This window comes from Cetorhinus maximus, chromosome 1, assembly GCF_964194155.1.
Source record: "Cetorhinus maximus chromosome 1, sCetMax3.hap1.1, whole genome shotgun sequence".
NCBI lineage: Eukaryota > Metazoa > Chordata > Chondrichthyes > Lamniformes > Cetorhinidae > Cetorhinus > Cetorhinus maximus.
This window is the reverse complement of record NC_135879.1, coordinates 180,193,651-180,482,008: the sequence shown is the minus strand read 5'-3', so window position 1 is coordinate 180,482,008 and position 288,358 is coordinate 180,193,651. Positions and strand designations below refer to the sequence as shown.

Genomic DNA, 288,358 nt, shown 5'->3' with positions numbered 1-288,358 from the left:
TTTCTCTCTACTTCACTCACTTTCTTACACTCATAATCCCAGACTCAGACACACATCTTAAAAAAGACAAAGCTTTTAAAATTTGACCTCTCATTTGTCTTATCTGAAGAAAAACTACCGAATAAAATGATTTAGAATAGTTCTCAATATCCCTGGTACAGATACATCCTACAAAAATTAACACGCGCAGACTCAGGCTGTATAATCCAAAGTCACAGGTGGAAAAAGTTATCCAACTTAAATCCCTGCATGGATAGTCTATATCCTCCAAATATAAACCTAAATTAAAACATTGAGAGTAAAAGATAATTGAGTGCATACAGTTGTTCTTGTTTGTAAGTATATAATTTTATGATTTTTCATTTTTTTAAACCTTTATATTGAACATTAGAAATTCCAGCAACTAAGGAGAAAATGGTGAATGAGCAAATTTGCAGAAACCTTGTAGCCAGATTGTGAAACCGCAAGATGATAAACACTAACCGTAAACTAGCAGCTATTGAGTATGACACAGTCATTGAGGCAATTGTGAGACCTTATTAATAATACTAATTGCAGTGCCATCTGCAAGAGTTACCAGTAATGGTTATATTGGATTAAATTTATTATGATAGATGAAAAGATAGATATATGCAATGTGGATTCCAGACTTTCATTGCATTATTTACTGATGCACATACAGAATGATAACCCTCCTCCTTTGAAGTTGTATGACTGTTGATTTATAAAAAAATCATTTGCAATAAATTCAATTTTTCTAATATGTTCTTTTACAGAATCGTACACTCAATGCATGGAAAGGTTGACAGTATATTTGCAACCTTCGCAGTGCAGAGTTAATTTCCTTTCAGTATTAAACCTAAGCACAAAATTGACAGTGGTGGTTATGGGTCTATACACATTATAACTCTGAATTGCCCACATTCAAATAACTTATAAATCGGTCGACAACCAACATATTGAAACTATAATTGAGAGCAAGCAGCCATTACCAAAATGCTATGTGCTGATTATTATAATGCTCCGTGTTCTCTGAAGTGATTTTATTTGGCTCTGAGAAATTCTATTGCACTATTATCTCTGTTGCATGCTTGAAAGAAAGTGAGATCATAATAAATTTTACAGATAGTCACTAAAAAGGCCAAGTTGCCGTTTGACTCACAAAGAAAGGCATTCTAGGAAAAGGCCAATCAAATTAAAGAATGGCGAGCTAAAAGGGAACATGAGAAGCATGAGGAGTAGGAAGAGGCCATTAAGCACAACAAAGCTGTCTTTTTCTGAAATAATTCCAGCTATCCATCATCTCGTTTTACTCTGCAACAACTTCTCACTTCAGAAACTTATTTTCAGTGAACGGTGTTATTCCTCATGTTGTGAACATTTCTGGGATGAATTTTCAAGGAAAATTTCCCACTTGTTCACTGTGATCCCAACATGAGAGCTGTGGAAATTCTGAAGCAACAGCTGAAAAGGCATTTTTACATTTTTTTTTTCCAGAATATCCCTGGCTTTTCTGCCTAAATACAGTGGCAGAACATGGAACCAATATGGAAATTCACCTCTGATTTTTTTTTTCCCAACCAATATGATCAGAAAGGTAAAAACTGGTCTAGAATATTTTTTGAGCCTAGATTCATTGCTACAAGAAGAGCATACACCTGAATCAAGAGGATCGAGGATCAATGGAGAAAGCTTCTTATGCCTCATCAGCATAGGGTCAGGGCTCCTTTCTCAATCACCTAGTAACTTAATGCTAGTTTTTGTTACATTCTTTTATTCAATGAAAATAACCAATCACACAACAAGAATTGGTAAAACAATAATGTGGGTTCTTTATTTGAAGATAAGACTATATTCAAATAATGTTAACCTGGAGGGTAAGTATGCATGTCTAACCATCTGCTGCTGTAGACTGAATACAAGTCATGGGACTAATACATCACATCCTGTCAAGGTGATCATGATTGACAGCAGTTTACGACACGTTCCCTTAAAGATACCTCATGTCATAACATCCCCCTTTTTTCTAAACTAGATGTTTACCCTTAGAGAACCAAATTATTTACATGACAGCAAAAAAAAAATAGTATATCTGAATATATCCTTATACAAAGAAAAAATTTACAAGTCTCTGAAACGTATCAGCGGTTTGCTTATCCATCCAGACTTAGTTGTGGTGACCTTTGCCGGAGGATGCTGTAGGTTTTCAGAATACTGGTTAGAGGTGCAGTTTTTGTATTATGTCTTAGACCATGTTCTTGTTGCATTAGGATGGCTGTGTGTCTCTGGTATTGGTACTGTTCTGATTTGGCATTTGTTTCATTGCACTGTCATGCCATTTGGTGTTTGTACTTGACACGATCTTGGTTCTGGGCATATGCTGATAAGTTCTGCTGGATTCCACGTGTCATCAGTTGGGTGTTGTACTCAAACTTTCTGTCTGATGTTCAGGTTGGGTAATTGGTTACCCGCATGCCAGTCTTGGGTGTCTTTTACCTTCCCCTGTTTTGTATGCACTTGTCTCCCAAATAGTAATTCCACGTTGGACAATGAAGCATGCACTTTCGGCATGGGTATTCATATTCCGTTCCTGTACATGTACCTGTTGGCTGATGAGTTAGGTGATCTTCTCCCAGTTTAAGCTTGGGGTTTCCAATGTCACTCGTTGTGGTCATTGTCTTGATGATGCCATGGATGGTGGGCAAGGACAGGCCCTTGCATGCCGGTAGGTCTGCAATCACTGGACTTGTGGTGCCCAGAATATAAAATACCTGGGGTGACCAGGGTGAGTTTTTGTAGCAGCACTTGAGTATAATGGATCCCAGGGTTGGAAACTCTGAGCCATTGTACACGGTGCTGATTGAATCACCACTTGCCACTTCTGTGGATACATACATTTCAATATGCAAAGTGGAAAGATGTTTGCACCTCTACCAGTATCCAGTTTTGCATATAGGTTATGCTGACGCTGCATATGTGGGCATGTAATCTCTATGGTGGAGAAGACTTCTGTTGGTACCACAGTGCCAATACATTCTTTGATGTTCACCGTGCTGAATATCGGGTCACGTTGTATGTCAATGGTCTGGTCATTCTCATCATCTGACCATGTAGCTTGGCTAGATATTTTGCAGATCTTGTCTTGATGCTGTTTGGTACGTGCCCTTGGCTGGTTAGAATGCTGTATCTGTGTGGCTTTTGGTTGTGGCTTCTCATGATGTCAAAACACTTGTTTTGGCTTTTGCTTTCTGCATTGGTGCTTCCAGTGTTCTCTGGCACCTTGCATACAGCTCTAAAAGTGGAGTAATTTAGAGGTGTATGAGACTGAACCACCCACATTGCTTACTAGGCTTGCCTGCATTGGCTAACATGCCAATAGTGGACATATTACATATAGCTTCTAGACTCTGTCTACCCACTGGTATTGCTTCATTCATGTGTCCACTTTGCAGCAGTGCTTCCATGCTGTGATGTTTGGTCCAAGGATCCTTTTTTGAAAGCTTCTATTGGGGTAGGTGTTATCACGAGCTTGATTATTCTGTCAGCTAGCACTGCTGCTGTGGAGTCGCAATCACACCCCTTGTCTCTGCAGGTTGGGAACGTCTGTAGAGTGTGTTAGTGTGTGAGTTGGATTAAAACCAGGTGGTCTTGAGGCTTTGATGTATAGAAAGTAGGTTTGAAATGGTAATTAGATAAACATAGGGAAATTTAGAAACATAGGGGTCAAGGGGGAAATTTGCATTTTTAAATAAAGCATTCAAAAGAATGGGTGAAATCTAGCTAGACGATGCCAAGCAATGTGCTTATTTTTTTCAGCTTGCTAATAAAATTGGTGGGATGAAAGGATGTTACTGTTAGAAGAGGTAAAGTTAAAAGCCTAGGTGATACAATGGAATTTACATTCAAAGAAAAAGATATGTATAAAGGAGAAAGGAGATGGTGTGTAATGTAGTGGCATATTAAGATGCAACAAGTGTGAGAAGCTTCAAGTTGCTGCCTGCAAGGACCCAGAGCTGGAAGAAACTTATGAATGTGACTGTCCAGGTTGTGCTTTGCCTAAATCTATAAGATTTACTGTTTCCTTAAGGGGGGTGTAACTGAGAGTCAAACTAATTAGGGGATTTTTGTAGTTATTATAGTAGTAATTTTGAGATATATGTAAGTGTTTACAATCTTTGTATTCCTGTTTTTAATAAATATTATTAATAATAAAATTAATAAATTTAGTTTTATAAAAAACCTTTTGAGACTCGTGGTCTTATTACTACTGAATTCAAAGCCTGCATCTCAAAACATACAAATTGCAAAAATGGGTTATGACAGTTGTTTCAAGTTTCCCTCTGGGATTTGAACAATTCAGCCTTTACCATCGGCTGTGTCATAATACTCAGTGTTGATCATATTTTATCTGGAATTTTAAGATGGCTGTCAGACAGACCTGACGTGTTCAGTCTGTGGAGACCTTTATTGCCTATAGTAATTTTAATGGTTTGTTTATCTGGTTCAGGAATATTGCCTTCCAATTTAGTGATGGAAATTTTGTGGCCATCTTCTAGATTTTTGTAAGATTACTAATGCTATCTGAATTGTTGAGAGCTGGTTTGACAGCTCTTCTGAACTTCATGTAACTCTGTGTTGCAGTACTTTTAGTGCTCACTACCTTAGCAGGTCATAGGTTACAACTTGGATGCAATGGTGGCGCTATTGAGCTCTTTGATTTTTCCTGGGGCAGAATTTTCCCATTGGCGTGCGGGGGCAGACCCCACACGTCCGCGCGTAAAATGACACGTGGTGATGTCGGGCGAGTGTCCCGACATCACCGCGTGCCATTGCTATATCTCGTTGGGCGGGCGCACAATGATATCCGCTGTGCGCCCGGCATTAATTAACGGGCCACTTAAGGCCCTTGACTCACCAATTGATGCCAATTTTTCGGCGCCCATGCAATCTTTGGGTCAGCACACGGGCACAACGAGCAGGCATTTGTATAAACCTCATCCACGGGCGGGATAAGAGGGCTCAGTGGGGTTGCGAGTGTGCTCTCTCAAATATTGATTTTTCAAAGTTATTGAAACTTGCCTTTGTGATCTGCAGTACTTCAAAACACATACCAGCTGCTTTGTCTGGACTCTTAACCTTCAGGTCAGTACTCTGCAGTGAGGAATCTTTTTTGGGCCTACAGGTTTCAGGAAGCCTTCCCTTAGCCTGGGAATGGAAGCTGAACTGTCCCCTGGAGGAGTGAGGGAGGGCTAGAAGGAGGAGGAGGCCAGGAGTGCATATGCCACTTCCAGGGGAGCCACCTTTGGGAGAACAGGTGCAGGCACAAGGGGCGCAGGGCCAAGAGGTGGACCAAGGCAGAAGGGGCCGCAGAAGATGCCACTATCCTGCTGCCAGGGTATACAGGCAGTGAAGCAGCTGCCTCAAAATGACTGAGGTGCAGTGCCAAGGGAGGCTCTGTCTCTCAAGGGAGAGAGTCAACTATATCTGTCAGATGATTGGGCCTGAGATCTCCCCTAACTGTGTGGGTGGATACCCCATGCCAGTAGCTCTAAAGGTCGCAGCTGCCCTCAACTTCGATGCCTCTGGTTCCTTCCAGGAGTCGGTGGGTGACCTCTGCAGTGTCTCCCAATCAGCTTTCCACACTTGTGTCAAGCAGGTCACAGTTGCTCTGTTTAGGCTTTGACCTTCGTCCACTTCCATTGGGACCCCATAAGCCAGACACAGTGAGCCAGAGGCTTTGCAGCGATTGCTGGCTTCCCCCGTGTCCAGGGTGCTATAGACTGCGCACATGTGGCCATCAAGGCACCAGCAGGTGAGCCCGGTGCCTTCGTCAACAGGAAGGGCTTCCACTCCATGAATGTGCAGATAGTGTGTGATCACAGGATGCTGATTCTGCAAGTCTGTGCAAGGTACCCAGGCAGCTCCCACGGCGCCTACATCCTCAGACACTCCCAGGTGCCAGGGCTCTTCAATGCTCCAGCCGGCTGGATGGATGGCTGCTGGGTGACAAGGGCTATCCCCTCAGAAGGTGGCGCATGACACCTCTCCGCTATCCAAGAACAGAAGCTGAGCAGCGGTACAATAGGAGCCACAACTCCACAAGGGCTGTGGTGGAGAGAACCATTGGTCTTCTCAAGATGCGTTTCCGATGCCGGACCACTCAGGGAGCGCACTCCAGTATCCTCCAGATCTTGTCTCGGTGATAGTGGTTGCATGCTGCGCTCTCCACAATCTTGCGCTGGAAAGGGGGGATGCAGTGGACGATGAAGTCGTCGACGCAGTGGCTATGGCTGCACACGATGAGTCCAGCAGTGAGTGCGAGGATGAGCACGCACAGGGAAATGCTAAGGGGGTAGACACTGACCCCCTCTGCAGGGAGGTAGGGACACCTGGGAGGCTTTAATCCAATGAACCTTCAGCTAGCACACCACAGATGGATCTCCAGGACAAGCCTGGGCTGTAGGCTCCATACTCAATACCTAAGTGCCAAATCTGCCAGGTTAGGAAGAGTAACTAAGGACCTTGTTAATAAAGCTGAATGTGCCACAAAGCACTCCTAACATTTTTGGGAACCGTACACATGCAGAAGAAAAGAGGCACCCTCAGCCATGGTCACATGTCTGAATTTAATATTCACAGGCAAAAAAACTTAATGAAACAAAAATGACAAGGATCTTTCAATACAAAGCAAATCATAAAGACCTCACCTTGGGCCAACACAAAAGCACCAGTGATAAACCCGTGATGTGCCTAAGGTGCCTTATTTTTACGTTTCCAGGTGCTATGTCTTGATGCTGCCCCCTCGCTGGGAGTGGCACCTGAGACAGCCTGCTGACTCTGCTGTCCTGTTGGCCTCGATGACCTTGGCGGTCATCCTCTGGCCCGTGGAGCCTGTGCCGGTTCTGCCTAGGAGGGAGCTGTCAGTTCCACAGCTGGCATCTCCCCAGTCGTCGCAACCTCACCGGATGCTATGGTCACTGGCAGAGGGGCGGAGGAGCTGCCACCCTCATCCGGAGCGCCCTGAGAGGAGCCCCAGAGACGACAGGCAGCTGCTGTGCCGACGTGAGGTCACTTCAGACCTCCCTGCTCACCATGGGTGGATGGGCACCGAGCTGAGAAACCTGGTGCCCAAACCATCTCCCACACTGGCACTGACCAGCTGAGGTCAATGCCGATGTGAGGGCTTGCTGGTCCAAGCGCATCCGCAGGAAGCCCTGATGGGTCTCCTGGGGGAGCCTCTCCATGAGACTTGCCACTCTCTCCAGGGAGGACGCATGGCGCTCGGACATGTGGCTCATTGCTTCGGCGATCGTCCGCGTAGACTCCTCCACCATGGAGACCAGGCCAATCACAGCCTCATGTATCTCCCCCAGAAGTTCCCGCACACCCGGCCGCATTTCCTGCACCTGCTGCGTCGCGGATGACTCCAGAGTCACATCATCAGGCATCAACTGAGCATGTGCCTGGTCCCCTGCAGTCTTCTGACTGCTGGCACCACAGGCACTCTGTCTCTGCCAGCTCCTCCAGCATCTGTGAAGTGCTCTCACTGCTGTGCCCTGGGAAACTAGCTAATGCCCGAGTTCCCACCGAGGTGCTAGTATCTGCGCCGGTGCTTGCTTGGCAGAGATGGTGTGATGCTGGTGAGACTTCAGGCCCCTCAGGTGTGAGAGGGGGCATCTGCTGCTCCTCCTCATGGCCCTGCTCCGATGATGAAGGAAGAACAAGGATATTGGATCAGCTAACGTGGAGACAATGACAAACTGCATCCCTGTCCCCGGATCATTATGCGCTCATCCTTCCATTAGCAATGGTCAAACCATGTTGCAAGATTAAATCAATTAACATTCAGCACTGCTATGGCTATTGGGAGAACAATGCTGACCTCACTGTTGGGCATACATACCTGGCAATGGCAGCCCAACCTTACCGACACCAGCGGACCTGCGTGCATGTGCGCCTCTCCAAATCCGGGGGCTCCTGCTCGAACCGGTTAAGAGTGGTGATCCGCACCTGTTTGCCACCAGTCCTCGCACGCTCTGCCGCATTATGAGCATGCTTCTCCTGAAAATGAGAGACGAGCAATGCAATTAGGGATGGGCAACAATTCAGGCCTTGCCAATGATGCCCATATCCCTGAGTAGGGGACAGAATGTGTGTGTTGGTTTCCTTTTGTCGTCCTGTCATGAAGAGATGTTAAATGTGTATAATGTTATTGGATATTATTTTTTAAAATAGAATTCTAGAGGGCATCTGTGTCTAGGTGTGCGTTTGCGTGTCTTAATTGGATTAAAGACAGCTAGTCTGGGTGCTTTGATTAATATAGTAGTTTTGAGATGTTAATTGGGTGAACAGTCAGGGAAAGTATTCATTTGCATTTGTTGAATAAACCATTCAAGACTGCGGGTAAAACCTTGCACCTAGCTAGAAGAAGCCAACCAATGTGTTTATTTTTTCAGCTTACTAATAAAATCGGTGCTATGAAAGGGGTTTTATTGTTAGAAGAGCTGAAGTTCAAAAGATGATACAATGGAAAATTTACATTCAAAGGGAAAGCTAGGCATATAAAGAGTGTCTGTGTGTCTGTGTAAAGGGAGAGGCATTGGAGACCTAACCAGCCTGTATGCCTCCAACCAACTTGCAAAGGAAGCTCTTGGCATTAATAAGTTCAAATGTGCTTTGCCTGGTGTCTGTTTAAAGTCTATGGGTTACTGTTGCCTTAGTGGAGATTTACCTGAGGGTGATTAATTTGGAGATTTGCTAAGAAATTATTATGGTAGTAATTTGTAGCCAAGTGTATGTGTTTAATTTTTTGCTAAATTAATAAATGTTTAATTTAGTTTTATATAAAAACCACGAAACTCGGTGGCCTTATTCCTACTGAATTCAAAGTCTGCATCTCAAAATTACAATAATGGATTATGACAGTTATTTCAAGTTTCCCTCCAGGATTTGAACTACCCTTTACCATCGGCTCATAATAATAATGTCATAATAATCCTCACTTTGAAGGAACTCAAGTCCTGTAAACCAATCACATGCAATTATTAAATGTTGTTGTCTGTGATAAATGCAGAATAGGAAACTAGGAAAAAGGCTGTGCAATCCCAAAGTATCCTCCACCTGTATGCAGCTCTTGTCCCTCAAGGTTCTAGCTCTTCCACCATCACCCCCCAAAAACTAGCTGGTTCCCCTATTGGCCATAGCTTCTAACTCTTACCTGGGCATGGGGAAGCTTGCAAAGGACACCCTGAGGTCTCAAATGACCCTGCTCCCTTAACTTGATAGTGACTTGATTTAGGAGTCTCAAATGATTCTCGGCCTGGGAGGACCTTTAAACTTTGGAGTTTCATCTTTTCTGCTTCTTTGTTACTGAGGTCTTCAGTTTTGCCAGTTCTGCCATCTAGAATCATGTCAGTGTCTGAAGGCAATGTTTTCAGAACCTTGATGCTTCAAAACATGTTCAGAAGGTCAAAGATTGGGCAGCCTTTCTCCTGGGCAGTCTCCAATTCTGCATGATCATGGACAACAGCATTTAGTAGTTCCATGCAATTAGCTTCCAGGATCTGCCATTGACTACACTGCTGAGATTCCTGATTTGCCATTATATTTACTATGGCATATTCAAATTACTTTAAAAAAACTTGGGAGAATTTTGCGATCAGGAAATCAGTGCACAAAATAGTGTAAGTTATTGTGCGCATTACCAATCACACCATCCCAGGAAATTCTACATTAGTGATTACACCAGCATTCTAATTGCTGCAGAGCAAGTAGGTACTTATAAAACCACACAACTCGTGGGAATAGTACCTGTAAGACTTATTGGGTTTAGCTAAGTAAATGCAGGTATCTACATCCACAAAGAAGTAGATTTTTGATTTTATTCAGCTCACATGACTTCAGCAGGCAATAGCCTCCTGAATACTAATTGTGATATCATTATCTGTATATTTGCTGTACACTTACTGCAAAGTGCCCTCCCTCTACTGACCCCACACTCATTTAAAAAGGGGAGAGGGTCAGGTGGAGCAAAAGGGAAAGGTCAGGGATAAATTAGAGGTGGGGGAGATTAAATTTCAAAAATGTCCTGGATCAAAAGGCAAAGAGAGTGGGAATGATAGCAGTAAGGAATAAAGCATTGGTTCAAAGTAGGTGTCAATAGCAGAATAAAGGTCAGTGCTGTCTGAACAACATTAAACCAGCCACACTTCTGGCTCTCTTCAGTTCCAAAGAAGAGTCATATTGGGCTCAAAATGTTAGCTCTATTGTCTTAGCACAGATGCTTAGACCTGCTGAGTTGATCTAGCATTGTTTTTATTTCAGATCTCTAGCATCTGTGGTATTTTGCATTTTTTTTATGCTACTATTTTTGTGATGTTGATTCAGGGATAAAATATTGGCCAGGACATTAAGGATGCCTCCCCCACTCTTCTTCAAAGTGATGCCATGTGATCTTTTATAATAAAAGCAGCTTTCTATTTTTAGTTCAAATTTCCACAATCCATAGTATTTTGCTTTTGCATCCATGTGATCTTTTACATTCACCTGAGGGGGCAAGCAGGGCCTCAGTTTAACATCTCTTTCAAGAGACACCACCACCAACAGTACAGCCTTGACATTTGTGCTCAGGTCCTGGTGTAGGACTTGAACCCTCTCTTTCTGACTCTGAAGTGAGGACTACCAACTGAGCCTTGGCTGACACACAGTGCAGCTAATTGCCATGGCGGCTGGTTTCATTAGCCAAGCTCAAAAGAATAGCCAGAATTCCATAAGAACCAACTACCCACCTCACTGTGAGCCTAAGACAGATCTTGCCTCCTTTAATGTAAGTCCTTGTGCCTTCCAGGAAAATTGGCATTAAAAATGGAGGATGCTCAAATTGACCTGCTACCTGCATATTGATTCAGTCCAAAAAAAGAGACATGCAGCCCATCTATTGGAGTGGTGTAGTCACTGTGCCACCCTCCCATCTCACCTTTGGCAAAAATCAGAAGACTTTTTAATTTATTCGTTCATGGGATGTTTTGTTGCTGACTAGATCAGCATTTATTGCCCGTCCCTAGTTGCGCTTGTGGTGGTGGTGAGTTGCCTTCTTGAACCGCTGCAGTCCATGTGGTGTAGGTACACCCACAGTGCTGTTAGGAACGGAGTTCCAGGATTTTGACCCAGAGACAGTGAACGAACAGAGATATATTTCCAAGTCAGAATGGTGAGTCACTTGGAGGGGAATTCCCAGTGGTGGTATTCCCATCTATCTGCTGCTCTTGTCCTTCTAGATGGTAGTGGTCATGAGTTTGGAAAGTGCTGTCTAAGGAGCCTTGGTGAATTCCTGCAGTGCATCTTGGTGATAGCACACACTGCTGATACTGTGCATCGGTGGTGGAGGGAGTCAATGTTTGTGGATATGGTGCCAATCAAGTGGGCTACTTTGTCCTGGACAGTGTCAGTCTTCATGTGTTGTGGGAGCGGCACTCATCCAGGCAAGTGGGGAGCATTCCATCACATTCCTGACTTGTGCCTTGTGGATAGTGGACAGGCTTTGGGGAGTCAGGTGGTGAGTTATTCATCACATGATTCCTAGCCTCTAACCTGCTTTTGTAGCCAGTGTTTATATGCTGCATTTGAACATGGGCTGCTTCAGTATCTGAGGAGTCACAAATGGTGCTGAATATTGTGCAGTCATGAGCGAACATCCCCACTTCTGATCTTATGATGGAAGGAAAGTGATTGAAGAAGCTGAAGGTGGTTGGGCTGAGGACACTACACTGAGGAACTCCTGCAGCAATGTCCTGGGACTGAGATAATTGGCCTCCAACAACCACAACCATCTTCCTTTGTTCAAAGTATGACTCCAACCAATGGAGAGTTTTCTCTGATCCACATTGACTTCAGTTTTGCTAGGGCTCCTTTATGCCACACTTGGTCAAATTCTGCCTTGATGTCAAGGGCAGTCAGTCTTGCCTCACCTCGAGAGTTCAGCTCCTTTGTCCATTTTTGGATCAAGGCTGTAATGATGTCAGGAGCTGAGTGGCCCTGGCAGAACCCAAACTGAGCGTCAGTAAGTGAGTTATTACTGAACTAGTGCTGCCTGATAGCACTGTTAACTTTGCTGATGATGGAGAATAGACTGATGGGGCGTTAATTCACCGAGTTGGATTTGTCCTGCTTTTTGTGTTTTGTGAAAAGGACTTACCTGAGCAGTTTCCCACATTGCTGGGTAGATGCCAGTGTTGTAACTACTAGAACTACTTGGTCCAGTGGATGACTAGTTCTAGTTTTGTGAACGGGAAATCATGTTTCGCCAATTTATTAGAGTTCTTTGAAGGGGTACATGTGCTGCGGATAAAGTGAAGCCTGTAGATGCACTGTACTATAGAAGGCATTTGATAAGGTGCTACATCAAAGGTTATTGCAGAAAATAAAAGCTTGGTGTAGGGGGTAACATATTAGCATGGATGGAAGATTGGCTGGCTAGCAGAAAACAGGGGGTATGCATAAACAGGTGTTTGCCTCATTGGCAGGGTGTGACGAGTGGAGTCCTGCAGGGGTCTGTGCTGGGGCCTCAACTTTTTACATTAATGATTTAGATGGGGTGAGTGAAGACATGGTAGCTAAATTTTAGACAACACTAAGATAGGTAGGAAAGCATGTTGTGAAGACATTAGGAGTTTGCAGACAAATATAGATAGGTTGAGTGAGTGGGCAAAAATCTTGCAGATGGAACATAATGTGGGAAAATGTGAAGTTTTTCACTTTGGCAGGAAGAATAAAAAAAGCAGAGCATTACTTAAATGGAGAATGACAGCAGAGTTTCAAGGTGAAGAAGAATTGAGGTGTTCTAGTGCATGAGTCACAAGAAGCTAGTATGTGGGTACAGCAAGTAATTAAGAAGGCTAATGGAATGCTATCCTTTTATTATGAGGGGAACTGAACATAAAAATAAGGATGCTATACTTCAGTTATACAGGGCATTGGTGAGACCACATCTCAAATACTGTGAAGTTTTGGTCTCCTTATTTAAGGAAGGGTGTAAATGCATTGGAGGTGGTTCAGACGAGGTTTACTAGATTGATACCTGGGATGAGTAAGTTGTCTGATGAGGATAGGTTGGACAGGCTGGGCATGTTTCCACTGGAGTTTAGAAGAATGAGGGGGTAACTCGATTGAAGTATATAAGATCCTGAATGGTCTTGACAAGTTGGACGTGAAAAGGATGTTTCCTCTTGTGGGCAAGTCCAGAACTATGGGGCACTGTTTTAAAATTATCTGACAGGGAAGAGGAGAAACCTTCTCTCAGAAGGTTGTGGGGCTTTGGAACTCTGCTCCAGGAGTTGGTGGAAGCATGGTCATTGAATATTTTTAAGGCAGAAGTAGATAGATTCTTGCTAGGCAAGGGAATCAAAAGTCAGTCATCGGGGGTAGATACGAATGTGGAACTCAAGACACAAACAGATCAGCCGCAATCTTATTGAATGGTGGAGCAGTACCAAGGGGCAAAATTGCCAACTTCTGCTGCTATTTCTTATATTTGTATGTAAGTCTTCAATAATATTGCCAGAATGTTGTCAGGGTTTTTGCAGTTTCTAATGCCTTCAGCCATTACTTAATATCAAGCATAGTGACTAAAATTGGCTGAAGACTGGCATCTGTGATGCTGAGGACCTCAGGAGGAGGCTGAGATGGATCATCCACTCGGTCCATCTGGACAAAGATCGTTGAAAATTTTAGAGGGCAGGAGGCAGGTTGGAGTGAGAGTCGGGATTCAGACTTTAAAAATTCTTACCTAAAACTGACCATTCTTGCAGGGTAAAATTCTACCCTAAATGTTGAAAAGGTGTAGTGCTGTCTTCCAGATCCAGGGAGCCTGGTTCCAATTGTGGAAGCATCTACAGAACCAATAAGATCAGCAAAGAAAGCCAACTCATGCCAAGAAAGCAGGTGAAGCATGTATACAATGTTTCCTTCCACTCACACCACGTTACAGTCCTTTAAATGTTTATTCTGCATCAGATACAAGTTGCAGCTGAGTGAAACTTAATACAACTAAGTCTTTTGAGAAATATGTTTTTTAGATTATGTATGTACAGATAATCACAGCCATAATATTGTATTAGGTAGTTGTTTTGGATATGATGCTTGCTATTACTTTCCAAAAAAAAAAGAGATTTTAAAATAGTGCCACAACTTGTGAAGGGGAATACCCTCTTGTGCACCATAATGCCACTACCTATCTTTCTTGGAGTAATCCATTTTAGCCTTCTATATGGAGAATGATGCAATCAGCGAAGGATCTTCCATTAGATTAACTCAAAGCTATATTATAAAAATATATGTGTTGTGCATAAAGCAGGCCTTAAGACCTATTTAAGTCAAGCAGTACTAACTCTAAGGAAGGTTCTACACCTAAACATTACTAACTTAATTGTTAAATGATAACATCCCAATGTTGATGTCTGAGTTGGGCTGTTCTTCTGTTAGCTTTGCAAATTGAAATTTTGCTGGCTGCTTCATCATTGAGATATATTGAATGCCATAAAATTGCTGTTTTTGCCTGGTAAATATGAACAAAAAACTTACCACAGAAAGTTAAGCATTGTCATTGAATTTTTCAACTGTGTTGCAGTTTCATATAAAACCAATGAAATTTATAGCACAAAACAAATCCATGTAGCCCACTGTATCAGTTCTTTTGTTCAAGCAATCCAAAATTAATCCCATTGCCACACTTTCACAATACACCTTCTCTGCTTCAACTATTTATCTAATTTTTCCATAAAAAATTTGAGGTCTTTGCCTCAACCACTTCCTGTAGAAAAGCATTCCATACTTCCGTACTCTGACAGAAGCTTCTAACATTTCTACATACTTCCTCAGGGATCATTTTAAATTGATGGCATCCTCATTACTGACTTCCCAACCAGAAGAAATATTCTTTCCCTTTTCACCCAACTAAAACCCTTCAGAATTTCAAAAGCTTTGATGAGATCTCTTTTTGGCTGCAAGAGGGAATATCATCTCCATATCAACCCTGTCAATACCCCTCAAGATCTTATATGTTTCAATCAACTCTTACTCTTCTAAACTCCAGCAGATACATGCTGTGAGTTTTTATTTTTTGCAATCACCTTTGATATGGCACCTTATCAAATGCCTTCTGGAAATCTAAGTATAGTACATCCACCAGTTCCACTTTATCCACAGCACATGTTGCTTCTTCAAAGAACTCCAGTAAATTGATTAAACATGATTTCCCTTTCACAAAGCCTGATTATCCTGAATTTTTCCAAGTGCCTTGCTATAACATCTTTAATAATAGTTTCTAGCATTTTTCCTATGACCGGTGTTAAGCTAACTGATCTGCAGTTTCCTGCTTTCTGTCTCCCTTCCTTTTCGAAGATTGCACTATTTTCCAATCTTCCTCAAATCTAGGGAATTTTGGAAAAATAAAACCAACACATCAATTATCTGACTAGGCATTTCTTTTAAGGCCTAAAATAAAGTCTATCAGGACCCTGGGACTTGTCAGCCCCCAGCTCCAACTATTTTCTCTGTACCATTTCCCTGGTGATTATAATCCACCCCCACCGAGTTCCTCCCTCCCTTCCATTTTCTGATTTACAGCTATTTCTGGGATGTTACTTATATACTCTATAGTGAAGACCGATGCAAAATATCAGTTCAATTCATTTGCCATCTCCTTATTTTCTATTATTAATTCCCCAGTCTCATTTTCTATATGACAAACACCCACATTGTTAACTCTTTAAGTACCCATAGAAACTCTTGATATCTGTCTTTGTATTTCTAGTAAGCTTTCTCTTGTACTTTTAATTTTTCCTTCCTTATCAATATTTGGTCATTGTTTGCTGTTTTTTATGTTCTGTCCAATCTTCTGACCTGCCACCCATCCTTGTGCAATTATATGCTTTTTCTTTAAGTTTGATTCTATCTTTAATTTTTTTGTTAACCAAAGATGGTGGATCCTTCCCTTGGAATTTCTCATTGGAAAGTATCTATTCTTTGTATTCTGAAATATCCCCTTAAATGCCTACCATTGCATATCTATTGACCGAACCCTTAACCTAATTTCCCAGTTCACTTTAGCTAGCTATGCTTTCATGCCCACATAATTGCCCTTGTAAATTTAATATACTAGTTTTAGGCCCAGTCTTGTCTCCCTCAAACTGAATGTACAATTCAATCATATTATGATTGCTGCTACCTAGGGGTGCCTTCACTGTGAGGTCATTAATTAATCCCATTACACAATACCAAGTTTAGTATAGCTTGCTCTCTGGTTGGCATCAGAATGTGCTGTTCTAAGAAACTATTCCAAAAACATTTTAGGAATTCCTCAACTAGGCCATCTTTTCCCATCAGATTTTCCCAGTCTATATGCAAATTAAAATCCCCCACGATTATCACCGTGCCTTTCTGACAAGCTCCCATTATTTCTTCCTTTACAGTCTGTCCTACTGTATGGTTACAGTTAGGGGGCCTATACACCACTCCCACAAGTGATTTCTTGCTTTTGTCATTTCTCATCTTTACTCAAACCATTTCTATATCCTGGTTTCCTGAACTTAGGTCATCCCTCTCTAAAGCCTTAATACCATCAATAATTAACAAAGCCGCCCTTTCATCTTTTACAAGCTTTCTGTCCTTCCTAAATGTCACATAACCTTCAATATTCAGGTCCCAATCTGTGACATCCTGTAGCCATGTCCCTGTAATGCCTATCAGATCATACTTATTTTTATTTGTGCTATCAGTTCATCTGTTTTGTTTCAAGTGCTAGGTGCATTCAGATAAAGCCTTTAGTTTTATCCTTTTATTATTTCTGTAGCCTCTAGCCTAATCTGTTGATTTACTCATAGAATTGTACTCTGTCCCTTCCTGCCACAGTCTGTTTATCATTTCCCACATTAATACCTTTCTCTCCTCCTTCATTTACCACATCTTTACAAATTTGATCCCTTGTCCCCCAGGATTTAGTTTATAAACCTCTCTACTTCCCTAGTTATGTGGCTCGCTAGAACACTGGTCCCAGCACAGTTGAGCTGTAAACTGTCCCAACAATACAGCCCTCACTTTCCCGAGTAGTGGTGCCAGTGCCTCACAAACCAGAACCCACTTCTCCCACACCAGCCTGAGCCATGTATTCATCTCTCTAACTTCATGTAACCTATGCCAATTTGCACATGGCTCAGGTAATATTCCAGAGATTACTATCTTTGAGGTTTTGCTTTTTACTTTAGTGCCTAGCCTCTCACTCTCTAGCCAGATCCTCTTTTCTAGTTCTACGTATGTTGTTGGTACTTACATGGGCCACTACAACGGGATCCTCCCCCTCCCACTGCAAGTTCCTCTCCAGCCCTGAGCAGATGTCCTGAGCCCTGGCGACAGGCAGGCGGCATAGCCGTGTGGACTCTCGCTCTTTGCTGTCGCGAACAGTATCAGTCCCCCTCACTACATTGTCCCCTACTACTACATTTCTTTTTGCTGCCCCCACTTGAATGGCTTCCTGTGCCAAGCTCCATTTGCACACCCCACTGCAGCCCCCATTCTTATGCAAACAAGCTGAGAGCACCCCAAACCTATTGGACAATTGCAAAGGCTGAGGCTCCAGCACTCCTGCCTTATGGGTCCCCTTACCTTCCTCACAGTCAGACTCCCCTGTCCCTGACCACTGGCCAAATTAGAAGACCCTATCCTAAGTGGTGTGACTGCCTCCTGGTACAAAGCATCCAATCAACTTTCCCCCTCCCTGATGCATCAGTGTCTGCAGCTCAGCCTCCAGCTCAATAACTCTGAGCCGAAGCTCCTCGAGTCACAAACGCTTACTGCAGACACACTTGCCCTGGAACACACTAGCATCCAGAAGGACTCACATGCTGCAGCCTTGACACATCACCTATCCTGCCATCCTTATGGTGTTTTAATTAATCACTTAATTATATTATTCAATAATTTATTTTCCTTTTTTACATATTTCATTAACTCTACCACCAGTTCATATACTATTTTAAACCATAGGACTGGAATAGGCCTTAACCACTTACCAGATACTCACCAAACAGCTAGTTCATTTCTCTGTAGTAGAGTGAGAACCAATTCCTACAGGGTGAAAAAGGTAGAAAAAAGGAAAAGGAACACCTCTACCCACTCCAGACTTTAAACTCCCAGATATGCACTCGATTTCAAAGCTACACTCATCTGCCTTACCTGCACTAAAGAAACCTGTATTTATAGGAAACTGAACTGGCGATAAAGAAATCAGATTCAACCAGTTAGCTAATTAACTATTCAGCTCTCAGAAGAGTGTGTTTACCCTGCCTATGGCTCCTTCCGTGCCCGGTGGGCACTGCGGGGACTGGGGTGGTTTGTTGACCCCTTTAATCACATTTTGATTTAATGTTTGTAAGGTTCCTTTAAAGTTTTTCCTTGATTTTCCAGCTGACCTGACTTAGGGGCTGTGCTTGATTTCTCCCTTGTTATTGTTAATTTAGTTAATTGTTTTAACTCTAAAAGAAGCTGCCTATGGCTGGGGGGAAAAAAAAACTTAGTCTACTTACACAGTACTTTCCAGTTACTGCTAATTACAGACTAGATTAGATTTTTCAAGAACAAGATTAACAATTTAAACTCCCCCACTCACCAAACTCCCTGGTATGCAGTCTGTTCCAAAGCTGCACTCATCTGCCTTACCTGCAGTAAAGAACCCTGTATTTATAGTAAACTGAACTGGAGATTGAGAAACTAGGGGGAGAATCGTGGGTGGGCGTGGAGCCGATCTGCAATTAAGGCCCACCCAGTGTGAATTGCAGCTCCCAAGAACAGCGGGAGGGAGTGGGAGGGCGCGGAAGGGAGCGGGAGGGCGCGGGAGGGAGCGGGAGGGAGCGGGAGGGAGCGGGAGGGGGCGGGAGGGGGCGAGAGGGGCCGGGAGGGCGCGGAAGGGAGTGGGAGGGGGCAGGACTCCAATGACCACCAGGTCCAATGGCAACTCAGCAAACTGTTTAAAAACTGCGCAGGCAGCCTTCCAAAGGCTGGCAATGATGGCGTATAGTAAGGTTCCCGAGAGCGCTCTCAGAGGGCAGACCAGGCAGGAGGGCAGGTTGGCAGGGCACTGTGCCCCTCGATTCTCAGATAAGTGCCTTGCTGCCCTCCTCGAGGAGGTGGCAGCATAGCGTGAAATCCTCGTGCCGAAGGACGGGAGGAGGACGCCCCCCCCACATGACGAAACGTGCCTGGGAGGAGGTGGCAAAAAGGGTCAGCACACATGATATGGTGTGATGCACCTGGGTTCAGTGCCGCACGCGCTTCAAAGGCCTCTTGCAATCGGGAAGGGTGAGTACCGTGTAGGCATGGGTCACTTAACACAGCAGTTAGGCTGGCCCCCCCTGCACCAACCCCCCTCCCCCAACTCTGAATGTAGTTACTGCATTGAATCATTCACAGCATGTGGCCTTCGCTGGGTGGGCCAGCATTTATTGCCCATGCCAAGTTGACAGCAAGGTGGCAGCATCTGGGCAAGGGGGGGTCAGCCCTGGCTGCTTGGAGTTAGTGTATGGTGGCTCCAGGGTCACGAATCACATGGGCTCTGCAATGTTTCACTCAGGTGGGGGTGGCAGGGCTGCAATGGCAATGCAGGTACCGGGTGGACTAATCAATGCTCCTCTGTCCTTTCAGGAGAAGACAGTCCACAATAATGCAGAGAGGCTGCGGACTGGCAGAGGGCAGGCACAGTTGCTGATTCTCACCAGATACAAACAGGAGGCTCTCGAGCTGGAGAGGTGCCATGCACCCAGGTCTACCGGAAGCAGTGAGGTTGGGGTGCCAGGGGGAGGTAAGAGAGCCGTGCATTGAGGTCACAATGTCTGTCATTGCAACCATTCCACTGTTGATTGTTTTTTGAATGCAGCCTCCAACATGGGGTTCCCATTGATTATGGAAGGAAGAGCACATCCTGATCCGGGTGCTAGGCATGCACATTAACAGTGTCACAACTTCAACTAATCAACTGTCCTTGTTCCTCTTTTCAGCCTCACTGAAGCACACCCGGACTCAGGAGGCAGAGGGCCAGCCATTGACACTTGACAGCCCTGAAGAGATACACGCACCAGCGTCACACCATCGCAGCCAGGCAGGCACCAGCACAGATACCAGCACCTCGGAGGGGATGAGATCGTTGGCTAGTGCCCCGGGGCACAGTGGTGTGGGTACTTCACACTCATTTGAGGTGCAGGTGGAGATGTCGGCAGTCGGAGGAACGCTGGGGACCAGGAACATGCTCAGTCGGTGGCTGATGATGTTCCTCTGGAGTCATCCCTGAGGCAGCAGATGCTGGAAGTCCAGCAGGGTGTGCGGGAGGATCTGGCAGAGATACATGAGGGAATGCGTGCCATGGTGTCTGTGATGGAGGAGTCCATGCGGAGCATCAGCAATGCATTGACCCTCATGGCTGAGCATAATGCATCCCTCTGGGGAGAGGCTCCTCCAGGAGAACAATCAGGGCTTCCTGGGGATGCGCTCGGACCTGCAAGCCCTCACAGCGGCATTGACCTCAGTGTCAGTGTCAGTGTGAGAGACGGATTGGGCACCCAGTATCCCAGCTAGTTGCCCGTCCATCAATGGTGAGCAGGAAGGTCCGAAGCACCCTAACGTTGTCGCACGATCTGCCTGTCATCTCTGCAGGAACCTCTCAGGGCGCTCCGGATGTGGGCAGCAGCTCCTCTACCCCTCTGCCAGTGACCGTAGCATCCGATGAGGCTGCGACAACTGGGGAGATGCCAGCCGAGCCACTGGCCGCTCCCTCCCAGGCAGGGCTATTACAGGCTCCCCGGGACAGAGGACACCCGCCAAGGTCATCAAGGCCAACAGGACAGCAGAGTCAGCAGGCTGTCTCCAATGCTGGTGCCAGCGAGGGGTCAGCACCCAGACGTAGCACCCGCAAACATAAGCATAAGGCACCTTCAGCACACCACAGGCTTCTCACTGGTGGTTTTCTGTTGCCCTGGTATTAGTTGATTATTAGTCGATGTGCAGCTCAACACCTGTGAATGAACTTTCTTTTCTGTTTTGTTTTATGAAAACATTAAATACTTTAGTCGTGAATGAGGCTCTGGGTGCTTCCTCACTTCTGCAGGTGGATGGGAACCCATGATGTTATGAGTGATTTGTTTGTTATTGAGCTTTATTGACAAGGGAAATAGTTATTGTTCCTAACCAGGCAGATGTCACTTTCAGATATTGAGCATGGAGCCTGCAGCCCTGGCATGTGTTTGAGGTCCATCTGTGTTGGCTAGCTGAAGGTTCATTGGGTCAAAGCCTCCTGGGTGTCCCTGCCTCCCTGGAGTATGCCCGGTTCAGCGTCTAGCCCCTCAGCGTTCCCCAGAGCATGCTCATCCTCGGACTCACTACCGGACTCATCGTGCGCAGCCAGAGCATCTGCATGTAAATCTTCTTCCTCCACTGTGTCCCCTCTTTCCAGCACCAGATTGTGGAGAGCGCAGCATGCAACCACTATCAGCGACACATGATCTGGGGGGTACTGGAGTGCGCCCCCTGAACGGTCCAGGCATCAAAAGCACATCTTGAGAAGACCGATGGTTCTCTCCACCACAGCCCTTGTGGAGAAATGGCTCCTATTGTACCGCTGCTCAGCATCTGTTCTTCAGTGGCGGTCATCATGAGCCACCTTTTGAGGGGATAGCCATTGTCACCCAGCAGCCATCCATCCAGCCGGGCTGGAGCACTGAAGAGCCTCGGCATCTGGGAGTGTCTGAGGATGTAGGCGTCATGGGAGCTGCCTGGGTACCTTGCACAGACTTGCAGGTTCTGCATTCTATGGTCAAACACTATCTGCACGTTCATGGAGTGGAAACCCTTCCTATTGATGAGGGCACCCAGCTCACCCACTGGTGCCTTGATGTCCACATGTGTGCAGTCGATTGCACCCTGGACGCGGGGGAAGCCAGCAATCGCTGCGAAGCCTCTGGCTCACTGTGTCTGACTGGCTTCGTCCCAGTGGTAGTGAATGAAAGTCAATGCACGCCTGAACAGAACATCTGTCACCTGCTTTACACAACTGTGGACAGCTGATTGGGAGACTTTGCAAAAATCACCCACCGACCCCTGGAAAGAGCCGGAGGCATAGAGGTTGAGGGCAGCCATGACCTTCAATGCCACTGGCATAGAGTGCCCACCCACACAGTAGAGCTGATCTCAGGCCCAGTCACCTGACAGATGGAGTTCACTGTCTCCCTTGAGAGACGGAGCCTCCTTCGGCACTGCACCTCAGACATATTAAGGTAACTGCTTCATCGCCTGTATACCCTGGCAGCAGGATAGTGGCTTCTTCTGCGGCCCCTTCCATCTTGCACTTCCTTTTGGCCCTGCACCCCTTGTGCCTGCGCCTCTCCTCCCAAAGGTGGCTCCCCTGGAGGCTTAATGTGCACTCGTGCCCTCCTCTCCCTTCTGGCCCTCTCTTCCTCCTCAGATGAAGTGCCTCCAGTGGAGAGCACAACCCCCATTCACAGGGTAAGGGAAGGCTGCCTGAAACCAGCAAGGCCCCAAGAATGATGTTTACCCCAAAGTCCTGACCTGAAGCTTGTTATTCCTGTTCAAAACAGCTCTGAAGAGATTTGAAATTCTCCTGTTCACACAAGCAAGTAAGTTTAAAAAGTTAATGTCTCACAAATACCACTCTCGAGCCCACTCACCCCTCTTACCCCACCCGTGGATGAGGCTTTTAAAATGTGGCCTGCCCGATGTGCCCATGCGATGCTCTGAAGGTCGCATGGGCTCTGAAAAATCTCAGTCTATTAATGCCCCAAGGGCCTTAAGTGGCCTGATAATTAATGGTGGGCACGCATCGGAGCTCATGACGCCCGACGTCACCACGCATCATTTTACGCATTGGTGTGTCGGGCCCAACCCGGCACATCAACGTCAAAATTCCGGCCTAAGCTCTCAGGAGTGATCGAATAATTGCAGAGACTGAAGGGTTTTGGCTGGGTTTCTTTAGGAGATGGTTGAAAATTGCAATTTTGAAGGAAATGGAGGGCGGTGCTGGATGAGAGAGACAGATTGATGATGATGGCAAACATATGAGTGAGAAAGTGATGTTGGGCTGTAACAGTGTAGTATGGGTGGAAATAAAGGTAATACATGATGGACACAATGCGATGGACGTTCCTCCATGATCCTGCCTAAGATCAGCAGAAGCAGAAGTTGTGTGTCCTAATGCACCTCCATGGTCCAATCTTACTTTTCTCCCTCCGCCTCCACTGACAACAGGGCTGATCACCCCTCATCTGTCTACCACAGGTAAGCGACAGGGAGCAGGGGCAAATTTCCCACTCATTTTCTCCAATTTACCCCTTTATCTTTCTGGGGCCATCCCAGTAAAAGGTGGGGTAAACATGGAATACCAATGATTAAGGGCCGGTAAGATAGAGTTCAGGAAAATCCAGGTTGGGGTGATGAAACTGCGGTGGGCCTTACACCAGATATTCCTCATTCTCTGCCACGACCCATTTCAGGTACAGTAGCATCATCAAGGAGAACCCAGCCATCGCTTTTACACTGAAATTTTCTTTTTAAACTTTAAAACCATATAAAGCACTACTTTATGCACAGTGGCCCAAATATCAATAATGGGGAGAATTTTCTCCCCGTCAGGCGAGCTGGGCGGGGGTGGGGGCGGGCGCGGGTAGGCGCGTAGCCGATTGCCGCCCGCGATTGGCTACTCGCCACCATTTTATGTGGGCGGGCCAATTAAGGCCCTCCCAGCATGACGTGCACCCGGAAGCGCTGAGCGCCCCCTGCACGGGTCGGGGGAGGAGGCTGAGTCGGGGCCTGTGCTCTGTCGCACATGCGCGCAAAAGAGCGCGGACATCTCCCTGAGGCACAGAGCTGCCTCAGGGAAATTAGTTTGATTATCAAAAATTTAAATTAAAAAGAAAAATTTTTTAAGACATGTCCCCTCATGTGACAGTGGCACACGAGCTGGGACATGTCAATGAACTTTAATAAAAAGCTTTATTCAATTTATAAACACTTTATGAAACCTCATCCCACCCGTGGAAGAGCCTGGGCTCTTCGCCTGCCTGCCAACCTTAAGGTTGGATGGGCAGGTCTAGTTAGTTTTTAAATGGCCTTTAAATTAAATTATTCTAGTGTGTTTTTAAATGGCCTTAACAGGCCTTTGACAGTTTGGCGGGTGCGCAGCCAACTGCGGTGCGTGCCGACCGATGAAAGTCGGAATGACGCACGGTCACGTCGGGACACACGCCCGATGTCACCGCACGTCATTCTACGTGTCGGCAAGCTGGGCCCGCCCCCGCACGCTGACCTGAAGATTCTGGCCAATGTTTCAATGATTCTGGAAAAGCCAACAGTAGTGAAAAGCTGTGTCACACCGCTAGTGTTGGTTAGTGGCAGAAAGGGTTAAGATATTGACTATGCTAAGTAATGCATTTGTCGCTTCATTGATCCATGTATACCACCCAACTGATAATCCAGAGGCCCAGATTAATGTTCAGGGGACATGGGTTCAAATTACATTATAGCAGCTGGTGGGGTTTAAATTCAGTCAATAAATCTAGAATATAAAGCTAGTTTTAGTAATGCTGACCATAACAACTATCATCGATTGTTGCAAAAACCCATCTGGTTACCAATGTTCTTTACGGAAGGAAATCTGTCATTCCTTACCTGGTCTAGCCCACATGTGGCTCCAGACCCACAGCAATGTGGTTGACTCTTAGCTGCCCTCTGAAATGACCTAGCAAGACACTCAGTTCAAAGGCAATTAGGGATGGCCAACAAATGCTGGCCTTTCCAGCGCACCCATATTCCATGAAAGAACAAAGAAAAAAAGATTTCTGGCAGTAACCAAATGGTATGGAAACCTGGCTGTTACAGATTCCCCGCTTCAAATTTGTGCTCTTCCCACGTCCCCCGGTGGAACATGTCATGCATTTTGGATAGGTAGAAAACATATTGACGATCTCAAAAAAAATTAGGCCTGAATTTTACATCCTGTGGGTGGGTGCACGCCTGACCTGCCCGGCCGCGGAATAGCGTGAAATGATGCCGGGCAAGCTCCCTGGGGTCATCACGCACTTGCGCGACATCTCAATTGGCAGGCGGGCGCGCGCAGCAGTCGGAAGCACGGTTGCCAACAATTAAGCGGGCAATTAAGCCCATTAAGGAGGCAATTGAAAGCGATATTTTGCGGCCTGTCCATTTTTTGTGGTTGGTGGATGGGCCAATTGGCCAGACAGCCTTTACATTTTTGCTCAAACCTCGATCCAAGGCGGGATGAAATCTCCGTGGGGAAGTAAAATAAAAATAGACATCTGGCGATTGTTTTTTTATGAGGTATGCTTTCAGGTGCTTGATTGTGCTGCGTGGACATATTTTGCAGCATTTCTCTTGTTTTGTTTATTCTGTGGAGGTCTGCAGATTCCTGAGGCAACTGTCTGCCTTCAGGGAGCTCACTGAGAGGGCTCACCAGCACCCGCAGTGACGTCGGTGCCCACCCTCTTCCCACTCCCACCAGCAGTGCTGAGCCTTTCTCAGGGCATGCTTCACGCTGGCTGGCTGCTAATTGGCCAGCCAGTGTGATATCGCGGTCGGGGGCCTATAGCGGTCAGGGGCACGTTTCCCACCGGCCAATCGCGCGTGCCTGAGCGGAAAATTCAGGCCCTATTTAAATTTGGCTTACGCTAAACAGCTCAAATATCTGCCTAAAAGGGATAACCTCGTGAAGGATAATATTTTAGCTGCACTTAAACTATGTTTGGTTATGGGAGCATTGTGGTTACAATACTGGGCTAACGACCCAGAGGTCGAGTCAAAATCCCACCACAGCCGGCTGTGAAACTGAATTCAATAAATCTGGCTTTTTTTGAGCTAACACCAGGGGAGCAGTTTTCACCTTTACCACCTAGGCAGTAATCTGGAAGAGTAGATTGATTAATAAAGTGCAGATTTGTTTGAAACCGTAGCTCTAACAAATCAATGGAATAAAAATTAGGTTGGTTCTACTAGGGGTGAGAAATCCACTTTGCCAGGTACCGGACCAGGTGGTAAAGCTGAAAATTTAACTGCAGGAGAAAATGATCGCAATAGCTGCTGGATCGCCATAAAAACCTGTTTCTGGTCTGGCCTATATGTGCCTGTAGTCATTATTTATGTGGTTAACTCATAATTATCCCTGAAGTAGCCTAGCAAACTACGAGGTTGTCAAGGCAACTAGAAACGGGCAATAAATGTAGGCTTATCGGCATTGTCAACATCCTGAGAACAAAATAATCTTACAAACTCTAAATAAGGCAGAATTTTACTTCAGCATTTAGCAGCTTAGTAATTAAACTGCAGCAGGTTATATATAACTGTGCCTTCAAGAAATAAGTATTTGAAAATATCTAAAAAAAATCAAGCCACTATAAATTAGTGATTAGTAAACAGCCAAGATCCATAAAACATGGTTCAACATGAATAATTAAAACATCTGTTACATTAGATACCAAAAGTTCAAATGTATAGTTACTCATTTATGTTTATCACCATAATTCAGCCTAAACACTGATTTATCACTTTTATTTTGTTGTCTCTGTACAGTATAATTCAAAATTACTACAAAATCTGTCTTAAATAAATCCTTTGAAAAAAATGTGTTTTTAGAACTCACTCATTCCATAAAGTTAAATTGGTTTTAACAGTGACATTGCATATGTGGTGATAAATTAAGAGCAGACTGTTCGCCTTGGGCAGAGAATTATCATGTGACAGCAATATTAAAACCAGTTTCTGGAGAATTCCTGTTTTCTGTCTGACATTTTCAACAAACATACATGTGTCATTCAAATATATGCTACTAATTTTCAGGCTTTCTGAAGTTGTCTGTGTAGGTTGAAATAATGGCTCAATGTAAAAGTAAAGGGATTTTGGCAACATATTTGCATGTTGATAAGAAAAATGGTTTTGGTTGTAGTGGCCCAACATGTAAGTCCAAAAGTCAGTATGAATTTTGGTGAGAATGTGATTGCAGATCAAAAACCAAAAACAATTTAGAAGAATTTTCTTCCAAAGATCTATTCCCTCATATTGCAAATTGTTCATCATTATTTTTTGATAACTCATACAATGCTACTCTATATTAATAATATTAGAAGTTCCATTTAATTCTGATATTTGCATAAATTCCCCATTAGCCACCAATTCTCCGCCAGTTCTGTAATTAGGAATAGTTTTGGCAGTAATAGTGTTATGTTACTCCATTCCCTAGCCATCAATTCCATCCTCATCCCTAGCATTCTGTCAGGCTGAAACAGACTGTTTGCAACCTTGGCATTCAATTTGAACCTAAGTTGAGCTTCTGAGTTCCATATCTGCTCGATCATAAAAACAGTCTCTTTCCAGTTCCATAATATTGCCTGTTGCCACCCCTGCCTCATCCCATCTGCTGCTGACATCTGTGTCTGTATTTGAGTTACCTTCAGTCTCAATTATTTCAATGTTCTCCTGCCAGAGTCCCATCTTTCACCTTCCACAAACTTGAGCTTATCTAGAATTCTGCTGCCTGCATCCTAATTTACACCAAATCCTATTTATCCATTATCTCTGTGCTCATTAACCTACGTTGGCTTGTGGTCCAGCAACACCTTAATTTTAAACTCACATCCTCATGTTAAAATCCATCCATGACCTTGCTCTTCTCTATCTCTGTAAGACCCTCCAGCCCTGAAACCCTTTGAGAGCTCCAAATTCCTCTAACTCTGAGCTCTTGTGCATCCCAATTGTTAGTGGCTCTGTCTTCAAAGATCTAGGCCTTAAACTCTGGAATTCCTTCCCCAAACCTCTATATTGCTATCTCCTCCTTTACAATGCTCCTTAAAAGCTTTTCCTTTGCTGAAGCTTTGGGTGACCTGTGCTAATATCTCCTTCTTTGGCCTGGTGACGCTTCTTGCCTGATCACTGTTCTGCGATGTGCCTAGGGACATTTTACTATGTTAAAGATGCTATAAAAATTTAAGTTGTTATTATCATCAAATGAAGTCAGAAATAACAACGTTTTGGAGTTGCCAAGTACAAAGATTAACAAAGTCTGGATTTGTTTGAAATAATAGTTTGGCCAGTATCACAAATGCATAAGAAATGTGTGGCTTTCACAAAATAGAAATTTTTTATTAGATATCATTAATTATTCAGAAAACCCAAGTCCATGCCATGTGACATATGGTCATTTTTCTGCACAACATTGTTATAAATTTCAGAGAGCACAAACTTCTACTTTCTTTTCTCTATCCCTTCAACGTCCCTGGTAGATGAAGGGTTAAAAATATTGGGTTTACGCAAATTAAGCAGCATAAAAATGACCTTTAACATTCACTGAATCAAACTGAGAAAAATACGACGGCAGCCTTTCAGTTGAAGTTGAACAGTAAAATTATGGCAGAAAATTTGTTGTATTTGTTTAACAGTATATGATTCAGCTTCAATATGAGCAGACAAAAGTCCCTGTTACCTTTTTGATGTATGTGGCTGTAAAATTGTGCCCACTCATTACAGACAATGTTTATAGTATAGGCATAACATTAAATTACAACCATAAGTTGGGGCCAAGAAATTGTACTAGACCATGTGTTTCTAATTAATACTTTTGAAGTACTGGAAATATTTATATGCTATGGGTTGACTGCATAGAATGATTAAGGTTGCTCTTGTTAAGAGTTTTACATTTATTGATGCTACAAATGAAGCCAGAGTGTGTTTGAAACAAAAAGGTTATTCTTTGTAAAGATTGGTCAATGTCCAAAAATGTCTTCGACTGTAATTTTGTTTATAGGAAATCCTGTATAATACTGTTTAGTGGTTCCATATGGAATTCTCCATGGATTTCTGGGTGGGTCCAAAGAAAGTACACTTACATTCCAAAGATTTGTAGTCATTCAAGATCAAATTCAGTGGGTTTTGGCGACAGTTTAAATACGCAGATGTTTTATACTCTCCCACTGTTTGGCCTCCAGCTGTGTGTCTGGCGAAAAGTCTTTGTAATAATTGGGAAGCCTATTAAATTCTTGAAACATGATATACTGTATTCTTATATTAAATTCCTATTAATGTGTCTATGAAAGAGTAGTTTTGCTGGCTTAAAGTTTTCAGTGTTTTATACATTTTGCATGGTAGTCCACTGTGATTTTTCTCACACTCTCGCTTATTTTCTTTCTAAATGACTTGGATTGTGGTCCATCCCAATTATCTGCATATTTAAGAGGAAAGAATGCATTTGATTTTATTTTCATATGATTGTTTATTATGGGAATGTGAAAGCATTAACTGAATGGCTATTTGTGAAAAGCTGTGGCATTCTCATATACATTAGCAGCTCAATATAAATATGATACAGAATGTGGAGGCAATGCATTTGCACTACCTGCCCAACCTGCAAAATGCAACATTTTAAAGGAAGCATGTGCCAAAATACCAAGCCACTATTGAGTAGTAGGACACTGATTTAGCAAAACAGTGGAACAATGGCAAGTTCATGACTTCAGTTATGAAATATAGAAAAAGTTACACAGCAGCAAGAAAGGATAATCAGCGATTAAGCTGATCTTCACTACTGTTAAACACTATTTTCGATGCAACACGTAACATTGCATTGGCAGTTTAGGACTATATGTTCTCAAACTACTCATGATGTGTCATGGCAGGGAATAAAGAAACAGACTGAAAATATCTTAGTACTTGGTATTTTATTGCTTGCCAAATTTCTAGACTAGTCCTATTACAATGTTAGAAATTCAACAGGAGAGTAACAATATAATTGTCTTAATTTGGGAACCTCTATATAATGGCTTAGAGGATAGCAATTAATGAATGATCTTGCTTCACATTGCTATGGTTATGAATTTGAGCACAGGATTCTCAACTCTATCATTCATTTGAGAGCTTTCAAATAAACTACAAAGTGACTCACAAGAGAACAGCTGCCAACCCCAGGAAGACATTGACACTGTCCATGTTGTTGACACTGGCTATAATGGTGGAATTTTACCAGCTCCCAGGTAGTGGGCTAGGAGGCAGGGGAGTGTGCTGGTAAAATGCCAAGGAGCCACGTTGGGATGGCTCCCTAATGCAGTCCCACTGCCAAGGATGTTTCCCAGCATGGAAACGGCATTGGTTCAGCTGCTTGCTGACCAGGCGGCCAATTTAGACAAAATAAAGGCCCAATTAAGGGCAATTTGCCTCTGCTGCCGGCATTATTCTGGTGTTGGAGCTGCCCCCACTCCCCAACAACCACCATGTGGGGAGAACATCAGCTGCAAGGAGCTCCAGTTTCCTGGGGAGTGTGTGACAGGGGGAGGTCATTAGGCTCCATGGACCAAGGAGAGGGCCACCAATGGCAAAAGCTGCTCTCATGGAATGCTTTCCCCTCCAATCACCAGGCAACCTGCCTGCTTGGCCCATAGCGATAAGAAAACAACTCTCTGCCACCCCTGGCAAAGCTGACCCAAAATGGAGATGCACTCGCATTTCCATTGCTGCCTTAGCAATGGCCACCTCCCTCAGTGGTGCTGCCTATGCTGCAGAGCTGCCAGCCTTCTGATGGGGGCTGCAGGATAGAAACCCGACCCACTTTCCTTAAACGCTGCCTCCCACAACTACCAGCTCTTGTTTGCCTCCTCCCGGCAATATCGCGAGGGGTGTCCCATCTCCTGCCTGAATGTTCAGGATTTTCCCACCTTTTTGGGAAGATCATGTCCAATGCCATAGGAAAATTCCAATCGATACAAAATGCCCTGTACATATTGAAAATTCTAGTCCTTTCTTCAGGGCTGTACCATTAAACTAACTGAGAGCTAAACATTAGGATCACAGCACTTTGTCCAACTAATTGTAACTGCCTGTAGGGAATGGACTTTACCACTTTAAGTCCAATGTATGAACTTTCAAAAAATATATCTACTTTCAATTCATTCAGACAATATTTCATAGAGTCATAGAGGTCCACAGTACAGAAAAAGGCCCTTCGGCCCATCGAGTCTGCACCGGTCAAACAAGTATCTAACTATTCTAACCCCATTTTCCAGCACTAGGCCAATAGCCTTGTATGCCATGGCATTGCAAGTGCACATCCAAATACTTCTTATATGTTATGAGGGTTTCTGCCTCTACCACCCTTTCAGGCAGTGAGTTCCAGATTCCCGTCACCCTCTTGGTGAAAAACTTCTTCCTCACATACCCTCTAAACCTTCTACCCCTTACCTTAAAATCTATGGCCCCTGGTTATTGATCCCTCCACCAAGGGGAAACGTTCCTTCCTGTCTACCCTATCTATGCCCCTCATCATTTTATACTCCTCAATCATGTCCCCCTCAATCGCTTCTGCTCCAGGGAAAATAACCCCAGTCTACCCAATCTCTCCTCATAACTAAAACTCTCCAGCCCTAGCAACATCCTGGTAAATCTCCTCTGCACTCTCTTTAATGCAATCACATCCTTCCTATAATGCTGATTCCGGAACTGCACGCAATACTCTAACTGTGGCCGAACCAGCGTTTTATACAGTTTCAGCATAACCTCCCTGTTCTTATATTCTATGCCTCGGATAATAAAGGCAAGTATCCCATACACCTTCTTAAACACCTTATCTACCTGTCCTACTATTTAAGGGACCGGTGGACATGCACATCAAGGTCCCTTGGATCCTTGGTACTTCCCAGGTTCCTACCATTCATCAAGTATTCTCATGCCTTGTTTGTCCTGCCCAAGCGCATCACCTCACACTTATCTGGATTAAATTCCATTTGCCACTGATCAGCCCATCTGACCAACCCGTCTATATTGTCCTATAATCTAAGGCTATCCTCCTCACTATTTACCACCCCACCAATTCCCGTGTCATCCGCGAACTTACTGATTAAACCACCTATATTCAAGCCTAAATCGTTTATATATACCACAAACAGCAAGGGACCCAACACCGATCCCTGTGGAACCCCACTGGACACAAGCATCCAGTCACAAAAACACCCCTCGACCATCACCCGCTCCTTCCTGCCACTCAGCCAATTCTGGATCCAATTTGCCAAATTGCCTTGGATCCCATGGGCTCTTACCTTCGTTATCAGTCTCCCATGCGGGACCATATCAAAAGCCTTGCTGAAGTCCAAGTAGACTACGTCAAATGCATTGCCCTCATCTACACACCTGGTCATCTCTTCGAAAAATTCAATCAAATTGGTCAGACATGACCTCCCCTTAACAAAAGCACGCTGACTGTCCTTGATTAATCCCTGCCTATCCAAGTGTAGATTAATTCTGTCCCCAGAATTGCTTCCAATAGTTTCCCCATCACTGAGGTTAGACTGACTGGCCTGTAGTATCCCTTCCTCCATTCTTGAATAACGGTGCCACATTGGCTATCCTCCAGTCCTCTGTCACCTCTCCTGTGGCCAGAGAGGTATTGAAAATTATTGCCAGCACTCCTGCTATCTCCTCCCTGGCCTCACTCAACAGCCTGGGATACAGTTTATCCGGGCCTGGAGATTAATCTACTTTTAAGCCTGCCAGACCACTTTGAACCTCCTCCCTTTCTATGCTAATTTATTTAATTATATCACAGTCCTTCTGCCTGATTTCCTTACCCATGTCGTCCCTCTCACTGTGAACACCAACACAAAGCATTCATTTGGAACCCTACCTACGTCTTCCGGCTCCACACACAAAATACCACAATGGTCCTTACGGGCCCTACTCTTTCCCTAGTTATCCTCTTACTCTTAATGTACTTGTAAAATAACTTTGGTGGATTTTCCTTTATTTTACCTGCCAATTCGCCCGGCATGGCATCACCTCGCCACTTCCTCAGACCGGGCGCCATATTTAAAGTCCAGCCATGCGCACACCTCTCAGTGCTTCCAGCCCACAATTGCTGCAAAAAAGACATGACCCTGACACGTCCCTTGAGTGCCTTTTGGACGCAGTGAGGATCGTCATGATGTTCTCCACCCCTGCTCTGGCCGCAGGATGGGCAGCAACCTCATTAATTCGGCTTGGGAGGCGGTGGCAGCCATGGTCAGTGCCAATGCCCAGTGAAACCAGTTTCACCCAGTGCCACTACAAGATGAATGGTCTCATCCATTCCGCCTAGGTGACTCACCCTTATCGCTCTCAACTCACACACTCACAAACTCGTCACACATCCACAGGGGTCTCACACCTCAAGAGACAACACCACTAACTCTCACACACACCTTCACATCTCCATCAGGCTCATATCCTCTCCATCTCGTGTCCTCATCCTATCCATGTCTCCGCTCACCACACGAACATTCTACGCATGTGTCCTGCTCACACTCTCTCCGTCTGTTTTTATGCAGAAGAGGCCTACTCATATCAGCAGGGAGAGTTCCCAGATCAGGGGTGGAATGGCCCACATTAGGTCCCTCACTCACTTTGAGGAGCGTGCCATCAAGTTGACTGGTGAGGACATGGACCATATCTGTGGTGGCATTGAGGTCACCGGCAAACATCCTCATGAGGATCCTGTACTCCATCATCTCTCTCTAAATGCAAATGTGAGTGCTCGATCTCTCGCGCTTTTGACTCTGCTGCCATGCACTAATTATCTCTACTTTGGTTCACAGGGAGCTCTACCAAGCAACCGACACCCTCAGACAGCCAGTCCCTCAGCTCCATCCAGGTCCTTGCCTCCAGCCAAGAGCTCGCCACTTCCATTGAAGAGCTGGAATTAAGCAGCCTGGAAGACCCATCACAGCGCTTACCCACACCCTGCACCAGCACAGAGACACACACCTCGGTGGGACCTAGATCTAGAGCAAGCTCAGGTTCACAATCTGGTGGTCACCACATGGGCACTTGTTCGCAGCAGGAGGAGGCAGGTTCGGCCAAGCTCCCCGGCACTTGGTGGACTGCTGGGGAAGAAGCACCTGTGAGGTCTGAGTCAGAGGACGAGCCTCTGGATTTAGCCTTCCAACTCATTGTGGAGAGCCAGCAGGAGGTGGGGGAACATCACGCAGAGCTGTTGGAAGCCCTCAGCAGAGTGGCATGCAATTCGGAGGAGTGCATCCACCTGCTCTCTGATGAAGTGGTGCCCACATGTGCAGAGGGCTCCATGGAGAGGATGGCGGACACCATGGAGACCCTGGTCCAGCAGAATGCGGAGATGCGTGCAGACCTGCACTCCATCATGGTAGCCATGGGTGAGTTCCTGCAGTGGCAACGTGAGAGGGAAACAGGCACCTCAACGTTCCTCCAGGTGCTCCTTCCCCTCAAGGAGTCAGGCCAGGGCCCCTGGGCACCCGAAGGGTGGAGGAGCAGCAGCTGCACACCCCCAGGTCATCCACTCAGGAATCTCAGAGACTATCCTCTCCCTCCGAGTCCCCGCTGCCCGTGAACCCCTCAACCTTGTCCTCTGTCACTGCAGAGGGAGTAGCTGGTCAACGAGTGATTCTGGAGAGAGAAGTGTATGTGTGTGTGTTTGTGGTAGGGCCTTTCGGAGCCTCGTGCAAGTACTCTCCCATGCACACTGATTGTTCACGTATCACACTCACCTCAATGTTCTGAGCATTTTGAATGCTGCCTGCTGGGGTTCGCTTTCAGTTGTCCATCTGAGCATCTCCACCCACCCAATGATCACACTCCCATGCAGCACCTGATCTCACCCACCACGACTGTCATTTCACTTTCGATTTGGACAGCATGGTCTGGATTCAGTTTTTCATGCACTCCCCTGTCTTTTCCCCTCCCCCAGTCACCCATGTCCTTTCATCCATCACAGTTGACCCCCCTCACATTGCCTTCCGCCTCCAGCCTGTGACCTAACAGCCACATCCCTTTTCCTTTGGGGGTATCCAGATGAATGTGCACGTTTCCTTCCTTCCCGAAAATCCCACCCCCATCCGCATTCACCTCCCCAGCCTCCTCCTTCCCATCTCCGGGGTCCAGTCTGCCTCTGAGTCCTCACCAACCACCCTTGCTGTCCCTTCTACCACTATCGGCGAACCCTCACCCTTCCCTCCACTTCCTCATCCTGCCCTCAGTCATTCTCACCATTCCCTCATATCACACCCATCCCCAGTTTGCTCCCCAAGAGGCAGTCATGGACCTATCAGACCCCTCCCATCATGTCTACCTGGACATACCCTCCTCGGGATCCCTTTCCCCTGGAACATCTTCTGGACCCATTCCCCCCCTGGAACCCCTTCCCCTCTCGGAACCACACTTCCACCCAGAGCCCGTTCTCCCGCTGGTACACCTTCCCCACCAGGAGCCCTAGCCCCCTTAGTCCTTCCACCCCCCCCATTCCGGACTCCCCCACCACCCCCCTACCCCGCTTAGTCCCTCCCCCTTCCTGACTCCCTCAGACATCTTTACTTCTTCTGCCACCCTTATTCCTTCCCCCCTCCTGACTCATTCCTCCAGCCTCACTTCTTCCTCCAGCTTTACTCCTTCCCCCACCCTCCTCTCTCCACACTCCTTCCACCCCCTGGACTCCCTCCCCTCTCCGCACTCCTTCGTCCCCCCGGACTCCCTCCCTTCTCTGCACTCCTTCCCCCTTCCGAACTGCTTCCCTTACACTTTCCATCCCCCATACACCTACCTCCCCAGTTGCCATCTTCTCCCCGTTACCCCCTCCCAATCTCACCCCCCAGTCTCACCCCGCTAACACCTTCAGTTCCCCGCTCCCAACCTCACCCCCCAGACATCTTCATTCTCCCCCTCCCAACCTCACACTGCCGACACCTTCATTCCCCCATCTCAACATCACTCCCTGACACCTCTTCCTCTGCCAGTTGATTCTAGACCTTCCACCCCCACCCCCTCAACCATCATCCATTTTGAGCATCAACAGTGACTTTCCAACTTCTGTGAGCTGCGTCGCAGCAGAGCCATGTCCATGAGAATCCACCCAGCATGCCATGGACGTTCCTCCAGGATCCCATTGCTGTTGGCCTCCAGCATCTTCTGCTCCATGGATGTCTGTGATGTGAGCAAGGCCCTGGCGGTAAGTCCCGACTTTTGCACATCACAGTTGTCAAGGCGTGTTCTGCCTCGGACTCCATCCCCTGTCTGCACTCCTTCCTCCCCCTGGTCTCCGTACCCTCTCCGCACTCCTTCCCCCTCCAAACTGCTTCCCTTACACCTTCCACCCCCCATACATCTACCTCCCCTGTTGCCATCTTCTCCCTGTTACCCCCTCCTCCCCCCATACTCCCCCTTCCCAGCCTCACCCTCCTGACACCTTCAGTCCCTCCTCTCAACCTAACCCCTCCAGGCACCTCCATTCCCCCCTCCCAACCTCACCCCTCCTTATAATGATATGCTGATTTATTACAATGGGGTTCTTGATGCCCAATGGCTTGGAATGCGGCCCGCCATCAGCAGGCAGAGCGAGCGATTGCATGTTGTGAACGATGTCATGAAATTGATTTTTGGCCTTCTCGTCATATTGTCCATTGACGCACTTAACACGCCTGACTCCAGCGCATGGAAAGTCCCGGCCAATATTAATGAAACACACCGTCTGTAAAAGTTATTTACAAAGTGTTGGCTTAATACTCAGAGATGTCACCATTTTGTTTTCTTGCTCTTGGGAATTGAAATACAAACATGTATAGTGTAAAGATGCACCTCTATTGAATGGATGCTATTTACTTGCTTATTCATTGATTCTTAAATAAACGTGCCTAACAGTTTTCAGCTAAAAGCATGGTACTCCATTCTCTTGTCAACAACTAGAGATGCTATGGAGGCATCAGTTCATTTCATTGGTTAAAAGCAGTTAACAGAAAGGTAGAGCTATTTGTTATCCTGGGCATATTACGAAAAGCTTACCTAGATATCCAGGCTGGTGAAGACACCGTTGAAAGATTTTGAAGTCTTGACCCATCTCTGCAAGCAATCTAAGATACAAGAGCCAAAAAGTTCAGAGCAAAAAAGGAAGGAAAGCCCAAAAATGTAATATAAAATATTACAAATTATTAAGTGGTATAAATAGGATAAACTGGAGTTATTACTACAATTAAGTGAAGAAAATAAGATCAAAGGATATCAGTTTAAATTAACATGTATTTATTTTGCATATTGGTTTCTCCCTAATTCCTAAAGCGCCTTACAGCCAATTGATTACTAATGGGGTGTAGTTGTTGTTATGTATGCAGCCAGTTTGTGTACAAGGAACAACAAACAGAAAATGAATGAAAGTCCAAATTTCACAGTCAGCAGAAAAGAAATGATGGTTACCTTTCAGTACACTGATAGCTGCTTTCAGTCTTTTGATTCAATGCACTACCTGTTAGAAGCTGGAGGGGACGAGTGGCTATGATGAAAAGGAAACTGCGCATGTGGGAGTGATGCTCTCTCTTTGTTGCGAGTGAAGGGTTCTCAAAATTCCCACATTTTTCACATCATCAACAAGGATATGACTTTTGGACTTTTATCTGAAACCAGACAACGAGAGGAGACAGAATACTCATTCTTCCCTTTAAAACAATCAACCCAGAGAAAGACTTCATCTTACACGAAACTAAAGCCCATCAAAATCTTGCATAAATAATCGTTACTAACTACTAAGGCAGGAAGACAACAATCAATGCAATTATGCGAACTCCACATATACAATGGCTTTCAGTTCAAGACTAGTTACGGGGGCAGAAAGACAATGATAAACATCATGCGAGCCCATTAAAAACAACAAGACATCAATCACCTGGGGAAGCCCACCAAAATCAAACAAAGAACTAACCTTGATTTGGATTGAGATAAGAAATTCGAAAAAAACAATATAGCTGGGCCAGCAGCTTTTGAAAGCGGGGACAGAGGAGGGTGAGCAGTTTTGCAGAGTTTAAACAGGGAGCTGAGCCAAGCGGAGGAAGGAGATCTGGAAGTTTGCAGGCCCGCAGGCAACATCACGGCGAGGAGCATGGGGTGACAGGCTCAACCGAAGACAACAAGGCCGCAACCACAGCCCTCCACGAAGATCGACCACCCACAACCGTGCCCTCCACCCAACTGAAGAACCTTCGCAGATTCCACATACCAGGACCATGTGGGGACGGCAGACCCCAGAGGACACAAAGAGCGTACCCCAAAACTGCAACCGGCTTACCTGACTGGATTTCGAACTGTCAAGGAACCCTGGTTGGTGAGCATGATCCCTGCCCTCTCCTAGTTCAATTTAGATAGGTTTTGGGTGTGGGACAAGGGTAAGGGGATTAGTAGTGTGATTTTCCCTTGTTATGCCGTGTGTTCCCCATTCTTAACTAAGTGTACTTTGTAGGTCTGTATAATCTCAGTGTAATCCTAATGTTATAAGTTCATTTGTGACTTCAATAAACCCAGTATTTTTTCTTGCACCAAAACCAGTTGTCTGCTGCACTTTGTCACAACCCCCGAATAAGTCCAAGGTCTAGAACCCAGGGAGTGGGAGCGATTCGAACCGTTCAGAAATCAGAGGTGAAGCTGACACACACCACCACACCCTACATGAGTAAGAACCTGGTCATCAGCTGTGAGGAGCTCTTGGTGTTGCTGTATGTGGCGCAAATCTGACCTGTTCCTCACTCCTGTGCCGTGACGATGACCTGAGCCAAATTCGTTTCATCTGGAGGTTGAAAATTGATCATGTTCTCAGGGACATGATGTACTAACCTCTAGATAAAGGGGGTGAAAGTGCTTGACGTCGCCGTCATCCTGATGGCCACCTTTATGTGTGGCTGCATCAAGCTGTGCATAGACCCTTGGTATGTAAACACCAAGTGTCAATAAGTGCTGAGGTCCTATCTGTCCCCGGTGTTGCAAAGGATGGGTCTGGCCACACTGCCGCAGAACACTCCAAGTAGTTGGACTGTGTCGTACCACCTGTCCCTCATGGAAAAATTTATGCAGAGAAATATCTTTGACCACAAGTCCATCAAGCATGGTTGTCCTAGAGGCCCTGTGGGAAAAGGAAATGGTTGGTCCTTTCGGATGATTCCCCGAGCAGACTGTCAAAGTCATTTGGCAGAATGCCTCATCACCAGAACTTTCCGACAAGCATCAAGACGTAGCTTGGCTGGTGGTGAGAAAGGCCCTCCCCGTCAGATCCTTCCTACATGCCAGGAGTCTCACCCCCTCTGCATGTTGCCCTCCAGGTGGCTGTGGTGGGGAAGAGACCGTTGTTCACCACCTTGCGGAATGGGCCTACGCAAAGAAGATCTGGAGAGAGATGCAGTGGTTTCTGTCGAGGTTCATCCCGAGCAGTGCTGTGACACAGGACTCTGTGCTCTACGGGCTGTTCCCAGGGACACGCACCGAGACAAACATCAACTACAGCTGGAAGATCATCAACTCGGTGAAAGACGCTCTTTGGTCCGCCCGAAATTTGTTGGTCTTCCAGGTCAAAGAGTTGTCCTCGACCGAGTGTTGCAGACTAACAGATTCCAAGGTCCAGGACTACGCGCTGAGGGATGCACTAAAGCTTGGGACAGCCGCCACAAAGATGCAATGGAGAAAGGTCGCGGCCCAAGACTTTTCAGCCAGAGTGCAACGAGGGGCTGGGAATTGGATCGACCCCTCAGGCTTTATGACTCACATTGAATGTATGCAGTGAATACTACACATATCACAATTGTATTGAAACACCTCACAGTGCAACACGATCTATGCAGATAACTTAAATACCATTGCACTGACCGACTGTCTGCAATGACCATGTTGAAATGTCTGTAAGGTTCATTGATTGTATTGAAGCACCTCATGATCTTTGTGGAAAAGTTGAATATGATTACACTTTTTGTGATGGCCATTTAGAAATGTTTTGTAATGCTCTTTCGGATATTTTATGAATAAAGTATATTTTTTCCAAAAAAATGTGCCCTCTACAGGGCATCTATGGTGACTTTGAGCAGGTCAAGAAGCTGTAAGGCTCTTCAATCAATCAGATTAAAGAACCTTCATTGAGCCACACAAGGTGGAATCTTGCTGCTTTAGTTTTCTTAAACTCATGCCAGGACCCTGATAGTTTCTGAAGCCTGTCCAGCTGTGTGATCTTCTCAGAGGTGGCAAATTAACAGGCTGTCTCTGGGAGCCCTAACCAATTCAGGATAGTGGATGGGCTATGAAGTCAGGAAGGCCAGTTGGAATGCCTGAGGCTGTGGCGGCCAGCAGCCCAACTGGAAGGGATGGGCGCTACCACAGTTGGAAGCAGACATCCTCAGGATCGAGACAGCCCTCTGAAGATTTCAGAAACCGGGATAAATAAGTGTATACAGTCGTTTGGTAGTACAGAACTTGAGAATTGCTGAAAAAGGAGACTTGCTATCTTGCACTCTTCAGGACACTTTGCAAGAATACCAATATAGGGGGAAGACAACAATTTAAACTGTATATGACGAGAGTGCTGATTGGTTGGTTACTAGAGGCGTTGCCATGGAGAATGCATCAGTGATGGTGACTGACAGGTAACTGCCAAGCATTGTTTGAAATTTAAACCAGGCAGCTTGGCCCTGATTAGTCAAGGCATTGCCCTGAGGAATGAGTCAGCGAATAGCTGTCACTTATTTTGTTTAGCTGAAACAGGCGCAATGTGTGTACATGTTCTTTCTGTCTGCAAAGAACAGGGCCCTGTGTATTAATATATGTGGCTTCCAGTACATGCAAATGTGTCACATTGCAAGCTCAACTGACAATCTTAAATTGGTTGGCAGCGTAATTCTTAACACATTGAGGATTATTTTGCAAATGTTGTCCAATCGCGGAATCACACCACTGTGTTTTGAGTTTTGCAAGCAAGGGCTGGTTGGGTATGGTCTGTAACTTGCCCATTGTGAACAGCAGCTGGGACATTCTGTTTGATGCAATCTGCCAGTCTTTGGGATGTATGGTCTACATCGCACTGGCACTGAAATTAACTTACCACATTACTCATTTGTGTGATAGGCAGAATCCTGTTAGTGGCAACACAAGTGGTATTCACCACTCGTATTTTTGCGAATTCTCCTGAAGAATGCAAGACTAAAAGCTTCGACATGCCTCTTTTTTTCAGCAAAAAGTAAGTGTGGTCCTAGCTGCCAGATCATCATTGTGGAGGGGGAGCTCCTCCATAGCATGTCCCATGGCCGCAGCTCTGGCCCTCTGGCATTCTCAGCTGTTATGGGATGGAATTCAAGGAGGCTGCACTAGCCTGCTGGCATATTGCTGAGAGGCCGTCTCCAGGCACCTGCTCAGATGTAGCCTCAGTGGGGGATCTGTCCGCTGCTGGTAAGGTCCTGGAAACATCACCCGTTTGCCCCTAAGTGTCTACTTTATTGCTGATAATTATCTACCTGCTGCTACCAGGCTGGTAAGATTCTGCCTGCAGGAACTACAAATCAGAAAGTATAAAATAAATCTATATCATGTACAGCAAGCAAAACGAAGATTGTGAAAGAAAGATAGAATTGGAGGAAGGAAAGGTAAAGAAAAAGGCAGAAAAGTAAAAAATAAAATTCTCCAATACTTTCTCATTAACTTTTGCGGCAGTGAGACTCCACATTGGTATAAGTAGATATTCATGTCCGGCGGGGCTGATAGGCAGTAATTACCATTCACCATGCCATTAAAATATTCACTTACTCCAGAACGTACCAGCCCTAACCCTTCTGAAGTGTTTTGTGGGTACCCTATAGGTAAAGTAACTTCACTCTGTTGGATGTATTTCAATGCCTGGTCTATCAGTGAGATACTGTTATAGCACAACCTATGGAGGAGCAGTGTAATTTGGACAGCAACTTCCAGGTTTCTGCCACTAACTGCTCATGTGCATACTCTGAAAGTTGTGCTCCAGAGCAATGGTGAACGCTGACAGCCTCATGGTCAAGCCCACAATGGACGAGGATCCTACACCCAATATGGTTGATGCGTAACTACCCTCTGAAGTGACCTAGCAAGCCAATATCAATTTCATAGTAATAAAAACATACCAAAGCCTGAAAACAGGATATGATGAAGGCAAACTCATCTCAGTCAACCCTCATTGTCTTCCTCATTTATATGGTTTCTTATTGGTACCTCTGTTGGCAGATATATGTGGAAGTATACATATGTCATAATCTATGGCTACATTATCTACCCCCGAGTCTGTTTTCAGGGTAAACTTGTAGAATGTAATACAATTTAGTTACGTCTCCCAAGCCTCTGCATGCAATGCTATTTGGGCAAAAGATTTGTGGTCTCAGACACAAATCTTTTGCTAAATAGATAGGTATGAAAATGCATGATCCCAACTCTAAAGGTGGAATCATCCCAGATTTGCACCAAGTGAGGTAGCAGGTAGGAAAAAGTATGTTTTACCCGCCGACAACCATGGCATCTTTTGACGCCGTATCATCACATTACTGGTGCGCCCCATCTCATTAATTATGCATTCATGGGGAATACACCGGCTCACTGATAGACGGGCTCGAATTTCCCCGCCAAGCTGTGGCCTCAGCACTTCCTCGCTCCAGGTGCCATATTTAAATCAGACCAGAGTGCATGCCTACTTCATGTCTTCAGACCAGGATTGCTCCAGGTGACAAATGGTCCTGAAAGAAAAGAAGACAGCAGCCCCCAAATTTAGTGATGCCTCACTGGGGTGCCTGTTGGACCCAGTGGAAGGCCACCACAATGTCCTCTACCATCTCTCTGGTTGCAGGAGGTCCACTAGAGTCTCCAATCTGGCCTGGGAGGCAGTGGCAGTGGTGGTCAGCATCACCGGAGCACAGGAGAGGTCAGCCATCCAGTGCAGGAAGGGGATGAATGCTCTCATCCATTCCGCCAGGGTAAGTCAACCACCTCATCTCAACTCTCACACTCACAAAGCCATCACACATCAACAGGGATCTCACATCTCAAGGAACAACACCACTAACTCTCACACACATTCTCACACTTCCATCAGAATCATATTCTTCGGAGCTTGCATCCTCATCCTGTCCATGGAGTGCCATATGTCCTGCTCACGTTCTCTCCACCTGTTTTCATACAGGGGAAACCTGCTCACAACAGCAGGGAGAGGTCCCAGACCAGGAGTGGAGAGGCCCACATTAGGCCCCTCACTTTGAGGAGTGTGTCATCATGCTGACATGCAGACTATGACTGCAGTGATGGTCAGGAGTCGATGAAGACCCACGTGAGATCCTGCACCACATCACCTCTCCCTCAATGCAAATGTGAGTGCTCTCTCTCCTGCTTTTGACTCTGCCATGCACTAATCATCTCTACTTTGATTCATAGGGAGGTCTGACAGCAACCAACACCCTCATCTAGCCAGTCCCTCAGCTCCATCCATGTCCTCGCCTCCAGTCAAGAGGACTCCTCCTCCATTGAAGAGCTGGAAATAAGCAGCCTGGAAGACCCATCACAGCACTTACCCATACCCTGCAGCAGCGCAGAGACACACACCTTGGTGGGACCTAGATCTAGAGCAGGCTCAGTTTCACAAACTGGTTGTCACTGCACGGACACGTGTCCACAGCAGAAGGAGGTAGGTGCACTCGGCAGACTGCTGGGGAGGGGGCATCTGTGAGGTCCAAGTCAGATGATGAGCCTCTGGATTTTGCCTTCCAACTCATGCTGCAGAATCAGCTGATGGCAGGGGAGCATCATGCAGAGCTGTTGGAAACTCTCAATAGAGTGGCACACGAGTCCGCTTGCTCTCTGATGAAATGGTGCCCACACGTGTGCATGAGGTCTCCATGAGAAAGATGGTAGATGATTTGGGCACACTGGTCCAGCAGAATGCGGAGATGTGCACAAACTCGCACTCCACCACAGTAACCATGGGTGAGTTCCTGCAGTGGCAACGCAGGAGGAGAACCAACCATCTCAAAGTCCCTCCAGGTGCTCCTTCTCCTCAAGCAGTCAGGCTGTGGCCCTTGGGCACCTGAAGGGAGGAGGAGCGGCAGCTGGACACCCATGGGCCATCCACTCAGGGATCTCAGAGGCTTTCATCTCCCTCCAAGTCCCCTTTGCCTCAACCTCATCCTCTGTCACCACAGAGGAAACAGCTGGCCCACAGGAGAACAACCAAAGCAAGCCAGGCTCTCCAGAGGACAAAGGCTGAAATCATTAGAAGCAACAGGGCCAACCAGTGCACAGGCTGTCTCCGCCTCTGTTGCGGATGTCAGGGCAGATCCTAGAAGTAATGGTTGTCCTAGAAAAGCTAAGAATTTCAGGATGTCCAGGTGAATGTGCATGTTTCCTACCTTCCTCAAAATCCCTCCCCCATTTGCACTGACCCCTCCGACCTCCTCCTTCCCACTCCCAGGGCCTGTGTCTGCCTCTGATGACCACCAACCACCCACCGTCTCTTCTACGATTACCATCGCACCGTCACCCTCCTACCCTTCTGGCCCACTCTGCCACCTCTCATACTCACCATTTCCTCCTACCATTCCCACCTCAGTTCGCTCCTCAGGAGGCAGTCATTGGCTGTACAGACCCCTACCTTGCATTCACCTAGATCTCCCCCCTCCCCTTACTCCATCCTCCACCCTTACTCCTTCCTCGCTCCGAAATCCTTCCTCTTCCCGGACACCTTCCTCACCCTGGACTCCTTACCCCCTCCGAACCCCTTCCCCCCACCGAACTCCTTCCCTTACACCTACCTCTCCAGTTGCCTTATTCTCCCCCGTTACACCCTCCTCCCCTGTACTCTCTCATACCCCTCCCAACCTCACCCCGTTGACACCTTCGATTTCCCCGCCAGCAACCTCACCTCCTCCCAACTCCATCGACCCCCCCATCCCAAAATCACCCCCGCCCACCCTGTCCCTAGTACACCTCCCTCTCCAAGTCAAACCTAGACTTTCTTCTTGTACCCACCCCCGCCTCCCCCAGCACACCTTCCTCTCCCACTCACAGCTCGAACTTCCTCTCCATGCCAATAACAACCCATGACCAAGACCGTGATGTTCCGAAGCAGACCCCAGACATCAACAGAGACCTCCCACCTTCCGTGAGCTGCTTCATGCTCAGAGCCACGCCCATGAGAGTCCACCCAGCATGCGATGCATGCATTCCTACAGGATCCGGTAGCTATAAAGCTGTACGGCTCCAGCATCTTCTGCTCCTTGGCTGTTTGCGATGTGAGTAAGGCCCTAACGGTAAGTCCCAACTCCTGCATGTCACACTTGTCTAGACGTGTTTTCCCGCTGGTGTAATGGTAAATCTGGTGTGGGGGGAACGATTCCAGTCAGGTTTTACTTTGCATCCCATTAGCGAGTTGCAAAGTGACTTCACGCCAGCCTCCAGCGGGATTTGCATTCCGCCATAGCGGACACCATCGGATAATCCCGCCGTGTTTTCACATTGGTGTGAAACCAATTCTTGGCCTCCTCTTAACATTGTCCCCCCCTGCCCACCATGACTCCCGATGCCAACAGGGCCAGAAATTCCGATCTAGAGCTAATGTTTCCGGTTCAATGTTGGAGTAGTTAGATTGTGCTATGGACAAAGATTGCTCCAAGACCATTCTGTGGGGCATCTATCGTCAGAGTAGTTTTCTCCCTAGGATCATAAAATTGCAATGTCAACGCTTCCAATAATGACAGTTTCAGTGCTTCGAAGAGGTAATCGTGGCCCTCGTGAAAGGTGCATTTTTTCTCAACAACTCCCTTAGTGATGACGATTTATGAGTGAATTTGGGAATGTATGGGGACAGGATCATCCTTATCTTGAGGAGTTGGCATGGCCTTCGTATCCTCTGTTTTACTTGGATCGGCACATATGCCAGCAAAGGAATAAATAGAACCAAACAAATTGATCTGCTGCCCATTGATGTCACATTTCAGGCTGGCAAACATCAATCCTACACTATGTGCCACTTACATCACTAAGTGCAGATTATGGTCATGTTCTTGCTTTTTTCTTCCCACGACAGCTACATCATCTGAGGTATGGATGTAGCCTGGTACAATGCATATGATGTGGCCTTTGAGACCTTGAAAGAGATCCTGGCTAACAGGTAGCCCGAAAGGCAATTGTTAAAAACAGTGTAGTCTGAATCAAGTACAAAATGTAGTTGGCTCTTGGGACTTCTCCATGCAATGTACTGACCTCTAACCATGTTTAGCATCAAGCTTCAAGAAGAATTTTGCACCTACAAATTTGGGATTTAACTCTTCTAATGTGGGTATTTTGTAAGGACAATATTTCAAAACTGCATTTAAATGTCATGGATTGGGCCATACTCTCAATGATCTGTCCTTCTTTATGACACGTGATTGAGCTGCACCAATCTGTGTGCTCTTGCACTCTTTTAATGATTCCATCTTTCTCCATTTTGCCTAGTTTATGCTTCAGTTTGTCTTGCATGTGGATGCTGCACTTATAATATAATCAAATGATGAACTTGCATTCTCCTGTAAGTGTAATGTTGCAGCTCCCTTCAAACTGCCAATTTTGTTCAATGAAAGATGATGTTATGACATAGCAGTTGGCAAAGGCTGAGTTATTTAAAATCCCAGAGGGAAATTTTAAACAACTGTAATAACCTATATTTTCAATTAGTATGTTTGACATGCAGCTCTGAATTCAAGAATAAAACCACCAGGCTGCAGGAGGGTTTTTTTTATAAATTAAACATTTATTAATTTAACAACAAATTTAAACGCATACACATGTCTACAAATTACTACCTTAATAACTTTTAAACAAATCCCCAAATTAATCACTCCCAAAATCTTCACCAAGGCAACAATAACCCATAGACTTAAACAGACACCATGCAAAGCACATTTTATCTTACGAATTCAAGGTGAGGTTCCTTTCTTTCACACCGTTGTAGGCTCATAGGTGGCTGAGATCTTCCAAACCTCTGACCCACACACAAAACTCTTTTCTGTATAAACCTAGCCTTCCCTTTGAATGCAAATTCTCATTGTATCATCAGGCCCTTTGAACTCGACCTCTTCTAACAATAAAACCCCTTTCATAGTACCAATTTTATGAGAAATATAAACATATTGCTTGGTGTCTCCTAGCTGGATGCAAGATTTCACCCCCAGTCTTTGAATGGTTTATTCAACAAAATGTAAATGTACCCTCTACCTTACTGTTTAACATCTCAAAACTACTATCACTAGCTGGCTTTAATCCAATTAAGACATGCACAGTCACACCCACAGACACAGACTCTACTACAAGTACAATTTAAAATAATTTCCAATAACATTATATACATTAATATCTTCATGACACCCCCCTCCCTATCAAAAAGTGAACCATCATAATTCTAAAAAACGGTTTGATTTTAATAACCTATCTCACACGATCTCCAATACTTGTTACACTATCAGATGCATGCACTAACATAGAAATACATTTTCACAAGTCCTTGGTATCAACAGAAATCACTCCTGTTCAGTGTTCAGGTTTCTTTTTTTTAAATGTCCAATTTTCCTTTCAGCTTCAAACACTTGATAACGCATCTGCAACAGATTTTCTCTACCCACAACATGTATAATCCATAAATTAAATGGTTGTAATAATAGACTCCACCTGAAAAGTCTTGCACTTTTGTCTCATAATTTGTCCAAAAACTTCAAAAGATGATGGCCTGTATAAACAATTGTTTCTGATGAATTGTTGGCAACATAAATTTCAAACTGCTGCAACACTAACACCAAACCCAAGGGCTCTTTTTTGATCGTTGAATATCTTTTCTGTTGTATATTCAGCTTCTGTGAAAAATACCCTATCAGTTTTTCAATTCCAGTGTCATCTTCTTGTAACAGTATGGCCCCAATGCCTATTTCGCTTGCATCAACGCCCAACTTGAATTGATTGGCATAATTGGGTACTGCCAAAACTGGTGTCGTAGTTAATACAGTTTTCAAGTTATCAAATGACTCCTGACATTCCAATGTCATTGAAACTTCTTGTTCTTTTTTAATAGTTCAGTCAATGGAGCAACCATGCTGCTAATTTGGTACAAATTTGAGTTAAAACCCACTTATGCCCAGAAATCTCAAAACTTCTCATTTTGTTGTAAGCACTGGGAAACCCACGATAGCCTTGACTTTTGAATCTCTCAGAGCCACCTTACCATGTCCGATGGTATGGTCTAGGTACGTAACTTGCGTTTTTACAAATTCACTTTTAGCCAAGTTCATCATCAAATTAGCTTCTTGTAATCAAGAAAATAATCCTCCCAGATGCTGTAAATGCTCCTCCCATGTAGGACTGAAAACTATTAGATCATCAATATAAACAGCACAATTGCTTAGACCTGCAATTAATTTGTCAGCCTTTGAAATGTTGCAGGTGCATTCTTCATATCAAACAGCATGTCTTTAAACTGATATAGTCCATTTGGAATTACAAAAGTGGATACGTCCTTTGCCCTTTCTGACAACAGTGCCTGCCAATGTCCTTTTGGCAAGTCAATCTTTGTGATAAATTTCGATTGTTCCACTTTCTCAATGCAATCTTCCAAATGTGGTATAGGATATAAATCTACTTTTCTCACCGCATTCACCTTTTGATAGTCCACACACAGTCTTTGTGTCCCATTCAGTTTCAGTACCAGTACAATAGACGAACTCCAGTTCCTGCAATTAGACTCAATGATATCATTTTGAAGCACAAAATCAATTTATTTTTGTACTTATGATAACTTTGCCAGATTTAATCTATAAGGATGTTGTCTTATTGAAAATGAAACCTGTACATAGACATCATGTATAGCTAAATGTGTCTTTCCCAATTTATTCCCACAAATAAGTTTGTGTGACTGCAACAGCTTTTCAAAATCACTTTGACACTTCCTTGGAAGGTAACTTAATATTTCATTTAAATTTTCAAGCCCCCCTCATTATCCAATTTGATTAGAGGAAAATCAATTTCAGAGTCCTGCACTTCTACCTCTTTCTCATCATCCACCATCACTAATACCTATTTTTGTTCCTCTTTCCTGTTGAGGTACTTTTTAAGCATATTTACATGACACACCCTCTGCTTCTTTCTTCAATCTGGAGTATTTATCAAATAATTTACTTCACTTAATTTCTTAATATAACACCCACTAAACCTTGCATTTAATGAATCACCTAGTACTGGTAACAAACCTAATACTTTCTCTCCAGAATCAAAACTGTGAGCTTTAGCTTTCTTATCTGCCTTCATTTTCATCACTTGCTATGATATCCTTAAATGTTCCCTAGCTGACACACATGTTCTGTTCAATCTTTCCCTGAAATTTGACACGTAATTCAAAAGAATAGTTTCTGAATTTTGACCCACCAACTTCTCATGAATTAATTTCAGTGGTCCCCTTACCTCATGACTATAAACTAGTTCACAAGGGATAAAACTAGTCGATGCATTAGGAGTGTCTCTAATAGCAGATATCAAAAATGGAATTCCTGTATCCCAACCCTGTGGATAATCCTGACAGCACACTCTCATCGTAGTTTTTAAAGTTTGATGCCATCTTTTCAAAGCTCCTTGTGATTCCAGATGATTAGCTCTTGACTTAAATTGTTTTATCCCCAAACTGTTCATTACTTCCTTACACAGCTGAGACATGAAATTTGACCCCTGATCTGATTGTATTTCTTTAGGTAAACCATATCTTGTAAAAAATTTAGTTAACTCCTCCACAATCTTCTTAGTGGTAATATTTCTTAAAGATATCACTGCAGGAAACCTGGGAGACACATCCATTATTGTCAGTAAGTACTGATTTCCACTTTTAGTCTTAGGGAGGGGTCCTACACAATCAATTATGACCCTAGTAAAAGGTTCTTTGAATGCTGGTATTGGGATTAAAAATGTTAGCTTAATGACTACTTATGGTTTCCCTGTTACTTGACATGTATGATAGGTTCTACAGAATCTGACTACATCCCTATGCAATCCTGGTCAAAAAAATACCTCTGGATCTTTTCCTGTGTTTTCCTAATCCCTAAATGTCCCCCCATTGGAATTTCATGAGCAATCCTCAGAATCACATTTCAATACCCTAATGGGTAACAATCTGATGCACCTCACCTCAGCTTTCATTTGCTGAGACATGATCCGGCCTCATTTTCTTATTTAGACATCTCCCTTAAGGTTCTTAGTGGCATTCTGGAATACATTTTGCTTCTGTTTCTGAATAAGATTTCTGATATAACTGCTTTAATTGCAAATCATTTTTCTGTAACTCTACTAACCTCCTTGAGTTAACACTTCAGCTGAATCGTCCTGTAATCTTTCCTCCTGAACAATGTTATCAAATACAGTGCCAGCTAATTGGATTTTGATACCTCCTTCTTGCCTCCCCTGCTTGTTTCAACCTGTGTGCCTGTGAACTCATTACCACACAATCTGGAACCAATCCAGGATGCCCCCTTTGTAACACCTCTGTTAATAGCACTTCTACAGGTTGTTAAACTACCATAGGCATCACCCACATTTGTGATCCAGCTATATCATTACCCAGAATAAATTGAACCCCTGCAATGGGCAATTTTCCACTACTCCAACAATAACTTCCCCTGTCCTCTATTTGCTCTTTAAATTTAACTTCCACAACAGGACAGATTTAGCATCTCCATGAACCCCACTTATTATCACCTGCTCCTGCAATACTCTCTCTGAACAGAAAATATCACTATCCTACAACATTAAAGATTGACTAACCCCTGTGGCTCTTAAAATGTTAACATATTTACCTACTCCACCCTGTACACATGGAAATACTTTCCTTTCACACACAAAGTCTTTAAACATTTCTGCAACCTGCTCCTCAGAATTCTCTTGGGTATATTGTGAACACATTCCCAGTTCTTTACCTATCACTGATTTTCCCTGTTTCACTTGTACCCAAACTATTGGTTTTTCCTTTGCCTGAACCTCAGAACCCACAGTACTTTTATTTCCAGAACTTTTCCGTACCCCAATAACTCCAATAGCTTTTCCCAGTAATTTCCAACACATTGACTATGTGTGCCCCACTTTATTACAATGAAATCACCTCAATTTTCAAATGGCACTCCTACCCTCAACACCTTCCTTTTTATTCTGAGAAAAAACTTCCTGGGAATTCTCAACCACTCCTTCTCTCCCCTGACTACCTACCTACCTTCCTTTCACCTCCTACTTTCTATCCTTTTCCAATTTGAAAGGGTGACGAGAAAAAGGTTTAGCTCTATGAACTAACTCATCAGTTATCTCTGCTGCTTGTCTTACAGTTTGAACCCTCTGCTCCTCCACATGAGCTCTAAAATGAAGGGATCGAGTCTTTAAATTCTTCCAAAAGTATTACTTCCCTAAGAGCTGCATATGTTGTCTCTATTTTTAACACCCGTATCCACCGGTCAAAATTACTTTGTTTCACTCTCTCAAACTCAATATAAGTTTGCCCAGGCTGTTTTCTCATATTCATAAATTTCTGCCTCTATGCTTCAGGATCCAACTCATTTGCACTCAAAATAGCCTTTTTCACCACATCATAATTCTCCGATACGTCTTCAGACAGCGAAGCATATACCTCAAGCGGTCTACCCGGCAACTATCATAATAATGTCCAGTACCCATGTGGTAATTTCATCTGTTTAGTTATCTTCTCGAATGAAATAAAGAATGCTTCAACATCTTTTTCCTCAAACTTTGGAAGAGCTTGTACAAATTTAAATATCTCCCCACTGGGTTTTAGGTTAAGTGTTTTTCCATCATCAGAACTCTCCTCAGAATCCAAGATCTATTTTTTAACTTACAGCCTTTTAAGCGGGTATTCTCTCTCTTTCTCTCTGTCTCTTCCCTGATTTACCTGTTCTAGTTTCCTTTCTGTCTCATGCCTTTCTGCTTGCTCCCTTTTAAATGTCATTTCTCTTTCCTTTGCTTCTAAATCAAGCTTTTTCATTTCCTTTGCTTGTTCAAATTCAAGCTTATTTATTTGTAACTGAAGTCTCACTGCCTCCAGCTGTGACTCACTAGTGTCAGGTGGCACTCCCAACTGTAAATGCTGTGCTACACTTTTAATTATATCTGATTTCCTAGCTCCCGCAGGTAACCCCAATTTTAACTTATCTGCCAACTCTGTTAACCTGGTTATTTTTGCAACCCAATCAATGTTATATCTCCTACACCCAGACGAGTCTTAGCAATTGCCAAAGCTATCCCGCAGCCTCACCACTTCTATAAAAACCTTAGCAACTCCTGAATTTAAAGTGCATCTCATACTCATAACCTTAAGATTCACCAATTCCAAATCAATGAAAGAATTACAAATATTATTCTGCCAAGAGCCTCTAATTGTTATGACACAGCAGTTGGTAAAGGCTGAGTTATTTAAAATCCCAGAGGGAAACTTTAAACAACTGTCATAACCTATATTTTCAATTGGTATGTTTGAGATGCAGCCCTGAATTCAGGAATAAAACCACCAGGCCTCGAGACATTTTTTTTATATATAAATTAGTTAAACATTTATTAATTTAACAACAAATTTAAAAATGTAAACATGTCTATGAATTACTACCATGATAATTTTTAAACAAATCCCCAAATTAATCACTCCCAAGATCTTCACCAAGCCATAACCCATAGACTTAAACAGACACCAGGCAAAGCACATTTTATCTTACAAATTCACATGTGGTTCCTTTGCACCATTGTAGACTTACAGGCAGCTTAGATCTCACATGCCTCTGACTTACACATACAAAACTCTTTTCTGTATATACCTAGCCTTCCCTTTGAATGCAAATTCTCATTGTATCACCAGGCCCTTTGAACTCCACTTCGTCTTACAATAAAACCCCTTTCATAGCACCAATATAAACATATTGCTTGGTGTCTCCTAGTGAGGTGCAAGATTTCACCCCCAGCCTTTGAATGGTCCATTCAACAAAATGCAAGTGTACCCTGTACCTTACTGTTTAACACCTTGAAGCTACTATACATCAAAGCACTCAGACTAGCTGGCTTTAATTCAATTAATCCAACTCACACCCACAGGCACAGACCCTACTACAAGTTCAATTTAAAATAATTTCCAATAACATTATACACATTAATAACTTCATGACAGGTGGTGAACTGAGGTGATAGGTATAGTTTCTGAGATTGATCTGCCTTGTGACCTCTGATTGATTCCATGGATTGTCATTAGTGTGAGGTCATGACATGCCGGTAGACCTGCAATCGCTGGGCATTTAGTTTCCACAATGTGGAACATCTATGACACCCAGGAGGATTGCTTGTGCTTGCACTCCTGGACTATGGATCTTGCACAGGAATTAGTGAACTGTTGTACGCTGAAATTTTCACAACAGTAGGTTTCGCCATGATCTTCCACATCTATGGATACATGTGTTTTAGAATTCGCAGAGGTAGTAATAGTTACCAACTCTCTTAGGGAAGATAATTTGAATCTTAGCAAATACTTTGGATGGTGTCATGATATCTATGTTTTCCACAAGATTGACGGTGTGAAACATGTGTTCACTGGTCTTAGTCTCATCGTGTACATCATCGTCATTTTCTGGTTTGTCAATCATCTCATGTATGTTTCTGATGGGATACCAGATAGTCATTCTTATTGCTTGAAGGTACCCATTGTGTACAGCCTGTTTGGATCAGTGCATGTCTCTTTGTAGATGCTCCAGTGCACTGCTACTAATGCCCCTTTCTGCCACATGCCTTCCAGGATGATGAAAAGCTGGGATTTCCCTGGTACATGCAGAAGGCCACACCTTCCACATGTCTTGCTAGGTTTGGGTGTTTTGGTAACTGTGTCAACAATTGGGGTTGTACTAAGTGCCTGTAAGCGTTGTCGACCTACAGGGTTGCACTTACCTCCATCCTTGAGTAGGCCTTCAATGCTACACATTTTTGGCTTGTGTAGCAGATCTTTCTGGAATGCTTGCATGGGAGTGGATGCGATCACCAACTCAACAATCCTTCCTGCTCATTCTGTGTTTCAAAAATTGCAGTACCTACTTTTCCTCTAGATCTGCTGACAAAGTGGTCTATGGATCCTGTAGTTGTTGTCAAAATGACATGAATTCTAATCAATGGATACAGAAGTTTAACCTGATTCTGAACCGGTCTTCCAATGTAGTCCACATCTTTTGGGGATCCTTTAGCTTTTCTTCTGTTAATCCTAAAGTGTTCAGCCTGTGTAGACCTTCATCCCAATTTCTAGGTGAATTTTTATGGCTTGCTTGTCTAGCCCAGAATAGCCTCAATCAAGAAACTATAGCTCTGTGCATTGTTTAAGCATTCAGAATTCAGATAGTAGGTCAGCTGCAGCCCAGTTCAAACTGGGGAACTTTGTGGACATTCTGACAATATCCCCTTGACCTTCCTTCTTCTGCAGTCCTAGGATGAGCGTTGCTGCAGCCGCTTTTGCGTGCTTTTCTGAAACTCCGCCCACGAAGATGAATTGTGGCGGCAACGCTCCACAGAGTAATAGCGTCTTTGCTTATTATTCAATTTATTGTTCAGCAACTCCCAAAGCCACCCAATATAATCACAACCTTCTCTGGCTCAACACTTATGACATTCTTTGTTTTTTTTTTGTTTGCCTTTCCCTTGCAGACTATTGATCCAGCCCACACCCTGATCACTTGCCTTTCCCAACTAAGCTGACCCGATGATGGTCCTCTCGATGCACTGTCCAACCCACAGAACTGACAAGCTATGCGTTGTAATCTCACCACGAGGGATGCATCTGCTTACCAGCCCTTTGCTTGAGCACTAGCTTGGCGCTGTGTCTCCAAAGCTTTTCTTTGCAGGCACCATGCTGCTTTCTCAACACTCTCTGATGCTGCAACTTCATTGCCGTCTGACCAAGACGTTAAGGGTCTTCTCATGCCATGCAGCATGATCTAAGGCTGTTCACCATATCATATATGTATTTAATCTCGCTGCCACCTGTCTGACTACTGCTGAACACCACGTCATGTTATTATAATGGTATAATACTTTAGACTGATTTACTGTACAAGATACAAGGTACCAATCATTCATAAGGGATTGGGGAAACACGTCATGCATAGGTATACGGCCTGAAGGCATCAGAGCTGTGTGTGTGTTTTCTTTTAATTCATGGGATGCGGGAGTCCCTGGCTAGGCCAGTATTTATTGCCGATCCCTAATTGCCCTTGTTCAGAGGACATTTTTAAGAGTTAACCACATTGCTGAGGGCCTGGGATCACTTGTAGGCCAGACCAGGTGAAGACAGCAGATTTCCTTCCCTAAAGGGCATTAGTGAATCAGATGGGTTTTTAAGACAATCAGCAATGGTTCGATGGTCACCATTTTAATTCCAGATTTTTAAAAATTGAATTAAAATTTCACCATCTGCTGTGGTGGGCTTCGAACCCAGGACCCCACAGCATTGCCCTGGGTCTCTGGAATACTAGTCCAGTGACTACCACTATGCCACTGCCTCCTTGTTATGTGTGTGTGTGTGTGTATTTGTGTGTGTGTGTTCTACTGAAAGCAAAAGTGAAACTAAGACTGAATCACATGACACATTTCCCTTTTAGAGATGTCATACTGATATCCCTTAAAGGCATATTACAACAACGAGCAGCAGGAACCTGGAACAAAGGCATGTGCAGCACCTACAGTGTTGTCCTCAGAGTTTCTGCAACTCTTCTGCCAAAGCTACAACGCACAAGAAACACCAAGGAAATTCACCTAAATTATGCACAAAAATAGGCAAAATCAGAATTACTGATCTTCACATAATTTTCTGATCCCTTTCATCTGTGTGCCCCCATTTGTAGGAAGCAATGCAACAACAATTTGCATTTATTTAGAACTTTTAACGTAATAAAACATTCTAAGGCATGTGAAAATCTGCCCCGATTTCATTTCTAACATAAACCTTGAATAGGTATATTACAACGTCGACAAGAAAGGATTTCTTTCACTACTCTTCTTGACCCATTTTAGAGTTGAACAAACACAAGTCATAGTAACAATGGAAAAGAAATCCACTGTCATCTCTGTTTAGCATTTTAATCAAAGTCTTTTCATTACCACATCTCTTTGGACAAAATAGACCCTTAAATGATTTATGTTGCTTCTCAAAGTTAGTTGCATATGATCCTCAGGCACTTGTTTCTAAATATTCTACAATTGCAATCTGAGATCAAATAAAGTCAAATGTAGGCAAAGTAGAGAATTCTGAAAATCGAGTACCAAAAGATTATTGGAGGTTTTCAGGTTTGTGAAGGTGAAGTGGGATAGATTGGCTTTCCTCCTTTCTCACTCCATGTTTTATTATTGCAGAGGTTTTGAATTTTAGAAGGTTGCTGTATTGCCAATTCAGTATGTACTTGACTGTGTGCAGTTTGTAAGCATTAAGCCAGGCAGGTATTCTTGAGTTAAACACATAAAGGGGTTTGTTTTATTGTATTAAAACCCACCCAGGTAGAAATATTAAAAAATGTTTAAAAAGTACCAATATGTCTTACTTCCCATAACTTACACAAACACACACTCAAACCCCAAACATGCAATAAAAATACAACTTTACAGAGTATCAGAAGTTAAACTTGATCAAGTTAAGTATCTGAAGGCGTTGTTTCTTCAGCTGAGTCCATAGGTTTAAAGCTGTGGCTGGCATGTCCCTTTCCTCCTGGAATCACTGTTGTAGAACTCCAGTGACCTTCAGTAGATAGTCTTAGTTTGCTGTAGGAACGTCGACACACTGTTAATTCAACAATACAGCGTTCAAAGCTTAGATGAAATATTGTAGAGAGAGAGAGGGCGGAAGACAGCCGCTCACTCCAACAGCTAGAGTATCTCTGCCAAATCCCAAATTCAAGCATCCACACAAAAGGTTGTATCACATGACCTCTCTCCATGCCAGTTGTGTATTATAAAAGGAAGTTGATCATGCCTGGCACAGCTCTCTTAGTCATTGTGATAGACGAGGTGATTATTTTTTAATGTTCCAGCGATTAACTCCTGAATGGTTCATTATTCCATTCGGATGAGATAGAAAAGGAGCTTTTCACACCTCCAGGGAAGACATTGCCTGATAGAGCCTCCATAGCCACTACGTCTCCATGAAATGCACTATGGCTACATGGATGCAAATTGGCAGCCATTTTAAGTCAGTGTTTTTCTGTCCCAATGAAATGTCCCTTTTAAAAGTTTAATATGTGAAACCAGCCGATGAGATATCAAATTAATTCCATATAGCACATCTTCGTGACAGCTCTAGACTGACAGAGCAGAAATAAAGTCACTTCATTTAAAAAAAGCCCTGTAATGAAATTCCTAGCTCTTCTTTTGAGGACTTCCTGAATCAAACCGATAACATTGCAATAAAAATCTTATAACAAAATCAGATAAAGTTGTTATTTTAATTAAGGCTCTTCCTACAGAAACTAATTTGCAAACAGATTAAACCCACTGCAATGTTAGGGAATTCTTCATCCATGATAAAAAGATGGGAGTGTTCTGAATCTTCCCTGCATGCCATATTAAACATATTAAATAATAGTATCAAAAGCAATGATAAAATTCTAACTAGTTTGCTATTTGGAACAATATTGTTCAACATTGTTTATAAAACAAAATTTTCACAACTTGAATATTAGTACCTCAGTCCACTAAATCATTAAGTTTGTAATGAACATAAATTAAGATAACCTATTCACTGTGTATTTGTAATTATTTGTAATTAGCCATAGTCCACAAAGGACCATAGGAATCTTTCACCATCATGGAGGCCTGCCTTCTCACCTTGATCCTGGATCAAGGTGAGAAGGCAGGCCTCCATTAAATACCACAGCCAGTCTGGGGATTGATCCCACGCTGTTGGTTATACTGCATCACACTCTAGAGGCGAAATTTTACGGCAACGGGATTTTACGTTCCCACCGAAGTCAATGAGGTTTAGAATGCCTCGCCACATTTTGCAGCCCCGTTCCCACTGAAACGGGGCCATAAAATTCTGCCCTAGCTATCTAGCCAAATAAGCTGCCTATAAGAAAATTAAACCTATGACAACATAATAAAACTCTCATACAGAAGCCTGTCACCGAAACTGCAAGTAAAAACTGCTCTCCATTGAGAAAAAGTTCATCCTTTAAGTGGCCATTAAGATGTGCAAACAAACAACTATGCATTATGAAACCACATCAAAGGCAGAGGATGTTTTAGCAGCCTTGTAAAACTGATGGTCATTCCTCTGAACAGCTGGGTCAACATAACTGAGTGCCCCAACAGTTTTTGGAACACTGCCAAGCATTCATAATGACCATAGATTTCAAATCATTATTGCACCTGCAAGAACCTGATTTTGAAAGAACAGATGCTGTCCTCTCCATTTCAAAACCTATTGCCTGTCAATCAGTGTAGGGAAGCAGATGCTTAAGGCTTATTTTTTACCTCTCAAAAGCAGGGTTTTTTTATTATTTCATGGGATGTGGATGTTAGAGGGAAGGCCAGCATTTGTTGCTTATCTCTAATTGTTCTTGAGAAGGTGGTGGTGAGCTGCTTTCTTGAACCGCTGTAGACAATCTGGTGCAAGTACACCCACAGTGTTGTTAAGAAGGGAGTTCCAGGATTTTGATCCAGCAACAGCGAAGGTACAGTGATATAGTTCCAAGTCAGAATGGCATGTGGCTTGGCAGGGAACATGAAGGTGGTGGTGTTCCTATGGACCTGCTGCCCTTGTCCTTTTGGAGAAAGATGTCATGGGTTTGGAAGGTGATGTCAAACGAGCCTTGGCAAATTGCTGCTGTGCATCTTGTAGCGGACACACACTGCTACCACTGTGCATCAGTGGTGGAGGGAGTGAATGTTTAAGGTAGTGGATGAGGTGCCAATCCAGCAGGCTTTTTTGTAGATGATGTTGAGCTTCTTGTGTGTTGTGGGAGCTGCACTCATTCAGGAAAGGGGAGAGTATTCATCACACTCCTGACTTGTGCCTTGTAGATGGTGGACAGGCTTTGGGGAGTCAAGTAGTGAATTACTCATTGCAAAGTTCCCAGCCTCTGACCTGCTCTTGTAGCCCCAATATTTACATAGGTGCTCCAGTCCACTTTCTGGTCAGTGGTAACCCCCAGGATGTTGATAGTGAAGATTCATAAGGACACAGACATTATCAAGGAGGATACTTTGAAAATCATTATTTGATCAGGCAGAGCCAACATGGGTTTGTGAAAGTAAAATCATGTTTAATTAATTTATTAGAACTTATTGAGGAAGTAACAAGCAAGGTGAATAAAGGGGAACCTGTAGATGTGGTGTGCTTGGATTTCCAGAAGGTATTTGATAAGGTGCCACATCAAAGTTTATCACACAGGATAAGATTACATGGTGTAGTGGGTAACATATTAGCATGGATAAAGAATTGGTTAGCTAACATGAAGCAGAGACTAGGGATAAATGGGTCTTTTTCAGATTGGCAAGATGTGATGAGTGGAGTGCCACAGGGCTCAGTGCTTAGGCCTCAACTATTTACAATCTATACCGATGATTTGGATGAAGGGTCTGAATGTATGGTTGCTAAATTTGCCAATGACATCAAGATGTATAGGAACGTAAGTTGTTAAAAGAAGGTAGAGAGTCTGCAAAAGGACGTAAGCAGGTTTTGTGAGTGGGCAAAAATTTGGCAGATGGAGTATAATTTGGGAAAATGTGAACTTGCCCACTTTGGCAGGAAGAATAGAAAAGCAGTTTGCTATTTAAGTGGAGAGAGATTGCAGAACTCATTGTGCAGAATTTTGCCCTTGGATGTCATGCGGGTCCCACCGGCTCGGCGGCAGGCGGACAGCCGACCCCCGCCACCGAAACGGGGCCCGCCGCCATTTTGGCCCGCTATACGCTTCCTGTATGTGTCGGGGAGGGAATCCCAAGCTGTCAAAGTGTGCTCTTTCGCACATGCGCGCGAAAGAGCGCACTGCTCCCTGAGACAAAGTCCTGCCTCAGGGAGATTACTGACAGTCCAAAAAACTTTAATAATAGAAAAATTTAAAAATTATTAACATGTCACCCTCATGTGACAATGTCACACGAGATGGGACATGTTATTCAATATCACATAAAATATACTAAAGTTTTTAAAAACAGACATGAAACCTCTTCCCGTCAGTGGATGAGGTTTCATGTATTATCAGAAGCCCGCCAGAACTCCTGACCTGCCCGCCAGCCTTAAGGTTGGACAGGCAGGGTCTTTACTTATCTTAATTATTCTGTCAATGGCCTTAATTGGCCATTGACAGGTCGGCAGGCGGACAGCTGATTTTGCTGCCCACCCGCCTTCCTAAAAATTTAAAGGGACTGGGATGACATCGGGGGTTCCTCCCGACATCATCCCGCGTCATTTTCCTGTCGGCGAGCGGGCCAACGGGAAAATTCAGGCCGTTGGTACAGAAGGATATGGGTGCCCTGGTACATGAATTACAAGAAGTCAGCATACAGTTCAGGACAATAAATGGAATGTTGGCTTTTATTGCAAAGGGAATGGGATATACAATTAGGCAAGTTTCACTGCGGCTTTACAGGTCATTGGTGAGACCACATCTGGAGTTTTGTGTACAGTTTTGGTCTTCTTATTTGAAAAAGGATATAATTGCATTAGAAGCAGTTCAGAGAGGCTCACTTGACTCAGTCCTGGGATGAGGGATTTATCTTTATGAAGAAAGGTTGAACAGTTTGGGCCTATACCCACTGGAGTTGAAAAAAATGAGAGGTGATCTTATTGAAACATTTAAGATCCTGAGGAGATTTGATAGGGTGGATAGGGGTAGGATGTTTCCACTTTTGGAGAAGACTAGAATCAGGGTACACAGTTTAAGAATAAGAGGTCCGTCAGTTAAGATGGAGATGGGGAGAATTTTTTTCTCTGAAAGGGTCATTAGTATGTAGAATTCTCTTCCCTGGAAAGCAGTGCAGGCTAGGTTATTGAATTTATTCAAGGCAGTTAGAAAGATTTTTGATAGGCAAGGGAGTCAAGGGATATGAGGGGCAGATGGCAAAGTGGAACTGAGACCACAACCATGATCTTATTGAATTGTGGAGCTGGTTTAAAGGGATGAATGGCCTATTCTTGCTCCTAAACCTTATGTCCCAATGTTCTGATGTACTGCTTCAGTATCTGAGGAGTTGCAAATGACACTGAACATTGTACAATCATCAGTGAACCTCCACACTTCTGACCTTATGATGAAGGGAAGGTCATTGTTGAGGCAGCTGAAGAGTACACATCAAGAGTATATATCAAGAAATAATCGGGGCTTGCAAGAAAGACACTGCATTAATCTTCACATCAATTGGACAAATCAAATTGGCAACAGTAACTTAGAGGATGCATTCATAGAATGTATTTGGGACAGCTACTTAGAATCAGCTACTTCTGGAACCTTTCAGGGAACAGGCTATTTTGGACCTGGTAATGTATAATGAGACAGGATTAATTAAGGATCTCATAGTAAAAATTCCTTTGGGCAAGAGTGATCATAGTATGATAGGATTTCCCATTCAGTTTGAAAGTGAGAAATGTGGGTCCATAACTAGTGCCTTCAACTTAAACAAAGGAAATTGCAAGGATTTGAAAGCAGAGATGGCTCAAGTGGGCTGGGTAAATAGATTAAAACGTAAGATGGTGGAGATGCAGTGGCAGACATTTAAGGGGATATTTCATAATTCTCAACAAAGATTTATTCCATTGATGAAGAAAGACTCTACCAGAAGGATGCAGCATCCATGGCTCACTAAGGAAGGAAGGAATTGAAAGAAAAGGCATGCAATGTTGCAACGATTAGTGGTAGGGCAGAAGATTGGAAAAATTTTAGAAACCAGCCAAGGATAACTAAAAAAAAAGCGAGAAATTGGAGCACAAGAGAAAACTAGCAAGAAATATAAAAACTGACAGTAAAAGCTTCTACAAGTATATGGAAAGGAAAAAAGTGAGCTTTTGTCCCTTAGAGGGTGAGACTGGAGAATTAATAATGGGAAAAAAGAAAATGGCAGCGGCTTTGAACAAGTATTTTGCGTCTGTCTTCTTTGTAGAAGACACAAAAATCATCCCAAGAGTAGTTGAAAATCAAGAGGCAAAAAGGAAGGAGGACCTTAGATCAATCACTATAATTAGGGGAAAACTAATGGAAATACTAATGAGACTTATGGCGGACAAGTCCCCTAAACCTGATGGCCTACATCCTAGGATCTTAAAAGAAGTGTCTGCAGAGATAATGGATGCATTGGCTATAATCTTCCAAAATTCCCTAGACTCTGGAAAGGTCCCAGTGGATTGAAAAACCGCCAATGTAACATTTCTGTTCAAGAAAGGACGGAGACAGGAATTAGGGACCTATAGGCCAGTTGGCCTAATGTCTGTCATTGGGCAAATGCTAAAATCCATTTTTAAATAGGTAGTAGCAGGACATTTAGAAAACTATAATACAATCAGGCAGAGTCAAGGGGTTTCGTGAAAGGGAAATTGTGTTTGACAAATTTATTAGAGTTCTTTGAGGATGGGACAAACAGGGAAACCAGTAGATGTAGTGTATTTGGAATTCCAAAAGGTATTCGCTATGGTACCACATAAAAGGTTACTACACAAGATAAGAACACATGGTGTAGGGGTGATATATTAGCATAGATAGAGGACTGACTAACTACTAGGAAACAGAGAGTCAGGAGTAATTGATCATTTTCAGGTCAGCAAACTGTAACTACTGGAGTGCCACAGAGATCAGTGCTGGAGCATCAACTATTCACAATCTATATTAATGAGTTGAATGAAGGGACCAACAGTATTGTAGCCAAATTTGCTAATGATATGAAAATAGGTAGGATAGCCAGTTGAGAGATAGATATAAAAAGTTAGTGGAGGGTTATAGATAGATGAAGAGAGTGGGCAAAAATTTGGCATATGGAGTATAACGGGGGTAAATGTCAGCATGTCCACTTTCACAGGAACAATAGAAAAGCAGAGTATTATTTAAATGGAGAGAGAATGCAGAATGTTGCACGACAAAGTGTCCCAGCCAGAAGACAGTAAGAAAAAATCTATATATATCTATGGCTGTCTGGCAACTTTATAAAATAATTTTTTTCCTGGTTTTCAAAATGGACAATTGCTGGGCTGATAAAAATGGCTGCAGCTGATCACATGCTGGTTTCTGGAAGATTCTAAGGTGTTCCAATGGACAAAGGTTACATCGCCATCCTGGAGTGTGATTTGCATTGTATAAGCATTCCAGCCAAGCCAACACAAAAGATTTGTAGATGATAGTTCTGCACCCACCATCTATGGACAAAGGTAGAGCTATTTGTGACTCCTAATCGCCAATGTTGTGCTAATGGCCCTACCATTACCTGTTCCAAAACACAATGGGTTTCAACCAGCACCTCGTTAGCTGAATAGCTCGACCAGAAACCACCTCGTCACATGACCAAGACATGAGCTGTTTCACTTCCTTTAATTATACAGCTCGTGAATTTTATCTTCAGTCCCTGTTTGACCTCAGAAGAGAAGCAGGGCTCCAAGCAAGCAACCTGCCTCTGTCTAACATTTTATTATCTAACAGGTAGCAGCAAAAAGAACTCTGCCCAGGTCAATACCTGGCCCTAATCTACACTGTGAACTGCTGGAACATTGAAACTTCTGTATTTGTGCCTTCAAGACTCATTCGTCTCTACGGGCCTTCTCCCAATGTGGAAGTCCTCGCTTCTGGAAAGATGGATCACCCTGCAACAGTTTCAGCCTGGAGTTTTGATTCTGGACTCTGGACTCATGTGAAATCTTAACTCTTATTTTTATCATGGTCTTGCTCTGTACCCCTTTCTTTTCTTTATCCCACTTTTATTGTATGAGTGCAAAAAGGGTGGACTTTGCAAAACCCCTTTCCTGTGTTTTATGTGTGTGTAAAATAAACCAATCCTCTTACTTTGCCCTATCTCGAGTTTGCTGTGGGGTTATTAATAGAGGATTGGATAACTCCAAAACTGAAGGGTTTGGGGAAAATACACCACCACTTATAAAGGGGGAAATCAGAAATCAAAAACACCTTTCTGTTTATGAACAGGTAGTGAGTGGAAAACATGCAAAGAGGCAGGATTAATTGATGGCCTCGTTATAAAGGTGCCCTTAGATAACAGTAATCATAATGTGATTAAATTTCGCATTCAGTTTGAGGGAGAGAGGAGTGGATCGAAGACTAGTGTTTTAAACTTAATTAATGGCAATTATGAGGGGATGAAGACAGCTGGCTAAAGTGAACTGGGAAATTACATTAAGGGATATGTCAGTAGAGATGCATTGGCAGACATTTAAGAAGATATTTCAAAATACTCAGAAAAGATACTTTCCAGTATGCACAATCCGTGTCTAACTGAGGAAGTTCAAGATAGTATAAAACTGAAAGAAAAAAAACATAATTCCACAAGGATGAGTGGCAGATCATAAGATTGGACAGAACTCAAGAAACAGCAAAAAATGAAAAAATTGATTAATAAGGAAGAGGAAATTACAGTATGAGAGGAAACTAGCTAGAAATATAAAAAAAGATAGTAAGGGCTTCTACAAGTATTTAAGGGAAACCGGCCAGGCCAGTTAATTGCGCAATTAATTGCCCAAGTAAGGTCCTCAATTAGCCTACTGACAGACAGGCCCAATGCCACACCTGTTGCTGGTAAAATTGCAATGGGAGCAAGGATGGGCAGGTAGTTGGCGGGCAGGTCGCCCACTGGATTTAACATGCCACCCTGCCCTCAAGCCTGCCAGCAAGGGAGGATTAAATCCAGCTCAATGTCTTCTCTATCTGTTGGCCCAAACCGATCAATGTGAATTAGGTTCCAGCAGTCTCAATACAGCTCCTCAGGAGCATGAGGCACCTCACAAATATCTCCCCAGTTTTGGATATTGTTGACAACATCACTCTGAGGGTTAGTGTGGAAAATGGACCAAATGCAATGCTGGCATGGTAGGGAAGGTTATCCTCAGATTAGCATTGACACTGGAACAGAGCTGGGATAGCTTCACAGAATCACAGAATCATACAGTGCAGAAGAGGCCCTTCGGCCCATCGAGTTTGCACCGACAGGTGAGAAATACCTGACCTACCTACCTAATCCCATTTACCAGCACTTGGCCCATAGCCTTGAATGTTATGATGTGCCAAGTGCTCATCCAGGTACTTTTTCAGGGTGGAACAGTCCCAAATTGGCACTAAGTGGGGTAGAGGGCAGGAAGAAAATCGCTTTACCCACCAGCTGCAAGGTGGATTTTCACAGTGCATCGTCTCACTTCCGCCTCATTAATTATGCAGCCACAGGAAACACACCGTCTCGCTGGCAGGCGGCCTCTTATTTGCCCACCACGCCATTACCTCACCGTTTCCTCACTCCGGGCACCATATTTAAACTGTAGCCACACGCACACTTCTCAATGCTTGCAGCCCAGGACTGCTCCAGTGAAGACATGGCCCCAAAACCCAAAAAGAGTCCAGCCCTGGGACGTCTTCTGGATGCCGTGGAGGCCCGCCGCGATGTCCTCTACTCCACGCTGGCTGCAGGAGGCCCATCAGGCTCACCAGACCAGGTTGGGAGGCGGTGGCAGAGGTGATCAGTGCCAATGCTGCACACAAAGATTTGGCCATCCAGTGCAGGAAGAGGATAAATAATCTCAGCTGTGCTGCCAGGGTAAGGCAACCATCTCATCACACTAAACTCACACACTCACAAGGCCATCACATATTCACTGGCATCTCACTCACTGCCAGCCCAAGGGACATCACCATTCATTCTCTCACACACGTCCTCAAATCTCAATCTGGTCTCATCTCCTCTGGAGTCTGCATCCTCAGCCATCACCATCTCGAGGCCACTTGCGCAAATCAACATATGCCCCCACACACACCATGGGATATCCCCCTTCCCCAGTACAGCCCAGTCCTGCAGCTGTTGAAAAGCCAACCCTGCTTAGGACTGGCCTGGTAGGTAGAGACCTGCCTCTGAGCCCCCCTAAATTGATGTGTCCCTGTGAAATCAGGTGCTGATGATCGCGAATGCTCCCCAAAGCAAGGTAGGAAAACAAACCTCGAAGGCCCAAGCAATGTGCAGCTCGCCAGGTGCACATTGCTTATGTACAGCACTGAAACACGTCGGCATGATTCCCGATGATCCAGCGTGGGGGAATGATTCTGGGAAGCAAGTCTTATAATGAGATGATAAAGTATTGAAATTAAGTTCCCGAAATGTGGTGGTGGGAAAAGCAGCCTGCCATTGACGGGTGGAGCAGACGATCGAAACTGGTTTCACAACCGCATGAAACTGACTTTTGGCCATCTCGCCATATTGTCCCCCGCCACCCACCATGACACCCGATGCCAATGGGACTGGAAAATTCCAGCCTTACCCTCAATTTAGGTGCTACCTGACCTGGGAGTGCTTGACACTGATTCTAATGCCTGAAATGGTAAGTATTCAATTCCCTTGTTGATAATCAAATTTGTTTAAAAAACGTTATTCATGAACTGAACCAAGAATAAACAATGGATATTTGCTTATTAACTCATATTGACTACACAGTGAACGTATTCAATGAGGTAAATGAATAATGCCTCACAATTTACATATCATAAACCAACATGCATACATTGGCCATTTCCATGAAAGGTCTGTCTGGTTCTTTTATTGTTGCTTGATAAAAAGCCGTTGGTATTGGCTACGCTTACAATTCGATTACCTCACTACATTTTATATTCCTTGTTGTGATCGCCTCCAGATTTAAATTTCCAAATACAAGCATTGCTTTTTGTTCAGACTCGAAAGATCAACATAGTCACTTCAAAATATCACTCATTACTTTCTTATTTTCTAACAGGTTTTGTGGGAAAGCTAAATTGCAACACTTGGGGGAGAATTTTCACATGGGCGTGTGGGGGCGGGCCCTGCACGCCGATGTGTAAAATCACGTGCAGTGACGTTGGCCGTGCTTCCCGAAGTCACCGCGCATCATTCAGATCTTTCATTCGGCGGGCGCATGCCGGAGGCGGCTGCACACCCACCAAACTGTCAAAGACCTATTAAGCCCATTAAAAAGCCAATTAAACTAATTATCAACGCTGTCCGTCCAACCTTAAGGTTGGCGGCAGGTGAAAAGCCCAAGCTTCAACTGTCAAGCCCACAGGTGGGATGAGGTTTCCTGAAAGCTTCATAAATCTATAAATGATTTATTCACATTTCATAAACATGCCCCAGCTCATGTGACACTGTCACATGAGGGGACACGTCTAAATAATTTTTACCTTTCTTTATTTAAATATTTCAATATGAACTTAATCTTCCTGAGGCAGCTCCGTGCCTCAGGGAGATTTCTGCCCTCTTTCGTGCGCATGTGCGAATGAGCACAGGCTCCGACTCTCCTTCTCCCCACCGCCCGCACAGGTAGCGCTGAACACTGCCGCCCGTGCATCACAGTGGGCGGGCCTTAATTGGCCCACCTACGTAAAATGTCAATCAGCTCCGCACCCGCCTGTGCCCATTCCCGACCGACCCGCCCAGCTAGGAGAAAATTCTCCCCTTTGTCTTTTTCTTCTCTTCAGTGTGCAACGTGGAGCTAACTTTGTAAAATACGTGGTACTGTGAAGTGATCGCAAAATTCTGCTATCATTTGCTTTAAAAGACATTGTATCACCAGGAACTTCTGGTTTGCATGCTCGTACTCACAGAACATAAAAAGAAACACTTGCTCACATTACAAATTCGCAGCACGCTGTAATTTCTTCCAATACTACTTTTTTGTAAGCATTTAGTCAATAGAAGCTTCAGTATGAAATCTGCACTGTTTAAATACTTAAAACAATGTTAGTTAAAATATCCCAGCAGCTACTTTGTCCTTTATATTGATATTTAATCTTTATATTGGGCATCATCGCTGTTGAGCAGAGACTCACAATTAAGCTAAACTTGGCAAAGGGTACTCCAGTCTCAAGGCCATAGAAACAGAGATGAAGATGGTTCTAATCTAAACCATATATTAATCCACTATGAGACTGATAGATGCCCGACACAGCATCTGCAAGGTCACGCTGTTTAACTGCTCAAAGTTATAGAGGAATAAGAAAACTTAACTCATTAATTACAAGGTCAGTTGATTGTATTATTTCATAGTATAACACAATGTGCTAGGAACGCCAGGGCAGTGGGTCTGCGTGATGATTACTAACAGGCTTTTATGGCATGAATGGAGACTTCAGGAAACCAAATAGTAGTGCCAAGGGATTCTATAATTTTCTTTTAATTTCTCAGATACTCTGGCCACATAATTGAGAGACAACCTAGTTTAAAATTATTTTGGGGGCCCTACTAAGCATCGGACACTGATTACACTGCAGATCGTAATGCCTCTTACATTGGGTGTAATTAGGGTACATTAGGGTGTACCAGACACTTGGGGTCTATTGCATGCTTTAGCCCCCGAGTCTGATCACACGGGAGCTGACACCCACTATCACATTGTCAGTTCCTAGGGGATTTCTACTGCATTAAATAATTATCTTTTGCCCAACTCTCTATCCTCCCTATTCAGACACAATATTTCTTTCAATGCTGACAACCACAGAACATTTTGAGTTTCGTCTTGAGCCTTGCTTACAAATGAAACAGTAGTAATAAATCATAGCATGGCTCTTTGTGTGTGTTTTGTCATGTTTCTTTAAGGGATAGAATAACTCAGTGTACCCTGTTCCCCAAAGAAAACCATTCTGAAGCAAAGCCTGTGTAACCTCTGGCCTGTGATTGCTTCCCAAATAAATACAGGATTATAGATAGTTGGAAGTGAGTTTTAAAGTTCCCATTCAATCAGGAGTTTGAATGTTATTATAAACTAGAAGAACGTAGTTTGAGCACTTCATGAATATCAGCTGAACTCCAAGATTAAATGATAGCTTTATTTACTAGGATCAATTTCATGACATGGTTTCGCATATTATTGTTGTCTTACCCACAACTTATGCTACCTTCATATATTTATTTTCCATCTAAAAATGTGCCTAATGTGTATTTTGTCCATCACATTACAAATCAGTGTCACACATGTATGTATGTAAATTTCTTACAGCTGATGAGCTTATTCGTAACATGGCAGCTGAAGAGGTGCAAAACGTATGATTCAAGTGAAAAGGAAATGGGCAGAGAGACTTCCAAGAATTAGATTGTGCACCTTTTTGACCTTCACCGTAACACTGTACATCCTAAACAGATGGACAGCAAAAATGAAAAGGTTGTCCAGCATTTTACGTTCTAACTTTTATTTCTAAGACCATTTGCATTTATTTATTTCCTGGCTATATTGGGTTAGGAAAAACATTTTCCAAGATCTTCCTGTACTATACCTAAGATCATTTATTAAACATTTTTGTGTGGGTGTTGAGACAACAGGAGCATTTGGCTGTGATGTCGGAGAGTTGATTAACCATCCAGTATGCATTATCAAAGTTCACAAATGAAGAAATGCAGTGGGTCTCACCTAGAAAAGCCAAGATCAATTTCCAGTTTCAAAAGATATTCATGATAGAAATGATACTAAGGGATTAGTTTGTTCGGTTTGACCAGTTCATCTAGGATGACAGGAGGAAGGAAAACAGACTCATGAGGGATTGTGTCCCACATCATGTGGAATGCATTTCCTCAACCATGAAGTGACATGGAAAGCAAAAGCATCTGTGGAGATCTCACCGAGGATAACAGATGTACAGAGAGATGATGCTTTTTTGACTCTGGGAATGCTCAGCAAAATTTAGGTCCATCTGTAAAACAAAAAATTCCATTAATTATTTCACACCAGAATTGTAGGTTTGGAATATCATTGAAAATTTGTGTTTCAATTAGAGAATTAATTAGTATCTGGAAATATTGTCATGATATAAATTAATCAAGCCTTGCTTAACATTAAGCCAGTGTCAATGGCCTAGATCTTCCAGTCAGCGACAATACCAGGTGCATTGCCGCCGTCCATGACGAATTTCCCGACTCGATGATACTGCCCATTTCTTCCGGGATCTTCCCCATCCCGGCTGACACAGAAATGGGCAGCGCAGCATCTCCCGTCTAATTCCAGCGAGCAGAGTTGGGGCAAGGGAGGGAACACACCCCCTCTTTACGGCAGTAGCTGCCATATTCTGGTAAGTATTTAAAGGTCCAGTCTGTTAATGTAATGGGTGAGTGGGTAGGTGAGCAAGGTCGGTGACGTGGGTAGGCGGGTGAGTGGCTATGTGGATGAATGGATAGCCAGGGTAGGGGGATGAGTTGGTAGGTGGCTGAGTTGTTAAGTGGGAGAGTGGGTAGGTGGGAGAGGTGCTTGAGTGCATAGGTGGGTGCGGTGGGTAGATGAGTGAGTGGATAGTTGGGTGAGTGGGTAAGTGGGTGAGGGGGTAGGTAAGTGAGTGGTAGGTGGGTGAGTGGGTAGGGGGGTGAGTGAGTGGGTAGGTGAGTGAGTGGGTAGGTGAGGGAGTGGGTAAGTGGCTGAGTGGGTATTCGGGTAGATGGGTGAGTGGGTAGGTAGGTGGATGAGTGAGTAAGTGAGTGAGTGAGTAATGGGTAGGTTGATGAGGCGGGTCAGTAGAGGTAGGTGAGTGGGTAGCCAGGTAGGTGGGTAGGTGGTATGCGGTGGGTAGTCGGATAGATGGTGAGTGGGTAGTCAGGCAGCTGGGTGAGTGAGTAGCCAGGTAGGTGGGTGAGTGAGTAGTCAGGTAGGTGGGTGAGTGTGTAGTTGGGTGAGTGGGCTGAGGTGGGTAGTTGGGTAGGTGAGTGTGTAGGTGGGTGAGTGGGGAATTGAGTGAGTGAGCATGTGGATTAGTTGATAACTAGGTGACTGGATAATTGGGTAGGTAGTTGAGTGGGTAGGTGAGTATGTGGGTAGTCAGGTAGATGGGCAAGTTGGTTTGGTGGGCAAAGAGTAGTCGGGTAGGTGGGTGAGCGAGCAGGTGGGTAGGTTGCTGAGGCGGATAGTCAGGTAGGTGGGTGAGTATGTAAATGGGTGAGGGGATAGTTGAGTGAATGTTTAGGTGAGTGAGGCGGGCAGGCGGGTGAATGAGTAGTTGGTTTAGGGGTGTACAGGTGGTCGGGGGATAGTCGTGTATTTGGGGTGTAGTCAGATCAGGTCAGGGGGCTAGTCGGGAGGTGGGGGGTAGTCAGGTGGCCTTGGGGGTAGTTGGGTCAGGTCGGGGGAGCTTGTTGTGTGGTCAGGGGGGCAGTCGGGCTGAGCCGGGTATAGGTCAGGGAGTAGGTAGGTGGCTGGGGTGCAGTGGTTATTGGTGGGTGTGGTCAGTTGTGAAGTTACCCAGCTGTTGGACCAGGTTCTAAACTGTTTAACATTTCCTGGGTAAGTGTCCAGGTAAGTCGTGCGTATCTAGCCCAAGTACTTGCCCTAAGCTCAGGATCTGGGACATCTTTGGAAGGTCCCAGGCAGCAGAGAACCAGCCTGTTGGAAGTTTAAGGTTTCCCGGGCAATTCTCTGTGCATCAGGACTTCCACAGGGTCCTGACATACACCTTCCATCATACACCCGGTCCCTGACAATCCAGAGACCGGAAGCTTTGGGCCATTTTCTCTTGACCTATTTTTTAATGACAGAGTAACTATGACTTTTTCCAAAGTCGGGCTTTCTGAAGTACAGATTGTGCTTCTGTTATGGAAGTTTAATGGAGCGATAGATCAAAACTCAGTGGTTCATGCCTTTCTTTGTTCTGTTATTGTCAGAAGTTACCAGTATTTTCTTGCAACACTGCCATCTTCTGGCCACTTTAAATAATTTCAAGGCAGTTACATGATTATCTCCACAGCACTTGTTGCTTGGCTGGGTGTACACAAAATTAGAAAAAAGTGCTGAGTAAAACCAATTTTGCTTAGCTAGCCAAGCAGGACAAAGTTTCACTTTTAAATCAACTCCCAGAGGGGTGATTCTCTTTTGTCAAGGTGTGTAATATTATAAATAAACTGAAGATTGTTTCCTTCAGTCACTATTTTCAACATCAACAACTTCATTTTGTTATGGTCTCAATAGGGGAACCATAAAACAAAATAACCAAATTTACCAAATGACCCCCAACTAGAGAAATTACCAACAAGATTTCACTTTTTGTACTGCCCACTTTAACATGAATCAGAACCAACAGAACCAACATGAAATTAGCAGTCAAATGACACTTCAAACAAAAAGGTAAATTACACTTTAAATAGTCAATACAACAAAGATCCATCTTACACAACCACAAGTGCACACATCACTTCTAGCAGACACATGGTATGATGTAGCTACACAGTTCCATAGGAAACATAAGTGTAATAAACTTGGTATACCAGACAGGTTTCTTACTTGAAACAGGTAATTTTATTTCCAGAGCTCTTGTAGAAGCTACATGCTTGAACCAGGTCCACGACTAGAAAGCTTCACCCCTAACATTATCCGCGCTTAGGGCTGATTCATCAGTATAATCACGTGACCCCTAAAAGCAATAGGAAAGATTTTACCCACAATCACTGCATTCCTCCCCTTTTTTTTTACATTCCTTATTTAGAATAAAGAATATTGTAATCCACAACATATACACAAATAGACATGCCATGCGATTATAGACTAAGTCTCTGAGGTGATTTTCTAATTCTGTTAGAGTGACGGAGCTCTATGACTTGAGATTCTCCCACTGGATCGAAATGATCAGGAACTGCAGCATCAGGGACATCTTTAGACAATGGAAGTTCAGAATTAGGTGATTCAACAGAGACATCAGGCATCCTGTTCTAGGTCAACCTGTCACCTCAGAGATCAAATGTTCAACATCAAATACAGGTGGAATAATTGGTTGTTGGTGTGTTTCCCTACTCCTTAGCAGATGCATGTGTTTTTGAACAATCCAGTCTTCCACTTCCACTTGGATTAACAAAGGTCCAATTTCAGAGACAATTATACCAGGAACCCAACTAGGACCATTTCCAAAATTTTGCACAAAAACTCTCTTCCACAGTAAATTTTTGAGCTTTGCTATGAATATCATGATTCATTTTCTGACTACTCTGGTTCTCCTCTACCTTCCCCTCTAAGTTTGGAAACACCAGACTTAACCTTGTACCACCAGTAATTCAGATGATGTTGAATCTGTAGTTGCCTGAAGAGTCATACGATAATTGAGAAGAAAACGCGAAATTTGAGTTTCTAACGTTCCTTCAGATAACTTCTTCATTCCTGATTTGACAGTTTGCACTGCTCTTTCTGCTAACCCATTTGATGAGGGATGATAATATGGTGCTGTTTTAATATGCTTAATCCCATGAATCTCTGGAATTCCACACTAGTGAAAGCAATACTGTTATCTGAAGCAATGACTTCTGGTAGGCCATGTGTACTAAAACATTGGCGCAGTTTTCAATAGTTGCACTTGATGTCGATGATATAACTTCGTAAACACCCATCCACTTAGAATGCGCATCAATGATCAATAAAAACATGGTACCTAAAAATGGACCAACCTAGTCTGTATGTAGTCTAACCCAGGGTCAACTAGGCCACTCCCATGGATGCAGTGGAGCTGAAATGGGCAACTTCTGTGTTGCTGACACTGGAGACAGTGCTTAGCCATTTTTTCTATATCACTGTCTATACCTGGCCACAAGGCATAGCTTCGCACAAACATCTTCATCTTCGAAATGCCTGGATACGCTCTGTGAAGCTCTGTCAAGAGTGGTTATCTTCCTTGTGAAAGGATGACGACCTTTGATCCCCACAACAAAATTCCATCATGACAACTTAACACAGTTTTACGGGCATGGAATGGTCTTATCTCTTCAGACACTGGTGTATTCGACCATCCTTGCAATACCTGGTCTCGGACTTTTGACAAAACTGGATCCTTGTTTGTCCAATTCCATATTTGCCTCGCACAGGCCAGTGAAGAGTTCAAGAAATTCAACACAAGTACTATTTCTTGTGGCACTGGAACATGTACATTGCTATCTGGTAATGGAAGACGGCTGAGTGCATCTGCATTTGCAATGTGCGCACCAGGACGGTGCATAAAGTTGTACTCATACGACGATAAAATCAAAGACCAATGTTGAATTCTGGCTGAGGCTATCGGCAGAATTGCCTTATCTTCACCAAATAAACCCATTAGTGGCTTATGATCGGACACTATAGTAAAATATCGAACATGCAGATATTGATTGAATTTCTTTACTCCAAATAATATGGATAAACCTTCCTTTTCAAGTCTCGGCTGCAGAGAGGGTTCTGGAGACCTAGCCTATTGGCCTTTCAAAACCATCTTCCATCCTGTGTGACAACACCGCTCCCACACTGTAAGGAGATGCATCACAGGTTAATATTAATTCTTTTGATGGGTCACAATGCACTAGTAGACATGATGAGTGTAATAGTTTCTTGACTTTTACGAGGGCTTCTTGTTGCACCTTCCATGACCATCAATGATTCTTTTTCAATAATATGCGTAAAGGGGCTAACACTGTTGACAAGTTTGGCAAGAAGCCACCGTAATAGTCTATCACACCCAAAAGCGATTTGAGTTCAGTGACACTGGTAGGAGAGGACACCTCCTTGATTGCCTTGACTTTCTCCTCTACAAGGAGAAAGGCGATGGGGAGGTGATGGTGTAGTGGTATTGCTGCTGGACTATTAATCCAGAGACCCAGGTAATGCTTTGGGAACCCAGGTTGGAATCCTGCCATGGCAGTTGGTAGAATTTGAATCAATAAAAATCTGGAATTAAAAGTCCAATGATGACCATAAATCCATCGTTGATTGTGGTAAAACCCCATCTGGTTCACTGATGTCCTTTAGGGAAGGAAATCTGTCATCTTTACCTGGTCTGTCCTACATGTGACTCCAATACATGTGACAGCAATGTGGTTGACTCTTAAAAGCCCTCTGAAATGGCCTAGCAAGACACTCAGTTGTAACAAACTGCTACAAATGCACAAAAAAGGAATGAAATCGGACGGACCACCTGGCATCGACCTAGGCACCGGAAACAACAATGGTCAATCGCAGCCCTGTTAACCCTGCAAAGTCCTCCTTACTACCATCTGGGGGCTAGTGCCAAAATTGAGGGAGCTGTCTCACACACTAGTCAAGCAACAGCCTGACATAGTCACCGTCACGGAATCATATCTGACAGATAATGTCCCAGACTCCACCATCACCATCCCTGGGTATGTCCTGTCCCACCTGCAGGACAGACCCAGCAGAGGTGGTGACACAGTGGTATACAGTCGGGAGGGAGTTGCCCTGGGAGTCCTCAACATCGACTCTGGACCCCATGAAGTCTCATGGCATCAAATCAAACATGGGCAAGGAAACCTTCTGCTGATTGCCGCGTACTGCCCTCCCTCAGCTGATGAATCAGTATTCCTCCATATCGAACACTGAGGGTAGCAAGGGCGCAGAATGTACTCTGGCTGGGGGACTTCAATGATCATCACCAGTGGCTCGGTAGCACCGCTACTGACCGAGCTGGCTGAGTCCTAAAGGACATAGCTGCTGGACTGGGTCTGTGGCAGGTGGTGAGGGAACCAACAAGAGGGAAAAACATTCTTGGCCTCATCCTCACTAACCTGCCTGCCACAGATGCATCTATCCATGACATTATCAGTAGGAGTGACCACCGCACAGTCATTGTGGAGACAAAGTCCCACTTTAACATTGAGGATACTCTCCATCGTGTTGTGTGGCACTACCATCGAACAGATCTAGCAACTCAAGACTGGGCATCCATGAGGCGCTGTGGGCCATCAGCAGCAGAATTGTACTCAAACACAATCTGTAACCTCATGGCCCGGCATATCCCCCACTCTACCAGTACCATCAAGCCAGGAGATAAACCCTGGTTCAATGAAGAGTGGAGGAGGGCATACCAGGAACAGCACCAGGCATACATAAAAATGAAGTGGCAACCTGGTAAAGCTATAACACAGGACTACTTGCATGCCAAACAGCGTAAACAGCAAGTGATAGACCCCTTCCATTACTTTACTGATGATCGAGAGTAGACTGATGGAGTGGTAATTGGCCAACGCATCTGCGGTAGGCAGGTTAGTGAGGATGAGTGTCTGTATGTTTTTCCCTGTTGTTGGTTTCCTCACCACCTGCCGCAGACCCAGTCTGGCAGCTATGTCATGGATCGAGAGTAGACTGATGGGGCGGTAATTGGCCAGGTTGGATTTGTCCTGCTTTTTGTGTAGAAGACATACCTGGGCAGTTTTCCACATAGCTGGGTAGATGCCAGTGTTGTAGCTGTAAACTAAGCAATCCCACAACCAACAGATCAGATCGAAGCTCTGCAGTCCTGTCACATCCATTTGTGAATAGTAGTGGATAATTAAACCACTCACTGGAGGAAGAGGCTCCACAAATATCCCTATCCTCAATGATGGAGGAGCCCAGCACAGCAGTGCAAAATATAAGGCTAAAGCATTCACAAAAATCTTCAGCTAGAAGTGTCGAGTGGATGATCCATTACGGCCTCCTCGGAGGTCCCCAGCATCACAGATGCCAGTCTTCAGCCAATTCAATCCAAGGAACGGCTGAAGGCACTGTATGCTGCAAAGGCTATGGGCCCTGACAATATTCCAGCAATTGTACTCAAGACTTGTGCTGCAGAACTTTCCACACCCCTAGCCAAGCTGTTCCAGTACAGCTACAACACTGGCATCTACCTGGCTATGTGAAAAATTGCCCAGGTATGTCCTGTACACAAAAAGCAGGACAAATCCAACCCGGCCAATTACCGCTCCATCAGTCTACTCTCCATCATCAGTAAAGTAATGGAAAGGGTCATCAACAGTGCTATCAAGCAGCACTTGCTTAGCAATAACCTGCTCACTGATGCCCAGTTTGGGTTCCGCCAGGGCCACTCAGCTCCTGACCTCATTACAGCCTTGGTTCAAACAGGGACAAAAGAGCTGAACTCCCGAGGTGAGTTAAGAGTGACTGCCCTTGACATCAAGGCAGCATTTGACAGAGTGTGGCATCAAGGAGCCCTAGCAAAACTGGAGTCAATGGGAATCAGGGGGAAAACTCTTCGCGGGTTGGAGTCATACCTAGCACAAAGAAAGATGGTTGTGGTTGTTGGAGGTCAATCATCTCAGTTCCAGGACATCACTGCAGAAGTTCCTCAGGGCAGTGTCCCGGGCCCAATCATCTTTAGCTGCTTCATCAATGGCCTTCCTTCCAGCATAAGATCAGAAATGGGGATGTTCGCTGATGATTGCACGATGTTCAGCACCATTCGCGACTCCTCAGATACTGAAGCAGTCCATGTCCAAATGCAGCAAGACCTGGACAATATCCAGGCTTGGGCTGGCAAGTGGCAAGTAACATTCACACCACACAAATGTCAGGCGACAGCCATCTCCAACAAGAGAGAATCCAACCATCGCCCCTTGATGTTCAATGGTATTACCATCACTGAATCCCCCACTATGAACATCCTGGGGGTTACCATTGACCAGAAACTGAACTGGAATAGCCATATAAATACTGTGGCTACAAGAGCAGGCCAGAGGATAGGAATCGTGCAACAAGTAACTCATCTCCTGACTTCCCAAAGCCTGTCCACCATCTACAAGGCACAAGTCAGGAATGTGATGGAATACTCCCCATTTGCCTAGATGAGTGCAGCTCCTACAACACTCAAGAAGCGGACAAAGCAGTCTGCTTGATTGGCATCACTATCACAAACATTCACTCCCTCCACCACCAACACATAGTAGCAGCAATGTGTATCATCTACAAGATGCACTGCAGGAATTCACCAAGACTCCTTAGGAAGCACCTTCCAAACCCACAACCACTGCCATCTAGAAGGACAAGGGCAGCAGATCTATGGGAACACCACCACCTGGAAGTTCCCCTCTAAGTCAGTCACTATCCTGACTTGGAAATATATTGCCATTCCTTCACTGTCGCTGGGTCAAAATCCTTGAACCTCCTTCCTAACAGCACTGTGGGTGTACCTACACCACATGGGCTGTAGCGGTTCAAGAAGGCAGCTCACCACCACCTTCTCAAGCGCAAGTAGGAATGGGCAATAAATGCTGGCCCAGCCAGCAAAGCCCACATCACGTGCATGAATAATTTTTTTAAAACTGGATGCAACCCCTGGGCATCCACTCCATGACCCAGATGACTTCAGTTGTTTGGAATGTACACTTCTCTTTCTTCAATTGTACACCAGCTTCCAAAAATCTTCTTAAAACCTCTTCCAGGTTGGCCAAATGTTTGGCTTCCATTGATCCTGTGATCAGGATGTCATCCAGCTACACTACTATTCGGAGAAGTCCTTGCAATAGGCTTTTCATAGTCCTTTGAAAGATTGCACAGGCAATGGTACACCAAAGGGTAGGTGTGTATATTGGTACAGGCCCCTGTGCATGTTGATTGTTACAAACCCTCTAGGCTGTCCAGCTGTAGCTGTTGGTGTGCAAGGCTCATGTCCAGTTTGGTGTAGGATTTTCCTCCAGCTAGCTTAGCGTACAGACCTTCAATCCTCGGGATAGGATATTGATCTAGTTTAGCAGCCTTGTTCACAGTTAATTTGTAGTCTCCGCAAATGTGAATAGTTTGATCTTTCACCACTGGGACTATTAGCACTGCTCATTCCAAAATTGGACAGGTTGGATGATGCCCAGCTTTTCTAACCAGCACAGTTCTGCATCCACATTCTCCTTTAGGGCATAAGGCACAGGTCTGGCCTTAAAGAACCAGGGTGTCGCCTGCGAATTCACATATTTTTGCTTGTAGGCCTTTTATCTTTCCCAACTCACCACGAGATACACTGTCAAACTTCCTTAACAGCTCAGGAATTTCACCTCTCCTCACTGGAAAGATTTCTGATCAGTTGAGCTCAATTTCTTTTGATCAATCACAGCCCACAAGACTAAGTCCTTCACCTCACCAAAAACAAAAACAGAATTACCTGGAAAAACTCAGCAAGTCTGGCAGCATCGGTGGAGAAGAGAAGAGTTGACGTTTCGAGTCCAATGACCCTTCAACAAAACTGAGTGTAGTTAGGAGAGGGGTGAAATATAAGCTGGTTTACGGTGGGGGGTTGGGGGGTGGGGAGAGAAGTTGAGGGTGGGGTGGTTGTAGGGACAAGCAAGCAGTGATAGGAGCAGAGAATCAAAGGATGTCACAGACAAAAGGATCAAAGAGGTGTTGAAGGTGGTGATATTATCTAAGAGAATGTGCTAATTAACAATGGATGGCAGGACACTCAAGGTACAGCTCTAGTGGGGGTGGGGTGGAAAGACTGACAAGGTATTAGTTGTAGATTTAAAAATAATGGAATTAAGTGGGACAAGAAAAATCTAGATAAATTATTGAAAAAAACAAAAGGGAGGGGGAAGAAACGGGGTGGGGATGGGGGGAGGGAGTTTAAGATCTAAAGTTGTTGAATTCAATATTCAGCCCGGAAGTGCCTAAGTCGGAAGATGAGGTGCTGTTCCTCCAGTTTGCGTTGGGCTTCACTGGAACAATGCAGCAAGCCAAGAACAGACATGTGGGCAAGAGAACAGGGTGGAGTGTTAAAATGGCGAGCGACAGGGAGGTTTAGGTCTTTCTTGCGGACAGACCGCAGGTGTTCTGCAAAGCGGTCGCCCAGTTTGCGTTTGGTCTCTCCAATGTAGAGGAGACCGCATTGAGAGCAACGAATGCAGTAGACTAAGTTAGGGGAAATGCAAGTGAAATGCTGCTTCACTTGAAAGGAGTGTTTGGGCCCTTGGACGGTGAGGAGAGAGGAAGTGAAGGGGCAGGTGTTTGACAAGGTGTTTACTAAAACCCGCTTTCACAGCCATATTTCCTTTCTCAGTGACTGTCTCCGTCTCCGACTCACCCCATGTGTATTTCAACTGAAATTCCATCCCTCTTGTTTCGAACCCACCCAGGATTACAGGTATCTCCGGGACATAAAACGTTTCTCGGACTGCTGTTCCCGTCGCATTCTGAGATCCACACTCAGTGCCATGCGCCGCCATATGAACACACTCGACCTCTCCCTCCAGCAGCACCGCGGCACCCTTTTTCAAAGCTGCGCGTGCCCCCAGTTTCATTTTATTCTTCGCCTCATCTGACGCCTCAACAAGAAACTTTTTCTCTTTCTCTCAAGTGCTAAGGAACGCAAGCTCCAACAACTCATCGACACCAACACCCATTTGGGACCCTCCACCCCTGCTTGTCCCTCCGTCCCCACCCCATCTTCCAATCCCAGGCCCAGTCGTGAATTCACTATACCCCCTGACCTTCCCCTCTCCGATGCTGAACGTTCAGTGCTCAGAAAAGGACTTAGTTTTATACCCTTACGCCCTCATCTCAATGAATTTCGGGCTCGGCACGACGCTGAACTCTCCTTCCGCCGTCTTCGTCTCCGTGCTCATTTCTTTGGGCAGGAGTCCTCTCCCCGTTCAACAGATCCTTTTACCCACCTCCAATATTCTCCCTCCACCTGGACCCCTCCCTCTGGTTTCTTACCTTCTCTTGATCTTTTCATTGAGAACTGTCGGCATGACATTAGCCGTCTCAATTTCTCTGCTCCTCTCACCCATTCTAATCTGTCTCTCTCTGAACTTACTGCACTCCGTTCTCTCAGGTCCAACCCCAACATTGTCATCAAACCCGCTGACAAGGGTGGTGCTGTTGTTGTCTGGCGCACTGACCTCTACCTCGCGGAGGCTGAGCGTCAACTCGCAGACACTTCCTCCTACCTCTCCCTGGACCATGACCCCACCACGGAACATCAAGCCATTGTTTCCAGGACTGTCACTGACCTCATCTCCTCTGGAGATCTTCCTCCCACAGCTTCCAACCTGATAGTCGCCCAACCTCGGACGGCCCGCTTCTACCTCCTACCCAAAATCCACAAACAGAACTGTCCTGGCAGACCGATCGTGTCAGCCTGTTCCTGCCCCACGGAACTCATTTTTCGTTATCTTGACTCCCTTCTCTCTCCCCTTGTCCAGTCCCTTCCCACCTACATCCGTGATTCCTCTGACACCTTACGTCACATCAACAATTTCCAGTTCCCTGGCCCCAACCGCTTCCTCTTCACCATGGATGTCCAATCCCTCTACACCTCCATCCCCCACCATGATAGTCTTAACTTCTTCCTTGAACAGAGGCCCGAACAATCCCCATCCACCACTACTCTCCTCCGTCTGGCTGAACTTGTTCTCACACTGAACAATTTCTCCTTTAACTCCTCTCACTTCCTCCAAATAAAAGGTGTGGCTATGGGTACCCGCATGGGCCCTAGCTATGCCTGCCTCTTTATGGGGTATGTGGAACATTCCTTGTTCCAGTCCTACTCCGGCCCCCTCCCACAACTCTTTCTCCGGTACATCGATGATTACTTCAGTGCTGCTTCATGCTCTCGTCTGGACCTGGAAAAATTTATTAATTTTGCTTCCAATCTCCACCCCTCCATCATTTTCACATGGTCCATCTCTGACACTTCTCTTCCCTTCCTTGACCTCTCTGTCTCAATTTCTGATGATAGACTGTCCACCAATATCCATTACAAGCCTACCGACTCCCACAGCTACCTCGACTACAGCTCCTCACACCCCGCTTCCTGTAAGGACTCCATCCCATTCTCTCAGTTCCTTCGCCTCCGTCGCATCTGTTCTGATGACGCTACCTTCAAAAACAGCTCCTCTGACATGTCCTCCTTCTTCTTTAACCGAGGTTTTCCACCCACGGTCGTTGACAGGGCCCTCAACCATGTCCGGCCCATCTCCCGCGCATCCGCCCTCACGCCTTCTCCTCCCTCCCAGAAACATGATAGGGTCCCCCTTGTCCTCACTTATCACCCCACCAGCCTCCGCATTCAAAGGATCATCCTCCGCCATTTCCGCCAACTCCAGCATGATACCACCACCAAACACATCTTCCCTTCACCCCCCTTGGCGGCATTCCGTAGGGATCGTTCCCTCCGGGACACCCTGGTCCACTCCTCCATCACCCCCTACTCCTCAACCCCCACCTATGGCACCTCCCCATGCCCACGCAGAAGATGCAACACCTGCCCCTTCACTTCCTCTCTCCTCACCGTCCAAGGACCCAAACACTCCTTTCAAGTGAAGCAGCATTTCACTTGCATTTCCCCTAACTTAGTCTACTGCATTCGTTGCTCCCAATGCCGTCTCCTCTACATTGGAGAGACCAAACGCAAACTGGGCGACCGCTTTGCAGAACACCTGCGGTCTGTCCGCAAGAAAGACCCAAACCTCCCTGTCGCTTGCCATTTTAACACTCCACCCTGTTCTCTTGCCCACATGTCTGTCCTTGGCTTGCTGCATTGTTCCAGTGAAGCCCAACGCAAACTGGAGGAACAGCACCTCATCTTCCGACTTAGGCACTTTACAGCCTTCCGGGCTGAATATTGAATTCAACAACTTTAGATCTTAAACTCCCTCCCCCCATCCCCACCCCGTTTCTTCCCCCTCCCTTTTGTTTTTTTCAATAATTTATCTAGATTTTTCTTGTCCCACCTATTTCCATTATTTTTAAATCTACAACTAATACCTTGTCAGTCTTTCCACCCCACCCCCACTAGAGCTGTACCTTGAGTGTCCTGCCATCCATTGTTAATTAGCACATTCTCTTAGATAATATCACCACCTTCAACACCTCTTTGATCCTTTTGTCTGTGACATCCTTTGATTCTCTGCTCCTATCACTGCTTGCTTGTCCCTACAACCACCCCACCCTCAACTTCTCTCCCCACCCCCCAACCCCCCACCGTAAACCAGCTTATATTTCACCCCTCTCCTAACTACACTCAGTTCTGTTGAAGGGTCATTGGACTCGAAACGTCAACTCTTCTCTTCTCCACCGATGCTGCCAGACTTGCTGAGTTTTTCCAGGTAATTCTGTTTCTGTTTTTGTTTTGGATTTCCAGCATCCGCAGTAGTTTTTTGCTTTTAAGTCCTTCACCTGTTACAATGCTCACTTGAAGCTGGGCTGTCTGTTACCTCTAGGACACAGGTACAGTGACGATGCCTTTTACCTGTATTGCCTCTCCAATATACATTTTCACCTGAGCCGTGGTTTGCTCCAGGTTTGATGGCTGGGTACCTTCACTTAGGTGTTTAAATGTGTGTTCTCCCACCACTGTGGTCAATGCTCCTATGTCCACCTCCATGACTAGAGGCTTCCCATTCACTTGAAGGGTGATGGTGATTGGTTCAAATTTTATTGCTTTGACATTGTATAGGGAATAGGTAACAGATTAATTTCTGAATCACTGGTGAGATGCTTCCAGTGTTCCTTTTCGTTTTTCGAGCAGTAATGTAGGATTGGAATCCCCCCCAGCTTGTAAATTTATCGAACATAATTTCAAAACCCACGGACATGTTTTTACCTCATGATTGGAACTAAAAATTACAAAAAAAGTTAAGCTGCAGTCAGCAATACAGGGCTGGGCAGCAAGGGGTTAATGTCTGAGTTAAATTATTATCTAAGAAGAGCAGATCTGAGTATCTGGGCTATAGTTGGAAGGAAGGTCAGGGCTGGTCACCTTGACTCAGGCCTACATTCAACAGCAGACAGACCAATCGTGTTGGGGATTGTAAGTTTCAGCCAAATCATAGTGATATTGGCCTAAGGATTTTGTAAAGACTTGGGGCGAAAACTTGGTTATTTTTGCCAGTACCTTGTAACTTGTTTTAGCCATATCTTGGTGATATTGGTTTGAGCGTTTTTTCTTAAGGTTTCAGGACAAGACATAGTGTTTTGCCTGTGTTTTTGTAAGTTTAAGCCCATGTCATGTGACTTCACGTTGCGGACTGGGAATGGGTTGTTTTCAATTTTGGGGTTGTGGGTGATTCAACAAAGCAATTGTGAATTATCAGAAGAAACATATCTCACCAGTCATTCTGTTCAAGCCATACATGCATGAATCTGGTGTCACAAACTTGAGTGTGGGGAGGGTCTCTGAGGGAAAAAGGGGAACTCCGATGGTAGAGACTGTTTCCTGCTTTGCGGCTGCCTCTCTGGTTCTTGCACCACGCCCAGCAGTAGTTTCTGGACCCAACTGCAGAACGGCGTCGTGTTGCACACTCTGCAAAGCCTGCGAGTGCCTCTCAGCACTCTCCATTGCTAGCATTATCTCTGTGGTACGCTTCTGATCAATATTAACTTCTGCAAGTAAATGGCGCTGAATGGCATTGTTGTGCACGCCGCAAACCAAACAATCCCACAACATGTCATTGCGTGTATCTCCAAAGTCGCAGTGCTCAGTCAACTGTTTCAACTTCGCAATATAAGTTGCAATTGACCCACCTGGGGCCCTTACTCTGAAGTTGAACATAAACTTCTGGATAATTACCAATGGCTTTGGCTGAAAATGTGTCTCCACAAGGTCTACCTACTCATTAAAAGATTTAGAATTGGGTGCCTTTGAGGCCGTCAGACTATGTATGAGACTAGATGTCTTGCTCCCATGGACACTTAAAAGAATTGCTTTCTGCTTCTCCACTGTTATTTCATTCGCCACAAAATAAAAATCTAGGCGCTCTATATCCTGGCTCTTGTCTTCCATGGGCAAGTCATAAGGGTCGATTCTGCTGAAGAGTGACATGACTGGTGAGTATAGTTTTCTTTCTTTCCTCAAGAATTGATGTACTCACATTTATGAGTCGAGGTGCAGCGTCGGAGCTATTTATCCTCGTAGCCAATTTAATAAACTTGATGTACCAGACAGGTTTCTTACTTGAAACAGATAACTTTATTTACAGAGCTACATGCTTGAAGCAGGTCCATGGCTGGAAAGCTCCGCCCTAAGATTACCCGTGCTTCGGGCTGATTCGTCAATATAATCACATGACCCCTAAAAGCAGTAGGAAAGGTTTTACCCACGATCACTACAATAAGAAACATAAGAAATAGCAACAGGAGTAGACGATTCGGCCCCTCAAACCTGCTCCACCATTCAATAAGATCACAGCAGATCTGTTTGTTTTTCAAATTCCACATTCCCATCTGCCCCCGATGTTGATTCCCTTGCCTAACAAGAATCTACCTCTGCCTTAAGAATACTCAATGACCCCCATCTCCACCCCCTTCTGAGGCAGATAGTTCGAAAGTCGCACAACCCTCTGAGAGAAAAAAATTCTCGTCATCTCTGTCCTAAAAGGGCAACTCCTAATTTTAAAACATTGCCCCCTAATTCTGGACTCACCCACAAGAGGAAACATCCTTTCCATGTCCACCTTGTCAAGACTGTTCAGGATCTTGTATACTTCAATAAAATCACCTCTCACTCTTCTAAACTCCACTGGAAACAAGCCACTCTGTCCAACCTTTCCTCATAAGACAATGCCTCATTCCAGGTATCAATCTAGTAAACCTCCCTTGAACCGCCTCCAACATATTCACATCCTTTCTTAAATAAGGAGGCCAAAACTGCACACAACATTCGAGGTGCAGTCTCACCAATGCCCTGTATAACTGAACCATAACATCCTTACTTTTATGTTCGATTCCTCTCATAACAAAGGATAACATTCCATTAGTCTTCTTGATTACTTGCTGTACCTGCATACTAACTTTTTGTGACTCATGTGCTAGAACACCTAGAACCCTCTGCACCTCAGAATTATGCAGCTGTTCCCCATTTAAGTAATAATCTGCTTTTTTATCCTTCTTGCCAAAGTGAATAACTTCACATATTCCCACATTAAGTTCCATTTGCCAGATCTTTGCCCAACTCACTCAACCTATCTATATCCATCTGCAACCTCCACAGTAATGCTGGTGGCTCCCTCCGAGTCCCCTTTGCCCGTGACCCCCTCAACCTCGTCCTCTGTCACCGCAGAGGGAGCAGCTGGCCCACAGAGGGACAGCCAAGCAAGGCAGGGCTCCCAAGGCAGCACATAGAAGAAGTGGTAGGCCTAGAAAAGTTACAAATTTCTGATCACAAGTGGTTTCTTGACTGAACACATTTTGTCACTTTCAAGTCTGAAAATACATTCACATTCACTGAGTAATGTGTAATGGCATCATTCAGCTTCATTTACAGGCCTCGTGAGTCCTCCCCTTGCATCCTACCCCCAAAGGCAGTTCACTGCAGACAGCCGGACTACAAGTGATTCTGGAGGGAGAAGTGTGTGTGTGGCAGGGCCTTTTGGAGCCTCGTGTGCAACCATTCTCCCACACACATGGATCCTTCCTCAATCACACTCATCTCAATGTCCCGAGCATTTTCAATGCTGCCTGCTGGGCTTCTCTTTCAGTTAACCATCTGGGCTGAGCTGCATCTCCACCCACCCACTGACCACACTCCCATGCAGCACCTGTTCCCGTTCAACACGAGGCTCTGCTCGCTTTCAATTTCAGAAGCATGGTTGTTGTGAGGTCTGTTTCCAGCTCCCCCATCCTTTCCCCTCTCCCAGTCACTCATGTCCTTTCCCCCAACACTGTTGAGTCCCCTGTGACATCACCTTCCACCCCCTCCCCCCACCCCCAACTGTCACTTACCAATCTGAGCCCTTTTCCTTCCAGGATGTCCAGGTGAATGCACAAATTCCCCATCTTCCTGAGAATCCCACCCCCATCCACATTGGCCTCCCCAACCTCCTCCTTTGCACCCCTAGGGTCCATGTCTGCCTGTGAGTGCCCACCAACCATCTTCGCTGTCCCTTCTACCAATACTGTCACACCCCACCCACCCACCCTACAGGCTCACACACTCACCATTCCGTCCTACTACATCCCCCCTCGGTTTGCTCCCTAAAAGGCAGTCATCGACTCCACAGGCACCTCCCTTGCACGTTTACTTAGACATTGCTACCCCCCTTACTTCCTCCTCCACCCTTATTCCCTCCTCCACCCTTACTCACCCCTCCACCCCGGACTCCTTCCTCAACCTGGACTCCTTCCCTCCTCCGATCTCCTTCCCTCACACTTTCCTCCCCCCTTACTCCTTCCTCCCCAGTTGCTGCTTTCTCCTCTGTTACACCCTCCTCCCCCATACTCCCACCACTTTCCCAACCTCATCCCCCCGACACCCTAATTCCCACCCTCAAAACCTCACCCACTCACCTGTACATCTTCCTCCCCCATTAAAACATAGACCTTCCTCTCCCACCACCTACTCCCCCCGCACCGGTACACCTTCCTTTCCCACTCACGGCTGAACGTCCCTCTCCCCCCACCCTCCTTGACAACAGCCCATGGCCAAGACCCTGATATCCCGAAGCAGATCCCAAACATCAACGGAGACTTTCCACCTGCCGTGAGCTGCTTCATGGCAGAGTCACATCCATGAGTATCCACCCAGCATGCAATACATGTGTTTCTCCAGGGTCCAGTAGCTGTCAGGCTCCAGCATCTTCTGCTCCTCGGTTGTCCGCGATTTGGGCAAGGCCCTAATGCTAATTCCCAATTTCTGCACGTCACAATTGTCGAGGCATGTTCTGGGCCGGCGTGTTTTCTCGCCAATATGGGGGGATGATTCTGGTGAGCAGAGTGCATATTCAATTGCAGATGTATTAAAATGACATTCCAGATGTGCGGCAGTGGGAAATGTGGCCCTCCATTGATGGGGGCAGATGATCGGAAACTGGTTTCACAATGGCATGAAACCGATTTTTGGCCTTTTGCCATACTGTCCTCTCATGCCCGCCATGGCGCCCGACACCAACGATACGGAAAATTCTGGCCTTGAAAAAAATTACAAATTTTTTCTGGCCCTATTCCCTTCCCAGCTTTGCTTTTTTATTTATGTGCCTATAAAACATTTTACCCCACCAGCCTCCGCATTCAAAGGATCATCCTCCGCCATTTCCGCCAAGTCCAGCATGATGCCACCATCAAACACATCTTCCCTTCACCACCCCCCCACCCCCCCGGCGGCATTCCGCAGGGATCGTTCCCTCCGGGACACCATGGTCCACTCCTCCATCACCCCCTACACCTCAACCCCCTCCCACGGCACCTTCCCATGCAACCGCAGAAGGTGCAACACCTGCCCCTTCACTTCCCCTCTCCTCACCATCCAAGGGCCCAAACACTCCTTTCAAGTGAAGCAGCATTTCACTTGCACTTCCCTCAATTTAGTCTACTGCATTCGTTGCTCCCAATGCAGTTTCCTCTACATTGGAGAGACCAAACGCAGACTGGGTGACCGCTTTGCGGAACACCTTCAGTCTGTCCGGAAGCATGATCCAGACCTCCCTGTCACTTGCCATTTCAACACTCCACCCTGCTCTCATGCCCACATGTCCGTCCTTGGCCTGCTGCATTGTTCCAGTGAAGCTCAACGCAAACTGGAGGAACAGCACCTCATCTTCCGACTAGGCACTTTACAGCCTTCCGGACTGAATACTGAGTTCAACAATTTTAGATCATGAACTCTCTCCTCCATCCCCACCCCCTTTCCGATCCCCCCTATATTTTTCCAATAATTTATATAGATTTTTCTTTTCCCACCTATTTCCATTATTTTTAAATGTATTTCCATCCATTGTTTTATCTCTACCTTTTAGCCTATTTCGATCCCTTCCCTTCACCCCACCCCACCCCCACTAGGGCTATCTGTACCTTGCTTGTCCTGCTTTCTACCCTTAATTAGCACATTCCTTAGATAATATCACCACCTTCAACACCTCTTTGTTCTTTTGTCTATGACATCTTTTGGCTATCTCCACCTATCACTGGCCCTCTTTCCAGCTCTACCTGTCCCACCCACCCACCCCCTCCCCCCCTCCCCCCCACCCCCCCACCCCCCTCTTAAGCCAGCTTATATTTCACCTCTTTTCTATTCTTACTTAGTTCTGTTGAAGAGTCATATGGACTCGAAACATTAACTGTGTTCCTCTCCACAGATGCTGCCAGACCTGCTGAGTTTTTCCAGGTATTTTTATTTTTGTTAAACATTTTACTACTTTGTTTTATGTTACTTGATAATTTTAGTTTCATTCTTCTTCTTTGCCTGCTAATTGTTTTTTTACTTGTCTTGTAATCTCTTTGTATTCTCCTTTGTCATAGGGTTTTCCCTATTGTCCATGTATTAAAGCAGGTCTCTTTCCTTGCCCTCATTTCTTTCCTTGTGTCTTTAGTTTTTATGCTGACTCATTGGTGTTCACCTTGTTCTTGTATTTTACCGGAATATATACTTCCTGGACTTTGTTGAACATTATTTTATAGAGTCATAGAGTCATAGAGGTCTACAGCACAGAAAAAGGCCCTTCGGCCCATCAAGTCTGCACCAGTCAAACATGTACCTAACTATTCTAATCCCATTTTCTAGCACTAGACCCATGGCCTAGTATGCCATAGCATTGCAAGTGCACATCCAAATACTTCTTAGATGTTATGAGGGTTTCTGCCTCTACCACCCTATCAGGCAGTGAGTTCCAGATTCCCATCACCCACTGGGTGAAAAAATTCTTCCTCTCATCCGCTCTAAACCTCCTGCCCCTTACCTTAAATCTATGCCCCCTGGTTATTGATCCCTCCACCAAGGGGAAAAGCTCCTTCATGTCTACCCTATTTAAGTTCATCATAATTTTATACACCTCAGTCATGTCCCCCCTCAATCTCCTCTGCTCCAAGGAAAATAACCCCAGTCTATCCAATCTCTCCTCATAACTAAAACTCTCCAGCCCAGGTAACATCCTGGTAAATTTCCTCTGCACTCTCCCTAGCGCAATCACATCCTTCCTATAATGTGGATTCCAGAACTGCACGCAATACTCTAGCTGTGGCCTAACCAGCGTTTTATACAGTTCCAGCATAACCTCTCTGCTCTTATATTCTATGTCTCAGCTAATAAAGGCAAGTATCTCATATGCCTTCTTAACCACCTTATCTACCTGTCCCGCTTTCTTAAGGGACCAGTGGACATGCACACCAAGGTTCCTCTGATCCTCGGTACTTCCCAGGGTCCTACCATTCACTGTGTATTCCCGTGCCTTGTTTGTCCTGCTCAAGTGCATCACCTCACACTCATTGGATTTTAAATGTTTCCAATGCTGCCCTACACCACTGTTTGCCAATATTGTTTTTCCTTTTTATTTTCCCATGTTCTATACTGAGCCTATAAACATCAACTTTTCTCTAATCTATTACCGTTTTGTTCATCATGATTGTGGTCTTCTCAATTATTATTTTAAACCATAATATATTATGTTCACTATTGCCTGGAAGTTCCCCTATTTTTACTTCTTTTATCTGACTCATTCATAATTACTAGATCCAGTAGCAAATCCTCCCTTGTTGGGCTTGTTATGTACTGAATTGGAAAGGAGTTTTGTACAAACTGTAGGAACTCTGCTCTATTGTTCCCCCTCCTATCTCTTCTGGCCGATTATATAAAGATAGTTGAAATCCCCCATAATTATTATTCTGCTTTTTACTCATTTCACTAATTTGTTTGTTTATTTTTTCCTCCACCTCAGTTCCACTATTAGGTGATCTTTGGACCAGCCCTATTAGTGTGGTGGATCCTTTATTATCTTTTATCACTGTTCACGTAGATTTCATTTCTGTCTTGCTGATAGCCACATCACGTTTTCTACTGCTGTTATGTTTCCCTTAGTAAGTACAGCTACTCCATCTCTTTTTTAACCTCTCTATCTTTACTAAATGCATTATACCCTGCAATATTTAATTCTAAGTGCTGATCTTTCTGTCTCCATGTCTCACCAATCTCCTAGATGAAGGCAAAATACTGTGGATGCTGGAAACAGTCATCGATGTACCGGAGAAAGAGTTGTGGGAGGGGGCCTGAGTAGGACTGGAACAAGGAATGTTCCACATCCCCCATAAAGAGACAGGCATAACTGGGGCCCATGTGGGTACCCATAGCCACACCTTTTATTTGGAGGAAGTAAGAGGAGTTTAAGGAGAAATTGTTCAGTGAGAAGACAAGCTCAGCCAGACGGAGGAGAGTGGTGGTGGATGGGGATTGTTCGGGCCTCTGTTCAAAGAAGAAGCAGAGAGCCATCAGAACATCCTGTTGGGGGATGGAGGTGTAAAGGGATTGGACGTTCATGGTGAAGAGGAGGCTGTTAGGGCCAGGGAATTGGAAATTGTTGATATGATGTAGGGCATCAGAGGAATTGCGGTTGTAGGTGGGAAGAGACTGGTCAAGGGGAAAGAGGATGGAGTCAAGATAGGAAGAAATGAATTCCATGGGGCAGGAACAGATCTGGTCTACTGGGACAGTCCTGTTTGTGGATTTTGGGGAGGAGGTATAAGTGGGCTGTCCGAGGTTGGGAGACTACGAGGTTGGAAACTGTGGAGGGAAGATCTCCAGAGGAGATGAGGTCAGTGACAGTCCTGGAAACAATGGCTTGATATTCGGTGATGGGGTCATGGTCCAGGGGGAGGTAGGAGGAAGTGTCTGCAAGTAGGCACTCAGCCTCTACGAGGTAGAGGTCAGTACGCCAGACAACAACAGCACCACCCTTGTCGGCATGTTTGATAACAAAGTCAGGGTTGAACCTGAGAGAACGGAGTGCGGCAAGTTCAGAAGGAGACAGGTTAGAGTGGGTGAGAGGAGCAGAGAAATTGAGACTGCCGAAGTCACGCCGACAGTTCTCAGTGAAAAGATCAAGAGCAGGTAAGAGGCCCGAGTGAGAGGTGAGGGCATAAGAGTATAAAACTGAGTCCTTTGCTGAGTACTGAACATTCAGCATCAGAGAGGGGAAGATCAGGGGGTATGGTGAATACATGGCAAGGCCTGGGATTAGAAGGCGGGATGGGTCAGAGGGACGGGAAGGGGTGGAGGGTCCTGGTTGGGTGTTGGTATCAATGAGTTGTTGGAGCTTCTCACCAATCCCTGTTGTTTTTGGTTCCCCATAATGTATTATTACTTCCTGTTTCCGTTTTATTATGGACATTGTCTGCATTGCTATACATGCAGTTTAACTCATTCTTATCAGCAATTCCTCTGACTTCCATTTTTTTTAAAAACATCTTTTTACACTCCTGTTCCACAATTCCATTTATACCCTGGCCACTCAGTTTTTTTTTTGTATGCTCTTCTTTCATGTTTCATTTATTTTTAGGCTGATTTAATCCCCTGTACATCCCTCCCCACCCCCACTCCCCCATTTTACAGGTTTACAACCTTTGCCACCTCCCTATTTAGCATTTCCATTGGGACACAATTTCCATTCCCTTGGTACAGCTCCTTAATTTTGCTCCTGATATTCCCTGATGTTTAGCTCCTGATATTGCCTCAGCAAGACCTCCTCCCTGTTCCTACATACATTGTTCCTTCCAACATAGCCCACTGTATGGTGGGGCCTGAGAGTCTCACTTAGGTTCGGAGCCATACCCTGGACATAACAGGAATGAGTGACTGTGACAAGTAATGTTTTAAAGCAACAATTTTTTTGAAAATTGAATAATGATAATAATAATATGGCAATTATAATTGAAAATATATTAATATATATAAGAAAAGAAAAATAGTTTTAAAAAGAAAGATAACTTTATTGTAAGGAGAAAGCACTTTATATATATCAGAAGAAAAGAAGAAAGACAGATTTTTCTAAAGCACAAAGAATAAATCCCAATTTGCTCTGTCCCACGACAGCTCCCCAAAATGGATAACCCTAAAATAGCCTGTTCCATGACAGCAGCCCATATTTGTACATACGTTGCCATCTCTTTGGTACATAAATTATCAAGTCACTGAGTAACCCATGGGTGGGCACTACAGTCAGTCCCTCTGTACCTGGCCCTTCCTCCCGTCTTCAGTGGTGACTACTCCACTACGGCTGCAGCGGCGAGTCCTTGAAGCAGCGTCCCTTTAAGTCAAATTTCTGGCTCTATTCCAGCCTTCCAAGTCTGGTACAGTCTTTTCCCAAAACAAGTCTCAGTGCTTATCAATTCTCCTCACAGGCACTGCAAGGCCATGCAGACTTCACAATATCAAGTTGTTTACATATCTTTCGATGGCGTCTTCCCATCTGTCATCCTTCAAGTGTGACGCCCATCAATCAAACCTCACCTTCTAATGACCATACTGGGTGACCAAGATAAGGTTACTCATCGCCTTGGCCTGTAGTCTAAGGGTCACTGAATGCAGTAAGAAAAAGGATAAACAAAAGACAACTTATTTTAGTATTCTAGCTTGAAAAATGGAAAACAGAAGTGTAGTCTAAATATCAGCTGTGCATGGCCAGAATGAATAAATAAAACAATGAAACAAAAAAACATTTTATTTTAATAAAAATAAAACAAGGTCTGGGGAAACAGGTCACTACTGATAATTGTTGATTAGTTAATCAAAGCACAATCATAGCTGGGTTAAGGTCAATGCCTGCCAAGTAAGATTTAATGCAAAAGGGCTTTAAATATTCACTCTCAGCTTAAAATCAAAAGCAAAGCAGAAATAAAATGCAAAAATACAAAATTGCGAAAATTAGCGGCTGCTGGCCTGCAGGCCTCAGACCACGACAACTGGCTCAAGGTATTTGAGCTGGAGTGTGAGTTCGAGACACTCTGAAACTGAAGGGAGAAGGAAGAATTTCTGGATAGTTTAATCCAAGAAAGTCACAACTCAGAGGAAAGAACAGGTTCAGAAAAAAGGAGGCTGCAACTATTAGTGAGCAGGATAGGAGGGACTTAGGAGAGGTTGACAAGGAGGGCCCTCAGATACTGTTCCTATCCAACAGGTACAACGTACTGGCTACCTGTGAGGACAAGGAGAAAAACTCCAGGAAGGACAGTCACAAATTATCAGGGTTTAGGAGGGTGTCTAAACTGGGGACGGGCAGAATAAAAATGTGGTAGTGATAGGGGAGTCTATAATTAGGGGGATAGATAGCATGCTATGCAGCCACTACCAAGGTTCCTTAGGACCTGTTGCCTACCAAGTGTCAGAGTAAGGGGTATCTCGTGATGGCTGGAGAGGAATGTGGAAGGGGAGAGGGATATGTCAGTTGTCATGATTCATTTACTGCAGGTGTAAGAAGCCAGAATAATCTTGCCGTTCACAAGCTCTCATTTACTGCAATGTCCCACATAGCCTGCTCCACCATTTCTAGTCCTATATATTCATTTGCTTAATGATAGCCTGAATAAATTAATTTTTTAATGATTATTTCTATATATATACATATATATATCTCTCAATATGTTATTTATTTGTGTTATTAATTTAATAAAGTAATTGATTCATTTCTCCAGCTCACAGTTTAATCAACTCAGAGACACAGACCAAAGCACTATAATTCTCACCTCAACCAACCACCTACATGCTATCCTGTGATGTCGCTCCTTGATTTTATTTTTTGTTCTCTCTCCACCGCCACTTTTATCCCCGCCTCTCACCTCTGGGCCCCCTCTCACCTCCGGTCCGCCTCTCACCTCTGGGCCCCCTCTCACCTCCGGTCTACCTCTCACCTCTGGGCCCCCTCTCACCTCCGGTCTACCTCTCACCTCTGGGCCCCCTCTCACCCCGGTCTGCCTCTCACCCTTTGTTCCACTCTCGCCCTTGGTCCTCCTCTCATCTCTGGCTTCTCTCACACCTCCTGTCCCTCTCTCATCTCTGGCTCCTCTCACACCTCCTGTCCCTCTCTCATCTCTGGCTCCTCTCACACCTCCTGTCCCTCTCTCATCTCTGGTTCCTCTCACACCCCCTGTCCCTCTCTCATCTCTGGTTCCGCCCTCGTTGCTGGTCTTGGGCCTCAGCATGCTGTTCCTTTTATCTCTGCGTCTCGCTACTGGTCCTACCCACACCGCTAAGTCAAAGGTTGAAATCCTAAGCTGCTGGTAAAGCTTGGATGGATCAGCTTTGGTGTCTACTTTTAGGGTCTAAAGCTCCAACTATAAGTAAAGCCTAGGGTGCATTCAATTTGAAATATATTTCAAATTTTTAAAATACCATACTTCTCCAGCATTTTATATTTAAAAACAGTCCTTATCACTGCCAACAGATTTAAACAGATTTCAAAGCAATGATCTTATTCAATCAAATTATATGAGTGCTCTACTCTGGATATGTTGAAAATACTTCACAAGAGTAATGATTAAGTAAATAAAATAATTTATCTGCAGCGAATTGCAAAATCAAACAAGTTGCTGCAGAATTAGCTTTATTACCTGAAATTTCTCAGTGGAATCTATATTCATTAACATTGTGAAATTATACTACATGTTCACAACCTGACCACAATCCCTACATTAACACAGGAATAATAGCTGATGGATTCTTCCATCGCCTCTATGGATGACTGTTTAGCAAGAGAGAAAAACAGTTTACAGTCTAGGTTGAGTTGTCTTATGTTTGATGTTAGGCCAAGTCTCAATTTGCACAACTGATTGTAAACACTGTATATGAAATCCATGCTGGAGTGATGGATGGAGGCATTGGCTTTGCGCTGTGCCTGCTTGTCCTGAAGGCACTTGGCTCTGTTCTCCTCAAATGTTGGAATTGCCTGATGACGGAGAATTCTCAATTTGGGTCTGTCCAAGGTAATTTTTTTCCCATGTATTGGGATCTAGCTTGCAAGCTCTGAGGTTGGCTTTCAGATTGTATTTATATCTAAGGTTGGGATGCCCTATGGTTCCCATACTCAGCTGGCTGTAAAATATTAGCTTTGCTAGATGGGAAATCCTCCACACAAACAACATGGCTGACCCAATGAAGCTGAGCTCTGATGAGCATGCTCTTGATGCCAGGTACACAGCACTTCGCAAGAACCTCAGGGCAGAACCATCCCAGATTTCCACTAAATGCGGTAGCGGGCAGGAGAAAGGGCATCTTACCCGCTGGCCGCAATGGTGGCTTTTCACGCCATATTGTCCTCTTCCCAGCATTCCCACCTCATTAATAATGTATTACCGGGAAACATGCTGGGCCACTGGCAGAGTGGCCACTGATTCGCCCGCCCCACCATCACCTCAGGCCTTCAGTAAACCGGGCGCCGTATTTAAAGGGCGCCCCTACACAGAGCGAGCACTCTTCCAGGGATAGGAAGCCACTGGAAACTGATGGCTGCCAACAGGAGGAAACATGCTGCCCCCAAATTTAGCAAAGCCTCTCTCAAGTGCCTACTGGGTACAGTGGAGGCCCACCGTGAAGTCTTTTACAATCACTCTGGGCGAAGACCAGCAAGCAATGTCACAAATCCAGCATTGAAGGTGGTGACAGTGGTGGTCAGTGCCAATGCCTGCAAAAGAGGACAACCATACAGTGCAGGAAGAGGATGAATGATCTCATCTGTTCCGTCAGGGTAAGTCACTCTTCTCATCACTCTCAACTCACACACCCACAAACACATTACACATCCACAGGGATCTCACACCTCAAGAGACAACACCACTCTCACACACACCCTCACATCTCCATCAGGATCATATCCTCTCAAGCTCGCGTCCTCATCCTGTCCATGGCTCCGCTCACCACACAAACATTCCGTGCAGTGCCATGTGTCCTGCTCACACTCTCTCCATCTGTTTTCAAGCAGGAGAAGCTGGCTCAGAACAGCAGGGATGGGACCCAAATCGGGAATGGAGTGGCCCACTTTAGTCTCCTCACATGCTTTGAGGAGTGTGCCATTGCACTGGCTGGTGAGAACATGGAACATGACTGTGGCGAGAGGGAGGTCGGGAGCAAACACCCACGTGAGGACCCTGCACCCCATCATCCCTCTCTCAACGCTAATGTGAGTGCTCCCTCTCCTGCTTTTGACTCTGGTGCCATGCGCTAATTATCTCTACTTTGGTTCACAGGGAGCTCTGCCAAGCAACCAACACCCTCAGCCAGCCAGTCCCTCAGCTCCATCCACGTCCTCAGCCCCAGCCAAGAGGACACCTCCTCCATTGAAGAGCTGGAAATAAGCAGCCTGGAAGATCCATCACAGTGCATACCCACACCCTTCACCAGCGCAGAGACACACACCTCGGTGGGATCCAGATCTAGAGCAGGCTCGGGTTCACAATCTGGCAGTCAGCACATGGACACTGCATGGACCGCAGGAGGCAGGTTCAGCAGAGCTGTTGGAAGCCCTCACCAGAGTGCGTCTGCCTGCTCTCTAATGAACTGGTGCCCGTATAGAGGTCTCCATGAGGAGGATGGCAGGCGCCAGAGAGACCTTGGTCTAGCAGAATGCGGAGAAGTGTGCAGACCTGCACTCCATTGCGTTAGCCATGGGTGAGTTCCTGCAATGGCAATGTGAGGGAAACAGGGCACCTCAAAGTCACTCCTTGTTTTCCTTCCCCTCAAGGAGTCAGGCCAGGGCCTCTGGGCACCCGAAGGGAGGAGGAGCGTCAGCTGGACACCCCTGAGTCATCCACTCAGGAATGTCAGAGGCTGTCCTCTCCATCCATGTCCCCTTTGCCTGTGACCCCCTCAACCTTGTCCTCTGTCACTGCAGAGAGAGCATCTGGCCCTCAGGAGGACAGCCAAAGCAAGCCCTCAAGGCCTCGGCCCCCCAGAAGACCCACGCCAAAGTCACCAGAGCCAACAGGGCTAACCATTGTACAGGCTGTCTCCACACCTGCTGTGGATGTCACAGCAGCACCTAGAAGAAGTGGTAGGCCTATAAAAGTTAAGAAATTCTGGTCGCAAGTGGTTGCACAGGTGAACACATTTTGTCACTTTAAAATCCAAAAATATATTCACTTTCACTGAATAATGTGTAATGGTGTCTTTCAGCTTCATTTATAGACTTCGCGAGTCCTCTCCCTGCGCTACCTCCCCCACCACCACTCCCCCCACCACCCCCCACCCCACCCTTCCCCAACGCAGCTGGACTACGAATGATTCTGGAGGGAGAAGCGTGTGTGTGGCAGGGCCTTTTGGAGACTCAGACCTTTCAGAGCCTCGTGCAAGCATTGTCCCACACACAATGAGCCTTCCTCCATCAAACTCATCTTAATGTCCTGAGCATTTCAAATGCTGCCTGCTGGGCCTCTCTTTCAGTTGTCTGCCTGAGCTGACCTGCATCTCCACCCACCCACTGATCGTACTCCTATGCAGCACCTGCGGCCGCCCAACATGAGGCTTCTCCCACTTTCGGATTCAAAAAATTGTTTCTTCTCAGCTCCCCCATCCTTTCCCCTCTCCCAGTCACCCATGTCCTTTCCCCCATCACTGTTGACCCACCTGGCATCACCATCCCCCTCCCCGCCATCACCTAGCAACCAGAATCCTTCTTTTTCTAGGTTGTCCAGATGAATGTGAATATTCCTTACCTTCCTGAGAATCCCAACCCCATCCACATTGACCTCTCTGACCTCCCCCTTCCCACCTCCAGGGTTCGTGAGTGCCTCTGAGTCCCCACCAGCCACCTTTGCCATCCCTTCTACCATTACAGATGCACCCTCACCCTCCCACCGTTCTGGCTCCCTCTGACCCCTCTCATACTCACCATTCCCTCCTATCACACCCACCCTCAGTTCGCTTCCCAGGAGACAGTCATTAAATCCACAGACCCCTCCCTTGCATGTTCACCTGGACATCCCCCCACACTTCACTCCCTCCCTCATCCTTACTCCTTCCTCTCTCCAGACTCCTTCCTCCCCCAGACTTCTTCCCCTCTCCGAACTCCTTTCTCCCCCACAAAGTCCTTCCCCCCACCGAGCTCCTTCGCCATTCCAAACTCCTTCCCTTACACCTTCCTCCACCTTTACACTTACCTCCCCAGTTGCCGCATTCTCCCCAGTTACATTGTCCTCCCCCAGTGTCCTCACCCCTACACCTCAGCGCCCCCCAACACTTTTGTCGCTCCCTTCAATCTCACCTCCCCACAACACCACCCCCCACCACTGGGTGCACCTTCTTCTCCTAATCAAACCTAGACTTTCCTCTCCCATCCCCACCCTCACCCCAGTACCCCTTCCTCTCCCGCTCACAGCTGGACCTTCCTCTCCACCTCCTCGATGATCAGCCGCACAAGGCCCTGATGCCCCAAAGAAGACCCCAGACATTAACGGAGACTTTCCACCTTCCATGAGCTGCTTTGCAGCACAGCTACCCAGCATGCAGTGCATATGTTCCTCCAGGGTCCAATAGCTGTCAGGCTCCAGCATCTTCTGCTCCTCGGATGTCCATGATGTGGGCAAGGCCCTTACGCTAAGTCCCAACTTCTGCATGCCACACTTGTCAAGACATGTTTTCCCACTGACATGAGTGGTAAATTAGACATAGGGGAATAATTCTGATGAGATGCAAATGCTTGAAATTAGGCCAACGTTGGATGGCGTGAAAGGCCATTGACGGGCGAAGCGGACGATCACAAACTTGTTTCACGATGCCATAAAACTGATTTTTGGCCTTCTTGCACGCCATGACACCTGACACCAATGGGGGTGGAAAATTCCAGCCTCAGTGTCGGTCTTTTCTTTCAAACATCAGATATCTTTCAAAACTTGGGTAATTTTAGTAATTGTAAGGTTTCATTAGTGATAGCATTAAGGTTTATCAATAAAACTTATTAGATTGGCTGGTGAGTATTTCCTGTTGATCTTAACTTCAATCACAATAAATAGAACATTTTTTGAAATGATCATAAGAACAGGCAATGCTAGAGACATCAATTAAAGTTTAATCAGTGAAATAATTAATTAATTAAACACTATAAACATGGCAGGGCGGATAATGTGTGGCGGCTGCAGAATGTGGGAGCTCATGGACACGTGTGATCTAAGGCAAACACATCTGCAGTAAGTGTCTGCAGCTGGAGGAACTTCAGCTCAGTGTCATTGAGCTGGAGGCTGAGTTGCAGACACTGCAACATATCAGGGAGGTGGAAAATTATCTGGATATTTTGTTCCAGGAGGAGGTCACACCACTTAAGATAGGGTCGTTTGGTTTGGTCCATGGTCATAGATAGGAGCATGTGACTGTGAATGAGGCAGGTATGGGGATCAAGAAGGTAGAAGTGGAGGGGCCTCAGCCCTTGCAAATGTCCATCATGTTCGATTGGATTAAAGCTAGCTGGTCTGGTTGTTTTGATGTATAGTAATTTTGAGATGTTAATTAGATAAACGTAAGGAGTAGAAGGTAAAGTGTAAATTTACATTCAAAGGGGAAGCTAGGTATAAACAGAAAGGAGTTTGTGTGTTTGAGTCAGAGGCATTTAAGATCTAACCAGCCTGTAAGCCTACAATTGTGTCTGCGAAGGGACCAAATTGAAATGGACCTCATTTTAAATTTGTAAGGTCAAATGTGCTTTGCCTGGTGTCTGTTTAAAGTCTATGGGTTAGTGTTGCCTTGGTGAAGGTTTACCTGGGAGTGATTAATTTGGGGATTTGTCTAAAAGTTTTTATGGTAATAATTTGTAGGCATGTGTATGTGTTTAATTTGTTGTTAAATTAATAAATATTCATTTAGTTTTATATAAAAACCCCTTGAGGCTCGGTGATTTTATTCCTGAATTCAGAGCTGCATCTCAAACATACCAATTGAAAATATAGGTTATGACAGTTGTTCAAGTTTCCCTCCGGTGTTTAAACAACTCAGCCTTTACCAACTGCTGTGTCATAGCAGCTCTTACAGACCCCAGTGAAGATTTACTACTGTCACAACACCAAGGTTTCTTGCTTGGGTTAGCTCAGTTTCAAAAGGTTTTCTTCAGGCAGACTTCTGACCATTCACTATATACTTTTCTTCAGCTGGTATCGCTCCCTGAGGAACCCAAAAACTGCAGTCTAAACTCACTATTGCTTCAATTTCAAACACATGAGTTGCCCAGCAGGCTTGCAGGATTTCTTATTAGAGAGATTAGACCTTCTGCCTGTACTCTCTGGTATACACACACTAACTGAGCATGCTTCTGTGTTTCCCTGTCTTTCTGATGTGTCTCTGGACCCTTATTGCTAGACAACAGCTCAGTTTTTCTCTATTTCAACTATTTCAACATTAAACTACTAACGCCTTGGTAACCTATCTCTCCACTTCAAGAGTCATAAAACCTCATTAAAAATGCATGTATACAAACAGGGCCCCAGACTTCCCAGCAACCAGCTCACAAGATCCTCTAAATGAAACTGAAACCTGGTTTCACCTTTCTTAACACAAAAAATACAAATATAAATTAAACTTAAAGCTGTATGCCATTACCAATATAGGTTTTAGTATAAATTAGAAGTACGTGCAACAAGGTGATGCAGTAATCATGGGGGATTTCAATCTACATTAGGACTCGGTAATCCACATTAGCATTAATGCTGTGGGGGATGAATTCCTGGAATGTATACAAGATGGTTTTCTAGAACAGTATGTTGAGGAACCAACTAGAGAGTGGGTTGTTTTAGGTTTGGTATTGTGCAATGAGAAAGAGCTAATTAATAATCTCGTAAAATAGCCTTTAGGGAAGAGAACCATAATATTTCAAATTAAGTTTGAAAGTGATGTAGTTTAATCTGAAACAAGGGTCTTAAATCTAAACAAAGGATTAAAATAAATTGAAGTAAAATAAAATTAATTAAAATAAACTCCCTTTTAATACGGACATGAGGAGAAATCTTTTCTCTCAGACGGTAGTTAGTATGTGGAATGTTCTCCCCTGCAAGCAGTGGAAGCTGGGTCACTGAATATATTCAAGGCAGAGCAGAGTTAGAGAGATTTTTGATAGACAAGGGATTCAAGGGCTATGGGGGTCAGAGAGGAAAATGGAGTTAACACCATAACCAGATCAGCCATGATCTTGCTGATTGGCAAAGCAGGCTCCAAGTGCCAAATGGCCTGCCTACTCCTGCTCCAAAGTTCTATGTTCCTATGAAATTGCGAAGGACAGGCATTTCAAGGATTAATACATAGTTTACAACTTATTTACATTCTTTTCAGGCACAAAAACCTGTGAGGAAAGATGATCCAACCATGCAGTTTTCTAATCAGATGATGTGCCAGTAGGCAGACAATTTGTCGGCCGTCTGTGGTAAAATTGTCAAGCCAGTGCCATTGCCAGCAAGTATGGGCTTGGGACCTGCTTTTCGACTTGACACTGGGATCCCAGAGGCTGAGGTAAAATTCAGCCCACAAAGTCAAAAATTTGCAAGAACTGCCAAATTCAGGCATTGCTAATAATGTGGAAGACTGCACCAAAATACAAGAGGGCATAAATAGGCTTGCAGATAAATGTTAAATAAAATTCAACATAGCAAAGCGTGAGGTGATTTAATTCAATAGCAAGAATAAGGGGTTCAACTATTTCTTGGAATGCATCAAACCAAATGAACAAGGGACTAATAGATCTGGGAATACTGATACATGGCTGAAAGTGGAAATGCATATAAAATTACAGTGAATTTACAGCACAGAAACAGACCATTTGGCACAATATGTCCATGCCAGTGTTTATTCTCTGCATGAGCATGGTGGCATAGTGGTAATGTCACTGGACTAGTGATCCAGAGACCCAGCCTAATGCTTTGGGGACATGGGTTGAAATCCCACCATGGCAGCTAGTGGAATTTGAATTCAGTTAATAAAAATCTGGAATATAAAGCTAGTCTCAGTAATGATGACCATGAAGCTGTCATCGATTGTCATAAAAACCCATTGGCCTACATGTGACTCCAGACCCACAGCAATGTGGTTGACTCTTAACTGCCCTCTGAAATGACTTAGCAAGGTCAGTTCAAGGACAATTAGGGAGGGGCAACAAATGCTGGCTGTGCCAGCGACACCTACATCCCAGAAAGAATAAAGAATAAAAGATCCTACTCCAACCCCTTTTCATTTAACTATTGCGGCATAGCTTCTATTCCTCTCTCCCTTGCGTGTTTATCTAGCTTCTCTGTAAATGTATCTGTGCTATTTGCCTCAATTGTTCCTTGTGGTGACAAGGTCCACATTGTAACCACTCTCTGAGTAAAAAGGTTCCCCCTGAATTCCCTATTGGATTTATTGGTGACCATCATATATTTATGATCTTTAGTTTTGATCTCTCCCCCAAGTGGAAATTTCTTCAACTTATGTCTACCCCATCAAACCCTTTCAAAATCTTAAAGACTTCTATCAGGCCATTCCTCGGCATCCTCTTTGCTAGATAAAAGAACGGCTTTTCTAACAGGCATAACCTCAGTTCTGATATCATTCTTGTAAATCATTTCTGCATCATCTCTAGTGCCTCCATATTATTTTTATAACATGGACACCAGAACTGTCCACATTATTCCAAATGTGGTCTAATCAATAATTCATACAAGTTTAATATATTGCCTTTGTTTTTCAATTCTATCCTTCAAAATTGAACCTCAGTGTTTGGTTTGTTTTTTTTAAATGGCCTTATTAACTTGTGTGACTATTTGTAGTGTTTTGTGTATTTGAGATCCCTTTACTCCTCTATCTCATTTGAACTCCTATTTTCCAAGGAGTAGCAGGTCTGCTTATTATTTGGCTTCCTTATTATTCCTACCAAAATGAACCACCTCACACTTAGTCATTCAGAAATCCATTTGTAAATGAAATGCCTAATCGCCAGGTTTAATAGGCTAGAATTTGCTGGAGCAGGGCATCTCAGCAAGGCATGCTCATATACTTGGAATTTTACCCACACCATTCTGCTAAAAAAATGTTTTGCCCTGTATGCTGCTGGAACTGCAAGTTGATAACAGTGTGGTGAGAGCAACAGAGTCCCTGGAACCATGGTGAAAGACAGGACCAACCATATACCTGCTTAACCAATGAGATTAAAGGACTGAGAAATAAAGAGGTAGGATGGAGAAGGAGGGTAAATTACAGTGGGCGAATTAAATACCAAATCAGGTGCAGAAAAAGGAATAGAGAAGCAAAGAAATAGTGGATTGGGAGAAAAAAAGAAACAGAAAGGAAAAATAGAAAAAAAATAAATAAAATGTAAAATTTCCAACCACAATCACAACCTGAAGAAATGTGTATGGAGACGGCAGGGGAATGTCACTAGGTGAAATGCTAATTTGGAGATCTGGTGCAGACTGATGGGCTGAATGGCCTCCTTCTTCACGGCCAAATTTCTGTGATTCTGTGATTCTGAGACTCCATAGCTTTATTTGTTCACTTTCTGGGCCAGAAAAGTAATTGCCAATCTCTAACAATGATCATGTTGTTAAAAGGATACTTACATTATTAATTTCACTCAGTAAATTGTAATGCACTGTGGATTGTGCTCCAAAGATTTAGATGTCCAAGAAATTTCATCACAGTCCTGCAATTGCTTCATGATGATATGACTGTAACAGTATTGATTAGAAGATTTGAAACAGACGCCTTCTAAATCCGGACTGGAGTTAAGCAAGGCTGTGTAATAACCTCCATATTATTTACAATCTATCTTACAGTGGCTATTCACCTCATCAAAGATCAATTAACATCTGATGTATTAAATACAGCCAGGATGGAAAACTTCTTAACTTGGCTGCTTCCATGCCAAAACTAAACTGACCACCAAAGATACACAGCAAGCAAATCCTGTACTCCAAATCCCATTCCCTCGTGGGCGTCCCAGCCCATTGCCCAAAGATATGCAGAGCGAGATTCAGCCTGTTCAGTCACAAAAAGACCCATGGCAGAAACCCATGCTCCTGAGTAGACGTCATCCTTGAATCAAGGGACAGCCAATGGTGACATTATTATTTAATAAATTTAACTTTGTATGGTAAGTTTAATGGTCATTAATGCAAAAGCAACAACCTCATGAAATGCATGGAAAGATCTTAATGACATGTCTTTTAGTGAAGCTACCAATGGAAAGGTCCAAATTGTGCCTATTGAATACCTCACTGTTTATTTTAAAAATCTTTGATAATTTATGTCTGTAGTCCTCTTTGCTTCTCTAATTTTTTTTATACTTTGTCGTCTTTTTGTATTCCCTTTTGGCATTCATTCCTTTGTTGCTTATGTATATAATGTATGCCTTTGTATTTTTGTTTTAATCTTGCCCTTATTTATTTATTCATGCATGGTATCTTATTATTGGCTATTTTGATCTTTTTTTCAGCAGAATATATTTCTCCTAGGCTCTACTCATCACTGTTTTAAATATTTCCCACTGTTGTTCTATTCGTTGTTTGTCAGAACAGTCGATATTTCTTTAGTTCCATTCTCATCACCTCAAAATCAGCTTTTTTTTTCAATTAACGCTTTGGTATTTGCCTTACTTACGTCATTCCCAACATTAATTTTAACAAGGAGGGGAGGAAGATAAAACAATCACGATCACTAGAGAAAAAGTACAAAGAAAACTAATGGGACCAAAGGCTCTTTGGACCTGATGTCCTGCATCCCTGGATCTTAAAGGAAGTGGCTGCAGAAGGATGCATTGGTTGTAATCTTCCAAAATTCCCTAAATTTTGGAAAGGTCCCAGTGGATTGGAAAACTGCAAATGTAATACCACCATTCAAGAAGGAGGGAGACAGAAAACATGAAACCATAGGCCAGTTAGCACAACATCTGCCTTTGGAAAAATGCTGGAGCCCATGGGCAGAACTTTTCGCTGAGTGGGCGGGCGCATGCCTGACCTGCTCGAGCGTAAAATGGCATGTGATGATGTCGGGCAAGCATCCCGATGTTAAGGCGATATTCAGAGGGCAATTATAACCATAAACAGCGCAATTGAATGAGATTTTTCATTGCCCGTCCAACATTACACTAGGCGGCCGGGCGAATCGGCCAGATGGCCTTTGCATTTTTCATGAAACCTCATCCACGGGCGGGATGAGGTTTCCGTAATAAATTAAAATTAAAATAAATTTCTGTGGACAGCACTTTCATTATCTACATTTTCAGGTGACTGATTATGAAACTTGGACACTTTTTTCTGGTTTCTGTGACCTATATTTTAGGTTGTTCAGGTCTTCAGCTCCCTGAGGCAGCTCTCTGCCTTCAGGAAGCTTTCTGTGAGTGCTCTCCTGTGCCCACACTGACTTCGGCGCTCACTCTCCTCCCACTTTCACCCAGGCAACACTGAGCATTTCAGTACACGCTCATGCTGGCTGGCCGTTAATGGCCAGCCAGCAAGAATTCATGGTCCGGGGAAGATCACGGTCAGCGGTCTGTACCCCGGCCGATGCCGGGCCCATCAATCGCACCCGACTGCAGAGCTAAAATCCTGCCCCTTTTTTTTATTCATTCATGGGATGTGGGCTTTGCTGGCTGGGCCAGCATTTATTGCCCATCCATAGTTGCCCTTGAGAAGGTGGTGGTCAGCTGCCTTTTTGAACCACTGCAGTCCATGTGGTGTAGGAAGGGAGTTCCAGGGTTTTGACCCAGCGACAGTGAATGAACTGCAATATTTCCAAGTCAGGATGGTGAGTGACTTGGAGGGGAACTTCCAGGTGGTGGTGTTCCCATCTATCTGCTGCTCTTGTCCTTCTAGATGGTAGTGGTCGTGGGTTTGGAAGGTACTGCCTAAGGAACCTTGGTGAATTTCTGCAGTGCATCTTGTAGATGGTACACACCGCTGCTACTGTGCATCAGTGGTGGAGGAAGTGAATGTTTGTGGATGTGGTGAAAATCAAGCGGGCTGCTTTGTCCTGGATGGTGTCCAGCTTCTTCAGTGTTGTGGGAGCTGGACTCATACAGGCAAGTGGAGAGTTTTCCATCACACTCCTGATTTGTGTCTTGTAGATAGTGGACAGCCTTTGCGGAGTCAGGAGGTGAGTTAATCATCGCACGATTCCTAACCTAGATGTTGATAGTGGGGGATTCAGTGATGGTAATGCCATTGAACATTGAGGATGTCGTATGGACATTTAGAAAATCATAATACAACAGGGCAATGTCAGTATGGCTTTGTGAAAGGGGAATCATGTTTGATAAATTTTATTCGACTTCTTTGAGGATGTAACAAGCAGGATAAAGAGGAACCAGTAGATGTAGCGTGCTTGGATTTTCAAAAGGCATTTGATAAAGAGCCACATAAAATGTTACTACACACGATAAGGGCTCATCGTGCTGCGGGTGATATATTAGCATGGAAAGAGGATTTACTAATGAGCAGGAAACAGAGGGCAGAATTTAATGAAGACTCTGGGGGTGGGATATGTGGCTGGCCAGCTGAGTTAATCAGGAGGAACCAAAATGTTGAAATCACGACAGCGGATTCAGATTGAAAAGTTAAGTCAGTGGCCTGGCAGTGGTTGGTCAGGCCTCACGCTGCCCAATGGCAGGTTCCTATTTGTACTACATTTGCATGCCATGAATACTCATTATCTTAAAACTTTTTGAAATTAAGTCCTGCCTTCAAGTTTAAGTCAGCAGCTGATGGAAACTTGCGGCACACGGTTCAAATTTGTTTAAAGGTGCCATGCACCAAATCAGGTTTGTGCAGTTGTGTCTCAACTGAATGGTTGTCTTTGTTGAACAGTGTGGCGCAAGGGAGCAGAGCAGGAGAATGGCAGCTTGAACGGTGTGTCGGGACCAGCAAGGGCAAGTCAGGGATGAGAGAGGTGTGGGGTGATGTTCAAGTGGGGGCATGGAACAGGGTTCCAGGAAAAGGCACAAGATGGGAGTTGGGCATGGAAGATTTTTTTAATTAATTTATGGGATGTGGGCGTAGCTGGCTAGGCCAGCATTTGTTGCCCATCCTTAATTGCCCTTGAGAAGGTGGTGGTGAGCTGCCTTCTTGAACCGTTGCTGTCCACGTGGTGTGGGTACGCCCACAGTGCTGTTAGGAAGGGAGTTCCAGGATTTTGACCAGTGACAGTGAAGGGTGTGAGCAGTGGGAAGGGCATCTTGGGTGTAGATAGGGGGAAGGGTCCAGCCTGCGTAGCTAAACAAAATGAGGGGATAAAAGGCAGGGTCAGGACTGTCCACATGTGTGTCCCGCGTGTAAAAGTCATGGTGCTTGTTGGCAGAGAGAACGTTCACAGTTACAGTAGTGAGTTTGATCCAGTTCGGGGGGGGTGCATATCTAGTCTGAGACAGGAATATGTAAAGATCTCATAGGGCAGGTCACGGAAACTCCAGCTTTGATGTGAGGAAGGTCTAGGAACAGAGGAGGAATCTCGACAGAGATGGGGGTAGGCTTAGAGGGGGAGAGATGGCATGATGACAGGGTCCAGGGTGATGGGGGAGGTGCAAGAGTTACAGAGGAAAGCTGCACTGTGATGTTGGGAGGATGAAGGATGATGTGGGGGGGCACGGGTTGCAAAGCAAGGATCACATGAAATCTATAGCTGGCCATTTTCAAAAATGTGCTTGTAGCTGCTAGAAGTGCAGATTCAAGTGGAGAAAAGGTCAGTGTAGGGCGGTTGGAGTTTTGGGTGTGGACAATAGGAGTAAAAAATCTAACAGCTCAGCAGCTGTATGGACAAAGCCCATGGACACACATGGTCTCATATCACTGTCCACTTTTTATTAAACAGTTCACTTGGTGGCATAGCTGTAGGTCTCATACACCCAAACTTCCTACAACCTCAGGAGCGGGAGGAGAAGTTGCAACAAAGGGGGGCTCTTGCCAGTCAACTACTGAGGTAGCAAGACCAGCAGCAGGCAGCACCAGAGAGGGTAGCTGGTCAGAAGGCAGCCATCCAGGGAAGGCATAGGAGAAGAAGGTCACTGGCGTGGCAATGCATCTTCAGGGCATAGACAAACTACCTTCACATGTCCAAGAGACGATGCCAGGGATGCCTGAGGATGGCCGGGAAAGTGGTCACCAAAATCTGCAGGATTCTGCAGCAAGACTCACAACCAGATGGATTTAGCGGGAACTCCATGCCAGTGGCCCTCAAAGTTACTGCGGTGCTGAACTTTTTCACCACCAGCTGTTTCTAGAGCTCCATGGGTGACATTTGGCATTTCACAGGCTGCCACACACAGGTACATAAAAGAGGTGACTAATGCCCTCTTCTGTCATGCCACTGAGTTCATCAGGTTTGCCACAGATGAGACATACAGAGAGCCAAGCCAATGGGCTTCACAGCCATCACTTGTTTCCCTAGAGTACAAGGGGCAATTGACTGCACTCACGTTGTCATTAGAGCTCCCTGGGCACAGCCAGCAGCACATGCGAACCATCAGGGATTCCACTCTCTAAACGTACAACTGGTTTGCGACCACAGGCAAAGAATCATGCAGGTCTGTGCTCTTTTCCCAAGTAGCTCTCATGACTCATGTATTTTGCAGAACTCACAGTTTCCTGCGCATTTCAAGGTCCCTGCCCAGATTGATGGTGGGATCATCCAATGGAAACCACCCCGCCATGCATTTTCATAAGAATTAGTTGGGTGCTGGCTCTTGACACTAAAGCAGATGTGGCGCCCATTTACAGTTCCACCATTGGGAACAGCGCACATCTATTAAATTCCACCCAAGGAGTTGGGATGAATGGGTTCATTCAGGTTAGCAAACTGTAACTGGTGGGGTGCTGTAGGGATCAGTGCTGGGGCCTCAACTATTTACAATCTATGTTCATCATTTGGATGATGAGACAGACTGTATTGTAGCCAAATTTGCTAGTACAAAGACAGGTAGGAAAGCAAGTTGTGAGGAGGATACAAAGAGTCTGGAAAGGGATATAGAAATGTTAAGTGAGTAGACCAAAAATTGGCAGATCAAGTATAATGTAGAAAAATGTGAGTTTGTCCACTTTGGCAGGAAGAATAGAAAAGCATAATATTATTTAAATGGAGGGGGATTGCAGAATGCTGCAGTACAGAAGGATCTGAGTGTCCTTGTACATGAATTACACAAAGTCAGCATGCAGGTAGAGCAAATAATTAGGAAGGCAAATGGAATGTTGGCCTTTATTGCAAGGGGATGGAATAAAAAGTAGGGAAGTGTTGCTAAAGCTGAAAGAGTGGTGAGATCACACTTGGAGGACTATGCACTGTTTAGATATCCTTCCTTCAGGAAGGATGTATTTGCATTGGATGCAGCTTAGACAAGGTTCAAGTAGACTGATTCTGGGATGAAGGGGCTGTCTTATGAGGAAAGGCTGAGCAGGTTGAGCCTATACTCATTGGAATTTAGAAGAATGAGAAGTGACCTTATTGGATGGAATTTTCCAGCCCGGTTAGTGTTGGATGTCATGGTGAGCGGAGGAGGACAATATACCGAGAAATCCAAAAATCAGTTTCACGCCATTGTGAAACCAGTTTGTGATCATCCGCTCCACCCGTCCATGGCGTTTCCCATCGTTGTATGTCAGGAGCCTAATTGCAATACTTTTAGCATCTCATTATAAGCACTGCTCACTGGAATCATCGCCCCCCCCCAGGCTGGATCAGCCACGCACGTCAGCATGATTGCACGCCAACGTGTTTCACAACTGGGGAGGTGGTGGTGTGGGGGTATTGTCACTTGACTAGTGATCCAGACACCCAGGGTAATGCTCTCGGGACCTAGGTTTGAATCCCGCCATGGCAGATGGTGGAATTTGAATCCAATAAAAGTCTGGAATTAAAAGTTTAATGATGACCAGGAAAGCATTGCTGATTGTTGTAAAAACCCATCTGGTTCACAAATGTCCCTTAGGGAAGGAAATCTGCCTTTATGTAATTCCAGATCCGCAGCAATGTGGTTGACTCTTAAACACCCTCTGAAATGGCCTAGCAAGCCACTCAGTTTCTCAAGGGCAATTAGGGATGGGCAATAAATGCTGGCCTAGCCAGTGGCACCCACGTCCTGTGAATGAATAAAAAAAACATAAGCAGCATGCACCTGGCGAGCTGCACTTTGCTTGGAACTTTGAGATTTGTTTGCCTGCCTTGCTTTGGGCAGCACTTGTAGTCATCAGTGCCAGGCTTCACAGACAGCACCACAACACTTTAGGGGGGCTCATGGTAATGTCTCTACCTACCAGACCTGCTGTAAGGTGGGGGTAGCTTTTCAATAGCTGCAGGGCTAGGGCTTGCTTGGGGAAGGGGGAGGTAGCCTCAGGCAAGGGAAGAGGCTGCAGGGTGGGGGCTGTACTTGGGAAGGGGGTATCCCAGTATGTGTAGGGACACATGTTGATTTGTGCAAGTGCCCTCAAGGTAGTGAGGGCTGAGGAGGCAGTCTCCAGAGGAGTTGAGGCCAGATGGGGATGTGAGGATGCATGTGAGAGAGTGAGTGATGATATCCCTTGAGCTGGCATTGAGTGAAATGACAGTGAACGTGTGATGGGCTTGTGAGGGTGTGAATTTAGAGTAATGAAACAGTTGCCTTACCCAGGCGAGATGGATGAGATCATTCATCCATTTTCTGCATTGGATGGCCGACCTCCTAATTGCAGCATTGGCACTGACCACTCCTGCCACCGCCTCCCAAGCCAGAGTAGGTAGACTTCCTGCGGCCAGAGCGGTGTTAGAGGACACCATGGTGGGCCTCCACGGTGTCCAGAAGGTGCCCCAGGGATCTGTCACTGAAATGGGGGCTGCACTCTTCTTGGCTTTTGGGACCGTGTCTTCACTGGAACAGATCAGGGCTGCAAGCATTGATAATGTGTATGTGGCTGAAGTTTAAATATGGCGAATCTGAGGCTTCCCGCCAGTGAGACGATGTGTTTCCTGTGTTGCATAATTAATGAGGTGAGAATGGGATGAAACAGCGCGAAAATCTGCTATTGCGGCCAACGGGTAAAACGTCCTTTTTCCCGCCCGCTACCGCACTTAGTGCAAACCTGGGATGATTCCGCCCATTGAAACATATAAGATTCTAATGGGGCTTGATAAGGTAGTTGCTGGCAGTATGTTTCCTCTCATGACAGGAATCTAGAACTAGGGGGCACAGTTTAAAAATATGGGGTGTCCCATTTAAGATGGAGATGAGAGGGAATTTCTTTTCTCAGAGGATCGTTCATCTTTGGAATTCTCTTCCACAGAGAGCAGTGGAGGCTGGACCATTGAATATATTCAAGGCTGAGTTAGACAGGTCTTTGTTTGACAGGGGAGTTAAGGGTTATGGGGAACAGGCAGGAAAGTGGAGTTAAGGCCACAATCTGTTCAGACATGATCTTATTGAATGGCAGAGCAGGCTCGGAGGGCTGAATGGCCTACTCCTGCTCTTCTTTCTTGTGATCTTATCATTTCTCTCAAAGGATTGTGAATCTTTTGAATTCTCTTTTGCAGGAAGTGTGGAGGCTGAATATATTCAAGGCTGAGATTCTTAAACTATAAGTGAATCAAGGGTTATAGGGTACAGGCAGGAAAATGGAGTTGAGGTCAAGATCAGATCAGCCATGATCTTACTGAATGGCAGAGCAGACTTGAGAGGCTGTATGGCCTACTCCTGCTCTTATTTTTTATGTTTCTTAAGATGGATATTTGCTAACTATTTTTTAGTTAGGTTACCGTGGTGGTCGCTGGAGCTGCAACTGGTGTTATTGTTATCCAGTCGCTATCTTCATTCAAAACAATCACAATTATGCAGTAATGAATCATAGAATGAAGCCATTCAACCCATCATGCCTGTCCTGGCTCTTTGAAAGAGACGTCCAATCAGTTCCACTCTCCTGCTCCTTTCTCATAGCCCTCCAAATTTTCCCTTTTGAAGTATACATCCAATTTCCTTTTTGAATTTCCTATTGAATCTGCTTGCAGCACCTACTTAGGCAGTGCATTCCAGATCATCTTGTGAAAAATATTCTCATGTGCCCTCTGGTTCTTTTCCCAATTATCTTAAATTTGTGTCCAAGGAGAACCATCCTAGTTCCTCTAGGCCCTCCACATAACTGAATTTCCTAATTCGTGGTGCCGTTCTAATAAATTTTATCTGCACTCTCTCCAAGGCCAGGACATCCTTCCTAAAGTGTGCTGCCCAGAATTGGACAATGTACTCTGATTGAGGCCTAACCATAGTCCATGTTGAAGAGTTCGACAGACTGGCACAGGTATGGTGAGTTTAGTGCCCTACTGCTGTAATATCTATGGTTCTTTAGTTTTTCCCAATGAGTCTCACTATCTCTATCGTGTGAGCTCTATCCTATAACCTCTTGGTATTGTATAGTTCCTGTTAGGCATCAAATCACCTAAAATCCTAAACATCTACCAATCTTCTCTCTAAACATGCGATCCGTTTTATCTCATGTTGTCAACAAAGGAAACACATTCTCTATGTGATAACTTATGACCAGCAATACAAAACTACATCAATAATGAATACCTGATTTCCATTATAACATTTAAGGAAAAGCCTAAGCAAATTTCTCCCTCCCCTTTGACTCAGAAATTTCTAAGGAAATATAAACCTTAACCAAATTGTAACTTTCTGCTTTTCAAAGGAATACAAACCTCCACAGGAACGAAAACACTCTTTGCAAACATAGTAAAAATAAAGAATTGAAGGTTATTAGGAAAGTTGAAGTCAATTATTCCGTAGCAAATTAACAACCACCTGCAGCAAAATTCATGAAAGAAGCAGAAGTCTGGCAGGGTATACAAACGTAGTTCTTGATGACTCCCTCATAGTCATAATTTTGATGTATGTGTGTCTTTTTACAAGTTCCTCCTCTTAATGGAATTCCATAAAATCAGTGAAATAAAAGCCAATTACTCCTGCACTAGTCTTATTCCACAGCTTTCAGAAACTTCAAAGGATAAAATAGGCAACAAAAAATGTGCTGTGGTCTGAGTTCAAATCACATGCCTACCAATGATATGTACTACCGTATTTGAATCAGTGTTTCTATTGTTTCTGTTATTTCAAGGTCTCAGTTTTGAATACTATCAAGTAATTTCATTTATTATCTAGGGTTGCCAGGGCACAAGGAAATGGTAGTATTACGGTAATGTTACTGGACAAGTAGCCCAGAGGCTTGGACTAATGCTCCAGGAATATGAATTCAAATTCCACCACAGCAGATGGGAGAATTTAAGATTAATCTGGAATAAAAAGTTTGTCTCAGTAATGTTCTCAGTAATGCTCAGAAGGCAGCCTTCTGTCTAGTAAGATGATGCTTTGTGCCATAGTGGGCAACTCCATGTTAAGCATTGCCTAGTGTGGCTCAGGAGCCCCACTCTGGCATGGCAGTCCCTGCCACTTTGCTGCAGAAGAAGACAGTGGGCTGGGAAAGTGCACTGGCCTCTGTTTTCTCTGGGGTCTCCTCTCAGCCAGCTGAGGTTTTCGTTTCTGCTCACATCCTCAAATGCCCTTCCAAACAGTCAGCTCCCAGAGGTCACAGCCATCTGCAACTGTCTCCCAGTTGTCAATGCCAATGTCAATGTCCGCCATCTAAATATTTCGCTTGCAGGTGTCATTGTAGTGGAAGTATGGATGCCTAGGAGGTTGTAGTGGCCAATTCGCCATACAGAAGGTCTTTGGGTATACAGCCATCATCCATCTGATGAACATGCCCAAGGCAGCACAGATATCGATGGCTTAGCAATCACAGTGTGCTGATGGAATTAGCATGCACCAGGACCTCTGAGTTGGTTACCTTGTCCCACCAAGGTATGCCGAGGATACATCTGAGACAGCGAAGATAAGGAGCCCCTTATCCCCACTCTCTGCCCCCTGCCAGACAGCCAATCTTCTATCCATGCTAGTACCTTCCCTCTAACACCATGGGCTCTTATCTTACTGAGCAGCCTCCTGTGCGGCACCTTGTCAAAGGCCTTCTGGAAATCCACGTAAATAGCATCCATTGGCTCTCCTTTGTCTAACCTACTCGTTACCTCCTCAAAGAATTCTAACAGATTTGTCAGGCATGACCTCCCCTTGATGAAACCATGCTGACTTTACCCGATTTTACCATGCACTTCTAAGTATTCTGAAATCTCATCCTTAATAATGGACTCTAAAATCTTACCAACGACCGAGGTCAGGCTAATCGGCCTGTAATTTCCCGTCTTTTGCCTCACTCCCTTCTTAAACAGGGGGGTTACATTAGCAATTTTCCAGTCCTCTGGGACGCTCCCTGACTCCAGTGATTCCTGAAAGATCACCACTAATGCCTCCACTATCTCTTCAGCTATCTCCTTCAGAACTCTGGGGTGTAATCCATCTGGTCCAGGTAATTTATCCACCTTCAGACCTTTCAGTTTTCCTAGCACCTTCTCCTTGGTAATGGCCACCATACTCACCTCTGCCCCCTGACTCTCTTGAACTTTGGGGATGTCACTCGTGTCTTCCACTGTGAAGACCGACGCAAAGTACCTATTCAGTTCCTCCACCATTTCTTTGTTCCCTACTACTACTCCTCCAGCGTCATTTTCCAGCGGCCCAATGTCCACTTTTGCCTCTCTCTTACCCTTTATATATCTAAAAAAAACTCTTGCAATCTTCTTTTATATTACTGGCTAGTTTATCCTCATATTTAATCTTCTCTCTCCTTATTTCTTTTTAAGTTGTCCTCTGTTGGTCTTTGTAGGCTTCCCAATTCACTGGTTTCCCACTGCTCTTCGCCGCATTGTATGCTTTCTCTTTAGCTTTTATGCTGTCCCTGACTTCCCTTGTCAGCCATGGTTGCCTCGTCCTCCCTTTAGCATGCTTCTTCTTCCTAGGGATGAATTTTTGCTGTGTCTCCCAAATTACTCCCAGAAACTCCTGCCATTGCTGTTCCACTGTCTTTCCTGCTAGGCTCATCTCCCAGTCAATTCTGGCCAGCTCCTCCCTCATGCCTCCGTAGTTGCCTTTATTCAACTGTAATACTGTTACATCTGATTCCAGCTTTTTCCTCTCAAATTGCAGGGTAAATTCTATCATATTATGGTCACTTCCTCCTAAGGTTTCCTTCACCTTAAGCTCCCTTATCAAATCTGCCTCATTACACATCACTAAATCTAGAATTGCCTGTTCAAGGCTTGGTAGACTCACAGTTTGGTGTTCTTAGTCAGGTTGCTGTTGGTCCATACTCTCTCACTCAGCTTGGACATAACAGCTGCAGCTCTTGCAATGTGTATGTTAATTTCAGCATTAAGTGACAGATTGCTGATGATTGTGGAGCCTAGACATGTGAAGGGGGGAGGTCATGTGGCACAGTGGTAGTGTCCTTAGTTCTGGGCCAGAGGCTCTGGGTTCAAGTCCCATTTTGTGACTTGATGGGCATGGAGAGTGTATTCATAATGTAGCCATCAGGTTGATTATCAGTCTGTAAATCCTTCCAATATACCTGATGGCATACGGTAGGAGTGAGAGAGTTTCTTGGTCAGCCATACTGCAGAAGGCAACTGCAAACCATTGCAGTACTTTGTCAAACATAATCATGGACCAATCCAATGGAAGTCCATGGTCACCAATGCCCTCTTAGCACATGGTACATGAAGGAGGAGGAGATATGTGAAGGTATCAACAACCTCCAGCATCACATTGTCAAGGTGATAGATGGCAATATGGCAACATCCTAAACCATTACCTTTGTCTTCCTGATGCTGATGGTCAAACCCAAAGTTCTTTACAGGCATGAGAGAGTCTTCCCAATTGCCACTGAAGGTGTTCTTCAGTATGGAATGCTAGTACAGTATCGTCAGCATAGAGCAACTCTCTGATGAGGACTTGGCGCACCTTTGTCTTGGGTCTCAGGGCTGAACAGTTTTCCATTAGTTCTAATATGTAAATAGACATGACCTGAAGGCATCTGACAACAGCAAAAAGAAAAACATATCAAAGAGCGTCGGTGCCAGAACACAGCACTGTTTGACCCCAATGTGGGTCTCAAATGGTTCTGATGGTGCCCATCACAGCTGACCTTACCCATCATGTTGTCATGGAAAGAAGAATTCACATTGAGAGGCCTCGGCAGGCAGCCAATTTTCTCTTGCAGTTTCAATAGACCTCCTCTTCTTACATGGTCAAATGCCTTAGTGAGAACGATGTAGGCAATATGTTGTCTATTGTGGTCTCCTTTCTTCATGACATTGCTCTTGCAGCTGCCAGACCAAGAAGATCATGTCAATTGAAGATCTTCCAGTTCTGAACCACATTGGGATTTGAGATAGATGCGTTCAGTAGAATCTTCAGTCTGACAAGGGCAACATGGGCAAACACTTTTCCCATAATGCTCAGCATGGCAATAGGAACATAGGAGCAGGAGTAGGCCATTCAGCTCCGCTATTCAATACAATCATGACTGATCATCCTCTTCAATGCCTTTTGCCCACACTATCCCCATATCTCTTTATGTCATTGGTATTTAGAAATCTGTCAATCTCTGCTTTAAACATACTCAATGACTGAACTTCCACGGCCCTCTGAGGTAGAGAATTCCAAAGGTTCGCAACACTTTGAGTAAAAAAAAATTCTCCTCACTTCGTTCCTAAGTGGCTTCCCCCTTATTTTGAAATCGTGTCACCTGGTTCTCAAGTCCCCAACCCAGGGGGCACCTACCCTGTCCATCCCTTTAAGCATTTTGTAGGTTTCAATGAGATCAGCTCTAATTCTTCAAGACTCTACAGAATACAGGCCCAGTTTCCCCAATATCTATTCATAGGAAAGTTCCACCATCCCGGGAACAAGTCTGGTGAACCTTCACTGCACTCCCTCTATGGCAATAACATCCTTCGTAAGGTAAAGAGACGAAAACTCAATAGTTGTTGCAATTACAGCGGTTGCCCTTGTTCTTATACGAGGTCACAACGTTTGCCTCACGAATATCCTGGGCCATGCCCCCTCCCTCCAGCAGCGAAGAGGAAAGTTCATGCAGATGCTGCAGGTGTGCTGGTTTCCTGTCCTTGATGAGTCAGGCAGTATGGCACTATCACCTGGAACTTTGCCCATGGCAAGCAAGTCAATAGCTTTGCTAAGCTCCTCCACTGTGACTTCGATATCCAGCTCGACCATAACAGGCAGGCTTTCCTATGGTGACTGTAACTTCCTCGGTAACAGTGTTCTCCCTAGAATACAACTCAAGATACTGTTCCACCCATCTCTCCAACTGTTTCTTGCAGTTGGTGGTGACCTCCCCTCCTTCTTTGTTTTCAATGGAGCTGCTTTCTTTGCTGATGAATCTGTTACATTTTTGATCCCTTCATACAGACCCCTAGCATTCATTGTGTTGAAGGACATCTGGATATCCTGGTAAAGTTGTAACCAGTAAGCATTGATGCACTGCCTTGCAGTCTGTTGGACTTTACTTGGAGCAGCTCTTAGACCATTCAGTTTTCTCACTCAGATCTCTCTTGTAATTAATGGCAGTGGACCACCTGCCTTCGATGACAGGTTCCATTACAGTGACATTAGATTCAAACCAGTAAGCATTTTTCCACTCTTGCTTCCCATAAGTTGAGAGTGTGGTATTACAGATGGAGTCTTGAAATATTTTGCTCCTGCACTCTATGCAGGAATGCTGGAGACTATCTGTTCAATCGAATTGAAGAGCCGTTGGTTTTTATCTGGGTAGACAGTAAGGCTGATGTTGATATGAGGATGGCATTTCTGCTTTGAATGTAAAAGCTTCAAGGTTTGCATCCTAACTCTGGCGCACACCAGGGAGTGATCTGTATCACAGTCAACACTGTGGTAGCTGCGTGTGTTGAGAATACTATTCAGAGAGTCACATCTGGTGTTGACCAGATCCAGCTGGATCCAATTCTCTGATCTTGGAGATCTCTAGGACACCTTGCGGCATGGTTCATTCTGAAAGATGTTAGTTATACAAAGCTTCTGGTAGCAGCAAAGCTCAAGTAGTTTCTGTCCATTATCATTTACCTTTCCAGGCCATGATGTCCGAGGCAGGATGGCCCACTTTTGCCTTGAAATTTCCCAGTAGGTAAAGATAATTCTGCTGATAGCAGTGTTAAACTCCTGGTCTTTTGCCTCCGGAGTGGAACGTAGCTTGGGGCATAGATATCCACGAGGTTAACTGGCCCTGCTTGAGTTGAGAGGTGGATGGAGAGAACACATTTTGAACCATTTGTGGGGGATTCTCTCATCGAGATTAGCAGGTTCCTTACAGCGAAGCCTACACCTTGCTCAGACGTTTACTCTGAAGATCTTCCCCTTCCAGATGAGCACGTGGGGCAGAATTTTCCGTGCCCATTAGCGCGGGCGTGCTTGGCGGCGTGAGCGAACAATATGGTAAGAGGGCCAGAAATTAGTTTCACAACGTGAAACAAGTTTGCAATCGTCCACTCAGCCCGTCGATGGCGGGCCGTGTTTCCCACCATCGAATTTTGAGAACCTCATTGTAATACATCTGCATATCATTAAAAGGGCAGCCTGCCAGAATCATCAACCTCCACTGGATCATCCGCCCACGTCAATGGGAAAACACACCTGCGCAAAACACGTTTTGACAAGTGTGACGTGCAGAAGTTGGGATATACCCATCAGGGCCTTGCTCACATCAAGGACATCCGAGGAGCAGAAGATGCTGGAGCCTGACAGCAATGGCACACTGGAGGAACGTCCATGGCATGCTGGGTGGATTCTCATGCACATGACTCTGCTGCGAAGCAGCTCACGGCAGTTCAAAAATCACCATTGAGGGTCTGCTCACAACGGTTGATGGTTGAGGGGGTGGAGAGGAATGTCCAGCTGCATTTGGGAGATGAAGATGTACTGGGGGATGAGAGAGGAAGATCTAGGATCATTTAGGAGAGGAAGAGGTATCAGGGGTTGGGGGGGGTGAGGTTGTGGGGGGAAAAATGATGTCTGGGGGAATGAGGTAGTGAAGGGGGCACGAAGGTGTTGGGAAGCTGAGGTTGGGAGTGGAGGAATGAAGGTGTCGGGGGGTGAGGTTGGGAGGGGAGAACAAAGGTGTCAGGGTGAGGTTGGGAGGGGGGAAACAAAGGTGTTGGGGGTGAGATTGGGTGGGGGGAACAAATATTTTGGGGGGGTGAGGTTGGGAATTGAGAACAAAGGTGTCGGCGGTGAGGTTGGGAGGGGGGGATCAAAGGTGTCAGGGGGATGAAGTTGAGACGGGGGAAGTCAAAGGTGTTGGAAGGGAGGTTGGGAGGGGATTGAGGGGAGGAGGACATAGTGCAGAGAGGGAAGGGAGTAAGAGTGGAGGGAGAAGTATGGGTGGAGAACGAAGTTGGGAAAAGGGAAGGAGTAAGCCTGGAAGAAGGAGTAAGGCTGGGGGAAGAAGTAGTGGTGTCTGAAGGAGTCAGAAAAGGGGAAGGAGTAAGGCTGGAGGAAGAAGTAAGGCTGGAGGAAAGAGTCAGGGGGAAGGACTAAAGGTGGCAGAAGAAGTAAGGGTGGCAGAAGGAGTCAAGAAGGGGGAAGGACTAAGCTAGGGCACAGTCTGAGGCGGGGGAGGAATACGGGGGGAATCTGGGGTGGGGGTAAAGGGTTCCAAGGGGAGAAAGGGTAACAAGGGGGGAAGGGTTCCAGAGGAGGGAAAGGGTTCATAGTGCGGGAAGTCCAGGCGAGCGTGCAAGGAAGGGCTCTGATGAGTCCATGACTGCCTCCTGGGGGGCAAACTGAGGGTGGGCATGGAACGAGGGAAGGTGAGAATGACCGAGGGCAAAGTGAGGCAGTAGGGTGGGAGGATGAGATTTTGATGGTAGCGGTAGAAGGGATGACGAGGGTGGTTGGTGGGGACTCAGAGGCAGACATGGACCCTGGTGGTGGGAAGGAGGAGGTCAGGGAGGTTAATATGGATGGGGGTGATATTTTCAGGAAGGAAGGGAACGTGCACGTTCACTTGGCATCCCCGAAGGAAAAGGGTTGTGGTTGGTAGGTCACGGGGGGAGGTGGAAGGTGATGCTGGAGGGGTCAAGTGTGATGAGGGAAAGGAAATGGGTAACTGGGGGAGGGGAAAGTACGGCACAGCGAATGCATAACTGAATCACCACCATGCTGTCTAAATCAAAAGTGAAACGAGAGTTGTGATGGACGAGATCAGGTGCTGCATGGGAGTGTGATCAGTGGGTGGGCGGAGATGCAAGTCAACTCAGATGGACAACTGAAAGCAAACCCCAGCAGGCAGCATTCAAAATGCTCAATACGCTGGGATGAGTGTGAACTGGGAAGGTTTCACATATGTGGGAGAGTTTTTGCACTAGGCTCCGAAAGGCCCTGCCACACACACACTTCTCCCTCCAGAATCACTCGTTGGCCAGCTGCTCCCACTGTGGTAACAGAGGATGAGGCTGAGGGTCTCATAGGCAAAGGGGATGTGAAGGGAAAGGACAGCCTCTGAGATTACTGAGTGGATGACCAAGGGGGCGTCCATTGGCCGGTCCTCCTCCCTTCAGGTGCCCGGGAGCCTCGGCCTGACTCCTGAAGTGGAAAGAGAACCTGGAGGGACATCGAGGTGCCCCATTTCCCTCTCACTTTGCCACTGCAGGAACTCACCCATGGCTCTTGCAGTGGAGTGCAAGTCTGCACACATTTCCATGTTCTGCTGGACCAGGGTCTCTATAGCATCTGCAATCCTCCCCATGGAGACCTCCATACATGCACATGTGGGCACCACTTCTTCAGAGAGCAGGTAGACGCACTCCTCCAACTCACGAGCCACTCTGTTGAGGGCTTCCAACAGCTCTGCATGATACTCCCATGTCCTCACCAGTCAGCGTGATGGCACACTTCTCAAAGTGAGTGAGGGGCTTAATGTGGGCCACTCCACCCCCCAGGGTCTGGGACCTCTCCCTGCTGATGTGAGCAGGCTTCTCCTGCATGAAAACAGATAGAGAGAATGTGAGCATGACACATGGCACTTCGTGGAATGTTTGTGTGGTGAGTGGATCCATGGGCAGAATGAGGACACGAGTTCCAGAGGATATAAGCTGTTGGAAATGTGAGGTAAGTGTGTGAGTGTTAGTGGTGTTGTCCTTTGAGGTGTGAGATCCCTGTGGAGTGTGATGGATTTGTGAGTGTGTGAGTTGAGAGTGATGAGGAGAGTGGCTTACCCTGGCAGAACGGATCCTGTAGCAGCACTGGGTGGCTGTCCTCTTTTGCAGGGCATTGGCACTGACCACCGCTGCCACCACCTTCCCTGCTGGATTGGGGATGCTGCTGCCCATCCGGCAGCCTGGGCAGGGGTAGAGGACATCACAGCGAGCCTCCACAGCATTGAAAAGGCACACAAGGGTTGCGTCACTAAATCAGGGAGCTGCATTCTTTTTGCCTTTAAGGGCCATCCTGTCTTCTGTGCAGCAGTTGTGGGCTGGAAGCACTGAGAGGTGTGCACACGGCTGCACTTTAAATGTGGCGCCAAGTGTGATGAAGCGGCAAGGTAATAGTGTGGCAGGCGAATGAGACCCCACCCACCATCAAAACAGCGTGTTTCCCGTGGGTGCATAACTAATGTGGCAGGCTTGGGACGACACTGCATGAGAAGCCACCATTGTGGCCGGTGGGTAAACGATGTTTTCCCCGCCCGTGACCGCACTTAGCGCAAATCTGGGACGATTCCACCTGTAATGTTTTTCTCCGGTGATCTTCTCTCAGCAAGCCTGGGCTCTTGTACAGAAGTTAATGATGAATATGAAACTACCAGATTGTCATAAAAAGCCATTTGGTTCATTTTTGTCCTTGAGTACAGGAAATCTGCCATCCTTATCTGATCTGGCCTACATTTATCTGGAAGATCTACATTTAAGGCAGAGATTAGGAGAGTTTTTTTCTCAGAGGGTTGTGAGTCTTCAGAACTCTCTTCCTCCAAAGGCGGTGGATGCAGAGTCTTTGAATGTTTTTAAGGCAGAGCTAGATAGATTCTTGATTAACAAGGGGGTGAAAGGTTATCGGGGGTAGGCAGGAATGTGGGTTGAGGTTACAATCAGATCAGTCATGATATTGAATGGCGGAGCAGGCTCGAGGGGCCAAGTGGCCTACTCCTGCTCCTAATTCGTATGCTCATATGTGTTCGGAGGCAAGGCGCAGTCCTCGTCAGGCAGTTGCCTGATATTCAGATGAAGGAAGAATAAAGAAGATGGGGGAAGACTGGGGAAGAGTTTCCTGACACTTCGGCTAGAGAGCAGAAGGCTGAACAGAGCTATTGATAAGAAGATCATATAACAGAACATTAAGGAAACAACTGGAAAGAATACGTGGGGTGAAACTGCACAATAATATGTAAATACATTCATATATTTGAATAAATTCCTCTGCCTTGTATTTTAATGAAGGCATTAATCGTTAAACCACTTAATGTTTTCAACAAAATATTGCACAGGGGAATTTCATAGAAATACATGTAAATGCATTCCAATGCCCTTAACACACAGCACAAATTCAGCCCACTGATTAAGAATGAAAAATAAATCATAGTATTAATGAAAATAACATAGAAAATAGAATTCTGGAGGGAAAGTTGATCCTATTAGCGAGTATAAAGGGATGCAATCAGTTACAACTGCATTGAGGACAAGCTTTGACAAATTTGGTGATTTCAGAACACACAGATGTCCTAAAGGGAAGAAATCAAAATAAAAAATATTAATTATGTCAAACTAATTTACAAAATAAAACACTGTATCAAACACACAAGCGAAGATAATTTGATAAGGTCTTCTTTAATAATGATCTGGAGTTTGGACATTTAGGGCTTAAATTTATTTTAGTTTGATGAAAATTTTTCTGGATGGTTTGATCCAACTGAATAGCTTGTCGGGCCATTTCAGAGGGAAGTTATGAGTCAGCCACATTACCAGGCAATGGCTATCTCCAACAAGACAGAATCTAAGCATCTTCCCTTGATATTCAATAGCAATACCATCGCTGAATACCTACCATCAACATCCTGGGGGTTCCATTGACCAGAAAATAATTGTACCAGCCATATAAATATTGTGACTACAAGAGCAGGTCAGAGACTGGGATTTCTGGGGCAAATAACATAACTCCTGACTCCCCAATGCTTATCCACCATTTACAATTCAGGAGTCTAATGGAATACTCTCCACTTGCCTGGATAAGTGCAGCTACAAAAACACTCAAGAAACTCGACACTATCCAAGACAAAGCAATCCGCTTGATCAGCACCCCCATTCACCACCTTAAACTTTAACTTCCTCCACCACTGGCCCACAGTGTCAGCAGCATGTCTTATCTACAATATGCACTGCAGCAACTCACTAAGAGTTGACAGGACCTTCCAAACCCGTGAACTCTACCAGCCAGAAGAACAAGGGTGGCAGAAGCATGGGAACACCATCACCTTCAAGTTTCCCTCCAAGTCACACACCATCCTGACTTGGAACTATATCGCCGTTCCTCCACTGTCACTGGGTCAAAATCCTGAAACTCCATTTCTAACAGCATCTTGTCTGTGTACCACATGGACCGCAGCACTTCAGAAAGGTGGCTCATCGCCATCTTCTTAATGACAACTAGAGATGGACAACAAATGCTGGACTTTGCAGTGATGCTCACATCCCAAGAATGAATTTTAAAAATTGTTTAGTTCTGTAAACAGCTTTCTTGCAACTTATTCTTACCAGTTGATTATAGTTCTGACAACTCAAGGGTGAGATGTGTAGTCATGTGCAAAACCATGCAGCAATCCTGTCATAAAGTGTTCTATCAAATGCACTGAAAACGTATTTATAATTCAAAGGTCATTTTCAAGTAGGAAAAAAATTGCGATGGGCATTTATTAAGATAACAGAACTAAAATAAGAGAAATCCTCAGAATGATTTCTGGCGCAAGAGAGAACAGCTGGTGAGCAAGAAGATAAAGGGATGGAGCGAATGGTGAATTGATCTCAGTTGGAGATGATCAGAGCTAAGTATTTATTTGTAAGGTGATGTTAACAGAATAGTAGATGTGAACAGATTACGGGATAAACAGAACAATATTATTTTTAACTTTGGAGAGTTCAAAGAAATGAATCTGATAGATTTAGTATTCAGGTTTGGATGTAGTGAGTGTGAGAGAAGGATAGTAAACTAGTTAAACAAAAATGAAGTGAAAAAAATGTTTTTAAAAACTTGAGAAAAATTACTAAACTGAGAACAACAGTAGAATCAGAACCATAGAATAGTTACAGCACTAAAGGAGACCATTCAGCCTGCCATGTCTGTGCCAGCTCACTGCAGGAGAAATTCACCTAGTGCCACTTCCCAATCTTTTCCCCATTGTCCTGCAAATCTTTCCCCTTCAGATAATGATGCAATTCTTTTTTGAAAGCAATGATTGAATCAGCCTGCAACACACTCTTAGGAGTGCATTACAGATCCTAACCTCATCCCCAGAATCATTCTTGTAAATCTTATCTGCAGCCTGCTCACACCCTCTTAACACTGCCTTCGCATCCTTCCTGAAGTGTGGTGAAATGAACTCGATGCAATGCTCCAGCTGAGGCCAAACCAGTGTGTTATACAAGTTTATCGTAACTTCCTTGATTTTAATCTGTGCCCCTATTAATAAAGCCCAGGGTTGTATTTGCTCTATTAACTGCTCTCTCAGCCTGCCCTGTAAGATGAGGTTGGAGAAAATAACAAATAATAAAAAATGGAAAACATAAAGAATTAAAGATGAAGGAGTCTATTCAGTTCATTTGCATCACTATGGCTGAAGGCTTTGAGCATATGAGCTCCTCCATTGAAAGAGTGGTCAACCTCATGAACAGCCATAAGCAGCACTCTGAGTGGATGCAGGAGCAGAGCACTGACATGCATAGAATACTTGCAATGCTATGTAGCATTGACTGATCAGAGGAGCCAATGGCACAAAGATGCCAGCTACATCTCTGCTGATGGACCCTTCATCGATCCAGAGCACCATCAAAGGCAGTCACCAATGTGGTGACTCAAGGGGCGTGATCACCATCATCATCATTATCGGCCTCTTTGGCGCCTCTGACTGAGGGATCATGTATCAGCATGGCCCTGTGATGGAGACTGCTCCTGCACTGACAGGGTGTAACAGCCTCTGGAGGTGCTCCCACTGGCACCTCCACAAAGAGCATGACCACTACAGGCATCCCCACCACAAACAGCTACACACTAGCAGACTGCCTCCACCTCATCCGAGGCCACAGGAGCACCATGCAGAAGTAGGCAAGAGTGGCAATCACCGCACCAGTCAGAACACTGGGTGGTTCACTGGGGCTTATTTCACTTGTGCACTTTGCAATTTATTATTAACACTGGTAACTGATCCTAGACATGTAAACTTCCAATCTTGAACCACATGATTGAAAAGGAGGGATGAGGTAGTGAAGGGAAGACATGGTCTTTGAACAGGGACACCAAGACCGCTGGGTGGACGTGCATCATGCCTTTGCAGTGAATCTATTCAAGGTTGTGTTCTCACAGGCAGATCAAAGTGAATGACATAGCATGCACTCCTGCTGGTTGAATAGCGCTCAAGTGAAATGTGCCAGAATCAGGTGTGCTCTGGCACTGATGCCATCTTGATGAGAGTCTTGACTCCTAAACTGTCCTCAGTCACCTCCCTACTCAGCATGGGCACCTCTCTGTTCTGCCTTTTCCTCCTCTTCATCTACCCTGATGAGCTGTGTCATTCCAAGGGCTCATTCTCTTCAAGGTCCATGCTCTCTAGAGGACCACATTATGGATAGCGGAGCATGCCACCACATTGTGCAAGAACCTTGCAGGAGTGTACTACAGTGCCATCGGACCAGTTCAGACACTGGAATCGCATCTTTAGAAACTCGATGGTTGCTCAATGGTGGTTCTTGTGAGCAGATGGCTTTGATTCTAGCACCTCTAAGCCTCTGTCTCACAATCACATAAAGGGCTGAGTAGCCATTGTCATGAAGATTTGACGTATGCATGTGTAATATTAATATTTAATTTCATTGACTGGTCAAATGTATATTTAAGTTCTTTAAGATGACTTCTTCAAAAAAAAGACACGGACTTAATATGGCTGCCACAGGTCACCTGATATCTCTGGTATTACAAGTTGGTCAGTTTCTGTAAGTTTTCAAGGTGGATTACAAATAGGATATGTCAAGACAAATGTCTGATGAAATTTCACACCTGCTGATGTCAAGAGTTACTTCAAAGATGAACTGGAACTTGTAACTGGCTCTCACCAATTTTCTATAAAGCTACCCTTCAGGCAGAGACAGGAAGTCTACCAGAACAATAGCTATATGTTGATATGTTCTTCTTAGCTCATCACATGGAAGAATGGTCTATTCAGAAGTGATGGCTGGGATATTAAAGAAATTAATCACCTAGGCCATATCACAATAGCAAAGGTCTGTCCAGGCATGAGCTAATCAATTACCTTCTGTGGAATGCCCAACACATTATGGGGAGAGAGACCATGTGACCACAATAACCATTTTGAAATGTCTTTTATTACAACACCCTAGTAGCTTTTAGACAGAATAGAAGAAGGAGTCTGCAAATGGAGCAAAGATACCATCTCTCTCTCTCCTCTGTTCTTAAGTTCAGAGCCCTCTCTTTGTTACATTGTGGAATCCATCATAAAGACAGAGAACTTCAATCGAAAGGAACCTCAGGTACAATAGCATCAACTCTTGGGAAAGATGGATTATGGTTTAAGAGACTGTCTCCAGAAATTGCAATTTACATCGGCCTCAACCCCACTGGAATTTCAAGCCCAGCGCCTCAGCTACAAATACCAGTGAAGCACTTATAAATAGTGAACTCTCTATATTTTTGCCTCATATCATTGAGTCTTAATTTGGCCAGAAGCTAATCTCCTACTAAAAAAATTGTAATTTTGCACGCTTGTGAGTGTATGTTTGTTACAAAGGTCGGGACATGTGTTTACTGTTTTAACATCTTTATTTCTTTACCTGGGTAGGTTTTAAGCTGAATAAAAAACTAACCCCTTTGTATTTAAACTCAAGAAAATCTGTTGGACTGAGTTCTTTGCAATCAGCATGTAAATAGTTAAGTACAGACACAAAATTAATACTTTCATCCTCATATATTACAAAACCCTGTTATGATCAATTGAGGCATGGGAAAGAAAGGTCCTCACTGGTCATAACACCATCTCTTCAAGTGATATGTCTTATCCCCTAGAATCCATCCACAAAGTTTGGGGTGGTGGCGTGAAGAGCTCTAGCACCCTGGGCTGTTGGGGCATGAAGGTATCATGGCAGCTGCAATGAGAGGGAGCACACACATTCATGAAACTATTGTTGTGGTCACATATCAGTTGAATTTTTAATGGGTGGAAACACTTCCTGTTGATGCATCTCACTGCCCACTCACTTGATGCCTTGATGGCCACATGGATGAAATCGATGATGCCCTGCATCTGCAGGAATCCCAGTGGTGGAGGCAAATCATGCTTCCTTCTGTGCATGCAAGGCCCCAATTTGTTTCAAATGGCATGTACTGTCCTGTTTTTGCAAAAAACATAGGGAAAAAGTAAGAAGCTATTATTAAAGACATTATAGCAGGGCACTTAGATAGCCACCCAGGTGGCTCCAGGGTTGTCCGGCCCATCCAAATTCCTTCTTCCAGTGACCTCAGCAGCTCTAGATCCACTGCCACACAGCAGGACCCCAAAAGCAGGCCAGGGCTCTCCAGGTCTCAACTCTCCAGAGGACGCCCACCAAGGTCATCACAGACAGAGTGTAGCAGTCAGCAGGCTGCCTCCACCTCTGCTGTGGGTGTCAGGACAGCATCAAGGCATAGTGGCAGGGTTAGGAAAGTTAAGAAGATGTAGTAGCTGCACAGCCTGGGTACGGGTGTTAATCATCTGTACATATTGTTCACTATTGTCAATAAACTCCCAAGAATGTCTCCCTGCCTATTGCTCCTTGTTCTGATAGGCAGTATTTGTGTCACTCAGATGTGAAAACTTTCTACACAAGATAAAGGCAGGCATCTCAGTCCAGGGTCCCTTCTTTGTGCTTTATGCAGCCTTCAGGCCAAAGTAATGGTCCGGCCTCACATTCCCTGGACACATCACTGATGCCTGCACCTCAATGGTGCTTGTCATTGCTGCCAGAATGTCATGGGCAGGTGTCACAGAGTTCCGTCATTCTCTCTGTGTGCTCTCAGCACCTTCACCTTTAAGGTGGGGCTGGCCCCCATCTCTTCAGCTTCTGTGACCAGTGATGCTGTTTTCCTGAAGGGGTCAGGTGCTGAAGACAGACAAAGCATCAGATGCTTTTAAAGTTTCATGGCTGCGTCTCTATGATATGACCTTGATCACAGAGCGCAAGCGAGCTGCCCTCGGCCAGGCAGGAGTCAGACATTCTCAGAGGCAATGTGAAGATTTATGGAGTCTTCTCACTGCATGTTGTCATCATCCTGCAATCAAATGACCATTAGGGCCTCCACTGTGTCTCCATGACAGGAGCATTATCACAGAGGGAATGTGCATTGCCATCAGCCAGACTGGAGTCAAACATTCACAGATGCAACGTGAGGGTCTATGGACTCTCCACACTGCATGTCATTATCATCCTAAACAAATCTAGCAGCAATGAGGGCCTCTCAAACACACCTGCCTCACCTGGCCAGTGCGAGGGCCTCATCCCCATCTTCATCGGCTTCAAGGACCTCCTTGTGCTTATCCCTGTCAGCGTTCTCCTCATTAGAGGAGGCCTCCAGCTCCTCCATCTCCACCTCAGCCAGCTCCTCTCCCCGTTGCAGCACCAGGTTATTAAGGGCACAGCAGATGACGAAGATGTGTGACACCTTCCGTGAACTATATTGCAGGGCTCCACCAGACCGGTCCAGGCACTGGAACCTCATTTTGGGCATCCCGATAGTTTGCTCCAGCAAGGTGCGAGTTGCAGCATGAGCCGTGTTGTACCTTCGCTCTGCTGCAGTCTGAGACTGCTGCATGGGTGTCATCAGCCACGTCCTCTGCAGGTAGCGCTTGCTTCCGGGGAGTCATCCCTACAGCTTCTGTGGACCCTGGAAGATGTCAGGAATCTGTGACTGACTGAGAATGTAGAAGTCATGCACACTCCCTGGAAACCATGGGGAGACTTGCAGGATGTGTTTGTGACGGTCGCACACTAGCTGCACATTCAGCGAATGGAATCCCTTACAGTTCGCATAGTTGACCGCGTATTGCGACGGAGATCTGAGCACCACGTCAGTGCAGTCAATGGCACCCTGCACCTGTGGGTAACCCAAGATCTGGGCAAGTCCAATTGCCCTTTCATCCTGGCTGTCCTGGTCCCAGGCGAAATGCACAAAGTTGTGTGCCTTCGCGAAGATGGCATCCATTACCTCATGGATGCATTTGTGGGTGGAGGCTTGTGATATCCCACAGAGGTCACCTGTGGAACCCTGAAAGGATCCACTGTCACTTTCATGGCCACTGGCAGTGGTGCCCTCCATGTCCCCATGGCACCATATTCTGCAGTAGCTGGCAGATGTGAGCAGCCAGTTCCCTAGCATGCACAGTATTCAGTGGCCCTGGTTCTCGGCCATCTGCAGGAATGAAAGGCAGCATCTATAGACCCTGCATCTAGCTAGGCGCCAACCAGCAAGGGCTCACTGTGGCTCTTCAGTGGTGTGTGCAGGAGCCCTAGTCGACCCTGCTTCCAAAGAGTTCTGCTCCTCCCTCTGCGCAGCCAGGCACCTCAGTCGCTCTTGTCTTTGCTCTCTGTTGGCCATGAGTAATATAGCTAAGTCACCAGGCTCCATGATCCTGATGTACTCCTCCTGCAGGATGAAAGAGAGTGATGCATGGGTTAGCATGAGTATACTAAGTTCTGCCGAAGGGCCATGAAGGCTCGAAACGTTAACTGATTTCTTCTCCGCCGATGCTGCCAGACCTGCTGAGTTTTTCCAGGTAATTCTGTTTTTGTTTTGGATTTCCAGCATCCGCGGTAGCTTTTAGCTTTTTGTTTTTACTAAGAACTTGTCTTGGTTAAGTCTGAAGGCCCCTTAATGCATCCCGGAGAGTGCTGGCCACCACTTGGATGGCCAAAGATTAGTGCGCTGCATGGCTGCCCAAAACCTCTGCCCCACTCCGCCTGACCGATTGGTGGCAGCATTGCCCATTGGAACAAGCATTCTCCTAAACTGCTCTGGAAGGTAGCACTGTTAGCTTGAACGATAGGGGAAACTGGTCCAAACCAGGATGATGACATTGCAAGGGGCTGTGAGTGCCTCCACCAGTGAATGTTCCATGGCCAGCTTTGGCAAGGAGATTGTACAATGTGCCCAGTTGTCCAACTGTTCTGCTGTCCACTAAAATGCAGTCTGTGCCTGAGGGGTGAAAAGCTCTGGAGCACTCGATGGCACTTTGATGCCTCTGCGTTGCTTGAATGGGCAGAGAAGCTAAAGGCCCGACTCCAATCATATCCAATGTAGCTGCGCCTGAACTGTCTCAGCTGCAGAGGAATAGTCACTTAAACAAGGTTTCTCTAATGCGTGGCAGTTTACCTCAACCACACTCCCCCCCTACCCCGCATGTGCTTGTGCACTACCTTCAACCGCAGGGAGCCCTTGCCTCCACCACCAGGTCGCTTCAACTGCAGGGCAGCCCTTGCCCCCTGACAAGTTGCCTGCCCCGACTTCAGGGCAGCCCTTGTTCCTTCCTCCCAAGTCGCCTCAGTGGCAGGGCAGCCCTTGCGCCCCCTCCCCCCACCCCCACAACATGTCTCAACCTCGAGGTCTAGCAGGCAAACCAGGCAAGTGCTCCATGATGTTCCTGTGCACTCACCTCCAAGTTCCCCTCAAAGTGCACTCCTTCTATATGCTGTTGTGAAACACTGACGTGGGTGGACAATCTAGCGGCGGGGGTCCGGGGGCGGGAGGTGGGGAGGTGGTGGGGGGGTTGCGTGGAAACAATTCCAGCAATCTAGGCTTATAATGATATGCAGATGTATTACAATGAGTTCCTGACATCTGTTGGCGGGAAACGCGGCCCGCATCGGCAGGCGGAGCGGACGATCGCAAACTGGTTGCACGATGTTGTGAAAACGATTTTTGGCCCTCTCGCCATATTGTCTGCTCACACCATGGGACACACCCGATGCCACAGCACGGACAATTCCGCCCCACGTCTGGAGTACGATGTGCAGTATTGGTCTCCTTTCTTAAAGAAGGGTGTAAATCCATTCAAAGCAGTTCAGATAAGATTTACTCGACTAATGCCTGGAAAAAGAGGGTTATTGTTATGTTCCTTCTGTTGGGTCGCTTTGTTCAGCGAACACGGTTGCACGCCTATCTACTGGTCAGTGAGTTGGTAAACAAGATACTGCAGGCGCAGAGACCAATGTAAGATGAGGCACATGCTGTTTATTTACACAAGTAACAGCACTAACACATATCTTCTCCAACCAGACTCTATTCTAAACTACTGATTAAATTGTAGCCCGCACTACACAGCAATTGGGTAAAAAAATTATGTGGTCAATCTGGTCACATTCTTTTAAAGGCGTATTGCACCTCAGATTACCACATCCCTCCTCCTTTACTTGAAAGTACAATTTACAATCTTTACAATATATCAACTATTTACATAAATAAACTATTTACAAATTCAGGCTCTCTGGAGGCTTCTTCAAATGTGTCGAATGTCGTAGTTCTATGACTTCAGATGGTTTATTTGAGGCCTTCCTCTCAGGTGTCATTTGTCCACTAGGCTCTCCAGTAGGAACCTGTAAGTTTGTTTCTTCAACTCTCTCAGCCTCAACGTATCCTAGAGGCACTCTCAAACCAAGTGGAGTTCCTTCCACATGTGGTGTTGACTCAAACGGGAATGCTTTCACCCTCTTTCGGGCCCAATCGCATGCATTCCTGCTGCCCCTCCCCTCCAAGTTCAACCATATGAAGGCCAATTGTCACGAAGGCTCTCAAAAATCAGGAAGTTGGGCAAGGCTAAATTCAACACAGTGTGATCAGCTTCCTGTTGTGTAAAAAAAAAAATTCAGGACCTTGTCAGCAATTCCACTTTTTCTTCCTACGTGTCTTCTTCTGATGGATTTTCTTCTTGGCAGCACTGACTTTAATCTCGGCCTTCTTTTCAACTTCCCTACTGGCCGAGCTCGGCTCAGGTATAAGCTCAACTTGAGTGAACTCAGCGGTCATGTTTTCCAGCATTTCCTCATCTGTCAGCTCCTTTTAAAACTCAGGGGTCTCTATTTTTAAAGCTTCTTGGCTTTCACATAGCTAATTCTTCAGCTCTTCCATTTCTTTTTTATATTTGTTATTCGCTTCCTGGAGAATTAAGCACTGTTGTGTTTTCTCAGCTAATTGATTCTTCATCTTGCCAGAGATATGCTGAATTCTTTCCGTTCTTCCTCATACTTTTTTAGTGGTACAAATTGGGATCTGAGGGAATCTTGCAATATGTGAAAGTCCTTCAGCAGTTTCTCTTTTTCTTTTGAAGGTTACTGACTTCAACTCGAACTTTGTCCTGAAGTATCACCTTTACAAGTTCCTTTTGTTGAGTCTTTACACACTCCTTTTTCCAAACAGCAACATTTCCTGATTCTGACTTAACCAGTTCCTTCCAAGGAGACTCGATCTTCTGCCTGCTATCACTATTAAGGGTAGATTAAAAGACTGATTTCCATACTGTACTGGAACCTTGCATATATCTCTTACTCGTCTGTCTTCACCAGTATATTTCTTTAATTTAGCATCTGAATTTCCAGATTTAATGAGTGGTTTCCTCCATTCAAATATTTGAACGTATGTTCCCCTATAACTGTTGCGGATGCACCTGTATCCACCTCCATTCAGATGGGTTTCCCGTTAACTTCTACTGTCACGTAGATTGGCTCTGTTTTACCCATTTTTAAGTTGTGTAGTGAGTAAATATCTGACTCTGTTTCTTCTGGTTCCTCTATTATGTGGATTTCATGATTTCTACCTTTCTGCTTAAGGTTTTGTCATAATCTGTCTTTACAACGCCGCATAATGTGCGCATTACAATGCCAGTAGAAACACTCGATTCTTTTAAATTGTCGTTCGTTTGCAGGCTGTCTGGTTCCATTTCTGCGATTATTATTGTAGGTTTCCTCTGTTAACCCATTGCTTTTTGCTGGTCTGTTAATGGTGGCTGTTTCCCCCCCCTGTCACGGAGCCCAGCGCTTCCACACCATTTCTAACCGGTGCCTCCCAACGCAAAGGACGGCGCATTTTGTGCTTCCTTGATTGCTTCTGAAACTCTGACTGCGCTCTCCATTGCAAGCGCCAACTCCAGTGTCTTGCTGAAGTCTAAATTCGTTTCTGACAACATCCTTTTTTACAACATCCGCTTCCTGTAAGGACTCCATCCCATTCTCTCAGTTCCTTCGCCTCCGTCGCATCTGTTCTGATGACGCTACCTTCAAAAACAGCTCCTCTGACATGTCCTCCTTCTTCCTTAACCGAGGTTTTCCACCCACGGTCGTTGACAGGGCCCTCAACCGTGTCCGGCCCATATCCCGCGCATCCTCCCTCACGCCTTCTCCTCCTTCCCAGAAACATGATAGGGTCCCCCTTGTCCTCACTTATCACCCCACCAGCCTCCGCATTCAAAGGATCATCCTCCGCCATTTCCGCCAACTCCAGCATGATGCCACCACCAAACACATCTTCCCTTCACCCCCCCTGACGGCATTCCGTAGGGATCGTTCCCTCCGGGACACCCTGGTCCACTCCTCCATCACCCCCTACTCCTCAACCCCCACCTATGGCACCTCCCCATGCCCACGCAGAAGATGCAACACCTGCCCCTTCACTTCCTCTCTCCTCACCGTCCAAGGGCCCAAACACTCCTTTCAAGTGAAGCAGCATTTCACTTGCATTTCCCCTAACTTAGTCTACTGCATTCGTTGCTCCCAATGCGGTCTCCTCTACATTGGAGAGACCAAACGCAAACTGGGCAACCGCTTTGCAGAACACCTGCGGTCTGTCCGCAAGAAAGACCCAAATCTCCCTGTCGCTTGCCATTTTAACACTCCACCCTGTTCTCTTGCCCACATGTCTGTCCTTGGCTTGCTGCATTGTTCCAATGAAGCCCAACGCAAACTGGAGGAACAGCACCTCATCTTCCGACTAGGCACTTTACAGCCTTCCGGGCTGAATATTGAATTCAACAACTTTAGATCTTAAACTCCCCCTCCCCCAATCCCCACCCCGTTTCTCCCCCCTCCCATTTTTTCAATAATTTATATAGATTCTTCTTTTCCCACCTATTTCCATTATTTTTAAATCTAAAACTAAAACTTTTTTAGTCTTTCCAGCCCACCCCCACTAGAGCTGTACCTTGAGTGTCCTGTCTTCCATTCTTAATTAGCACTTTTCTCAGACAATATCACCACCTTCAACACCTCTTTGATCCTTTTGTCTGTGACATCTTTTGATTATCTGCTCCTATCACTGCTTGCTTATCTCCACAATCACCACACCCTCAACTTCTCTCTCCCCCCCGCCCCCCCACCTTAGACCAGCTTATATTTCACTTTTCTCCTAACTATACTCAGTTCTGCCGAAGGGTCATGAAGACCCAAAATGTTAACTGATTTCTTCTCCACCGATGCTGCCAGACCTGCTGAATTTTTCCAGGTAATTCTGTTTTTGTTATCCTTTTTTAAACCTGCTCTCATGCCCACATGTCCGTCCTTGGCCTGCTACAACATTCTAATGAAGCTCAACACAAACTGGAGAAACAGCACCTCATCTTCTGATTAGGCACTTTACAGCCTTCCGGAATTAACATTGAGTTCAACAACTTCAGATCATGAATTCTCTCCTCTATCCTCACCCCTTTTTGATCCCCTTTTTCAAATATTTATTTTTTAATTTTTATATATTTTTCCCACTTATTTCTGTTATTATTTTTTAAATTTATTTTCATTCGTTGTTTTATCCCCGCCTTTTAGATTATTTCAATCTTTTCTCCCACATTGTCCCCTCCCCCTTCCCCACCCCCACTAGGGCCATCTGTCACTTGCTGATTCTGCTTTCTCCTCTTAATGTCACCACTAGCACCTCCTTTAGCCAGTATCACCACCATCAACATCCCTTCAACCTTTTGTTTATGACATCTTTTGCAATCTCTCCATCTCGAGTCATATGGACTCGAAATGTTAACTGTCTTTCTCTCCACAGATGCTGTCAGACCTGCTGAGTTTTTCTAGCAATTATTGTTTTTGTTTCAGATTTCCAGCATCTGCAATATTTTGTTTTTATCTTAGTGTTTAATTCGCTGCCACCTCTCTTCCAGGAATGCCTACCTTGAAGAAATACTGCTCTTTTCTCCGGCAGGACTTCCGCTTGTCTCCCTTGCCCTGTTCACCTTCACTGCTTTCCATTTCCCTCCTGGTGTTTGACAAGGTGTTTACTAAAGCTCGCTTTCACAGCCATATTTTCTTCCTCAATGACTGTCTCCATCTCCGACTTACCCCACGTGCATTCCAACTGAAGTTCCATCCCTCATGTTTCGAATCCACCCAGGATTATAGGTATCTCTGGGACATACAACACTCCTCAGACTGCTGTTCTCACTGCATTCTGAGATCCACACTCAGTGCCTTGCGCCGCCATATGAGCACACTCGACATCTCCCTCCAGCAGCACCGACTCACCCTATCTCAAAGCTGTCCTTGCCCCCAGTTTTATTTTATTCTTCGTCTCATCCGACGCCTTAACAAGAAACTTTGTCTCTTCCTTTCAGGTGCTAAGTTGCAAGCTGCAACAACTCATTGATACCAACACCCATCCAGGACCCTCCACCCCTTCCCGTCCCTCTGACCCCATCTCATCTTCTAATCCCAGCCCCAGCCGTGTATTCACCATACCCCCTGACCTTCCCCTCTCTGATGCTGAACGTTCAGTACTCAGCAAAGGAATCAGTTTCATACCCTTACGCCCTCATCTCAATGTATTCTAGGCTCAGCATGATGCTGAACTCTTCTTCCGCCACCTTCATCTCCGTGCTCACTTCTTTGGGCAGGAGTTCTCCCCCCGGTTCAGCAGAACCTTTCACCCACCACCAGTATTCTCCCTCCAACTGGACCCCTCCGTCTGGCCTCTTACCTGCCCTTGATCTTTCCATTGAGAACTGTCGGCATGACATCGGCCATCTCAATTTCTCTGCTCCTCTCACCCACTCTAACCTGTCTCCTTCAGAACTTGCCTCACTGAGTTCTTTCAGGTCCAACCCTGACTTTGTTATTAAACCTGCTGACAAGGGTGGTGCTGCTGTTGTCTGGCGTACTGACCTCTACCTCGCAGAGGCTGAGCGCCAACTAGCAGACACTTCCTCCTACCTCCCCCTGCACCATGACCCCACCACCGACCATCAAGCCATTGTTTCCAGGACTGTCACTGACCTCATCTCCTCTGGAGATCTTCCCTCCACAGCTTCCAACCTCAGAGTCTCCCAACCTCGGACAGCCCGCTTCTACCTCCTCCCCAAAATCCACAAACAGAACTGTCCCAGTTGACCGATCGTGTCAGCCTGTTCCTGCCCCACGGAACACACTTCTTCTGATCTTGACTCCGTTCTCTGTCCCCTTGTCCAGTCTCTTCCCACCTAAATCGGTGATTCCTCTGATACCCTATATCATATCAACAACTTCAAGTTCCCTGTCCCCAATCGCCTCCTCTTCACCATGGACGTCCAATCCCTCTACACCTCCATTCCCCACCAGGATGGTATGAGGGCCCTTAGCTTCTTCCTTGAACAGAGGCCCGAACAATCCCCATCCACCACCACTCTCCTCCGTCTGGCTGAGCTTGTCCTCTCACTGAACAATTTCTCCTTAAACTCGTCTCACTTCCTCCAAATAAAAGGTGTGGCTATGGGTACCCGCATGGGCCCCAGTTGTGCCTGTCTCTTTATGGGGGATGTGGAACATTCCTTGTTTCAGTCCTACACAGGCCCCCTCCCACAACTCTTTCTCCGGTACATCGATGATTGTTTCGGTGCTGCTTCATGCTCTCGTCTGGACCTGGAAAAATTTATTAATTTTGCTTCCAGTTTCCACCCCTCCATCACTTTAACATGGTCCATCTCTGATACTTCCCTTCCCTTCCTTGACTTCTCTGTCTCAATTTCTGGTGATAGACTTGTCCACCAATATTCATTACAAGCCCACCGACTACCACAGCTACCTCGACTACAACTCCTCACACCCTGCTTCCTGTAAGGACTCCATCCCATTCTCTCAGTTCCTTTGCCTCCGTCACATCTGTTTCGATGATGTCACTTTCCAAAACAGCGCTTCTGACATGTCTTCCTTCTTCCTTAACCAAGGTTTCCCACCCACAGTGGTTGACAGGGCCCTCAACCGTGTCCGACCCAGTTCCCATGCCTCTGCCCTCATACCTTCCTCTCCCCCCCAGAACCATGATAGGGTCCCCCTTGTCCTCACTTTTCACCCCACCAGCCTCCGCATTCAAAGGATCATCCTCCGTCATTTCTGCCAACTCCAGCATGATGCCACCAGCAAACACATCTTCCCTTCAACCCCCTGTCAGCATTCCGTAGGGACTGCTCCCTCCGGGACACCCTGGTCCACTCCTCCATCACCCACAACACCCCAAACCCCTCCCACGGCACCTTCCCATGCAATCGCATAAGGTGCAACACCTGCCCCTTTACTTCCCCCCTCCTCACTGTTCAAGGGCCCAAACACTTCTTTCAAGCGAAGCAGCACTTCACTTGCACTTCCTTCAATTTAGTCTACTGCATCCACTGCTCCCAATGTGGTCTCCTCTACATTGGAGATATCAAACGTAGACTGGGTGACCGCTTTGCGGAACACCTTCAGTCTGTCCGCAAGCATGACCCAGACCTTCCTGTCGCTTGCCATTTCAACACACAACCCTGTTTTCATGCCCACATGTCCGTCCTTGGCAAAAGGAGAAACAGTACCTCATCTTCTGATTAGGCACTTTACAGCCTTCCGGACTTAACATTGAGTTCAACAACTTCAGATCATGAACTCTCTCCTCCATCCTCAACCCTTTTTGATCCCCTTTAATCCCCACCTTTTAGCCTATTTCGATCGTTTCTCCCATACCGTTCCCTCCCCCTTCCCCACCCCCAATAGGGCCATCTGTCACTTGCTCATTCTGCTTTCTACTCTTAATGTCACCATTAGCACCTCCTGTAGCCAGTATCACCACCATCAACACCCCTTCGAACTTTTGTTTATGACATATTTTGCAATCTCTCCTTTGCCTCCACCTATCACTGGCCTTCTATTCAGCTTCACCTGTCCCACCCCCCCTCTTAAACAGTATTTTTTCACCACATTTTTACTTCTCTTTAGTTCTGAAGAAGAGTCATATGGACTCGAAACATTAACTCTGTCTTTCTCTCCACAGATGCTGTCAGACCTGCTGAGTTTTTCCAGCAATTTTTGTTTTTGTTTCAGATTTCCAGCATCTGCAGTATTTTGCTTTTAACCTTTTTTAAATGGCGTCTTCATCAATCCCACATATTTATCATCTCTTAACATGTCATTAATTAATGTCGCAACTCACAGTGCTCTGTCAGTTGTTTTAAGGCTGCTACATAGCAAGCGATTATCTCTCCAGGGGTGTGACACCTCAAATTAAATTTAAAACATTGCATTGTTAACAAGGGTTTTGGCTAAAAATGGCTTTTCACAAGATTTACTAACTCATCAAAGCTCTTGGAAACTGGGGCATTGGGTGCCATTAGACTACGAATTAGGCTGTGTGTTTTACTGCCACATGTTAATATGAGGATTGTTTGCCTCTTCTCCTCGCCCGATATGTCATTGGCCAAAAAGAAGAACGCGAGGCGTTCAATATAATGTGACCAGTCATCGGTGGTATGATCAAACAGTTCGATACGGCCAAACTATGACATACTGGAGGCAGATAACTCTGATGACTATGATGAAGGCTGTACTTACAATTGCCTTGAAAGGTGCAGCTGATTTACTTCGGTTGAATTTCCATGGCTTTCTTTGGTGTCGTTGACGGATCTGGTTTTGCCTTGTTGCCTCGTGTTCCTTCTGTCGGGTTGCTTTTCTCAGCGAACACAGTTGCACGCCTATCTACCAGTGAGTGAGTTGATGAACAAGACACTGCAGATGCAGAGACCAATGTAGGATAAAGCACATGCTGTTTATTAACATAAGTAACAGAGTGCTAACACAATGTGTGCTTCTCCAACCAGACCCTGTTCTACACTACTGATTAACATTGTAGACTGCGCTACACAGCAATTGGGTAATACAATCACGTGGTCAATCTGCTCACATTCTCTTAAAGGTGTATTGCACCTCAGATTGTCTTATGAGGAAAGGTTGGACAGGCTAGGCTTGTACCCGCTGGAGTTTAGAAGAGTAAGAGGTGGCTTGATTGATGCATATAAGATTCTGAGGGGTCTTGACAGGGTGCGTGTAGAAAAGATGTTTTCTCTTGTGGGAAAATCTAGACCTGGGGTCATTGTTTAAAACAGGCTTCTCCAACCTGCTCCATGTGGCCCCCAGAGCATTTGTTCAAAATGTATGTCAGACAGGTCAGTGACTTTGAAGATTTCTGCAGGGACTGCTCCTTCAATCTGTTTCGCCTCTGCATTTGCTGCTGATAGGCTCAATTTTGAACCTATCAGCAGCAAATATGGAAGAGAAACAGGCTGTGGCTGGAGGAACAACGAACACTGGCAACTCTGGAGCATGCAGGGCCGCCAGTCTCCATGCTTCCCCCACCCCCCACCCCTCCTGGCTTACAGTGCTTTGCCCAGCTCTGGGCCATCTTCCCCCAGCTCCAGATGCATTCCTCCAGTTCTCCCTGGCTCCTCCCACATTCCCCCAGCTCAACTGGCTCGCAGTGCTTCCCTCGGCAGGCACCCCTAAACCTCAGGGTTCACTCCAGGCCTCTCTTCTGCCCTCATCACACGTCCCCCACCCCACAGCCGATTTGGTGAGCGAGGGTAAGAAAATTAGTGTGAGGGTGGGTGAGTGAGGGTAAGTGAGTGAGGATGGGTGAGTGAGTGAGGCGGGTAGATGGGTGGATGAGTGAGGTGGATGAGTGGTTGGTGTGGACGGGTGGGTGGGTGTGTGTGTGAATGAGAGAGAGAGAGAGAGACTGTGTATGTCTGTATATGTGAGAGAGGGTGAGTGTGTGTGTGGATGTGTGAGAGAAGGTGTGTTTGTGTGTGTGAGAGAGAGGATGTGTGTGTGTGTGTGTGTGTGTGTGTGAGATAGAGAGAGAGAGAGAGGGTGTGTCTGTGTGAGAGAGGGAGAGATGGTGAGTGTGTGTGTGTGAGAGAGAGAGAGAGCGTGAGTGTATGTGCATGAGAGAGATTGTGTGTGTGTGAGAGGGAGAGAGAGAGGGTATGCGAGGGAGGGGAGTGTGTGTGTGTCTGGTTCAGTCCCAGTCTCAGGGTTCTCATTTGCTCTCACCCCCACACACCAACAGGTGCCCTCACTCACTCTCATAGGTGGTGAGGGTGAGTAAATGGGCACCTGAGACTGGAAGTGAATTGGACACACACTCTCACCCTTTCTAATCTAATGGTCATCTTATTTTTTAAAAAGGAGCAACAAATAATCAATTTATTGTTGCAATTTTTTTTTGCTCAGGAAGCTGTTTCTTTTCATACACCCGCTTTTTAAAAAAAAAAAATCATGTTTAATATTGTGCCAAGCCTTATCTTTGTGAAATGTGCTTATCAGAGTGTGAGAAAAGTTGAAATGTGGCTCCCCATGCGAAAAGATTGGACAAACCTAGTTTAAGAATAAGGGTTCACCCATTTAAGACAGAGATGAGGAGAATTTTTTTCTCTCAGGGGGCAGTGGAAGCAGAATCTTTGAATATTTTTAAGGCAGAGCTAGATAGGTCATTGATAAGCAAGGGGGTGAAAGGTTATTTGGGGTAGGTGGGAATGTGGAGTTGAGGTTACAGTCAGATCAGCCATGATCTTATTGAATGGCAGAGCAGGCTTGAGGGGCCAAGTGGCCTACTCCTGTTCTTAATTTGTATGTCTATATGTATCGTGACCTGCAACGTCCAATGTTGTGCTACCATTTGAGAGATGTCACCAAAGTCCACCGTTATCTTTGTAACAAGTCAGAGGACAAGAAATTCAAAGCCACAGTGACTTTGATGACTAATAGCAGGACATGACAAGCAGTGTTGCAAGATTTGAGGTCTTCCTCAACAAGGGCACAAATCTTAGTCACCATCTGTCCTGTAGCACTGATTCTCTGATACAGTACACTCAATGCTGAGGGTATAGTATCAATTGCCTTACTGCCCTTCAGTTCTCTTCTTTGCCCCCCTCATGCTAGGGCTCTGCATCTGCTCCTGAAGATGTTGCTCCCGTCATGACCACATAAAAGGCGTTTCCTCAAAGTTGTCTGTGGACAAAGAATTTTTGTGTATGTGCATGTAGCCCCCTTTTAAATTTGAGTGACTCAGTTGAAAATTAAGCAGCAGCAAAGCTTTTGTCTTAAAAAAAGATAAAGGTTTGCTTATTACAAGCCTGCTGTTGCAATTTACTTAAGTAAAAGTAATAAAGTATGAACAGAATATATATAAATATTAAATGCAGATAAGGATAAAAGATATATATAAATTCAGCTTAATCCTTTTAGGCCCGTCACTTGCAGTTGAAGTGTTGGTTATCTGGAGTGAAGGGTTGAAGTTGAAGAATTGTGTTCAGCAGCTGCAATGGCTTTTGTAGTCGATTGGTCAATATTTGTCGTTTCAGGTAGATTCAGCAGGTCAAGCAAGTTTTGGGAGAGAGAAAATGATTATAACACTTGAGGATTGCTTAGATTCTTTTCAGCAGAACAACAGTTGATTTCTGGATACCTTCCTCTTTGCTCTCCCTTGGCCAAGAACCCCCTCTGATGGTGTTTCTCAGAGTTCTTCCTGGGGGTTTTGCACAAAATAGCTTTTGTAGCCTGGCTTTATCACAACCAAAACAAAATTGCCGCTATGTTAATTCAAATGAATCATTGTTCCACCAGGTAATTATGTTGGGGACTTTGAAGACCCTTCCTGTCTCCTGTTTTCTCAGAAACTAATACACCTTTAGAAGATTCAGTGGACAGCCTTGGAGAAGTCTTGTATTTTAATGACCCTGTGATCATTTCAGGAGATAGCAGGTTCTGACAAGGTCTGAACAAACAGAAAGGTGCCAAGTTGTCTGTCTGTACTTCTATTTTTAAAACGGTTCTTAAACTCAATTTAAAGTTTTTAAAGCAAAGATGTACCTTTAAAACCATTGTCCTTAAAATCCATAATATTACAACTACACATTTATGACACTCCTCATTTCCACTGGACCCTATCTCCCGGTACCTCAAACCCATGCCCAGCTTTTGCCTTGCTTGTGATCAATTACACTCACAATTACTGTACCACCTTCTTAAAGCCCCACAATTCCTGGAAGATCATGACCTTCGCCAGTAGCCAACCATGCCCAATTATTTGTTCCACTAATTCTGCTCAGCCAATGGCACCTATGAGCTAATGGATGAGTGCCCCCCTCAACCCTGCACTCTGATGGGCCTCCTAATTGCATGGTGCAGCCATGATTGGCTCCCTGCAATGTTGTCACCTCTTTTCCCTTGGGCTATCCCTGATCCATCATGAAACCTGTGACGAGGTGTCAGCTGTGGCTCAGTTCATAGCACCCTCACCTTTGAATTAGAAGGTTGTGGGTTCATGTCCCACTCCCAGAAACCAAGAACTGTGAATGTACTCGAAAGAGTTACAATCTGTGACTGTTAAAAATAAATGAAACCTGTGACCCCCCCCCCAAAAAAAATTTCAAATTGACCCTTGATGAGTTGACAACAAGCTCATTAAAGAGCTCAACTGGTCAATAATCTGAATCAGGGAGAGTTACCAGGTCCCGTTTTCCACCCTCCTGAACAAACACACGGACTGTCAAAATGGTGACAGCAAACCAGTACAACAGCACTGATTTTTGTGACTGCCCACCTTCGTGCTTACCGCCATGGGGTAAAAATCCAGCCCTTTGCAGAATTTTCCTGCAAGTGATTTCAAGAAATGTAATTAGCAGGAGATATGGAAAACCAGCTCACCGTGATCCATTTGTAATTATGGCACTTTTACACTATTCAAGCAGCTATTAAGCTGCTTACACAGTAGTATTGACAAAGCATAGCTATCTAACTGTGCTCTGACGGAAATACACAAAATACAATGTTTACAAATAGAAGGATAAAATGCTCAGAATGTTCAATACACTGCCTGAGGCATTAAGGACCTCATGGATGGTGTCATGGTGTTGTGTATTCGAATTGAGGAATGAATGCATTTCCATGAGTGACAAATGACTCTTTTCTTTTCATATGTAGATGGATGACTTATATTTATCCTTTTTGATTGCCATTGCATTACCTCTGGCTGTGAAGATTAGAGCAGAATTTATTTTCATTAGAGACTTTTCTTTCCAGGCCTTTGCTGGTATTTCACGCATTACTAAGGTATGTTGCAGCCAATGTTAAAGTGAATTCACAGATTTGTACATTGACTTAAAAGTTAGTAGCAGCAGGTAGCCACTCAGCACTGGGTGTCTAAGTCAACTCTTGAATAGTAAATCGTCTGAATAGAAAAAAATTGTATGGCATACCCTGCATTTTCTCTCTTTTCTCTGTCTTCAAGATGGCTACTGCCAAAAGACACTTTGTGACACATTAGTGCAACTCATGAATATGACAAAAGATTGTGAGCAAGAGACATTTAAATGTTGTGAGAATATTGGGATTTAATGTGGGAGATTGTAGTTTAGCCATTTTAGTCAGCTCTCCCCTTAATTGTTCATTTATTTAGTACTTCAGTCATTGTGCACTTGTGTAGTATAGTTGTGTTTAACTCCTGAAAAATAAAAGTTTGCCAATTGTAATGTCCCTGCCAAAGTGCCAAAATAATTGAACACCAAACACTGAAATGCATAATTAATTTACCTTAACAAGACGATAACAGGGTAATTTGTCACTCACGAGAATTCATTCATTCCTTAGTGTGAATCCACATCTCCATGGCACCATCCATGACACCCTCCAGGCCTCTGGCAGTAAACTGAGCATTCTGTATCTTGCATTTTGTAAAGGCTTTATTTTTGTGCATTCCTACAACTCCACAGCTAGATAACTACACTTTATTTATACCAGTTAAACAGCTAGCTTTGTTAACTGCTTGAGAAGTATAAATGTGCCATAGAACCACAGAACCATAGAAAAGTTACAGCAGAGAAGGTGGTCATTTGGCCCATCTTGTCCATGCCAGCCCGAGGACACCCAGGTGCCCTTTCTAATCCTACCTTCCTGCACCCAGCTCATAGCCCTGCAGCTAACAGCATTTAAGGTGCAGATCCAGGTACTTTTTAAAAGAGTTTAGAGTTTCTGCCTCTACCACCAACTTGGGCAGCGAATTCCAGACACACACTGCCCTCTGCATAAAAAAAGTTCTTCCTCATGTCCCCCCTACACCTTCTGCCACTTATCTTGAATCTATGTCCCCTGGTTTTAGAAGTCTCCATCAAGGGAAACAATTTTATCCTGTCCACTCTATCTATTCCCCTTATAATTTTGTACACCTCAATCCAGTCACCTCTCAGCCTTCTTTGTTCTAAGGAAAATAACCCCAACCTATCCAAACTCTCCTCGTAGCTACATTGTTAAAAATGGATTATGATTAGTTGGTTTTCTGGAATACCTATGGATGGCAAAGGATCAACAAAGGGTTACTAAAAAAATAATAAAAAGAGCCAAGGTAAATTCTGAAAGAAAACTAGCACAAAATGTAAAAACTGACAGCAAAAGCTTCCACAAATATGTAAAAGGAAAGAGAGTAGCTAAAGAGAATGTTGGTCCCTTGGAGGACGAGACTGGGGAGTTAATAGTGGGGAACGCAGAAATGGCAGAGACGCTTAATCAATATTTTGTCTCAGTTTTCACAGTGGAGGACATTCGTACCACCCCAATAGTAACAGGTAGTGCAGAGGATATAGAGAAGGAGAAACTTAGAACAATCACCATCACTAGAGAAAAAGTACTGAGCAAACTATTGGGATTAAAGGGTGACAAGTCCCCAGGACCTGATGGCCTACATCCCAAGGTCTTAAAGGAAGTGGCAGCAGAGATAGTAGATGCATTGGCTATAATATTCCAAAATTACCTGGGTTCTGGAAAGGTTCCAGTGGATTGGAAAAATGCTAATATAACGCCCTTATTCAAAAATGGGGGGAGGCAGAAAGTAGGAAACTATAGACCAGTTAGTTTAACATCGGTCATTGGGAAATTGTTGGAATCCATTATTAACGAAGTAATAATGGGGCATTTGGAAAGTCAAAATGCAATCATCAGAGTCAGCATGGTTTTATGAAGAGTAAATCATGTTTGACTAATTTGCTGGAGTTCTCTGAAGATGTGACAAGCAAAGTGGATAATGGGGATCCTGTATATCTGGACTTCCAGAAGGCCTTTGATAAGGTGCCGCACAAAAGATTAATACACAAGATGAGATCACACGGAGTTAGGGGTAATATATTAGCTTGGATAGAGGATTGGCTAACCAACAGAAAGCAGAGAGCCGGGATAAATGAGTCTTTTTCTGGATGGCAAGCTGTAACTAGTGAGGTGCCACAGGGTTCGGTCCTTAGGCCCCAACTATTTACAATCTATGTTAATGACTTGGATTCAGGGATAGAAGGTACTATAGTTAAATTTGCAGATGACACCAAAATAGGTGGGAAAGTAAATTGCAATGAAGAAATAAGAAATTTACTAATGGATATGGACAGGGTAGGTGAATGGGCCAAAATTTGGCAGATGGAGTTTAATGTGGATAAGTGTGAGGTTATCCATTTTGATCAGAAGAATAAAAAGGCGACTTATTAATTAAATGGAGAGAAACTTCAGAATGCTTCCGTGCAGAGGGATCTGGATGTCCATGTGCATGAATCGCTAAAAGCTGGTATGCAGGTACAGCAGGTAATAAGGAAGGCAAATGGAATTTTGGCATTTATTGCTAAAGAAATAGAGTATAAAAATAGGGAAGTGTTGTTGCAACAGTACAAGACATTTGTGAGACCGCACCTGGAATACTGTGCACAGTTTTTGTCCCCTTACTTGGGGAAGGATGTAGTTGCACTGGAGGCGGTTCAGAGGAGGTTCACTAGATTGATTCTAGAGATGTGGGGCTTGTCTTATGAGGAGAGATTGAGCAGATTAGGCCTATACTCACTAGGGTTTAGAAGGATGAGAGGAGATCTAATTGAGGTATATAAGATGCTAAAGGGGATAGACAAAGTAGACATGGAGTGGATGTTTCCCCTTCTGGGGTAGTCTAGAATGAGAGGCCATTGTTTTAGGCTAAGGGGTGGTAGATTTAAATCAGAGATGAGGAGGAATTACTTTTCTCAAAGGGTTGTGAATCTGTAGAATTCACTACCTCAGAGTGCAGTGGATGCCGGGACGCTGAATAAATTTAAGGAGGAGATAGACAGATTTTTAATTAGTAATGGGTTGAAAGATTATGGGGAGAGGGCGGGAAATTGGAGTTGAGGCCGAAATGAGATCAGCCATGATCGTATTGAATGGCGGGGCAGGCTCAAGGGGCTGAATTGCCTACTCCTGCTCCTAGTTCTTATGTTCTTATGGCATTTTTGAAATTATGTACAGCAGTCTGCCATTTTGTTAGGCAATCATAAAATTCTACAAAAATAATGTTCCAAACAACTTCTTACAAAAAAGAAAAAAATAAGCACGGGTATCTTAAGAATGTATGCACTTTATACTCCTGGGCTCATTTTCAAGATACCGATCAGGAAGGCCTTCTACACAATTAGCTGTGAGTTAATGTAATTGTTTGCCATGCAGGAACATGATACTTCCAGATCAGCAGCATGACTCATGCTGATAGGAATAATCTAAAAGAAAATTAGGCATTGGTTAGCATCTTAAGAAATAGGAGATCAGCCTCTGTATCTCTAAATGAACCAACCTGACAGTACTAAAAACAGAAAGTGGACATACTCTGCAAGTACGTAGAGTACAAGAACAAGGAGGTTATGCTGAATTTATATAAGATACTAGTAAGACCTCAGCTGGAGTATTACGTCCAGTTCTGGGCGCCACGCTATAGGAAGGATGTGAACGCATTGGAGAGAGTACAGAAGAGGTTTACAAGAATGGACAAGGAGAGTGCAAGGGGAGGACCCCGAGCCAGGCACCTGGTGGACAGTGCGACAGGAGGTCCCTGGGATAGGCAGTCAGAAGCGCCTAGAGGAGAGTGCAAGAGGTGGACCCCAAGCCAGGCAGTCAGCAGCACCTAGAGGAGTGTGCAAGAGCCAAAGTGAGACATCAAAGAAAAACAGATAGGTGATTGGGGGAGTATCTCTTCCGTGTTTCTTTTGATTGGCCAAGTGGTTTAAATCAGGAGACATTATTACAGCTGAAGAGTAATATTTAACATCCAAATTGATTAATTAAGTAGAATAGAGATGGCTGGGCAGGCGAAGTGTTGCAGCTATAGTATGTGAGAGCTGGTGGATGCCGGTATGATCCATGGTGACCATATCAGCAGCAAGCATTGGCTGCTTGAGGAACTTTGGCTCAGAGTTGGAGGATAGAATTAGTAAGTTTGTGGATGACACAAATATTGACCGGGTGGTTAACAGTGAGGTTGAGTGTCTTGGGCTACAGGAAGATATAGACTGGATGGTCAAATTGGCAGCTAAGTGGCAGATGGAATTTAACCCTGAAAAGTGTGAGGTGATACACTTTGGAAGGAGTAATTTGACAACGAAGTATTCACTGAACGGCATGACACTAGGAAGTTCTGAGGAACAATGGGATCTTGGCATGTGTCCATAAGTCTCTGAAGGTGGAAGGGCATGTTAGTGGGGTGGTGAAAAAGGCATATGGGACACTTGCCTTTATCAATCTAAGCATAGATTACAAAAGTGGGGAGGTCATGTTGGAGTTGTATAGAACCTTGGTGAGGCCACAGCTGGAGTACTGTGTGCAGTTCTGGTCGCCACATTATAGGAAGGATGTGATTGCACTGGAGGGGGTGCAGAGGAGATTCACCAGGATGTTGCCTGGGATGAAACATTTAAGTTATGAAGAGAGGTTGGATAGACTTGGGTTGTTTTCGTTAGAGCAGAGAAGACTGAGGGGTGACCTGATCGAGGTGTACAAGATTATGAGGGGCATGGACAGGGTGGATAGGGAGCAGCTGTTCCCCTTAGTTGAAGGGTCAGTCACAAGGGGACATAAGTTCAAGGTGAGGGGCAGGAGAGGCGGGTTGCTCCAAAGCTAAATTTGTCACACCCCTTCGATTAATTACATCAAATTTGGACTGTGGTCAGGGACAGGAGGGTGTGACTGTGAGTGAGGCAAGTATGGGGATCCAAAATTTAGCTTTGGACGAGCCTCAGCCAGTACCCATGTCCAATAGGTATGAGGCTCTTGCTCCTGGTGTGGACGAGGGCACAGACTGCAGGGATGATGAGCGAATTGACCACAGCACCGTGGTACAGAGCACCATTCAAGTGGGCGGAGAAAAGAGAAATGTAGTAGTAATAGGGGATAGCATAGTTAGGGGAATAGACACTGTTCTCTGCAGCAAAGACGGAGAATCCTGAAGGACATGTTGCCTACCTGATGCCAAGGTTAAGGACATCTCTTCTGGGCTAGAGAGAAACTTGGAGTGGGAGGGGAAGGGTCCAGTTGTCGTGGTCCACGTAGGTACCAACGACATAGGTAGGGCTAGGAAAGAGGTTCTGCTGAGGGACTATGAGCATCTTGAGTCTAAATTAAAAAGCAGAACCACAAAGGTAATAATCTCCGGATTACTAACTGAGCCACGTGCAAATTGGCGTAGGGTAAATAAGATTAGAGAGGTAAATGCGTGGCTCAAAGGTTGGTGTGGGAGAAATGGGTTCTGGTTCATGGGGCACTGGAACCAGTACTGGGGAAGGAGAGAGCTGTTCCGTTGGGATGGGCTTCATCTGAACCATGCTGGGACCAGTGTCCTGGCGAATTGTATAACTAGGGTTGTAGATAAGATTTAAAACTAATTAGTGGGGATTGGGGTTAGGGTTAAATTGAAAGGAAGTTTAAAAAATCAAAAAGAAACAAGAGGGTAGAGGTGCAGGGTGGTGAAGAGGAGAACGATAATCAACTGTGACAGGAAGGGGCAGAACATATAAACAGAAGAGTTTAGTAGAAATTAGAACCAAAATGGGTACTAATGGTTAAAAAGTCAAAGCTTAAGGCTCTTTATCTGAATGCACGCAGCATTTGTAACAAGATAGGCAAAAAGGGAAAGGAGGTGGGGTAACTTTGTTAATAAAGGAAGGTATCAGTGCAGTGGTAAGTAGTGATATAGGTGCAATAGATCATGAGGTGGAATCAGTTTGGGTAGAAATAAGGAATAGCAAGCGGAAGAAGTCATGGTGGGAGTCGTCTATAGGCCCCCGAAGAGTTGCCTCACTGTAGGACAAAATATAAATCAGGAAATAATGGAGGCATGTAAGAAGGGCACGACAATTGTCATGGGTGAATTTAATCTGCATATTGACTGGACACATCAGATTGGCAGGGGTAACATGGAAGACCAATTTGTAGAGTGCATCAGGGATTGTTTCTTAGAGCAATACATTGCAGAACCTACCCAGGAACAGGCTATTTTAGATCTAGTAATGTGTAAGGAGGTGGGATTAATAAGAAATATCGTAGTTAAGGACCCTCCAGAATTTCAAATTCAGTTTGAGGGCAAGCAACTCGGGTCTCAAACTGGTGTCCTCACCTTAAATAAAGGAAATTACAGAGGTATGAAGAAAGAGTTCTTTAAAGCCCGCTGGGAAAATAGACTAAGGGGAAGTGGATGAGCAGTGGCAGACATTTAAGCAGATATTTCATAATGCTCAGCAAAAATTTATCCTGGTCAAAAAGGACTTGATGAGAAGGATGAACCAACCGTGGTTAACAAAGGTGGTCAAGGAGAGCATCCAATCAAAATCTAAGGCATACAAAGTGGCAAAAACTAGTGGTAGGTCAGAGGATTAGGAATTTTTTAGGAACCAGGGGCGAATGACTAAGAAGCTAATACAGAAGGAGAAAATTGATTACAAAAATATGTTGGCAAGAAATATAAAAATAAACAGCATGAGCTTCTACAGGTATATAAAAAGAAAGAGAGTGGCTAAAGTGAGATTGGGACCCTTGGATGATGTGATTGGAGAATTGATAATGGGGAACAGGTAAATGGCAGATAATTTAAACCAATATTTTGCATCGGTCTTCACAGTGGAGGACACTATAAACATTCCAAAGTTATCAGATAAGCAAGGAGTTAATGGGAGGAAAGTTCTTGTAACAGTCTCTATCACAAGGGAAAAAATATTGGACAAACTAATGGGACTAAAGGCAGACAAGTTGCCAGGACCTGAATGCATCCAAGGGTTTTAAAGGAAGTGGCTGCAGAGATAGTAGAGGCATTGGTCAAAATATTCCAGAACTCACTGGATTCTAGGAGGGTCTCAGCGGATTGGAAAACCATTAACGTGATGCCCCTGTTCAAGAAGGGAGAGAGACAAAAAGCAGGAAATTATAGGCCAGTCAGCTTAGCATCTGTAGTTGGGAAAATGCTGGAGTTCATTAATAAGGAAGAAATAGCAGGACATTCAGAAAAGCTTAAAATCAAACAAAGTAAACATGCTTTTGTGAAAGGGAAATCATGTTTGACAAATTTTCTAGAGTTATTTGAGGATATAACAAGCAGAGTTGATAAAGGGGAACTGGTAAATGTGGTGTATTTGGATTTCCAGAAGGCATTCGATAAGGTGCCACATAAAAGGCTATTGCACAGGATAGGAGTTCACGGTACAGGGGGATAATGGATTGAGGATTGGTTAACACACAGAAGACAAAGAGTCGGGATTAATGGGTCTTATTCAGGTTGGAAAGACGTAACTAGTGGAGTGCCACAAGGATCATTCCCAGGGCCTCAATTATTTACTATCTATATTAATGACTTGGAGGAGTGGGCAGAGTGTACAGTATTCAAATTTGCTGATGATACAAAAACAGGTAGGAGGGCATGTTGTGATGAGGACATAAGGAATTTGCAAGGGAATATAGATAGGTTAAGTGGGTGGGCAAAAACTTGGCAGATGGAGTTTAATGTAGGAAAGTGTGAGGTCATGCACTTTGGTAGAAAGAATCAAAAGGCAGACTATTATTTAAATGGAGAGAGACTCCAAAAAAGTGCAGCATGGAGGGATCTGGGCGTTCTTGTGCATGAAACACAAAAAGTTAGCATGCAGGTGCAGCAAGTAATTAAGAAGGCAAATGTAATTTTGGCCTGTATTGCTAGGGGGATGGAGCTTAAAAATAGGGAAGTCTTGTTACAACTGTACAGGGTGTTGGTGAGGCCGCACCTGGAATACTGTGTACAGTTTTGGTCCCCGTATTTAAAAAAGGAAATACTGGCATTGGAGGCAGTTCCAAAGGGATTCACTGGGCTGATTCCTGGGATGAAGGGATTGATTTATCAAGAATGGTTAAACAGGTTAGGCCTTTATTCATTGGAGTTTAGAAGGATGAGGGGTGATCTTATTGAAACGTTCAAAATTCTGAGGGGGCTTGACAAGGTAGATGTTGAGAAGATGTTTCTACTAGTGGGGCAATCTCAAACTAGGGGACATAGGTACAGAATAAGGGAACATTCATTTAAAACTGAGATGCGAAGGAATTTCTTCTCTCAGAGGGCAGTGAATTTCTGGAATTTTTCTACTTCAGAGAGTGTGGAGGCTAGGCCACTGAAAGTATTTAAAGAGGAGGTAGATAGATTTTTGAAATATCGGGGAGTTGAGGGCTTTGAGAAGCTGGCATGATAAAGGACTGAGGCTTTGGGCAGATCAGCCATGATCTTATTGAATGGTGGGGCAAGCTTGAGGGGCCGAATGGCCTACTCCTGCTCCTATTTCTTATGTTCTTATGAGAAACTTGAGTTATGAAGATAGAATGGAGAGATTGAAACTGTTCTCCTTGGAGAGAGAAGGGTAAAAGGAGATTTGATAGATGTGTTCAAAATCATGAGGAGGCTGGATAGAATAGATAGGGTGAAACTGTTCCTGCTTGTAAAAGCATCGAGAATGATAGGGCACAGATTTTAAGTGATTTGCAAAAGAAACAAATGTGATGTTAAAAAAAACATTTTCACACAACAAGTTCTTCAAGTCTGGAATGTCCTGCCTGTAAGTGTGGTGGAGGCAGGTTCAATTGAGGCATTGAATAGGGCATTGGATGATTATTTGAATAGAAACAATATGCAAGGGTATGCTGAAAAGGCAGGAGAATGGCAATAAGTCACAATGCTGATTTGGAGAGCCGGTGCAGACATGATGGGCCAAATGGCCACCTTTTGTGCCGTAACAATTCTGTGATTTTTTTTTATTCATTCATCTGATGTGGACATTGGTGGCTAGGCCAGCATTTATTGCCCATTCCTAGTTGCCCTTGTTCAGAGGTCATTCAAGAGTCAACTACATTGCTGTGGGTCCAGAGTCACATTTAGGCCAGAGCAGGTAAGGGCAGCAGATTTCCTTCCCCTAAAGAACATTAGTGAACCAGATGGGTTTTTATAACAATCAACAATGGTTTCATGGTCATCATTAGAGCTTTAATTCCAGATTTTTTTTTATTGAATTCAAATTCTGCCATCTGCCATGGCAGGATTCAAACCCAGGTCCTCGGAGTATTACCCTGGGTAGCAATACCACTATGCTATCGCCTCTGTAAAGTCTGGCAGTATCTGTGGAGCGAGAAACAAGAGTTAAAGTTTCAAGTTGAATATAACTGTTCTTCAGTCCTGAAGAGAGGTAGGAATGTGATGGGTCTTATGCTGTACCAAAGGGATGACGGTGAGGAAGAACAAAAATGGAGGTCTGGGATAGGTTAGAGGGTGGGAGAGATTTAATGACAAAGATGTCATAGAACAAAAGGTAAAGGGAGTGGTAGCGGTTGTAGTAAAGAAACAAAGCATTGGTCCAGATTGAGTGTTAATGGCAGAATAAAGGACAGCTCTGTCTGAAAGCAAAAAACCTGAAAACAAGATACAGACTAGCACTTGGCAAATAAAAAATCAAAAAGGAGGACAGAGTTTGTGGCCTGAAGTTGTTGAACTCAGTGTTGAGTCCAGAAAGCTGTAAAATGCTTAATCAGAAGATGAGCTGCTGTTCCTCAAGCTTTGGTGAGCTTTACTGGAACATTGTAGCAGGCCGAGGATAGAAATGTGAGCCTAAGAGCAAGGTGGTGAATTAAAATGGCAAGCAATCAGAAGCTCAGGGTCATGCTTGCAGACTGAGAGGATGTGTTCTGGAAAGCAGTCGCCCAGTCTGCATTTGGTCTTCCCAATGTAGCGGAGACCACATTGTGGGCAGCGAACACAGTCTATTAAATTGTTATATATTCAAGAACTATTGGATTGTTGGAAGTGGCAGTAACAAAGACATGCATGGTTCATATTTCAAGTTAACAAGAACAGTGAGGCTATAGTGCTTACATTTATTAGTGTAAATTGGACAGCAAGTTCTGACAGTTGTACTTGTGTAGTTAATCATGGAAATATGAAAGTTGTTGCCAGAGCAAACCCACTCCTTCACAGGATGCATTGTAACAGACCTCACTGATAGACCCAGCATTGAAATCCATGCAGATAAAAGCAAAATACTGCGGATGCTGGACATTTGAAATAAAAACAGAAAATGCTGAAAAAACTCAGCAAATCTGGCAGCATCTGTGGAGAGAGAAACAGGTTTTTGAAGAAGAGTCATATGAACTCGAAACATTAACTCTGTTTCTCGCTCCACAGATGCTGCCAGATCTGCTGAGTTCTTTCAGCATTTTCTGTTTTTATTTGAAATCCGCGCAACTGTGTGACGTTGGGGTGCTTGCCCATTCATTCCTCATTAAAGGTACCAGAAAATGTTAGGTTTAGTAAATTCATGATTAAGTGAATTGTCGTTTGGTAGTACAGCATTATTCCTCAGGGCAATGCCTTGGCCAATCAGGGTCAAGCTGCCTGGTTTAAATTTCAAACAATGTTTGGTTACTAACTGTCAGTCACCATCAATGGTGCATTCTCCATGGCAACGCCACTTGCCAACTGATAGGCACTCTCTTCACATACAGTATAAATTGCTGTATTGGTATTGATGAGTGCAAGACGAAAAGCTTAGACATGAGTCTTTTTTCAGCAGTACTCAAGTAAGTGAATTTTTAAGGGCGTGTTAAGTGATAGTTACTGCCAAACAAACTCCCTGGCTCTGAAGTTCCACAGGTCTGAAGTTTCATCCCTTCAGAAGTTAATTAATGTTGGAGATCTTAAAATCCCCTTTTTTTACTTTTTCTGTCTCTGTTATCTCCCTCTCTTTTACTCCTATCTGTATAAATTTATAGTGCGCTTATATATGATTTAAATCTAATTTATAATTCCTACATTATACTTCCAGGTTTAGACTAATGAGGACTAATTTGGATAGTGTTATAATACAATGCTTTATATCAAAACTGACTTCATGTATTTATTGAGCTGAAACTGCCAGTTGAGTTTTAATAGACTGAACAACAGTATTTCAGTGACTTAAAACAGCAGCTTCTAAGATGGCCAAACATTAACACAGCTGTACCCTGCAAATTACAAAGCCATTGTGATGGTGCCAAACTGTCTAGATAAAAGCCCATCAGAGAAAATCACTTTAGAGGAATATGAATGACCCCATCTCCTGAACCATTCACAAAACATCCAATCGCCCATGTAATCATTTTGGTGTGGAACAGGTCATTAAACACTATCACTTTGAACAATGAACCCTGACTAAGAAGAAAACTCTTTTAGCCATAAATTAATCATGTCTAAACCATTGTCCTGGAATCAACTTGTTATGACCATGTTTGGGTAACTGGTCAGTATGTGAGAGGGAATCATGTGATGAACCATCTAGCCCTCTTTTGTGTGTGAAGAAACTGCTTTTCTCCAGGCCAGAGAACAGAAGAAGAAAGATGCAGGAAAAGCAGGACCCTGATAGGGTCTCTCACTCTCACTCTGTCTCTCTTTAGCCATCCTGCAAGCTTGAGCCCTGTCCATTGTTTGACCATCCATATGCCACAGGCAGTGTTTTAAGAATCAACACAGTAGCTGTTGGCTCCAGAAGAAAAGATATACATTATTTGTCAATATCTTTAAATCATCTCAAAGCAGCCTAAAACCATCCAAGTCAATAATTTACAAGATCAATTTACCACTAACTTTATTCGACATTTAAACTATTTAACCTTCCCTCTGGCTTTGTAACTTACTTATGTGTGAGCCCTTGAATGCATATGTGTGTGAGAGTTGGAGCAATTTTATTATTTTTATTCAGATCGGGTGTTAAGTACAATAAATACTACTCTCTTTTCTGTAATACTTACAAGAAAACCTGTCTGTGCGTGTCTTTTACAGTCACAACATGTAAACATTTAAACACTCACTGATGACAAAAGAGACAGAGGTTGCAATGAAGAAGAAAAAGCTTGCTTATGACAGATGTCAGTGGATAATATAACAGAATCAGGCTGAATATGGAAGGTTAAGAAAGGAATAGAACAAACAAATAAGAAAACCAAAGAGAGAGTGTGAGATGAAACCGGCAGCTTACATAAAATGAAATCCAAAAGTCTTCCATAGGCATGTAAATAGTAAAAGGGTGGTAAAAAGTGTGGGGTCTATTAAGGACCAAAAAAGGGATTTATGCATGGAGGCAGGGGGGCATGGCTGAGGTGTTTAATTAATAGTTTGTAATAAAAGCAAAATACTGTGGATGCTGGCGATCTGAAATAAAAACAGAAAGTGCTGAAAAAACTCAGCAGGTTTGGCAGCATCTGAAGAGAGAGAATTAACATTTCTAATTTGTTATGACTCTTCTTTGGAACTAGATATTTGTGAATTGTTTATGACTATCTATGGTTAATTTATGTCTGTCTTTACCAAGGAAGAAGATGCTAACCAGGTCATAGTGAAAAAGGACGTAGTTCAGACACTTGAAGGGTTTAAATTAATAAGGAGGGTGTATTGGATAGGTTGTCTGTACTTGAAGTTGATAAGACACCAGGTCTGGAAGAGATGCATCCAGGGATACTGAGGCAGGTGGGAGTGGAAATTGCACAGGCACTAGCCATAATTTTCTAATATTCCTTAGACTCAGGGGTGGTGCCAGGTGACTGGAAAATTGCAAATGTTACACGCCTGTTCAAAAGGCTGCAAAGATAAACCCAGCAACTACAAACCAGTCAGTTTAACCTCGGTTGTGGGGAAGCTTCTAGAAACGATAACTCAGTACAAAATTAATAGCCACTTGGACAAATGCAGGTTAATTAAGAAAAGCCTACACAGATTTGTTATGGGCAAATCGTGTTTAACTAACTTCCTTGAGTTTTTTGATGGGATAGCAGAGAGGGTTGATAACAGTAATGCTGTTGCTGTGGTGAACAAGGACTTCCAAAAGGTATTTGATAAGGTGTCGCACAACAGACTTATGTCCAAAGTCAGAGCTCATGGAATAAAAGGGATAGTAGCAACATGCTTACAAAATTGGTTGTGTGACAGAAAACAGAGTAGTGGCTCATGGGTGTTTTTCAGACTGGAGGTTAATTGAGTTCTGTAGGGATTTCTGTTAGGACCCCTGCTTATCCTGATATATATTAATGACTTAGACCTCGGATACAGGGCATATTTCAAAATTTGCAGATGATACAAAACTTGTAAGTACTGTGAACTGAGGTTCAAAGGGACATGGACAGGTTGGTGGAATGGGCAGACAAGTGTCAGTTGAAATTTAATGCAGGGAAATGTGAGGTGATTCGTTTTGGTAGAAGGATCACGGAGAGACAATGGAAAATAAATGGTAAAATTCTAAAGGGGGTGGAGGAGCAGAGGGACCTGGGTACATATGTGCATAAATCATTGAAGGTGACAGGACAGGTTGAGAGCACGGTTAATAGAGTATACAGCACCCTAGGTTTTATAAATAGGGGCAAAGAGTACAAAAGTAACACAAGTTAGTTAAACTTGTACAAAACACTGGGTCAGCCTCAGCTGGAATATTGCGTCCACCACACTTTAGGAAGGATGTGGAGGCATTCAATTATCAGCAAAATGATGGATGGGGTCATCAAAAGGGTTTTCAAGCAGCACTTACTCAGCAATAACCTGATCACTGATGTTCAGTTTAGGTCCTACCAAAGTCGCTCAACTCCTGACCTCATTAAAGCCTTGGTCCAAACATGGACAAAAGAGCTTAATTCTAGAGGTGAGGTGAGAGTGATTGTCCTTGACATCAAGGCAGCATTTGGCTAAGTGTGGCATCAAGGTGCCCTAGCAAAACTGGAGTCAATTGGAATCAGGAGGAAAACTCTCCGCTGGTTGGAGTCATGCTTAGCACAAAGGAAGATGGTTGTGGTTGTTCAGGGTCAATCATCTCAGTCTCAGGGCATCACTGCAGCAGTTCCTCTGGGTAGTATCCTCGGCCCAACCATCTTCAGCTGCTTGATCAATGACCTTCCCTCCATCATAAGATTAGAAGTGGAGATGTATGCTGATGATTGTATAATGTTCAGCATCATCTGCAACTCCTCAGATACTGAAACAGTCAGTGTCCATATGCAGCAAGACCTGGGCAACATTCAAGCTTAGGCTGACAAGTGGCAAGTAACATTTGCGCCACACAAGTGCCAGGCAATGACCATCTCCAACAAGAGAGAATCCAACCATCTCCCCTTGACATTCAATGGCATTACCATCGCTGAATCCACCACTATCAACATCCTTATCATTGATGAGAAACTGAACAGGGCCAGCCATATAAATACTGCGACTACAAGGGCAGGTCAGAGGCTAGGAATTTTGTGGAGAGTAACTCACCTCTTGACTCCCCAAGCCTATCCAGTCAGGAGTGTGATGGAATACGCTCTACTTACCTGGCTGAGTGCAGCTCCAACAGCACTCAAGAAGCTCAACACCATCCAGGACAAATCAGCAAGCTTGACTAGCACCCTATCCACCACCTTCAACATCCACTCCCTCCACCACTGATGCACAGTGGCAGAATTGTCTATCATCTACAAGATGCACTGCAGGAACTCATCAAGGCTCCTTCGACATCAGCTTCCAAAACCCACGATCTCTACAACCTAGGAGGGAAAGAACAGCAAATGCATGGGAACAGCATTACCTGCAAGTTCTCCTCCAAGCCACACCATCCTAACTTGGAACTATATTGCCATTCCTTCACTGTCACTGGGTCAAAATCCTGGAACTCCCTCCGTAACAGCACTGTGGGTGTCATTACACCACATGGACGGCAGCAGTTCAAGAAGGTGGCTCACCTTAGCAAGAGCAATTAGGGATGGGCAATAAAATGCTGGCCCAGCTTGCAAAGCCTACATCCCATGAAAGAATAAGAAAAAATAAGAAGGTGCAGAAAAGATTCATGAGAATGGTTTCAAGGATGAGTAACTTCAGTTATGTAGATAGATTGAACAAGTTGGAGCTGTTCTTCTTGGAGAAGAGAAGGTTGAGAGGAGTTTGGATAGACTTATTCAAAATAATGAGGGTTTTGGACAGAGTAGATAGGGAGAAACTTCCCATTGGTGTAAGGATCGAGAATCGGGGGCACAGACTTAAGGTAATTGGCAAAAGAAGCAATGGCAACATGAAGGAAAACTTTTTCACACAGCGAGTGGTTAGGATCTACAATGCACTGCCTGAGAGTGTGGTGGAGGCAGGTTCAATCGAAGAACTCAAGAGGGATTTGGATTATTATCTGAAAAGGAAGAATGTGCAGGACTACAAGGAGCAGGTGGAGGAGCGGCACTAGGTGAATTGCTCCTTCATAGAGCTGGCACAGATACAATGGGCTGAATGGCCTCCTCTGTACAGTAACCATTCCAAGCACTTAACCAGAGCATTATCAAGCAATAATTGGCAGGGCAGGGGCAGAGAGGTGATGGTATAGTGGTATTGTCGCTAGACCAGTAATCCAGAGACCCAGGGTAATGCTCTGGGGACCCAGGTTCAAATCCTGCCACAGTAGATGGTGGAATTGAATAAAAATCTGGAATTAAAAGTCTAATGATGACCATGAAGCCATTGTCAATTGTTATTAAAAAATCCATTAATGCCCTTTAGGGAAGGAAATCTGCTGTACTTACCTGGTCTGGCCTACATGTGACTCCAGACCCACAGGAATGTGTTTGACTCTTAAATGCCCTCTGAACTATGGGGCAACTATGGATGGGTAATAAATACTGGCCTGGCCAACAACACCCCCATGAAAAAGAAATCTGGCTCCCAGTCACATGAGAAAATTTTAGGATGGATAGGTAGTTTTTAAGAAGTGCCTGAAAGGAGGAGACAGGCTTCAAAAAATTCAGGGTGGAACTGAAAAAGGAAATAAGAGGGACAAAGACAGAATCAGAATAGAACATAAAAGCGACCCAAAAGTCTTCCATAAACATATAAGAGGTAGTCAAAAAAGGCCAATTAGGGATAAAAAAAGATCTTCTTTTGAAGGCAGCGGGCAAGGCAGAGGTATGAAATGAGTACTTTGCATCTGTCTTCACTAAAGAAGAGGATGCTACCAATGCCTCAAGAAAGGAGAAGGTAGTCGAGAAATTGGATAGGGTAAAACTAGATAAAGTACTTAAAAGGTTGGAACCGCTCAAAGTAGAAAAGTCATCCAGTCTGCATGAGATGCATCGGGTTGCTGAGATAAGTAAGGGAGGAAAATCAACTTGGCATTCTCCAGCCTTCTGGGCTCAACATTGAGTTTAACAATTTAAATCGTAACCTCTGCCTCCATTTGTTTTGTGTTTTTTTGGCTGGTTTGGTATTTATAAAAATTTTCTTTATTCCTTCATTTTGCATTTGGCAGATGCTATCCAGCCTTCACACCTCATTTAAATGCATCATTTGTTTCTTTACTATACCCATTACTATACCCATTATGGTTTTTGTGCCATAAAACTTTTTGTTATTTAATCTCTCCTGCTCTCCACCCTATCACAAACCTTTCCTTTTATTCTTCAACCCCCTTGCCTCAACCCCCCCTTTCACTTGCTCAAAACCTATTACATTTCTCTTTCCTCAGTTCTGATGAAAAGTCATTGACCTGAAACATCAAAGCTGTTTTCCTCTACAGAAGCTGCCTGACCGGCCAAGTATTTTCAACAATTTCTGTTTTTATTTCAGATTTCCAGCATTTGCTGTATTTTGTTGTTTGGGGGACCACTTTTACATGTGCTTTGTTGCATTTGACACCATGCATTAGTTTGCTTTGCTGACTAGTCCCCCAACGTTTTTTCCCTTTATGGATATTTTTGCATTTCATTATTCCAGATAACTGACATTGTACACCCTGTGGAGTTAACATAGGCATTCCTCATAAAAATGTAGATCATGAAGAGCAACAAATATGCATGCCACATTCTCAAAGATATTTTCACCACATTCGTAAACCCTTCAATTTGTGTCTGGATACGCGAGATAAGTTTTCACTGCCTCCATTACAGAGTTGTATCAGCTGCTGCATGCTGACTTGCGCCAACCATCTGGAACAAAGACTACTTGGCATGTACTATGTCAGTTCAGGGACTTGTGGAAAATGTGGGTTCGATTTTGGTGGTGGTGGGTGGGAGGGCAATACAACAAACAAAAAACATCCAAACAACAATTGATTGATCAATCCCATCCGATCCAAACATGGTGCAAACAACACTCACCCATCAAAATAATCAAACTCCCATCATCAATAGGCAATCTGCTGGAGTGGCAAAAAGCACCAAACCACAGACCAACTCCTTCAATTCTTGGTTGAAGTCAGGTTCGACACAAGGTACCACGATCACCACCATAAGTTGGGGAAGAAGCAGGTCCCAAATCCACACCAGCCAGAAACAGGATCAAACCCTGTGAGGTTGGCACCAATCAGGTCCACACCAGCCTTCCAGCCAACTGGCCCCACAAGAAGTACATGGAAACATGCACTGGTCCGGAGCTATGAATTGTGATGGTAGAGGCTCCAATTTTCTGTCCATCACATGGCTGCCCAGGAATCTCTCCTGCTCTTACCGCTTGCCATTGCCATATGTTGGAAGGATTTACAGAAGCATACTCAACCTATTTGGCTGTGAATGTGCCTTTCTTGGCTATCAAGCCCTAAAGTGGGACTTGAATCAAGAGCTTCTGGCTCAGAGGCAGGGATGCCACCTGCTGCACCCTTATTTGAAATAAATTTTCATAAATTTGAAATAAAGAATTGCATCCAATTGTTATTTGGAGGTTAAATGTTCACAAGGAACAAGCCAAGTATGTCCATTACAATAATGCATTGTCCTACTTTTCAAAGAGGCTTTCTTGTCCATTATCACTGCCACATCTAATTTCCCGGAGGTGGGAAAAGAAAACCTATGCACCCGCGATTTCCTAAGCTTCATTGTCGTCATTCAAACGAGTCTCTGGTTAGAATCATTTCCAGCGTCAAGATGTTGCACAATTTTAAACTTAACCAGATTGTGTATTCCTCACTATTGCAAGCAACCAGTCTAATACAATGGCCACTGTCAAACAAATTGCCCTAAAGCTGTAAATGCTGAAATTTCTTAGCCTTCCCAGCCCTTCTGATCATTTTTTTGTCGCCTCAGTTTCAAGTATTTCCCAATTGGCTGAATGCAGTCATGTGGGTTGATGCAGTCTTAGGTTAACCAAATATCGGCAAACGCTCTAGTATTAAAACCACAGTCCGGTGAGGAATTTAGCACCGAGTTTTCATTCTGCATCACAGCCAGTCCATTATTTCACTTTGCGTTTAACCAGGCATCAGAGGAACAATGTTTGAGGAAAAGCTGGTCCAGGTAATTTTCTGTTAAATATTGGCATTTTGTAAATGCATTATGTTCAAACAGTATTTCTTAAGTGTGTCTTTATGCGTAAAGAATTCAGTGTCCGCGGCGGCGGTGGCGGAGGTTTGACGCTTCGCAAAGTCCGTCAACTGCGCATGTGCTTAACGACCACCTGGTTAAAAGCGGCAACGAGTGCGTGCGCCAGGTGGACGGTTGGATGAAGGGGCACGCGGAGGGGGAGGAGGAGGTGGGGGTAGAAAGTGGGGGTAGAAAGCCAGAGGATGAGGAGAAAGTGGGGGAGAAAGCCGGTGGCTGTGGAGAAGGTTGGTGGATGGGGCGAAAGCGGGTTGGGGGAGAAAGTTGTTGGATGGGGAAAAATTGGGTTGGGGGAGAAAGTCAGTGCATGGTGAGAAAGTGGGGGGGAGAAGCTGATGCATCGGGGAGAAAGGGGAGGAGAAAGTTGGTAGACGGGGAGAAGGTCTGTGGATGGGGCGAAAGCGGGTTAGGGGAGAAAGGTTGGGGGAGAAAGTCGGTGCATGGGGAGCATGTGGGTTGGGGGAGAAAGTTGGTGCATGGGGAGAAAGTGGGTTGGAGAGAAAGTTGGTGCATGGGGAGGAAGCAGGGGAGAAAAACTGCATCAGGGAGAAAGCAGGGGAGAAAGACTGCTTCGGCGAGAAGGCAGGGGAGAAAGAAGGTGCATCAGGGAGAATGCAGGGGAGAAAGACGGTGCATCGGGGAGAAAGCAGGGGAGAAGTTAATACATTGGGGAGAAAGTCTGTGCAAAGGGGAGATAGCGGGGGAAGAAAGTTGGTGCATGGGGGAGAAAGTGGAGAAGAAAGTTGGTGCGTGGGGGAGAAGCGGGGGAGAAAGTTGGTACATGGGGGAGAAAGTCGGTGCATGTGGGAGAAAGAGGGCAGAAAGTTGGTGCATGGGGGAGAAAGTGGAGGAGAAAGTCAATGGATGTGGCGAAAGCAGGTTAGGGGAGAAAGTTGGTGGATGGGGAGAAAGTAGGTTGGGGAGGTCGGTACATGGGGAGAAAGTGGGTTGGGGAGGTCAGTATAAGGGGAGAAAGTGGGTTGGGGAGGTTGGTGCCTGGGGAGAAAACGGTTTGGGGAAGAAAGTCAGTGCATGGGGTGAAAGCGGGGAGAGAAGTTGATGCATTGGGGAGAAAGTGGGGGGAGAAAGTCGGTGCATCGTGGAGAAAGTGGGGGGAGAAAGTCGGTGCATCGTGGAGAAAGTGGGGGGAGAAAGTTGGTGCATCGTGGAGAAAGTGGGGGGAGAAAGTTGGCGCATCGGGGAGAAAGCGGAGGGAGAAAGTCGGTGCATGGGGGAGAAAGGGGGCAGAAAGTTGGTGCATGGGGGAGAAAGGGGGCAGAAAGTTGGTGCATAGGGGAGAAAGCGGAGGAGAAAGTCAGTGCAAGGGGGAGAAAGTGGAAAAGGGGTGAGAAAGTGATGTGGGGAAGAAAGTGGGGTAGAGGGAGGAAAGTGGGGAGGCAGGGATGGGGTAATGGAGGGCGCAGGTGGTGGGATGGGGAAAAGTGGGGAGTGGGGTGAAGCAAGGGAGTGGGGGAAGGGGAAAAGTGCGGAGGGGGTAAAGTAGGCATGTAGGGAAAGGGGAAGAGTAGGGAGGTGGTTGAAGTGGGGGGGAAAGTGGGGAGGGGATGAGGGGCAATGTAGTGGGGCTGGGTAGGGGGATCCAGAGAAGGTGTAGGAGTCACAAAGGTGGACTGAGGTGCTGCTGGTGTTTATTTCCTCACACGTTCATAGAATTACTTGGAGTAGCCTAAAGAAATTGAAGGGTACAATAATTTAATTGTTCAATTGAATATTAGGGTCTGCACAGATAGGCCTCTTGGAACCTAACAATTAAAACAGTATATGTGCACTCAAATACAAGCCCATGCTAGAAAATAAAGCCATGACATTTGTTACCTTAAGTGTAGTTGTTATGACAAATCTAATTGTTCAAGTGGTCCCATAAAGGATTTTCTTGGGTTGTGGAATGAATCGGCAATCTATTACAGACCGGATATATTTTTGGCAACTGCATCACACTGCAATCCTACAGGCACCTGAGTCATAAACTGTCATCTGAAAGCCACACAATGGAAAGTTGACCTTGGCGGGGTTTACTGGAGTGGATGAGGGATTTGAATTATGTGGAAAGACGAAAGCGTTGTTCACCTTAGAGCAGAGAATGATAAGGGGATCTTTAGTGGAGGTGTTGAAAGTCATGAATGGTTTCATAGAGTAAATAAGGAGACACTGTTTCCAGTGGCAGAAGGGTCAGTGACAAGAGGATACAGGTTTAAGATGGTATGGCAAAAGAATCAGAAGGAGATGAGGTGCATTTTTTTACGTTACGATTCGGGAACACTGAAAAGGTGGTGGAAACAGATTCAAGAGCAACTTTCAAAAGGGAATTGAATAAATAATCAAAGTGGAAATAGTTTCAGGGCAATGGAGAAAGAACAGGGAAGTAGGTTTAAATTGATAGCTCTTTGAACAAGTTGGCATAGGCAAAATTGGGACTCCTGTGCTGTCTAACTCTATGATTTAATTTGGTTCCTTCTGACAGCGACACTTGGAATAGATCAAATCAACTGATACTGTCACTTGATTTCTATTTTTTCCAAATAACCCTGCTTGTACGTAGGTACTGGCATATTGCACAACTGTGCATCAGCCTGATGCCAAAGGGGAAACTACAACAACAACAATTTGTATTTATATACCACCTTTATAGTAAAATGCCCCAAAGCGCTTAACAGAATTCTTGTAAAAAAAATTGACACTGAACAGCAAAAAAATATTATACGTGTCCAAAACTAGATCAAAGAGGTAGATTTTTCAATGTTAAAGGAGAGGGAGGCTGAGGTTTATGGAGGGAATTTCAGAGCTCAAGAGCCTTGGCAGCTGAAAGCATGACCACCATGGTGTGTTGATGGAAATACCAAATGGAAAAATAATGTTCAGAGTAGGCTTTATTATTTGCTCTTGGGATATGAGCGTCTCTGAGAAGGTCAGTGTTTGATGCCATCTCTAAATGCTGTTGAGAAGGTCGTGATGAGCTACCTTGAACTGCTGCAGTCCATTGACAGTGCTGTTCGGGAGGGAATTCCAGAATTTTAACTAAGGAACAGTGGTATAGTTCCAAGTAAGGATGGTATGTGGTTTGCAGGGGAACTTGCAGGAGGTGGTATTCCCATGCATCTGCTGCCCTTGTCCTTCTAGGTAGATTCCAGGTTCAGAAGGTGCTGCTGAAAGAAAGTTGGCCTCACGGACCAACATTTTACCCACTACCTGTCTGCTCAGGAGAAACAAACTTCCAAAATTCAATATAAATGCATGTTTTATAATTTAAACAAATCTTGGTTTTCAAATGTATAATATAAATGTCTAATTAGTACACAGTGTATTCTGAGAATATTTCCAGTATTTCCATGGCAATGCACATATTCAAGTTATTTAATTTGAAGTTTTGTAATAAGTACTGGGGAGGTGATGGCGTAGTGGCATTGTCACCAGACCTAGTAATCCAGAAACCCAGGGTAATACTCTAGGGACCTGGGTTGAATCCCACCATGGGGCAGAAAGCAGAGGGAGAAAGTCGGTGCTTGGGGGAGAAAGTGGGGTGGGGGAAGAAAGTGGGAGAGGGGTGAGAAAACAATGAGGGGAAGAAAGTGGGGGGAGGGAGGAAATTGGAGAGGTAGGGATGGGGAAAAGGAGGGGGCAGGCAGCGGGCTGGGGAAAAGTGGGGGGTAGGTAGTGGGGTTGGGGAATGGGGTAAAGCGGGGGGGGTGGGGAGGGGGTAAATAAGTATTGGGGAGGTGGTAGATGGTGAAATTTGAATTCAATAAAAAATCTTCAATTAAAAGTCTAATAATGGCGATGGAACCATTGTCGATTGTCGTAAAAACCAATCTGGTTCACTAATGTTCTTTAAAGAAGGAAGTCTGCTATCCTTAGATAAAAGCAAAGAACTGCAGATGCTGGAAATCTTCCATCCTCACCCCCTGTTTCTTCCCCCCCCTTTTTGTTTTTTCCAATAATTTATATAGATTTTTCTTTTCCCACCTATTTCCATTATTTTTAAATGTATTTCCACCCATTATTTATCTCTACCTTTTAGCCTTTTTATTATTCCTACCCCCCCACCCCACCCCCACTAGGTCTATCTGTACCTTGTTTGTCCTGCTTTCTACTCTTAATTAGCACATTCCTTTAGATAATATCACCACCTTCAACACCTCTTTATCCTTTTGTCTGTGACATCTTTTGGTTATCTCCACCTATTACTGGCTTCTTGTCCCAACAACCCCCCCCCTTAAACCAGCTTGTATTTCACCCCTTTACTATTTTTACTTAGTTCTGTTGAAGGGTCATGAGGACTCGAAACGTCAACTGTGCTCTTCTCTGCCGATGCTGCCAGACCTGCTGAGTTTTTCCAGGTATTTCTGTTTCTGTTAGTCTGCTGTCCTTACCTGGTCTGGCCTACATGTGACTTAAGACTCACAGCAATGTGGTTGACTCTTAAATGCCCTCTGAAATGACCTAGCAAGTCACTCAGTTCTCAAGGGCGGTTAGGGATGTGCAATAAGAGCTGGCCTAACCAGTAATGCCCCCATCTTATGAACGAATAATTTAAAAAATACAGTAATTTACAAAAGAAGCAGAGGAAAATAATACAACCGAATTTATTAAAAGTATAGAGGACAAGATTAAAATTGGAATATTCAGCAGTGAAAATAAAAATGAAAGTCTTATTTTAAAGATGAATGGTGTGAAATCTAGATTGGTAATGCCTGTTGCCTGGATCGTACAGATGCTGTTGAGTGTCCAAAATGGCGACCACAGTGCATATACAGGTGTGCGCTTTTTGTTTGAGTTGTGCTAGATGCCATATTGATGAAGGTCAATACACAGTGGCAGAAGGCCAAGAGACAGAAGGCCAAGACTCATACACAATGAACGGTGACCAGGATTATGCAGAACAGGCAGATCATGACATGAATCAGCATGTAGTGCTACTTGGATGCTAGCAGCATCATTTTGAAGCTCAATGCTCCAGCAATCATCTTTCTTAACTTTGCACAACTGAACATGCATTTAGTAGCAGGAAGAAACCCCACTTACGCAGTTTAAAGGGATTTACAACCATTTACAGGTCCATTGCTGGTTGATTTCATCCCACTTTTGCTTTTATTCTACAAGTGTTTGGTGCTTTCTATAGTTAGTCCAAGTTAACAAAATCTAGAGAGTGGTGTGACAACTAGTCAAAGATTTAGGGCCAGATTTTCATGGTTGAGGCAGGTATCAAGAGTCTGGAATTTTCCCAATCCCATCACCACCTTGGAGGAACCTGCCCATCCTATTTGTGTCAGGGAGGTGGGCATGGCCTGGAGATGGGCCTGCCACATTGGGGGCAGGTCCGAGTCTCGGGCGGATGGCAAGGCTGGTGGATGGCAAGGCTGCCAGGTTAGAAGGCCTGCCTCCATTTACTGAGACATTGGCCCAGTTCTATTCAGGGTTGTTAAGCCATCTAGCCCTCACTTCCACACACCCCCATGCCCCCTCGTATCTTTCCCATGCATCCTCCATGCCCACTCACCCAGTATCCACTAAGTACAGAACTCATGAGCTATATAACACTGGCAAGTCTTTGAAATGCTCATGAAATTAAAAAAAAAATCAGGCATTTAACATTCCTTTGAAAAGAAATGCCCCTTACAATCTCAGAAAACTGCCAATCCAACACAAGTGAAAATCATATTTAAGAAACATTTAATCCTTTCCAAATAAGCACACAGGCATTGAAAAAATACTCAAAAGAAAGATCAAGTTATTCCATGGTAATAAAACTGTCAGTAAAACAAGGCTAGCAGTTCCCTTTGCAACTATGCAAATAGCACCCCCAGAAGACTGAATGCCTTGGTTATCCTGGGAGCTTAGCTGAGCATTGATAATGATACTATCTGACTAAGAATTTGTCTGACCATCCATTCAGTGTGTTTCTTTTGAGGCAGTTATCCCGCATCAGCAAAAATTGCAGGAAACAGGAATCCCGGAATTGGATCCCATCCATCATTTTTAAAGCCCTTCCGCTTCCATTCCAGCTTGACGGAGACATTAAAATCTGGGCCATCAGCACTTCTGCAACACTTACCCACACCCCCCAACAGTGCAGAGACACACACCTTGCTGGGACCTGGATCTAGCACAGGCTCAGCATCACAATCTGATTGTCACCACGTGGACACGTGTCTGCAGCTGAAGGAGCAGGCTCAGCCGAGCTCCCTGACACTCGGAGGACTGCTGGGGAAGAGGCATCTGTGAGGTCTGAGTCAGATGATGAGCTTCTGGATTCAGCCTTCCAACTCATCGTGGAGAGTAAGCAGAAGGTGGGGAACATCGCGCAGAGCTGTTGGAAGTCCTCAACAGGGTGGCACACGAGTTGGAGGAATGCATCTACCTGCTCTCTGATGTAGTGCCCATATGTGTGCGCACGGGGGTCTCCATTGGAAGGATGGCAGATATCATGGAGATGCACGCAGACCTGCATTTCATCACAGTAGCCATGGGTGAGTTCCTGCAGCACACTGGAAGAGGGAAACAGGGCACCTTGACATCCCTCTAGGTGCTTCTTCCCCTCAAAGAATCAGGCTGGGGCCCTCGGCATCCGAAAGGAGGAAGATTGGCAGCTGGACACCCCTGGATCGCCCACTCAGGAATCTCAGAGGTTGTCCTCTCCTTCCGAGCCCCCTTTGCCTGTGACCCCCCTCAACCTCATCCTCTGTCATTGCAGAGGGAGCTGCAGGCCCCCAGGAGGACAGCCAAAGCAAGCCAGGACCCTTAAGGCCTCAGCTCTCCAGAGTACACATGCCAAAGTCATCAGAGCCAACCATTGCACAGGCTGTCTCCAATCCTCCTGCAGATGTCAGGGCAGCACTTGGAAGAAGTGGTAGGCCTACCAGTTTGCTGTTGTCATTTCCAGTGTCTAGGTTGATGCCAGGTGGTCTGTCTGGTTCCACTCCCTTTAGGATTTGCTAGAGGACATTTAAGAGTCAACCACATTGCTGTGGACCTAGAGTCTACATGTAAGGACAGCAGATTTTCTTCTGCAAAGGACACTAGTAAACTAGATGGGTTTTTACAACAATTGACGATGGTTTCAGAGTCACCATTGGACTTTTAATCTCATGTTGGGATTTGAACCCAGGGTCTGTAGATTACTCATCCAGTGACAATACCACTATACCACCTCCTCTCTATTCTTCCTATCAAAATGTACTATCTCACATTCATTTGTGTTGAACTTTATACTGCAAATTTGTTAATGCCCTCCTGTAATGTGTTGCAGTCCTCCTAAGTGTTGATTATTGAACCCCCACTCCCCCACTACCACCCCCCCCCTCCCCACCCCCACCCCCACCAACCTCCCACCACCCCCTCAAATTTGGTGTAATCTGTAATTTAGGAAATTGGTTTTTTTTTAAATTTGATAGTCCAAATTGTTAATGAAACGCAGTGGTCCCAGCACTGATCCTAGTGGAACACCACTTCCCACCTTCTGCCACCCTGAATAACTACCCTTTACTCCCACTCCTTACTGTCCTTGAAGCTGGTTAGCAATCCATTCTGCATTTGTCCCCTGGCTCCACATTCTCTGTCATTCATTAGTTTATTATGGCGCACTTTATTGAAGTCCTTTTGTAAATCCAGTAAATTACTTCTGCTGCATTACCACTGTCTACGCTGTCTACGCTCACTGCTACCACATCAAAAAATTCAATAAGGTTGGTCAAGCAAGATTTTCCATTTTGAAATCCATGCTGACAATTCATTATTATATTTCTCATTTCTAGATGTTCTTCGATTTTCTCCTTTAGTAGGGATTCCATTTTCTTTCCCTGCCACTGATGTTAAGCTGACTGGTCTATAATTTGCTTGACATTCTCATTCCCGTTCTTAAATGTAGGAATTATATTAGGTATCCTCCAGTCCTTTGACACTGCACCTTTTTCTAATGAATGTGTGGTAATGTTTTTGCTATCTTTTCCCTAGATTCTTTTGAAGTATGTGGATGCAATCCATCTCGACCAGGGGCTTTATCCTCTTTGAGTTTAATATATTTAATGCACTCCCTTTTTTTATTTTGAATACACTTCTCTCAGCTCATCATTCAATGTCATGTCCAGCTGGTCTATCTCCCTGGTAAATACCGAAGCAACATACTTAGGCCTGGAATTTTGCCACAGTGGAGAGGCTCTCTCATGGTGAAAATCCCAGAAATGGCCAAATTTCTCATCCCGCCCCCAAACCTGGCATTTCCCATCCTTGCAGGGGCAAGACTGGAGGCCGGCTTTCGCACATGCGCGATTCTCGGAGGCAGTTGGCCATTTAAATCACCAGCTGCCTCCACTGAAGTGGGTTTTAGAAGAAGAGTGTGGAATCCGGAGTGCACAGATTAGAATAGGTAAGGGGAGGTTGGAACTTGGTGGATGCGTTTGGATAGCAAGATTTGCAGAGAGCCTTTGGATTGGGGCCCAGGTCACCTTTGGGAGAGGTAAGGCATCCTTTGGCATTAGAATCATAGAGGTCTACAGCACAGAAAAAGGCCCATCGAGTCTGCGCCGGTCAAACAAGTACCTAACTATTCTAATCTCATTTTCCAGCACTAGGCCCATAGCCTTGTATGCCATGGCATCGCAAGTACACATCCAAATACTTCTTAAGTGTTATGAGGGTTTCTGCCTCTACCACCCTTTCGTAGGAGTCATGGACACTCCCTGGAAACCCTGCACAGACCTGCAGGATGTGTTTGTGGTGGTCCCACACTAGCTGCACATTCAGCGAATGGAATCCCTTGCAGTTGACATAGTTAACCGCTTGTTGCCATGGAGATCTGAGTGCCACGTGAGTGCAGTCGATGGCACCCTGCACCTGTGGGAAACCTGAGATCTGGGCAAATCCCAGCGCTGTTGCATCCTGGCTTTCCTGGTCCCGGGCAAAAGGCACAAAGTTGTGCGCCTTCGCAAAGATGGCATCCGTGACCTCATGGATGCATTTGTGGGTGGAGGCTTGTGATACCCCAGTATCAGAGGTCACTTGTGGAGCCCTGAAAGGAGCCACTGGCGTAAAAATTGAGCACCGTAGTCACTTTCACAGCCAGGGGCAGTGGATGCCCACCATCTCCCAGTGGCGCCAAATCCTGAAGCAGCTGACAGATGTGACCGACAAGTTCCCTAGACATGCGCATTCTTTGGTGACATTGGTTCTTGGTCATCTGCAGGAATGAAAGGTGGCGTCTATAGACCTTGGGTCTAGGCACTGACCAGCGCTGCCTCGCTGTGGCTGTTTAGCGGCGTGTGCAGGAGCCCCAGCCGCCCCTTCTCCCTGAGGGTGCTGCTCCTCTCTCCGCCCAGCCAGGCATCTTCTCCTTTGTCTGCACTCTCTGTAAGCCACGAGGCATACAGGTAGGTCACCAGGCTCCATGCTCCTGATGTACTCCTCCTGCCGGATGAGTGAGAGAGAAGCATGGGTTAGCTTGGGTGGCTGGGTGTTCTAAGAACCTCTCTTGGTTAAGTCTGAAGGCCCCTTAACACCTCCCAGAGTTCTGGCCACCACTTGGATGGTCAGAGCTTAGTCTGCTGCATGGCTAACCGAGAGCCCACCCAACTCCGCCCCATTCCATCTGACTGCTTGGCGGCAACCTTGCTCATTGGGCTGCATGCTGTGCTCTCGGCTCAGGCACAGGCATTCTCCTAATCCGCACTGCAAGGCTGCACTGTTAGCTTAAGCCATGGGGGCGGCTGGTCCAAACCGGAATGATGACATTGCAAGGAGCTGTGAGCGACTCCACCAGTGACTGCTCCATGGCCAGCTTTGGCAAGGAGATTGTACAACTGGTGCAGTCGTCCCCAACTGTTCTTCTGACAACTAAAACGCTCATTAGTTTGCAGTCTGTGCCCAAGGGGTGAAAAGCTCTGGAGCACTTGGTGGCACTTTTATGCCTCTAAATTGCTTGAGTGGGCAGATAAGCCAAAGGCCCGACTCCAAGTATGGCAATGTGGCTGCGCCTGAACTGTCTCAGCTGTGGAGGAAGGGTCACTTTATACAAGATTTCCCTAATGCTTGGCTGCTTCCCTTCCCCCCGCCCGCACGTGTTTGTGCACCACCACCAAACGCAGTGCAACCCTTGCCACCGCCCCCCCCAACTTGCCTCAACTGCAGTGCAGCCCTGCCAGCTGGTCTTATAATGATATGCAGATGTATTACAATGAAGCTCCTAACTTCTGACGATGGGAAACGCAGCCTGCCATTGACGGGCAGAGCGGACAATTGCAAACTGGTTTCATAGCGTCATGAAAACGATTTTCGGCCTTCTCGCCATATTGTCTGCTCACGCCACCAACCACGCCCACCGCCAACAGGCACAGAAAATTCTGCTCATTAACTCAATTATATTTTTCCCATTTAACACAATGCAACACATTTTACTCTGTATACTTCTTTGTCTCGACTCAAACACCATTTTGGATTGTATTGAGTCCTTTAGTGATTTAGAGTTCCATAACATTGCTGATGGTTCAAAATAATAGATCTACATAACCACATGCACTGAGGGTGGTAAAGGTGCACAATTTGGATGACTCTGAATAGCAGGAAGAAGAAAGAAATGTATGGGGAAAAGATAACGCTCAGCAAAAAAAAAACTGAAAAAGCCAGGAACTGAAATAATTATGTCCACTTCAAAATACTGGAATGTGTCCCAAAAATGTGTCAAATGTATCAAGAATCAAAAATTGCAGATGACACGTCCCCAGATATTTCCTAGAAAATAAATTTTGTATCATCAGACTTCATGCATTACATTTACATTATATTACACTGCATTTTAAAAATTCTAAATCTGCCACTACACACTTTTTGTGTACTTCAGTTATTTTTCCTAATATGATACAACTACTAGAATATTGGGTTTGCATATAATTATAGTTGCAACTTTGATCATGACGAACTCATGTCTCATTGTACTTTCATTGTAACTAATGATGAGCTGACTGGGTCTCTGTTTCCACAGAAAGACAAATTGCACAGTGTGATTACAAAACATCAAAAAAATCCTGAAATTGAATCTAATTAAAATAAATGTACTTATTTAATTGCCTTAAAGCAGTGCCCTTGGTCATAGGCTGTTGTTGAAGTTCTTTTAAAGTGCATGTTGTTTAATGGGTTGAATGAGGCTGTGTCATTTTTTTTTTGAAGTACTGGTCAGCTTTTCCATGGTATTTATGATAATTGTCATTTGCTCACTGAATTTAATTTCAAAGATTTTTAAAAAATATCTTCTGAATGAACTTGATTTTTAGCTGGAGCCAAATGCACACTTGCACCAAATAGTACTAGAACATAAAGAAGAGACCAGAGCCATCAAACAAGATACCGAGATTCCTGGCTGTAATTGTGAACCTATTATATCCTTCATTGATAAAGTCAAAATGTTTGATGTTTGGTTCAAAGGTAAGAAACTACAGAACTGAGTTTTCTGTCTTTGCTAATTTTAACAAAAAGTAAAGATGTATGTAAAAAGTAACATACTATCAGGGTCCAAAATGATAATGGACTATTTTACTGGTTTATAAAGTGGTAGTTATGTAACATTACTCATGTGAAATAAATGGCTCATGGTGACTAACAAAGAGTGAAATGTTAGGTTATTGCCAGCTTGCAAGAAGATTATTAATGAGCATTAACAAATAGTTAAGGTTATTAGTGATGCATGTGAGCAACATTACGTTGCTCCACAATAAAACCGGGCATTGTTTTAGTCCCAAGACCTGAAGTAAGTGAGCTTAACAAAGTCAAACGTGCTCCATGTGGGAGTGCGGACAGAGCCAAGCTTCTGGCACCAGAAGCAGCCTGCCTGTACAGGAGGGGAGGAAAGGAGGAAGAGCAATAGTAATAGGGGATTCTATAGTCAGGGGAACAGATAGGCGCTACTGTGGCCGTCAACATGACTCCTGGATAGTATGTTGCCTCCCTGGTGCCAGGGTCCGGGATGTCACTGAACGGCTGCAGGACATCCTGAAGGGGGAGGGTGATAAGGCAGAGGTCATGGTACATGTTGGTACCAATGACATAGGTAGAAAGAGGGATGAGGTCTTGCATCAAGAATTCAGGGAGTTAGGCAGTAGATTAAAAAGCAAGACATCTCAGGTTCTAATCTCTGGATTATTCCCAGTGCCAAGTGCTAGCGAGCTCAGAAATAGGAGAATAGCACAGATGAATACGTGGCTTAAGAGTTGGTGCAGGAGGGAGGGTTTTAGATTCCTGGATCACTGGGACCGTTTCTAGGGAAGGTGGGACCTCTACAAGCGGGATGGTCTGCATCTGAACCACTGCGGGACTAACATCCTTGCGGGCGGGTATGCGAGTGCTGTTGGGAGGAGTTTAAACTAATTCGGTAGGGGAAGGGGACACAGAATGTTAGCAGAATAGGGACACATCATAATACAGTAAAAGAATCAAGTCAGAGGGAGTACAGCTGCAATAAGCTTCGAGGGAGTAAGGCAAGGTTGGATGGCCTCTTCTTTAATGCCAGGAATATGACAGGTAAAATGGATGAGTTAAGGGTGAGGATTGACATGTGGAATTGTGATATAGTAGCCATCACGGAGACGTGACTGAGGGAAGGGCAGGATTGGCAGCTCAACATTCCGGAATATAGAATCTTCAGGTGAGACAGGGGAGGGGGTAAAAGAGGAGGGGGTGTTGCATTATTAGTTAAGGAGTCAGTTACTGCAGTAAGGAGAGGTGATATCTTGGAGGGGGCATCAAATAAAGCTTTGTGGGTAGAGCTTAGGAATAAAAAAGGGGCAACCACATTATTAGGTGTTTATTATAGAACCCTAGATAGTCAGCGAGAAATTGAGGAGCAAATATGTGCACAATTTGTGGAGGTGTGTAAAAACAATAACAATAGGGTAATTATGTTAGGTGACTTCAACTTGGGATAGACATAGAGTTAAGGGCTTGGATGGAGTGGATTTCTTGGCATGTGTACAGGAGAACTTTTTAGGTCAATATGTAGAGGGTCCTACAAGGGACGGTGCATTGCTGGACCTAATTCTGGGGAATGAAGCTGGACAGGTGGCTGAGGTGGTGGTGGGCAAGCATTTTAGCGATAGCAACCACAACATGGTACAATTTAAAACAAAAACAGAATTACCTGGAAAAACTCAGCAGGTCTGGCAGCATCGGTGGAGAAGAAAAGAGTCAACGTTTCAAGTCCACATGACCCTTCAGTTCTGTTGAAGGGTCATGTGGACTCGAAACGTCGACTCTTTTCTTCTCCACCGATGCTGCCAGACCTGCTGAGTTTTTCCAGGTAATTCTGTTTTTGTTTTGGATTTCCAGCATTCGCAGTAGTTTTTTGTTTTTATCTATGGTACAATTTAAGTTTGTTATGGACAAAGAAATCGACAAGTTGCAAAAAAATTTTTTGGATTGGGGGAGAGTGGATTTTAGTAAAATAAGGCAGGATCTGGCCATGGTAGACTGGGAACAGTTATTTGTGGGGAAATCTACAGAGGAACAGTGGGGGGTGTTCAAAAAGGAAATGGGGAAGGTACAGGCTCAACATGTTCCCTCTAGGGCGATAGGAAGGAGTAACAAGCCCAGAGAACCATGGATGAGCAGAGATATTCAGGATACGATGAGAAGGAAAAGAAAGGCTTTTAACAGGTACAAGGGGAGCAAATCAGCGGAGGCATTAGTGGAGTACAGACAGTGCAGGGTGGAGCTTAAGAAAGCAATTAGGAGAGCAAAGAGGGGATATGAGAAAGCTCTGGCTGGTAAAAGTAGGGAAAATCCCAAGATATTCTATAAGTATATCAATGGGAAGAAGATAACCAGGGAAAGAGTAGGGCCCATAACGGACCAAGGGGGAAATCTATGGGTGGAGCCAGAGGACATCGCTAGAGTGTTGAATGAATACTCCACATCCGTCTTCACCCAAGAGAATGAAGATGAAGATATGGAACTTGGGCAGAGAGACTGCGAGGTTCTTAAGCAAATTGATATAGGGAGTGACAAGGTATTGGAGGTGTTGGCAGGCTTAAAAGTGGACAAATCTCCAGGTCTGGATGATTTGTGTCCCAGACAGCTGAGGGAGGCAAGGGAGGAGATAGCAGGGGCTCAGACCCAAATTTTTCATTTCTCTCTGGCCACGGGGGAGGTGCCAGAGGACTGGAGAACAGCTAATGTGGTTCCGCTATATAAGAAGGGTTGTAGAGATAAGCCAGGGAACTACAGGCCAGTGAGTCTCACTTCAGTGGTAGGGAAACTATTGGAGAAATTTCTTAAGGAGAGTATCTATCTCCACGTGGAGAGGCAAGGTTTAATCAGGGATAGTCAGCATGGCTTTGTCAGAGGGAGGTCATGCTTAACAAATTTGATTGAATTTTTTGAGGAGGCAACCAAGTTTGTAGATGAGGGTAGTGCAGTTGATGTAGTTTATATGGATTTCAGCAAAGCCTTTGACAAGGTCCCACATGGGAGACTTATAAAGAAGGCAAATGCACATGGGATACAGGGTACTTTGATAAGGTGGATTCAAAATTGGCTTAGTTGTAGGAGGCAGAGGGTGATGACAGAAGGATGCTTTAGTGACTGGAAGCCAGTGTCCAGTGGCATACCACAGGGATCTGTGCTCGGTCCCCTAATATTTGTCATTTATATAAATGACATAGATGACTCTGTGGGGGGTAGGATTAGTAAGTTTGCGGATGACACAAAGATTGGCTGGGTGGTTAACAGTGAGGTTGAGTGTCTTGGGCTACAGGAATATATAGACGGGATGGTCAAATGGGCAGATAAGTGGCAGATGCAATTTAACCCTGAAAAGTGTGAGGTGATACACTTTGGATGGAGTAATTTGACAAGGAAGTATTCAATGATTGGCATGGCACTAGGAAGTTCTGAGGAACAAAGGGACCTTGGCATGTGTGTCCATAGATCTCTGAAGGCAGAGGGGCATGTTAGTGGGGTGGTGAAAAAGGCATATGGGACACTTGCCTTTATCAATCAAGGCATAGATTACAAAAGTAGGGAGGCCATGTTGGAGTTGTATAGAACCTTGGTGAGGCCACAGCTAGAGTACTGTGTGCAGTTCTGGCCACCACATTATAGGAAGGATATGATTGCACTGGAGGGGTTGCAGAGGAGATTCACCAGGATGTTGCCTGGGATGAAACGTTTGAGTTTTGAAGAGAGATTGGATAGACTTGGGTTGTTTTCGTTGGAGCAGAGAAGACTGAGGGGCGACCTGATCGAGGTGTACAAGATTATGAGGGGCATGGACAGGGTGGATAGGGAGCAGCTGTTCCCCTTAGTTGAAGGGTCAGTCACAAGGGGGCATAAGTTCAAGGTGAGTGGCAGGAGTTTTAGGGGGGATGTGAGGAAAAACCTTTTTACCCAGAGGGTGGTGAAGGTCTGGAATCCGCTGCCTGGGAGGGTGGTGGAGGCGGGTTGCCTCACATCCTTTAAAAAGTACCTGGATGAGCACTTGGCACGTCATAACATTCAAGGCTATGGGCCAAGTGCTGGTAAATGGGATTAGGTAGGTAAATCAGGTATTTCTCACGTGTCGGTGCAGACTCGATGGACCGATGGGCCTCTTCTGCACTGTGATTCTGTGATTCTGTGAAATGTTTTGACGTAACAGCACTGCATGAAAGAAGTGAAAAGCCTGAGACAATAGACATAGCCACCACTGACTGCTTGGGAATGTTGTTTGAGTTTCAGCTTTTTTTAGAGATGGATCAGCTTTTTGGAGCTGCTTATTAGCTTTTCCAGGTTTTGTCAAATTTAATCTGACAACACTTTTTTGGAATGTTTTATATTGTCATTGGCTTACGAATTTTCACTTGAAACAGTGAAGAAAGAAAACCTTTTTGAATCCAACTAGAAGGAGGAGAGGGAAAACCCATGGTGCAGTGGCCCTCAGGAGAACATGTGATGTACACCAGCAAACTAGGGTGCACTGCAATTGAGTAAGCTGGCTGGAGGAGTAGTGCGCAAGGAAGTTATATATTAAATTAATTGTGTTAAGAAACAATGTACAGGTGTGAATGATAAAGTAAGTCAGGATATTAAAACCTGAAGATACCAAACTAAGTTAGTGAAAAGCCTATTTAAAACAGCTATAATACATAATGGGCAGAATCTTCCAGTCAGTGTGCGGGGGTGGGCCCAACAAGCCGATGTGTAAAATGGCGCGCGATGATGTTGGGCGTGCGTCCCGACGTCATCGCTATATTTCGTTCAGCAGGCATGTGCCGAAGTCAGCTGCGCGCCGGCCAAAATGTCAACAGCCTATTAAGGCCATGAAGAAATTAACCAAAGCAGTTAAGAACGCTGCCCATCCAACCTTAAGGTTGGTGGGCAGGCGAAAAGCCCAAGCGGCCTTCGCGTTTTTCAGGAAACCTCATCCACCAGCGGGTTGAGGTTTCCTGAAGCTTTTAATAAATAAACAAATAAGTAAATTGTCATAAAGTTACAAACATGAGGCGACATGTTTAAATAAATTTTAAAATCATTTCTGTCATTATTTTATACATTCGATCTCCCTGAGGCAACTCCATGCCTCAGGGCGATTGCTGTGCTCTTTCACGCGCATGCCTGCCATAGGAAAAATCCAGGCCAATGTCCCTAAATTTATTCAGCTTTTGTGGCAGTTGAGCACCATAACTCTGGCAGCAATCTGCAGGAGCATCTGGAAGCATCACAGGATATGCAAGGCTGTGTGTATATGTGAGAGCTTTCAGTTGCCTTATTTGGAGGCAGAATCTACAAACAAAGCCACGAGTACAGAGGCAGTACAGCCAAGGGCAGGCATTTTCTGCACAGGGAGCTCCTGCTTCCACTGCTGGTTGCATTTTCCAACTGTGATTCTGGGACCTTTGGCAGCAGTGTGGTATATTATGTTGGCACCTTGACTATGCAAACCTCGGTGAGGTCATGGGTTTTTTTTACCAGGCACAGTCCTGTTGTAACTTCTAGGATTGTGCCTTCATGAATATGAGTGAGGTAATTTTCCAAGTATATTGGCAGTGGGTGAGATTCCCATCCCCAGTGTCTACTCACAAAATTACCTGCAATTTTTTTCTTGTTAAATTGGTGATAAGTATTTGGAATAATCTCCTTGTTAAGATAGTGGGAACTGAGAGCTGGGAAGAGTGTCCTGCAGTCAGTTATCGTTAAAAATAACAAGAGTGACATCACAAGACAGTGTGAGAGAGCGGCAGAGAGATCAGAACCAGCGCGAGTGCGGGGAAGCTTCAAAAAGTGATGTCAGCACCAAGGTGAGAGCTGATTGGTGAGTAGTGGGTAAGTTTTTTTTCTCCAGTTTAGATTAGGCTAAGGAAAGGTCAGAGTTCTAGTTTTTATTTAAAGTACATAAATAATTTAACTTTTTTTTACTGTATTTAACTTAAAGTAAGGGTTTTTTTCAACTAGAGGCAGTTCAGTCCCGTGTTACCGCTTGCAACATGTGGGAAGTCCTGGACGCTTCGTGAACTCTGACTGACCACATGTGCAGGAAGTGCCACCAGCTGCAGCTACTTGAGCTCCGAGTTTCGGAGCTTAAGCGGCAGCTGGAGGCACTGAGGTGCATCCGCGAGGCTGAGAGTTTCGTGGATAGCAAGTTTTTAGACATGGTCACCCTACAGCTTCCGGAAGCACAGACAGAGAGGGAATGGGTAACCATCAGTCAGAAGAAAGGTGTCAGGCAGGTAGTCAGGAAATCCCCAGGATGCATCTGGCTCGAGAACCATTTTTCTATGTTGGAAAACGGTGAGGGTGATGGTTCCTCTGGGGAGTGCAGCCACGCTCATGGCACTGTGAGTGGCTCAGCTGCACAGGGCGGAGGAAAAAGAGGGGAAGAGCAATAGTGGTAGGAGCCTGGATAGTAAGGGGAACAGGCAGGCGTTTCTACGGCCGCAGACGTGACTCCAGGATGGTATGTTGCCTCCTTCGTCCCAGGGTCAAGGATGTTACTGAACGGCTGCAGGGCATTCTAAAGGAGGAGGGCAAACAGACAGAGATCGTGGTACATATTGGTACCAACGACATAGGTAGAAAGAGGGATGAGGTCCTGCAAGCAGAATTTTGGGAGCTAGGAAACAGATTAAAAAACAAGACCTCAAAGGTAGTAATCTCTGGATTACTTCCAGTGCCACGCGCTAGTGAGTATAGAAATAGGAGGTTAGTCCAAATGAATGCATGGCAGGAGAGATGGTGCAGGAGGGAGGGCTTTAGATTTCTGGGACATTGGGACCATTTCTGCGGGCAGTGGGACCTGTACAAGGCGAACGGGTTGCACCTGAACTGGAATGGGACCAACATCCTTGCGGGGAGGCTTCCTAGTGCTGTTGGGAAGGGTTTAAACTAACTTGGCAGGGGGATGGGATCCTGAAAGGAGGTTGAGCAGGGGGAGATGGACAGCCAAAATTAGAAGAGAGAGCAGGTGAGTCTGGAAGGCATATAAATTATAGGCCAGTTAAGGCACAAGGGAGTTTGGCAAGGTTGGATGGTATTTATTTTAATGCAAGGAGTCTGACGAATATGGCAGATGAGTTGAGGGCACAAATTAACACATGGAAGTATGATGTTATTGCTGTCTCAGAGACATGGTTGAGAGAGGGGCAAGATTGGCAGCTCAATATTCCAGGATATAGGGTCTTCAGGCGAGACAGGGAAGGAGGTAAAAGAGGAGGGGGTATTGCAATATTGATCAAGGAATCAATTACAGCAGTAAGGAGGGATGAAATTTTAGAAGGCTCCTCAAATGAAGCTATGTGGGTAGAACTGAAAGACAAAAAAGGAGCAATGACATTGCTGGGAGTGTACTATAGGCCCCCAAACAGTTAGAGAGAAATAGAAGAGCAGATATGTAGGCAAATTTCAGAGAAGTGTAAAAATAATAGGGTAGTAATAGTGAGGGATTTCAACTTCTCCAACATTAACTGGGTTAGTCATAGCATGATAGGTTTAGAGGGAGCGGAATTCTTAAAATGCATCCAGGAGAGCTTTTTAAGCCAGTACGTAGAAGGCTGTACAAGTCCTGGACTTAATTTTAGCGAATGAAGCCGGGCAAGTGGTAGAGATATCAGTGGGGGAGCATTTTACAGATAGTGATCATAACTCCGTTAGATTCAAGGTTGTCATGGAAAAGGACAAGGAGGGGCCAGAAATCAGAGTTCTAAATTGGGGTAAGGCTGATTTTAATAAGATCAGATATGATTTGGCCAAAGCGGACTGGGAGCAGCTACTTTTAAGTAAATCCGCATCAGAGCAGTGGGACTCATTCAAGAAGGAAATAGGGAGAGTACAGGGCCAACATATTCCAGTAAAGACAAAGAGTGACAAACCCAGGGAACCCTGGATGTCGAGGGATATACAGCATTGGAGAAAGAGAAAAAGAGAGGGTTATGGCAGATACCGAGGGCACAAAATAGCGGAAGCCCTAGAGGAGTATAGAATGTGTAGGGGGGATCTTAAAAAGGAAATTAGGAGAGCTAAAAGGGGGCATGAAAAAGCATTGGCAGGTAAAATAAAGGAAAATCCAAAGTTATTTTACAAGTACATTAAGAGTAAGAGGATAATTAGAGAACGAATGGAGCCCATTAAGGACATAGTTGTAATTTGTGTGTGGAGTCGGAAGACATAGGTAGGGTTCTAAATGAATACTTTGCGTCAGTGTTCACAAGTGAGAGGGACAACATGGGTATGGAAATCAGGCAGAAGGACCGTGATATAATTAAAGAAATTAGCATAGAAAGGGAGGAGGTTCTAAGTGGTCTGGCAGCCTTAAAAGTAGATAAACCTCCAGGCCCGGATGAAATGTATCCCAGGCTGTTGAGTGAGGCAAGGGAGGAGATAGCAGGAGTGCTGGCAATAATTTTCAATACCTCTATGGCCACAGGAGAGATGCCAGAGGATAGCCAATGTGGCATCGTTATTGAAGTAGGGAGGAAGGGATAAACTAGGGAACTACAGGCCAGTCAGCCTAACTTCAGTGGTGGGGAAACTGTTGCAAGCACTTGGAGAGGCCGGGATTAATCAAGGTCAGTCAGCATGGTTTTGTTAAGGGGCGGTCATGTCTGACCAGTTTGATTGAATTTTCCGAAGAGGCGACCAGGTGTGTAGATGAGGGCAATGCATTTGACGTAGTCTACTTGGACTTCAGCAAGACTTTTGATAAGGTCCTGCATGGGAGACTGATAACGAAGGTAAGAGCCCATGGGATCCAAGGCAATTTGGCAAATTGGATCCAGAATTGGCTGAGTGGCAGGAAGGAGCGGGTGATGGTCGAGGGGTGTTTTTGTGACTTGAAGCCTGTGTCCAGTGGGATTCCACAGGGATCGGTGTTGGGTCCCTTGCTGTTTGTGGTATATATGAATGATTTAGATTTGAATATAGGAGGGTTGATCAGTTTAGGTTTGCGAATAACACGAAAATTGGTGGGGTGGTAAATAGTGAGAGGATAGCCTTAGACTACAGGAGGATATAGACGGGCTGGTCAGATGGGCTGATCAGTGGCAAATGGAATTTAATCCAGATAAGTGTGAGGTGATGCACTTGGGCAGGACAAACAAGGCACGGGAATACACGATGAATGGTAGGACCCTGGGAAGTACCAAGGATCAGAGGGACCTTGGTGTGCATGTCCACCGGTCCCTTAAGGTAGCGGGACTGGTAGATAAGGTGGTTAAGAAGGCATATGGTATATGTGCCTTTATTAACCGAGGCATAGAATATAAGAGCAGGGAGGTTATGCTGGAACTGTATAAAACGCTGGTTAGGCCACAGCTAGAGTATTGCGTGCAGTTCTGGAATCCGCATTATAGGAAGGATGTGATTGCACTAGAGAGAGTGCAGACGAGATTTACCAGGATGTTGCCTGGGCTGGAGAGTTTTAGTTATGAGGAGAATTGGATAGACTGGGGTTGTTTTCCCTGGAGCAGAGGAGATTGAGGGGGGACAGAATTGAGATGTATAAAATTATGAGGGGCATGGATAGGGTAGACAGGAAGGAACTTTTCCCCTTAGTGAAGGGATCAATAACCTGGGGGCATAGATTTAAAGTAAGGGGCAGGAGATTTAGAGGGGATGTGAGGAAGTATTTTTTCACCCAGACGGTGGTGGGAATCTGGAACTCACTGCCTGAAAGGGTGGTAGAGGCAGAAACCCTCATAACATTTAAGAAGTATTTGGATGTGCATTTGTGATGCCATGACATACAAAGCTATGGGCCTAGTGCTGGAAAATGGGATTAGAATAGTTAGGTACTTGTTTGACCGGCACAGACTCGATGGGCCAAAGGGCCTTTTTCTGTGCTGTACACCTCTATGACTCTATGGTTAGCAGCCATATCTTCCTCCTTTAGAAAGAATGATTAGATTTCAGTTGTTCCTGTTCCTGTTGCCTATGGTCTCTTCTGTGCCACCTGTATTTGATATTTACTCCTAATACACGGACCAACATGTGCCCATTTTCTTTTTCACACTCACATTCACAAATTGTAACAACTGTGGGATTTGTGCTTGACATTCTGTCTGTTTCAAACCACCAATCATTCCCATGAGCTAAAGTCCCCTACAATCCAGAATGCATCTTATTGCAAGTAACATTAACATAGTAAATGTAGAAAATAATTCTGGGGATCAAAGGAAATTGTCATTTTTTTATTCGTTCATGGGATGTGGGCATCGCTGGCCAACATTTATTATCCTTGTTCAGAGGGCATTTAAGAGTCAACCACATTGTTGTGCTTCTGGAGTCACTTGTAGGCCAGACCAGGTAAAGGCAGCAGATTCCCTTCCCTAAAGGACATTAGTGAACCAGATGGGTTTTTATGACAATCGACAATGCTTACATGGTCACCATTGGACTTTTAATTCCAGATTTTTATTGAATTCAAATTAGACCTTCTACCATGGTGGGATTCAAACCCGGTCCCCAGCGCATTACCCTGGTCTCTGGGTTACCAATCCAGTGACAATACCACTATGCCACCACCTTATCAAGGATAAAAAAGTGGCAGATGGAATTTGATATTAATCAATGTGAGGTGCTACACTTTGATTTAAAAGAAACTAATTGTGTTGTAATTAGGTAGAAACTGAGGCCAGAATTATCCACTGGCGTGCGGGTGCGGACCCCGCACGCCCACCATAAAATTATGCGTGGTGATGTCGGGCGAGCGTCCTGATGTCACTGCGTGCCATCACGATATTTGAGATGGCAGGCGCTATAAGTTCGGATGCACGGCCGCTGTCAATTAACGGGCCAGTTAAGGCCCTTGAGGTAGCAATTGATTTCGATTTTTCACAGTCCGTGCGATCTTCAGGACATCGCACAGGCGCAACGGGCAGGCGGGTAGGAGACATTTGTATAAACCTCATCCAGGGGCAGGATAAGAGGGGTGAGTAGGTTCGCGAATGTGATGTTTGAGGTATTTAAGTGTGAAAGTTACTTGTCTTCCTGCTCACTCAGGCAAGTATTCAAAACTCATACCAGCTGCTTGGACAGGAGTTAAAGCCTTGGTCAGGACTTTACAGTAGAAATAATTTCTGGGGCCTGCAGCTTTCAAGAAACCTTCCCTTAGCCGGGGAATTAGAGTTCTGCTCTCCACTGGAGGCACCTCCTCTGAGGAGGAAGGGAGGGCCAGAAGAGGGAGGAGGCCAGCAGTCCACATTCAGCCTCCAGGGGAGCCACCTTTGAGAGGAGAGGCACAAGCACAAGGGGTGCAGGGCCAACAGGAAGTCCAAGGCGGAAGAGGCCGCAGAAGGCACCAATATCCTGCTGTCAGGGTTTACAGGCGACAAAGCAGCTACCTCAATATGTCTGAGGTGCAGTGCTGAAGGAGGCTCCGTCTCTCAAGGGAAACAGTCACATCAATTTGTCAGCTAATAGGCCCTGAGATCTCCGCAAACTGTGTGGGTGGGCACCCCATGCCAGTGGCTCTAAAGGCCACAGCTGCCCTCAACTTCTTTGCCTCCGGCTCTTTCCAGGGGTTGGTGAGTGATCTCTGCGGAGTCTCCCAATCAACTGTCCACACTTGTGTCAAGCAGGTGACAGACGCTCGATTCAGGCGTGCATTGGCATCGTCCCAGCGGTAGTAGATAAATGTCAGTCAGAGACAGTGAGCCAGAGGCTTCGCGGTGATTGCTGGCTTCCCCCACATCCAGGGTGCAATAGACTGCACACATGTGGCCATCAAGGCACCAGCAGGTGAGCCCGGTGCCTTCGTCAACAGGAAGGGCTTCCACTCCATGAACGTGCAGATAGTGTGTGACCACAAGCTGCAGATTCTGCAAGTCTGTGCAAGGTACCCAGACAGCTTCCACGGCGCCTACATCCTCAGATACTCCCAGATGCCGGGGCTCTTCAGTGCTCCAACCCGGCTGGATGGATGGCTGCTGGGTGACAAGGGCTATCCCCTCAGAAGGTGGCTCATGACGCCTCTCCGCCATCCAAGAACAGAAGCTGAGCAGCGGTACAAGAGGAGCTACGCCTCCACAAGGGTTGTGGTGGAGAGAACCATCAGTCTTCTCAAGATGCGCTTCCGATGCCTGGACCACTAAGGGGGCGCACTCCAATACCCCACTAATTGTGTGTCACTGATAGTGGTTGCATGCTGCGCTCTCCACAATCTGGCGCTGGAAAGGAGTGATGCACTGAACGAGGAATACATGGACGCAGCTGCTCCGGATGCACACGATGATTCCAGCAGTGAGTCCGAGGATGAGCATGCACAGGAGAATGCTGAGAGGGTAGACGCTGACCTGGGCATACTTCAGGGAGGCAGGGACACCCAGGAGGCTTTAATCCAAAGAACCTTCAGCTAGCCCACCACAGAAGGACCATCAACGCCAGGGCTGCAGGCTTGACACTCGATTCCTGAGTGCTAAATCAGCCTGAATAATATCGTTAATTAAAGACCTTGTCAATAAAGCTCAATGTCAAATAACTCACTCATAACATCATGGCTTCCTGTACAAATGCAGAAGTAATAATCACCCTGAGGCATGGCAAAGTGTCAAAATTTATTGAGTAAACAAAAGTAAATTCATAAAGCAAAACAAAAACAGTGTTAGACATCACACCAAGTCTTCAATAAACTACTATGGGCCAGCATAAAAGCATTAGTGAGAAGCCCTGAGGTGCCTTAAATTACACTTATGGGTGCTACGTCAAGGTGCTGTCCCCTCACTGGCACTGGAATCTGAGACAGCCTGCTCACTGTGCTGTCCTGTTAGCCTCGATGACCTTGTCCTCTGGCCCACGGAGCATTTGATGGCCCCGCCTGGGAGAGAGCGGCCAGTTCCACAGCTGGCTTCTCCCCAGCCGCCACAGACACATCGGATGCCACGGTCACTGGCAGAGGGGTGGAGGAGCTGCTGCCCTCATCCGGAGTGCCCTGAAAGGAGCCCGCAGAGACGACAGGCAGCTGCTGTGCTGACGTGAGGTTGCTTCGGACCTCCATGGTCACCACAGATGGATGGGCACCGAACTGGGATACTTGGTGCCCAAACCATCTCCCACACTGGCACTGACCAGCTGTGGCCAATGCCGCTGTGAGGGCTTGCAAGTCCGAGCGCAACCCCAGCAGGACCTGATTGTTCTCCTGGAGGAGCCTCTCCATGAGAGTCACCTCTGTCTCCATAGAGGGAGCATGGCGCTCGGCCATGAGGCTCATTGCATCGAGGATGCTCCGCGTGGACTCCTCCAGCACGGGCACCATGCCACGCATAGCCTCATGTATCTCCGCCAGATCATCCCGCATACCCTGCTGCACCTGCAGCATTTGCTGCCTCACGGACAACTCCAGAGGCTCGTCATCAGCCACCAACCGAGCAAGTACCTGGTCCCCAGCAGTCCTCTGACTGACTGCCTGTGCCCTGGGCACTCTCTGTCTCTGCCCGTACCTCAAGCAAGTGTGAAGTGCCCTCACCACCGTGCCCCAGGACACTAGCCGAAGATCTAATTTCCACTGAGATGCTAGTATCTGCGCTGGTGCCTGCCTGGCTGAGATGGTGTGACGCTGGTGAGTGGATTTGCTGTGGTGCTTCAGGGGTGAGAGGAGGGCCGTCTGTCTCCTCCTCCTGGCCCTGCTCCGGTGATGCTGAAAGGAAGAAAAAGGACATTTGATCAGTTACAGTGCAGACAATGTCACCTTGCATGCGGCTCCCCCAGGTCATTATGCGCTCATCCTTCCATAATCAAGAGTAAACCACATGTTGCCAAATTCAATCACGGAGCATTCAGCAGTGCCATGACTTCTGTGACACACATGGTGACCTGAGTGCTCGCCAAACATATCTCCCTGTGGCACCCCAGCCTCACCGCCACCAGTGGACTAGGGGGTATGGCGCCTCTCAAAATCCTTGGCCTGCTGCTCGAAAGCTGTTAGGATGGCCAACTGGGCCTGCCCTCCGCCAGTCTGCATTTGTTTTGACGCATTGTGCGCAGTCTTTTCCTGAAAAGGGGAGAGGAGCATTAATTAGTCCAGCCTGCACTTGAATTCCTATCACATCCCTGCCAACCCAGCCGGAGTGGGACATTGCAGGACTCCAGTTCTTCGTTACCCTGCAGATGCCGCACACTCATCCAAACAAGCCAGGGCTGACACCCCACTCCCGCATTGGCCAAATGCTGCCCCCTTCACATGTGGCACAACAAGTTGTCACTTTGCTAAGTAAGGAGGCACAAACACGTGGAGCACAAACACCACAAGATAGAATGGTGCCCTGCCAACTGGAAGCTCCCCTCCCAGCATTTTAGCACCCAGACTTCGACATGCTTCGCAGTTCCAGCACTCTGCCTAGGTGCAGACCCTTGATTTTCAACCCCATTCTATACTCTGGGCGTCAGTGTCACACATGCTGCGGATGCAGAACACATCCTAGCTCAACCCTCTCAGGGTGAACTGGGCACGGGCAATATCTGCTGGCACACCCAGCGAGGGATACAATGACGTTACTGTACTCAGAGTTGGCGGGGGTGTGGGGGTGGTGGTGGGGTTTGGGGGAAAGGGTGACGGTTGCATTAAGTGACTTGAGGCAACATGGTACTCACCCTTCCCAAGCGCAGGAGATCATTGAACCTTTAGCAGCACTGGACCCATGTGCGCCGCATCACATCATGGGAGTTAACACTCTCGGCCACCTCCTCCCATGCATGTTTGATCAGGTGGGGGAGCCTCCGCCTCCCGTCCCTCAGGAGAAGGACCTCCCACTGTGCTGCCACCTCCTCCAGGAGGGTAGCTAGGCACTCGTCTGAAAAACGAGGGGCACACTGCCCCGCTAGCCTACCCTCCAGCCTGGCCTGCCCCGATGGCCTACCCTCCGGCCTGGCCTGCCCCGATAGCCTACCCTCTGGGCTTACATCACCAACATTGCCGCTCTGCAGAGCCCTTCTCCCAGCCATTGTGAGCAGTCTTTCCAAGGCTGCCAGGCCTTCATTTATACAGGCCACCGGGTCGCCATTGGACCCGGCGGTCTGAGCGCGCCCGCCCACTCCCGCTATGCACAGGAGTCGTGAACTACATTAGGTGGGCCTTAATTGGCCCGCCCGCGTAAAATGGCGGCGCGGACCCGATTGCATGGGGGGATCGGGCACTTGCCTGCTCCCGACCAGCCCTCCCAACGTGAGGAAAGTTCTCCGCTGGGTGATGTGGAAGTATATCAGGGGTGGGTTCAAAAGACCTTAAAGCAGCACCTGAAGTGGATAAGTCTATAATAAAAACTAATGAAATACTGGCAAGAAGTATAAAATAAACAAGTTAAAACCTAGTTGTGAATCTATATAATGTCCAGTATAGGAACAATTTTGAGGTAAAATTTCTGTGGACGGGTACAGCACAGTGATCTGGACAGAGTAGAATAGGAGAAACCGTTCCTGTTGCCAGAAGGATCGAAAACCAAAGGACACCAATTTATGTGATTGTTGTCAAAAAAAGCAACTGCAACATGAGGAAAAACAGTTTTACACAGCAAGTGGTTGGGATCTGTAATGCACTATGTGAGACTATAGAGGAGGCAGTTACTGCTGCCCACAGACGTTTCCAAGCTTTTGAGTGGCAAGTTATGGTTTCTCGTGGTCGTTTCCAGCATGGATCCCTCTGCAGGCAACCTGTGACGTGAACAGGGCCAGCTTCAGTGTGACCTTTCAAATAGATTGAAGAATTCTGCTGAAACACAATCTACATAAAGTGTAAGACCATAAGATGTAGGAGCAGAAGTGAGCCATTCAACCCATCGAGTTTGCTCGGCCCTTCAATGAGATCATGGTTGATCTAATAATCCTCAACTCCACTTTCCTGACTTTTCCCCATGCCCCTTGATTCTCCAATTGATTAAAAATCTGTCTATCTCAGCCTTGAATACACTTAACAACCCATCCTCTACAGCCCTCTACAGTAAACAGTTCCACAGATTCACTACTCTCAGAGAAGAAATTCCTCCTCATCTCTGTCTTAAATGAGCGACCCCTTACTCTGAGATTATGTCCTCTGGTCCTAGACTCTCCCATAAGGGGAAACAACCTCCCAGCATCTATCCTGTCAAGCCCCCCTAAGTATCTTATATGTTTCAATAAGGCCGTCTCTCATTCTGCTAATCTCCAATGAGTACAGGCCCAACTGATTCAACCTCTCCTCATAAGAAAATCCCTCAATACCCGGAATCAATCTAGTTAACCTTCTTTGGACTGCCTCCAATGCCAGTATATCTCTCCTTAGATAAGGGGACCAAAACTGTTCACAGTATTCTAGGTGTCATCTACCTAGTGCCTTGAATAGTTTTAGCAAGACTTCCCTAGTTTTATACTCTATTCCCTTTGAAATAAAGGCCAACATTCCATTTGTCTTCCCTATTACCTACTGAACTTGTTTGTTAGCTTTTTGTGATTCATGCACGGGGACTCTCAAATCCCTCTGTGCTGCAGTTTTCTGCAGTTTTTCTCCATTTAAATAATTTCAGCTCCTCTATTCTTCCTGCCAAAGTGCATAACTTCACAACAACAAAAATCCCTGGAAAAATTCAGCAGGTCTGACAGCATCTGCAGGGAGGAATACAGTTAACATTTTGAGTCCGAATGACTCTTCATCAGAACTAAGGAAAAATAGGAAAGAGGTGAAATATAAGCTGGTTTAAAGCGGGGGCGGGGGGGAGGGACATGTAGAGCTGGATAAAGGGCCAGTAATAGGTAGAGATAGCCAAAAGATGTCATAGACAAAAGGAGAAAGAGGTGTTGACGGCGGTGATATTAGCTGAGATAAGTGCTAATGGTGACATTAAGGGTAGAAAGTAGATCGAGCAAGGTACAGATAGCCCTAGTGAGGGTGGGGTGGGGGGAAGGGATCGAAATAGGCTAAAAGATAAAGATAAAACAATGGATGGAAATACATTTAAAAATAATGGAAATAGGTGGGAAAAGAAAAATATATATAAATTATTGGAAAAGGGGGGGATCGGAAAGGGGGTGGGGATGGAGGAAAGAGTTCATGATCTAAAGTTGTTGAACTCAATATTCAGTCCGGAAGGCTGTAAAGTGCCTAGTCGGAAGATGAGGTGCTGTTCCTCCAGTTTGTGTTGAGCTTCACTGGAACATTGCAGCAGGCCAAGGACGGACATGTGGGCATGAGAGCAGGGTGGTGTGTTGAAATGGCAAGCGGCTGGGAGGTCTGGGTCATGCTTGTGGACAGCATAACCTCACATTTTCCCACATTATGTGCTATCTGCCAAATTTTTGCCCACTCACTTAACTTGTCATTATCCCTCTGTTGACTCTTTGTGTCATCCACACCACTTGCCTTCCCACCTATTTTTGTGCTATGCACAAACTTGGCGATAGTACACTCGATTCCCTCATCTAAGTTATTGATATATATTGTAAATAATTGTGGCCTAGCAATGATCTCTGTGGCACTCCACTAGTTACAGGTTGCCATCCTGAAAATGCCCCCCTTTTCCCAACTCTCTGTCTTCTATTAGTTAGCCAATCCTCTATCCATGCTAATATACTACCCCCAACACCATGGTCTCTTATCTTATTAAGTAGCCTTATGTGCGATACCTTCTCAAAAGCCTTTTGGAAATCCAAGGCCAGAATTTTTCCCTCGTTGGGCAGGCTCGGCGGGAGCAGGCCAATTAAGGCCCGCCCTGCGTGGATCATGAGCGGCAGCGCACGTGCGCGAAAGAGTGCTTCAGTATCCCTGAGGCAGCTCTGTGCCTCGGGGAGATTAAAGCTCTTTTTAATAAAATTAATAAGGATAATAAAAATTTAATGTCACATGAGGTGGGACATGTTTTTAAATTCAAAATAAAGTTTTTATTTTTTAATTTAATTTGTATTAGCTTTAAGAAACCTCATCCCGCTCGTGGATGAGGTCTCCTAAAAAATGTAAAGGCCGCTTGGCCTTTTCGCCTGCCTGCCAACCGTTAGGTTTGTAGGCAGTGTAAGTTTCAACTTAATTAGCTCGTTAATGGCCTTAATAGGCCTTTCAATTATCGGCAGGACCACAGCTGACTTGGGCGTGCGCCCGCCAAACGAAATATCACGCAAGTGTGCAATGACGTCGGGACACACACCCGATGTCACCGAGCGTCTTATTACGCTCGTGCATGTCAGGCGCACGCCGAACGTATAATTCTGGCCCCAGTATATTACATCTACTGGTTCCCCTTTATTTATCCTGCTTGTTACCTCTTCAAAGAATTCTAATAAATTTGTCAGGCATGATTTCCCCTTCATGAAGCCATGCTGACTCTGCTTGTTGTATTATGCATTTCTAAATGCTCTGCTATTACATCCTTTATAATAGACTCTAACATTTTCCCAAGGACAGATGTTAAGCTAACTGGCATAATATTTAACTGGTATAATATTTAATTAATTGTAAATAAGGAAAACAAAGGGAAGGAAAGGAAGATAATATTAAAAGAGAGATTAGAGACAGAAAAAATGTAAAATAAAAGTTATTTTTAAAAAATCTTTAGCAATAGCTAAATTCTAGAAGAATGGGACACCAAACTTGTGAAAATAAAATTTCAGTGCCAGAGTGTAATGGCAGTAATTAAAACTTATCAAGCCATTAAAAATCTCACTTACACCTGAATGAACTGGCCCTAATTTTTCTCATATGTTTAGTGGGTAGTGCAGGAACATCATGTCCTTAAAATGGATTTTAATATTGAATATCGATGGGGTGCCAAAGTGCTGAAGTTTGAACAGGACCAATCAGATAGCATTTTCCAGATTTCCATGTCTAACTGTGCATCCCTGGACACTGGAAGTTGCTGTCCGATTTGCTCCATAATAATAATGAGTGCTGATAGCCTCATTGTTATTCTTTAATACAAAAGGCGGGCCCATATCAAATTTTAAGAATAGTTAGAAAAAGATGGAGTTATGGGAACCTGGCAGGCCCATAGGAGTAGCACTCATATTTGTGCAGAGAATAAAAATCGATAGCTGCTAGGACAAATGATCTGTGCATTTTTTCCTGCTCTTTCTATTTAAACAATAGTGTGACCCAGGAATATATACCATTTGTGTCCTCCTCGCTTCAGAAAAGACTGGTTAAAAAGGAATATAAAACTAATTTATTTTACATAAATTAAATGATAAACAGAATGACCAGCTTTTTGAACATAGATTCACTATCACTACATAGGCCTCACAGCTAGTTAATCTAGGCTTTGTGCAATAGTATAAAATAGGTATTAGTGAATCGGCAGCCTGTTTTGTATGGAAATAAAAATTCAGACAGATGCTAATGGACTGTCAACTTGTGATCATCATTATACTCTATAGCATAAAGTCAATATTTATTCCTGTCTCTCCTTGGAATGGTGGGCAAACAGTAAATAGCATACCTTGTTTAATTAACTCACAGTAGCTATTAACATTGAATGAAAATAATGTTTGTTGATGCCCCAGATTCTGATCAATGGCTATGACCATTTCAATTAATTGACCATGGGAGTTGGCTATTGTTCCAAAATCACTGAAACTTGCATATGTAAGCAGCATGGATGCTGACATGTCTTTAATGGACCAGCTACAACACCTCCAAATAACTGATTAACACTTTATATTACAATGGCAAAAAAAGCTTAGTTTCTGCCCCGATGGCTCATCATCGAGAAAAAATATTGAATTCAATATTGCGGAATTGTTATAAATTTACATAATACAGGCAAAAACCAAATTGCTGCAGAGCTGCTCTGACATTTCTGAACAGATCGTGAGACAATCTGAATGCACAGGCAATAATTTCTCTTAACAATTGAAAATCATGGGGCAGAATTTTACATTCGGCGTGCAGGCACAGGCCTGACACACCGGAATGTAAAATGACACGCGATGACGTCGGGCGCGTGTCCCGACGTCACCGTGCACTGTCGCGATATTTCGCTAGGTGGGCGTGCTATGAGGATGGAGGTGCCCCCGCCATTAATTAATGGGCCAGTTAAGGCCCCTGAGGCACCAATTGTCTTTGATTTTATGCAGTCCGTGAGATTTTCAGGGTGTCGCATGGGCACAACGGGCAGGCGAGTAGGCCACATTTTCAAAAACCTCATCGAAGGGCAGGATAAGAGTGAGCTCGCTAATACGAATTGTTAGCACTTTAGATTATAACTTACTGCTGCTTGTTTGTGTGAACACTGACCCATCCCTCTGAAGCACTTTGGCTCACCCCATTGCCCCCTCCCACCCTCTTCATGCCTTCCTCCCCCACCTTCCCCTTCATGCCTTCCTTGCTCCCTCACTCTATCCACACCCCTCCCCCTTCTTCTCCTCTGGACACTCCCCCACTTCGTGTCTTGCACCTACCATCCCCCGTTTGTCTTCTCTGGATGCCCCTGCGTCGTGTCTTCTGCATGCACCATATCTGCGGCCAGCTCCCAATGGTGCAGCCAGCTTCAGCTCCAGGTAAGTGCTTTAAAATTATTCCTCGCCAAGTGCACGCCACTACAACAGAATGGTGTAAATTCCCGCTGCCAGGGTGGAAGATATGATGTGTGCACACGATTTCGGTCTGTTGGGGTTTCACTGAGCGTGCATGAGATGCAAAATGGGTTCCCGCCAAGCTTCAGCAGGAGACCCGACACCCCATCAAACTGCCACGACCATCAGGAGGGGACGATTCCGGCCTGATTTCCTGACGTCGGGAAACCAATTTTTTGCTCACCACCATATCTTCCGCCCCCACCCGCCACAAATACCACTGATGGCAGGAGGGGACGATTCCGCCCATAGGCTGTCTTAGAAAAAAAGAGGAACAGCTGTAGTAATTGCTTGAAAGGGAACAGACCTTTTTAGAATGCTACACTTTTTTGAACTGAAGTAAGGACAGAATTTTTAAAAAACCCTTTGTGGGACCTGAGTGTCGCTGGCAAGGCCATATTTGTTGTTCATCCCTAATTGCCCCTAAAAAGGTGTTAGTGGGCTGCCTTCTTAAACCACTTACACCATGTGGTGTAAGTATCAGAAGTTTCCACGAGTGGTGTGACATATAGAATCATAGAATGCTTACAGCACAGAAAGAGGCCACTCAGACTGCCATGACTATGCCAGCTGTCTGCAAGAGCTACTCAGCTAATGCCACTCCCCTACCTTTTCCCTGTAGCCCTGCACATTTTTTACTTCAGATTCCCTTTTGAAAGCCATGAAGCCTCCACCACACTCTGACAGTGCATTCCAAAATTCTGCCCAAAGAGTTTTTTCTCGTTTTACCTCTAATTTTTTTTATTGGTGTCCTCTGGTTCTTGATCCTTCCCCCAGTGCAATGTTTTTCTATCTATGCTGTCCAGCTCCCTCAAATGACCGAGAACCAGTGTCGCTGAAGACTGCACATGTCCAGGGAACTGGTCAGTCATGTATGACATGCGCTGCAGGATTTGACGCCAGGTGGACTTGGAGAGTATCCGCTGCCAGTGGCCATGAAAGTGCAGTGCTCAATTTTTGTGCCAGTGGCTCCTTCCAGGGCTCCACATTTGACCTCTGTGGGATCTCGGAAGCCTCTGCACACTAGTGTATCCAGGAGGTCACAGACGCCATATTCATGAAGACACACAACTTTATGCATTTCACCCAGGATCAGGCAAGCCAAGAAGCAAGAGCGCTGGGATTTGTGCAGATCTCTGGTTTTCCACAGGTGCAGGGTGCCATTGACTACAGTCACATCTGCGCTTAGATCTCTGTGGCAGCAAGCAGTCAACTCTGTCAATCACTCGCTGAATGTTCAGCTGGTCTGCGACCACAACAAATGCATCCTGCAGGTCTGTGCATGATTCCCTGGGTGTGTCCATGACTCCTACATTCTCAGTAGGTCTCAGATCAACTTCCACAGAGGCTGCAGCGTTGGCTCCTCAGGGTCAATGGCTACCCACAGAGGACATTGCTGACAACGGTCATGCAGCGGCCTCAGAGAGAAGGTATACCGAGGCTCATACAGCATCTCGCACTTTGGTGGAGCAAACCATTGGGATATTGAAGATGAGGTTCTGGTGCCTGGACCTGTCTGGTGGAGCTTCACAATAAATTCCACAGGGATTGTCACGCAACGTCATTGCTTTCTTCACAAAAGGTGTTCTTCAAACCTGGCGCTGCAATGGGGGGAGGAGCTGCTTTAGGAGGAGATGGAAGAACTGCATGTTTCCTCCAATGAGGAGGGAGTCGATGGAGATGAGGGTGAAGAGGTCCTTGAAGGTGAGGATGACGGCGATGAGGCCAACGCGTTGTCCAGATGAGTCAGGCATGCTCAGGAGGCCCTCATAGCCACTAGATTCATGGAGGATGATTACAATATGCAGTGAGGACACTCCATGGATCCTCACATTGCATCTGAGAACACTTGACTCCTGCCTGGCTGATGGCAGCACACATGCCTTCTGACATTCAAGAAGAGTAGGAAGCTAGGTAAAGGTGGAGGGGTAGCACTGTTAATCAAAGAGGGCATTTGTTCAGGACCTTGGTTCAGGAGATCAGGATATAGAATTGGTTTGGATGGAGATAAGGAATAGGAGGGGGGGAAAAATCATTAGGAGGAGTGGTCTACAGGCCGCCTAACAGTAGCCACAGTGTAGGACAAAGTATTCAAGAGAAAATATTGTGTGCTTGTGATAAACAGATGGCAATTATCATGGGTGATTTTAATCTACACATAAACTGGAAAAATCAGATTGGGAGTAGTAGCCTGGATGAGGAGTTCTTAGAATGCTTTCAAGATAGTTTCTTAGAGCAGCATGTTCAGGAACCAACCAGAGAGCAGAGATTTGGTATTGTGTAATGTGACAGGATTAATTAATGGCCTCAGAGTAAAGGCACCCCTAGGTAGAAGTGACCACAATATGATTTAATTTTCCATCCAATTTGAAAGGGAGAAGAGTGGGTCTAAGACTAGTATCTTAAACTTAAATAAGAGCAACTATGTGGGGATGAAAGCTTACCTAGCTGAAGTGAACTGGGAAACTAGACTAGAGGATAGATCAATACAGAAGCAGTAGCAAACATTTAAGAGGCTATTTCAGAGTATTCAGAATAAGTACATTCCTACTATAAAGAAACATTCTAAGGGGAGGACCCACCATCCGTGGTTACCTAGAGATGTTAAGGGAAGCATCAAAGCTAAGGAAAAGCATACAACTCTGCAAAGATGAGTGGCAGAACAGATGATTACACAGAATATAAAGGAAGGCAAAGAATGACTAAAAGATTAACCAGGAGAAAGAAATTAGAGTATGAGAGGAAACTAGCTAGAAATGTAAAAACGGATAGCAAGGGTTTCTACAGGTACTTAAAAAGGAAAAAAGTAAGTAAAGTGAGTGTTGGTCCTCTAGAGAGTGACAGTGGTGAGTTAATAGTAGATAATAAGGAAATGGCAGAAGAAATGAACACATATTTTGCTTCTGTGTTCACTATAGAGGATACAAAAAAACATTCCAATAATAGCTGCAAATCAAAAGGTGAACGGGAGAAAGGAACTTGGTGGAACTGAAATCACTAGGGAAAGAGCAAATTGATGGAGCTGCAGGCTGGCAAGTCTCTGGGTCCCGATGGACTATATTCTAGGGTCTTAAAAGGGGTGGCTAATGGGGTAGTCATGTAGTTTAGTAGTAGTAATGATGCACTGGTGTTCATTTTCCAAAATTCATTAGATTCTGGAAAGGATCCATCAGATTGGAAAGTAACAACTATAACCCCTCTATTCAAGAAGGGAGGGAGGCAGAAAACCAATTGGCTGGCCAGTTAGCTTGACGTCTGTCGTGGGAAGTTATTAGAATCGATCATTAAGGAGGGTATAGCTGGGCACTTAGAAGAGCTCAAGGCAATTGGGAAGAGTCAGCATGGTTTTGTGGAAGGAAAATCATGTTTAATCTGTTTATTGGAGTTTTTGAAGGAGTAACATGCGCAGTGGGTAAAGGAGAGTACTGTACTTGAATTTCCAGAAGGCATTTAATAAGGTGCGACATCAAAGATTATTACAGAAAATAAAAGCGTATAGTGTAGTGGGTAACATATTAGCATGGATAGAAGATTGGCTGGCTGACGGAAAGCAGAGACTGTGCATAAATGGGTCTTTTTCTGATTGGCGGGATGTGACGAGTGGTGTTTCACAGGGGTCTGTACTGGGGCCTCAACTTTTTACGATTTACATCAATGGCTTAGATGGGGAGTGAAGACGTGGTAGCTAAATTTGCAGATGACACAAAGATAGGTAGGAAAGTATGTTGTGAAGAGGACATGAGGTTGCAGATGGATATAGATAGGTTGAGTGAGTGAGCAAAGATCTGGCAAATGGAGTTTAAAGTGGTAAAATGTGAAGTTGTTCACTTTGGCAGGAAGAACAAAAATGCAGAATATTACTTAAATGGAGAACAGCTGCATAATTCTGAAGTGCAGAGGGATCTAGGTGTTCTAGTAAATGAGTCACAAAAGTTGTGTGCAGGTACAGCAAGTAATTAAGAAGGCTAATGGAATGCTATCCTTTAACACGAGAGGCATTGAACATAATGCTCCAGTTATACAGGGCATTGGTGAGACCACACCTCGAATACTGTGTGCAGTTTTGGTCTCCTTATTTAAGGAAGAATGTAAATGCATTGGAGGTGGTTCAAAGGAGGCTTACTAGATTGATACCTGGAATGAACAGGTTGTCTTATGAGGAAAGGTTGGACAGACTGGGCTTATTTCCACTGGAGTTTAGAAGAGTGAGGGATGATTTGATTGAAGTATACAAGATCCTGAACGGCCTTGACAAGGTGGACATCAAAAGGATGTTTCTTCTTGTGGGTGAGTCCAGAATAAAGAGAGAGGGTGGATGGGGAGCAGTTCCCAGGTTCATCCCAAGTGGAAAGCACATTGTAAGCAGCAAGCTCCAGCAGTAAGAGCAAGTACTGGAAACTCTGAGTTTGTAAATGAAGAAGTAATAGGAATCTTCAGGGAGTATCTGTAAATGGGGGAGAAATGTTTATTAGTCAGGTGGTGTCTGTAAATGAAGAAGGGTTGCAGCTCGGGAGAGAGGGTGAGGAAAAGGCAGCAGAGAAAGCGAGGCAGCGGTCAAAGGACGGCTCTCCAAGCTGCAGGCAGGGTGAGTGATGATATCAGCACGCTGGTGGTGGGGGTGGGGAGTGGATGGTATGGGGTGCCAGTTTGGTGAGGGGGAGCTTGAATTGAAAGTCATTAAAAACCACTTACCTGTCATTGAGCTGAACACAAGACCATAAGACCATAAGACATAGGAGCAGAAATTAGGCTATTCGTCCTATCGAGTCTGCTCCGCCATTCAATCATGGCTGGTAAGTTTCTCAACCCCATTCTCCCGCCTTCTCCCCGTAACCTTTGATCCCCTTACCAATCAAGAACCTATCTGTCTCGGTCTTAAATACACTCAATGACCTGGCCTCCACAGCCTTCTGTGGCAATGAATTCCATAGATTCACCACTCTCTGGCTGAAGAAGTTTCTCCTCATCTTTGTTCTAAAAGGTCTTCCCTTTACTCTTGAGGCTGTGCCCTCGGGTCCTAGTCTCTCCTACTAATGGAAACATCTTCCCCACGTCCACTCTATCCAGGCCTTTCAGTATTCTGCAAGTTTCAATCAGATCCCTCCACATCCTTCTAAACTCCATCAAGTATAGACCCAGAGTCCTCAAACGTTCCTCATATGTTAAGCCTTTCATTCCTGGGATCATTCTCGTGAACCTCCTCTGGACCCTCTCCAGGGCCAGCACATCCTTCCTGAGATACGGGGCCCAAAATTGCTCACAATATTCTAAATGTGGTCTGACCAGAGCCTTATAAAGCCTCAGCAGCACATCCCTGCTTTTATATTCTAGTCCTCTCGAAATAAATGCCAACATTGCATTTGCCTTCCTAACTACCGGGTCAACCTGCAAGTTAACCGTAAGAGAATCCTGGACTAGGATTCCCAAGTCCCTTTGCACTCCAGATTTCTGAATTCTCTCCCCATTTAGAAAATAGTCTATGCCTCTATTCTTCCTACCAAAGTGCATAACCTCACACTTCCCCACGCTGTATTCCATCTGCCACTTCTTTGCCCATTCTCCTAACCTGTCTAAATCCTTCTACAGTCTCCCCGCCTCCTCAATACTACCTGTCCCTCCACCTATCTTTGTATCATCTGCAAACTTAGCCAGAATGCCCTCAGTTCCTTCATCTAGATCATTAATGTATAAAGTGAAAAATTGTGGTCCCAACACTGACCTTTGCGGAACTCCACTAGTCACCGGCCGCCATCCTGAGAAAGACCCCCTTATTCCCACTCTCTGCCTCCTGCCAGACAGCCAATCTTCTATCCATGCTAGTACCTTGCCTCTAACACCATGGGCTCTTATCTTACTGAGCAGCCTCCAGTGCGGCACCTTGTCGAAGGCCTTCTGGAAGTCCAAGTAGATAACACAAACCTCAATGGGCATGTCTTCAGCTCATGATATCAACAGGGGCGTGGCTTCACTGGCAATGGACCATGCCACTCAGCCTCTCCACTGACTTCGTCATTGAACCCACGCTGCAGCCAGGAGAATAGGTGTTCCTGCAGCCTATGGCCAAGGTAGGATCTCAGCCACTGGTGAATGCCTCCACTTCACCACTGACTGCAAGATCCGGGCCAATGTATTTAGTCTATGCGAAAAACCCACTAGTTTGGTTGTGTTTATTTCCAATTTGCCATGTTTTAGTTTCAAATAGCAGCAAACATGCCCATTTTTGATTGCAGTTTAATTTCAAGGTTAAAGTCTTGATATAAAGGATGCTTCTGTGCATCGTAAGTAAAAATGCCAGATGAATTAGAAACACACGTAATGGATGTTCTAATCATTTTTTTCTGAAAATGTTGCAGAGCAGAATGTTATCTTTCAACTTATTGACTGGAACTTACGTGGAATTGCTCAGGTGATGTTTATCAACAATCCGTTGAGTGGGATTATTATTTTGACTGGGCTGATTTTACAGAATCCATGGTGGGCACTGAACGGCTTCGTGGGAACAGTGTTCTCAAACCTGGCAGCACTTTTGCTCAGTCAGAACAGGTAATTTTGCAGTTGCAAAATAAATTCTTTACCTTTTTTTTAAAAAAAGGCATTGAAATGCTTTCAGTGTTTACTTTCATATATGGAACTACTGCTTATACTGTGAGGTTATGTTTAGCCTATTAACATGGCCACCAGCATCCATGGGAAAATCTAGCCCCTAATATTTCTCATTTTAAAACCATATTTTATAGTTTTGTTAATTGATAAATTTGGTAATTGAGAACAAGATCTAACCATTCTGGAAGATCGTTGAAATGTTCCCACCAATTAATGTATTTTACTTCCATGAGCTCTATTTAAAAAGTTCATGAACAACTTGTATGTATTATAGAGCCCTTATAGGTAAACATCCCAACGTGTTTCACAAAGGTTTATGGAGTAACCAACAGCAAGGTAAAGGAGAAATTAAAGAGCAACTAAAAATTGTGGTGGCCTTTAATCATAGAATAGTACATAAGACTATTTGGCCCAATCTACTGTTTCAAGGTGCAATCCACTTAGTTGCACTGCTCCACTTTCCCCATATCCCTGTGATTTTTTTAAACCTCAAGCACATATCCATTTCCCTTTTACAGGCTAGTATTGAATCTGTTTCCACCATCTTGCCGTACATCCAATTTCTAACCAATTAGGTTAGGTTTTTCCTGAGCCCTCTGCTTATCGAGTTTTCTGCTAATAGTGGTGAATATTATTGGAACCTCAAGATCTAGGCCACCTTCAGATGATGTCAGTGAGGGAATACATGCAGATGAGGAATTGGAAGGGACCAGAATAGATCTTAAACCAGTGCAGTTTTTATAATGATGGTGCTTCATAATGATTATTTTTACTAAACCACTTAAAAGGGTATTAAGAATCACACACAAGCCAGACGTGTTAGAAGTGAGTTTCTCTTCCCCGAAGGAATCCGTTTGTCTTTTTAACAAAAGGGCATTTTTCATGGTTCTGATGCTAGCTCTCAAATTACCAACATTATTGAATTCAGTTTCACAGCTTGCCATGGTAGGATTTAAACTAATAACATCAGGATTACCTAGTCCAGTGCGATAATACTACTGTACCTCTCTGCCAGCCGTAAAGCCTCATAACAACTTACCCCTTCAAACATAGTTTTGGCCATGACCTTATTACCTCCATCTTGCTGTATGGTATCTTACAATACCCTCTGGAAAAACATTCTTCTGACATTTCATTATATTAAAGGCATCATACAAATGCAAGTTGTTGAATAAATGGGTATTTGTGTGACCTATTTTGTGAAGTGAGGAAGTATAACTTCAATATTAACATATGAACATACGAATTCAGAGCAGGAGAAGGCCATTCAACCCCTCGGGCCTACTCCGCCATTCAATAAAATCATGACTGATCTGATTGTGGCCTCAACCCCACATTCTGCCTACCCCTGATAACCATTGACTTCCCTTTAAGTCAAGAATCTATCTACCTCTGCCTTAAAAATACTCATTGACCCTGCCTCCATTGTGCTCTAAGGAAGAGAGTTCCAAAGATTCAGGACCCTCTGAGAGAAAAACAAATTCTTCCCATCTCTGTCTTAAATGGGAAACCCCTTACTTTTAAACTGTATTCCACAGTTGTAGTCTTTCCCGCAAGGGGCACAACTTTTCAGCATCCACCCAGTCAAGTCCCCTCAGGGTCTTATATGTTTCAATAAGATCACTTTGCGATCTTCTAAACTCCAATGGGTATAGGCCCAGTCTGTGCAACTTTTCCTCTTAAGATAACCACGCCCCAAAGCCCCCTCCACACCCCCACCATCCCAGGTATCAGTCAAACAAACCTTCTCTGAACTGCTTCTAACACATTTATATCTATTCTTAAATAAGGAGACCAAAACTATACACTGTACTCTAGATGTAGTCTCATCAATGCTCTGCACAGCTGTAGCAAAACATCTCTGCTTTTACATTCTATTCCCCTTGCAATAAATGACATTCCACTTGCCTTCCTAATCACTTGCTGTACCTGCATACTAACTTTTCCTGATTCATGTATCAGGACACCCAGATCCCACTGTAGCTCAGAGTTCTGCAATCTCTCTCGATTTTAATGATATGCTGCTTTACTATTCTTCCTGCCAAAGTGGACAAGTTCACATTGTCCCACATTACACTTCACCTGTCAATTTTTTGACTACTCACTTAACCTGTCTATATCCCTTTGCAGACTCCTTATGTCCTCTTAACAATTTACCCTTCTACCTATCTTTGTGTCATCAGCAAACTTAGCTACCATAAATTCAGTCCTTTCATCCAAGTAATTGATATAATTGTAAATAGTTGAAGCACCAGCACTGATCCCTGAGGCACTCCACCCGTCACATCTTGCCAACCCGAAAAAGACCCATTTAACCCTACTGTTCAATAACCAATCCTCTATCCATGTTAATATGTTACCCCCTACATCATGAGCTCTTATTTTGCATAATAACCATTGATGGGGCACCTCGTCAAATGCCTTCTGGATACGTAAGTACAGCAAATCCACGGGCTCCCTTTTATCCACGTTGCTTGTTACTTCCTCAAAGAACTCCAATAAATTAGTCAAACATGATTTCCCTTTCACAAAAACCTGTTGGCTCTGCTTGATTGCATTGAGATTTTCTAATTGCCCCACTATAACCTCCTTATTAATTGATTCCAGCAATTTCCCTATGACAGATGTTAAGCCAACTGGCCTGTAGTTCCCTGCTTTCTGTTTCCTTCCTTTTTTCAATAGAGGAGTCACATTCACTATTTTCTAATCTGATGGGACCTTTCCTGAATCTAGGGAATTTTGGAAAATTTAAACCAATGCATCTACTATCTCAGCAGCCACTTTTTTTAAGACACTAGGATGAAGTCTATCAGGACCTGGGGACTTGCCAGCTTTTTAGTTCTAATAATTTTCTCAGTACCCTTTACCTGGTGATTGTAATTGTTTTAAGTTCGTCCCTCCATTTCATCTCCTGATTCACAGTTTTTTCTGGGATGTTATTTGTATACTCTACAATGAAGACAGATGTAAAATATCTGTTCAATTCATCTTCCATTTGCTTATTTTCCATTATTAATTCCCATTCTCACTCTCTAGAGGACCAATGCTCACTTTACTTACTCCTTTCCTTTTTAAATACCTGTAGAAACCGTTACTATCTGTTCTATGTTTCACACTAGCTCTCTCACATCCTCTAATTCCTCCCTCCTTATTAATCCTTTAGTCATTCTTTGCTATTCTTTATATTCTGACCAATCATCTGACCTGTTACTCATCTTTGCAGAATTATATGCTTTGTCATTCAATTTGATACAATCTTTAACTTCTTTAGTTAACCATGGTGGTGTCTTTCTTTCTCACTGGAATGTATCTTTTCTGTGTATTCTGAAATATCTCCTTAAATGTCTGCATTGCATCTCTTAACCTACTTTGCCAGTTCACTTCAACCAACTCTGTCTTCATGCCCCCAAATTGCCCTTATTTAAGCTTAAAACACTAGTCTTGGATCCACTCCTCTCTCCCTCAAACTGAATGTGAAATTCAATCATATTATGATCGCTGCTATCTAGGGGCACCTTTATAACGAGGTCATTAATTAACCCTGTCTCATTGCAGGTTACCAGATCTAGTATAGCCTGCTTTCTGGCTGGTGCTGGAATGTGCTGCTCTAAGAAACTGTCCGGAAAACATTCTATGAACTCACCATCCAGGCTACCTTTGCCAATCTGATATTTCCAATCTATATATAGAATAAAATCACCCATGATTATCACCATATCTTTCTCACAAGCTCTCATTATTTCTTCCTGTATACCCTGTCCTAAAGTGTGGTTACTGTTAGACCTATAAACCACTCCCAGAAGTATTCAAAACTCTTAACCTTTACTATTTCTCATTTCTACTCAAACTGATTCTACACCTTGCTCTCCAGAACTAAGATCATCTCTCTCTATTGTACCAATGTCATCCTTTATTAACAGGGCTACCCCTGCACCTTTTCCTAGCTTCCTGTCCTTCATAAATGTCATGTAGCCTTGAATTTCCAGGTCCCAGCCTTTGTCATTCTGCAGGCATGTCTCTACAATGGCTATCATATTTGTATATATATTTATTTCTCCTTGTGCCACCAGTTGATCTGTTTTGCTTTGAATGCTATGTGCATTCAGATACAGAGCCTTTAGTTCTGTTTTCTTACTTTTATTGTAACTTCTAGCCTTATCTGCTGGTGCACTCTTAGGTTTGTACACTCTGTCCCTTCCTGCCACGCTTTGATTACAATTTCCCTTATTATTACCTTGCTCGTTTGCCTTGTCTTCACTACTTAATTTATCACATCTTCACAAATTGATCCTTTGCCCCATTATTTAGTTTAAAGCCTTCTCTACTGCCCTGATTATACAACTCGCCAGAATACTAGTCCCAGCACAGTTCAGGTGAAGACCACCCCAGTTTCCCCAGTATTGGTGCCATGCCCCATGAATGTCCTGAAACCTGGCACCATGCATCGCGCAGGCAACACGGCTGCCTGGACTCCCACTCTTGGCTGCAAAGAACTGTGCCTATCCCCTGACTATACTATCCTCAACTACCAATATGTTCCTATTAACTCCACTTGTTTGAATGGCTCCTGTATCATAGTGCAATGGTCAGTTTGCTCATCCACTCTGCAGCCACTACTTTCAGCCATACAGGCTGCAATAACCTTTTTTTGTATTCATTCATAGAATGTGGGCATCGCTGGCTAGGCCAGCATTTGTTGCCCATCCCTAAATGCCCTTGAGAAAGTGTTGGTAAGTTGCCTTCTTGAACCACTGAAGCCATGTGGTGTAGGTACATCCACAGTGCTGTTAGGGAGGGAGTTCCAGGATTTTGACCAAGCGACAGTGAAGGAATGGTGATATATTTCCAAGTCAGGATGGTGAGTGGCTTGGAGGGGAACTTGCAGGTGAGGGTGTTCCCATGTGTCTGCTGTCCTTGTCCTTCCTGCTGCGGAAAATTATTTTGAAAACATTCCAGGAACTGTCGTCCCTTTTGTTCCTTTGCACTAATCCTATCCCAGTCTATATTTGGATAATTGAAGTCCCCCATTATAATTACTGTATAATTCTTGCACCTCTCTATAATGTCTTTGCAAATTTTGTCACATCCCTTCCACTAGTTGGCGGTCGATATACTACACCAATCAATGTTATTAACCTTTTTCGTTCCTTACCTCTAGCCAGAGAGATTCCGTACTTGGCCTGTCTGGAACATCCTCTCTCTGCAGTACTGAAATGCCGTCTTTAATCAATACGGCCACTCACCCCGCCCCCGCCGCTTCTTTTCCTGTCTCTCCTAAATGCCTTGTATCCACAAATATTTAATGCCCAGTTCTGCCCTTCTTCGAACCAGGTCTCTGTTATAGCAATAACATCATAATTCCATTTGTCAACCTGTGCCTGTCTTATTCTTAACCACGCTCTGTACATTTACATACATTCACATTAGTCCTGATTTAGGCTATTTTACTTTCCCCCTTACTCTGATTTACTATTGCCTACTCTAATTTGAACAAACTCTCCAAGTTTTCTATTTACCTTGATACTACTCTCTGCTGTACCTTCTCATCAGTTACTACTTCTCTACTTCCCGCTGCCAGTTTCTCTCCTTTCCACTCTGAATTTCCCCTCAGGTTCCCACCCCCCTGCCAATCTAGTTTAAGTCCTCCCCAACAGCACTAGCAAACCTCCCTAAGGTGTAACCCATCCTTCTCGTACAGGTCCCATCTGCCCCAGAATCGGTCCTCATGCCTCAGAAATCGAAAGCCCTCCCTTCTCCAGCTTGTTGAACTGCTCAATCTTCCTATTCTTATGCTCACTAGCACATGGCACTGGGAGTAATCCTGAAATTAGTGATCTTGAGGTCCTGCTTTATAATTCCCTTCCTAACTCCCTAAAATCTACTTTCAGGACCTCATCCCTTTTCCTACCTATGTCATTGGTCCCAATGTGGACCACAACCAGTCACTTATATGTTTCCCTGTGATGTCACACATTGATTTCTCTCAGCAAGTGGCCCCTCCGCTCTGGAGCCACAGACTGGACTGGATTGGATAGCTCTTCTAGGTGGTGGTTACTGCCTCCAGGTCTTCTTTTCACCTGCTCCAAAGGGAGAGGGAATGTTCTCATAAATATTGAAAGGAATCTGAATTCCGAGCTTTTAATTTTTGAAGTATTTAGAAGCATGCTTTCACACAGATTGGTTTGTTTTGACAGCTTATTGAGCAATTTTCTGCAAAATGCTATCCCATGTGGATATAAGGCACTGTTTTGAATTTTCATTGAAACTTCAGAGGAGTTCTCCATCTATCTCAAATTAGATTTCCGACTGAGGGTGAACAACAGTTATTTATGACATACCTGCTATAATTTGAATAGGATTCCACTGTTTGGAAGGCCAAATTTTCTTCAGCACACCATGTTCCTGCACAAGTGCCCCAACCCATTGGGATGAAGAAATCACCCCAAAACATCAAGTGAAAGGATTCATTGGTTCCTTAAACATAACTTTGTTAGAGAAATGTTAGGTTATGAAATGTTGGCACAAATTATGTTTTTTTTTCAGATCTGATATTGAAGCAGGGCTCCATGGGTACAACGGCACCTTGGTTGGCTTTCTACTGGCTATGTTTTCTAAAAAAGGAGATTGGTATTGGTGGCTGCTATTGCCTGTGATTGTCATGTCAGTATTATGGTATGGGAAGAAATCTATTTTCATGTTTAGAACAGTTGAAGCATATAATCTACATTAAACTTCTGCATATCCCCTTCTGTTTGAGACTAAAATAACAACTGATTATTCTGTGTTGCTGTTTATTAATACATATACATGTTTTTAAAGATGCATGAATTGAAAATACAAAGTGTGGTTAAAATATGGCAACAAAGAGGGGCTGAAATCCACACCCCCTCAGGTATTCTTTTGCTGCATGTAGTTGAAGGGGCCAGTATTTTGGCCAAGATCCTGACCTGCTGGACCCTCAACCCACCCCAATCAAGGTTGCCCTTTTCAGCTGAGGCATGGTCAAACAAGGAAACTATTGGCACAGGGAAGAATCTGCTGCACCTCTTGGAAATTGTGACCTGGAATCTTTTACATCTACCGGAGAGGGCAGACATGGCCTTAGCTGAACATGTCATTCGAAAGACAGCACCTACAACAGTGCAGCATTCTGTCATTATTGCACCTAAGTGTCAGCTTACATTTTGTGCTCAAGTCTATGAATTGGGACTTGAACGCACAACACTGAATCAGAGGCAACAGTTCTACTATTGAACTTCAAGTTCCTCACTCTCATTAGTCCCTTGATTCCCCACCATTTTTGAAAGCTTTTTGTGTCTTCTTCTGTGAAGACTGATATAAAATATTTGTTTAACCATTTCCTTATTCCCCAGTATAATTTCTCCTGTCTCAGACTCTTAAGGGACCAAAACAAAAACCAAAAATGCTAGAAATACTCAGCAGGTCTGGCAGCATCTGTGGAGAAAGAAATAAGAATTAACTATCAGGCCATGACCTTCCAGTAGCTAACAGACCTGGTGAGTATTTCCAGCATTTTTGGTTTTTATTTTGGATTTCCAGCATCTGCAGTATTTTGCTTTTGTCTAAGGGACTGTTTGGGATTGAAAGGCAATCATGTACTAAAAGTCCTACCTGGCTTGACGTAGTCATGTGACCTCTGCCACGAGGAACACGCTGGGGCAGCTGTGTTGCATTCAGTTCTGATAAAGACATTGCATAAGAAGCAATGCACTCTTTGAGCTTGTAACAGGGAACAATGTTTACTTTTGTTACTCCTTTTTACATACCATTAGAGGCTCTTACAACCTGATCAAAATCAACACAACAACATCTGCGATTTTGTTCAGAAAAAGAGGGCAGTCAGGAGCAATGTGGCACCTCAAAAATTGATAACGGTGATATTGTTAATAAAAATAAGAAAATAGCGGGCGTATTGAATAATCATTTTGCAGCAATATTTACAGTAGAGGCTGAGGTCAGCATGCTCTAAATCCCAAAGAAAGTAATATATCAGGAACCAGGAGTCATCAAAATAACAACGAAGAAAATAATGGCACTAAAGAGTGACAAATTGGCAGGACCAGATGGTTTCCACCCCAGGGTTTGAAAAGGAAGTAGGTGAGAACATTGCAAAGGCAATAACTATAATCTTCCAACATTCTCTTGATTCAGGACTCATTCCTTTAGATTGGAAAATTGCACGTCGCTCCAACTTTCAAGCAAGGCGAGAGTGGAAAACAAATGAATGATAGACCAGTTAACCTAATATCTGTTGTCAGGAAGTTAGTAGTCAGTAATTAAGGATAGAGTAACCAAATGCCTTGAAATTTTTCAACTGAGCAGAGACAGCCAGCTTGGATTTATAAAAGGTAAATCGTGCGTGACAACATTGAAATTTTTGAAGAGCTTATTAGAGTAGTAGACAGGGGAATGCCTATGGATGTTATTTACATGGCCTTCCAGAAGGCATTTGAAAAAGTCCTTTGTAATAGTGTGTTAGCTAAAGTTGAAGCCCATTGAATTTAAGGCAAATGATGGACCTGGTTAGGAAATTGGCTGAGTGGCAGGACACAGAGTGTAACAGAGAGTAGGGATAATAGGTAGATACTCTAATTGCAGAATGTGACTAGTGGTTACCCGCAAGGATCTGTTTTGGGGCCTTAATTATTCACCATATTTATTTAGAACTTAGATGATGGACTAGAAAGTCACATATCCAAATTTCTCCATGATAGAAAGATAGGCAGCACTGGTAACGATTTAGATGGCAGTGATTTTGATTGATTAAGTGATGGGGCAAAACTGTAGCAAATGGATTTCAATGTAGGCAAATGTGAGATTGTCTACTTTGAATCTAAATTGGGTAGAACAGGATGGTGAAAAAGAGAAACATTAGAGATCCAAAGAAACTTGAGGGTCCGGGTACACAGATCATTAAAGTATCATGAAAGGTACAGAAAGTAATCAAAAAGGTTAGTGCAATGCTGCCCTTTAACTCTGGAAGACAAGAATGCAAGGTGGTAGAAGTCAAGCTCAGCTATACACATCTGACGTACCATGAGCAGTCTGGGCACCGCACCTTAGGAAATATAAACTGACCTTGGAGGGAGGGCAGCATAGACTTACCAGAATGTTACCATCACTCCAAGGGTTCCATTCCATTTAGGGTTTTATTATTTGAAATTTAGAAGTTTAAGGGGTGGTTTGATTTAACTTTTCAAGACATTAAAGGAGAACAGTTAGGATAGACAGAAATAAACTATTTTCATTGCTTGGACGGACAGTATGTGACTTGGGGGTATTGCCTAAAACTTAGTGCCAGACCCTTTTGGAGTGAAATTAAGAAATACTTCCACACAAAGGGCAGTAGAAGCTTGGAACTCTTCCCTGCAAATGACAACAGATGCTAGATTAATTGTTAATTTTAAATGGAAATGTATGGCATAGAAAGTGACCGATCGGCCCATCATGTCTCTGCCTGCTGAAGAAGATCTGTTGCATCTAATCCCATCTTCAAGGTCTTCAATCATGGCCGTGTAGGTTATGCAACCTGAAGTGCATATCCAAGTGTTTTTTAAATGCATTGAGCTTTTCCGTCTCTACCACCCTTCCAGGCAGTGAGTTCCAGATTCCCACCACCCTCAGGATGAAAAAATTACTCTTCAACTCCCTACTAATCCTTCTACCAATTACTTTAAATCTATGCCCGCTAGTTGTTGACCTCTTGGCTAATGGAAATAGGTCCTTCCTATCTATTCTATCTAAGCCCCTCATAATTTATACACCTTAGTGAATCCCCCCGCTAACCTCCTCTGTTTTATTAAAGAAAACAATCCCAGCCTATCCAATCTTTCCTCATAGCTAAAATTCTCCATTCCTGGTAACTGCCTTGCAAATCTCTTCTGCACTCTCTCTAGTGAGGTCACACCCTTCCTGTAATGTGGTGACCAGAATTGTACACAGTAATTGAGTTGTGATTAACTGATGTTTTATACAGTTCCAGCAAACCTCACTGCCCATATATTGTGTGCCTCTGCTCAAAAAGGAAATTATTATGTATGCTTTCTTGACCATCTTATCCACCTGCCCTGCTACCTTCAGGGATCTGTAGACATGCACTCCAAGGTCCCTCTGTTTCTCTACACTTTTCAGAAATGTACCATTTATTGAGTATTCCCTTCCCTCGTTTCTCCTCCCAAATGCCCTCATACTTCTCTGCTTAGAATTTCTGCTGACCTGACCTGTGTATCGATATCAAATCTGAGATTCAAAGATTTTTGTCAACCAAAAATATTAAGGAATAAGAGGCAAAGGTGTATGAAGTTAGGTCGCAGATTAATGATGATCTCACAGAATGGTTTGGAACAGGCTCAGTTTATGTTCATAGGTTCTTCGGTTTGGTAGTGGTCTTGGTGATTATGCGGATGTGTGGTCAGAAACTCATCTCGGGGTCAAACACAATGCCAAGGGTGCAGGCGGTCTGATTAAGCCACAGACAGTTGTCAGAGGATGGAATTGGTGGTTAGGAAACAAGAGTCTGTGGCAGAGACTGAGGATAATTGCTTTGGTCTTCCCAATGGTCAGCACAATTTTCAGCACCATTTGCAACCCCTCAGATGCTGAAGCAGTCCATGTCCAAATGCAGCAAGACCTGGACAACATCTAGGCCTGGGCTGACAAGCGGCAAGTAACACTTGTGCCACATAAGTGCCAGGTAATGACCATCTCCAACAAGAGAGAATCCAACCATAGCCCCTTGATGGTCAATGGCATTACCATCACTGAATCCCCCACTATCAACATCCTGGGGGGTTACCATTGAGACCAGAAACTGAACTGGACTAGCCATATAAATACTGTGACTACAAGAGCAGGTCAGAGGCTAAAAATAGTGCTATGAGTAACTCACCTCCTGACTCCCCAAAGCCTGTCCACCATCTACAAGGCACAAGTCAGGAGTGTGATGGGATACTCCCCACTTGCCTGGATGAGTGCAGTTCCCACAACACTCAAGAAGCTTGACACAGTCCAGGACAAAGCAGTCCGCTTGATTGGCTCCACATCCATAAACATTCACTCCCTCCACCAATGACGCACTGTAGCAGCAGTGTGTACCATCCAGAAGATGCACTGCAGGAATTCACCAAGGCTCCTTTGGCAGCACCTTCCAAACCCACAACCACTACCATCTAGAAGAAGGGCAGCAGATAGGTGAGAACACCACTACCTCCAAGCCACTCACCATCCTGACTTGGAAATATATCCCCGTTCCTTCACTGTCTCTGGGTCAAAATCCTGGAACTCCTTTCCTAACGGTACTGTGGATGTACCTACACCATATGGACTGCAGCAGTTCAAGAAGGCAGCTCACCATCACCTTCTCAAGGGCAACTAGGGATGGGCAATAAAAGCTGGCCCAGCCAGCGAAGCCCACATCCCGTGAATTAATTTTTAAAAATATTTATTTGAAGGAAACTTCTGCTCATCTTGTACTGGATGTTGGAGCATTTAGAGACAGTAGAGGAAGTGAGGAAAGTGTTGCTGAGGTAGTAACAAAAATAAAAACAAAAGACTGTGGATGCTGGAAATCCAAAACAAAAACAGAATTACCTGGAAAAACTCAGCAGGTCTGGCAGCATCGGCAGAGAAGAAAAGAGTTGACGTTTCGAGTCCTCATGACCCTTCAACAGAACTGAGTAATATTAGGAGAGGGGTGAAATATAAGCTGGTTTAAGTTGGGGGGGTGGGGGGAGAGAAGATGGGGGGGTGTTGGGGGGGGCGGGGGGGTAGTTGTAGGGACAAGCAAGCAGTGATAGGAGCAGATAATCAAAAGATGTCACAGACAAAGGAACAAAGAGGTGTTGAAGGTGGCGATATTATCTAAACGAATGTGCTAATTAAGAATGGATGGCAGGACACTCAAGGTACAGCTGTAGTGGGGGTGGGGTGGATATTGGACTGAATATTGAATTCAACAACTTTAGATCTTGAACTCCCTCCTTCATCCCCACCACCTTTCCGTTTCTTCCCCCTCCCTTTTGTTTTTTCTAATAATTTATACAGATTTTTCTTTTCCCACCTATTTCCATTATTTTTAAATCTATACCTTTAATGCCCTGTTAGTCTTTCCACCAAAATGAGTTTTTCCAGGTAATTCTGTTTTTGCTGAGGTAGAGTTGGTTATTCTTAGCATGCATGTGGAACCTGATATTCTATTTTGAGATGATGTCATTGAGGAATAGCATGTATCCAACGATAAAGGAATATGATGAGAATTGCTGGAATTAACTAATTAAAAGACTCATTTACTAAAGTGATCTTTTTCTTACCTAAAATTTCCTATGATGTTCTCATCAAGTCCCATCTTAATCCATGCATGCTTTGTCACAGCTGATGTACACTTCAATATTATTTGAATGTTGGGAGCTTTTTGCCATATGAATGAATTGCAGCAATGTTGCACTTGATCGAAATTCTCTAGTGGATCCAAAGGACAAAATAAAGAGAGTGAGGATCTGGCGAGTGACTTATTATGCTTGACCCAATGCAGTGCAAGCAACACAAAGATGCCAGAAACCGATAGGGCACTTTTTAAATAGTAACTTTGCCCAGTGATATCCTCTATGCAGTATCATTGGAAGTGCACCTCATTAGCATGGGGTAGGTGGGCACAACTGACATTTCAGGCATTTCTCTGGCACCCATCTACCAATAAAAATTCTCATTTGCCTACTGCAAGTTAAGCAGGCAAAAGACACTTCAGCCCCAGCTGTGTTTCCCATGGCTGTTCTGGCAAAATTCAACAGAAAATATGCCTGGCCTGTAGCTCACTGATACAGTCAAGAAGCATCCTTATGGAGACTGATAAGCTCCTACTCACTTGATGGGAGTAACTCTGGTTTTACCAGTGGTCCCTAGTTGAGTGGCATTGAAGTTGAATCAATTCCGCACTCATTCAGCTATGTAAGTCCCACAATCGAGAAAACAAGCCTGGTTCTTGCAGCTGCGGTGATCTTGGGTATTCTGAGCCACAATGACTCCACAAGATCTCACTGGACAACAACATTTATGTTTGTTAAAGTGATAGGCTGAGAATATTCCACCAACTGATAGTCCGATAGCAACTGTAGTCGCTTGCACAGCCCTCATTGTCGTAACTGTAGCCATCTTGCACTATTCTACATTGCAGCAAAGTGCCCATCAATTGGCCGTATTTCAGGACATGATGATAGTGCCATGTTGAGCAATTGTTCAGAGAAGATGCAGAAGGGAGATCTGCTGAGATCAATAAGCCAGAGACTAAAATATTGCACTGAAAACTTATAAACACAGTGAACCAGTGATGGTGATGGTATTTGGCTAGTCGAGGGACAAGAGACCTCGCCTACCAGCATCAGGATAGGGGAGCGGCACCCAACATCCTTTTAAAGTCCAGGGGTCAACCAAAGCCGGTATTCCAAGTCCAGCAGAAGGCTCGAATCTGAATCTGAGGAGACCATGATGGTACACACTGTGCCACTGTTGCAATACATCTTGATTGTGCCCATATTTCGTGTTGGTACACCAGAGCCCCAGTTGCTGGGGATGTTGGTTGCCTGTTAAGAGAGCACAGTTGTCAGTACTGGGATATAGTTCATTCCTGTTGTTGGTTACATTGTTGGCAATACATAAATTATGACTATATGGGTTGGTCTCCGGACCATTAACCAGTCTGTCCTGGTGTTGCCCCTCTGCGGACGTAAGCTTTCCATGCCTGTGGAAGAGCCCCATCGTACAAACATGATCACATCGGACCGCTGTGACATTGAGTACCCGCTGTGCCTCCGGACCAGTGGTCACTCCTGGATTGCACTTTTAAGTAGTCGAGCGCACCTTAACATCTGAAATATATGCTGTCAGCTTACAAAACAGTCAGGAAACTCTTGAGAAACTGACCGAATCTCTGCCATTTTCCTATGCGGTCCATAGGTCTCCCACCAAAATTATGACATGAGATCTCTAATATATTTTGGTGCCCATGTGGTAATTTTTGCCTTTGAGGTGGCTTAAGCCCAAACATTTGTGGGCTTAAGCCACAATTCCAGCTAGCACATGTGCCCTACTCTACTAACACCACTGGAATTTGTAGAACTAGTGGGAGGGCACTTGTATTTGCGTGGACCATATGTCACCATCTTCAGTGTCTGCCCACAACATGCAATTAGAAAACCCAATGCCTCAGTATTTCTTGTGTTGGAGTTGCGGCAGTTGTCCAAGTTTCACCTCCCGTACTCGATGGAGCCATCCCTCCATCCATCCTACATTGAATTGCGTAGAATTTACAGCACAGGAACAGGTTATTGGGTTCAACTGATCTATGTTTTATGCTTTACACGAGCCTCCTCCCACATTGTTTCATCCAACCATTTCAGCATATTCTTCAATTCCTTGCTCCCTCATGTACTTCCCTATCTCCCCTGTAATGAATTTATGTTATTCACCTCAACTACTCTACATAGTACCATGTGATTAGAAAGGCAAATGGAATATTGTCATTTATTGCAAGGGGAATGGAATATAAAAATAGTGAAACAAAAACAAAAAATGCTGGGAAAACTCAGCAGGTCTGACAGCATCTGTGGAGAGAAAGACAGAGTTAACGTTTCGAGACCATATGACTCTTCTTCAAGAAGAGTCACACAGACTCAAAACATTAACTCTGTCTTTCTCTCCACAGATGCTGTCAGACCTGCTGAATTTTTCCAGCATTATTTGTTTTTGTTTCAAATTTCCAGCATCCGCAGTATTTTGCCTTTATAAAAGTAGTGAAGTCTTGCTACAGTTGTACAGGGCATTGGTGAGACCACACCTGGAGTACTGTGTACAGTTTTGGACTCGTTATTGGAGAAAGGACATAATTGCATTGGAAGCAGTACAGAGAAGGTTCACTCAACTGATTTCTGGGATGAGGGGTTATCTTATGAGAAGTTGGATAGGTTGGGCCTGTAACCTTTGGATATCTCAAGAATGTGACGTGATCTTATTCAATCATCTCAGATCCTGAGGGGACTTGATAGGATGGATGCTGACAGGATATTTCCACTTGTGGGAGAGACTAGAACCAGTGAGGGACACATTAAAAAATAAGGGATCTCTCATTTAAGACAGAGATGAGGATTTTTTTTTCTCTCAGAGGTTTGTTAGTCTGTGGAATCCTGTTCCCCAGAGAACAGTGGAGGCAGGGTCAGTGAATATTTTTAAGGCTGAGGTAGATAGCTTCTTGACTGGCACAGGATCAAAGGATATAGGGAGCAGATAGGAAAGTAGAGGCCCAAATCAGATCAGCCATGATTCCATCAAATGACAGAGCAGGCTCAAGGGGCTGAATGGCCTACTCTTGCTTCTAATTCATATATTCATATGTACGTATACATTCTGACCACTTCCGGATAAAGAAGTTTCATCAGAATTCCTCATTGGATATTTTCGTGACTGTCTTATATCTATGACTCAAAGGGCTAGATTTTCTGATCCTGGGACTGGAAATTCTGAAGCAAAGTCGACGGACTTTTGGCTGCTCTTTAAATTTGCCGGTCCCGCCCATGCCAATTCCCACCGCGAGCGGGACTGGAAAACCCCAGCCCTAGTTTTGGGCTCATACACACGTGGAAACATCTCTATATCTACCCTATCAGGCCTATTCATTATTTTAAAGACGTCCGTAAGGTCACCACTTAGACCACTTTTCATTTCAAAAACAGAATTACCTGGAAAAACTCAGCAGGTCTGGCAGCATCAGTGGAGAAGAAAAGAGTCGACGTTTCGAGTCTACATGACCCTTCAACAGAACTGAGCATAGTTAGGAGAGGGGTGAAATATAAACTGGTTTAAGGTGGGGGGCGGGGGGAGAGAAGTTGAGGGTGGGGTGGTTGTAGGGACAAGCAAGCAGTGATAGGAGCAATAATCAAAAGATGTCACAGACAAAAGGATCAAAGAGGTGTTGAAGGTGGTGATATTATCTAAGAAAAGTGCTAATTAAGAATGGATGGCAGGACACTCAAGGTACAGCTCTAGTGGGGTGGGGTGGAAAGACTGACAAGGTATTAGTTGTAGATTTAAAAATAATGGAAATAGGTGGGAAAAGAAAAATCTATATAAATTATTGAAAAAAACAAAAGGGAGGGGGAAGAAACGGGGTGGGGATGGGGGGAGGGAGTTTAAGATCTAAAGTTGTTGAATTCAATATTCAGCCCGGAAGGCTGTAAAGTGCCTAGTCGGAAGATGAGGTGCTGTTCCTCCAGTTTGCGTTGGGCTTCACTGGAACAATGCAGCAAGCCAAGGACAGACATGTGGGCAAGAGAGCAGGGTGGAGTGTTAAAACGACAAGCGACAGGGAGGTTTGGGTCTTTCCTGCGGACAGACCGCAGGTGTTCTGCAAAGCGGTCGCCCAGTTTGCGTTTGGTCTCTCCAATGTAGAGGAGACAGCATTGGGAGCAACGAATGCAGTAGACTAAGTTAGGGGAAATGCAAGTGAAATGCTGCTTCACTTGAAAGGAGTGTTTGGGCCCCTGGACGGTGAGGAGAGAGGAAGTGAAGGGGCAGGTGTTGCATCTTCTGTGTGGGCATGGGGAGGTGCCGTAGGTGGGGGTTGAGGAGTAGGGGGTGATGGAGGAGTGGACCAGGGTGTCCCGGAGGGAACGATCCCTACGGAATGCCGCCGGGGGGGTGAAGGGAAGATGTGTTTGGTGGTGGTATCATGCTGGAGTTGGCGGAAATGGCGCCTTGTCTGATAGTTAAAGTCCCATAGTTCTGTTATCCCTGTAAACCTTTTTTGCACCTTCGCCAGTGGTCTATAGCCTTTTTGTAACATGGAGAACAGTGCACAGTACTGTCAGCCTGGTCTATCTAAGCTTCTGTATAAGTTTCACATAACTTCCCTGCAAGAACACAGGCAGAAAAAGAGAGAGGAGAAGGACAAAAGGGAAGATCTATGATAGGGTGAAAGGTATGAGAGGCTAAAGGCTGAATTATACACTGAGAGTGGTTTCCCATACCCCAAAGTAAATGTTGGGTTGAGCCTGTCTCTGCTTGGCCATCTCACCACACTTTATTTTTTCGGCCAATGGGCCTTTAATCATAGTTAACGTTTTGAGTCCGTATGATCCTTCTTCAGAGCTCTGAAGAAGGGTCATACAGACTGGAAACGTTAACTCCGTTTCTCTCTCCACAGATCATGCCAGACCTGCTGAGTTTTTCCAGCATTTTTTGTTTGTGCTTTTATCTTAGGGCCTTTAATCATTATGAGGCAAGAATTCTGCTCTTATTCAGGAGGAAGTCCCGCCTCATAAAGCTGCTGGCCAATTGGAGGCCAGCAGCTCTGTGGTACTGCCAGCACCATCAGGCATGGTGGCCACCGCAGGTACTACCGGAGGCCCCGGAGAAAGAGCAAACATGGATGCCCCAGAACCCGAGGAAGTCTGGGATCTTGCTGGGGCCAGACTGGCAGGCCCTGGCGAGGGGTTGAGGGAAACATGTTGGACAGGGTGTAATGGGACAAGTATAGAAACAAAAGATGGATGTGTAAAGGAGTTGTAAATGGGAAAAGCAGAATCATTATCAACAGTTGCCATATAAAACAAAGTAATGGGGGCAGAGATTATGGACTGAAATTGTTAAATTCAGTGTTGCATCCAGAAGGCTGTAAAGTGCCAAATCACAAGCTGAGGTGCTATTCCTCAAACTTACATTGGGCTTTGAATTTTGAACAGTGTAGGAGGCTGAGAACAGAGATCAGTGGGAACAGGGTAGAGAATTCAAATGACAGGCCACAGAAATATTGGGGTTATGATTGTGGACTGAATGGAAGTGTTCCACAAAGAAAGCACTCAATATGTATTTGATCTGCTCAAGGTATAGGAGATCACATCATGAACAGCAAAGACAAGGTATTAGATTGAAAGGAGTACAAGTAAATCACTCACAGAGAGTTGCAACGAGGTAAAAAGACAGGTGTTTTATCTCTTGCACTTGCATGGGAAAGTACCATAGGAAAGTGAGTTGGGGATGATTGAGGAGTGGACCAGGGTGTCACAAAGGTAATGGTCGCTTTGGAATACTGAAGGGAGAGTGGAGGAGAAGATGTGTTGGTGGCATCACACTGAAGATGGTGGAAATGGGCAGAGGAAGATCCATTGCATCTGGAAGCTGGTGGAGTGGAAGGTGAGGACAAGGGAAACTCTTTCATGACTCTGGGAGAAAGAGAAAGGAATGAGAGCACAAGTGTCCGAAATGGAACAAACACATTTCAGGATCCTGCGGACCACAGTGGGGCAGGGTTGGGGATGGTGGTGTTGGGGGTTGGTTTTGGGGTGAGTGAGGGAATCTTTGGTTGAGGGAAAAGTAAGACATATTGGAAGCACTGATACAGAAGGTGACATTGTTGGAACAGATATGACGGAGACAGAGACATTGGGAAAATGGAATACACTCCTTACAGGAGGCGGTGTGTACAAAGTATAGTCAAGGTAGCTGTGGTAGCCAGTGGGCTTAAAGTGAATATTGGTTGATATTCCTAGAAATGGAGACAACAGAATTTAAGGGAAGGAAAGAAAAAAGAAATAGACCATGTGAAGGGAAGGGGAGACAATTGGAAGCAAAATTAATGAAATTTTCCACTTCGGAGTGAAAGCATGAAATGGCAATGTACCAGAAAAAGAGGAGAGGGAAGGGGCCCGAGTCAGACTGGAACAAAGAATGTTCTACACATTCCACAAAAAAAACAGGCATAACTAGGACCCATATGGGTTCCCATAGCAACACCTTTTATTTGGAGGAACTGAGTGGAGTTAAAGGAGGAGTTGTTTAATGTGACAACAACAAGTTCAGCCAGACGGAAGAGAGTGGTAGAGCATGAGGGCCTTGTTCAAGGAAGAAGCAGAGAGCTCTCAGATCGTTCTGTGGGGTTGGAGGTGTAGAGAGATTGGATTTCCATGATGAAGAGGAGGTGGTTAGGGGCAGAAAACCAGAAACCATAAAAATGATGGAGGACATTGGAAGAGTCATGGATGTAGGTGGAACACGACCGGACAAAGAAAGAAAAATAGCTTTATCGCATTGCATCAGTCTGGATTTTTCAAAAGAACAAATGACTTAGCAATAACTTTGTTAAGCATGATCAACCTACCATAATCCCTATGTTGGCTTGGAGTTATTCCCTTTATTTGTGTTAAATATGCTTGAATTACTTCCTTTGTAATTAACTTCAGTGTTTTTCCTACAATGTTATGCTAGCTGGCCTGTCATACACAGGATTATAAATCTGACATTTTTAAAACAAACCGGAACTCTGTTTTCTAATCACTGGTGTTTTTCCTGTATTTAATGAGCTGCAACGCATTTCGGACACCGTTCTCTCTTCAGCATTCATGTTGACAAGTCTTTGATGTATTCTATCTGGTTTAATTGATTTCTTAAAGTCTAATCAGTTGCATTGTTTTCATTTTTCCATTACTGGTCATTTGCTCCATGACTTGAGATGTAACCCTTACAAGTCCAGGAATCAGATAGGGCATTAGTTTTGATCATTGCAGGAGTAAGAGATCTTTATTACTGCATTGTAAATTTCTTTAAGCAAACATTCTAGCATGCTTTTTTTTGTCTTGATATGCCCCAAGTGTTTTATAAATATTTTGCTTGCTGTGAACATATTTAAAAATGTATTTTTAAGTTTTCATGGGTTGCGAGGATCGCTGGCAAGATCAAAATTAATTGCCCTTGAGAAGATGATGATGAGCCAAGTTTTTGATCCGCTGCTGTCCATGTGGTGTAGGTACATCCACAGTACTGTTAGGGAGGGAGTTCCAGAATTTTGATCCAGCAACAGTGAAGGAACAGTGATATATTTCCAAGTCAGGATGGTGTGTAACTTGGAGGGAAGCTTGCAGGTGGTGGTGTTCCCATGTGCCTGCTGCCCCTGTTCTTCTAAGTGGTAGAGGTTTGGAAGGTGGTGTCAAAGGAGCCTTGGTGAGTTGCTGCAGTGCATCTTGTAGATGGTGCACACTGCTGCCACTGTGCGTTGGTGGTGGAGAGAGCAAATGTTTTAAGATCAAGCAGATTATTTTGTCCTGGATGGTGTCAAGCTTCTTGAGTGTTGTTGTAGCTGCACTCATCTGGACAAGTGGAGAGTATTTCATCACACTCCTGATTTGTGCCTTGTGAATGGCGGACAGGCTTTGGGAGTCAGGCGGTGAGTTGCTTGCGTATCCATGAATATCCGTACATTGATTTGGTCTTGTAACCTCAATATTTATGTGGCTGCTGCATTAATTTTCTCTTCATTCATGACCCCCAAGTTGTTGCTGCTTGGGAGTTCAGCGATGGTAATGCCATTGAATGTGCTGGGAGGTGGTTAGACTCTCTCGTTGGACATTATCATTGCCAGGAACTTGTGCAGCATGAATTTAACTTGCCACTTATCAGCCCAAGTCTGAATGTTGACTTACTGCATATGGACACAGACTACTTTAGTATCTGAGGAGTCGTGGGTAGAACTGAAAACTGCTCAACATCAGCGAACATTCTCATCTCTGACCTTATAATGGAGGGAAGGCCATCGATGAAGCAGCTGAAGATGATTGGGCCTAGGACACTACCCTGAGGAACTCCTGCAGTGATGTCCCACGACTGAATTGATTTGGCCTCCAACAGCAACCATTTTCCTTTGTGGCAGATATGACTCCAACCAGTAGAGAGTTTTTTCCCCGATTCCCTTTGCCTTCAATTTTACAAGGACGCCTAGATTTCACATTGGGTCAAATTCTGCCCTGATGTCCTTTTACCTCACCTCTGGGAATTCAACTCTTTTGCTCACGTTTGGACCAAGACTGTAATGAGGTCTAGAACCGAGTTGTCCTGGTGGAACCAAACTGAATATGAGCATATTATTGGTGTGTAATTGCCATTTGCCTACAATAACTTCCATTACTTTGCTGAAAATTGAGAGTCAACTGATGGGGCAGTAATTGACTGGATTGAATTTGTCCTGCTTTTTGTGGACAGAACATATCCTGGAAATTTTTCAAATTTTCAGGTATATACCAGTATTGTGGTTGTGCTGGAACAGCTTGGCTAGAGGCACAGCTAGTTCTAGAACACAAGTCTTCAGCAATCAGCAATACCTTTGGGATGTTGTCAGGACCAATAGTCTTTGCTGTGTCCAGTGCACGGAACTGTTTTTTAATATTAAGTGAAACGAATTGAATTGTCTGAAGCTTGGTATCTCCACAAGGACTGTGCGGTGATCACTGTTACCAACACTGTCATGGATAGGTGCATCTGAGACAGGTAGATTAATGAGGACGTTGAGTAATTTTTTCCCTCATGTTGGTTCCCTCCCCATTTTCGGCAGGCCCAGTAATGGTGCTTTTGAGCTATTCTTAGTAATGCACATTGAAGCCCCTTCCCAGAGTACATTCCATTCCCTTGCTACCCTCAAGTGGTGTTTAACATGGAAGAGTACTGAAACGTCAGCTGAGAGAGGGCGATAGGTGGTAAGCAGCAGGTTTCCTTGCCCATGTTTGACCTGGTGTCAAGCTGCTGCAAGGGGTCATGAAGCAATGAATCAGTGTTGAGGCTTGCTGGGCTGCTCCCTCCTGAATGTGTTGCCGCCTTAGTTGGGTCTGTCCTCCCACTGTAAGCACCCATACACAGGGATGGTGACAGAGGAGTCTGGAACATTGGCCGAAAGGTATGATTCTGTAAGTATGATACGATGTCAGTCTTTGGGACAGCTACCCAAATTTTGGTACAAGTCCTCAAACGTTAATGCAGAGGATTTTAGAAGGTCAACTGGACTGGATGTGCCTTCGTCTGTTCAGTACCTGTGGTGTTACGGGGTCATCCATCCATTTATATTCCTCTTATACTTTTCTGCAACAGTTTGCTACAACTGAGGGCTTGCTAGGCTATTTCTGAAGGCAGTTAAGAATCAAATACGTTACTGTGGTCTGGAACCAGGCTGGGTAAGGGTGGCAGATTTTCTTCCCTAAAGATAGTTTTCATGGTAACCATTATTGTTACTAAGGCCTGAATTTTCGTAGCAACGGAAAGAATCTCCAGCTTAGGCAAAATGGTGCCAAAGCCTCGACTCCGGAAGTCCTGCCCCTGAACCCAGCAGCAACCATATTCGCTAGGGTGGTGGTGGGGAAGGGGAGCGGGTTATACTTTGCTCATTTGTGGTTCATGGAAGCGGCTGTACATTGAAATTTGCAGCTGCCTTCAAACAGATCCAATTTTCATTAGTGAGATGTCCAAAACATGACTCGTGACCTTTAGACCCTTGAGGAAAAGGTCAAACGCTGCCAGAGTTATCTGGAAAGGAAGGATAACCTTTTGGATAGATCCATTTGGGAGAGCTAAGGTGACCTTTGGGAAAGGTAAGAGTAGACAATGTGCCTAAAAGAGGTCTTCGGAACTGTCGAGCTTTAAAGGCATTTAAATCTCCTGCCTTTTAATTTTTTTTTAAAAAGCAATCTGCGGTTTAAACAAAATCGGTTCTTGCAATTTCACTCTGTCTGTTGACATAAGCCTGATGGTTATCGTTATAGGGTTAGGGCTGCATGACTCATTTCACAATGAAGTGACTGTCAATTCACAGTTTGATTGACAACTCCAAGTGGTTATAATGTCTTGGATGTGAGGTTACGAATACAAGTGTGCATTTTCATAAGGGATTCAGCACTTGAATAACATGTTGGCTTTCATAAAGGATTAAGTAGTTGAAGGAATTTAAATGTATTGAGTGGGTTTTTTGAAAATGTATGTATTTTTTAGGTGAAGTTTGAAATAGACACTTAGGCTTGAATTTTGCGCTTGTAGGGCACATTTGAATGGCGGGCCTGGAAGTGGCCGCAATTTCCACATCCGCTGTAATCAGACCCCAAAAGCAATTTCACGCTGGCTGGCCAGTTAGCTGGCACCAGTGTGAAATGTGTGCTGAGAGAGGCTCAGTGCTGCCAGGGATTGGGGCAGGAAGAGGGTGGGCGCTGTGAGAAGTGAGGGTGCAGGCAGGCATATCCAACAAGCTCCCAGAAGCATGACAACTGCTGTGGAACTGCCTCACAGAGTTGCAGTATTGTTCCAATGAAATTTGCACAAAAAAATGCTGCAACCTCTCTCTGTAATGCAAATTCAAGCAACTGACAGCAGAACTCACAACACCTCAACCCTCAAACATCTTTTATTTTTGTATCGTTGCAAACAGAGACATGTCAAAGCTTTTCGCCTTGCACTCATCAGGACACTTCGCAAGAATACCAATATAAGGGGAAAACAGCAATTTATACCATATGTGAAAAGAGTGCTGATTGGTTGGCAAGTAAACTTTGATTGGTAGAGGCGTTGCCATGGAGAATGCACCAGTGATGGTGACTTGACAGTTAGCTACCAAGCATTGTTTGAAATTTAAACCGGACAGCTTGACCCTGATTGGTCAAGGCATTGCCCTGAGGAATGAGTCAGCATATGGCTGTCACTTATTTTGTTTAGCTGAAACAGCCGCAATGTGTGTATATGTTCTTTCTGTCTGCAAAGAACAGGACCCTGTGTATTAAATATGTAGCTTCCAGTACACGCAAATGCGTCACATTGCGAGCCCAACTAACTACCTTAAATTGGTTGTCAGCATAATTCTTACCACACTGAGGATTATTTAGCAAATGTTGTCCAATCGTGGAATCACATCTAATGTTGGACACTGTGTTTTGAGTTTTGCAAGCATGGGCTGGTTGGGTACAGTCTGTACCTTGCCCATTGCAAACAACGACTGGGACATCCTGTGTGATACGATCCACCAATCTTTAGGCTAAAGGGCCTCTTTCCATGCTGTAAAACTCTATGACTCAATGTATGACCTACATACCTAGCATCACACTGGCACTGAAATTCAGATACCACATTACTCATTTGTGTGATAGGCAGAACGTCTTTTTGGTTTGATGACAGCATCCTGTCAGTGGTGAATACTGCTTGTGCTGGTCCTGCATTGCAGCAGCATGAAACAGCTAGCTTCACCTGTTGCTCATATTTCTGAGATACCATGACCTTCCAGGGTAATCTGAGGTGCCCAATCTTCTCGTGCTATTTCACACGATTTCGGATCAGGCCCGTGCCCACTTATTCAATGTAAAGTTCTGGCTAAAGAACTTTATTTTATTTCATCTCAGCTTGGCTCCTGAGATCTGCCTATGGTGGATACTGGATGAATTGACATGGAGGATGTAAGGGAAAAGGGTGATGGGTGGGGGGCATGGGTTGGCACAAGTTGGCACTAAAAGGCCATGGAAGTTTGTAGAGGGACATAGGTCGACATTAAGGGACATGGGTGTGGGTAGAGGGGCATAGGTTGGCATAGAGGGTATGAGGAGCCATGGAGATTGGTTGGGCCATGAGTTGGCATAGATGAGGAATGAGGAGAGTGTGAGTGGTGGGATCTAGAGGGCTGTCTTTTGTTTTATTCTTTTTCTTAAAAGTTCCGGAGCACCGAAGTGGGCCTTTTACACAGCCTGCTTCTGCATCCGGCAGCCCTGTAGCTGCCTCCAAACTCTTTCTGGGGGCAGCAGGCCTGACTCCAGTTAAGATCCAACCCACCCGCAACAGAAACCAGAACATCTTGGCCATTTCTTCCAGGTCAGGTTTACGGAGTCAGGAGGCCCAAATTTTTTAATTCCAGATTTATTTAATTAACTGAATTTAAATTCCTTAGCTGCTATGATAGAAGGTGAACTGATTGCTAGTCTAATAACATAACCACTATGCTATCATAGCTTTTCTTATGTGGTAAGCAGGATAGTTGTATACATAATGTGGCTTTATCATGTCTGGATTTTTCAAAAGAACGAATGCCTTAGCAATAAATTTGTTAAGCATGATCTACCTATCATAATCCCTATGTTGGCTTGGAGTTATTCCCTTTATTCTTGTTAAATATGCTTGTATTGCTTCCTTTATAATTAACTTCGGTGTTTTTCCAACTATAATGTCATGCTAGCTGGCAGGATTATAAATCTGACCTTTTCAAAACAAACTAGAACAGTATTTTCTAATCTCAGGTGCTTTTCCCGGATTTAATGAGCTACAACCTATTTCAGACACAGTTCTCCCTTCAGCGTTCATGTTGTCAAGTCTTTGATGCATTCTATCCAGTTTAATTGGTTTATTAAAGTTTAATCACTCGCTTTTTTTAAAATCTTTTCCATTCCTAATCCTTATTTTCACCATGAACTGAGAAAGTAACCCTTACAAGTCCAATGATTAGGTGGGGTGTTATTTTTTGATCATTGTGAGAGTGACAGATCTGCATAACTGCACTGAAAATGTCTATAAACAAATATCCTAGCATGCTCTATCTTTCTTTAGAGAGCCCAACTAATTATTTTATTTCAGGAGATGTGGGTATCACTGGTAAGGCCAGCTTTTATTGCCCATCCCATAATTGCCCATTAGAAGGTGTTGATGAGCCTCCTTCTTGAGCCACTGCAGTCCATGTGCTGTAGGTACATTCACAGTGCTGTTAGGAAAGGGGTTCTAGAATTTTGACCCAGTGACTACTAAGTGGCTTGCTAGGCCATTTCAGAGGACAATTAAGAGTGAACCACATTGCTGTAGGTGAGCAGATGAGCTTGCAGATGACCGTGAGCAGCTCTGAGCCTTTATGACCCTGCTTTCGACTCAGTGTAGGTGGCAGCAGTCTGAGCTGGCTGGCTGAAAGGCAACAGCAAGGGCACATGGCAGTGGTGGGAGAATGAATGCAATCATCCTGAAAGAAAACAGCTGGCTTGCTCACATGAAAGCAATGGCACTCCCCCAGGCTAGCATCTCAGCAATTCTAGTAATCTGTTGGAGGACAAATTGTGGCCTGCTATGAGCGCTTGTATGCTCTTTTGAAAACTGGAATCCACAGCCATGATGGCAGTAATCTGAGCCAAACTAAACTTGCAACAAACATAGTCCTCATGACCTCAGCCTGAGCTTCTACTGCAGCACTCAGATGTTCGGTGACTTCTACCTGTGCTGCAGTTGAAGTTGAGATATTGATCACCAGACGCTGCATCACCAGTGGGTGCACAAGTGCTGTCATGGAGTTGATCACCACTTCCAGGAAAGGATGCTCTCTAAGTTTTATGCAAAGCCCTGTACCAAGTTGAATTTGGTCTCCTTGACAGTGACCAAAGGCTCTGTGGCAGGCCCGACAACACTGCAAGTATCTCAGTGCATGGTCATCAGAGTTCTCCTGGACATAGCCCCATCAAAGGTCTCATCTGATCCTCTGCAATAGAATTCGTCTGTAACTTCATCTCAACTCAACTCCATTGAGCTGGCACACGAGTTAACCTTTCTGCCTGGCTTGGATGCAGCCCACTTGTGCCCAGTGACTCATCATATGCTGGTCCTGATTCTATACTACCCCTAAAGTTCATAACAGTGTCAGTATTCAGACTGGCAGCTACGATTGTCAGATCAAGCGACGGTACTTCTTCATCGGGTTTCTGGTGTAGCTCTTGCCCTTCATGATGAGATTACACTGCCTCGCTAGGCATCAGTTTTTGAGTATCTGAAAGCAGCAATGCAGAAGGGGAGGGCTGAGGAAGATGTTTTAGGGTGGGAAGTAAAAGGTTCAAAGTCACATCATCTGTTAATTGTACTTGCCAAATAGCAGGATGAGGGCGAGGTAGGATTTGAGAAAGCCCAGAAGGCAAGAATATATCATCATCCTGAATTTTCCTGACGACAGCAAATGCAATAGCTTCAGCCGGACCCATGATGCAGAGCATAGATGATGAATTTGTGCCTATCTCCAGCTGGTCCTCTGTTGTACACTACAGTCATGGGACACACCCTGCAAGAGAGGGGGATGTATGTCGTTGAATATTTTTGTGTGATGTGTCTGCCATAGCTGAATAGCTGGGCATACTTGGAAGCAGCGAGAGATGGGTATGAGGTTGGCAGCACTGGTAAGTGTGTGAAGGTGAGGTGAAATAGCTGAATGTTAGGCATAAGCCCTGATTGCTAATGGGTGAGTGATGGGAATGGCGCATTGAGCAGCATAAGAAATTTGTGGTGTGAGAGTAGGAGATGTCCTTTAAGGAAGCATTCACTGACTTTAATGAATTGTGTGAGGCCATTGAACTTTTTGCAACATTGCAGTAAAGACCCTGGGGCCAGACTCCATAGACACCTGATTCCATTCCCTTCTCAGTATGTACCTTGAGGGCCCCCCGGCCCCCTGTCAGAACATGATATTTCTCCTCCTTTCCACCTTCATCCATAATGCCTCCATTGCTGCATCTGAGACCTGGGACTCATCTCACTCATCCATTACCCCATTTACTGTGCTTTACTTTCCAGCCAAGCTTTCCATAGACAGTTGCAGCAGGTTCTGTTGCAGGAGTGCAGATAACCTCTAAGATGAGAAGGCTGCTTTAAGAGGTCCAGCTAGCTCTTCACGGTGATAACCTTGTGCACACCTTGGGTCCCCTGCTCAGGTGTAGCCAGTCAGCAGCAGGTCGAGCATTGGGCCGAATGCTCCAGTCATTTAGATGAGCGGACGATGTGATTCTGTGTTTCTGTGACAGCATGGAGGTTGAGTGCTGCTGCCCTGAAGGGGACCAAGCTTAAAGCAATTGTATATTGTGATCCCTGCACTTGATGTTGAGCCTAATCCAATTTTTCACCAATATTTTCAGGGAAACCCCAAACAGTCAACTGTACAAAACTTTCAACAGTACTTTCTGTGGGGATTCTTCCGATGACCCACCATAACTGGCAGAAACCCCAGATCAACAGCAGAAACAACTGATTATGTTATTCCGCAGCAAAGTCCTTGTGGAAATTTAACCTAATTACCCTGTGCACCATCACACCAAGGGCTGAATTTTTTGCCTGTCGGGCGGGCGGGCCCGACCCAATCTCCGGGGGGCTGCCATTTTAAGTGGGCCGGCCAATTAAGGCCCGCCCACCGTGACGTCCGCTGGGAAGCTGTGCGCTTCCTGTGCGGGCGGGGGGGGGGGGTGGTTTCGCCAAATGCGAGAGTGCGCTCTTTCAACCATGCGCACAAAAGAGCACACATCTCCTTGAGGCAAAGTGCTGCCTCAGGTAGATCGCTAAAAGGTTTTCAAACTTTAAAAATAGAAAAATAAAAAAATCATTAACATGTCCCCCTCATGTGACAATGTCACACGAGATGGGACATGTTAATAAATTGCACAAAAACTTTAATAAACTTTTTTTAAAATGACATGAAACCTCATCCTGTCGGTGGATGAGGTTTCATGTTTTCTCTATTTGCCGCCGGGGCTCCTGGCATGCCTGCCAACCTTAAGGTTGGATGGGCAGGTCCTTTAATTGTTTTAATTATCCTGTCAACGGCCAATTTTATCCTGTCAATGGCCTCATTTGGCCATTGACAGGTCGGCGGGCGGACAGCTGATCGCGCTGTGCCCCCATCTTCCTGAAGATTTAAATGGGGCGGGATGATGTCATCCCACGTCATTTTCGCATCGGCGAGTGGGCCCCGCCCCCTTCTCGCCGATGGAAATTTCAGTCCCATGTATCCCGGATAACACACTCAGCATGCATCCTCCATATTTTCTTGCATTTCAGTATTTTCCTTTATATGTCAGCTTGACCCAGTGATGGAATTGAGTTAGAAGGCTGTGGATCCAAGCCCCATTCCAAACACTTGAGCGTAATCATCTAGGCTGATGCAGTACTGAGGCAGTACTGCCCTATTGCAGGTGCTGTTTTTCCGATGAGACATTAAACCGAGATCCCATCTGCTCTCTCAAGTGTGCGTAAAAGCTCCCATTGCACTATTTTAAACAACAGTAGGGGAATTATCCGAGGTATTCTGGTTAATATTTATCCCTCAGTATCACAAAAACAGATTATCTGGTCACTACCACATTGCTGTTTTTGGGAACTTGCTGTGCGCAAATTGGCTCTTGCGTCTCTTACATTCCAACACTGCCTACACTTCAAAAGTATTTCACTGACTGTAAAGCGCTTTGAAATGTTCTGACATCATGAATGGTGTTATATTAATTTAAGTCTTTTTTTCTTCTTTACTCCAAATTGATACTTCCGTCTGGTACAGTGGGAGTGCTGCATTTTAAGTGGCGCCAACTTTTGAAGGAAGCATTAAACCAAGACCCCTTCTGCCTGTGCAGGAAATGTGAAAGATTCTCTTGTACCACTCATAGAGCTAGGAGGTTCTCCCTGTGTCTTGGCCAGCATTTATGCCTCATTCTGCATCTCCAAAACAAATTGACTTTATCTCAGCTATCTGTTGTAGCTTGTTGCACTCAATTTGACTACTGTACTTACCTACAAAACATTGGTAACTACACTTGAACACTAATTTATTAGCTATTCATAGGAAGATGGTGGCATGACGGTAATGTTGCTGGACTAGTAATCCAGTGGCCCAGGTAAAAGGGGTTTTGAGTTCAAATCCCACCACAGCAGATAGGTCTGAATTCACTGAATAAACTCTGGAATATTTCTCAGTAATAGTGACAATGAAGCAACCATTGATTGTTGAAAAAGCCCATCTGATTCACTAATGCCCTTTAGAGAAGGAAACCTGCTGTCTCTACCAGGCCTGGCCTCTGAAATGGCCTAGCAAGTGACCCAGTTCAAGGGTAATTAGGGATGGGTAACAAATGCTGGCCTCTCCACTATCACCCACATCTCATGAAAGAATTTTTTAAAAAGCACTTTGCCCTGAGGAGGTGAAAGGTGCTGTGCAATTGCAAATTCTTTCCTTCTTCCTTAATATATTGGATCATCATTATCTGAATCATTTATCCAACATGAGCAAACACCTTGCTTCTTTCTGACTTGTTTGAAGACGTGATCTACTCTGTCCTTAATGTGATTCTTCTTGGGTGCTATTAGTCACAAGATTGCAGAGGCGTTTTTTTTGCTTGAAGACAAGCAACGTTTGAAGAATCTTTAGGACCGAATTTAACTCAGTCCAGAATCAAGGATACAGGGGCCACAGCGAGTAGCAAGCAATCCGCAAGGAGTATAAGGCCCTGGAGATTTTAACTAAAGTCACTCCCACCCGAAGCTGCTGTGAGTGCTGATCACTGCTGATCACTGGGAGTCAAAATTGTTGAGGGATCAGTCTGCCTGGCAAGGTAAGTATGGAATGTAAGTCCCGGATGCAGGGGCAGAGAGGTCTTGCCAAAGTATCTGGTATTGCAAAAAAATCTCTTCCATCTAAGAAAGATGATACATCAGTGTGTGTGTATAATGGTGCCCCCGCAATATGCAAATATGCTAATCCAAGGATTTAGCACAGGGTAATAAACACATCCGTGGGGTGGGCAAATAAACCCCTTGAATTTTTTTTGTCTCTGGGGTAGGATTTTCAGCATTAGCAGAGTCAGGGCATGTTTTTTGGCCAGGGTTGGGGAACATAATCAGCTGATCTTTGGAGTCAATATTGCAATTTCAATGTGTATATGGCTCCAGACACACTAAAACATCACCTGCTATAGTTTCTAGCCCAGGGGGCAAAGTACTGCAGGCTGTATGGTATTCTGGAGATAGTACTTGACCTAACGGCCCCTCCTGACACCGATTGCAAGAGCTACTTAAAGGCATATTCACCTTTTACTGTTCACTTGCTGCTGAAGGTTTGAAGAGGACTTTTGAAGCACATCAGAAGCCTTTCTCAGTTTGCCAAGGCTTCCCCAAGATTCTTATCAACATTTATTCTGGAAATTACCTGAGGATTTCATCTGAAAAGAGTAAATGTAATGCTATTCTATCTTTTAGGATATCTTATAGGAGTCACCAGGAGAAAGGGAGTGCTTGACCATCGACATCTTGCTAGGAGAGCCCCTTGGTCTACAGGAGAAATGGGAGGTAGAAATGAGGCCAGACAGAGGAGCACCATCGGCTGAAGGAGAGAGGAACAGGAGGCCAAAATTGACTCCTTTCACCCCACTGCAGCCACAGCATATCCCTCCTTTTTTGGACCTCCTTCACCAATACCTCCAGTGTCACATCGGAGAACCTGTGTGCCCTCTTACTTGGACCCTGAGCCATCCTGTAATGTGCCTCTATGTACCAACTAGCTCATTCCACACCTTCACTGGAAGTGAGTGCTTGGAGCCCACATGCTGCTCCACAAACACTGTTTCTAATCATAGCTTGAGTACTAAACTGAAAGAAGTCTGTTTTAGCAGCTCTAGGCAAGTTCATATTATGATATTCAGCAATTGGGACCAAGTGCTAAAGCCAGGCTTTCAAACGAGCTTGTCTTGTTAGCGTAGCATCCATTTAGTGTCTCTTTTCCCCCTTTCACCAAAATAATGCCCATCATGTCCTATCTGCACACAGAGAACAATGAGTTCCACATTGATTGTTGTTATGTTCTATTATTTGGGCTTGGCTGAGGGGAATCCTCAGATCACTCCTGAAGTTTTTAACTTAAACTGCTTTTGGTTTTCCTTTGCCTCACAAAATTATGGGTTATTACATTTTTTCTACCACTGACAGTTGACACATTATTAATGTTACTTGCAGCGGTAATATTTCAATACAATCCGAGTCGTAATGAGAGGATCTCCTGCAATGGGTTATTGCATTGTTACCTCTGGAGTCTGCCAAGGATCTATTCTTGACCCCATCCTATTTTTCATTTACATGCCACCCCTCATCCTTGCCTTTTTTAGCTGCTGATTCAATTATTTCAATAATCTCTCATCCGTCTCCCACTTTCCAGCTGCCATAAACTTCAGTTTATCTGGACCACCGATGTCCATATCCTAACTCACATTAAGTGCCATTCATTCATCACTCCTGTGCCCACTGGCCTACATTAATTCCCAGTCCACCAGGTCCTCCATTTTAAAATTCTCATCCTTATGTACAACTACCCATGACCCCATCTCAATAACCATCTCCAGTCCAACAAAACTCTAGGATATCCAATTCTAGCCTTTTGCACTTTCAGCTGCCTGGGCCCTAAGCTCTGTAATTCACTCCCTAAACCGCTCCGCCTCTCTATCTCTCTTCCTTTAAAACACTCCTTAAAACCAACTCTTACACCAAGCTTTTGCTCACCTGTTCCAATATCTCCTTATATGGCAATGTTTTTTTTAATACGCTTGTGGAGCAACTCAGAACGTTTTACTCCATTAAAGGTGCTGTTTAAATGCAAATTGTTTTTATTGTTAGAAGCAGAGAAAATTACTCGAGTGAAAAATCTATTGTTTCCTAACCTTTAGAAAGGCATACTATTCATTTTGTAAATTAACCTGCTCATATTTGCAGTAAAAATAATTTCTTTTTGCAGCCCGGTTCTTTCAAGTGCCTTGGCATCTGTAATGCAAAAATGGGATCTGCCTATTTTCACGCTGCCTTTTAATATTCTTCTGTCGATGTTTATGGCTGCAACAGGACATGACAACCAACATTTTCCCCAGGTTCTCATTCAGCCCAGGCCGGGACCACAAAACATCACATGGCCAGAACTCAGTGTTCCAATGGTAAGCAAAATTGTTCTGCAGATTCTTATCTACGTCATTTTGGAAACATGAATTGATTTCAGGACAAGTATGCATATTGCCTCAGCAGCATTTGGTATTTACAGAAAAATATTATATGCAAAACTGATTAATTTAAAATTCTTTTCTATACTTATGTAGTATGATTCCAGATTTTCACCTTTGTTTCGTTTGTATTGTGATTGTGCTCTTTAACTGCAATAAGTTCAAACACATTAATCCATGCCTGAAGTAATTTGGTATTTTACTCACAGCTAACATTTTTCATTATTACAGTTGTTTTAGTTGTAGTATTTCGCCTTTCTGGCTCCAAACTCAAAATGTGTACGTTAAATGCATCATTATCTCTTAGAAAGCACTGTACAAAGGCTGTAACATTTTTTCTGGTATATCATGCGCCCAGTTGTCACAACATTGGGTCAGCTTATTTGGCTTAAACAAGATGATTGATAACTGTCCTTCAGCATTTCTAAAGTTTTAGCATTCCACAAAAGCCTTTTCAGCTTCCTCTTTCAAAACTTGGCTGTTTCCCGGTCTTAGCTCACTCTGTTCACGAGCAGAAAGAGGTACAAGACTTTCCGGCAGACTGGGAGTGAGGTGTTTTTTGATTCCAAGGGCAGAATAACAAATTACATTTTATTTATAGCTTATGGGGTGTTACAAACAGGAGGGGGTTTAATTTAGAACTGAAATACTGTGGATGCTGGAAATCTGAAATAAAAACAGAAAATGCTGGAAAAACTCAGCAGGTCTGGCAGCATCTATGGAGAGAGAAACAGAGGGCAGAATCATATCAGATTTACAGTAATTGCAGTAGCGGGCGGGAAAAAGGACATTTTACCCGCCGGCTGCAATGGTGGCTTTTTACGCCGTAGCATCCCAATCCCATCTCATTAATCATGCATTCCTGGGAAACATGCCGTTTTGAGTTCTCATTCGCCTGCCACGCCATTACCTCGCCACTTCATCACACCAGGCGCCATATTTAAAGTGCAGCTGCACACACACCTCTCAGTGCTTCCAGCCCAGGACTGCTGCAAAGAAAACTTGGCCCTGAAAGGTAAGAAGATTGCAGCCCCCGCCCCCAGTTTAATGACACATCCCTCAAGCAGCTTTTGGACACAGTGGAAGTTTGCCATGATGTCCTCTACTCCTGCTCTGGCGGCAGGATGGGCAGCAACATTACTAATCCAGCATGGGAGGCGGTGGCAGCGGTGGTCAGCGCCAATATCCTGCAAAAGAGGTCAGCCACCCAATGCCGCAACAGGATGAATGGTCTCATCCATTCTGCCAGGGTAGATCACTCTTTTCATCACTCTCAACTCACACACTCACAAACCCACAAACCCCATCACAGATCCATAGGGATGTCACACCTCAAAGGACAACACCACTAACTCTCACACACACCCTCACATCTCCATCAGGCTCATATCCTCTGGAGCTCGTGCCCTCATCCTGTCCATGTCTCCACTCATCACACAAACATTCCATGCATTGCCATGAGTCTTGCTCACACTCTCTCTGTATGTTTTCATGCAGGAGAAGCTGGCTGACATCAGCAGGGAGAGATCCCAGACCTGGGGTGGAGTGGCCCACATTAGGTCCCTCACTCACTTTAAGGAGTGTGCCATCATGCTGACTGGATGAGTTGGAAGGCCAAATCCAGAGGCTCATCATCTGACTCGAACCTCACAGATGCCTCTTCCCCAGCAGCCCCCCGAGTGCCAGGGAGCTCGGCTGAAATTGCCTCCTCTGATGAGGATGTGGACTGTACCTGTGGTGACGATGAGGTCAGTGGCGAACACCCTCACGAGGATCCTGCACTACATCATCCCGCTCTCAATGCAAATGTGAGTGCCCTCTCTCCTGCTTTTAACTGTGCTGGCATTCACTAATTATCTCTACTTCGATTCACAGGGAGCTTTGCCAATTAACCAACACCCTCAGCCAGCCAGTCCCACAGCTCCATCCGTGCCCTCACCTCCAGCCAAGAGGACACCTCCTCTGGTGAAGAGCTGGAAATAAGCAGCCTAGAAGACCTGTCACAGCACTTATCACACCCTCCACCATCGCAAAGACACACACCTCGGTGGAACCTAGATCTAGAGGAGAAGGCTCGGGTTCACAATCTGGTGGTCACCATACGGAAACATATCTGCAGCAGCAGGAGGCAGGTTCAGTCGAGCTCCTTGGCACTTGGAAGGCTGCTGGAGAAGAGGCATCTGTGAGGTCCAAGTCAGATGACGAGCCTTTGAATTTGGCCTTCCAACTCATCCTGGAGAATAAGCAGAAGGCATGAGAACGTCATGCAGAGCTGTTGGAAGCCCTCAACATAGTGGCACACGACTCAGAGGAGTGTGTCCGCCAGCTCTCTGATGAAGTGGTGCCCACATGTGCATGTATGGAGGTGTCCATGGGGTGAATGGCGGACACCATGGAGACCCTGGTCCAGCAGAACGTGGAGATATGTGCAGACCTGCACTCCATCGCGGGAGCCATGGGTGAGTTCCTACAGTGGCGAGAGGGAAACAGGGCACCTCGATGTTGCCCCAGGTGCGGCAGCTGGACACCGCTGGGTCATCCACTCAGGAATCTAAGAGGCTGTCCTCTCCCTCCAAGTCCCCTTTGCCAGTGACCCCCTCAGCCTCATCCTCTGTCACCGCAAGGAGAGCAACTGGCCCACAGGAGAACAGCCAAAGCAAGCCTGAGACCCCAAGGCTTCGGCTCTCCAGAGGACCCACACCGAAGTCATCAGAGGCAACAGAGCCAACCATTGCACAGGCTGCCTCCACCCCTGATTCGGATGTCAGGGCAGCACTTGGAAATTTAAGGTGTTCAAAAGTTAAACTCTGATCACAATTGGGGAGGTGATGGTGTAGCGGTATTGTTGCTGGACTAGTAACCTACAGACCCAGGGGATTGCTTTGGGGACCTGGGTTCAAATCCAGCCATGGCAGACGGTGGAATTTGAATTCAATAAAAATCTGGCGTTAAAAAGTCTAATGATGACCATGAAACCATTGTCAGTTGTCGTAAAGACCCATCTGGTTCACTAATGTACTTTAGGGAAGGAAATCTTCTGTCTTCCCTGGTTTGGCCTATATGAGACTCCAGACCCACAGCAATGCTCTTAAATGGCCTCTGAACTAGGGCAACTCAGGATGGCTAATAAATGCTGGCCAGGCCAGTGATGCCCATATCCCATGAATGAATAAAAAAAAACAATTGGTTGCACGGGTGAACATATTTTGTTACTTTACCATCTGGAAATATATTCACTTTCACAAAATAATGTGTAATGCTGATTTTCAGTTTCATTGACATGCTTAGCGAGTCCTCCCACTGCATCCCCTTACACTAGCAGTTCAGCTGCACGTAGCCAGCCCACAAGTGATTCTGGAGGGAGAAGTGTCCAAAAGGGCCTTTTGGAGCATTGTGCAAGCACTCTCCCACGCACACGATCCTTCCCGTATCTCACTATCGCAATGCCCTGATATTTTCAATGCTGCCTGCTGGGTTTCACTTTCAGCTGACCATCTCCGCCCACCCACTGATCACACTCCAATGAAGCACCTTCAAAATTTACTTTCCTACCTATCTTTGTGTCGTCAGCAAATTTGGAAACCGTTCTTTTGGTCCCTTCATCCAAGCCATTTGTATAAAATGTAAAAAGTTGAGGCCCCAGCACTGATCCCTGTGGCACAGCACTGGTCACATCCTGACAACCAGAAAAGGACCCATTTATGCCAACTCTCTGTTTCCTGTTAACTAGCCAATCTTCTCTCCATCCCAATATGTTACCCCCTACACCATGAGCTTTTACTTTCTGCAATAACCTTTGATGTGGCACTTTATCAAATGCCTTCTGGAAACCTAAGTACAGTACATCCACCGGTTCCCCTTTATCCACAGCACATGTGACTCCTTCAAAGAACTCCATTAAATTGGTTAAACATGATTTCCCTGTTACAAAACCATATTGACTCTGCCTGATTGTCTTGAGTTTTTCTAAGTGACCTGCTATAACATCTTTAATAATAGCTTCTAACATTTTCCCTATGACAGATGTTAGGCTAACTAGCCTGAAGTTTCCTGCTTTCTGTCTCCCTTTTTGAATAAAGGAGTTCCATTTGCTATTTTCCAATATAATGGAACCTTGCTGGATCTAGGGAACTTTAGAAAGTTAAAACCAGTGCATCAACTTTCTCACTAGCCACTTCTATCAAGATCTTGGGGTGAAGTCCATCCAGACGTGGGGATTTGTCAGCCTGCAGCCCCAACAATTTGCTCAATGCCACTTCCCTGGTGATTGTAATTTTCCCCGAGTTCCTCCCTCCTTTCCATTTCCTGATTTACAGCTATTTCTGGGATGTTATTTGTGTCCTCTATAGTGAAGACTGAAGCAAAATACCTGTTTAATTCATCCGCCATCTCCCTACTTTGCATTATCAATTCCCCAGACGCACTTTCTATAGGACCAACGCTCACTTTGTTAACTCTTTTCTTATTTAAATATCTATAGAAATTCTTACTATCCATCTTTATATTTCTAGCTAGCTTCCTCTTATATTCTAGTTTTCCGCTCCTTACTAATCTTTTTGTCATTCTTTGCTGTTCTTTATATTCTTTCCAATCTTCTGACCTGCTACCCATATTTGTGTAATTATATGCTTTTTCTTTAAGTTTGATACTGTCTTTAACTTTTTCAGTTAACCATGGGTGATGGGCCCTCCTCTTGGAATTTTTCTTTCTCATTGGAATGTATCTATTCTGTGTATTGTTGAGATATCCCTTTAAATGTCTGCCACTGAACTTCTGTTGACCTATCCCTTAACCTCATTTACCAGTTCACTTTAGCTAGATCTGCTTTCATGCCTTCATTATTGCCCTTATTTAAGTTTAAAATACTAATTTTGGATGCACTCATTTCTCCTTCAAAATGAATGTGAAATTCAATCATATTGTGATCGCTGCTATCTAGGAGTGCCTTCACTATAAGGTTATTAATTAATCCTATCTTGTTGCTCAATACTAGGCTTAGTATAACCTGCTCTCTGATAAAAGCAAGATACTGTGGATGCTGGATATCTGAAAGAAAAGTAGAAAATGCTGGAAAAACTCAGCAGGTCTGATAGTGTCTATGCAGAGAAAAACAAAGTTGGCATTTCAAGTCCATATGACCCTTATGCAGAAAAATTCTGTTTTTCCCTCCACAGATACTGTCAGACCTGGTGAGTTTTACCAGTATGTTCTGTTTTTCTTTCAGCCTGCTCCAGAACATGTTGTTCTAAGAAACTATCCCAAAACATTCTGTAAACTCCTCATCTATGCTACCTTTGACCATCTGATTTTTCCAGTCTATATGTAGATTAAAATCCCCCATGATTATTGCTGTACCTTTCCGACAAGCTCCCATTATCTCTTATTCTATACTCTGTTCTACTGTGTAATTACAATTAAGTGGTGTATACACCAATCCTACAAGTGACTTCTTGCCTTTATCATTCCTCATCTCAACCCAAACCACTTGTACGTCCTGGTTTCCTGAACTTAAGTCATACCTCTCTAATGTGCTAATACCATCATTAATTAACAGAGCCACCCCTCCAGCTTTTCCTAAGTTCCTGAATGTCACATATCCTTCAGTATTCCGCATGATCCTTCTTCAGAGCTTCTTCTTCAGAGGGCTTTAATTTGAACAGCCTTGATTTCTCCTCTCACTATTTGTCAATAAACAGAAAGGTGTTTTTTGATTTCCTTCTTCTATAAGCAGTGGTGTATTTCGCAACTACTCAGCTTTGATGTGATCCAATTTCTATTAATAACCTCACAGTAAACTAGAAATAAGGCGAACTAAAAGAGTTAATTTATTTTGCACACACTTATGCAGTAGGGGGTGTTGCTACGTAGCCCCTGGTACATTGATACATGAAAAGAGGGATAAGGGAAAGAAAGAGGTACAGGGAAAAGACCACAAAGAAGATAAGAATTATTGTTTCACCTGAGTTCAGAGTCAAAGTCCAATGATATATTCCTTCAGAGAGGTTAGCAGGCTGAAGCTGATGCTGGGTAAACCACTTTTCCGGTAGCAATGACTTTCATGATGGGAGAGGCCCGTAGAGATGAATTAGTCTTTTAGGTACAGAAGTTCCAGTGGAAACAGTGTAGGTGGGGAGCCAGGTATTCAAAAGCTTGGACAGAGCCCTTTTTCTGTTGCTGCCGGCTAGATGGAAAATGGCAGTCCACCTTTTTTCAGCTCCACAAGGCAACATTACAGGTTCCAGCAGCATGGAGGGAGTGTCATGTGACATGACTCCCACTTCTCCACCTTGGTTTGGATAAAGGATGTATATTCCTGGTTTGGATTATTGATATGGTTAATGTTTACTGACAAACATACAAAATAGGAGCAGACATAGGCCATTCGGCCCCTCAAACCTGCTCTGCCATTCCATAAGATCATGGCTGATCTGTTTGTGTTGCAAATTCCACATTCCCATCTACCCCCAATGACCTTTGATCCCTTGCCTGTTAAGGATCTATCTTTCTCTGCCTTAAAAATACTAAGTGACCATGCCTACACCACCTTCTGAGGTAGAAAGTTCCAAAGTCGCACAACCCTCTGAGAGAAAAATTTTTTCCTCATCTCTGCCTTTTAAAGGCACAATTTTAAAACAGTGCCCCTTAGTTCTGGATTCACCCACATCCTTTCCACATCCACCTTGTCAATACCGCCCAGGATCTTGTATACTTCAATTAAGTCACCTCTCACTCTTCTATACTCCAGTGGAAACAAGCCCAGTCTGTCCAACCTTTCCTCATAAGACAGCCTGCTCACTCCAGGTATCAATCTAGTAAACCTCTGAATTGCCTCCAACGCATTTACATCCTTCCTTAAATAAGGCGACCAAAACTGTACACAATATTCAAGATGTGGTGTCACCAATGCCCTGTATAACTGAAGCATAACATCCTTACTTTTATGTTCAGTTCCTCTTGTAATAAAGGATGATATTCCATTAGCCTTCTTCATTACTTTCTGTACTTGCATACTTACATACATACATACATGTCCTGAAGAACAGACATTACCCAAATTAACTCACCTTGTTCTCTTTGCCTGCTGAAGATATTGTGATATCAATTTGCCAATTAGCATCCATTACAGAAAGATCCCATCTGTTTTTAAAAATTCAATTGATAATTGATATATTTGTATCTAGAAAATGTGGAAGTTTGTGGGGAAAGATCAGGGCAGTGGGACTATTTTGATAGAACTTTTGAAGATCTGGCACAGGTACAATGGCCAAATGGCCTCCTTCTTGTGCTGTAAAATTCATGGTTCCTCATACTAACTTATTGTGACTCCTGCACAAGAGCTCCTAGATCCCTCTGCAGCTCGGAATTCTGCAGCCGTTTTCCATTTAAGAAATACTCTGCTGTTTTATTCTTCCTACCAAAGTGAACAACTTCACATTTTCCTACATTATACTCCATCTGCCAGATTTTTTCCCACTCCCTCAACCTATCTATATCCGTCTGTAACTCCTTATGGCTTCTTCACAACATACTTTCCTACCTATCTTTGTGCCATCTACAAATTTAGCTACCGTGTCTTCACTTTTCTCATCTAAGTCATTGATATAAATTGTAGAAAGTTGAGGTACTGCAGGACTCCACTCGTCACATGCTGCCAATCAAAAAAAAGACCCATTTATTCTTACTCCCTGTTTTCTGCCAGCCAGCCAATCTTCTATCCAAGCTAATATGTTATTCTGTACACCATGAGCTTTTACTTTCCACAATAACCTTTGATGTGGCACCTTATCAAATGCCTTCTGAAAATCCAAGTACAGCACATCTATAGGTTTCCCTTTACCACAGCACATGTTGCTCCTTCAAAGAACTTCAAAGAACCAATTTAAGATTGTCAGCCGGGCTCGCAGTATGGCACATTTGTGTATGCTGGTAGCTACATATATTAATACACAGGGCCCTGGTCTTTTCAGACAGAAAGAACATGGACATACATTGCACCTGTTTCAGCTGAACCAAATAAGTGACAGCCATTCTCTGGCTCATTCCTCAGGGCAATGCCTTGACCAATCAGGATCAACTGTATAATTTAAATTTCAAACTATGCCTGGCATTTAACTGTCAGTCACCATCAGTAGTGCATTCTCCATGTCAATGCTACTCGTCAACCAATCAGCACTCTCTTCACATACAGTATAAATTTTTGTCTTCCCCTTATATTGGTATTCTTGTGAGTGTCCTAATGAGTGCAAGATGAAGGCTTAGGCATGTCTCTTTTTCCAGCAATATTAAACGAACTCCAATAAATTGGTGAAACATGATTTCCCTTTCACAAAACCATGCTGACTCTTCCCGATTACCTTGAGTTTCTCTAAGTGCCTACATATAACCTCCTTAATGATTGATTCTAACACCTTACCCACGACAGAAGTCAAGCTAACTGGCCTATAGTTTCCTGTTTTCTGCCTCCCTCCCTTCTTGAATAGAGGGATTATAGTTGCTACTTTTCAGTCTGATGAAGCCTTTCCAGAATCTAGCGAATTTTGGAAAATTTACACCAATGCACCTATTACCTCTGTAGCCACCTCTTTCAAGACCCAAAGACTTGTCAATCTGCAGCTCCATCAGTTTGCTCAGTACCACTTCCTTAGTGATTGTAATTTCACCAAGTCCTCCTCTCCTTCCACCTCAGAATCTACAATGAGCAGATGACTTAATTTACCTTCCAAAATATTACCCCAATATTTAAAGACAACTTTTTTCCAAAATGTTTCACTGGAGAGATGAGCAAAAAATACCGTATGCTTTGAGCTTCATATGATATATGAGAATTTAAAGTGTACACCTTCCTCTCCCTGCTGCTCATCCATTAATTTTATTGTTACCACTTTCACAAACCAAGAAAACTCTAGATCCAAACTTGTATCACTAACAAGGCTACTCAGACTTAGACTTATAGGAGACAATTTTCATCCATATTTCTGAACAATTTGGGGGAGAATGGGTTTAAGGGAATGAGGAAAAATGTTAACTTTGAAACTTACTGCTGCTGCACTATCCTGACTGGGATTTTTTCTCCCCAACATCCACTGGGACTGTCACTGACCACTTCTTCCAGGGAGGTGGTGGCATCGTGGTATTGTCACTGGACTAGTATTCCAGAGACCCGGGGTAATGCTCTGGGAACCTGGGGTCAAATCCTACCAAGGCAGATGGTGAAATTTGAATTAATTTTTAAAAATCTGGAATTAAAGCCTGACGGCGACTACGAAACCATTGCTGATTGTCATAAAGACCCACCTGCTTTATTAACGTCCTTTAGGAAAGGAAATCTTATCAGGTTTGGCCTACATGTGACTCCAGACCTACAGCAATGTGGTTGACTCTTAAATGCCCTCTGAACAAGGGTAATTAGGGATGGGTAATAAATGCTGGCCAGCTAGTGATGCCCACATCCCACGAACGAATGTTTTAAAAAATGAAAATTGTGATGGAGGGTGGGCTAAAGTCCTTGAGATGTCCCTCTGTTTGCACAACACACCTTTGTTTCCAAGGGCCGCCATGTGACAAGAAGCTGTAGGCTCTGGGAAGTGGCAGCAAAAGCCTTGCTTTTACACCTTGGGATCAATCTTGAGTTTGTACAATAGTGTAAAATGGTTAGCGAGTCAGCAGCCTGTTACACATGTCTCTCTATTTTTATTTCCATTGACTTCAAAATGTAATCAGAGACAAACTGAGAGACATGATAAGGAATCTAATGGACTTTGGGAGAGGAAGCATCAAGTCAAGCAAATTACAAAAGAAATGAAGGGAAAGAAATGTGAAGGAAAATAAAGTAAAATTTGAGGCAAACTGAAGGTAAATAGTAAATAATAATAAAAATAGTAAAGCAATGCCACATTGAAATATTGTTTAGTGCTAGTTGTGGTAAATCAAACTTTTAGGCTACTGTTGTGATTTCATGTCAGCATCTTCCATGATTTTTGTGCTTTTAAGTTTACATAAATCAAATAATGACTTACAGCTTAATTTTTACTCAGCTTCTGAGAGCTATCCCAGTGGGTGTTGGCCAGGTGTTTGGCTGTGACAGTCCATGGGCTGGTTGCATTTTCCTTGGTGCATTAGTTATCTCATCTCCAATCATATGTCTGCATGCTGCAATTGGATCCTGTCTCGGTATACTAGCAGGTAAGATTCCATCCTTGTTCATACAGAAGATTCTGGAAACAGTGTCTGTGACATGAAGTGTATTAAGGGGCCTTTTGCCTTTGATAGAAATGTGACAATTCACTTGGTGAATCTAACTAGTATCCCAACAAAGAGGTCTTCATAGAGCAACAACAGGGGTGGCAATTCTAGTCCTTCAAATCCAGGGCACAGATGGCAGATGGGCAGCTAAAATCACAAAGGCTACTCTGCAGATGCCAGGGAGATTTTAACCTGCTCTACTGAGCAGGAGACAATAACACCAGCCCAAAGCTGGTGGTATCCTCTTTTGCATATAAATGTCAGTCCCGTTGACATCATTGAGACCTGACTGCAATTTAAACTCAGCAGCATAAATGAGCTGCACTGTCTTTCCTGCTAGGTAATGACTGTGGGCAGGAGGAATGGGGTCAAAAGAGGCTCAAACAGGTAATAATTTTTAAAACTTTTTTTTTAATTGGCCTTATGGGTCCAGGAGAAGCGGGAGTGAAACCTTAACCTTATCCCCTCCAACCCAGATAGCAGCACTGTAGCGATCTTACATTCCTTCTGCATTTTGTATGTTATTTTGTTATAACTATAGGGGTTGACATTCAACTGGGACTAGGACACTATAGAATTCAAAATTTAGTTCAATTAACTGCAATCAAACTGAATATCAGGTGGGGTCTATATTGGACATCAGATGCGATATCTCCTATTTTGCCTACCCACCCAAGTTGAATTTCTATGCCAAAGACTCTCAATATGGCTCTTGGTTCAAAACTCTTTAATTGATCTCCCCATGATGGCCGTGATTTAATGCAGCCTGCCAGAATGTGCTAGGTAGTGGACAGACATGCATAATCGCAGGGGAGGCTGCGTGGCCCATCCTTGCCAGCAGCAAAACTGACTTCCATTAATTCAGCGGCGAAAATAGGCCAATGCAGGGAACCTGCCCGCTGGCTACTTATGCCCATTATTGAGCCACTTAAAGGTCATTGTCCCTGAGTCCATCAAGATTTACTGGTGGCTCAGGAATTATCCTGGACTTGCATTGGTTTCCCATGCCTCTTGAAGGCTGCTCAGCAAACCCTGTCTAGTTTGCTAGTGGCTTCCTGGGGGAGTCCCTCTTTTAAAGGCTCTTAGAGACCAGTCAAAGGACCCAGCATCGGAAAATGGGGGTGCCCACTGGAGCCATCCCCCTTGCAACTGACTTGCCCCTTGCCAGCAACCCCCTCCCCGCAACCGCAACACTGCCTCACTCACTGATCTCCAGGGATCCCACGATGATCTCTGGTTAAGGCCTCACTGTATTACTGGCAGAAGCCACATGGCGCCAGTAATACTGTAGTACAGTAATCCATCCTCAGTGTCCTAAATCCAGAAGATGGCCCAACTCTGGTCTGTTAATTTGGTTGGGCCTCCCCCACCGAAGTGATGCAGGTTTCCCAGCGGTTCTCTGACTGTTGGCTGGGTGCCGTGCCAGGGGCATTAAATCCAACCCTATACCTATAGTCATTCTTCGCACTTTTCCTTCAATCTCTCCTTTTCCGCTGTTTTAGATTCCCAGGCCTTAAAAGTGGGTGCATTGCATGCCAAACTGCAAGTTCAAGTCTGCAGGTTTAAGGCACCCTGTCAAGACCGCACTACATTGCTCATTCCTCAATCCTTCTTGTTTTATGCTTTTGGAGTGCTGTCCTCAACCCTTTGAGAACTCTGCTTTTCTCTAATTCCAGCCTCTTCTGCATCCCCAATTCAGTTTTTCCACCGTTGACAGCTGTGTCTTTAGCTTCTTAGGCCTTTAACTCTGAAATTCCCTCCCTAAGCCACCCTAGTTAAAGGATGCGACAGATTTGGGACAGTTTTGCATGACTATCAGGATACTGATTCCTAAATGTAATCTTGGCAGAACGGATATTTAAAAGTTTTCTGATGCGATTCCTTCTGGATATAATTCTGAAAAATAGGTGGATGTTCAAAACCTTTGTTTCTTCTGAGAAAATCCAGAAGAAATGGCCCTGATATTTATGAGAAGACAAGGAGGGTGTGGGAGAGTGTAGAATTCCCGGGGGCACGGAGGCACTTCCAAATTTATTGACAGGACCTTATTATGATTGATAGACAGGCTGGAAAGCCAGTGATAGAAGGCCATTGATAGGGACTGTTGGGAATGGTCCTTGGGCAATTAGGAAAGTTTACAGGTTTCAAATTGGTGGTTGGAGCATGGTAGTCGGGAGGGACAGAGACATCAGTGGTATCAGTGTGAAAAGTGTTAGCGCATAGCAATCGATTGGGAGGGAAACATAGGAAGTTTCTGGTGTGAAGGTCAGAGCCTGGAAACCAGAGGGAAGGAAAGGTCGGGATGTTCATGGAGTGGGGTTGATAGCTACATTTGACAGGAAAGGGAAAATCAGGAGATGGTGGATGAAATGGAGCACAACAATCAGGAAGGAAGGGGAGGCAGGTCAGAGCTTCATGGGGTCAGAACCAGCAACCCGGAGGAAGAGTGCCAAAGATCAGAGGTTGGAGGATGGGGATCAGCAGATCCCGGGTTTGAGGGGGGCTTTGGCTAATTGTGGCAGCGACAAGAAACTGCAGTTGGCAGAAGATTTGTTTGAGGGGCCATGGAGACACTGCTGCCATTCCTGGCTCACAAGCATTGTTCTGAAAACCATCAGCTGGAGCCGACAGTTCTTGCCTCCAAGTGCACTGCAGGAACCTAATTTAAATATTATAATGAAATATGCTGTCTCTCCAAGATGAAACATTCATATGGCAATGGACGCTTATGTGGTGGGTCAGGATCACATTTAATCTTCCCACCTCAAGCCAATATGCTCCCAACCACTGTCGGGGGGTGGGGGATATGGATGGGCTGAAGTTAATATTGACCCCCAAAGCTTAAATGCATGTTAGAGCATTGATCCATGAGAATATAAATTTATATCAGTTCAGAATAGACAAACTTTTTTTGGCACTGCTTCACCTACTGATACATTTGGCGGAATCATCCATACCCGCTGGTGTCAGGCATGTTCAGTGGCGTGAATGGATAAAATGGCAAGAAGGCCAAAAATCGGTTACCGTTTACCAGAAACTGAACTGGACTAGCCATATAAATACTGTGGCTATAAGAGAAGCTCAGAGAATAGGAATCCTGCAACAAGTAACTCACCACCTGACTCCCCAAAGCCTGTCCACCATCTACAAGGCACAAGTCAGGATTATGATAGAATACTCCCCACTTGCCTGGATGAGTGCAGCTCCCACAACACTCAAGAAGCTTGACACCATCCAGAACAAAGCAGCCCACTTGATTGGCACCACACCCACAAACATTCACTCCCTCCACCACCAATGCACAGTAGCAGCAGTGTGTACCATATACGAGATGCACAGCAGGAATTCACCAAGGCTCCTTAGACAGCACCTTCCAAACCCATGGCCACTACCATCTAGAAGGACAAGGGCAACAGATAGTTAGGAACATCACCACTGGGAAGTTTCCCTCCAAGCCACTCACCATCCTGACTTGGAAATATATCGCCGTTCCTTCACTGTCGCTAGGTCAAAATCCTGGAACTATCTTCCTAACGGCACTGTGGGTGTACCTACACCACATGGACTGCAGCAGCCCAAGAAGGCAGCTCACCACCACCTTCTCAAGGGCAATTAGGGATGGGCAATAAATGCTCGTCCAGCCAGCGAAGCCCATACCCCGTGAATGAATTTTAAAAAAGAAACCAGGTTGCGATCGTCCGCTCAGCCCATCGATGGGGGGCTGCATTTCACGCCATCAGACGTCAGGAACCTCATTGTAATACATGAGCATATCATTATAAGATCAGCCCCACCAGTCTCATCACTGCCCCCGCTGCCCCAGATGGACAACTTGTTTCACAACAGCATACAAAAGGCATGCGCTTGGTGGGCTGCACTCACGAGAGACGCCTATTGGACTTCAAGGTTCAGGCGCGTGAGGGCGGGGGGAGCAGTAATGGCTGCCTTGCGGTTGAAGGTAGTGCAAAGGCACGTGCGGGTTGGGACAGGGTGAGCGATGGAAGCCACCACGCATTAGGGACACCTATGAAGTGACCATTCCTCTGCAGCTGACACAGTTCAGGCACAGCCACATTGATACGATTGAAGTCCAGCCTCTAGCTTCTCTGCCCACTCAAGCAATGTAGAGGCATCAAAGTGCCACCAAGTGCTCCAGAGCTTTTCACCCCTCGAGCACAGACTGCAAATTAATGAGCATTTTAGTGGACTGCAGAACAGTTGGACGACTGGGCACATTGTACAATCTCCTCACTAAAGCTGGCCGTGGAGCAGGCACTGGTTGAGGTGCTCACAGCCCCTTGCAATGTCATCATCCTGGTTTGGACCAGTCTACCCCATGGTTCAAGCTAACAGTGCAGCCTTGCAGCGTGGGTTAGGCGAATGCCTATGCCTGAGCTGAGAGCACAGCATGGAGTCCAATGGGTAAAGCTGCCACCAATTGGTTAGGTGGAGTGGTGTGGAGGAAGTGGGGTTTTGGGCAGCAATGCACTGGCCATCCAAGTGGTGGCCAGCACTCTCCCAGATGCTTTAAAGGGCATTCACATTTCATCAAGAGAGGTTCTTAGAGACGCATGGGTTAGCATGGTTGAACTACCTTTCATTCTGCAGGAGTGGTACATCAGGATCATGGAGCCTGGGGAACTAGTTGTATATCTCGTGGCATACAGAGAATGAAGACAATGGAGAAGAGAGCGAACCGAGGTGCCTGACTGTGCAGAGGGAGGAATAACACCCCCAGGAAGAAGGGGCAGCTGGGGTTCCCACGCACACTGCCAAAGAGCCACAGCGAGCCATCGCTGGTCGGCCCCTAGCTAGACCCAGTGTCTATAGACGCTGCCTTTCATTCCTGCAGGTGACCAAGAACCAGTGTCGCCGAAGACTGCGCATGTCTAGGGAACTGGTCGGTCACATCTGCCAGCTACTGCAGGATTTGGTGCCACAGGGACATGAAGGGCATCCACTGCTGGTGGCCGTGAAAGTGACCGTGGCCAGTGGCACCTTTCAGGACTCCACAGGTGACCTCTGTGGGATATCAAAAGTCTCCACCCACAAATGCATCCATGAGGTCACAGATGCCATCTTCGCACGGGCACACAACTTTGTGCGGGACCAGGAGATCCATGATGCAAGAGCAATTGGATTTGCCCCGATCTCAGGTTTCCCACAGGTGCAGGGTGCCATCAACTGCACTCACGTGTCACTCAGGTCTCCGGGATTCCATTCGCTGAACGTGCACCACTAATGCATCCTGTCGGTCTGCCGATTTCCAGGGAGCGTCCATGACTCCTACATTCTCAGTCGGTCACAGATCCCTGACATCTTCAAGGGTTCACAGAAGCTGCAGGGATGGCTCTTAGGGGACAAAAGCTATCTCCAGAGGCCATGGCTGATGACACCGCGTTGGCCTCAGACTGCAGCAGAGTAAAGGTATAATGAGGCTCATGCTGCAGCTCACAACTTGGTGGAGCAAACCATTGGAATACTGAAAATGAGGTTCTGGTGCCTGGACCAGTCTGGTGGAGCCCTGCAATATAGTTCACAGAGGGTGTCACTCATCATTGTCATCTGCTGTGCCCTTTACAACCTGGCACTGCAACCAGGAGAGGAGCTGGCTGAGGAGGAGCTGGAGGTCTCCTCCGCTGATGAGGAGGTTGACGGGGATGAGGTTGAGCAGGACCTCGAAGGCGACGATGACAGCGATGAGACCCTTGCACTGGCCAGATGGGGCAGGCATGCTCAGGAAGCCCTCATAGCTGCTAGATTTGTGGAGGATGATGACAACATGCAGTGTGGAGAGTCCATAGATCCTCACATTGCATCTATGAACACTTGACTCCAGTCTGCCTTATGGCAGTGCACATACCCTCTGTGATAATGCTCCTATCATGGAGATGCAGAGGAGTCCATAATAGTCGCTCGATTGCAGGAGGATGATGACAGCATGCAGTGAGGACACTCCATTAGGATCTTCACATAGCCTCTGTGAATGCCTGACTCCTGCCTGGCCGAGGGCAGCTCGCTTCCGCTCTGTGATCAAGGTTATATCATAGAGATGCAGCCATGAAACTTTTAAAGCACCTGATCATTTGTCTGCCTTCAGCACCTGACCCCTTCAGGAGCACAGCGTCACTGGTCGCTGAGAGCACTCAGAGAGAATGACGGAGCTCTGTAACACCCACCCACGACATTCTGCCAGCAATGACTTGCACCATCAAGGTGCAGGCATCAGTGTTGTGCCCAGGGAGTGTGATGCCGGAACATCACTTTGGTCTGAAGGCTGCACAAAGCACAGGGAAGAGGCCCTGGACTGAGACACCTGCCTTTATCTTATGCAGAAAGGTTTCACATCTGTGTGACATGAACACTGCTCATCAGAACAAGGAGCCATAGACAGGTAGGCATTCTTGGGAGTTTATTGACAAGAGAGAACAGTATGTACACCCATGCCCAGCCTGTGCAACTACATTTTCTTAACTTTCCTAACCCTGCTGCTACGTGTTAGTGCTCCATGGACATCCACAGCAGAGGTGAAGGCTGCCTGCTGACTGTGACGCCCTGTCTGTGATAACCTTTGTGGGCGTCCTCTGGAGGGCCGAGACCTACAGGGCCCAGGCCTGCATTTGGGGATCTGCTGTGTGGTAGTGACACCCTCCTCGAGCTGTGGAGTTGGAGCCGCTGAGGTCACAGGAAGAGGGCTTTCGGATGGGCCAGACACTCCCGGAGTCACCTGGGCGGATGGCCCCGGGGTATGCACCTGCTGATCCTCCTTATTGGTGCCCGAGGGCCGTTGGCTGACCCCTTGAGGAGAAGGGGTAGCTGGAGTGAGATCAAGCTTCCCGAAACCTCGCTTGCATACACACTTTTGGAGGCCAAAATGGCATCAGCAATAAAGTTGAGCCCATGCAGCAGTGCAGGAATGATGTCCTGGCCCAAGGTCTCCATGGCAGCCACCATCCTACCAGTGTTAACCTTGGTGCATTGGCATGCTGGCGCTGTCACCTCAGTCTGAAGGTGGACGGACTCCTTCATTGTGCCTTGCAATCTGAGAAGTGCAGTGGACATCCCTTCCTGGTGTTCCCGAGCTTGCCTTTGCAGCTCCAGCAACTGTGACATGACCAAGTCCAGAGGCTCCTCATCTGACTTGGACTCAGCAACGTTCTGGCTCCCAGCAATCTGCTGAATACTGGGGACCTGGGAAGTCCCTGCCACCACCTGCTGTGGATCAGACAGTGCAATGTGCTCACCAGATTGTGATCCCGAGGCTACTGTAAAGCTCAGTCCCACCAAGCTGTTGTCTCTGCACTGGTGGAGGGTGTGGGTGAGCGCTGTGATGGGACTTCAAGGAGGGTGCCTTTAGATTCCTCTTCAGAGGTTTCTTCGGGACTTCATTGGACGCCCTGGGTCGTGGACTCTGTTAGCTGTTTGGCAGAGGTGCCTGCGAAAGCAAGGGGAGATAATTAGTCTGTGCCAGTGGCCTGTGAAACAGGACACATCATTCACAGCATGGTTGTCTGATGGGTGTTGCACTCCTGGATCCTCACTTGATATAGCACCGCGGACCTCACTGTCAGCACAGGACCGGTCCAGATTCTTGCCAGCCAGCTGGATGGCATTCTTCCGCTGGGAAGTGACATCTCCCTTTTGTTGTAAGCCAGCTTGTCCTGCATGAATAGAGATGGAGAGTGTGTAAGCAAGATGCCTGCCAGGCCAGATAATAAGTATGCCTGGCATGTTTGGATGGTGAGTGGTCCCATGGACGGGATGAGGACAATAAAAGTGTGTGCGAGAGAGTGAATGGTGATGTCCCTTGAGCTGGCAGTGAGTGAGGGCCCTGTGGATGTGTAATGGGCTTGTGAGTGTGTGAGTTGGGAGTGATGAGAAGAGTGACTTACCCTGGCGGAACGAAGGAGATCATTCATCCTTGTGGCCCCGGGTGGCTGTCCTCTTTTGCAGGGCATTTACACAGACCACCGCTGCCACTGCCTCCCAAGCCGGAATAGTGAGGTTGCTGCCCATCCTGCGGCCAGAGTTGGGATAGAGGACATAACGGCGAACCTCCACTGCGTCCAAAAGACCCTTAAGGAACGCGTCATTGAATCTGGGGGCTGTAGTCTTTTTGCCTTTCAGGGCCATGCCTTCTTTAAAACAGCCATGAGCTGGAAGCACTGAGAAGTGAGCATGCAGCTGCATTTAAATATGGCGCCTGGCGTGATGAAGTGATGAGATGATGGCATGGTGGGTGAATGAGAACCTGCCTGCCAGGGAAACGGCATGCTTCCTGGGAATGCATAATTAATGCAGCAGGTTTGGGGGAATACAATGTAAAATGCTGCCATGGCGGCCGGTGGGTAAAATGTTGTTTTACCCGCCCGCTACCGCACTTAGCGCAAATCTGGGACGATTCCGCCTGTTGTCTAAAGTAACGAATTTAAAATGATTCTCATAAACATGGTGGAAGAGCAGGTTATACAACTGGCTAAAGAGTACTTCTTTAAATCTTAGAGTAACAAAGGAGACTTCTGGCAACCATGGCTGACAAGGAGCTAAAGAGAAAGCATACAATGCGCGAAGAGCAGTGGGAAACCAGGGAATTGGGAAGCCTACAAATACCAACAGAGGACAACTAAAAAAGAAATAAGGAGGGAGAAGATTAAATATGAGGGTAAACTAGCCAGTAATATGAAAGAAGATTGCAAGAGTTTTTTTTTAGATATATAAAGGGTAAGAGAGAGGCAAAAGTGGACATTGGGCCGCTGGAAAATGACGCTGGAGAATTAGTAGTGGGGAACAAAGAAATGGCGGAGGAACTGAATAGGTACTTTGCGTCAGTCTTCACGGTGGAAGACACGTGTAACAAGAGAGGCAGGGGGCAAAGGTGAGTATGGTGGCCATTACCAAGGAGAAGGTGCTAGGAAAACTGAAAGGTCTGAAGGTGGATAAATCACCTGGACCAGATGGATTACACCCCAGAGTTCTGAAGGAGATAGCTGAAGGGATAGTGGAGGCGTTAGTGGTGATCTTTCAGGAATCACTGGAGTCAGGGAGGGTCCCAGAGGACTGCAAAATCGCTAATGTAACCCCCCTGTTTAAGAAGGGAGTGAGGCAAAAGATGGGAAATTACAGGCCGATTAGCCTGACGTCAGTCGTTGGTAAGATTTTAGAGTCCATTATTAAGGATGAGATTTCAGAATACTTGGAAGTGCATGGTAAAATCGGGCAAAGTCAGCATGGTTTCATCAAGGGGAGGTCATGCCTGACAAATCTGTTAGAATTCTTTGAGGAGGTAACGAGTAGGTTAGACAAAGGAGAGCCAATGGATGTTATCTACTTGGACTTCCAGAAGGCCTTTGACAAGGTGCCGCACAGGAGGTTGCTCAGTAAGATAAGAGCCCATGGTGTTAGAGGCAAGGTACTAGCATGGATAGAAGATTGGCTGTCTGGCAGGAGGCAGAGAGTGGGGATAAGGGGGTCCTTCTCAGGATGGCGGTCGGTGACTAGTGGAGTTCCGCAGGGGTCAGTGTTGGGACCACAACTTTTCACTTTATACATTAATGATCTAGATGAAGGAACTGAGGGCATCCTGGCTAAGTTTGCAGATGATATAAAGATAGGTGGAGGAACAGGTAGTTTTGAGGAGGCGGGGAGGCTGCAGAAGGATTTGGACAGGTTAGGAGAATGGGCAAAGAAGTGACAGATGGAATACAACGTGGGGAAGTGCGAGGTCATGCACTTTGGTAGGAAGAATAGAGACATAAACTATTTTCTAAATGGGGAGAGAATTCAGAAATCTGGAGTGCAAAGTGACTTGGGAGTCCTAGTCCAGGATTCTCTTAAGGTTAACTTGCAGGTTGAGTCGGTAGTTAGAAAGGCAAATGCAATGTTGGCATTTATTTCGAGAGGACTAGAATATAAAAGCAGGGATGTACTACTGAGGCTTTATAAGGCTCTGGTCAGACCACATTTAGAATATTGTGAGCAATTTTGGGCCCCATATCTCAGGAAGGATGTTCTGGCCCTGGAGATGGTCCAGAGGAGGTTCATGAGAACGATCCCAGGAATGGAAGGCTTAACATATGAGGAACGTTTGAGGACTCTGGGTCTATACTCGATGGAGTTTAGAAGGATATGGGGGGATCTGATTGAAACTTACAGAATACTGAAAGGCCTGGATAAAGTGGACGTGGGGAAGATGTTTCCATTAGTAGGACCCGAGGGCCCAGCCTTAGAGTAAAGGGAAGACCTTTTAGAACAGAGATGAGGAGAAACTTCTTTAGCCAGAGAGTGGTGAATCTATGGAATTCATTGCCACAGAAGGCCAGGTCATTGAGTGTATTTAAAACCGAGATAGATAGGTTCTTGATTGGTAAGGGGATCAAAGGTTACGGGGAGAAGGCGGGAGAATGGGGTTGAGAAACTTATCAGCCATGATTGAATGGCGGAGCAGACTCGATGGGCCAAAAGGCCTAATTTCTGCTCCTATGTCTTATGGTCTTATGGTCTTATGGTTGGAATTTAGGCTTATAATGTAATGCCATTTGCCTGCATGTTGTAGTATTGCAGCCAAAGTGAATACGTCATCATTGTGAGAATGCTAAATGTACCACCAGCATGGGATTAGTTTGAGACAGTATGATTTTTATGAAGCAAGCTTTTACAGAGATGTGAATTCCACAGGACACTGTTAATTTGTTACTTAATTACTCGCAGTTTTTGGACGGATTTCGTTCAATAAAATTTATCTTATTAAAGATACAATTCAGATTTCACTGGGACAAGCCAAATGGTAACTACAACATAACAATATACTTTGTGACATCCAGTCACACCCAGAGAATTGCCTGCAGTGGCTTCTCTTTCAGCTCCCGCACCATTACCTTTGATGTCCCGCTACGATATATCCTCAGCCCCTCCGATTTCTCATTTACATGTTGCTCCTCACCAATATTATCCAAAAACACATTGGGCAGAATCGTTCCAGATTTGCACTAAGTGCTGTAGTGGGCAGGAAAAACTATGTTTTTCCCTTCCGCTTCAAAGGCAGTTTTTCCCGCTGTGTCGCCCCAAACCCGCCACATTAATTATGCGTTTCTGGGATACACGCCGTTTCCATAGAGGGCGGGTTCCGATTCGCCTGCCATGCCATCACCTCACCACTTCATCACGCCAGGCACCACATTTAAAGTACAGCTGCGCTCAGTGCTTCCAGCTGAGGACTGCAGCAAAGAAGACATGGCCCCGAAAGGCAAGAAGACTGCAACCCTCGAGCGCTTTTTAGAGGATCGCTGTGATATCCTCTACCCCCAACCTGGCCACAGGAGGGGCACTAACATTACCACTCTGGCTTGGTAGGCAATGGGGATCAGTGCCATTGGGGATCAGTGCCAATGCTGCACAGAAGAAATTGGCCATCCAATGCAGATGGAGGATGAATGATCTCATCGGTGCCGCCAGGCAACCATCTCATCACTCTAAACTCACACACTCAAGCCCATCACACATTAACTGGCATCTCATTCACTGCCAGCTCAAGGGACATCACCACCCATTCTCACACACATACCATCACATGCCCATCTGGCCTCATCTCCTTTGGAGACTCAGCCCTCACCATCTTGAGGCCACTTGCAAAGATCAACATGCACCCCCACACAAACCTTGGGGTACCCTCCTTCCGCAATACAACCCACGTCCTGCAGCCTCTCCCCTTGCCTGAGGCCAGTTCTCCCCCTTCCCTATGCAAGCCCTAGCCCTGCAGCCATTGAAAAGCCACCTACATAGGGCTGATCTGGTAGGTAGAGACCTGGCGTGAGCCTCCCTAAAAGTGATGTGGTTTGTCTGTGAAGCCTGGCGCCGATGATTGCTAGTGCTTACCGAAGCCAGGTAGGCGAACAAACCCTAAAGTCCCAAGTGAAGTGCAGCCTGCCATGTGCATGCCTTATATGTGCTGTTGTGAAACACGTCAGCCTGTTTTCCTGCCAACGTGGGCGGAGGATCCAGCTGGACGGGGGAGGGGTGGCTGTGTCCGTGGGCTGGCCTTATAATGATATGCTGATGTATTACAATGAGATTCCTGACATCCGATGGTGGGGAATGGATCCTGCCATGACAAGCTGAGCGGACGATCGCAAACTGGTTTCACGACGTCATGAAACCGATTTTTGGCCTGCCTGCCATATCGTCCGCTCACACCATCAAACTGCCCGATGCCAGCGGGCACAGAAAATCCCGGCCATCATCTGTTTCCACACTCAGTGGCATTACTCAGCTCTTTATCACCACCATCTTTCTTGACCCCTCCAGTGTTCCTAAACTGTTACACTGCTTATCTGACATCCATTAATCTGAATGAACAGATTTTTCTCCAAATTAATTTTGGGAAGACAAAGCCATTGTCTTTGGTATCCTATTTCTGAGCAAGGGACTGGAATCAGGAAGGGGACAGGCATTGCTGCAAAAAGCCAACCCCTGTCCTTTCCATCGATGTCCCCCTCCCTTCATCCCCCATCCCACCCTCAATCACCTGAGCCCAGGGATCCAGCGACAATCCATGGTGAAGTCCCTGGAGCACTACAGGCAACACCCACTGCTCCTGGAGGCACAGTCAGCAATGGAGAACTCCTGGCCTCTGAGAGGGCAATGGCTCCCAGCAGGCAGGATTTCTGCCGCCAGGGTCCTAAATTTTTTATTGTATTCATTTATGGGATGTGGGCATCACTGGCTAGGCCAACATTAATTGCCCATCCCTAATTGCTCGTGAGAAGGTGGTGGCAAGCTGCCTTCTTGAACCGCTGCAGTCCATGTGGTGTAGGTACACCCACAGTGCTGTTAGGAAGGGAGTTCCAGGGTTTTGACCCAATGACAGTGAAGGAATGGCGATATATTTCCAAGTCAGGATGGTAAGTGGATTGGAGGGAACTTCCAGGTGGTGGCATTCCTACGTGTCTGCTGCCCTTGTCCTTCTAGATGGTAGTGATCGTGGGTTTGGAAGGTGCTGTTTAAGGAGCCTTGGTGAGTTTCTGCAGTGGATCTTGTAGATGATAAACAATGCTGCTACAGTGTGTCAGTGGAGGGAGTGAATGTTTGTGTATGTGGTGTCAATCAAGTGGGCTGCTTTGACCTGGATGGTGTCAAGCTTCTTGAGTGTTGTTTCAGTAGCACTCATGCAGGCAAGGGGACAATATTCCTTCACACTCCTGACCTGTGCCTTGTCGATTATGGACAGGCTTTGGGGAATCAGTAGATGAATCACTTGCCGCAGGATTCCTAGCCTCTGACTGGCTCTTGTAGCCACAGTATTTACATGGTTAGTCCAGTTCAGTGTCTGGTCAATGGTAACCCCCAGGATGTTGATAGTGCGGGATTCAGCGATATTAATGCCATTGAATGTGAAGAGGTGATGGTTGGATTCTCCCATGTTGGAGATGGTCATTGCCTGACACTTGTGTGGCACAAATGTTACTTGCCACATGTCAACCAAATCCTGGATATTGTCCAGGTCTTGCTGCATTTGGACATGAACTGCTTCAGTATCTGAGGAATCACGAATGGTGCTGAACATTGTGCAAACCAGCAAACATCCCCACTTCTGACCTTATGATGGAAGGAAGGTCATTGATGAAGCAGCTGAAGATGGTTGAGCGAAGGACACTACCGTGAGGAACTCCTGCAGTGATGTCCTGGAGCTGAGATGACTGACCTCCAGCAACCACAACCATCTTCCTTTGTACTAGGTATTACTCCAACCAGCGGAGAGTTTTCCCCCTGATTCCCATTGACTCCAGTTTTGCTCGGGAATCACGTGAAATATCAGACTGAGGTCATGAGAGCCATGGTTGCTGTCATGCAGGCTCGGACTGCTGCCAATACAGCTGCATATCTCAGTCCTCAAAGGGACAAGCAAACTCACCTGACAGTCCAGCAATGTGTCCTCCAACAGATAACTAAGATTATGGAGGTGCCAGCCTGTGAGAATGGCAGTGGCAGAGTTGATGACGAGCCAGCTCCCCTCTTTAAGATGAGGGGCACCGCCAGTGCCCTTATTGTATGTTCTCAGCCAGCTAGCCAGTCTGCTGCCACCTATGCCAAGGTGCTGCAGATCAAAGCTGGGCCCTCAAGGCCTAAAGATGCTCCAGGGCAGCGTGCAAGGCCATCTGGAAGTCAGCAGCCTTTTATCAGCCATGCTGCAGCCATTGGGAGAGCACTGTGTAGGAGCACTAGGACAAGCAAAGACACCTGCAAGATGGATACTAAGGGATTGCTCAAGGGTGAATATCTCATTTTTGTTTGTGTATTTGGATGTGTTGCATGAAGAGGTTATGTGAAGTTTTTTCTTAGTGACTTTTATTATTGGATAGAGGCCAAGGGAATGCCGTGATTGGATATCGCAAATGGATGTGATGGCAGGAAATGCTGAGTCCATGTTGGGCTGGGGAAGTTGCCTTAACAGAAGCAGAGTTTCCAGATCTGCTCTCTTGCAGCTCACCCAGCTACACAGGATCTGGGATGTCTCCTTCCTGCCTCCTCCTCTTCTTCTTACTCTTCTTACTCCTGCTTTTTATTTTCCTCCTCCTGGTTAGAATACCCAGCTGTATTTGGAAATTGTAAGGATGTCAATGTGAATCTGGTATGCAGCTACAAGAGGATCCTACAGATGTGTGCAGTTTCCCAGGAGCTGTCATGCTGCCTTTATCCTCCAGCAGTTTCATGTGCCCCTGGTTTTCCACCTCCATCTCTGTGGATGGCTCCTGGGTGACATGCCAAAGACTTGGCTGCTGACACCAGTGCATCACCCCACCATAGAGGAACAAGAGTGGTTCAATAGGTGCCTTCTAGCTACTAGGGCCACAAGAGAGCAAGCCATTGGCTTGCTCAAAGTGTAGTTCAGGTGCTTTGACCGCTCTGGAGGTTCCTGGCAAAACCGGGCACATAAAGAGGAGCTGACGCCAGATTATGTTGACAATAGACCAGCTTCCTCAGAGTTGGAGGACGAGGAGGAAGAAAATGATCTAGCAGAGCACAAATATCCACAGGTGCCTTTCAGCATCCATCCTGTCAGGCCCCCTCTGGGTCTTATATGTTTCAATAAGGTCACCTCACATTCTTCTAAACTCCAATAGGTATAGGCCCAAACTGTTCCCCTTTCTACATAGGATGAGGTATTCATCCCAGTAATGAATGGAGTGAATCTTCTCTGTACTGGTACTAACAATTATATCTTTTTTCAAATAAGGGGATCAAAACTGTACTCAGAACTACAGATGTAGCCTCATCAATGCCCTGTACAGCTGCAGTAATACTTTCCTACTTTTATATTCCATTCCACTAGCAATAGACAACAACATCCCATTTGCCTTCCTAATTACTTGCAATTGGATCACAGTTGAATGTGTGGCTCAAAGATTGGTGTGGGAGAAATGGGTTTCACTTCATGGGGCACTGGCACCAGTACTGGGGGTATAGGGAGCTATACTTTTGGGACGGCTTTCATATGAACTACGCTGGGATAATGTACTGTGATTCGTATAACTAGGGCTGTAAAGAGGGTTTTAAACTAAGTACTTGGGGGCATGGGGATGGTGGGGTGGGGAAGCAGTGGTGGTGAAATGTTCATGTGAGGAGAGATTTGGAAAGTTAAAAGAAAGGACAAGGCAATAGTGCAGGCAGTGATGTGAGTAATGATAACCAGTGACAGAGTACACAAACATAAGAGTGCACCAGCAATAAGGTTACCTTAGGGTAAAATGGTAAAAAGACAGAATTAAAGGCTCTTTATCTGAATGCATGCACCATTTGTAACAAGGTGGATGATCTGATAGCACAAATAGAAATAAATATGATATGATAGCCATTCCAGGCACATGATTGCAAAGTGACCACAAATATTCAAGGGTACTTGACATTTTTGAAGAACAGGATAAAAGACAAAGGAGATGGGGTGGCTCTGTTAATGAAGGATGAGATCAGTACAGTATTAAGAAATTATCTTGGTTCAGATGATCAAAATGTTGAATCAGTTTGGGTGGAGATAAGAAATAGCAAAGAAATACTTCATTGGTGGGAGTGGTTTATAGGCTCCCTGACAGTAACTACAGGACAAAGTATAAACCAAGGAATAATAGGGACTTCTAAGAAAGCTACTACAATAATTGTAGGAGATTTTAATATTCTGTTCATGGGATGTGGGCATCACTGGCTAGGCCAGCATTTATTACTCAACCCTAATTGCCCTTGTTTAGAGGGCAGTTAAGAGTCAATGACATTGCTGTGGGCCTGGAGTCACATGTAGGCCAGGAGATTTCCTTCCCTAAAGGACATCAGTGAACCAGATGGGTTTTTACAACAATCGGCAATGGTTTCAAGGTCACCATCACGCTTTTAATTCCAGATTTCTATTGAATTCAAATTCCACCATCTGCCACTTCCCCCTAATCCTGTGCAGATGGAGGATGAATGATCTCGTCTGTGCCACCAGGCAACCATCTCATCACTCTCAACTCACACACTCTGCCGCTATTGAAAATCCACTCACAAATGGCTGATCTGGTAGGTAGAGACTGCCCCTGAGCCCCCCTAAAAATGATGTGGTGTTGTTTGTGAAGCCTGGCACTGATGATTGCTACCACTGACTGAAGCAAGGTAGGCAAATAAACTTTGAAGTTCCGAGTGAAGTGCAGCCCACCAAGTGCACGCCTTATATATGCTGTTGTGAAACATGTCAGCCTGTTTTCCCGCCAACGTGGATGGAGGATCCAGCTGGACCCAGGAGGGGGTGGCTGTGTCTGGTGGGCTGGCCTTATAATGATATGCTGATGTATTACAATGAGGTTCCTGACGTCCGATGGTGGGGAATGGGGCCCACCATCGACCGGCTGAGCGGACGATCGCAAACTGGTTTCACGATGTAGTAAAACCGATTTTTGGCCTTCTCGCCATATCGTCCGCTCACGCCACCGAACATGCCCGATGCCAGTGGGCATGGAAAATCCCAGCCATCATCTGTTTCCACACTCAGTGACTTTACCCAGCTCTTTCTCACCACCATTTTTCTTGACCCCTCCAGTGTTTCTAAACTGTTACACTGCTTATCTGACATCCATTATACTGAATGAATAGATTTTTCTCCAAATTAATTTTGGGAAGACAAAGCCATTGTCTTTGGTACCCTATGTCTGAGCAAGGGACTGGCACCGGGAAGGGGACAGGCGTTGCTGCAAAAAGCCAACCCCTGCCCTTTCCATCGATTTCCCCCTCCCCTCAGCCCCCATCCCACACTCAATCACCTGAGCCCAGGGATCCAACGACAATCCATGGTGAAGTCCCTGGAGCACTACAGGCAACATCCACTGCTCCTGGAGGCACAGTCAGCAATGGAGAACTCCTGGTGTTTCAGACAGTGATGGCTCCCGACAGGTAATATTTCCGCCGTCAGGGTCCTAAAATTTTTATTGTATTCATTTATGGGATGTGGGCATCAATGGCTAGGCCAACATTAATTGCCCTTCCCTAATTGCCCCTGAGATGGTGGTAGTGAGCTGCCTTCTTGAACCGCTGCAGTCCATGTGGTGTAGGTACACCCACAGTGCTATTTTGGAGGGAGTTGCAGGATTTTGATCCAGCGACAGTGAAGGAACGGCAATATATTTCCAAGTCAGGAAGGTAAGTGGCTTGGAGGGGAACTTCCAGGTGGTGGTGTTCCCACCTATCTGCTGCCGTTGTCCTTCTAGATGGTAGTGGTTGTGGGTTTGGAAGGTGCTGTCTAAGGAGCCTTGGTGAATTCCTGCAATGCATCTTGTAGATGGTACACACTGCTGCTACTGTGCGTCGGTGGTGGAGGGAGTGAATGTTTGTGGATATGGTGCCAATCAAGTGGACTGCCTTGTCCTGGACGGTGTCCAGCTTCTTCAGTGTTGTAGGAGCTGCACTCATCCAAGCAAGTGGAGAGTATTCCATAACATTTCTCACTTGTGCCTTGTAGATGGTGGACAAGCTTTGGGGAGTCAGGAGGTGAGTTACTCATCGCACGATTCCTAGCTTCTGACCTGCTCTTGTAGCCACGTTATTTACATGGCTAGTCCAGTTCAGTTTCTAGTCAATGGTAACCCCCAGGATGTTGATCGTGGGGATTCAGTGATAGTAATGCCATTGGATGCGAAGAGGCGATGGTTAGATTCTCTCTTGTTGGTGATGGTCAGTGCCTTGCACTAGTGTGGCGCAAATGTTACTTGCCACTTGTCAGCCGAATCCTCGATATTGTCCAAGTCTTGCTGCATTTGGACATGGACTGCTTCAGTATCTGAGGAGTTGTGAATGGTGCTGAACATTGTGCAATCATCAGCGAACATCCCCACTTCTGACCTTATGATGGAAGGAAGGTCATTGATGAAGCAGCTGAAGATGGCTGGGCCGAGGACACTACCCTGAGGAACTCCTGCAGTGATGTCCTGGAGCTAAGATAAGTGACCTCCAACAACCACAACCATCTTCCTTTGTGCTAGGTATGACTCCAACCAGTGAAGAGTTTTCCCCCTGATTCCCATTGACTCCAGTTTTGCTAGGGAATCACGTGGAATTGGCCCAGTGCTGGCCAACTTATTGCCTTGCATGCACTTAATTTGCTCGGGCCTCCCCCACTGTAGGAACAGGATTTTCCCACCAATTTTCCAACGAATGGATGGGACCCGCATCAGGAACATCAAATCCACACCCATGTTTCCATAAGAGTCCAGGAGTCCCTCACACAGCAACCTCCAAAAGAATTGGGAGCACATGGCAAGGGAGATGAATGCCTAGAGTGTAGCCCAAGGACCTGGCAGCAATGCCACAAGAAGCTTAATGACTTCAAATGTGTGGTCAAGGTCAGTGAATGCATCTGCACAAGATATTTCATACCCATCGCACCACCAACCTCTCAAGCTGCTCAATACACCAATCGTGCCAGCCTCACAGCACCCCTCATTATCTTGATATAATTCTAGCTATTCAGCTTTAGCAGGAACATTAATCAAACAGAGTGCAACACAGGCATTGACATTCTGCCCTCCCTTGCTCAAAAAGGTGGCGCATGTCAGCAGGGTAACCCAGAGAACTCGGGGAGGGCCAGCAAGACTCCATGCCCTGAGTGCCTCATGAATGAGGTGCTTAGAATCATGCGGCCGGCAGCAACAGAGCACATGGTATGTAGCGCTGGCGAGGCCATCCAGGATAGCCTTACGTTCCACGTCAATTCTGTCCTCAACCTCATCCAGAGATGTGACATGAAGTGAAAACTGCATATGGCGTAACCATGGACCTTCTGCTTTCCTCCCCACCCCATCCACCACCCCAATCCTCCCCTTCTGCTTTTGTGCTTTCAGGTACCCAAGAACTGTCACTTGGTCACCTCGACACAGCCAAGAGGAAGAGCAATCCCATGACAGCGATGAGGAGGCACCATCACTTGATTTCACAATTCCAGCCCCAAGCTCAGATACGGGCAATGAGAGCACATCAGAGCATAGTCGATAGTCAGGTCTGCATCTGGTGAGTCGTTCAACTGTAGCCAAATCAAGGGAAAAAGATTGCTCCCTGAAGGGCAAAGTCACAGATGAATTCTGCTGCAGGGGACTCCGATGAAGGATTTGATTAGGCGGCCTGCAGGAGAACGCTGATGAGCATACAGACAGAGATGCTTGGTGCATTGGCAGGCCTGCCAGAGAGCCTGTTGTCACTGTCAAGGAGCACAGAGAACTAAAGCTCCATTTTGACACAGGGCATTGTACAAAACTCGGAGCCTATACTTAGCACCATGGCAGTGATGGCCCTGCGCTTGCAACGCAGCAGGAATATAAATCTGGTAGCTTCCACTGCAGCGCAGCCAGAAGCCAGCCAACATCTCAGCTCTGCAGTGAAATATCAGACTGAGGTCATGAGAGCCATGCTTGCTGTCATGCAGGCTCAGACTGCTGCCATTATAGCTGCATATCTCAGTCCTCAAAGGGACAAGCAGACTCACCTGACAGTCCACCAACAGATAACTGGGGTTGTGGAGGTGCCAGCCTGTGAGAATGGCAGTTGCAGAGTTGATGACGAGCCAGCTCCCCTCTTTAAGATGACGGCATTTGTTCTCCCACCACCGCCAGTGCCCTTGTTGTACGTTCTCAGCCAGCTAGCCAGTCTGCTGCCACCTATGCCAAGGTGCTGCAGATCAAAGCTAGGCCCTCAAGGCCTAAAAATGCTCCTGGGCAGCCTGCAAGGCCATCTGGAAGTCAATAGCCTGTTACCAGTCATGCTGCAGCCATTGGGAGAGCACTGTGTAGGAGCACTAGGACAAGCAAAGACACCTGCAAGATGGATACTAAGGAATTGCTCAAAGGTGAATATTTCATTTCTGTTTGTATATTTGGATGTGTTGTATGAAGATGTAATGTGAAGTTTTTTCTTAGTGACTTTTATTATTGGATAGAGGCGAAGGGGATGTTATGATGGGACATCGCAAATGGGTGTGATGGCAGGAAATGCTGAGTCCATGTTGGGCAGAGGAAGTTGCCTTAACGGAAGCAGAGTTTCCAGATCTGCTCTTTTACAGTTCATCCAGTTACACAGGATCCGAGATGTTTCCTTCCTGCCTCCTCCTCCTCTTCCTCCTCTTCTTACTCCTTTTCGTTTTCCTCCTCCTGGTTAGAATACCCAGGTGTATTTGGAAATCGTAAGGATGTCAGTGTGAATCTGGTATGCAGCTACAAGAGGATCCTACAGATGTGTGCAGTTTCCCAGGAGCTGCCATGCTGCCTTTATCCTCCAGCAGTTTCAAATGCTCCTGGTTTTCCACCTCCATCTCCGTGGATGGTTCCTGGATGACATGGGATACTCGAAGATCTGGCTGCTGACACCAGTGCATCACCCCACCATAGAGGGATTTTAGGAGGAGCAGACGCCAGAGGATGTTGACAACAGACCAGCTTCCCCAGAGTCCGAGGACGAGGAGGAAGAAAATGATCTAGCAGACACAAATATCCACAGGTGCCTATGATGCATCCTAGCATAGAGCTGCATACCAGAGAAGCCCACGTTGCCCTCACCCAGGCACACTTCAACTGAGGACAGTGCAACCATCATTGCCCTCGTGCCATCCATTCCCATGCCACTCACACTACATATCCACATGCCATCCCCTTCCCATAAACAAAGCTCTCTAACACGCAAAATCATCAACAGGTTATATTCTCCACCCTGCATTGTGAGCCGACAGTCTGATGCCATTCTCACACTTTAACCTAGCCATCGTCAATGTGGAATTGGAAATAAATTACACCATGACACTTCGGAGGGAACAACAAGATATGACTCTTTGAAACAAAAGATTATCAGCCCTCAACAACATTAGAAGCTTCACCCAAGTCAATCACTTTATGCCACTAAGACTGTTCCAGTGTCCCTCTCAGGGCCGACCTGCACCTCCCCTGCTGACCAAGTTTGGGAGAGCACTTGGCTGCATTTGAATGGAGTGTTCGGCCATCAAGGTGAATGTTTGCTCAATGCTTTTCATTGTAGCTTTCATTGTATGGATGCATTGTTGTATACCTGAATCTACACATTGGCCTGCCATGTATGACTCTTCATGAGGTTGGCCACTCTTTCCAGCCAAGCTCATCATGCTCACATGCCAGAGATATCACAGCACTCACGGCCACTATGGACTCCTCCAATAGGGAATGCACTCCCACATATTTTTCTCAAGAAGAGCCATACGGACTCGAAATGTTAACTCTGTTTTTCTCTCCACAGATGCTGTTAGACTCGCTGAGTTTTTCCAGTAATTTCTGTTTTTGTTTCAGATTTCCAGCATCCGCAGTATTTTGCCCGTGACATATTTTTCTTTGTTGCTTCACAAGTACCCCCTTAGTGTATGATCCTAAAAGGCAATATCTGTGTCCAGCTGAACAGAGCTACATGCTCTCCACTGCTTTTTCTGCCTCTAACAACTGCTCATACGAACATAACGAAGAAGGAGCAGGAGTAGGCAAATTCAGCCCCTCGAGCCTGCTCTGCCATTTAATAGGATCATGGCTGATCTGATAATAACCTGAAATCTGCATCCCACCTACCCCCGATAACCTGTCACCCCTTGCTTACCAAGAATCTATTCACCTCTGCATTAAAAATATTCAAAGACTCTGCTTCCACTGCCTTTCCAGGAAGAGAGTTCCAAAGACTCCCAGCCTTCTGAGTGAAAAATGTTTTACCTCATCACTGTTTTAAATGGGCGACCCCTTATTTTTAAACAGTGACCCCTAGTTCTAGATTCTCCCACACGATGAAACATCCTCTCCACATCCACCCTGTCAAGACCCCTCAGGATCTTATATGTTTCAATCAAGCCGCCTCTTAACTCTTCTAAACTCCCACCGATACAAGACGAGTGTGTCCAACCTTTCCTCATAAGACAACCCACCCATCCCAAGTATTAGTCCGGTGAACCTTCTCTGAAATGCTTCCAAAGCATTTACATCCTTGCTTAAATAAGTTGACCAATATGCTCCTGCTCACATGTGAAGTGCTGCTCATCCAATGCCATCTTTCTACTTGTGACGCTGGAGCCACCTGGGTGAACCTACTCTGGTGGAGGGTGCGCTTGAATCTTGTGATGGTGCATCCCCAGAGTGCTGCTCCTCCTCTGAGGACTGAAATACCTCTTCCCTCATCTCGAGCTGCACCTCCAGTAATGCTCTGTGGGAGATAAAAGACAATTGTCAGTGCTGCATGTGGATGGCAGAAGGATCAAACCCTTGCATTTTGCTGATCATTATAGTTCTCATATCGGTGAACAGAGCTTCACTTATGTCACATGTCAGAACCAGCTGCAAGTGTTACATGCAGTGCTCTCACCTGGTCACTGCGGCACCATAATCTCCACATTGTATAGTTGGGAGGATAGACAATGTTCTTTGCAGCTGAGACTATGAGTCCTGAAGGTTCTGTTTCCTGCCCAGTGCCAGGTTTAAAGATCCTGCAGGCTGAAGAGAAACTTGGATTTGGAGGGGAAAGATTCAGTTGTTGTGGTCCATGTGGGTGCCAACAAAAGGTAGGATTAAGACAGTAGGCAGAATTTTACAAACCCTCCTGCCGGAAGGATTTTCCAGTAACGCTGAAGTCAATGGACTTTTAAATGGCTTGTTGCATTTTACGGCCCCGCCCCCGCCGCAAAGGGACTGTAAAATTCCACCCAGAGGTTCTGCTGAAGGAGTGTGAGCAGCTAGTGACTAAATTAAAAAGCAGAACCACCCAGGTAATAACCTCTGGATTACTACCTGGACCGCAAGCAAATTGGCATTGGTTAAACAAGAGCCCTACATGAAAATTTTGACATCATTTTTCCGTTCAGTGCACTCAAACACTATCAGCAATCATTTGACATCAAATGTTCTAATTTGTAATGAGTTTGAGCGCAGATCAGCAGCCTTTCGCCATCTTTGACATCAAATGGCAAAGGACACTCAAAGGCATCGAGTGCGCTCAAAGCTATCAAATACGCTCGGCAACCTGCATTGAAAAATACAAGGAAATGAATTACTTAAATAATATCTGAATTTATTCAGTTTCTTCATTTAGACCAAAACATCTTTCCACTGTACAGTACATGCTTGAGAGCATCCACCAGATCCCTATCAGTTCTTAACTAATTTTAGCCTCACGGTCTATACTTTCCACCCCCAATCTCAGGAACTAAACTCTCCACTCACCCCCATCACCATGCCACCCTCCACCCCCCCCCCCCCCCCCCCCGCCTGCCTGGTTAATTCTAAACTCTCCCCATCCCAACCCTCTGCCCCATACTCCTCTCTTCCCCACCCGTCTCAGAATCTTAAATCTTCCCTCGATAACCTGTCCCTCCAGTCTCCAAACTTTACCCGCACCACCCCCTCTGGTCTCCAAACTCTTCACCTCCCTCCCTCCAGTTTCCAAACTCTATCCCACCCCATCTCCAAACCCTTAACTCCCCCTCCATCCAATCCCTTACACCCCCTCTCTCCCTCCAGTCTCCAATCTCTTACTTCCCTCCTCCAATAGCTAACCCCTCTCCCTCCAGGCCCCGGGCCCCACTGTCAGCACTGAAATCCAAGGCTCGTGCCCCTGCCAAACTGCAGACCTCGTGGCCCGCACTGAACTCAGGGATCTGAGCCACCCCGACTCTCTCCACCAACCTCCCTCCGAAATACCTACTGCTGCCCCTGTCGCTGCTTCCACATCAGGACCAGCTCAGCATCACTTCCAGTTCTGGACGGCACTGCGACCTGAGCTCTGGTTGGGGGAAGGAGAGAGAGTGGGGTGAGGAGAGAGGGAGGGCTGGGAGAGAGGGGGAGGGGGAGAGAGGGTGAGGGTCAAACAGAGGGGGAGGGAGAGAGAAGCGGAGTGGGACTTTGGGGGAGAGAGAGGTGGAGAAGGGGGGTGGGGGAGAGAGATGTGAGGGGTGGGACAAGGGGGTGGCGGGAGAGAGGTGGGGAGAGAGGAGAGGAGGGGGAGAGAGAGGGGAAGAGAACTGCAATTTCAGGGATGGGAGTTTCAGGGGAGGAAAAAAATTGCTCGGATGTGGGTTATTGGGAAGAAAATTATTCTGGGTTGAGGATGATGGTGGGGGAGAATAGTGCTCCGGAGTGGGGGATTGTGGTGGGGGAGAAAGCTATTGCAATCTTTGGAACAAGGGGTGCGGCGATGTTGGCTGGGCGGAACTGCCAGGGTTGTGTGGCACTGTAAGTTACGAAGAAAAACACAAAACTAGTTTTTTAAAACTTATGTTAAACAATCTGCTTTTTCTAAAGTTAGCTCAGTATTAGGATGTTTGAAGCAATGGAAATTCAGAAATATGGAAAATAAACTCTGATCATTTTTGGTGTCCGAATGCCCAAGTGATGCTGCTCATCGCAAATGTTTGAGTGCTGTGGTTTGGGGCAATTGATTACGGTGATTTCAGTTACATTACTTGCCATGTTAAATGATAGCTAAATGATTGCTTTTGAGCACAATTGATGTCAAAGAATTGCTAAATGATCGCTTTTGAGTGCAATTGATGCCAAATGAGTGTAAATGAATGCTGTTGAATGTAAATGATGTCAAAATTTGTGGGTAGGGAGACATAGGACCAGGAGTAAGCCATGCGGCCCTTCGAGCCTGCTCTGCAATTTAATAAGATCATGGCTGATCTGATATTGGTTTCAACTCCTCTTTCCTGTCTGCCTCCCATAACCCTTGATTCCTTTGCCTATCAAAAATCTGTCTAACTCTACCTTGAATATATTCAATGACCCAGCCTCCACTGCTCTTTGCGGAAAAGAATTCCAAATACTAACGACCCTCTGAGAGAAAAAATTCTCATATCAGTCTTAAAAGGGAACGCTCTTATTCTTAATCTGTGTCCCCTAGTTCTAGTCTCCCCCACAAGTGGAAACATCCTTTCAGCATCCATCCTGTCAAGTCCCCGCTAAATCTTATATGTTTCAATAAGGTCACCTTTCATGCTTTCCTGGGATGGCAGGACTGACATATGAGGAGAGATTGAGTCGATTAGGATTATATTCGCTGGAGTTCAGAAGAATGAGGGGGGATCTCGTAGAAACCTATAAAATTCTAACAGGACTAGACAGGTTAGATGCAGGAAGGATGTTCCTGATGGTGGGGGAGTCCAGAACCAGGGGTCACAGTCTGAGGATGTGGGGTAGACCATTTAGGACTGAGATGAGGAGAAATTTCTTCACCCAGAGAGCGGTGAGCCTGTTGAATTCGTTACCACAGAAAATAGTTGAGACCAAAACATTGTATGTTTTCAAGAAGGAGTTAGATATAGCTCTTGGGGCGAAAGGGATCAAAGGGTTTGGGGAGAAAGTGGGAGCAGGCTATTGAGTTGGATGATCAGCCGTGATCATAATGAATGGCGGAGCAGGCTCGAAGGGCCAAATGGGCTACTCCTGCTCCTAGTTTCTATGTTTCTATGCTTCTAAACTCCAATGGGTATGGGCCCTTTCTACATAGGATAAGGCCGTCATCCCAGGAATGAATCGAGTGAACCTTCTCTCTACTGGTTCTAACAGAATTATATCTTTTTTCAAATAAGGAGACCAAAACTATACACAGAACTCTAGATGTGGTCTCACCAATGCCCTGTACAGCTGCATAAAACTTTCCTACTTTTATATTCCATTCCACTAGCAATAGACAACAACATCCCATTTGCCTTCCTAATTACTTGCAATTGGATCACAGTTGAATGTGTGGCTCAAAGATTGGTGTGGGAGAAATGGGTTTCACTTCATGGGGCACTGGCACCAGTACTGGGGATATAGGGAGCTATACTTTTGGGAGCTATACTTTTGGGATGGCCTTCGTATGAACTGCGCTGGGACCAGTGCACTGGTGAATCGTATAACTAGGGCAGTAAAGAGGGTTTTAAACTAAATACTTAGGGTCAGGGGGATGGTGGGGTGGTAAGCAATGGTGGGAAAATGTACATGTGAGGGGAAATTTGGAAAGTTAAAGAGAAAGGACAAGGCAATAGTGCAAGCATTGAAGTGAGTAATGATAACCAGGGTGTGAGAGGAAGGGACAGAACATACAAACATAAGAATGCACCAGCAATAAGGTTACTGTAGGGGAAAATGGTAAAAAGACAGAATTAAAGGCTCTTTATCTGAATGCATGCAACATTTGTAGCAAGATGGATGATCTAATAGCGCAAATAGAAATAAATATATGATAGCCATTCCAGGCACATGATTGCAAAGTGACCACAAATATTCAAGGGTATTTGACATTTTTGAAGGACAGAATAAAAGACAAAGGAGGTGGGGTGGCTCTGTTAATGAAGGATGAGATCAGTTCAGTAGTAAGAAATTATCTTGGTTCAGATGATCAAAATGTAGGATCAGTTTGGGTGGAGATAAGAAATAGCAAAGAAAGACTTCACTGGTGGGAGTGGTTTATAGGCTCCCTGACAGTAACTACAGGACAGAGTACAAACCAAGAAATAATAGGGGCTTCTAAGAAAGCTACTACAATAATTGTAGGAGATTTTAATATCCTGTTTTGGCTGCCCCAATCCCAGAGGGAAATTTGAAGCAGCTGCCTCAACTATTTGCAACTTGTACTTTTTTCAAGATGTGGACTTTGAATTCAGTAAAATGAAGGACACCAAGCCTTATAGGTTTCTTAAAAAACTAAATCAAACATCTATTAAATAAAATAAATGATTTTAAGCACAGGCATAGGGTTGCATATCACTACTATTATAACTTCTAGCACCCCTGATTAATCTAGCTCCCAGTTACACCTCCATTACAGCAACAGTAAAGACACATATATTTTAAAAGATCCAGGCAAAGTAACACGATACGCTGAACAGTCGAATTCAAAGTGAGTTTTCTTAACTTCATTTCTTGCAGACAGCAGTTTGGGCACAGAGGCTGGAGGCTTCTCACACTTGTTAGACCTTAGAATTCCTTCCCTTGCACACAGCCTTCTCTCCTTTATACATATTTTCCCCTTTGAATGCAAATTCCCATTGTTTCACTACGTCTTTGGACTTTACCCCTCTAATAATAAAAATCCATCATAGTACCAATTTTACCAGTAATCTTTGGGAAAAATTAACACATTGTTTCTTAACTTGTCCTGACTAGGTGAAACATTTTGCCCCCTCTTTTGAATTCAAACTAGTCTGGCTTATTAAAAAATGTAAATGTTTCCTTTACACCTCACATTCTAAAACTTCTCTCATGTTTACCTACTTAACATTTCAAACCTAGCTCATCTCCTAATACACCCAAGCCTTCAGACCAGCTGCCTTTAGTTCAGTTAAGTCCCACACATGTAGACCCATGGACACAGACCCCACTATTACTCTACAGTAAATTCCAATAACACTATGAAAATTATTATATCTTCCTGATACTTCATACAGATTGGATTAATCAAATTTGCAAAAGTAGCCAGGAAAATGAATTCATAGAGTGTATTCAGGATAGATTCTTAGAATAATACATTCTGGAACCTAACAGGGATCAGGCTATGTTAGACCTGGTACAGGATTAATTAATGACCCCATAGAAAAAGATCCTCTAGTCAAGAGCAAAGTGGATGTCGCTGGCTAGGCCAGCATGTATTGCCCATCCCTAATTGCCCCTATTCAGAGGGCATTAAAGAGTCAACCACATTGCTGTGGGTCTGGAGTCACATGTAGGCCAGACCAGGTAAGGACAGCAGATTTCCTTCCCTAAAGGACATTAGTGGACCAGAAGAGTTTTTAACAACAATGGACAATGGTTTCATGGTCATCATTAGATTTTTAATTCCAGATTTTTTTATTGAATTCAAATTTCACCATCTGCTGTGGTGGGATTCAAACCAAGGTCCCTAGCACATTACCCTGGGTCTCTGGATTACTAGTCCAGCATCAATGCCATCACGCCACTGCATAGTAATTCTATCATAACGTGATAGAATTTTACATTCAGCTTGAAGGTGAGAAATTTGGGTCCGAAACTAGTGTCTTAAACTTAAATAAAGGCAATTGCAAGGGTATGAAGACAGAGTTAGCTAAAACGGAATAGGAAAATAGGTTAAAGGGTAAGTCAGTGGGGAAGTGCTGGCAGACATTTGATGAGATAATTCATAACTCTCAACAAAGGTACATTCCATTGAGAAGGATGCACCATCCGTAGCTAACTGAGGAAATTAAGGATGGTATCAAATTGAAAGAAAAGATGTACAGTGCTGCAAAGATTAGTGAGAGCCCAGAAGATTGGGAAAGTTTTAGTAACCAGCAAAAGATGACTAAAAAGATATTAAAGAGGGAGAAATTGGAGTATGAATGAAAAATAGCAAGAAATATAAAAATAGACAGTAAAAGCTTCTGCAAGTATATAAAAAGGAAGAGCAAGAACATTGAGCATTGGGTCCCTTAGAGGGTGAGACTGGGGAATTAATAATGGGAAAGAAGGACATGGCAGAGACTTTGAACAAGTGTTTTGTAACTGTCTTCACAGTAGAAGATGCAGAAAGCAACAAAAGTAGAAAATCAAGAAGCAAAAGGGTGAAATTTAAAACAATCACAATCATGAGAGGAAAAAGTACTAAGAAAACTAATGGGACTAAAGGCTGACAAGTCAGCTGGACATGATGGCCTGAATCCTAGGGTCTTAAAGGATGTGGCTGCAGAGATAGTAGATACATTGGCTGTAATCTTCCAAAATTCCCTTGATTCTGGAAAGATCCCAGCAGTTTGGAAAACTGCAAATGTAACACCACTGTTCAAGAAAGGAGGCAAACAAAATGCAGGAAACTATAGGCCAGTTAGTCTAACATCTATCATTGGGAAAATGCTAGAATCCGTAATTAAGAACATAGTTGCAGGATACTGTCGGGGCGTAAGAGTCCCTTGCAGAGTCTCACTTAGGCTCGGAGCCGTACTCTGGACGAACAGGAATGAGTGACACAGTACCAAATAACGTGTGAAACATCAATTTTTATGAAACAATTTTTAACAATTTGTAATTGAGAGGCAAATGAGGTGAAGAAAATGAGAGGTGATCTTATTACAACATATAAGATTCTAAGGGGGCTTGATAGAGTAGTTGCTGGGAGGATGTAACCTCCCGTGAGGGGAATCTAGAACTAGGGGGCACAGTTTAAAAATAAGGGGTGTCCCATTTAAAATGCAGATGAGGAAGAATTTCTTCTCTCAAAGGGTCTTAGTGCTTGGCATTCTCTTCCATAGAGAGTAGCGGAGGTTGGGTCATTGAATATATTCCAAGGCTCAGTTGGACAGATTTTCAATCAACAAGGTAGTTGAAGGTTATGGGGACAGGCAGGAAAGTGGAGTTAAGGCTACAATCTGATTAGCTATGATCTTACTAAATGGCGGAGAAGGCTCGATGGGCCGAGTGGCCTACTCCTCCTATTAGATCTTATAACCCTTGCAGTTCCTGTACCTTTCCTCATTGACCAAAGCACCGTGTGCAATCAGTGATATTGGGCACTATCGGGAAACCTGTTATCCTGATAAAATCATGTGCCCTTTCATCCTGCTTGTCCCTTATCAGCGAGAAGAGGATTAAATTCACTGATCTGGATGCTGTGACGGACAGCATACTGCAAGATGTTGGCAATGTCACTCATTCCTGCCAGGAAGGACCCAGATACTTAAATGTTGAGAGCAATCGTAACCTTTATAACCACCAGAAAGACTGTCCTCACCCTGCTGTGGACACCAGGTTGGGTAGAAGGAAGTGGCACGGTTCTTGTTTCTTGTTAAACTCAAGTCACCTCAGGCATTGCTCCTGGTAGGTGAAGGTAGATGAACTGCTCCCAAAAACCCATCGGCGGATAGGGCCTAGCTTCTACAGAGATCCCTCCTATTTCCCCCTCTTTGCAGACATTCCCCTCTGCACCACCTCCATTCCACATCCAAGTTATGTTGCAGACCAGGCCGAACTGCAACAACTGCCCCCATACCTGGATCAGATATGTTCCTGATGAAGCACTAGCTGCCAAAAACCAACTTCAGCAACCCAGTGCAATACTTCCACCAACTCAGCCTAAACAAAAGTAAGTCAAAAGCACTTCATCTGCAATTTATTGAGCGTCCCTTTAAAAAGGAATGGTGCAGGGCATATCTTGCAGCTTTGTGCTAGTGACATGTAAATTGGTCACTTGACATTGCACCAGGCGGTAGATCTGTGTGATGTCAGGATAACGCTCCTGCATCAGCTTCCATCTTAGGATGCCCATGCTGGTGTTGAGGATGAAGAGGGTGCGCTGGAAATGGCTGCCAGAACACTGCATCCCAGCAAAATGCCTTCAGTGATGCTGCAGATATTAATTTTGTGCCCCACATTTTGCTTATGCACACAAAGTGTAAACTAGATATGCAATATGATATCTGCTGGTTTGTTATTTTTCTGTGGTAATCATATAACAAACATAATTGTATTAGAGCAATTGAAAATAACTTCCAGTAAGAGGCTAAGCAGTTACTTATTTAACTTTGTCACCTGATTTTAGGATTATCCCTGGCTTCACCGTTCCAGAAGATTTATGATGGATTATGGAGCTACAACTGTGTTCTGGCCTGTATTGCAGTGGGAGGAATGTTCTATGCCCTGACATGGCAGACTCACCTCTTGGCAATAATGTGTGGTACATACATCTATAATACTAAAACTCTTGTGTATGGTGCCCACTTCTGGTGTCCAAGCATCATTTTCTGTAATTAGTATTATATCAAAGTTTGTAATGGAATGATGGCAAAACTGTATTTAAACATAGTGACTTAAAATGGATTAAACACGCAAGTATTTTGTTAGCCTGATTTTTGGATAAACCAATTGAGTTGCTCACAATGTTCTAGGAGGAAAACAAAAACGCATCAGTCATTTTCTCTCAGTTACTGCAATTTCTATGTTCAAAATGAGGTTTTAAACTAAATAATAAATAATAAATTCAATGAGGCTTAAACAATATCATAATAAAACAGCATTTGGACATAATTGCATCAGAGGCCCCAAATTGTCATTTATTTATGATGCCCCTCCCTGCCTGCTTGGATGTGACGGTGGTGTGTTGAGAACACAGCATCAAATATTCCACCATTAATTAAACCGTGCGCCTGCTCCATTCCAGCCGACCTTGAGATTTGGGGAAAATGGGCATGGATCTAGGAGTCGGCGTCATGTTCAAGAACTGTGGAGGAGAAAGAGAAGTTGGAGATGGGATGTTAATTTGCAAGGATGGAGGGTTGGCAAAAGGGATTTTTGAGGAGAGAGTGATGGTGGCAAATTTACAATGGAGACGATAAGTACTTAAGGACAGAGAACTATTTGCAATGTCAACTGACATTAGGGCCAGGAAGGGAGATTGGATGGTCAGCAGTCTAATGAGAGAATGCGAAGAGGACTGTCCAGTCTTTTATAGCTTTCACAGAATGATGGCAGAGTTGTAGAATTCAATCCTGATGGCATCAGTTAAAAATTCCATGCTACCATTTAAGAAAAATTAAATTTGATTTCTTCAGTTACTATTGCCCAACTCAATTCAGGAAAAAACAGTTCCCAATTAGACTTTCATATTCTATGACTATAAACAAGTCAAAATGTCAGACTCTTGACATAATTTGTATTTGTATTCCTCTGCCTGTTTCTAGACGTGGACAGCTTTATGTAGCTTTTTCCAAGAGTTAGAAGTTTTGATTCTGTTAAAGTCTTTGCTGAAAGAATAATTGGAAATCCTGTATATAAAGAAATACTGTTGCAATAATGATTATTTGACCGCATATATTTTGCAGATATCTGATAGTATCACAGAATTGTTACAGCACTAAAGGAGGCCATTTGGCCCATCATAAAATAATGTATCCAATTTATTTGCAGTTTAGCATCAAATTACTAAGTTTTCTTTTCAGTTTGAAAAAAGTAAATAACCCAGTTTACTTAGTGCCAGTGCGATTTGGGCCACTCGCCTTTAACCTTTAAAGGAACAATACACCACAAGGTGTTTCAAAGATTATTAGTATTCAAGACATTTTCAGTGGAATGCAGTAGTTTAACTCTAATTATAGAAAACTAGCATTGTCTCTCATGCTTACAAAATAATGTTTTTCAATCTCCTCCAACAGCAATTTTCTGTGCGTACTTAGGAGAAGCACTGATGAACATGATGTCTGTGGTAAGTTGCTATCATGAAATGTCAAAAACTTTAGATGCACTTTAAAATAGCAGTTTCCTATAAAACTGGCCTATGCTTAAGCATTTTTTGAATTGTATTCCTACTCTTTATCTGCGAAGTGGGCTTTCAAGCTAACTTCTACCTTATTTTTTTTGCTAACTTTTTCACTTTGGTCTCAGTCTATTATTTTCAGACAGGAAATTAAAACAACTAACCACCAGGTGGCATCTACTTTGTCTACACATGCAAATTGGGCTTTCTAAAAAGCAGTGGCAAACCAAAGTACATTTTTCAAGGATGGAACACACTTTGGGGACCTATTTTGAAAACTTAGCAGTTAAAAAAATGAACATTGCTACCTAGGCTGACCTATTCTGTCATTTCAGCTAATTTTGTGCAAATTAATGCAAGATTATTATTTGGTGCAAGCACTGAATATTGATGATATCATTGCAGAAGTAGCTTAAGGAAGTTATTGATCATTGTGATGTCTTAACAGCCGAAACGGATAGTTACCAAAGGGCTAATAAAAGTGAGGTAATTACTTAAAGTAATTAATCTCAGCAGAGAAGAAGTATTAGAGAAACTTAAGGGACTAAAAGCGGACAAATTCCCAGGACCCACATTATGGGATTTAAAAGGAAGTCGCTGCAGAGGTAGTGGTTACACTGGGTCATGACTTTTAAAAATTATTTTGATTCTAAAATATTCCCAGCAGATTGAAAGTTAACAAATATAATTCCGAGCAAGATACATATATATGAATTAGCCATTCGGCTCTTCTAGCCTGCTCTGCCATTTGATAAGATCATGGCTGATCTGATTGTGGCCTCCATTTTCCTATCTACCCCATACCCTTTGAGTCCGTTGTCAATCAAGGCCCGGACCTTCCGAGCAACAGCAATAACCATCGGATTTCCGCTGTGCTGCGCATTTCTTCCAGACCTTCTGAGTCCGGCTTCCACAGGAATTCACAGTGCAACGTCCATCGGGAAACTCCATCAGAGCAGAGTAGAGTTGGGAAAGACAGGACACACCTTTTTATGGCACTAGCTGCCATGAGGTAAGTTTAAATATCCAGTGTGAAAGTTAGTGAATGGATGAGTGAATGGCTGAGTGGATGAATGGGTGACTGAGTGAATGGATAGGTGGGTGAGGTGATAGGTGAGTAAGTGGGTGAGTTGGGAGATGAATCGGGCGGGTAGTCAGGTTTGGTCATGGGGGTTGGCCAGAGGTAGGTGGGTCAGGTCTGGAGGGTGGGTGGCATGGGTCAGGTGGGTAGCTGGGTGGTGGTGGGTAGTTGGGTGGTCAGTGGGGGTGGTTAGGTCTGGCCTGGGGAGGTAGCCAGGTGGTTTCAGATGGTAGTCAGGTTGGGAGTAGTCGGGTCGGATCAGGGGGATTAGTCGGGTTGATGGGTCAGGGGGTGATCAGGGGGTCAGTTGTGTAGTTATCCAGGTATTAGGCTAGGTTTTAGTCTGTTAAACATTTCGTACCATGAGACTGCCCAAAGTCTCCATCTCTAACTCAGAGTCGGAGACATTCACGGAGGGTCCCGGGCAATTCCTACAGAGGTCCACGCATCAGGACTTCCACAGGGTACCGAGGTGCATCTGTGGTCATTTGTCCAGTCTGTGACTGAGACTGGAAGATTTGTCCCCGAGAATCTATCTAACTCAGCCTTAAACATATTCAGTGACCCTGCCTCCACTACCCTCTGGGGAAGAGAGTTCCAGACACTAACAACCCTCTGTGAGAAAAGATTTCTTCTCACCTCTGCCTTATGTGAGAGACTCCTTATTTTTAAACTGTCCCCTAGATCCACTATCTCTGCAGCCACTTCTTTTAAGGCCCTCAGATGAAGTCCATCAGGTCCTGGGGACTTGTCAGCTTTTAGCTCTAATAGTTTTCTAAGTACCCTTTCACTGGTGATTGTAATTGTTTAAAGTTCCTGCCTCCCTTTCAACTCTTAATTTACAAGTATTTCTGGAATGTTATTTGTGCCTTCTACAGTGAAGACAAACACACAATATTTGTACCGTTCATCTGCCAATTCCTTATTTCCCATTACTAATTCCCCAGACTCACTCACTAGAGGACCGAGTCTCACTTTAGTTACTCTTTTCAATTTTAAATACTTGTAGAAACCCTTGCTGTTTTTATATTTCTTACCTTGCTTTTTCTCATACTCTGCTCTAATACTCATGCTCTAATTTCTGCCTCCTTTTTATTTCTTCGTCATTTACTGCAGGTTTTTAAATTCTGCCCAACTTTTTGACCTACCACTAATCTTCACAAAATTATGCAACTTTTCTTTCAACTTGACATTGTCTTAGCCATGGATGGTGCTCAAAGAAATTGTCCTGCAAACACTGCATGAACTCATCTTCCAGGCTGCTTTTGTCAATCTGATTCATCCAATCTAAGTGTAGATTAAACTCACATATTGCTGTACCCTTCTTCAAAGCCCACATTATTTCTTCCTGTATACCCTTCCTACAGCATAGTAACTTCTAGGATCCCTATAAACAAGTGGCTTCCACCTATGCTAGTTCTTAACTCTACCCAAACTGAATCTATATCTTGATCTTTAGAACTAAGATCATTTCTCACTTTTGTATATATAAAATGTTAATTAACAGAGCTACCGCACCACCTGTTCCTAGCTTTCTGTCCTCCCGAAATATCAAGTACCCTCGAATATTCAGGTTCCAGCCTTGGTCACCTTGCATAGAAATATAGACATAGAAAATAGAAGCAGGTGTAGGCCATTCGGCCCATCAAGCCTGCTCCGCCATTCAATATGATCATGGCTGATCCTCTATCTCAGCACCATATACCTGCTCTCTCCCCATACCCCTTGATTCCTTTAGAGTCTAGAAATCTATCTATTTCATTCTTAAATATATTCAGTGACTTGGCCTCCACACCTTCTGTGGTAGAGAATTCCATAGGTTCACCACCCTCTAAGTGAAGAAGCTTCCCCTCATCTCAGTCCTAAATGGCCGATCCCGTAACCTGAGACTGTGATCCCTTGTTCTAGACCACCCTCCAACAGCCAGAGGAAACATCATCCCTGCATCCAGTCTGTCTATCCCTTTCAGAATTTTAGACATTTCAATGAGATCCCTTCATTCTTCTAAACTCCAGTAAATAAAGGCCTATTCGGCCCAATCTCTCCATTTTCTTAGGTGAGGAGACCATATCTGCAAACTGTACTCCAGGTGTGATCTCACCAAGGCCCTGTACAGCTGCAGTAAGGCATCCTTGCTCCTGTACTCAAGTCCTCTCGCAATGAAGGCCAACACACCATTTGCCTTCTTAACTGCTTGCTGCACCTGCATGCTTGCTTTCAATGATTGATGTGCAAGGACACCCAGGTCCCTTTGTACATTAACATTTCCCAATCTATCACCGTTTAAATAATACTCCACCATTCTGTTTTTCCTACCAAAGTGGAGAACTTCACATTTATCCATGTTATACTGCATCTGCCATGTATTTGCCCACTCACTCAACTTGTCTAAATTGCCTTGTCCAAATCTTCTCTGTAATGGCTTACACATATCCAATTTCTATTTGAGCTGACAATTCATCCATTTTATTACGAATATCGTTATTCAAGAAAGAAGGGAGAGAAAAATCAGGGAACTACGGACCAGTTAGCCTAACATGAGCCATTTTTTAACATTTTCACATTTTTACTTTAAGTTAACATGTTAATTTCTGTGTTTTTATTGCTGCTTTAATCTTTGGTGCTGCTTGAGCCTGTTTTTTTTCAACTGCATGACTGGTATTTCCAGGTCACTGTATTTGTTTCTGCTGTTTTCTTGGGGCGGGGGTTTTCTGATCCCGCCCGCCACCAGGATCGTCCAGCCCCACCAAAAGTCAATGGGCCGCTGAATCCCCCATGGTGCGTCCCACCATGACAAGGCCAGAAAACCCCGGCCTTCCTGGCGCAATTTCACTTCCAGCAAATAAAGTGGCTGGATAGGAATTCCTTTGGGAGTCCCATTGCACAACTAGATTTGGAGAAGGACGCACAGTTCTGTATCTCATACATCTCATACATTATCTACATACCTAACCTTACTCCAGAAGACACGTTTGCTAAGCTAATCAGATTCCCTGAGCCCATCAGAGACCTGTTTTCACATGTAGCTGTTGGCATCACGGATGCACTGCAGTGACACCAGCTGCTGCTCAGGCTTGGAAAGCCAAAGCTTGTGCTTCTCCAGCTGACAACACTTCCTGCAGCTGTGATTGTCCAGAATATGAAAAGCATCCTGAATATCCAACATCCCACAGGATATACATTAGATGGAACTGAGGTGCCCTGCCACATCTATTTATTGCACTACAAACTACCAGAAATTATAATCAGTTATTTTAGTTTTATTTTTGTTTTATTAATTGATTAGTTTATCTAGTTATCTTAACTTGCTATTACTTTATTAAATTAAATTAGTAAGTTATAGTTTCTCATCCCTGAGTTTAACCCATTTCCTTGCTTTAGAGACCACAATAAAACTGTAATATTCAGCAGATAGCATAGTGGTATTGTCACTGGACTAGTGATCCAGAGACCCAGGGTAATGCCCTGGGGACCCCTGCCACAGCAGATGGTGCAATTTGAATCCAATAAAAATCTGGAATTAAAAGTCTAATGGTGACAATGAAACCACAGTTGATTCACCCATCTGGTTAACTAATGTCCTTTAGGGAAGGAAATTTATTGTCCTTACCTGGTCTGGCCCACAAATGACTCCAGACCCACAGCAATGTGGTTGACTCTTAAATGCCCTCTGAAATGGCACAGCAAGCCACTCTGTTGTAACAAACCGCTACAAAATGCTACAAAGTCACAAAAAAGGAATGAAACTGGACGGACCACCCGGCAACGACCTAGGCACCAGAAATGACCACGGCAATCTCAGCTGCAAAGTCCTCCTTACTAACATCTGGGGTCTTGTGCCAAAATTGGGAGAGCTATCTCACAGACAAGTCAAGTAACAGCCTGACATAGTCATCCTCACGGAATTATACCTTACAGATAATGTTCCAGACATGGTGGCACGATAGTGTACAGTCAGAAGGGAGTTGCCCAGGGAGTCCTCAACATTGACTCTGGACCCCATGAAGTCTCATGGCATCAGCTCAAACATGGGCAAGGAAACCTCCTGCTGATTACCACATACTGCGCTCCCTCAGCTGATGAATCAGTGCTCTTCCATGTTGAACACCACTTGGAGGAAGCACTGAGGGTGGCAAGGGCATAGAATGTACTCTGGGTGGGGGACTTCAATGTCCATCACCAAGAATGGCTCAGTAGCACCACTACTGACCGAGCTGGCCGAGTCCTAAAGGACAAAGCTGCTAGAGTGGGTCAGTGGCAGGTGGTGAGGGAACCAACAAGAGGGAAAAACATACTTGACCTCATCTTCACCAACCTACCTGCCACAGATGCATCTCTCCATGACAGTATCAATAGGAGTGACCACCGCACAGTCCTTGTGGAGACAAAGTCCTGCCTTCACATTGAGGATACCCTCCATCGTGTTGTGTGGTTCCACCACCGCGCTAAGTGGGATAGATTTCGAACAGATCTAGCTACTCAAGACTGGGCATCCATGAGGCACTGTGGGCCGTCAGCAGCAGAATTGTACTCAAACACCTCATGACCCGACATATCCCCCACTCTACTGTTACCATCAAGCCAGGGGATCAACCCTGGTTTAATGAAAAGTGCAGAAGAGCATGCCAGGAGCAGCACCAGGCAGACCTAAAAATGAGGTGTCAACCTGGTAAAGCTATAACACAGGACTGCTTGCATGCCAAACAGCGTAAGCAGCAAGTTATAGACAGGGCTTAGCAATCCCACAACCAACGGATCAGATCTAAGCTCTGCAGTCCTGCCACATCCAGTCGTGAATGGTGGTGGACAATTAAACAGCTCACTGGAGGAGGAGGCTCCGCAAATATCCCCATCCTCAATCATGGAGGAACCCAGCACGTCAGTGCAAAAAATAAGGCTGAAGCATTTGCTACAGTCTTCAGACAGAAGTGCCAAGTGGATGATCCATCTCGGCCTCCTCCGGAGGTCACCAGCATTACAGATGCCAGTCTTCAGCCAATTCGATTCACTCCACGTGATATCAAGAAACAGCTGAAGGCACTGGATACTGCAAAGGCAGTGGGCCCTGACAATATACCGGCAATAGTCCTGAAGACTTGTGCTCCAGAACTTGCCGTGCCCCTAGCCAAGCTGTTCCAGTACAGCTACAATACCGGCGTCTACCCGGCTATGTGGAAATTTGCCCAGGTATGTCCTGTACACAAAAGCAGGACAAATCCAACCCGGCCAATTACCGCCCCATCAGTCTACTCTCGATCATCAGTAAAGTAAGGGAAGGGGTCATCAACAATGCTATCAAGCGGTAATTACTTAGCAATAACCTGCTCACTGGCGCCCAGTATGGGTTCCGCCAGGGCCATTCAGTTCCTGATCTCATTACAGCCTTGGTTCAAACATGGACAAAAGAGCTGAACTCCCAAGGTGAGGTGAGAGTTAGTGCCCTTGACATCAAGGCAGCATTTGACAGAGTATGGCATCAAGGAGACCTAGCAAAACTGGAGTCAATGGGAATCAGGGGGAAAACTCTCCGCTGGCTGGAGTCATTCCTAGCACAAAGGAAGATAGTTGTGGTTGTTGGAGGTCACTAATCTCAGCTCCAGGACATCACAGCAGGAGTTCCTCAGGGTAGTGTCCTCGGCCTAACCATCTTCAGCTGCTTCACCAATGATCTTCCTTCCATCTTAAGGTCAGAAATGGGGATGTTCACTGATGATTGCACAATGTTCAGCAACATTCGCGACTCCTCCGTTACTGAAGCAGTCTGTGTCCAATTGCAGCAAGACCTGGGCAATATCCAGGCTTGGGCTGACAAGTGGCAAGTAACAATCGCACCACACAAGTGTCAGGCAATGCCCATCTCCAACAAGACAGAATCAAACCATTGCCATCACTGAATTCCCCCACTATCACATGTGCGAGGGACTCCTGGAATCTTATGGAAACCTGTATGTGGATTTAATGTTCCCGATGCGGGTCTCACCCATTGGTTGGAGAATTGGTGGGAAAATCCTGTTCCTTCAGTGCGGGAGGCCTGAGCAAATTAAGTGCATGCAAGGCAATAAACTGGCCAGCACTGGGCCAATTCCACCTGATTCCCGAGCAACACTGGAGTCAGTGGGAATCAGGGGGAAAACTCTTCGTTCATTGGAGTCATACCTAGCACAAAGAAAGATGGTTGTGGTTGTTGGAGGTCACTCATCTCAGCTCCAGGACATCACTCCAGCAGTTCCTCAGGGTAGTGTCCTCGACCCAACCATCTTCAGCTGCTTCATCAATGACCTTCCTTCCATCATAAGGTCAGCAGCCCATGTCCAAATGCAGCGAGGCCTGGACAATATCCAGGATTTGACTGACAAGTGGCAAGTAACATTTGCGCCTCACTAGTGCAAGGCAATGACCATCTCCAACAAGGGAGAGTCTAACCGTCGCCCCTTCACATTCAGTGGCATTACTATCGCTGAATCCCCCACGATCAACATCCTGGGGGTTACTATTGACCAGAAACTGAACTGGACTAGATATATAAATACTGTGGCTTCATGAGCAGGTCAGAGACTAGGAATTATGTGACGAGTAACTCACCTCCTGACTCCCCAAAGCCTGTCCATTATCTATAAGGCACAAGTCAGCAATGTTATGGAATACTCCCCACTTGCCTGGATGAGTGCAGCTCCCACAACACTGAAGAAGTTGGGCACCGTCCAGGACAAAGCAGTCCACTTGATTGGCATCACATCCACAAACATTCACTCCCTCCCCCACTGACGCACAGTAGCAGCAGTGTGTACCATCTACGAGATGCACTGCAGGAATTCACCAAGGCTCCTTAGCCAGCACCTTCCAAACCCACGACCACTACCACCAGAAGGGCAAGGGCAGCAGATAAATGGGAACACCACCGCCTGGAAGTTCCCCTCCAAGTCACTCACCATCCTGACTTGGAAATATATCGCCGTTCCTTCACTGTCGCTGGGTCAAAACCCTGGAACTCCCTTCCTAACAGCACTGTGAGTGTACCTAGAACACATGGACTGCAGCAGTTGAAGAAGGCAGCTCACCACCACCTTCTCAAGGGCAACTAGGGATGGGCAATAAATGCCGACCCAGCCAGCAAAGCCCACATCCTGCAAATGAATAAAAAAAAGGAAAATGCTCCATCCCCCGCAATTATATTTATTCTGCTAGCACGCTCAAGACATTAGAAGATGGCAGAATTGTCAGGCAGCCACCCCCGTGGCCAGTCACATTCCCCCTTTTTGTAAGTCTATTCCAACATGACATGCATGGAGATGGAGGAGGCCTGCATTATTGGAATTTCTGGGCGGAATCATTCCAGATTTGCACTAAGTGCGATAGCATTTTACCCACCAGCCGCGATGGCGGCTTTTCACGTTGTATCGTCCCAACCCGCCACATTAATTATGCATTCCTGGGTAACATGCCATTTCCATGATGGGCAGGCTGACATTCTCCTGCCACACCCTCGCTTCGCCGTTTCATCATGCTAGGCGCCACATTTAAAATCAAGCCGTGTGCCACATCTCAGTGCTTCCAGCCCACGACTACTGCAAGGAACATGTCTAGGAAAGGCAAAAAGACCACAACCTCCAGGTTTAATGACGCGTCACTGGAATGCCATTTGGATGCTGTGGAGGCCCGCCATAATTTCCTTTACCCCCGCTCTGGCTGCAGAACGGGCAGAGGCATCACCAATCCAGCATGGATTGTGGCAGCGGTGGTCAGTGTCAATGCTGCACAGAAGAGATTGGCCATCCAATGCAGGTAGAGGATGAATGATCTCATCCGTGTAGCCAGGGTATGGCAACCATCTCATCACTCTAAACTCACGCACTCAAGCCCATCACACATTCACTGGCATCTCACTCACTGTCAGCTCAAGGGACATCACCATCCATTCTCACACACACACCCTCACATCTCCATCTGGCCTCATCTCCTCTGGAGACTGCCTCCTCAGCCCTCACCATCTTGAGGCCCCTTGCATAGACCAACACACACCCTGAGATATCCTCTTCCCCAATACAGGTCTCGTCCTGCAGCCTCTTCCCTTGCCTGAGGCCACGTCTCCTCCTTCCCCAAGCAAGATCTTGCCCTGCAGCCATTGAAAAGCCACCCATATATGGCTGATCTGGTAGGTAGAGACCTACCCGTGGGCCCCCGATAAAATTGATGTGGTGTTGTCTGTGAAGCCTGGCGCTGATGACTGAGAGTGCTGACTGAAGCAAGGTAGGCAAACAAACCTTGAAGTTCCACGCAAAGTGTAGCCTGCCAGGTGCACGTCTCTTATGTGCTGTTGTGAAACACATTGGCATGTTTTCCTGCCAACGTGGGCAGACGAATCAGCAGGGGGAGAGGGGTTCGGGAAATGAGTCCGGAGGGCAGGCCTAATAATGATATGCTGACATATTACAATGAGGTCCCTGAAGTTTGATGGCAGGAAACAGCCTACCATTGGAGGGCTGAGCGGACAGTCGCAAACTGGCTTCAAACTGTAGTGAAACTGATTGCGCTATATTGTCCGCTCATGCCACTGAACACGCTCGACACCGGCGGGCAATGAAAATCCCAGCCTCCTTCTTTTGGCTAAGACACTAAACCCAGGCCTGCCTGACAGTTTTTCAAAGAAGAAGAGCAGAGAATCACACTCACTGACATTTGTCCCTTAATCAATACCATCAAAAGGCATTAACTGATCATCTCTCTTGCTGTTGGTTTGACCTGGTAACACACAAAATTGACTGCTGCATGTACAGACCTAAGCTGTTTTTGCTGAAATTGTATTGCTGTGTAACTCTTTAATTTTGTTTTATCCTCCAGTTTGGATTACCTGCAGGCACTTGGCCTTTCTGCCTTTCCACACTCGTGTTTCTGCTGATGACCAGTAACAACAAAGCCATTTATAAATTGCCACTCAGTAAAGTGGCCAACCCTGAGACGAACAGAAAGATTTACAAGGAGATGCAGAAACATAAATCATATGAATGAATAGGGGTGTGGTATTGGATAAGGAACATTAGTAAAAGTCATAATGAAAAGTCTTTGTTTTGAACCTGTGTATAAATGTATGGCTCTATATACAAATGAATAAGGTAAAATGCTTACTTGTCATTCAGTAGTACTTGACATGTTAACTCTAAAAGTTAGATGTTTTTAATTTTTGAATATCAGAAATATATGAACTTGCAACACTTTTCGGGTTAACTCACAACTGCATGTCAAGAGGGCAGGTGTACACATTGGTGAAAATCAATTTCAGGATTAAGATCAGAATAATAGTTTCTTAGACAGGAATGGTCTTTTGGATAGAAACCACAATTTGAGATCATTCAAGAATCACTTGAATACAGTGATAGGTGTTGGATCATGTCTATGGATGAATGTATAGCCTTACTCAACTGTACATAGTTTTAGATTTATATTCTTTTTATTCATTCATGGGATGTGGGCATCATTGGTAAGACCAGTGTTTATCACCCATCCCTATTGGCCTTCAGAGTATGATGGGGAGCCACCTTCTAGAACCACTGCAGTCCCTGTGGATTATAGCTTTTCATAGTGGTTTTGATACAAATGAGTGACTTCCTAAACCATTTCAGAGGGCAACTTAGAGTCAAACTCATATGGTAAAATTGTATATATTTAACATAGTACTATCAGTACTGATATTATAGTTTATAGCATTAGTGTTACAAAAAAAACTTAAGATTTGCCGTTCAGAAGAAATGTAGAAATTTGTGCCTTAACTATCTCACTGCTAAAATAACATAATGGCTAATTTTCTATGGTTGTACTGCTGGTGGAGGGGCTTATATATCAGGAAATTGTGAGCACACTGCCCACAATTTTCCATCCGTTAAAATAAATACAAACATCAAAAGAATGAAGAAAGAACTTGGAAGGTTTTGTGGCTACAAAATAGTGAATATTTCTTTCAGTGAGCCACCACAGGAGTAATTCCTATTAGCCTCCTCTTTGTGGTGAAATTACTATAATTTTAAATGTGTGGAAGATCATGGGGCAGGATTTTCTGGCCCCGCCTGCCGTAGGAGTCGTCCGGTCCCAACGAAAGTCAATGGACTTTTGGCTGGGCCGCTGAATCTCCTGCAGCAGGTCCCGCCTCTACAGGGCCGGAAAATCCCAGCCATGATCAGTGAGACTCCTAGTCCTTGATATGCGGTGCCACTGACAGTGAGTTTGAAAAACATGTTCATCTTTATTTGTGATTTTCATGGAAACCTGTAAAGGAGAATATTACAGCACCTGCCAGCCGAGGGGGTCCTCATGTTCACAGCTCCTACCCCATAAATAGCACAGTAGAATTTCAATATATAGCATAATACCAACCCCCAAAATATCACAGCAAAAATACCAATAAATATGCCAGCTCATTCCAGCTCATAAAAATCAGACCACACTCACATGCTGCAGCATACCTTTCATGGACTTAATCCCTGTAAACATCCCAACACAGCCCCAATAAATATCACAGCACACCTACCATAAATAGC

General features: G+C 44.9%; 1 protein-coding gene and 1 long non-coding RNA gene across 6 annotated transcripts; one reads left to right on the top strand and one right to left on the bottom strand.

Moving 5' to 3' along the window:
• Nucleotides 1-69,243: 69,243 nt before the first annotated feature.
• Nucleotides 69,244-72,443, bottom strand: LOC144685760 (uncharacterized). Its single transcript, XR_013577779.1, has 2 exons — nt 72,326-72,443; nt 69,244-69,758 (listed from the first exon to the last, which is right to left on the bottom strand). It is a non-coding gene; the product is annotated as an uncharacterized LOC144685760 (long non-coding RNA).
• An 89,886-nt stretch (nt 72,444-162,329) lies between these two features.
• Nucleotides 162,330-287,036, top strand: LOC144685714 (urea transporter 2-like). Of its 5 annotated transcripts, none has more exons than XM_078550535.1 (9): nt 162,331-162,497; nt 173,858-174,008; nt 200,921-201,110; nt 207,714-207,842; nt 233,515-233,707; nt 243,805-243,952; nt 275,039-275,168; nt 276,648-276,697; nt 286,668-287,036. In XM_078550535.1, exons 1-9 carry the CDS (start codon nt 162,474-162,476, stop codon nt 286,733-286,735), a joined length of 1,083 nt encoding a protein of 360 aa, XP_078406661.1. In that variant the 5' UTR covers nt 162,331-162,473; the 3' UTR covers nt 286,736-287,036. The 5 variants fall into 5 exon arrangements, with proteins under 5 accessions (XP_078406679.1, XP_078406661.1, XP_078406670.1 ...); XM_078550526.1 differs by having other exon boundaries at nt 162,332-162,497; nt 275,039-275,173; XM_078550544.1 differs by lacking the exon at nt 207,714-207,842 and having other exon boundaries at nt 275,039-275,173.
• Nucleotides 287,037-288,358: the final 1,322 nt, after the last annotated feature.

Bases quoted from the DNA above. Each gene is read 5' to 3' on its own strand.
- LOC144685714 (XM_078550526.1), top strand. From the start codon at position 162,474: ATGTTTGAGGAAAAGCTGGTCCAG. The intron at 174,009-200,920 runs GTAAGAAACTAC...AAAATGTTGCAG, and splicing joins GTTTGATGTTTGGTTCAAAG to AGCAGAATGTTATCTTTCAA. The intron at 207,843-233,514 runs GTATGGGAAGAA...TTCTTTTTGCAG, and splicing joins ATTGTCATGTCAGTATTATG to CCCGGTTCTTTCAAGTGCCT.